The sequence below is a fragment of the Lathyrus oleraceus genome, chromosome 5, assembly GCF_024323335.1.
Source record: "Lathyrus oleraceus cultivar Zhongwan6 chromosome 5, CAAS_Psat_ZW6_1.0, whole genome shotgun sequence".
NCBI classification, from domain to species: Eukaryota; Viridiplantae; Streptophyta; class Magnoliopsida; order Fabales; family Fabaceae; genus Lathyrus; species Lathyrus oleraceus.
This window is the reverse complement of record NC_066583.1, coordinates 430482256-430770613: the sequence shown is the minus strand read 5'-3', so window position 1 is coordinate 430770613 and position 288358 is coordinate 430482256. Positions and strand designations below refer to the sequence as shown.

General features: G+C 38.8%; 1 protein-coding gene and 1 non-coding gene across 2 annotated transcripts; one reads left to right on the top strand and one right to left on the bottom strand.

Moving 5' to 3' along the window:
• The first annotated feature begins 46388 nt into the window (after nt 1-46388).
• LOC127088751 (small nucleolar RNA R71) lies at nt 46389-46495 on the top strand. Its single transcript, XR_007790571.1, has one exon. It is a non-coding gene; the product is annotated as a small nucleolar RNA R71 (small nucleolar RNA).
• Nucleotides 46496-162390: 115895 nt separating this feature from the next.
• LOC127081670 (uncharacterized) lies at nt 162391-163310 on the bottom strand. Its single transcript, XM_051021901.1, has 2 exons — nt 163060-163310; nt 162391-162972 (listed from the first exon to the last, which is right to left on the bottom strand). Exons 1-2 carry the CDS (start codon nt 163261-163263, stop codon nt 162610-162612), a joined length of 567 nt encoding a protein of 188 aa, XP_050877858.1. The 5' UTR covers nt 163264-163310; the 3' UTR covers nt 162391-162609.
• Nucleotides 163311-288358: the final 125048 nt, after the last annotated feature.

Sequence of the window (288358 nt, the reverse complement as noted above, 5' to 3'; positions counted from 1 at the left end):
GCACTGCTGAAGTAAAGAGGTGTTTTCGCTGTGGTAAGACTGGTCATGCAATAGCTGATTGCAAGCACAAGGAAGTGATTTGTTTTAGTTGTGGCGAAGAAGGGCATATTGGAAGTCAGTGTCAGAAGCCAAAGAAATCTCAAACGGGGAAGGTGTTCGCATTGACCGGAACTCAAACCTCCAGTGAGGACAGACTTATCCGAGGTACGTGTTATATTAATGACTTTCCTCTTGTAGCTATTATTGACACAGGTGCGACTCATTCCTTTATATCTTTGGATTGTGCTGTGAAACTTAAGTTAGAGATATCTGAGATGTTTGGTAGTATGGTGATTGATACTCCTGCGAAGGGTTCAGTGACTACTACTTCGGTTTGTTTAAATTGTCCTTTGAGTATTTTTGGTAGAGACTTTAGAATGGATCTAGTGTGTCTTCCACTAGTGCAGATTGATGTTATTCTGGGTATGAACTGGTTGGTGTTTAACCGAGTTTCTATCAACTGTTTTGATAAGACGGTGGTCTTTCCTGAGATTGAGGAGGGAAAGAGTTTGTTTCTATCAGCAAGGCAAGTGAATGAGGAAGTAGCAGATGGGGCGGAGTTGTTTATGCTGTTAGCGACTCTGGAGGCTAAAGATAAACTGGTGATTGGCGATCTAGCCGTGGTGTGTGATTTTCCTGATGTGTTTCCGGAAGAAGTGAATGAATTACCACCAGAGCGTGAAGTGGAGTTCTCGATTGATTTGGTACCTGGTACTAGGCCGATATCGATGGCTCCGTATCGTATGTCTGCTGTTGAGTTAACTGAATTGAAGAGTCAGTTGGAAGATCTGTTGGATAAGAAATTTATTTGTCCGAGTGTGTCACCGTGGGGTGCACCAGTGCTATTGGTTAAGAAGAAGGAAGGTACTATGAGGTTGTGTGTGGACTACAGGCAACTGAATAAAGTGACGATCAAGAATCGGTATCCTTTGCCGAGGATTGATGATTTGATGGATCAGTTGGTTGGTGCAAGTGTGTTCAGCAAAATAGATTTGAGATCTGGGTATCATCAAATCCGTGTGAAAACTGAGGATATTCAGAAGACTGCTTTCAGAACAAGGTATGGACATTATGAGTATTCTGTGATGCCTTTTGGTGTGACTAATGCGCCTGGAGTATTTATGGAGTATATGAATAGGATTTTCCATCCGTACCTAGACAAGTTTGTTGTGGTGTTTATTGATGATATTTTGGTGTATTCGAAGTCTGAAGAAGAGCATGCTGAACATTTGAGAGTGGTTTTGGAAGTTCTACGAGAAAAGAAGTTATTTGCTAAACTATCCAAGTGTGAATTTTGGTTAGAAGACGTGAGTTTTCTTGGTCATGTGATTTCAAGAGGTGGTGTTGCTGTTGATCCTTCTAAGATAGAAGCGGTATCTAAGTGGGAAGCTCCGAAGTCTGTTGCTGAGATTCGAAGTTTCCTTGGTTTGGCTGGTTATTATAGGAAGTTCATTGAGGGATTTTCTAAGTTGGCGTTACCATTGACGATGTTGACTAGGAAGGGGCAAGCGTTTGTTTGGGACTCAAAATGTGAAGAAGGTTTCCAAGAGTTAAAGAGAAGGTTAACTACTGCTCCTATTCTGATATTACCGAGTTCGTCGGAACCATTTGAAGTTTACTGTGATGCTTCATTGTTGGGTTTGGGTGGCGTGTTGATGCAGAATAAGCAGGTTATAGCTTATGCTTCGAGACAGTTGAGGATTCATGAGAGGAACTATCCGACGCATGATTTAGAGTTGGCAGCTGTGGTATTTGTCCTGAAGTTATGGAGGCATTACTTGTATGGATCAAGATTTGAAGTTTTCAGTGACCATAAAAGTTTAAAGTATTTGTTTGATCAGAAAGAGCTGAATATGAGGCAGAGAAGATGGTTAGAGTTTCTGAAGGATTATGACTTTGGTTTGAATTACCATCCGGGTAAAGCAAACGTAGTGGCTGATGCATTGAGTCGGAAATCATTGCATATGTCTATGTTAATGGTTAAGGAATTGGATTTAATTGAGCAGTTTAGAGACTTGAGTTTGGTGTGTGAGAGTACTCACAATAGTGTTAAATTGGGAATGTTGAAGTTAACAAGTGGTATTCTGGATGACATCAGAGAGGGTCAGAAATCCGATGTGCTTTTGGTTGATAAGTTGACTCTAGTGAATCAAGGTCAAGGTGGCGAATTCAGAGTTGATGAGAATGGTGTTTTGAAATTTGGTAAGCGGGTGTGTATTCCGGATGTTGCCGAACTTAAGAAGAGTATTCTTGAAGAAGGACATCGTAGTGGGTTGAGTATTCATCCTGGAGCTACGAAGATGTACCATGATTTGAAAAAGTTATTTTGGTGGCCGGGAATGAAAAGAGAAATTGCGAGTTTTGTTTATTCTTGTTTGACTTGTCAGAAGTCAAAGATTGAGCATCAGAAGCCGTCTGGGCTAATGCAACCGTTGGCTATTCCAGAGTGGAAGTGGGATAGTATCAGTATGGATTTTGTTTCTGGTTTGCCGAGGACAATTAAGAATTTTGAAGCCATTTGGGTGATTGTTGACAGATTGACGAAGTCGGCTCATTTCATTCCGATCAGAATGGATTATCCGTTAGAGAGATTAGCCGAGTTATATATTGAGAAGATTGTAAGTTTGCATGGTATTCCGTCTAGTATTGTTTCGGACAGAGATCCTAGATTTACATCGAAGTTCTGGGAAGGTTTGCAGAGAGCTTTGGGAACTAAGTTGAGATTGAGTTCTGCATATCACCCGCAGACTGATGGTCAGACTGAGAGGACGATTCAGTCGCTAGAGGATCTGTTGAGAGCTTGTGTTTTGGAAAAGGGAGGTGCTTGGGATTGTTATTTACCTTTGATTGAGTTTACCTACAACAATAGTTTTCATTCGAGTATTGGTATGGCACCGTTTGAAGCTTTGTATGGTAGGAGATGTCGGACACCTTTATGTTGGTATGAGTCCGGTGAGAGTGCTGTGGTTGGACCGGAGATTGTTCAACAGACTACAGAAAAGATTAAGATGATTCAGGAGAAGATGAGAATTGCTCAGAGTCGTCAGAAGAGTTATCATGACAAGAGAAGGAAGTCACTTGAGTTTCAAGAGGGAGATCATGTGTTTCTTCGTGTTACTCCGATAACTGGTGTTGGTCGAGCTTTGAAGTCAAAGAAGTTGACACCTCGATTTATTGGTCCTTATCAGATTTTGGAGAGGATAGGAGAAGTAGCCTATCGTATCGCTTTACCGCCGTCACTTGCGAATTTGCATGAGGTTTTTCATGTGTCTCAGTTGAGGAGGTACATTCATGATCCGTCGCATGTAATCCAAGTAGATGATGTACAGGTGAGAGATAACCTGACTGTTGAAATATCGCCTATGAGGATTGAGGATCGAGAGTTGAAGCAGTTGCGGGGTAAAGAGATTGCCTTAGTGAAAGTAGCTTGGGGAGAACCAGCAGGTGGCAATGTGACTTGGGAACTGGAGAGTCAGATGAAAGAGTCTTATCCAGAGTTATTTGCTTGAGGTATGTTTTCGAGGACGAAAACTCTTTTAGTGGGGGAGAGTTGTAACACCCCGAATTAAATAAGAGGATTATTTAAATTAAGTTAATAATATATTTAATAATTTAATTAAATAAATTGAATTATTGGATTATTATTATTATTATTATTTGGAATAATAATTATTTGGAAAATATATATAAGTTGGAATAAGGAAAAAGGGTTTCAATTGTTGGTAAAGAGTTTTCACGTGAAACACAGAGGAGCGATTGAGAAAGTGGAGAAAGGGCAAGAGGAAGAGCTAGAGAGCAAGGGTTGAAGAACGGAGAAAGCTTGAAGCTCAAAGTTGCCGGATTAACTCAGGTAAGGGGGGTTTATCGTCGTTTAATGGGTATTATAGATTAACATGTCATGGGTAGTGATAGCCGTTGAATTGACCCTAATTGGGATTATGAATGCTGGAAAATTACGTTGGATGAAACTGTGTTTAGGCTGTAATTGAATATATGTTTGGGTTAGTTGTGAATTTCCGAACGTATAGCTTTTTACGGAATTGGAATCGGAGGTCCGGAAGTCCTCCAACGGCGGAAAATGCGGAGAACTCTGCATTCTGCCTTGTGTTAGCGCAGGGACTGCTGTTTTGCCTGCGTTAACCGGTTAACCCAGGGTGTTAACCGGTTAACACTGTTATAATTTGTGAAAATGTGCTGTTTTGCCTGCGTTAACCGGTTAACCCAGGGCGTTAACCGGTTAACACTGTTGCGTTTTGCCAGAAAATGTATTTTTGTCCTGCGTTAACCGGTTAACCCAGGGCGTTAACCGGTTAACACTGTTGGAAATTGGAAAATTGGATATTTTAATGTTGTGAACATAATTGGTGATTGGCATATTCTCGTTGATTTCGATGAGTAATTTTGTTGAGTTTATGTTATGAAGTGGTGATATAAATATGTTGATAAGTTGTGTTAAGTTGTTGAAAATACTGAGTTGTAGGCTTGATGAGCCAATGTTGGTTATAAGTTGATTATGTTGAAAACATTGTTGTGTTGCTGTTATTATTATGTTGTCGGAATTTAAAGTCGTGTATGCCATGTACATTCATATGCATTAAGTCGGAGCTTTGCTCACACCACGTTGGCCTGGATTGGCAAAAATCGGAGCTTTGCTCACACCACGTTGGCCTGGATTGGCAAAATTTTAAGTTGAAAGTTGAAGGCTTATGCCTTGATGCCCACTAAACTGGCAATGATTTTAAGTTGGGAGTTTTACTCCGAATGGTACCACATGCATGACGAGTCGAGTCTCATTTGAGTTGCATTTTATGTTGTTATTGAGTTGCATTTTACGTTGTTATTGAGTATGATACTTGAGTTGATGTGCCGTTACTGAATGCAGGATATGATTAGGGTGATTAACGTGTAAATTTACTTAGCATTACATGATAATTTATAATGTTTGTTATATCGATTGAGGAACTCACCCTTACAACTATTTTTCAGGTAACGAGCAGTGATTGAGTAGAAGCTAGTGCCTGGAGTCTAGTGTAGTCTACGTAGTGGGTCGTGCTCTGATAGATGTAACATCGGGACGGGATGTTTTAATTGTTTATTGTTGATTGTTGAACCTTTTTACCTGTAAAACGTTATATGTTTTGAATGGTTGGTTGATTTTATCCGCTGCGAATTATGCAAAAATGTTGTTTTGATTAAATAAAGAGCATGACAGTTATTATGGTGTGAAATGTTGTGTGACACCCTTGGTGCATGATTACTCTGATATAAATATTGTTGTTGTTATTAAATAATTGGGGTATTTTTAGAAGGGTGTTACACTATGCGGTACCGACTCGTCGCTTTGCCATCAAGGCCAAGGCTTTATGCCCACTTCGCTTTTGCCAAAAGGCCACGTCGCTATTGCCAAAAGGCCACGTCGCTTATGCAAATGTATGTGACTCCATGATAAATGATACACATACACCAAAATCATCACCGCATCAACATAACTCATCACAATGGCCGAAGCCCACATCGCTATTGCCATTTAGGCCACGTCGCCATTCACATGCATAAAAGCATTCACACAACATCATCTTCACCAACATTCATACATACGTTTATATATAAAACAAATGAGAATATTCATCACAATCAATTGTTTCATCATGCAATCTCTTAGGTAATTCAACCTCATGCTATGTTTATTTACATCGCACACCTACACACTATAGTTAAGTGGTATTCCTCATTAATCAAATAGGCTTCCTACTATATCAATTATTAATCACTTTTCCAAAATAATCACTTATTAAAATAAGCCCTTATAATGGCCTATAAACATCAACAACATGTAGAAAATTTCATAAGCTTCGCAACGCTTCGAACGGGGACCAAAACGGAGTTACGGTTCAAAAGTTATGACTTTTTGAAATTTACAAAAGAATTCTGTTTTCAACTCAGTTGGCGCCGCGGACTCTCTTTCGCGCCGCGAATTTAGCAGGAAACATAGAAAATGCGTTTTTGACCGTTAAATTCCTTCCGGACCTCCGATTACGATTCCGTAAAAAGTCTCATTCTCAGAATTCAACGAACTACAATATTTTCAATATTACAAAGCCATTCTAACCACCATTTAACTTTTATTTCATCCTTCTAAACATCATTCAATTAATTTCCAACACTTCCTAAATTCACAATTTGTGAAATTACTCATACTTTGATTCATCAGCACAATAGCATATTTTTCACAACGTACATCAATCCCAAACCATCAACAATAACACAACACACAATGTTATTTATCATTCTTCTAAACCTAACCCTAACATTTTGCAAAGAATTGATACATGTTCAATAATCACAAACAATCAACACTACATCAAGAACACAAACAACATTTTCAAAGCAAGGAATCCAATCACAACATCAAAACCCAACAATATCCTCTAACGACCATTACCCACATAAAACCCATCATTTTCATAATTATAGGAAATGATAACTCACACCCTTACCTTAGAGATGATGATTGAGTTACTCTATAGTGTTCTAGCAAGCTTGGGTTGATCAAGATGATGCTCTTCTTCTCCAATTTCCTCTTCCTCCTCCAAACCCTAACCTTTCTGTCTTTTCTTCTCTTTTCTCCTCCTTCTCTCTACTTCTTTCTATTTCCCTTCTTTCTATTTCTCTTCTTTCTATTTCTATTCTATTTCTATTCTTTGTTTTAATTAAATAAAAACTAATTAACGGGCTTAATTGTTACACCTCCCTTAATTACTATATACACCACTAGGCCCAATAGCTATTATACCACAATTCTCATAATTAAACTCTAATAATATATTAACACACAATAAAATATTTTACCGAAATAATTATAAATCAAACATTATAAAAATAATAATAATAACACTTAATAAAAATCGGTGCGTTACAGATAGGGTAGGGGTAACCTGGAAGAGAGAGGGAAAGAATTAGGGGTTAGCACCGGTACTGTCACCGCCCTGGTCAGGATGCCTGGTCGACGGCGTCTGGTTCGAGTACTAAGTCCTTCCTGCAGCTGCTGAGAGCGACCTAAGAGAGATCCTTGGGTGGCCTCGATAAGAGCGAAGTGACGCTCATTAGCCTATCGCTGGCGATGCTGCTCATTAGTGATCGCAAGTAAGGACTCAGTGCCAGTCTGATGTGCTTGCTCACTACACTGCTGGGAACCTACCATAAAACTCATTATTTGTCAGTTATTGGTTTATGGTATTCAGGAAGGTGTCACACCTTTCTTCACGAGCTAGGTGCTCGCGCCACATCTCCTCAGTGATGTAGAAACCGGGAGTGGTACCTGCAAAAGGGTTAGAGGAAGAAGGTGCAGTGTGTGCAGGTGATGTAGCAGGAACATCATGAGCAGGTGACTGGTCGCGCCAGTCATACTCATCATCAGTCCCTTACCCATCGTCCATAGGAATGTTAGGTGGAAAAGGACCGGTAAAGGGTGGAGCATCAAGATCATATGTCTAGTTCCTTGCATGTCGCACATCTGTACGCTGAGAGCAAGGTAGAACAACACTGGGTACAACTGCACCATGTATCATGAGGTGAAAACCACCTTCTCGCCGCACCTTGCATAATTTTATATCTTTTGAAATTCTGGCATAGTCAGAATTCAGATGTTCTACTCCAAGTCATGACATCTGATCCAACATTGTAACTACTGCAGCAAGACAGTTAACACATTAAAAGCCCTGTACTGACTCACTCTTTCACCGATGTCACGACATCTCCTTCTATGTCACCCTAGAGGGAAGGAACCCCTAGTCCTGTGCATCTGGTATACAAACTCAGCTGAGATCAATCATAGCACTCACTTCTGTTGTTCTCCTACACATGTTATCTGCACGATGTCTTAATATTGATCATTATTCCAGTGTGCTTGCCTTTTACTTGTATTTCCTGAATTAAAGGTTGAATACATTAATCTAATTACCACTTATTAGATTGCTAACAAATAGGCTAGTTGTTAGTTTCATTAATTGTAGGTTAGTTGTTATTTTCCTGGATTATCTCTCAGCTGTTGGATTCCTCAAATTAGCCTGAGAAAAATGCTGAAACAGAAAAACTAATTATCCTACAATTTAGCCCAAGCAGTCAGGTGTGAATGTTACGACATTCAGGTTGACATCCAGAACATATTCCTCATTCTGATTCTGTTATGTTCTTGAAACCAGACTGTGTTGACTTTGCTATACTGTAAAAGACTAACCAGTCTCTACTCCAGTATCAGCCTACATGAACAACTGTCAAGACATCTAGTTTGGCAGTTTCACTATGATCCTTTGGCCAGGTCTGTTATCCTTTTGAGGATCAGACTTACTTAAATACTGAACTGAGATCACCATGCCTAAAGTTCAGTATATGCAGTCAGTGATGAATGTTAAAACATCCTGATTGACATTCACACAGAAGGATATGTACCAGGTCTGTTATCATCTTGGTTAGCAGACTGCAATACAACCTGAGTTATGGAAGACAGGATTATAACATGCAGAAGGAAAACAAACACAGAGAATTGTTTACCCAGTTCGGTCCAACATGACCTACATCTGGGGGCTACCAAGCCAGGAAGAAGATCCACTATCAGCAGTATTAATTCAGAGTTAAACTCCCCCGTTTACAACTCTTCACTTAATCCCTACCCAATGCAATCTATACCTAGGAACTCCTAGATAGAAACCTCCAGTTTCCATTCCTATCACTATAAATACAATGTAATGTTCAAACACCTTGAACTTGCTTCACAGCTTCATTCAAGAACATAATCACTCTTGCCTACAGGCTTTGAGTTACAAATACTCTCAGCTTTTACCACTGAGAAACACATGGTAACCTTCCCACAGATTGGGAGGTTTACCTCACACACACCCCTAAATTTTCATTCTATGAGGCTTACAAAAACTAGGTTACATCATGCTATTTATAACCTAATCACCCAACTGGATTTGGGCCTTCAGAAATCGCAGCAAACTTGTTCTTTGCTGTTATAAATACAGCAGAAAATTTCTGCTACAAACAAGGTCTTCAATCCTAAAATCTCTCCATATATATCTCCTTATTTTGAGCCTATATATATTCTAATTGAGTCTTTAAGACCTCCACATGGGAGTTAGGATATTCACCAAATATCCTTACTAATCCCAGAATATATACTGAATTAATTAATTCAGTTTTCTACACATGTACGATGTCACATGCATGATGTCGTGACATCGTACATGACATGTTGGTCCAGATGTTGAACTTCTTCAACCCAACATATTAAAACAACATAGATGCTTACATTATTTGTTTTACAAAATTAATGCCAATCCTAAGGTATTAACAATCTCCCCCTTTGGCAAATTTTAGCTAAAACAAATAAACATTGCACTGGACAAAACATCCCAATATGGGTATGCTCTTCATCTCTGTCATTGACTCCACCACCACAAACACCAAAGTTGGTGTACATGAGGAAGTAGAGGTACAAGAATCAGTTGTACCAGAACCCTTCCCCTCAACAGGAGAGCTTCCTGAAGAATATGTAATGCTGAGTACATAGACAATGTAACTCAGATCACAAGGCACAACTGTCTTCTTAACTCAGATCACAAGACACAAGTGGTATACCCAGTTGGTGGATTTTATGCCTGACGCCAGCTTTTGTTTGCTACCACAACCACAGTTAGCTTGCTTCTGGTACATTCTTAACCTCAGGACTATATTTCTCTCCCCCTTTTTAGCTAAACATTTGTAAAGGAACCCCTCACAAAACCAGATCCAGGAGCAGTTTGCCCAAACCTTAACATACCCCATGATTCAGAGGGAATGGAGTGTTTCTCTTGTGAGAAGAAGAGGGCTATTACATCCTTTAAATAGTCCAGCCCGTGCTTAGGAATTAACGGTAGGAATAAATGCTTGGTCAAGATTCATTAATATTTGCTGAGAAACAGTCAGAGAATCACCAACAAAATCTCAGACTATCTTTGAATACCTTTTATAGCTCTTGACTGTTTCTTTTCCAAAACAGCAGTTCCAGTGCATGGAGACTATTCCATATATGCAGTCAGACACGTTGCACGCGATGTCTTAACATTCCATGCGGCTTTTCCCTGCATTCTGCCAGTATTCAACATTTCCTAAGACCACTTTCATACCTCCAGTAGAGACTTGACATCTGGCACTACTAAAGCCCAAATCACAACCACCAGTAGATGGTTACTCCCCCTGTACCACACAACTGTGACCATCAGGCTTATTCTAATTTATCAGAATTAGACACACCACATCCATAATTCCTAATGACTTTAAGATTCAGAAGGAACTGACAACAATGTCTAGGGCAATGTCATGACATCAGGTCAGACATTCTTCTGCTCACTCAGCCTTGACTTACACCACATCATCCTAACAAGGTGCCATACTCAGTTATCTGAGACCACATAGACCACAAGCTTGATGATTACTTGCACCACAAAGACAGAACTCCCCCTGTCATGAACAACCCACTCTCCTCTTGAAACTTGGAGATCACACATGGGCATATCCAACATCCCAAAGTTGGACCTTCACATACTTTCTGATTCAAAGATAACCCAGACCACTTGATGAATGGAAAACATAAGACGCATCTTCATGTCTTCAAGAGCACACCCTCTATTCAACCCTCTTGGCTGAACACATCCACACTCTGTGTCAATCTCTCTTCTAACCAGAACAGACACCCACTTCACAAAATGTTCTAACATTAGTTAGGACATCCTCACAACATAACAAGGCACACCATCTGATAATTTTCAGATATCACTGAGTCACCAGCTCAGTCCAAAGGAGCCAGACACAAATTGGGACACATACATTCTCATCCCATTATAAGAGATAATCTTCCATAGATAGCTTAGAACTCCTACCACAAGCTCCAAGAGATGAATAGATAGACATCTCCTTTTGTCCTCAACTTACTACTTTTCTGCTCAAAAGTAATTTGTCTCAGACTTTCCTCAAGAATAATCAGCTGCCATATGTTGATTATCTTGATCCTTCGAACTCACTTCTGAGATAGACCAAATGTCACTGGTTGATTACCTCCTTCATGAATCCTCATATGAGAAAGTCAAATGCCACTTTTTGACCTCTCCAAGTTTATCAGACTTTTCCCAAAGATATTCTGACCTTCCAAGTGAGATTTGAACTTCAAGCCTTTTGAAGTGTCCAATCTACAACCCTGTAGACCCTTCTATCTCAAGTTGATGTGCCACTTCACCAACTAAGAATATGATGTTGAACCAAATGTCACAACATTGTGTTTTGACATCCAGCTGTTGAATTCAGCTCCTTCTTCTGCCACTTGAAAGAACTTCCTCCCTTCACAGAACAAGAGTTCAATGTTCTCATAGACTTGATTGTGGAACCAAGTTTGAGTAAAACAACCTCCATCCTGCAAGTTTGCAGTTAAGTCATCCAAGCTCACACCTTGATGAATTCCTGCTTCTTCTCCAAAGACATCAGACACTCTGGTGCAAGAGTCTTCAGAAGGACCAGTTAGCAACTAACCCTTCAGCTATACCAGGGATTCTTCTTCCTAAAGCAAGACTGTTTCCATGATGTTAAGAAAGCTGTCACTTGTTCTTAACTTCATAGTGTGCATTAGCCAATGCACTTCCTTACTTAGATCAGAGATGAACTGATTCAAGTAACCCCCATCAAAACTATGATGTCTTCTTCTTCTTGTACACACCAAGGCTGAACATGTTTCTTGCCAGGAAACCTTTTCAGAGATCATATGCTTTTGCTGCCACCAAAGAGATAGATCATAAACCAATGTACTATCCTTCCTGTGATTCTGCACAGGGTCTTGAAGAAGAGATGTTCCAACATCTTTAAGAACATCAGTTATCTTGAGCTCCAAGGATAATCAATTAAATACTTGTACTTGGCACAAGTTGACATTGATCTTAAATCCTTTCCCAATATTCCTTTCAGATACTTCCACCATAAGACTACTTTAAAAATACTCTTCTAGTGTCAACATCTTCTACTTGCAAGCACTTCAACAGTGTTGAAAATCTTCTCAGATTAAATTCACTCTTAGGAATGAGAGAGATGAATTCTTCCTTGCAAATGTGTCACACAACCACCAGAACCCATGTGACACAGGTCAACAGCCAACCAGACCCTAGGCTGACCAAATGTGAGGAGGTTAACCAAAACTCCCCCTCAAATCAACAATCATGGAAACTTCACACCAATATCCATGCATTGTACAGACATGTCTCAACATGGCATACTCCACCCCTACCAGTGGTACCTAACTCTATGAGTTATACCTATACATACTCCAATCACACCAATCAGACTTCAGCTGACCATAAGTACTAGTGAAAGACAACAACACCAGTCCATAGTAGATATGCATTGCCAGAGCATACTACCTCAACCAACCTCTGAATCTTCATATTCTCACTCCTTGAAAGAACTGCCACTTCTGATCGTGGTGTTTGAATAACAAGATTCATGGTCCCAATCCTCTTAAATGGAATAGCAGTCAGGTTACCCCATTATTACTTCTATCATCCAGGGGACTTGTCTTCCAGTACACCATAGTACTTCAGGAACCCACTATCCAACCCTGATCAACCTACAGGAATAAGGAACACAGCGGGGATTGCACAATGTCACATTTCAACCAGCTCCACTTCTAGAGATCAGACTTCTAAAAGTGACCTTCTTGAGCACACACACAGTTGACCCTACCCTTGTCAACTTAGCACATACAGATGTCTCCTCTTCTAGGTCATGAGTAGGTTTCAAACCAAGGTATCCCTTTGTTTGACACCTAAACACATCTGCTCTTCAACCAGTAGCTGCCTACTTGTTGAACAACATGTTCTAACATCACATAGAACATTAGTTTAACCTCCTTGAAGCAAACCTTCCTTGAAAGTTTTCAAGGTCTTCATATACCCTACCCAGGAGAGTACAAGAATCAGTGATCAGGTGATTCTTACCAAGAAGAGTGGACTTGATGAGACTCAAGTATCTTTGACATATTCAGTAGAATATGATGAAATCTTGAATACAGCAGCCTTTCATCCACATGGGGGAAACTACATCAGAGTTTGAGTTTTGCCAGGTATTATGCAGCGGAAATCATAATACAACTCAACCAATGAACACACACTTCATCAGATCAGCCTCCAAGAACATACCAAGTTTGAGTATGATTCAATACTTGCACAGCTGTCCCACACAAAGGCCAATTGCCAATCTCCAGAGGCTGGTGCACACAGTTCCTGTCATGAATAGTCCATCCACCTACTTCAAGGGACCATTCAGGGAAACCACAGAACCATCTTCAGGTTCCAACACCAGTACTAACATAATTTCTTGCCAGATACCAGAAAGTATCAGCCATGGATCTCATCCAGAAACAGAACAGGATGCCTGCTCTGATACCAATTGAAATTCTGGCGTAGTCAGAATTCAGATGTTCTACTCCAAGTCATGACATCTGATCCAACATTGTAACTACTGCAGCAAGACAGTTAACACATTAAAAGCCCTGTACTGACTCACTCTTTCACCGATGTCACGACATCTCCTTCTATGTCACCTGTCATACGGTGAACTGACTTCGGTGTTTTTGCTTTGGAAAGCAAATGTCGCGGATAGCAAGAGTCGCCACCGACTTTTCTTTTATCCCATAAGGAAAGATGGAAAAGAACAGGAAAGACCTTAATTAGATTTTGGGTTCGGGAGGTACATTATACAAAGGGAAGGTGTTAGCACCCTTTGTATCCATGGTTATCCATGGGCTCTTAATTGCTTGATCACTTATATTTGTCTAAAAAAAGTGTTTGTGAATTGCTTAAAAAATGTTTTGAAAAGAGAGTTTAACTTTGTAATGATTCTTGTACGAATGTATACAAAGTATTTATCTCGTTTAATTTTGAAAGCGGTTTAGAAAAATATAACTTGGCAATGATTCTAGTACGAATGTATACCAAGTGGTGATTTTCTAGTATTTGCAAAGTGTGAGGCATGAAAAATGTTTTAGGTTGTGAGCCAGCAATTAAGAGTTATACCCACCCAAGGTCTTTATGGGCATTTCCTATCCTTATGAGGGTAAAACTGTTCTTACTATTGAGAAGTAAGTAGTTTTATCCTTTGGATGTAAAAGGGTCATCGTAGGGTCATCGATTGGTCATGGAAGGCAACATTTGTAAGGATACCTTAGCATTCGAAGGGACGATCATCATTAGCCGTAGGCTACAACGACGGGTCATCGAGGGACAAAATCATATATTCGCAAGCAACATCCGAGGGACAATGATTTATTTTATAGGGACATGATGATTTAATCGAAGGGTCTTTGCTAAGTGTATCCCCACATTCGCGGGACATGACCATAATACCGTAATACCGTAAGGCAACAAAGAGAGGTCCAAGATCACATATTCAAAGGCAATATTTTACAATCAATTAGATAGTTGTAATCAATTAGGTAAATAGGTCCACATTATAATCAATTAGGTAATTAGGGTGAATCTCCACAAGGGTATCCCATAAATAAAGTGGAATACCTAGCAAGCTACCTTCTCCGGGAGTATATGAACCCTTACAAAATTCAGCAAACAAGTCAGAATACCAAATCAGGGTGCAATCAAGAGTTGCACCAAACAATAGGCATCACAACAGAAATAGTGTCGGGCAGATAATGCATGATTACAATAAAACATGTCAGATAAGCAAAATCAGAACGAAAAATCAGCGACTGTCATGTTCGCTGCTGCCTCGCCTAGCGAGGGCTTGGCGAACACTCGCTACATGTTCGCTTAGCGATGTGCTAGCGAACGGCTGCGGGTTTTGAATTTCAGAACGGTACGATTCCAGCAAGCTTCACACCCTATGGCATCCATCACAGAAATTACATGGTTAAACGTTCAAGACATTCATACATACTTAAACTCACATGCAAAACTTAAGATATTTTTATAAATTCAATCATAATGCCATATGCAAATTAAGAACATAAAGCGGTAATAGTAATGCAAACCTGTTTGCAATTGAATTGCAACCTTGAATTGGCAAGTCACTCTTAGGGTTGGCTCCGGATTAAGTTGGGCGGAGGTAACCTTGGTGCAGATGAGTTTCCTTCAGGGTTTCCTTTAGGGTTGCTCTGAATTCTCTGGGTTAGCCTCCAGGGTTTGCTGTGTCTTCTTTCTATCTCCTCTTTTCGTTCCCCCTTTTCTTGACTGAAGTGTTGGTATTTATAATGCTTTTTCGTGACCTAATGGGCTCAGAATGAAGCCCAAAATTTCTGGTATTCGCAAGCTTCGCTAGGCGAGTGGTGTAGCGAAGGGTTCGCTAGGTGAAGGATTTGCTCGCCTAGCGAGCATGCCAGTTTGAGCATTTTCTAGATTTGGCCATCTGTGAGCTGGGTCTTTGTTCCCTTAAGATCAATGCCTTGAAAAATAAGTTGGAGTGCCTTGAAAAATGCCTTGTAATATTAACGGGCAAATTTTGGGGTATGACAGCTGCCCCTTGTTCAATATTCTTGAACCGAGAGAGTTAGAATGGTGTGTACGCCATTCGCGGTATGGAGGTGGAAGATTATTGAACACTAGAATGCCCCAAAAATTTGCACTTGTTAATCAAAGGTTAGTCTTGATGGAGATGGGCTTAAAGATGCCATCCAAGAAGTTTGATGATGAAAGATCAGAATGGGTCATACACTGCTGGGGATAAAGGATCAGAATGGATCATACACTAGATCGTATCTGAATCGCAGAATGAGTTATTCATTAGGCGGGTGACTTCGCTGGGGAGGAAAGATCAGAATGGATCGTACGCTGGATCGTATCTGAGTTGCAGAATGAGCCGTACGTTAGGCTGTATCTGACGAAGGTAGAATCAGAATGGATCGTATGCTAGATCGTATCTGAGTTGAAGATCCAAATGGATCATATGTTAGATCGTATTGGAGTTGCAGAATGAGCCGTACGTTAGGCTGAAGAAGAAAGTAGTCGTACGCTAGACTACACCCCGGAATGTACCGTACGCTAGGCAGCATTTGAGGATTTGAAGATCCAAATGGGTCGTACGTTAGACCGTATTGGAGTTGCAGAATGAGCCGTACGTTAGGCTGTATCTGAAGAAGAAAGTAGTCGTACGCTAGACTACACCCCGGAATGTACCGTACGCTAGGCAGTATCTGAGGATTTGAAGATCAGAATGGATCGTACGTTAGATCGTATCTGAGTTGCAAAATGAGCCGTACGTTAGGCTGTATCTGAAGAAGAAAGTAGTCGTACGCTAGACTACACCCCGGAATGTACCGTATGCTAGGCAGCATTTGAGGATTTGAAGATCCAAATGGGTCGTACGTTAGACCGTATTGGAGTTGCAGAAAGAGCCGTACGTTAGGCTGTATCTGAGAAAAGGGTCAGAATGGATCGTATGTTAGATCGTATCTGAGTTGCAGAATGAGCCGTACGTTAGGCTGTATCTGAAGAAGAAAGTAGTCGTACGCTAGACTACACCCCGGAATGTACCGTACGCTAGGCAGTATCTGAGGATTTGAAGGTCCAACTGGGTCGTACGTTAGACCGTATTGGAGTAGTTGAAGGTCAGAATGGATCGTACGTTAGATCGTATCTGAGTTGAAGGAGTCATATGTTGAGCTGAATCAGAATGAACCGTACGCTAGGCTATATCTGATAGTATTTGTATATGTTGTATTTGCAATGAATATCTGGGGTGGGCTTAAAGATGCCACCATCAGAGTGCTTGTCGGAATGGACGTTCATATGGATTGTATCTGAGAGGTGTAGTTGAATCTTGAACGTAATTGATAAAGATGTCTGTCTGAATGAATCTTTACTCTGACGGTATCAGGAGGATAATTAACCTGAAAAACAAAGTTAGCCTCATGCCATGTCATGATGCATGAGATGTTTTATGCTTTCGAAAGTAAATGCGAACATTGTATGCATGCGTATGCTGTGAAATGATGTAATGAATGAATTATGCGTGGGGAAAGTTTTTCCAGGGGAAAATAAATCCCCATATTCTGGTAGGAGACATTTGTATCGATGACCCTCTCTTAGCTAGGGATACTTGATTTCTGTCCGATGGTAGAGATATTCAACAGAGTCTGGCTGGGGGATGGAGGAGATGACCAGTTTGTCCAGTGATGCCAATTTCTTCTGGGAATAAATGGTTTTTGCTGGGGAATAGAATTAGCAACCAGATTCATTGGAAAACATGGTTAGACCTTCTCCTCGATCCTGAAGTCTTTTAGTAATTGCTATTTCCGTTTTATGTATTTATTTTTGATAAACATCAATCATATTCAAATGCATATATTAATTCAAATTAAATCAATGGACGTTTATGCAAACAAAACAGAGAAAGTAAAACAAAAGCATCTTTTTGGGAGTAAAGTTTTATTGATTTTGAAAGAGGGCCTATAAACAGGCAACTTGTGTACAAGGAGACAGAAATCCTAGTAAGAGGAAGTTGTCAAGAAAACAAAGAGAAAGCTATGCAGAAAAAGTCCTATTGATTTTAATCCTACTACTGTCATTATGTCTTCAAGCCTCTCATCTCCTGCTGTCGGATAAAAGTGATTGGCTTGTTCAGTCCCTTTGGCTTGGATGAAGCCGCCTGAGAACGGGACATAGTCATACGCTTTAATCCCTAATTTTTGCCTGGACCGCCTTTTCAGGTTTTCAGTCCACCAGGATGCCCTTTTTTGCCCAAGCCGCCTTTTCAGGTTTTCGACTTGCCGGGTGTACATTTTTATATGTTTATCCCTAAGTTTTGCCCGAACCCTTTTGGTTCGCCGGGATGCCCTTACTTTTGCCTAGGTACGTCGACCTAGCGGGTCTCTTTTATGCGTAGTATCTTTTAACTATGTCCGCGTTCACGGGATGCGGGAAGTCTTCGCCATCCATTGTAGCAAGCATCATGGCTCCACCAGAGAATACCTTCTTAACTACAAATGGCCCTTCGTATGTGGGAGTCCATTTGCCTCTAGAATCAGCTTGTGGTAGAATGATACGCTTGATCACCAAGTCACCGATTTGATACACCCGTCTCTTGACCCTTTTGTTAAATGCCTGGGTCATGCGCTTCTGATATATCTGCCCATGACAAACAGCCGCAAGTCTCTTTTCATCAATCAAATTTATCTGATCGAGTCGAGTCTGAATCCATTCATCCTCGTCTAAACCTGCCTCTTTCATGATTCTTAGAGAGGGAATCTGAACTTCCACAGGTAAGACGGCTTCCATTCCGTAGACTAAAGAGAAAGGAGTTGCCCCTGTCGAAGTGCGTACTGAAGTGCGATAACCATGAAGAGCAAATGGTAACATTTCATGCCAGTCTTTGTATGTTACTGTCATCTTTTGTATGATCTTCTTGATATTCTTATTAGCAGCCTCCACGGCGCCATTCATCTTTGGCCGGTACGGAGAAGAGTTATGGTGCTTTATTTTGAACTGCGTGCAGAGTTCAGTAATCATCTTGTTGTTCAAATTGGAGAGAGCAAGTTTTCCAAATGTATATTTGATAAGATCCATCTTAGAAGTCAATAAAGTGGTATGATTCAACATATACTGTCTTAGTCGGCGAGCCGCCCAAGCCAAAGCACAGTAAGCTTTCTCGAGCTGTGAGTATCTTGTTTCACAGTCGGTACCTTTTGCTAAGGTAGTATATTGCATGCTCTTTTCGACCAGACTCGTCATGTTGCCCCAACACACACCCTATTGAATTTTCTAACACGGTCAAATACATGATTAGAGGTCTTCCTTCAACTGGTGGCCTCAGATTTATAGGTTCTTGGAGATACTTCTTGATTTTGTCAAAAGCTTCTTGACATTCATCATTCCATATCATCTCTTGATTTTTCCAACGAAAACCTCTACATAGTCACGTAACATCCGACTCAATCTTTCTTTGACGCTGTTTTCCAAACCTGCTCCTATTTTGACTTCTTTCTTGTCTACTTCAGTACCCAGATTCACAGTCTCAATTGATTCTTCATGCGGCTGTATAGTCTTTTCCTCTTGCAGTAACAGTCTGGCCAGCTCTCTAGGTACTTCACAATCTTCCTCACTTCCATCCTCGGCTTGGTAGATCGGATTTTCAAAGTCATAATGAACAGTAGCAGAGTTATTACCAACAGGATCCAGAGTGGATATGGATCGGCAAATTGTTACGTGAGTGTGTGCAAGAAAACATAGCTTATTTGAAAGATGACAGGAAAGATAAAGAGCGCAATATTTGAATGCAAAAAGGTCCATTGATTTATTGAATGTGAATATGCTTATAAAAATGACAAAACCTTTAACAAAATTTAATACATTAAAATAAGCAATAACAATTACTCCTGACTAAAGGAAATCAGGATAGTGTCTCCAGCCTTCCAATTATTGAGTCCGTCACCAATTGTTAGGAAAATCCAACTATCCAAGTCACAATCGTTATCAGCATCTTCCACAGCATTGACAGTCTCGTCATGGTTAGGCAGAGGGGCAGTGATGTCATTAGGAGTCTCCGGAGGATCAGAGGTAGCCGCCTGTATCTTTCCACTTCGAATGCCGCGTTCAACATGCTCACCTGTTAATATAAGTTCAGTGAAACCCGATGAGGAACTTCTCAATAGATGGCTGTAGAATGGGCCAGTCAGTGTGCTCATGAACATGTCTACTAATTCTCGATCAGTCATAGGGGGTTTGACTCTGCCAGCCAAATCTCTCCATTTCTGAGCATATTCTTTGAAGCTTTCTTTAGAGCCCATAGTCATATTCTGCAACTGTAGCCGAGTAGGCGCTAATTCAGAATTATACTGGTAATGCTTGTAGAAAGCTGTTGCTAAATCAGTCCAGGTGTGGATGTTAGAGCTCTCGAGCTGATAATACCACTCTAACTGTGTGCCAGACAGACTCTCTTGGAAGAAATGGATCCATAGTTTCCTATCAGTGGTATACGGCTGAATCTTTCTCACATAAGCTCTCAGGTGCATTTGAGGACAAGACGCACCATCATACTTAGTGAAAGCAGGGACCTTGAATTTGCGGGGAATGACCACATCAGAGACCAGACCTAAGCCTTCGAAATCCAGACCGGGCGCCTTCTGACCCTCCATAGCTAGCATGCGTTCTTCCAGCAACTTATACTTATCATCTTTTGGAGAGTACTGTTCATTTTCATAATCTTCATCGTCGTCCTCAGGGTTGAAAGGATCGGCATTCTCATCTTCCGACTCATTTTCTGTCTCATCTTCTTGATCCTTCGGAAGTCTAATCTTGACTCCTGCAGCCTGTCCTTTAAGCCTTCTTCCCGGGTTAATGTAACTCATAGGTTTCTTGTCTTTCTTCTTCTCGAGCAAGAGAGCCTTCAGTTCTTCCTGCCCCTTGGATAAACTCAGCATCATTTCTTGGAATTGAGCATTCTGAGCCTGGAGATCTTTGATAGTTTGTTCGAGAGCCATTTTTCTGTTGGCAGGAAAACCGTGAGAACATTGATCCCTTTAGCGTACCTGTTATGCAATGTGATGTTATGCTATGCAATGTATGAAATGTTTTCAATGTTTGAAGTCCTTGAAATGGTTAGTACAATGCCATGATGTTATGATGTTATGATGTTAAGATGTTAAGATGTTAAGATGTTAAGTAAATAACAAGCAAGTCACACAACCATCACCCCTAAGTTTTAAGGCTTGCATGAGTTCCATAGGTAAGTACCCTGCCCACTGAAGTTTGGTTGGTTCAACCTGTCCTAGAGTAGTAACCGGGTTCTAGAAGGATCTCAAATCATTGACCTTCCCTTAAGTCCACTTCAGTGCAACACCAAGTGGTTGACCGAAGCTTCCCTAAAGTCCAATCTCAAAGAGTGTAGTATCGAGTCTCAACCAACCCCAGTCGGAACCGAAGTCAGTTATCTCACTACTTTCTAATGGCTAGGATGAGTCAATTAGGGTTCTAAAGGTCTAGTTAATGCTTTGATGACACCACGCGGAAGCCAAATTTTTCCTCAAGTAAACATGAGGAACATCAGGACATCCAAAGTGTCACATTAACCGTAGCCATCATTTTGACCATTCCAGTATACGCCGGATAGTCGCGATGATCTTTTGCTACTTACCTAAGGTACACTAGATCCGGGTGTAGGATCTTTCACTCAAGCATAAAATACCCAAGCAATCCCTTAAAAGTAAATCAGACAATTTAAATAAGTGATCTTGTTTTTTAAGGCAACCTCTCTTCTTAAGTATCCCCAGCAGAGTCGTCAGTTCTGTCATACGGTGAACTGACTTCGGTGTTTTTGCTTTGGAAAGCAAATGTCGCGGATAGCAAGAGTCGCCACCGACTTTTCTTTTATCCCATAAGGAAAGGTGGAAAAGAACAGGAAAGACCTTAGTTAGATTTTGGGTTCTGGAGGTACATTATACAAAGGGAAGGTGTTAGCACCCTTTGTATCCATGGTTATCCATGGGCTCTTAATTGCTTGATCACTTATATTTGTCTGAAAAAAGTGTTTGTGAATTGCTTAAAAAATGTTTTGAAAAGAGAGTTTAACTTTGTAATGATTCTTGTACGAATGTATACAAAGTATTTATCTCGTTTAATTTTGAAAGCGGTTTAGAAAAATATAACTTGGCAATGATTCTAGTACGAATGTATACCAAGTGGTGATTTTCTAGTATTTGCAAAGTGTGAGGCATGAAAAATGTTTTAGGTTGTGAGCCAGCAATTAAGAGTTATACCCACCCAAGGTCTTTATGGGCATTTCCTATCCTTATGAGGGTAAAACTGTCCTTACTATTGAAAAGTAAGTAGTTTTATCCTTTGGATGTAAAAGGGTCATCGTAGGGTCATCGATTGGTCATGGAAGGCAACATTTGTAAGGATACCTTAGCATTCGAAGGGACGATCATCATTAACCGTAGGCTACAACGACGGGTCATCGAGGGACAAAATCATATATTTGCAAGCAACATCCGAGGGACAATGATTTATTTTATAGGGACATGATGATTTAATCGAAGGGTCTTTGCTAAGTGTATCCCCACATTCGCGGGACATGACCATAATACCGTAATACCGTAAGGCAACAAAGAGAGGTCCAAGATCACATATTCAAAGGCAATATTTTACAATCAATTAGATAGTTGTAATCAATTAGGTAATTAGGTCCACATTATAATCAATTAGGTAATTAGGGTGAATCTCCACAAGAGTATCCCACAAATAAAGTGGAATACCTAGCAAGCTACCTTCTCCGGGAGTATGTGAACCCTTACAAAGTTCAGCGAACAAGTCAGAATACCAAATCAGGGTGCAATCAAGAGTTGCACCAAATAATAGGCATCACAACAGAAATAGTGTCGGGCAGATAATGCATGATTACAATAAAACATGTCAGATAAGCAAAATCAGAACGAAAAAATCAGCGACTGTCATGTTCGCTGCTGCCTCGCCTAGCGAGGGCTTGGCGAACACTCGCTACATGTTCGCTTAGCGATGTGTTAGCGAACGGCTGCGGGTTTTGAATTTCAGAACGGTACGATTCCAGCAAGCTTCACACCCTATGGCATCCATCACAGAAATTACATGGTTAAACGTTCAAGACATTCATACATACTTAAATTCACATGCAAAACTTAAGATATTTTTATAAATTCAACCATAATGCCATATGCAAATTAAGAACATAAAGCGGTAATAGTAATTGTAGGTGTTTAATTGGCTGCATTATATGGTAAAACACTAGATGGTTACTAATGTCTTGACTGATGTCATGACATGTAGGTGTGACTACATTGTAGTTACTGCAGGACTAGCTAACACAGAAGTTATTGAATGTCAAACTGGATGCTGTGACATTCATACCTGTCAACAGATACTAAGGAATAGAACAGCAGGTGTTCTGTTAGAATTTAGTATCTATTTCCAGTCTGGTTATCAAGGAAAGACCAGATCTGGCATAAGGCCTACTGACTGAATGTCAAACTGGATGTTATGACATTCATCATTGACAGCAGCTGCTGAAGATTAGACAGAGTGGTGTTCTGCTATACTTCAGCATGTAACTTAGTTTGTTCTTCAAAAAGAATAACAGAACTAACTTAAGGCCAATTGTGTAAATGTTAAGTTGGACACTTTGACATTTATTAATGTAAGCTTTCACTGTAGTATGGTCATTTTGATCATGTACAGGTCAGCAAAATTGTACAGTCTGTTTTCTGGAAAAACAGACTCAGCATATGAACCTTGATGTAAAGCTGAATTTCGTGACATTCATGCCTGACAACATATGCTATATTGTAGGTTGTTCAGTTTTCTGTTTCAGCTTTTTCTCAGGCTATTCTTCAGGAAGTCAACAGCTTAGAGAAAAACCAGGAAATCAACAACCAATCTACATTCAATGAACCTAACAAATAGCCTATTTGTTAGTAACCTAAATGTTGAATTTATGGGAACTTGTGTGACCTTAAATTCAGGAGAATACAGGTGCAAAAGCCCAGGATACTGCAATATAAAAGGAAGGCGTTCCTTCATTCAATTTCAGGGATTTTGAGGCGTGAATATTTTGTGTGTCCATCATACTTCACTACTGTATTTTTGTGAGTCTTGTATTAGACGTATCTTGTAAGCCAAGTCATTATCAAGTAGATGATAGCTTTGGCATAGGGTGTTCATTGAGTTGTAAGTGTTGTGTCACTCAAAGCTTTTAAGCGTGAGTGCTGTGTATCTTGATTAAAGCTGTGAAGCACAATCAAGAGTTGTTTGAAGTGTGACTTCAACTTGTCTTTAATATCGTTTAAAGATAGTAATCACTGAGGTGATTGAGGGGGAGTGAGTAGGAACTCTGATCTTAGGTTAAGATTGAAATTGCATTGGGTAGGGATTAAGTGATAAGTTGTAAACGGGTGAGTTTAGCTTTGAATTGATACTACTGATAGTGGATTTCCTCCCTGGCTTGGTAGCCCCCAGACGTAGGTCATGTTGGACTGAACTGGGTGAACAATTACTTGTGTTATTTACTGCACTTACTGTTAAGTTCTGTATAATCCCTGTCTGTGCAGAATTGGATGTCATAACAACCAGTGTGACATCCAAAGTCTGATAACTAGAATTTCAATTGGTATCAGAGCAGGCACCCTGCCTGTGAATTTCTGGGTGAGATCTAGGGAAGTTACTTTCTAGTACCATGGACAAGGATTTAGGACACTCAAATAGACCACCCATGTTGGATGGCTCTAATTATGATGACTGGAAGCCTCGTATGATAGCCTTCTTAAGGTCTCTAGACAGCAAAGTCTGGAGAGCTGTCAACAAAGGATGGGAACATCCAATGAGGACAGGTGAAGATGGAGTCAGTGTGCAGATTCCTGAAGAAGAGTGGGACAAGGAGCAAGAGGCATTAGCTCTTGGAAATTCCAAGGCCTTGAATGCATTGTTCAATGGAATCAGCAAGAACATCTTCAGGCTGGTACACCACTGTGAACTAGCTAAGGAAGTTTGGGATACCCTCAAGGTAACTCATGAAGGTACTTCCAAGGTGAAGATGTCCAAACTTCAGATGCTGACCACCAAGTTTGAAAATCTGAGGATGAAAGAGGATGAGACTATTCATGACTTTCACATGAATATTCTTGAAATTGCAAACACCTCTGGTGGACTAGGTGAGAAAATGGCTGAAGAGAAACTTGTAAGAAAGATTCTCAGGTCCTTGCCTAAGAGATTTGCTATGAAGGTCACAGCCATAGAGGAGGCGCAGGACATCTGCAACATGAAGGTGGATGAACTCATTGGTTCCCTCCAAACCTTTGAAATGGGCTTGGGTGAGTATGCAGAGAAGAAGAACAAAAGTATAGCTTTTGTATCTAATACTGAAGAGGAGTCAGAAGCAGGATATACTGGAGGTGATGAAAGTATATCAGAAGCCTTAGCCATGCTTGGGAGACAGTTCAACAAGTTCGTGAAGAAGATTGATCAAAGAGGTAGACCCAATGTCAAGAACATCACGTCTGACATTAAGAAAAGATCAACTTCTGATGAGAAGTTGAATCACGGCAAGGGAATCCAGTGTCATGGCTGTGAAGGGTATGGACACGTCAGAGCTGAATGCCCTACTTACCTCAAATTGCAAAGTAAGGGGTTAGCTATCACATGGTCTGAAGGAGACTCTGAAAGTGAGTCTGAAGGAGAATCTGCCAAACATGTCACTGCACTAACCAGTGTTTGTGCCTCTGAAGACGACTCAAGTGCAGATGAATTGACCTTTGATGAACTTGCTGCAGCCTATAAGAAGCTGTGTTCCACCAGTGCAGAAGTGCGTGCACAAGGAGAAAAGCAAAAGAAACTCATCAAGGAACTGGAAGATGAGAGACAGAAGCAACTGTCTGTCATAGAGGGTCTAAATGGTGAGATAACCCTGCTGACTTCCAAGCTGAATCAGATGACTAAATCCATCAGAATGATGAATAAGGGAACTGACACCTTAGAAGAGATTCTAAAGGTGGGACAGCAGTCTGGAACCAAATTTGGCCCTGGATTTGGGAAAAGATCCTCAACTGAACACAAACGCCCAAAGGCTAAAGTTCAGAAGTTCAAGCGGAAGTCAAAGCCAATGTCTCAACATCGAGGAACTAGGATGAATGATCATCAGAAGAGGAAATACCAGGAGTGGAAGTGTCACCACTGTGGTAGGCTTGGTCATATAAAAGCCTTCTGCTACTGGATTCATGGTTTCCCTAACCAAGCCTCGCATGTCAGGCCTAAGCATAAAACACATAAGCGACATGTTCCCATTAAGAAGCAACAATGGTATGCTAGGATAGCACACACTGCTTAAGGGCTTCTACCAGAGAGGACTGGTACTTTGACAGTGGATGCTCAAGACATATGACTGGTATGGAAAATCTACTGGCAGATATTCAACCTCACACTACCAGCTATGTGACCTTTGGTGATGGTGCTAAAGGAAAAATAAAAGGTGTGGGCAAACTGGACTGTTCTGGAGTGCCAAAACTGAATAATGTGCTGTTAGTAAGAGGACTAACTGCAAACCTCATCAGCATAAGTCAGCTGTGTGATCAAGGGTTTCATGTTCAGTTTACTAAGGAGCTATGCATTGTGACAAATGGTGACAATCAGGAAGTTATGAGAGGAACCAGGTCCAAAGATAACTGCTACCTGTGGGAACCTGAAGTCTCTAACTTTTCCACAACATGCTCCTCAGCCAAGGAAGAACAGGATGTGAAGCTGTGGCATAGACGCCTTGGACATCTCCACTTACGGGGAATGAAGAAGATTATATCCAAGGAAGCAGTCAGAGGAATTCCAAAGCTTCTGATTGATGAAGGAAGAGTCTGTGGAGAATGCCAGGTGGGCAAGCAAACCAAGACGTCACATCCGAAGCTGGGACATCCCACAACCTCCAGAGTTCTGGAACTGTTGCACATGGACCTAATGGGACCTATGCAGGTTGAAAGTCTTGGTGGGAAGAAATATGCATACGTGGTGGTGGATGACCATTCCAGATACACGTGGATAAGCTTCATCAGAGAGAAGTCAGATACATTTGATGTCTTCAAAGACCTGTGCATAAGACTTCAAAGGGAAAAGGACTGTTGTGTGGTCCGGATTAGAAGTGATCATGGTACGGAGTTCAAGAATTCCAAGTTTGATGAGTTTTGCTCGTCTGAAGGAATAAGTCATGAGTTCTCCTCTCCTATAACTCCTCAGCAGAATGGAATAGTTGAAAGAAAAAATAGAACTATTCAAGAATCTGCCAGAGCAATGATTCATGCAAAGAAGCTCCCCATGCACTTCTGGGCTGAAGCAATGAATACCGCGTGCTATGTTCACAACAGAGTCATCTTGAGAAAAGGAACCTCCTCCACTCTATATGAAATATGGAAAGGCAGAAAACCCACTGTGAAGTACTTTCATATCTTTGGAAGTAAATGCTACATCCTCACAGATCGTGAACAGAGAAGGAAGCTAGATCCCAAAAGTGATGAAAGTATATTTCTGGGATACTCCACTAACAGCAGAGCCTACAGAGTGTTCAACTACAGGACCAATGTCCTGATGGAATCCATAAATGTTATTATGGATGATAAAGAGGAAGGAACCGATGTCATGGAGGATGTTGAAACATTCCTTGACAGTTCAACTGACAGTCCAGTCAAGTCTGAAGAAGTACAGGAACCTCCTCTTGAATGTGAAGTAGATGTAACCACCAAAGTGCCATCTATCAGAATTCAGAAAGACCACCCTAAGGATCTTATCATAGGGGATCCCACCAGTGGTGTAACTACCAGGTCAAGAGGAATAAACTCAAATTCCTGCTTTGTATCCAAGGTTGAACCAAAGAATGTGAAAAAAGCCCTGACTGATGAATACTGGATCACTGCCATGCAAGAGGAACTTGAGCAGTTCAAAAGGAATGAAGTATGGGAACTAGTTCCAAGACCTGAAGGGACCAACATCATTGGTACCAAGTGGATCTACAAAAACAAATCTGATGAGAAAGGAGTAATTACTAGAAATAAAGCAAGACTAGTAGCTCAAGGATACACTCAAGTTGAAGGGGTAGATTTTGATGAGACATTTGCTCCTGTGGCTAGGCTTGAGTCCATCAGATTGCTGTTGGGGGTAGCATGCATCCTGAAGTTTAAGCTATTCCAAATGGATGTGAAGAGTGCATTCTTGAATGGCTACCTGAATGAAGAAGTCTATGTGGAACAACCTAAAGGGTTCTGTGATCCTAACCAACCTGAGCATGTATACAAGTTGAGGAAAGCCTTGTATGGGTTGAAACAAGCACCTAGAGCATGGTATGAAAGGTTAACCGAATTTCTGACCTCAAATGGATACAAAAAAGGTGGCATAGATAAAACCTTGTTTGTGAAGGATGAAGAAGGCAAAATCATGATAGCTCAAATCTATGTTGATGATATAGTCTTTGGTGGAATGTCAGAATAAATGATTCAAAAATTTGTTCACCAGATGCAGTCTGAGTTTGAAATGAGTCTAGTGGGAGAACTGGCCTATTTCCTTGGAATGCAAGTAAACCAAATGGAGGACTCTATGTTTCTCTCCCAAAGCAAGTATGCCAAGAACATAGTTAAGAAGTTTGGTCTGGATAATGCTCGGCACAAGAGGACTCCTGCTCCCACTCATCTGAAGTTAACCAAAGATGATGGAGGGCCTAGTGTTGATCAATGCCTGTATAGAAGCATGATAGGTAGCCTGCTGTACCTAACTGCAAGTAGACCTGACATTTCCTATGCAGTTGGAGTGTGTGCCAGATATCAAGCAGAGCCTAAGGTGAGCCACTTGAATCAAGTCAAACGGATTCTCAAGTACATCAATGGGACCTGTGACTATGGGATGCTGTATTCACATGGGTCTGAGCCTGTCCTATCTGGGTACTGTGATGCTGACTAGGCTGGGAGTGCTGATGACAGAAAAAGCACATCAGGTGGATGCTTCTTCTTAGGAGACAACCTCATATCTTGGTTCAGCAAGAAGCAGAATTGTGTTTCTCTGTCCACTGCAGAGGCTGAATACATAGCTGCTGGAAGCAGTTGTTCCCAACTGGTTTGGATGAAACAGATGCTCACTGAGTACAATGTCACTCAAAATGTCATGACATTGTTCTGTGATAATCTCAGTGCCATCAATATCTCCAAGAATCCCATCCAACACAGCAGGACCAAACATATTGACATTAGGCACCACTTCATCAGAGATCTGGTGGAAGACAAGGTGATCACTTTGGAACATGTAGCCACGGATCTTCAACTGGCTGACATATTTACAAAGGCTCTGGATGCTACTCAGTTTGAAAACTTAAGGAGCAAACTGGGAATATGTCTCTCTGAGACCTTATAGCAACCACTGATGTTTGGGATAAATTGTTTAATATCTCTGCCTATTAAACAATTTGTACTAGGCTATGATTGGTCAACAGATCATAGCTATGCTACCTGCAACAAGGGTGGATACAAGAGGGTAAGGAGCCACCCTACTGTGAGAAGGCCAATGTACCTGCAGGAGTTCAAGGATGCTGTTCATGCAGGAGTGGTTCTGGATGTCAGAAACAACATCATGGCATCTGATATGGTGGTACCTACTGTAAAGCAAAAGTGGGTGATTACTTGATCAAAGCTGTGAAGCAAGATCAAGTGGATGGTAACTTGGTTGAAACTGTGAAGTAAAACCAAGTCTGTAACTCTGTCGTTATTCTCTGGTTATGTTGTTGGCTTTGGCAACATTTTTGACAAAAAGGGGGAGTAACCCCTGAACAAACAGAGTGGGTGTCTCTACAACAGACACTCATGGGTCTCTACAACAGACTCTCAGGACGACAGATTCCTCCCCTACAGTTGTATGTGTGTGCTGCTGTGTGAAGTTTTTATTTAACTTCTATATGTGTGTGAGTGTGCTGCCACTCTGAGTGTATTAGCTAGTATTATTTCCTGCTAGGTGTGTGATTCCGCTGCCATGAACTCTGTTATGGGGATCAAAGTGTTTTAGCCAAAAATTTGCCAAAGGGGGAATTTGTAGGTGTTTAATTGGCTGCATTATATGGTAAAACACTAGATGGTTACTAATGTCTTGACTGATGTCATGACATGTAGGTGTGACTACATTGTAGTTACTGCAGGACTAGCTAACACAGAAGTTATTGAATGTCAAACTGGATGCTGTGACATTCATACCTGTCAACAGATACTAAGGAATAGAACAGCAGGTGTTCTGTTAGAATTTAGTATCTATTTCCAGTCTGGTTATCAAGGAAAGACCAGACCTGGCATAAGGCCTACTGACTGAATGTCAAACTGGATGTTATGACATTCATCATTGACAGCAGCTGCTGAAGATTAGACAAAGTGGTGTTCTGCTATACTTCAGCATGTAACTTAGTTTGTTCTTCAAAAAGAATAACAGAACTAACTTAAGGCCAATTGTGTAAATGTTAAGTTGGACACTTTGACATTTATTAATGTAAGCTTTCACTGTAGTATGGTCATTTTGATCATGTACAGGTCAGCAAAATTGTACAGTCTGTTTTCTGGAAAAACAGACTCAGCATATGAACCTTGATGTCAAGCTGAATGTCGTGACATTCATGCCTGACAGCATATGCTATATTGTAGGTTGTTCAGTTTTCTGTTTCAGCTTTTTCTCAGGCTATTCTTCAGGAAGTCAACAGCTTAGAGAAAAACCAGGAAATCAACAACCAATCTACATTCAATGAACCTAACAACAAGCCTATTTGTTAGTAACCTAAATGTTGAATTTATGGGAACTTGTGTGACCTTAAATTCAGGAGAATACAGGTGCAAAAGCCCAGGATACTGCAATATAAAAGGAAGGCGTTCCTTCATTCAGTTTCAGGGATTTTGAGGCGTGAAGATTTTGTGTGTCCATCATACTTCACTGTTGTATTTTTGTGAGTCTTGTATTAGACGTATCTTGTAAGCCAAGTCATTATCAAGTAGATGATAGCTTTGGCATAGGGTGTTCATTGAGTTGTAAGTGTTGTGTCACTCAAAGCTTTTAAGCGTGAGTACTGTGTATCTTGATTAAAGCTGTGAAGCACAATCAAAAGTTGTTTGAAGTGTGACTTCAACTTGTCTTTAATATCGTTTAAAGATAGTAATCACTGAGGTGATTGAGGGGGAGTGAGTAGGAACTCTGATCTTAGGTTAAGATTGAAATTGCATTGGGTAGGGATTAAGTGATAAGTTGTAAACGGGTGAGATTAGCTTTGAATTGATACTACTGATAGTGGATTTCCTCCCTGGCTTGGTAGCCCCCAGACGTAGGTCATGTTGGACTGAACTGGGTGAACAATTACTTGTGTTATTTACTGCACTTACTGTTAAGTTCTGCATAATCCCTGTCTGTGCAGAATTGGATGTCATAACAACCAGTGTGACATCCAAAGTCTGATAACTAGAATTTCAGTAATGCAAACCTGTTTGCAATTGAATTGCAACCTTGAATTGGCAAGTCACTCTTAGGGTTGGCGCCGGATTGAGTTGGGCGGAGGTAACCTTGGTGCAGATGAGTTTCCTTCAGGGTTTCCTTTAGGGTTGCTCTGAATTCTCTGGGTTAGCCTCCAGGGTTTGCTGTGCCTTCTTTCTATCTCCTCTTTTCGTTCCCCCTTTTCTTGACTGAAGTGTTGGTATTTATAATGCTTTTTCGTGACCTAATGGGCTCAAATTGAAGCCCAAAATTTCTGGTATTCGCAAGCTTCGCTAGGCGAGTGGTGTAGCGAAGGGTTCGCTAGGCGAAGGATTTGCTCGCCTAACGAGCATGCCAGTTTGAGCATTTTCTAGATTTGGCCATCTGTGAGCTGGGTCTTTGTTCCCTTAAGATCAATGCCTTGAAAAATAAGTTGGAGTGCCTTGAAAAATGCCTTGTAATATTAACGGGCAAATTTTGGGGTATGACATCACCCTAGAGGGAAGGAACCCCTAGTCCTGTGCATCTGGTATACAAACTCAGCTGAGATCAATCATAGCACTCACTTCTGTTGTTCTCCTACACATGTTATCTACACGATGTCTTAATATTGATCATTATTCCAGTGTGCTTGCCTTTTACTTTTATTTCCTGAATTAAAGGTTGAATACATTAATCTAATTACCACTTATTAGATTGCTAACAAATAGGCTAGTTGTTAGTTTCATTAATTGTATGTTAGTTGTTATTTTCCTGGATTATCTCTCAGCTGTTGGATTCCTCAAATTAGCCTGAGAAAAATGCTGAAACAGAAAAACTAATTAGCCTACAATTTAGCCCAAGCAGTCAGGTGTGAATGTTACGACATTCAGGTTGACATCCAGAATATATTCCTCATTCTGATTCTGTTATGTTCTTGAAACCAGACTGTGCTGACTTTGCTATACTGTAAAAGACTAACCAGTCTCTACTCCAGTATCAGCCTACATGAACAACTGTCAAGACATCCAGTTTGACAGTTTCACTATGATCCTTTGGCCAGGTCTGTTATCCTTTTGAGGACCAGACTTACTTAAATACTGAACTGAGATCACCATGCCTAAAGTTCAGTATATGCAGTCAGTGATGAATGTTAAAACATTCTGATTGACATTCACACAGAAGGATATGTACCAGGTCTGTTATCATCTTGGTTAGCAGACTGCAATACAACTTGAGTTATGGCAGACAGGATTATAACATGCAGAAGGAAAACAAACACAGAGAATTGTTTACCCAGTTCGGTCCAACATGACCTACATATGGGGGCTACCAAGCCAGGAAGAAGATCCACTATCAACAGTATTAATTCAGAGTTAAACTCCCCCGTTTACAACTCTTCACTTAATCCCTACCCAATGCAATCTATACCTAGGAACTCCTAGATAGAAACCTCCAGTTTCCATTCCTATCACTACAAATACAATGTAATGTTCAAACACCTTGAACTTGCTTCACAGCTTCATTCAAGAACATAATCACTCTTGCCTACAGGCTTTGAGTTACAAATACTCTCAGCTTTTACCACTGAGAAACACATGGTAACCTTCCCACAGATTGGGAGGTTTACCTCACACACACCCCTAAATTTTCATTCTATGAGGCTTACAAAAACTAGGTTACAATATGCTATTTATAACCTAATCACCCAACTGGATTTGGGCCTTCAGAAATCGCAGCAAACTTGTTCTTTGCTGTTACAAATACAGCATAAAATTTCTACTACAAACAAGGTCTTCAATCCTAAAATCTCTCCATATATATCTCCTTATTTTGAGCCTATATATATTCTGATTGAGTCTTTAAGACCTCCACATGGGAGTTAGGATATTCACCAAATATCCTTACTAATCCCAGAATATATACTGAATTAATTAATTCAGTTTTCTACACATGTACGATGTCACAGGCATGATGTCGTGACATCGTACATGACATGTTGGTCCAGATGTTGAACTTCTTCAACCCAACATATTAAAACAACAAAGATGCTTACATTATTTGTTTTACAAAATTAATGCCAATCCTAAGGTATTAACAATCTCCCCCTTTGGCAAATTTTAGCTAAAACAAATAAACATTGCATTGGACAAAACATCCCAATATGGGTATGCTCTTCATCTCTGTCATTGACTCCACCACCACAAACACCAAAGTTGGTGTACATGAGGAAGTAGAGGTACAAGAATCAGTTGTACCAGAACCCTTCCCCTCAACAGGAGAGCTTCTTGAAGAATATGTAATGCTGAGTACATAGACAATGTAACTCAGATCACAAGGCACAACTGTCTTCTTAACTCAGATCACAAGACACAAGTGGTATACCCAGTTGGTGGATTTTATGCCTGACGCCAGCTTCTGTTTGCTACCACAACCACAGTTAGCTTGCTTCTGGTACATTCTTAACCTCAGGACTATATTTCTCTCCCCCTTTTTAGCTAAACATTTGTAAAGGAACCCCTCACAAAACCAGATCCAGGCGCAGTTTGCCCAAACCTTAACATACCACATGATTCAGTGGGAATGGAGTGTTTCTCTTGTGAGAAGAAGAGGGCTATTACATCCTTTAAATAGTCCAGCCCGTGCTTAGGAATTAACGGTAGGAATAAATGCTTGGTCAAGATTCATTAATATTTGCTGAGAAACAGTCAGAGAATCACCAACAAAATCTCAGACTATCTTTGAATACCTTTTATAGCTCTTGACTGTTTCTTTTCCAAAACAGCAGTTCCAGTGCATGGAGACTATTCCATATATGCATTCAGACACGTTGCACGCGATGTCTTAACATTCCACGCGGCTTTTCCCTGCATTCTGCCAGTATTCAACATTTCCTAAGACCACTTTCATACCTCCAGTAGAGACTTGACATCTGGCACTACTAAAGCCCAAATCACAACCACCAGTAGATGGTTACTCCCCCTGTACCACACAACTGTGACCATCAGGCTTATTCTAATTTATCAGAATTAGACATACCACATCCATAATTCCTAATGACTTTAAGATTCAGAAGGAACTATCAGCAATGTCTAGGGCAATGTCATGACATCAGGTCAGACATTCTTCTGCTCACTCAGCCTTGACTTACACCACATCATCCTAACAAGGTGCCATACTCAGTTATCTGAGACCACATAGACCACAAGCTTGATGATTACTTGCAGCACAAAGACAGAACTCCCCCTGTCATGAACAACCCACTCTCCTCTTGAAACTTGGAGATCACACATGGGCATATCCAACATCCCAAAGTTGGACGTTCACATACTTCCTGATTCAAAGATAACCCAGACCACTTGATGAATGGAAAACATAAGACGCATCTTCATGTCTTCAAGAGCACACCCTCTGTTCAACCCTCTTGGCTGAACACATCCACACTCTGTGTCAATCTCTCTTCTAACCAGAACAGACACCCACTTCACAAAATGTTCTAACACTAGTTAGGACATCCTCACAACATAACAAGGCACACCATCTGATAATTTTCAGATATCACTGAGTCACCAGCTCAGTCCAAAGGAGCCAGACACAAATTGGGACACATACATTCTCATCCCATTATAAGAGATAATCTTCCATAGATAGCTTAGAACTCCTACCACAAGCTCCAAGAGATGAATAGATAGACATCTCCTTTTGTCCTCAACTTACTACTTTTCTGCTCAAAAGTAATTTGTCTCAGACTTTCCTCAAGAATAATCAGCTGCCATATGTTGATTATCTTGATCCTTCGAACTCACTTCTGAGATAGACCAAATGTCACTGGTTGATTACCTCCTTCATGAATCCTCATATGAGAAAGTCAAATGCCACTTTTTGACCTCTCCAAGTTTATCAGACTTTTCCCAAAGATATTCTGACCTTCCAAGTGAGATTTGAACTTCAAGCCTTTTGAAGTGTCCAATCTACAACCCTGTAAACCCTTCTATCTCAAGTTGATGTGCCACTTCACCAACTAAGAATCTGATGTTGAACCAAATGTCACAACATTGTGTTTTGACATCCAGCTGTTGAATTCAGCTCCTTCTTCTGCCACTTGAAAGAACTTCCTCCCTTCACAGAACAAGAGTTCAATGTTCTCATAGACTTGATTGTGGAACCAAGTTTGAGTAAAACAACCTCCATCCTGCAGGTTTGCAGTTAAGTCATCCAAGCTCACACCTTGATGAATTCCTGCTTCTTCTCCAAAGACATCAGACACTCTGGTGCAAGAGTCTTCAGAAGGACCAGTTAGCAACTAACCCTTCAGCTATACCAAGGATTCTTCTTCCTAAAGCAAGACTGTTTCCATGATGTTAAGAAAGCTGTCACTTGTTCTTAACTTCATAGTGTGCATTAGCCAATGCACTTCCTTACTTAGATCAGAGATGAACTGATTCAAGTAACCCCCATCAAAACTACGATGTCTTCTTCTTCTTGTACACACCAAGGCTGAACATGTTTCTTGCCAGGAAACCTTTTCAGAGATCATATGCTTTTGCTGTCACCAAAGAGATAGATCATAAACCAATGTACTATCCTTCCTGTGATTCTGCACAGGGTCTTGAAGAAGAGATGTTCCAACATCTTTAAGAACATCAGTTATCTTGAGCTCCAAGGATAATCAATTAAATACTTGTACTTGGCACAAGTTGACATTGATCTTAAATCCTTTCCCAATATTCCTTTCAGATACTTCCACCATAAGACTACTTTGAAAATACTCTTCTAGTGTCAACATCTTCTGCTTGCAAGCACTTCAACAGTGTTGAAAATCTTCTCAGATTAAATTCACTCTTAGGAATGAGAGAGATGAATTCTTCCTTGCAAATGTGTCACACAACCACCAGAACCCATGTGACACAGGTCAACAGCCAACTAGACCCTAGGCTGACCAAATGTGAGGAGGTTAACCAAAACTCCCCCTCAAATCAACAATCATGGAAACTTCACACCAATATCCATGCATTGTACAGACATGTCTCAACATGGCATACTCCATCCCTACCAGTGGTACCTAACTCTATGAGTTATACTTATACATACTCCAATCACACCAATCAGACTTCAGCTGACCATAAGTACTAGTGAAAGACAACAACACCAGTCCATAGTAGATATGCATTGCCAGAGCATACTACCTCAACCAACCTCTGAATCTTCATATTCTCACTCCTTGAAAGAACTGCCACTTCTGATCGTGGTGTTTGAATAACAAGATTCATGGTCCCAATCCTCTTAAATGGAATAGCAGTCAGGTTACCCCATTATTACTTCTATCATCCAAGGGACTTGTCTTCCAGTACACCATAGTACTTCAGGAACCCACTATCCAACCCTGATCAATAAACAGGAATAAGGCACACAGCGGGGATTGCACAATGTCACATTTCAACCAGCTCCACTTCTAGAGATCAGACTTCTAAAAGTGACCTTCTTGAGCACACACACAGTTGACCCTACCCTTGTCAACTTAGCACACACATATGTCTCCTCTTCCAGGTCAGGAGTAGGTTTCAAACCAAGTATCCCTTTGTTTGACACCTAAACACATCTGCTATTCAACCAGTAGCTGCCTACTTGTTGAACAACATGTTCTAACATCACATAGAACATTAGTTTAACCTCCTTGAAGCAAACCCTCCTTGAAAGTTTTCAAGGTCTTCATATACCCTACCCAGGAGAGTACAAGAATCAGTGATCAGGTGATTCTTACCAAGAAGAGTGGACTTGATGAGACTCAAGTATCTTTGACATATTCAGTAGAATATGATGAAATCTTGAATACAGCAGCCTTTCATCCACATGGGGGAAACTACATCAGAGTTTGAGTTTTGCCAGGTATTATGCAGCGGAAATCATAATACAACTCAACCAATGAACACACACTTCATCAGATCAGCCTCCAAGAACATACCAAGTTTGAGTATGATTCAATACTTGCACAGCTGTCCCACATAAAGGCCAATTGCCAATCTCCAGAGGCAGGTGCACACAGTTCCTGTCATGAATAGTCCATCCACCTACTTCAAGGGACCATTCAGGGAAACCACAGAACCATCTTCAGGTTCCAACACCAGTACTAACATAATTTCTTGCCAGATACCAGAAAGTATCAGCCATGGATCTCATCCAGAAACAGAACAAGATGCCTGCTCTGATACCAATTGAAATTCGGGCGTAGTCAGAATTCAGATGTTCTAATCCAAGTCATGACATCTGATCCAACATTGTAACTACTGCAGCAAGACAGTTAACACATTAAAAGCCCTGTACTGACTCACTCTTTCACCGATGTCACGACATCTCCTTCTATGTCACCCTAGAGGGAAGGAACCCCTAGTCCTGTGCATCTGGTATACAAACTCAGCTGAGATCAATCATAGCACTCACATCTGTTGTTCTCCTACACATGTTATCTGCACGATGTCTTAATATTGATCATTATTCCAGTGTGCTTGCCTTTTACTTGTATTTCCTGAATTAAAGGTTGAATACATTAATCTAATTACCACTTATTAGATTGCTAACAAATAGGCTAGTTGTTAGTTTCATTAATTGTATGTTAGTTGTTATTTTCCTGGATTATCTCTCAGCTGTTGGATTCCTCAAATTAGCCTGAGAAAAATGCTGAAACAGAAAAACTAATTATCCTACAATTTAGCCCAAGCAGTCAGGTGTGAATGTTATGACATTCAGGTTGACATCCAGAACATATTCCTCATTCTGATTCTGTTATGTTCTTGAAACCAGACTGTGCTGACTTTGCTTTCTGTAAAAGACTAACCAGTCTCTAATCCAGTATCAACCTACATGAACAACTATCAAGACATCCAGTTTGACAGTTTCACTATGATCCTTTGGCCAGGTCTGTTATCCTTTTGAGGATCAGACTTACTTAAATACTGAAATGAGATCACCATGCCTAAAGTTCAGTATATGCAGTCAGTGATGAATGTTAAAACATTCTGATTGACATTCACACAGAAGGATATGTACCAGGTCTGTTATCATCTTGGTTAGCAGACTGCAATACAACTTGAGTTATGGCAGACAGGATTATAACATGCAGAAGGAAAACAAACACAGAGAATTGTTTACCTAGTTCGGTCCAACATGACCTACATCTGGGGGCTACCAAGCCAGGAAGAAGATCCACTATCAGCAGTATTAATTCAGAGTTAAACTCCCCCGTTTACAACTCTTCACTTAATCCCTACCCAATGCAATCTATACCTAGGAACTCCTAGATAGAAACCTCCAGTTTCCATTCCTATCACTACAAATACAATGTAATGTTCAAACACCTTGAACTTGCTTCAAAGCTTCATTCAAGAACATAATCACTCTTGCCTACAGGCTTTGAGTTACAAATACTCTCAGCTTTTACCACTGAGAAACACATGGTAACCTTCCCACAGATTGGGAGGTTTACCTCACACACCCCCCTAAATTTTCATTCTATTATGCTTACAAAAACTAGGTTACAATATGTTATTTATAACCTAATCACCCAACTGGATTTGGGCCTTCAGAAATCGCAGCAAACTTGTTCTTTGTTGTTACAAATACAGCAGAAAATTTCTGCTACAAACAAGGTCTTCAATCCTAAAATCTCTCCATATATATCTCCTTATTTTGAGCCTATATATATATTCTGATTGAGTCTTTAAGACCTCCACATGGGATTTAGGATATTCACCAAATATCCTTACTAATCCCAGAATATATACTGAATTAATTAATTCAGTTTTCTACACATGTACGATGTCACATGCATGATGTCGTGACATCGTACATGACATGTTGGTCCAGATGTTGAACTTCTTCAACCCAACATATTAAAACAACAGAGATGCTTACATTATTTGTTTTACAAAATTAATGCCAATCCTAAGGTATTAACATCTTTCAAAAACTTTAAGTTAATGGTGCGGTGAGGGAGTGGTTCCAAGGTGGCTAACTCAGCGTGTAGATTTAACGCTCTAGCAATGGAGGTAATCAAACCACCAAAAGAGATGGTTCCTCCCTTTTTAAGGATGGCAGACATATGGGCCAACATGAAAGGAACATGATTGATCCTGTGATTAGTGAGGCAACCCTGTAAAAACAACAACTCACGAGCATTTACTTTGTTAGAATTTTCTCGGCCAAATATGGTACATGTCAAAAGGTATCTAAAAATACGTATGGCCGGGTTATGAATATTAGAAGCCAAAATTCCTTCAAAGGAAGTGACATTCACATTAGATAATCTATTCCAAAAAGTAAATGCCTCAAGTGCCCATTCAGCATCCAAGGGCGTCTCACAGATATCACCCTCACCGTAAGGCATTCCTAGCAAACCCGCTAAAGCATCGGTAGTGTACTCATATTCCATATTAAACATTCTAAAACAGACGGTACCTACCATGCTAGCAGTGCCAGGGTAAACAATGTAAATTAGGGAACTCAAAAATTCCCTAGTGAGCCTATCGTAGATGGGTGCTTTACTAGCAAAAATATCGTGTAATCCTAAAGTATCTAGCATGTGGAAAACACTATGGTATGTGCCTAAAGTGTACAAACAGTCTTCGTCGACATACCTGGTTGCGAGGATCTCCCGAGTTTGCAATTTTTGCAAAATCTTGTTTTGTCGCTCACCGGGTTTTCCTCCACGAAGAATGATATTGTTGAACTCCATTCCAGCCATTAATGGTGATTGTAGAGAAAAATGGGTATTTATAGATAGGAAATGAAAAATGGAGTTTAGTGGGTTTTGGGTGGAGAAATGGAGGGGGGGGGGGTGCACATAAGTTTTCTATGAATGCTTTTTTTTATTTAAGCTTGATAAAACAAAATAAAATAAAACAAAATAAAATAAAACAAAATAAAATAGTAAAGTAAAATAAAACAAAATGGACATAAAAGCATAATAATAATAATAATGCATATATATATATATATATATATATATATATATATATATATATATATATTATTTTTTATGAAGAGTCAATAATAATTCACGAGTCCAGAGATCTTAGGAAAGATAAAACAATCATAATGTCAAAGGAAACAATAAAAATAAGCATGAATAATAAATAATGGGAAAATAGGGAAATTCAAACGGTATTTCTCGGTTCATAATGGCATCAATGCTCAGGGTATGGTGGAGTCTCTTCAACTTCGTATGCTCGAAGCTCTGCGATCTGGCGTCGGAGGCCGACGATCTCATCATTCAGTATATCAGTCTCGGTGTCATGCGAGGCGACTGATACTTTGACCTACAAAGCAACATCAGCAAGCTCCTGGCAAAGCTGACCTATCTCCTTGTGAAGCTTAACCAGTTCAGACTGCATGCTCAGATTCTGGAGATTTAGATTATTGGTGCGGACTTTGATTATGATAGGTGCAATTTTCGGCTCGTCTACTGTCTCTCTCTGCCCTTCTAAGGTGTAGGCCTATTTAGCCTGATAAATAACACAAGTAACCCGAGGGTCAGGTAAAGTGAAGTAGTGAATAGTCTCACCCTCGATTAATAGTCTGTATTGATCCGGTTGGAAAGAAGATCTCCTCACGAGGCCACGGTCCAGACATAAATCAATATCCATCAAGGTGTAGCTGCAATAAGACGTCAGGTGAGATAGTCTTCTATCGAGTCCCAGGGCTGAGGCTATATGAGTCACCGTGCTTCCAACATGTATAGGGCTCGCAGCAAAGCGAGCATTAAGATATAGACTCTCGATCAGGAAAGCTCCACAATCTACTGGGCGTGACTGAGTGGTACAATACATGAATAAGATCTCTTCAGCACTCACATGCGTATCAGGGTCACTCTTCCCCATGAAGGTGTGGGCAATGATCATCTAGAAGTATCTGAAAGCAGGGTTGTGAATCTTGTTGGAGATTTGGGTGGAAGGGTCAGGACTACCTCCACACGTAATGTCACTTCAAAACTTCTCGATGTCTTGACTCAGAAAATAGCTCATGGGGAGCTCAGATGAAGCATCATAGGCAATCTCAAATCCAAGCAAGTCGCCGAAACGCTTGTGGTTGAAGGTGTATTCTGCCCCAAACAACCTGAAATTAATGTATCCTCCATCACTGGCATGACCAACATAGGGCTTGTAGGTAAGCGAGCTCAGGAACTCCAAAGTCAGGTTCCTGTAAGTCACATGCATAACATCAGTATTTTCATCCCACTGCAACTGATTGCACAAATTCCTGACACTAGGCTCAATGCCTAATGCCTCCATGCAGCTCGAGTTGGGATATCTGGTGGCCAGCATTGGGCGCTGGGAAAGCATGGCGTAGTGCTGCTCTTGAACTGGGTCACGAAAGATTACTGGCATAATGTCAATATTCTCCATTCCTGAAAAGTTATATTAGAAACAGAGGACACCTGAGATCGCAAATATTATAATTGTTAGTCTCCACATAGATATACATGTATATATATGAAACAAATAAAAATATAAATTGAAAATAGTAAAAGTAAAGGAAAAGAAATCATGGGTTGCCTCCCATGCAGCGCTTGTTTAACGTCGTTAGCTTGACGATTCGAACTTTATATGTTAGAGGTAGGAACTGGAGGGTTGATCAGAGTTTGGTCATGACATTCTGTGGGGATGTCACCTCATTGGTGTTGCTTCAGTCTTTGTCCATTTACCACAAACGGATTACAGGAATTGTTCCGGTTTTCAACTGCTCCTGATTTTAAGATTTTGGAAACCTCAAAGGGGCCTGTCCATCTCGAACGCAACTTACCTGGAAAAAGACGTAATCTCGAATTGAAGAGGAGAACAGAGTCGCCTATATTAAATTCCTTTTTCACAATCCTTTTGTCGTGCCAAGCTTTGGTTCTTTCTTTGTATATAACGACATTCTCATAAGTGTTCTGGTGGAGTTCCTCCAATTTGTGGATATCAAGGATTCTCTTCTTGCCAGATGCTAGGTAATCCAAATTCAGGGTCTTGATGGCCCAGTATGCCTTGTGCTTGAGTTCAAAAGGTAAGTGGCATGACTTCCCGTAGACCAACTGGTACAGTGTAGTTCCAATAGGGGTTTTGTGAGCAGTTCTGTAAGCCCACAGTGCTTCTATTAGCTTTTCAGACCAATCTTTTCTGGATATTGATACAATTTTCTCCAAGATCTGCTTAATCTCTCTGTTAGATACTTCCACTTGACCATTAGTCTGGGGGTGATATGGTGTTGCTACTCTGTGTTTTACTCCATATTTCCTTAAGAGCTTATTAAATATCCTGGATATAAAATGTGATCCACCATCACTTATGACAAGTCGTGGAACTCCAAATCTGGGAAAGATATTATTCTTAAACATCTTGATGACTACTCTTGTGTCATTGGTGGGTGCGGCTATAGCTTCTATCCACTTGGACACATAATCAACGGCTACCAAAATGTACTTGTTTCCCAACAAAGATGGAAAAGGTCCCATGAAATCAATACCCCAAACGTCAAATAGTTCTACTTGGATGTTCTTCAAAGGCATTTCGTCACGTCTTGAGATGTTTCCAGCACGATGGCACCGGTCACATTGGACAATATAAGCATGGACATCACGCCATAGTGTTGGCCAATAAAGACCAGCTTGAAGGATCTTAGCGTATGTCTTGGATATGCTTGAATGTCCACCATAGGGTGAAGAGTGACAATGCTCTATGATGTTTCTGACTTCTTCCTCTGGGACGCAACATCGGAAGATGTTATCCGTTCCTCTTTTGAAAAGGAGTGGTTCGTCCCAATAAAAATGTCTTATATCTTTAAAGAACTTCTTCTTCTGTTGATAGTTGAGGTCAAGTGGTATGATATCAGCGGCTAGATAGTTTGCAAAATTAGCGTACCATGGTACTCTGCTAATTTCTGAAACTGTCCCAAGGTTGTCTCTATCAGGTTCAAGGGGAGCGGTATCTATCTTAGCTATCAGTTTGTCATAGGTGAAGTCATCATTTATAGGTAAATGATCTGGTTTTAAATGCTCTAATCTGGAAAGATGGTCAGCAACTACATTTTCTGTTCCTTTTTTGTCTCTAATATATAAGTCGAATTCTTGTAGCAAAAGGATCCATCTGAGTAATCTAGGTTTTGCATCCTTTTTGCTTAGAAGGTAACAGATAGCTGCATGGTCTGTATAGACTATAATCTTAGATCCTACAAGATAAGACCTAAATTTATCGATTGCGAAAACTACAACTAGGAGTTCCTTCTCTGTTGTTATATAATTTAATTGAGCGGCATCCAGGGTTCTACTAGCGTAATATATTACGTGTATTTTCTTATATTTTCTTTGCCCTAAAATAGCTCCTATAGCGAAATCGCTAGCATCACACATTATTTCGAAGGGTTTAGTCCAATCCGGAGTTTGTAGAATGTGTGCTGAAATTAGTGCTTGTTTTAACTGATTAAAGGCTTTGATGCTTTTTTCGTCGAAAATGAATTCAATGTCTTTCATCAGAAGGCCGACCAGGGGTTTTGTTATTTTAGAGAAGTCTTTGATGAAGCGTCGGTAGAAACCGGCGTGTCCAAGGAAACTGCGGACTTCTCTAACTGTCTTAGGAGGGTTAAGGTTTTCTATAACTTCTATCTTTGCTTTATCAACCTCAATGCCTCTTTCAGATATTATATGTCCTAACACTATGCCTTCTTTAACCATAAAGTGGCATTTCTCCTAGTTTAACACAAGGTTAACTTCTACGCATCTCTCTAGGATTTTTTCAAGGTTAATGAGGCAATCTTCAAAGTCTAACCCACACACCGAGAAGTCCTCCATGAATACTTCCATAATTCCATTGAGATAATATGTGAAGATTGACATCATACAACGTTGGAAAGTAGCTAGCGCATTACAGAGTCCAAACGACATTCGTTGTAAGCAAACGTTCCGTAAAGACAGGTAAAGGTTGTTTTCTCTTGATCCTCGGGGTATATGGGTATTTGGAAAAATCCAGAATATCCATCCAGATAACAAAAGTAAGAGTGTTTGGAAAGACGCTTAAGAATTTGATCTATGAATGGAAGGGGGAAATGGTCTTTCCTAGTTGCCTTATTGAGCTTCCTATAATCTATGCACATACGCCATCCGCCTTCTATGCGTTTAGCGACATGCTCGCCCTTCTCGTTCTGCACGACTGTGATGCCTCCCTTTTTGGGTACCACATGTATAGGACTTACCCATTTACTATCAGAGATCTGATATATTATACCAACTTCCAGTAGTTTAAGGACTTTCTTCTTTACTACCTCGCTCATTACAGGGTTGATTCGTCTTTGATGTTCTCTGGAAGGTTTTGAATCTTCCTCTAGCGAGATCCTGTGCATACACACGGATGGACTAATACCTTTTAAATAAGAGATGTTGTACCCTAAGGCAGCGAGGTATCTTCTTAAAACATTCAAAAGAGTCGATTTGTCTCATCTTGGTTTAAGGTGGCACTAACTATTACAGGGCGGTTCATTTCTTTATCCAAAAACTCATATCTTAGGTTCTTGTGTAGTTCCTTAAGTTCTTGGGCTGGTTTTTGAGAATTTGGTGAAAGGTCTGGAGTAACCAAACATTCGTGAGGTTCCATTTCCTCTAGCTCGTCATCCTTTTCATTCGGGGTTTGAAAATGGTTCGATCTTAGGTTCTCCTTGATCGAATTCTCTTATGCACTCAACTATGATATCGATCGCATAACATGTGTCTCCTAGAATTGGTGCCATCAGGAATTTTGAAAGAATGAACTCGATCTTTTCGTCCCCTACTTCGAAGGTTAATTTTCCTTTTTGACATCTATTATAGCTCCGACTGTTGATAAGAATGGTCTACCTAAGAGGATAGGGATATCTTCGTCTTCTTTGATATCCATGACCATAAAGTCTGTTGGGATATAAAGTTGACCGATCCTAACTGGGATGTCTTCTAAAATGCCTACAGGATACTTAACAGACCTATCGGCTAATTGGAGGGACATCTTAGTTGGTTGCAATTCTCCTAAGTTTAACCTTTTACATACAACTAAGGGCATTAAACTCATACTAGCGCCTAAATCTAGGAAAGCTTTATCGATCACATGACTTCCTAAAATGCAAGGTATAGAAAAACTACCAGGGTCTTTCTCCTTCTTAGCAAGTTTATCCTCAGAAATAAAGTTGCATTCCAAGGGTTTTGGATCGTCAAGCCTACGCTTGTTGGTTAAGATGTCTTTGAGAAATTTGGTGTAAGACGGAATTTGCGTGATAGCATCGGTGAAAGTAATCTCTACATGAAGCTTTTCTATTACTTTTATAAATTTTTGATATTGGTTGTTGACTTTGGTTTGTTTAAGTCTTTGCGGATATGGGATTGGTGGTTTGTACGGGGGTGGTGGTTTGTAAGTTTTATCCTTGGCTTCACCTTCTTGGTTGGTTTGTTTCTCGGGTTCCTCCGGTTCCTCTTCTTGGTTGGTAGGTACATTTCCTTTAGAAGTTTTGGACTCGCTCATTGCTGGGTTATGAGGACCTTCGTAAGCGGTCCCACTTCATAACGAGATATCGTTAGCTTGCCCTCGAGGGTTTGGTTGAGGTTGTCCAGGGAATTGTCCTCCAGGTGTAGTTTGTGGGGCTTGGTTTTGTGCTACCTATGAGATCTGAGTTTCAAGCATCTTGTTGTGAGTGATTATCTGATCAACCTTGATTCCTAATTGCGTTATAAGTTCGTTTACGTGAATGTTCTGGTTTAGGAATTCTTTATTTTGCTGAGTCTGGCCCAATATAAAGCTCAACATGATCTTCTCAAGGTTAGACTTCTGGGGCACAACTTACATAGGTTGATTTGGTTTTTGGGCTTGATAACCTTGCGGTCTCTGAGGTGCATGATTTTGGATAGGGTTCTGGTTTTTATAGGAGAAATTAGGATGATTCTTCCATCCAGGGTTGTAAGTGTTTGAAAATGGGTTACCTTGGGCGTAATTCACTTGGTCGGTGTTCAGGTCGTTCAAAAGGTTACATTCCGCCGATTTGTGTCCTTTAGATCCACAAAGTTTGCACTCTGTATGGACTACCACTGTGGTGTTAGTGTTTGTAGAGATATGTTCGATCCTAAGGGCTCAAGCGTCCATTTTTGCCTGCATCATGTCTAGAGAGCTTACCTCATGTATTCCACCTTGGGTCTCCTTTTTCTCTATTGATGCTCGTTCAGTTCCGCATTGGTAATGGTTTTGGGCCATATCCTCAATTAGGTCACAAGCTTCAGGATAAGGTTTGTTCATCAGCGCGCCACCTGCGGCAGCGTCGATGCTCATCTTGGTGTTATAATGGAGTCCATTGTAGAAGGTATGAACGATCAACCATTGTTCTAGGCCATGGTGTGGGCAGACTCTTAATAGCTCTTTATATCTCTCCCAAGCTTCAAAAAATGATTCTCCTTGGTTTTTAGCAAATCTAGTTATTTGGTTTCGAAGAACAACAGTCTTACTAAGGGGAAATATCTAGTAAGGAATACTCTCCTAAGGTCTTCCCATGTAGTTATTGAATTAGCTGGAAGTGAATATAACCATGAACATGCTCTATCCCTGAGGGAGAAAGGAAATAATCTTAAACAGATCGCATCGGGTGAAGCGCCGTTAGATTTAAAGGTGTCAGCTAGTTGGATAAAAACTTTTAAATGTTGATTCGGGTTCTCAGTAGCGAGACCCACGTATTGGTTCTGTTGCACTAATTGCAACAAAGACGGTTTTAGTTCAAAATTGTTAGCAGGAATAATGGGGTTTACTATACTCGAACTAGGTTCCTTGTCAGAGGGTTGAGAGAATTCCTTAAGAGGTCTCTGGTCGCGATTCTCAGCCATATATTTCTTACTTCAGATGAGTAAGAGGCGTGTACGAGTGTAACGTTCAGGTTCCGCTAAAGGATCTACTAAATTTCCGGTACTACGGGTTCTTTGTATTTACCGGCTAATAATGCCTTAGTCTAGACGGTGTAACAACAGGGTACGAAATTTGACGAAGTTGGTCCCCGGCAACGGCGCCAAAAACTTGATCGTGTGAATTCGCAAGTGCACGAATCGCATCAAAGTAATATAAAAGAATATCGATCCCACAAAGACCAATCGTCAATCTATCGATTACTATCGTTACGATGTTTATCTAAGGCGGTATAAAAGAGATATTGGGTTTGCAAAATAACGGTAAATAATAAATGCTGGTAAAGACAGGTCGAATGTATTTCACGTCAGTTAAGTGATGTTTCGATTGTCTAAATAAAACTACTTATGAGGCAATATTTTCTACTCTTGAAAAGAATCCATTTAACATGAACTGTCGCTTTCGCGTATTCAGAACCGAGTTTACCCTTAAATTAAGGCCTTTTATTGTCACTTATAAAAGGTGCACAGAACGCTAAAGTAGTAAACTTATTTTTAAGAAATGAGACTCGTAAACTTAGTTGAAAAGTGATTTTGATTTGGAAAGTTTATCCAAGGAGTTTCCTGATTTTAAATCTATCAACGCGTCCGAAAACAGTTTCAAAAATAGTTTTTCCTTAAAGTGATAAAAATTCCTAGTTACTAAGCCAGGGTGCTTTTGCACTCCTCGAATAGTTAAAACTAACCAAGTTTGTTTCAGAAAACTCAAGTTAAAAATCAAAACAACCTTTAAAGTATTTCTACAGATTCAATATGTGAAACATCTCTTTAACTGCGATCCTTACATTCTAACCTTTAAAAGATTTAGCCAGACATGGTAACATAAACAAACACAACGGTATTGATCATGATGAAAAGTTTGTTTTAGAATGTGAGGCATAAATAGCGAGTAAAGTGTGTAAAATAAATAAAGTAAAGCGAGTGCGGAAAATAAATAAAGTAAAGCGAGTGCGAAAAATAAATAAAGTAAAGCGAGTGCGGAAAATAAATAAAGTAAAGCGAGTGCGGAAAATAAATAAAGTAAAGCGAGTGCGGAAAATAAATAAAATAAAAGCGAGTGTGGAAAATAAATAAAATAAAAGCGTAAATAAGAACCTGCTCCTAACGGAGGGCTTTAAATCTGGTACAAGAAAAATAAACCTCTGACTCCTGAAGCTAAAGACGACAACAACTCGAAGTGACCCAACTCAATCTCACTAAGGTGCGATAACCCCCCGACGTGACGGATTACCGCTATTACAAATGATAAATATAGGCTTAGTGTTGTAAACTAAGTTGGATGATTTGAAAATGAAATGGAACGAACTATTTATAGAGGATTTCAGCAGCTTACAAAGAGCATGGTGCCCTCCAACTTCTCCTTAGTGGGAACGTGATTTCCAAAGGTGGCGCCCGCCATCCCTTCATGGCGCCCGCCATGTGTATAAATTGGAAAGATAATGGGAACGTGGCGGTTACCTCCTGGTTGAGGGCTGATGAGTCATGGCTTCTCCTATAGCAGCCGCCATGTGCAATACCATGTGTACAATTTTCGCCGAAAAACCCTAATTTTAGGTCTTTTTGCTTCGTTTCTTCCAAAAGGGTCCGAAAGTGCTAAATATCTGAAAACAACATAAAAGAGAGCATAATACAAACAAAATGATAATAAAGTCCTAATAAACATGTGAGATCCGAGTCAAAAACACGGTGTAATTCAGTGTGATCAAATTCTCCCACACTTAAACCTTTGCTTGTTCTCAAGCAAAACTCTTTATAGTTTATGCAAGAAAAACAGTATCAACTAGAGTTAATTCAAGGCAAAAAGACTTATAAGTTCATTCAAGGAATGTATCGATAGGTACTAACGAATCGAACTAAGGATATTGTAGTGACACTTCCCGCAAATGCGGTCGTAGGCTTTGTTCCTATACAAATCAATCCATATTACCCCCCATACCTAAGCCTTCTTTTCGTTTTCTTAAAGTCCTTTTCATTCAGGTGCAATCACATTAAGCCCGTCATCCGTACATACTCATAGTAAAGTGACCGGTTAGTGATTATGATCTTAAGCATGGGGCTCTGGTACATAAGTTGGTGTAACCCCTTTATTCAACCCAATTTGCAGTTGTGGGGGATTGGATCGTAATCCACCCTACCAAGTTCAGCACGAGATACCTCTGAACCAACAAACAAATAGGCTTATTATTTTTTTATTTTTCTAAGCATGGGGCTTCGGTACATAAGTTGGTGTAACCCCTTTATTTAACCCAATTTGCAGTTGTGGGGGATTGGATTGTAATCCACCCTACCAAGTTCAGCACCAGATACCTCTGAACCAACCAACAAATAGGCTTATTTATATATATAATTTTTATTCTGCATGTTTCTCATATGTCTTTATTTTGCTGGGTTAAATGACCGCGTGAGAGTCACCTAGCCCGAATTTTCATGTGGTTTGAGAACACATCAGGAATTTTTGTGATCATTCACTTATTTTCATCGGTCCCCTACGTAAAGCATGCTTAAGCCGGAACTGACTGCAAGGATAAACTACTTAAGGACTTATTTGGAACAAAAGTTGGGGCTACAACATATGGGGTATCGCGATCGACTCTTATATTCATGAAGCCTAAGATGTTAAGACAATACCGATTTTTAGAAAAAGTTTTCCCAAGTCTTTTACATCTGTCATAAACCTGTCTTATAACCTGAATGTTCAAGATGTACTGTTTTCTTTGCTAATTTTTTTTTGGGTAAGGTTAAAGAAATGGGGGAATTAAGGATACACTACATAGATGACTCGTCAGACACATGTTATTTTATTGAAAGGAAAAGCAAACAACTAAAACATATAAAGCATACTAAAAATAAAAGAAAACGGTAAAAAGCGGTAAAAGTAAAGGAAAGCGATAAAAAGCGATAAATATAAAGGAAAGATAAAAAGCGATAAAACACCTCCCACACTTAAACCGAACATTGTCCTCAATGTTTCGATATGAGATAGGGTAGGAGTAACCTGGAAGAGAGAGGGAGAGAACTAGGGGTGAGCACCGGTACCGTCACCGCCCTGGTCAGAATGCCTGGGTCGAAGACGTTTGGTTCGAGTAATAAGTCCTTCCTGCAACTGCTGAGAGCGACCTAAGAAAGATCCTTGGGTGGCCTCGATAAGAGCAAAGTGACGCTCATTAACCTGTCGCTGGCGATGCTGCTCATTAGTGATCGCAAGTAAGGACTCAGTGACAGTCCGATGTGCTTGCTCACTGCGCTGCTGGGAAGCTACCATAAAACTCATATTATCTGTCAGTTGTTGGTTTATGGTATTCAGGAGGGTGTCATGCCTTTCCTCATGAGCCAGGTGCTCGTGCGACATCTCCTCGGTGATGTAGAAACCGGGAGTGGTACCTGCAAAAGGGTTAGAGGAAGAAGGTGCTGTGTGCGCAGGTGATGCAGCCGGAATATCATGAGCAGGTGACTGGTCGCGCCGGTCATACTCATCATCGGTCCCTTGCCCATCGTCCATAGGAATGTTAGGTGGCAGAGGACCGGTAAAGGGTGGAGCATTAAGATCGTATGTCCAGTTCCTCGAATGTCGCACATCTGTACACTGAGAGCAAGGTAGAACAACACTGGGTACAGCTGCACCATGTATCATGAGGTGAAAACCACCTTGTCGCCGCACCTTGTATACTTTCATATCTTTCAAAAACTTTAAGTTAATGGTGCGGTGAGGGAGTGGTTCCAAGGTGGCTAACTTAGCGTGTAGATTTAACGCTCTAGCAATGGAGGTAATCAAACCACCGAAAGAGATGGTTCCTCCCTTTTTAAGGATGGCAGACATATGGGCCAACATGAAAGGAACATGATTGATCCTATGATTAGTGAGGCAACCCTGTAAAAACAGCAACTCACGAGCACTTACTTTGTTAGAATTTTCCCGGCCAAATATGGTACATGCCAATAGGTATCTAAAAATACGTATGGCTGGGTTATGAATATTAGAAGCCAAAATTCCTTCAAAGGAAGTGACATTCACATTAGATAATCTATTCCAAAAAATAAATGCCTCAAGTGCCCGTTCAGCATCCAAGGCGTCTCACAGATAGCACCCTCACCGTAAGGCATTCCTAGCAAACCCGCTAAAGCATCGGTAGTGTACTCGTATTCCACATTAATCATTCTAAAGTAGACGGTACCTACCGTGCTAGCAGTGCCAGGGTAAACAGTGTAAATTAGGGAACTCAAAAATTCCCTAGTGAGCCTATCGTAGGTGGGTGCTTTACTAGCAAAAATATTGTGTAATCCTAAAGTATCTAGCATATGGTAAACACTATGGTATGTGCCTAAAGTGTACAAACAGTTTTCGTCGACATACTTGGTAGCGAGGATCTCCCGAGTTTGCAATTTTTGCAAAATATTGTTTTGTCACTCACCGAGTTTTCCTCCATGAAGAATGATGTTGTTGAACTCCATTCCGGCCATTAATGGTGATTGTAGAGAAAAATGGGTATTTATAGATAGGAAATGAAAAATGGAGTTTAGTGGGTTTTTGGTGGAGAAATGGAGAAGTGAAGTTTGGAAATGGTAATGGTTTTAGTCAAAATGAGAAAGTTGGGAATTTTTTATGAACTTTGGTGGAGTTGGGAGAAGAAGAAAATGGGGTTGGAGAGGTTGAAGAAGACACATTTCTCATTTGGAGCTCACATAAAAAGTTAAACAAAGTGGAATAATTGAATATGAGGCTTGACACCTCAAAATTCACCATGATACAAGTTCCAAATGGAAAAGTGTTCAACATCAGAGTTGTTCCTCTAGATCTAAGATTTTCAAAGAGTCCTAATTCATTCATTTTGGACTAAGTTTGATGGGTCTGCACATGGTGTAAACAGGCATGTATCAGTTGGCAAGATTCAAGCTTCAAATGATCAAATAACTTTGCCTTGCCATTCAAGCTTCATGCAGACCTCATTTCAATTGATTATGGACTTAATTGGATTGCTTCATGGGCTTGTACACACCCATGCAAGCGTGTGCATTGCATTGCCAAATTTGGACAAATTTTCAAGTGTGCAAATAACACTTCATTTTGCTATAAATAGAGACCCTTTGTGCTCATTTCGAAGGACCCTTGTGCACTAGCTTTGCCTCCACACTTAAAACCCTCACATTTGAAAGGAAAACCTGAGAATTTTCATTTTGAAAATTGAGTTTGAATCTCACTATTTGGAGATTCAAAAACTCCAGGATCCAAAGCTTTGCATTATTCTTAAGCCACTTCCATAAGCTCCATAAGCAAGATCAAGCACAAATTGAATCAAGAGAGATCCATTTCTACACAACATTGAAGGTGATTTTCCAGATTTTTCTTCTCTTCGATTCTCTCCTAATACTCATCAATTCTCTTGGATCCTTGGTTGCCTGAAGTCCTACCAATGTAGGCAAGAAGATTGAGTTGCTTTGAGGTCAAATCGAAGCAACTCAGTTGACACACCTCAAAATTCAACTCCACATATCTCTATATATATTTGGAGTTAGTTAAAATTGAGGTGATATTCGTGATCTACGCCATTTTATCTTTCAAATCATGTCCTCCTTTTTCATTTATGATGTGGTGATGAATGAACCAGTCCGGCCAAGGTCGCCTGAGAAGACGACCGACGCTTTGCTTCGGCAATGATGTGACATGGTCCAGAACCATAAGATGGATTCAAAATGTTTTAATCACGAGCGTACATGTTGATTACCAAGTGTGTGGATGTTTGACTCAGGCGCATCATGGAACGTGCGCGCTCAACCACTTGATCTGCCACCTCAACTAATGAGGCAGATCAAGTGGTCCACGTTTTTTTGATTTTCTCATTTTAATTTTTATTCCTTTGATATTTATTAATTCATATTAATTTTAATATTCATCCAAAAACTATGAGAGTTTCACCAATTTTTTAAAAATAAAATCCTCTTTCATTTTCTGAATGAAAATTATTTTTTGGATCATTATTAAATTTTTCATGATTTAATTGATTTTGTGAATATTTTTAATTGTTTAAAAATATTTTTAAGTCTCCAAAAATTCTGAAATTTTTTCTCCAAGGTCCTTTGACCTTGTTTGACCTATGATAAATCTCATGGCCATTTCTTTGGTATTTTGATGAGGTTTTAGGAAATTGACCAACCATATTTAATTTAATGTATTATTTTTAGTATTTTTAATTGAATAAATGCCAAATAAATTGTGTAGAGCCATTTTGATTGATTTTGCAAGTTTGACTTGTGTTGTTGGGCCTTGGTCAAAGTTGATTTGACTTTGTTAGGTTAAGATCATTGGATTTAGGGGACTGATGGAATGTACATTCCATCTCCCAAAATGAATGAATGATCTTAATTTGGTAAAATTCCTCATTTGTCCAATTTGAGTGTAATCCATTTCCCCTCCCTCTTCATCTCATTCCCATTCTTTATGCATTTATGTCATGGACCTATGATATCTCAATATCCTAAGGCTAGTTGATTGCAAAATCAACATAAGTATGGATGAGACTAGATCCCCCACTTTGCATATTCGTTTTTGTGTGTGGTATGTTTCATGAGCATAGTTCATTATACTATGTCTCTAACATGCATTAACACCAAAATTCTATTGCCCGACCTCAAATAGTTGTAACTTCTACATAAGTGCAATTACGGTTGCTTAACATAGCTCTAAATTTTAACACAAAAGGCATAGCAAATATAGTTAGTGAGATTGTAAGTCTCCCCTCTTTCATGGTATTGTGTGGAAACTTGGCCTTTTTTCCTTCCTTTGGAAGATGTCTTGGTTCAAGGATCCATGCTTGGTATAAGTGGGTTCAGTGTTCTCCAAAGAATGACTTAAAGCAAAAGCAAAAGCAATACTAACTTCTAACTCATTAACAACTAACATTTAATTCCAAGTCATTTACTTTTGATGCACTTTATTTTTAAGCCTTATTCATTTGCCATTATTCATGCCATTCTAATTGTTTATGTTAATGTCATTTTCACTTTGTCCACTTGGACCATATTTTGTGATATATTTTGTTTGTGTATATTGTGTTTGTTTGTGTGGTCTTTAACCATTAATGTACATAATAAGAACAAAAAACCCTAAAAAATATCTTGTGTGGACTGTTGGTTTGATCTGAGACAATTGAACTTAGAATTTAGGCAACACTTCCTATGCAAAGGACTTGGCCAATGATAACTATCATGTAACCAAGTGCTTGTGATTTGAAACTTCATCTGATACATCATTGAAGATCCATTTAAGTTCATCTGCAACATGATCATTATGAAGCTGTTATTTTGAACCTGTGATTTGTGCCATCTTGCAATTCACCTGATGCATGGGAAACTTTGAGGAAGATCATGGATTTGCTAAGCTTGGATGTGGCTATCTTTATTTGATGCCTTGCTCTTCAAGTTGATATTTTGTGCATTATTTGTTGCTTGATTCTAATGTCCAAGGGAATTTGGGTTTCTATATGACATTCTTGTCTATTGGATTGCAGCCCATTGGTCAGATCTTTTCAACTCTCAACTTTTAAATTTATGCTTAGGATTAGTCTCTTCATCTCTTCCCCATTTCTTTAAATTCCAAAATTTCTCTCTCTTTTTTAAAAAACTTCTTTGCCTGTGCTTGTTTTCTAAACTTAGACCATCTTGCATACTAGAAACTTTGGCCTTATGCCATTGCATTTTCAAACTCATTTTCTTAAGTCAAACTTGTAAATATACTTAACTATACTTGACTTAAAATTTTCAAAAGCCAAAAAGAACTAACTCATTCAAACCATTTTAGGCCTTTGTGCCTTTCAAACTTAAATTTCTGTTAAAAGCAATACATCCACTTTGAAATTGATACCACAAACTACTAGGTTTTGATCCCTCATTTTTATGTTGGTACGTAGGCACAAGTTCGAAGGTCTTGTCAAACATAAAAATATAATTAATGAATTCTCTTCTCATCCCCACACTCTATTTATTGCAAACATCATTTTGTACAAAATACATATGCACACAAAAAAGGGCTCCCTAGGAGTACCTAGGACACTTTGGGTGCTAACACCTTCCCTCTGTGTAACAAACCCCCTTACCTGCAATCTCTGACATTTTATTAGTTTTGATTTGAAAACTTCTTACTTTTGGGTTTTGTTCGTACTTTTCCCTTTTCCTTTGGAAACAATAAAAGCGCGGTGGCGACTCTTGTTATTTGATGTCTTGCTTATCCATAGCTTGATGATCATGAATTTACCGCTACAGAAATTAAGTGGCGACTCTGCTAGGGAGTAGTGTCTAGTGGATTTAGCCTACTTTTTTGTGTGTATATAATTGTATATATGTGATGTATGTATATTTGTTTGTGTTATATAATCTGCTTGTTGTGCTTGGTGATCTTTGAGTGGTGAGATAAGTTCTAACCCGGACTTGATTGCAATTAAGATAGGAGGGTGGTATAATCATGTTCGACTTGTGTAGAGTAGTCCTTAACAAGTTGGCTTGAGATCCATCTACTCAGTGGAGACCCTTTTGGATTTGGAAATGTCACACAAGTATTTGTGGTTAGGCATTACTATCTCTAATTTGGGGTCCAAGAAGCTGTGGACCGTAGAACATTTAACCCCTCTTAGCCTATTTAGGACGTAGTGCGGAGGCTATTCAAGTGTAGACTCGATAACAGTTGTTACGCGATACTACACTCAGACGAGTTTCTCTTGAGAATATTATGGGTTGATGAGTCAGTCATCCTAACCTGTAATATTCGATAGATGGAATTAAGACTCTGGGAACTTTTTAGAATATGATCTACAGGTTCTATCCTTAGTTCACTCCCTTGGGATGGTTCTTACCTAGACTCCATGCTCGTGACTTATAACAAACCCTTGATTCTTGGTTGATCCAATCAAGTCTTGTCAATATCAATGGAACTTGGGTGTTGGTAAGGTGAAAACCATAATCCACCAAAATGGATGATTGATCTTGACAATGACTTGATTCATCCCTTGATCTTTGTTTGTTTGCCTTGTGTGTGATCCCTTATTTGTGATTGTTGCGTTCATGCATTCATGCGCATCATAACATTCATCACACAAAAATTTCAAGGAACTGAGTGTAGCACCTCAAATTTGCCCTCCTCATTCATGCATTCATTTTTAGGTCATTTAACATTTCATATTGCATTTCATCATGTCAATCAGAATTAACTCCAAGAGTTTGTCTTCCAAGAAGCTTGGATATCATCCAAGTCACTTTGTGGGTTCTATCTGAAGGATCAAGCTTAACGGGCTCAGTCCAGTTTAAAATTCAACTATGAAATCGAAAGTCAACTGTTGGTCAACTGAAGGTCAAATGGCCAGGGAATGACTTGAGTTACTTCCAACATGTTCAAATGGGGTCTATTCATCATTCAAAAAGTTAATTTTAAAGGAGTAAAAGCCTGTTCCTGAGCTGTCATGCTCGCTAGGCGAGCAGAATGGTTTGCCTAGCGAATCCCAAGAAAAGCCACAAGAATCACCTGCGCTCAAAAGAACTCCCTGAACTGTCATGCTCGCTAGGCGAAGCCCACGCGTTTTAAAAATAAAAAAATATAACAGAAAAATCATGGGCTTGAATTGCCTTCATTCTGAGCCCACCAAACCACGAAAATCAGAGTATAAATTCTAAAATTTCATTGGAACAAAACCCTAACTAATCTGCAGCAGCCTCCAGACACTGAAGAGAAAAAACTCACTTGCACAGAATCACCTCTATCAATTCCATCTCACATAAACCCTAACATTTCTTTGCAAACCCAACCATGCAATTCAATTTCAATCGATCTCTCCAATCAGGTTTGCCCTATTTCCACTACTTTATGCTTTCAATTTGAAATTTCTGAATGTATGAGGTATTATGGGTGAATTTGGAAGAGTGAGTATCGTTAGGTTTTGCGTGTGGGTTTAGATGTGCATGAATGTGTAGAACAATACCTTGAATGTTTGATCACTCAGTTTCTGAAATGGGTACCATAGGATTTAGGGGTTCCGGAAATCAGACTGTTATCAAGGAAGAACCCAGAACTCGTAGGCATTCGCTAGCACTTCGCCAAGCGAACCTGTAGCGAAGCTTCGCCAAGTCTTCGCTAAGCGAAGCAGTAGCGATCATGACAGTAGTTGGTTTTTTCTGTTGGCTCTCTAATCTATTTCGTGTCTATTGTGACACGTTTTCTATTGCATTTGTGCACTGTTTACCTGACGCTGTTGTTGCTATGATTCTTCTGTTTGGTGCAACTCTTGATTGCACCTCATCTTGTTATTCTAACTTGTTTGTTGAGTTTTTGTGAGGGCTCACATGACTCTTGAAGAGATAGCTTGCTTGGTATTCCACTTTATTTGTGGGATACCATTTGGAGATTTATTCTGATTGCTTTGCTGACTCGCTTTCTTTGATGATGCTAGCCTGAGAGATCTCTGGGTTTCTTGTTCCTTTAATTGCTGTTACTTCGGGTCTTTATCCGTGTGGTAGATCTTTTGATCCCTTTTACATCTTTCCCGCATTTTACCGCTTTCTTAGCTGGAAGACCTCGATAGGAGGCAACGTTCTTGTGTGTTTACTTTTGTGCCCAAAGACCTCCAAGAAGAGGCACCAGTGCTAAATACCTCCATGAAGAGGCAATTGACGGATAAAAGGGATTAGTAGTCAATCCCCTGTTATTCAGTGTGTCGTTCTTTATGCTCGCACTACGTGTCGATGCTTCAGAACAAAAGCCCAAGATCTTTTGTCCGGTCAGTCAGTGGAGAGGGTTCCATCTTTCTGAACCCCCATGCTTTGTCATGAGCTCACCCTGTCCAGGGTTAAGAGCTATGAGGTCTTATCCTCATTACCCTTTTGATCTGCTCGCCCTGACGTTCAATGTCAGTGGTTAAGAGCCCATTTGATTACCTTTCCATGGCGTGTTTGTCGAGGTTGATATGACCCCTCTTGACTAAAGCCCTACCCATGTATGTTTGAGCCCCTTGTTGGTGTGTTTACTTTATGCTATATGTTTTTTGTATGGTGTGATCGTCTCCCAATAGGATTGCTAGGCTTCATACAGTCTCTTGTTTGCATGTCAATTAAGGTAGCACGGTTCCTTCGTCTAGGACTTCCTTTTTGCATGAGCATTCCTAAAACACAAACAAACTCATTGATTTTTCTTTTCATAAGAACACGTTAACTCCTTCTACTACAGGTGAGTAAGTCTCCAAAGGTCGAGCATCCGGTAGATTGCGTAGTAACGTCGTTCATCTAAAAAACACCAAAACAAACAAAAATAGGTTAGCCGAGCTACGGTGCTCTGATTCTCAATCCTTCTTGAGATACGTATGCAACAGGGTAGGGCCTGTGCGAGCAATAACTCTTTCTTTTCCCTACTTTGATTTTCACTCTTTTGCATCGCATATAGGACTTTTTATACACACACTTTAGACATAAATAGAGAACGTGGATCCTGTGGAGTACCACAGATGTGAAGGGGTGCGATAACCTTCCCTTCACGTAACCGGCCCCCTTACTCAGTTTTCTTTGGTTCGAGACTTTTTTTTATCTGTTCCCTCTTGGTTATGCAGTGCTACCTTTCCCTCCTCCTGGGATAAAAGTACATAGCTGGCGACTCTACACTCTTTTTTTCTTCGCCACTCTTTTCGCATTTGTACTTGGATTCGGGAAATCCGGGGAGCGACAGCTGGCGACTCTGCTGGGGACTTATTTTCCCTAGTGGGCCTTTCCTAGCGTTTGTTTGTTTATTGTCTTTTGTGTGTTATTTATTTATTGCTTTGCATACTTATCTGCTTGCATTGCATCCTATGTGCGCTTTACTGTTTCATGCATACTGTGCTGGCTGTGTATCTGTTTCGCTGTTGGGTGGGAGTCACAAGAGGTAAAAGGCCCAATACACAGGCTATGAGTGAACTTTAGGACACCTAGGAATAAAGTGATTCATGGGAAGCGGGTGGTATGGCGCCACTTAGCGGAACATGGTATCACGAGCAGTTCAGATTCTGATGGGGTATTATCGTTGCATACATCTGGTGTGCATATGATGATATTCTTGAAAGGATTGTTTATCCTGCGTTTCTCTTGACCTTACCCTGGCCTAGATTACACCCGTGAGTGGGGCGGGAATGAATCATTTACAGGTACTGATAGTGACTTGTTCTGTTGGTGACCGTGTCCGGTTGGTGACTTTTGTTTGGTTCTTGTTGGTGACCGTTGGTTCTGAAGTATGGGCTCTAAGTTGATGACTGTGTTCTATGGTTCCCGGTTCCGAATTCATGCTGAAGTTCTGATCCTGTGCCTTATGATACATAGCCAACCAGAAATTGTTTCATCATTTTGCATCATAGCATGTTTATTTTCAAAAAATAATGCATAAAAAAGAAAAAAGTTAACCCGCATATGTATATCATTTTTTAGGTTTATTCAGGAGTCTGTTCACATCGAGAGATGACTCTTGAATACCTGAGAAATGATAAAACATAGCATACGCATCATACACATATCATTCTTGCATCATTACAGGTGTTCTTGAAGAGGAGTTCTCATTCTGGTTCCCGTTTCAGGCAGGATTGCTGAGTATCGTCTGCACCGTTACGCAACAAGGCAGAATCAACAGAAGATCATGGATCAATTTCAAGCAGATCTAGCAGAGATGAGAACCAACATGGCCCAGTTCATGAGTATGATGCAAGGGGTAGTGCAAGGGCAAGAGGAACTCTGAGCCTTGGCCCAGAGACAAGAAACTGTGATTCCCCCTGTCGGTCAGAATTCGCCAGAAGGGACCCCTATCGATGACGCTGCTGTTATCAGCCCTGTCAACAACTATGCTAATGGTGACGAATTGCGTGGTATTAGAATCAATGGACAACCCATCATTACAGAGGCTGCTAATGCTCGATCGACACGTGCTCTAGTTCACCATCCTTCTCATTTGGTTGACAAGCAAGAAGATATGTTCACTCTCAGTGATGATGATGAATTTGGAAAGGCGGAAGAGAGAGATAAAAAGGTTGACGCCCTTGCTGAAAAGATTCACGCCATGGAGTGCTAGAATTCTTTGGGCTTTGATGTTACTAACATGTGTTTAGTTGATGGATTGAGGATCCCGTACAAGTTTAAAGCGCCATCTTTCGACAAGTACAATGGCACTTCTTGTCCCCGAACTCATGTGCAAGCTTACTACCAGAAGATATCCGCTTATACTGATGATGAAAAAATGTGGATGTACTTTTTCCAAGACAGCTTGTTTGGAGCCTCTTTGGATTGGTACATGGACTTGAAAAAAGAATCTGTCAGAAGCTGGAGAGAGTTAGGTGAAGCTTTTCTGAGGCAGTACAAGCATAAAATGGACATGGCTCCGAGCAGAACCCAGTTGCAGAGTTTGTTTCAAAAGACCGGTGAGAGTTTCAAGGAATACGCCCAGAGGTGGCGTGAACTAGCTGCGAGAGTACAACCTCCGATGTTGGAGAGAGAATTGACTGATATGTTCATTGGAACCCTGCAAGGTGTATTCATGGATCGTATGGGAAGTTGCCCATTTGGTAGTTTTTTGGATGTTGTGATTTGCGGAGAAAGAACTGAAAGTCTTATCAAAGCGGGAAAAATCCAAAACCCTGGTTCTTCAAGTTCTTCAAGTACTAAGAAATCATTTTCAGGGGCACCCAGAAGGAGAGAGGGTGAGACAAATGCTTTATATAATCAGAGAAATGGAAACAGAGGACAACAATACCGTCAAGTTGCTGGTGTGACTATTCCAGCAACCCAACCTCAACAACAACAAGGAGGACAACCACAACAACAACAGCAACGCCAATTCCAACCAAGACAAAGAATGACAGATCGTCATTTTGATCCGTTGCCAATGACTTATGCTGAATTACTCCCTGAACTGCTCAGGTTAAAGTTTGTTGAACTTCACACTATGGCTCCATTAACAAGGATTCCCGCTGGTTATGATGCTAATGTCCGTTGTGATTTTCATTCTGGTGCGCCAGCGCACCACATCGAGAATTGTCGGGCTTTTCACCATAAAGTTCAAGATCTGATTGATGCCAAGACGATTAACTTTGCTCCTACTCCGAATATGGTGAATAATCCTATGCCTCAGCATGGAGGGCCCAGAGTAAATAGTGTGGAAGATGGGGAAAATTTGAACTTGGTAGTCGATATTAATGATGTTCAGACTTCGTTGTTTGTAGTAAAGGAATGTCTGCTTAGAGGGGGAGTATTCTCGGGATGTGACGAGAATTGTTCAGATTGTGGTAATCATGAAAACGGTTGTGTGAAATTGAAAGAAGGTATCCAGGAATTGATGAATGAAGGTTGTTTACAGTTTGATCGAGTGGTGAAAGACCGTGAAGAGGTATCAACTGTTACCATTTACTTTACACCGTCAAAAGGTCCTGTATGTGCTCCGAGAACTATTAGTGCGCCTGTGACTATTGGTACTCCTGTGACCGTAGCTGCGCCCATGACCATATCTGCTCCGGTGACCGTTGATGTTCCCAGAATTATTAATGCTCCAGTAACTATCAGTACTCCTACCACCATTGCTGCTTCTAGTGGAAGACTGTTTGAGAATAGTAGAGCAATTCCGTGGCAATATGACAATGCTTTTTGCAGAAATAGATGACCAGAGAATCAGACCAGATCAGAAATCATACTCCAGTGATGATTGGTTCGTCAAATAAGACTCCAGTAACAGTTGGTTAGGCTGTGGGTAATGTGGGAGGACCCGGAGGATTTACGAGAAGTGGTCGTTTGTTTGCACCACAGGTTCCGAAGGATAACAATGCTGAGGCTCTTGCTAGAACAAAAGGAAAACAAGTTGTAGTTGAAGAAGAACCAGTGCGAAAGGAAGTGTCCGAGAATTATTTTGAGAAGGACGTGGAGGAATTTATGAGAATTATCAAAAAGAGTGATTACAAGATCGTGGATCAGTTGAACCAGACACCGCAAAAAATCTCTATTCTCTCTCTGTTAATGTGTTCCGAGGCACATCGTAATGCCCTGTTGAAAATGTTGAATATGGCTTATGTGCCTCAAGAGATTTCTGTTAACCAGCTTGAAGGTGTTATTGAAAATGTTAACACGAGACATGGTTTGGGATTCATGGATCTAGACTTGACACCTGAGGGTCGCAATCACAATAGAGCTCTGCATATCACAATGGAATACAAAGGCGCCGTTTTGTCGCATGTTTTGGTGGATACCGGTTCTTCTTTGAATGTGCTGCCCAAAAAGGCTCTGAGTAAGCTTGATGCCGAAAGGGTTGTTCTCACACCAAGTGATCTTGTTGTCCGTGCTTTTGATGGATCCAAGCGATCAGGTTTTGGTGAAGTCACGTTGCCTGTGAAGATCGGCCCGGAAGTGTTTAATATTGTCTTCTATGTGATGGATATTCAGCCAGTATATAGTTGTCTGTTGGGGCGTCCCTGGATACATGGAGCCAGAGCAGTTTCTTCGACTCTCCACCAAAAGCTAAAAATATGTGTGGGATGGTCAAGTTGTAACCGTGTGTGGCGAAGAGGACATCTTTGTGAGCCATTTATCCTCCTTCAAATATATGGAGATGGATGGCGAAATTCATGAAACTCTATGTCAAGCTTTTGAGTCTGTCAGTATTGAGAAGGTGGCTTTTGTTGAACAGAAGAAACCAGGTACCTCGATCGCGTCCTATAAACAAGCTCTGTAGGTCATTCATTCAGGTAATGCGGAAGGCTAGGGCAAGGTGATTGATGTGCCCGTAAAAGAAGACATGTTTGGCATTGGTTATCAGCCTTTTCAATCATCAGAGCAGGGTGTCCAGGATCAGAAAGGGCCGTGTACTTTCACTAGTGCTGGATTGATGAATCACAGGGATGTCTTTGCAACAGACGATGAAGATGGTGACAGTGATTGTGATACGGATAATTGGGTGCGCCCGTGTGCTCCAGGGGAGAGGATCAACAACTGGACTGCTGAAGAAATAGTCCAAGTTACTCTTTAGACAGAGTAATTTTCTTTTATTTCTCATTTTATATGAAAGCCCTACGCTCTGCCCAAGGCGTAGTGGTTCATTGTAGGGCCACATCATGTTTTGAATTTTCAATGATTATCATCAATAAAGGACGTTTTGCAATCAAATTTGTGTTCACTGTCTTTCTGTTTTTATTACTTTCGTTTTCAAAACAATAAAAATGTCAATGTTTTTCTGTGACTTTCTTGAACTCTTTTCTAAAATAAAGCATGAAACATCGTTCGTGCAGAATTGATCTTGCGGATTCCGTTAAAAACAGTTTTGTTATGGCTCAGTATGACTTCGATAATCCCATTTACCAAGCCGAAGAGGAGAGTGAAGAAGATTGTGAACTCCCCAAAGAATTGGCCAGACTATTGAAATAGGAGGAAAAGGTCATTCAACCTCATCAGGAAGAGTTGGAAGTCATTAACCTTGGTACTGAGGACGCAAAGAAAGAGATCAAGATAGGGGCTGCTTTAGAGGAAAAGGTCAAGAGAGGGCTGATTGAAATGCTGCAAGAATATGTGGACGTATTCGCATGGTCGTATCAAGATATGCCTGGTTTGGATACAGATATTGTGGTGCACATGTTACCTCTTAGAGAAGATTGTCCTTCGGTAAAGAAGAAGCTTCGTAGAACTAGTCCTGATATGGCTGTCAAGATCAAAGAGAAGGTTCAGAAACAGTTGGATGCAGGTTTTCTAGCAGTTACCAATTATCCCTCGTGGGTGGCCAACATCGTACCCGTGCCGAAGAAGGATGGTAAAGTCAGGATGTGTGTCGATTACCGAGATTTAAACAGAGCCAGTCTGAAAGATGACTTCCCATTATCTCACATTGATGTATTGGTCGATAACACTGTTCAGTCCCCGGTTTTCTCTTTCATGGATGGATTTTCTGGCTATAATCAGATCAAGATGGCGCCAGAAGACATGGAGAAGACGATATTCATTACACCTTGGGGCACGTTCTGTTATAAGGTAATGCCATTTGGGTTGAAGAACGCCGGTGCTACCTACCAAAGAGCTATGACGACTCTCTTTCATGACATGATGCACAAAGAAATTGAAGTGTACGTGGATGATATGATTGCGAAGTCTCAGACAGAAGAGGAGCACTTGGTAAACTTGCAAAAGTTGTTTGAAAGATTGAGAAAGTTCAAACTGAGGCTGAATCCAAACAAGTGTACGTTTGAAGTGAGATCTGGAAAGCTATTAGGTTTCATTGTCAGTGAGAAAGGGATTGAGGTTGATCCAACGAAAGTAAAAGCTATTCAAGAAATGCCTGAACCAAGAACGGAAAAGCAGGTTCGTGGGTTTTTAGGGAAGCTGAACTACATTGCGCGGTTCATATCTCACCTAACAGCTACGTGCGAACCGATATTTAAATTGCTAAGAAAAGATCAAGCAATCAGGTGGAGCAATGATTGTCAAAAAGCTTTTGATAAGATAAAAGAATATTTGCAGAAACCTCCAATTCTTATACCGCCAGTTCCTGGGAGGCCTCTGATAATGTACCTTTCAGTAACAGAGAATTCGATGGGGTGTGTATTGGGACAGCATGACGAGTCTGGTCGAAAAGAGCATGCAATATACTACCTTAGCAAAAGGTTTACCGAATGTGAAATAAGATATTCGCTGCTCGAGAAAACTTGCTGCGCTTTGGCATGGGCTGCTCGCCGACTAAGACAGTATATGTTGAACCATACTACCTTGTTGATTTCTAAGATGGACCCAGTAAAGTATATCTTTGAAAAGTCGGCTCTTACCGGACGAGTGGCTCGTTGGCAGATGATTTTGACAGAGTATGATATCCAGTACACGTCGCAAAAGGCCATCAAGGGTAGTATTCTGTCTGATTACCTTGCTGAGCAACCAATTGATGACTATCAGCCGATGATGTTTAAATTCCCCGATGAAGATATCATGTACTTAAAGATGAAAGATTGTGAAGAGCCTCTTGTCGAGGAAGGACCGGATCCCGATGACAAGTGGACACTGATGTTTGATGGGGCGGTAAATGTGAATGGAAATGGTGTTGGGGCAATACTCATCAATCCTAAAGGTGCACACATACCTTTTTCCACCAGATTGACTTTTGAAGTAACCAACAACGAAGCTGAGTACGAAGCCTGTATCATGGGGATTGAGGAAGCCATCGATCTAAGGATCAAAACTATGGATATTTATGGAGATTCTGCTCTAGTGATTAACCAGGTCAATGGAGACTGGAATACTCATCAGCCGCATTTGATTCCTTATCGAGATTACACCAGAAGGATCCTGACTTTCTTCAAGACAGTAAAGTTGTATCATGTACCCCGAGATGAAAATCAAATGGCTGATGCCTTAGCCACATTGTCTTCCATGATTAAAGTTCATTGGCAGAATCATGTGCCACACGTTGTTGTGAATCGACTCGAGAGGCCTGCGTATGTGTTTGCAGCCGAGTCTGTTGTTGATGAGAAGCCGTGGTTTTATGATATTAAGAATTTCCTCAAAAGCCAAGAGTATCCTGAAGGAGCGTCAAAGAATGACAAGAAGACACTGAGAAGGCTAGCTGGAAGCTTTTACTTGAACAAGGATGATGTGTTGTACAAGAGGAACTTTGACATGGTTTTGCTCAGATGCGTGGTTAGACACGAAGCAGACATGTTAATGCAGGAAGTACACGAGGGATCTTTCGGTACCCATGCTGGTGGTCATGCAATGGCCAAGAAGTTGTTAAGAGCCGACTATTACTGGATGACCATGGAATCTGATTGTTTCAAATACGCTCGGAAGTGCCACAAATGTCAGATCTATGCAGATAAAGTGCATGTACCACCAAACCCTCTGAATATTATGAATTCTCCTTGGCCATTCACAATGTGGGGCATCGATATGATTGGAAAGATTGAACCTACTGCTTCTAATGGACATCGCTTCATCCTAGTCGCGATTGATTACTTTACCAAGTGGGTGGAAGCAGCTTCCTATGCCAATGTTACCAGACAAGTGGTTGCTCGATTCATTAAGAAAGAAATTATCTGTCGTTATAGGGTTTCTGAGAGAATCATCACTGATAATGGTTCGAATCTCAATAACAAGATGATGAAAGAGCTTTGCAAAGACTTTAAGATCGAACACCACAATTCTTCTCCTTACAGACCAAAGATGAATGGTGTTGTAGAGGCGGCAAACAAGAACATTAAGAAGATTGTGCAAAAGATGGTTGTGACGTACAAGGATTGGCATGAGATGTTGCCTTTCGCTTTGCATGGGTATCGTACCTCAGTGCGTACGTCAACCGGGGCAACTCCGTTTTCACTTGTGTATGGCATGGAGGCAGTCTTGCCAGTAGAAGTTGAAATCCCTTCTTTGAGGGTGATGATGGATGTAAAACTTGACGAGGCTGAGTGGGTTCAAGCCAGGTTTGATGAGTTAAATTTAATTGAGGAAAAGCGATTAGCAGCTGTGTGCCATGGACAACTATATCAGAGAAGGATGAAGAAGGCCTTTGATCAGAAAGTGCGTCCTCGAAGCTATCAGATAGGTGACTTAGTTTTGAAGAGGATCCTTCCTCCCGGTACAGATAACAGGGGCAAGTGGACTCCGAATTATGGAGGTCCATATGTTGTTAAAAAGGTCTTTTCTGGTGGAGCCTTGATGCTTACAACTATGGATGGTGAAGATTTTCCGTCTCCTGTGAATTCAGATGTAGTAAAAAAATACTTCGCATAAAATAGACCCGCTGGACAAAAAAGAAAGTCCAGGCAAAAAAAAGGCATCCTGGCGAACCAAGAGAAAAAGAAAAGAAAAAGGTTCGGGCAAAAGTTAGGGATAAAGAATAAAAATAATATGTACACCCGGTAAGTCGAAAACCTGCGAAGGCGGCTTAGGAAAAAATGGGTATCTCGGTGGATTGAAAACCTGAAAAGGCGGTCCAGGCAAAAGAGGGATTAAAGCGAAGACTACAGTCTGAGCTATCTGTACTTCATCGCATTTCAGTGTCTACCATCTTGAAGGATATGATCGGTCCAATCACTCTTCTCAGAAAGCAAAGAATTTGGGGGAAAGTGAAGATCTATGAGTCATAACAGAATTGGAAAATAGTGGAATGTCGTGTTCACATTGCTAATAGGATAGTTTATTTTCTCTTTTGGCGCAATTACCTCTTCCTAGGAATTGCTTCCTGATGTATTTGCCTTTATAGGCCATTTTCAATCAATAAAAGTCGTTATTCAGTCAAATTGCTCTCTTGCTTTTTTATTCTACTGTTTTGTTTGCAAAAAACGTCCGAATTTTTGATAAACATTGCATCCAAAAAACATGAAGGCTAGACAATGACGTGCGGAAAGATAAAACATCTGAAAATCATTTTGAATGTTGAGTACACTTGAGTATATTTTTATCCATACGATCCCCTGGGGCATGTATGTCTTGTCGTTTTGCAGGTTACTATCTTTGATTGATGGCTAAAGCAGATGAGCCAAATTTTGTTCGAAGGAAGACCCCGTTGTTTCAACATTGTCCAGTCATGTAAGAAGTCGGGTCGTCTAAGTCAAGTTCAGAATTTGTTTCCCCAGCATGGTTGAGAGGTTGGTGTTTTCCCAACAAGTGACTCCCCCGTTGAGTTGGTTTCTCTACCGTTCCGAGTATGTCAGATCAGTAAGTATCCTCAGCAGATTTGTTGTATGTCCCCACAAAGTTGGAAGATCGAATCAGAAATTGTGTGCTCAGTAAAGGGATCATTTGCTTTCCCAGCAGGAGTTTTCCTCCCTTTGCATCTTGCATGTAGTAATCATCATTTGCATTCGCATTCTAAAATCGCGTAGCATTTCCATTCAGTATGGAGCATTACACCATAGAAAACTCAAACAGATGCATACATGTATTAAACCAGATTGGGTCATATCTCCGGAAGAGACGGATCATTTTTCAACATTAGTGTAGCATATTTGCAGCAGTTGCTCTTGGCAACATTCAGAATCGATAATCCCAGTGAGATTTATTTTCTCACCAGTCCGTGAAAGGAAAGCTTGATTCTCTCCCGATCTAGTCACCAGTAAGTGTCTGCCTTATTTTGACATATGTAAATATCATCCTTGCGATACCGGTAAGTGTCGTGCTGATCCCTGTAAATGTCTGTGCTTTTCTTTGATGTCGGTGAACATCATCTTTCGATGTCGGTAAACGTCGAATTCCAATCGTTGGCCATCAATAAATGGCATGCCTCTCATGGTGTCTACAAAAAAAATCGTTCTGTCAACACCCGTATGTGTCCTTTCCCTTTTTGGTGTCGGTAAACATCATTGTTCGATGTCAGTAAACATTAGCCGCTTGTTAACCATCGGTAAATGGTTTTGTCGTTTAAGATTCCCCAGCAGATTCGCTATCCGTAAATATCGAGTATTTCATTTTCGCCATTGGTAAATGGTTTCGTTTCATAAATGTATTCTTTCCTTGGTGTCTGTAAACATCTTTTGTTAGATATCCGTAAACATCGAGTTCCTTCCCAGTCATCGGTAAATGTCTGGTCTTGTTTCACTTATAAACATCTTTGTTCGATGTCGGCAAACATCGAGTTCCTTCCCAGTCATCGGTAAATGTCTGGTCTTGTTTCACTTATAAATATATTTGATTCAATGTCGGTAAACATCGAGTTCCTTCCCAGTCATCGGTAAATGTCTGGTCTTGTTTCACTTTTAAACATCATCGTTCGATGTCGGTAAACATCGAGTTCCTTCCTAGTCATCGGTAAATGTCTGGTCTTGTTTTGCTTGTAAGCATCATTGGTTCGATGTCGGTAAACATCGAGTTCCTTCCCAGTCATCGGTAAATGTCTGGTCTCGTTTCACTTATAAATATCTTTGTTCGATGTCGGTAAACATCGAGTTCCTCCCCAGTGAAGCCGCCATCGGTAAATGGCCTCGCTTTCTTTGATATCGGTAAATATCAATTTTGTTTTGAAGCCGCCATCGGTAAATGACCTCGCTTTCCTTGATATCGATAAATATCAATTTTGTTTTGAAGCCGCCATCGGTAAATGGCCTCGCTTTCCTTGATATCGGTAAATATCCAATTTGTTTTGAAGCTGCCATCGGTAAATGGCCCCGTTTTCCTTGATTCGTCACCTACAGAGTGCAAATTCTCCGGTTCTTTTGGTATTCAATCCCTATTTACCTTGAAAGTCTGATAGCCGCTGCTTTCATCCGTTCAGGTTCACAGTTGATTGAATAGGGGCAGCTGTAGCACCTCAAATTTGCCCTCCTCATTCATGCATTCATTTTTAGGTAATTTAACATTTCATATTGCATTTCATCATGTCAATCAGAATTAACTCCAAGAGTTTGTCTTCCAAGAAGCTTGGATATCATCCAAGTCACTTTGTGGGTTCTATCTGAAGGATCAAGCTTAACGGGCTCAGTCCAGTTCAAAATTCAACTGTGAAATCGAAAGTCAACTGTTGGTCAACTAAAGGTCAAATGGCCAGGGAATGACTTAAGTTACTTCCAACATGTTCAAATGGGGTCTATTCATCATTCAAAACGTTAATCTTAAAGGAGTAAAAGCCTGTTCCTGAGCTGTCATGCTCGCTAGGCGAGCAGAATGGTTCGCCTAGCGAGTCCCAAGAAAAGCCACCAGAATCACCTGCGCTCAAAAGAACTCCCTGAACTGTAATGCTCGCTAGGCGAGCAAATTCTTCGCTAGGCAAAGCCCACGCGTTTCAAAAATAAAAAAATATAACAGAAAAATCATGGGCTTGAATTGCCTTCATTCTGAGCCCACCAAGCCACGAAAATTAGAGTATAAACTCTAAAATTTCATTGGAACAAAACCCTAACTAATCTGCAGCAGCCTCCAGACACTGAAGAGAAAAAACTCACTTGCACAAAATCACCTCTATCAATTCCATCTCACATAAACCCTAACATTTCTTTGCAAACCCAACCGTGCAATTCAATTTCAATCGATCTCTCCAATCAGGTTTGCCCTATTTCCACTACTTTATGCTTTCAATTTGAAATTTCTGAATGTATGAGGTATTATGGGTGAATTTGGAAGAGTGGGTATCGTTAGGTTTTGCATGTGGGTTTAGATGTGCATGAATGTGTAGAACAATACCTTAAATGTTTGATCACTCAGTTTCTGAAATGGGTACCATAGGATTTAGGGGTTTCGGAAAACGGACTGTTATCAAGGAAGAACCCAGAACCCGTAGGCATTCACTAGCACTTCGCCAAGCGAACCTGTAGCGAAGCAGTAGCGATCATGACAGTAGTTGGTTTTTTCTGTTGGCTCTCTAATCTGTTTCGTGTCTGTTGTGACATGTTTTCTATTGCATCTATGCACTGTTTACCTGACGCTGTTGTTGCTATGATTCTTCTATTTGGTGCAACTCTTGATTGCACCTCATCTTGTTATTCGAACTTGTTTGTTGAGTTTTTGTGAGGGCTCACATGACTCTTGAAGAGATAGCTTGCTTGGTATTCCACTTTATTTGTGGGATACCATTTGGAGATTTATTCTGATTGCTTTGCTGACTCGCTTTCTTTGATGATGCTAGCCTGAGAGATCTCTGGGTTTCTTGTTCCTTTAATTGCTGTTACTTCGGGTCTTTATCCGTGTGGTAGATCTTTTGATCCCTTTTACATCTTTCCCGCATTTTACCGCTTTCTTAGCTGGAAGACCTCGATAGGAGGCAATGTTCTTGTGTGTTTACTTTTGTGCCCAAAGACCTCCAAGAAGAGGCACCAATGCTAAAGACCTCCATAAAGAGGAAATTGACGGATAAAAGGGATTAGTAGTCAGTCCCCCGTTATTCAGTGTGTCGTTCTTTATGCTCGCACTACGTCTCGATGCTTCAGAACAAAAGCCCAAGATCTTTTGTCCGGTCAGTCAGTGGAGAGGGTTCCATCTTTCTGAACCCCCATGCTTTGTCATGAGCTCACCCTGTCCAGGGTTAAGAGCTATGAGGTCTTATCCTCATTACCCTTTTGATCTGCTCGCCCTAACGTTCAATGTCAGTGGTTAAGAGCCCATTTGATTACCTTTCCATGGCTTGTTTGTCGAGGTTGATATGACCCCTCTTGACTAAAGCCCTACCCACGTATGTTTGAGCCCCTTGTTGGTGTGTTTACTTTATGCTATATGTTTTTTGTGTGGTGTGATCGTCTCCCCATAGGATTGCTAGGCTTCGTACAGTCTCTCATTTGCATGTCAATTAAGGTAGCACGGTTCCTTCGTCTAGGACTTCCTTTTTTCATGAGCATTCCTAAAACACAAACAAACTCATTGATTTTTCTTTTCATAAGAACACGTTAACTCCTTCTACTACAGGTGAGTAAGTCTCCAAAGGTCGAGCATCCGGTAGATTGCGTAGTAACGTCGTTCATCTAAAAAACACCAAAACAAACAAAAATAGGTTAGCCGAGCTACGGTGCTCTGATTCTCAATCCTTCTTGAGATACGTATGCAGCAGGGTAGGGCCTGTGCGAGCAATAACTCTTTTTTTTCCCTTCTTTGATTTTCACTCTTTCGCATCGCATATAGGACTTTTTATACACACACTTTAGACATAAATAGCGAACGTGGATCCTGTGGAGTACCACAGACGTGAAGGGGTGCGATAACCTTCCCTTCACGTAACCGGCCCCCTTACTCAGTTTTCTTTGGTTCAAGACTTTGTTTTATCCGTTCCCTCTTGGTTATGCAGTGCTACCTTTCCCTCCTCCTGGGATAAAAGTACATAGCTGGCGACTCTACACTCTTTTTTTCTTCGCCACTCTTTTCGTGTTTGTACTTGGATTCGGGAAATCCGGGGAGCGACACTGAGGTGTTATTTGCAAATATTTTCAGACCATGGATTATGGACGAAGGAACACTAAGAAGTATAGTCTCAGATGTCCCTACTTGAAAGAGTTAAGGAAGCTAGCATCTTTTGTATTAGATCCCTTGAACTTTAAACAACGCCATGGGAAGCTTCTATCTATCTTGTCTACTGATGTGGTTGAAGGACTTTTGAGTGTGTTAGTGAAGTTCTATGATCCTCTCCATTGTTGCTTCACTTTTCCCGATTATCAGCTAGTGCCTACGTTGGAGGAGTATGCCCATCTCTTGGGGATACATGTTTCTTACAAAGTGCCATTTAGTGGATTAGAAGAGATTCCCAGATCTCATCTTATTGCTGAAACTCTTCACTTGAAGAAGTCTGAGATAGAGGCTCATTGGGTGAAGAAAGGAGGGTTGTTTGGCTTATCATCTGATTTCCTCATCAAGGAAGCTACTGTCTTTGCTCAAGCCGGTAGTGTGGATGCTTTTGAAGCTATCTTCGTGTTTCTCATTTATGGATTATCTTTGTTCCCTAACATTGACGGTTTTGTTGATGTTAACGCCATTAGTATTTTCTTGATTGGGAATCCTGTGCCTACTCTGTTAGGTGATATGTACTTATCTTTGCATCTAAGGAATTATAAAGGTGGTGGAATGATTGTCTGTTGCATCCCTTTTCTGTACAAGTGGTTTATTTCGCACTTGCCTCAGACACCTGCTTTTGTAGAGAACAAACAATGTCTACGGTGGTCTCAGAGACTTATGTCTCTCACTAATGATGATATAGTTTGGTATGATCCTTCTTTGAGCAGTTTGGAGATTATTGATTGTTGTGGTGAATTCTCTAACATGCCTCTCATTGGTACACAAGGAGGAATTAACTACAACCCTACTTTGGCTTGTCGTCAACTTGGGTTCCTCTTAAGATAAAAACCTAATAACACTTTGTTAGAAGGTCTTTTCTATCAAGAGGGTAAGGATCCCCAACATTTGAAGCAGAAGATTATGCATGCTTGGCATAATATGCATAGGAAAGGAAGATCCGAGCTTGGTCCATGCAATTGTGTAGCTTTGGAAGCTTACACTCTTTGGGTGAAGAAGAGAGCTTTGGAATTGAAGATGCCTTATCCTTGTGAGAGACCTATGTCTATGGTTGTGGTTGAGCCATTAACTCTCCCTAACCAAGATGTAGAGGAGTTGGTAGATGCACTCGCCAAGATGAAACAAGAAAAGGATATGTGGGAAGAGTGTTTCCATGCTTTGAACAAAAAGCATGAGGAGTTGCAGCTTGAGTCTAAGGACAAAGATGCACTTATTGAGCTACTTGAAGACCGAGTGACAAAGAGACAGAGAGAGCCGAAGGTTTCATCTTCCTCTAGCATGCCTCATCCTTCCGTTGCTTGGAAGAAGATTGTTGATCGGCTTGTCCTCGAGAAGACTCAAATGAAGGCTTCTTTTGAGACCGAGATCCGACGCATTCGAAGGAAGTACGCGCCTACAACCATATCTTCTGACGTTGTTTTTAGAGATCCTTAGGATGACTAGTCTCCTTTTCTCTTGTATTTTTCATTTGGTTTTTGAAATTGTACTCAGTGTAATCCTTCCAATTATATAAATAAAAGAGATTTTATGGTCATATCAAGTTGTTGCAATTATTGTTAAAAATATATATAAATTTGCAAATAGTATAGTAAGTTCCTTGAAAATCAAAAAAATAATCAAGCATTGAATTTCATGCATCATTTGCATAAGCAGGTTTCTCTTTCGCCAGATGTCTCATTGGTGTTTCTTCTGTGCTTCAGCCAAGCTGACTCATCGATACAATACTTGAGCCAATCACTCCAGAATCATGGAACATCTTGAGCAAGAGAATAAAGACTTGTAAGAGGATATCGCCCGCCTGACTGCCATGATGGAGTCAGTTTTAGCTGCGCAGAGCCAGTCTTCTCCAATGCTCGCAACTCCTCCTCCTCAAAGGACTGTTATTTCAGAGGTGGCTACCTCTACTGTTCTTGCAGCTTCTGCCCATTTCGCACCTCACATGCCTACCGGATTCCCGTGGGGAATGCCGCCAAACTTTGTGCCCGGAGGCTTTGCGCCCACATTTTCTTCTATGCCGACATCTAGCCTGGTCATGTCAGTACCACCTCCTATTTGTGCATACCTTGCCTCGTGTGGAAGACACCATCTATCATTCTGAGCCGTCTGAGGGCCCAGATGTGTATGAGAAAATGGATGAGATGAGGGCCCTCGTGTGGTTTTTCTTGTAACCTAAACCACATTACAACCTTGAAAGACCTCTTGATTCTCATTTTTCACATGATTTGGTACTTGTTGTGATAACCGCATGATTTGAGTTGTTGTTGATTTAACTGCTTGGATGAGTGAAAGTAACCCTTCATGTTATTCATCAATATTGATGTGTGCGTAAGTTTGATTCAATTTTGACATGTATGACTTTGAAATCCTTGGAATGATTTTTGCACTTTACCATTTCCCTTATTTATGTTTTGTCTAGAGTTGAGATAAGTGAATTGAGAAAAAGCCAAACGCTTTTGAACCATTTGAATGTCCTTGATGAATTCTTGTTTAAATCTTTTGTGTCATGACTTTGGTTGTAAGGGTGGACACTTTTGTTTAGGGACAAACAAAATGCTAAGTTGGGGAGAGTTGTTAGGGACCAATTAGTACTACTTTTTATACCATTTTATTGGTCCCTTTTACCAAGTTTTGATGTAATTACACACTTTTATCTTCACTAATTTGTATAAATGCAATTAGGTTTAATTTATTTTGTTTTGAATAGTTATTTCACATTTTTTGTTAGTTGTGTAGAATTATGGATAAGCAAGACCTTGGTTTCAACATGGCATTTTGGAGGAAGCTTGCCAAACAAGGAAGCTGGGGAAGCAACAGTTCGCGCCGCGAACTTCCTTCGCGCCGCGAAGGCTGCGAATCCAGCAAGCTGACCAAGGGTCAAAAGTGCTGTTGTGCAGAAAAAGTAATTGCCATTTTGATGTCTGCCTGGGAAGTGCTTTTCTGCTGCAGATGACAATGTCCAATTAGGGAAATGTCAACCTTTTTGGTAGAGACAAAATAGTTTAACCTAGGTATTGAAACATTATTCCATTCATTCACACATTGTGCTGTAGAGCTTTTGTAATAGAGAAAAACAGAGTTTTTCTTCTTAAACCTTCTGCTTTGTAACAATGGTGATGAGGAGCTAAACTCCCTTTTGTCAAGATTGGAGGTAGTAGCTATTCTCATCTGTCTATGTATTCATTTTGATTTATATATGAGATAGAGATTGTTGATGTATTGATTACTGTTTTTGCTTTAAGTTGAAAACCAGATTTGAGTAGTTGTCGAGAGAGATTACTCGAGTTTAGACATAAAACAGATTTTCAAGTAGTGAATAAGTTGTAGAGATAGATTTATTCATTACTATTCTTTGATATTGAACATTAAAGGTTGCTATATTGATAGTTAGGTGGAGAGATCGTCTAAGGATCAATATAGTAACTATCACGATATCATTTAGACATAAATGACTTTGAGAGGATATTTGAACATCATCAATAATCTTGAATCTAATTATTTATCATAGGGAATCATAGATATTTGAAATAGTGAACTCCAATCTTGCCAAGCTTTTATATTTGACTAAACCACTTTATAGTTTTTGTTAACTTTCACTTACAAAATATTTTTCCAAACAAAACAACCCTGTTACTTTCTAACTTATAACATTTGAATTATAGAACGGCGGTAATATTGCCCAATATTATGAGCAGATGATTGCCAGTGCCCCCCAGTGATTTTACCGAAATGGTAAACATGGGGATGAGGCTAGAAGAAGGTGTCCGAGAAGGATGGTTGTCTAGGGAGGAGGTGTCGTCCAGTAAGAGATACATCAACAATTTTAGTAAGAAGAAGGATAGTGAAGCTAATGTAGTGACCAGTGGGAGGCAAAGGAGGCCTCAGATTAGAAGAACTCAACCACCCCGTCAACATCATCATCAAGTAGCTTCCGTAATTCTATGTTTTTAGCAAACCAATCAGCACCAATTCAACAACAACAACGTCAACAACAACAACCACAACAACGTACAAACACCTACAACAACAATAATACCAACATTCATCCACAACAAAATTGTGAGAGGAAGAAGGTTTATTTTGATCCAATTCCGATGACATACGCAAAACTATATCCATCATTGGTTCTCAAGAACCTGCTACAACCAAGAAATCCTCCGCGAATCCCCGAACCACTTCCATGGTGGTACAAACCGGAACTCCATTATGCTTTTCATCAAGGAGCCCTCAAACATGACATTGAGAATTGTTACCCCCTCAAGTATGAAGTTCATAATCTGGTAAAAAGTGGAATGGTGTCCTTTGAGGACCGTGCGCCAAATGTTAAAGCTAACCCACTGCCTACCCATGGAAATTCATTTGTTAATATGGTGGACGATTGTCCAGGGGAGTTTAAGGTATTCGATGTACACTTCATTAGAAGGTCCTTGGTGACGATGCACGAGGATATTTGTTTGGTAAGTGAATGTGAGCATGACCATGATGGCTGTGCTATCTGTAATGTCAATTCTAGAGGTTGTATGATTGTGAAGAGGGACATCCAGCGGTTGATGGATGAAGGCTTGATTCAGATTGTTGAATCCCGTCACATAGATGATGATGTCAATGTAATAGTGCCAGTATTACAGACACCAGAGAGAGTGGTGATTCAGTTTGACAGCAGTAGTAGTAACAGTATCAGTATCAGCAAGAGATCGGTATCGTCGTTGGTTATGCGGTTGGCAGGTCCGGTCCCGTACGCATCCGATAAAGTTGTTCCTTATCAGTACAATGCAACTATGATAAAAGATGGTCAAGAGGTTCCATTACCTACGACCGGTTCTATCGTAAGCATTGTTGATGTTACTAAGGTGACCCGTAGCGGTCAAGTGTTTAGACCGGTGTTCCCAATTAATATAGAAGATTGTTCAGTTGGTAAGAAAGTGGAAGTGCCTGTAGTAGATCCAGTTAGTGCTCCAAAGTGTCAGTCTGGTGAATCCAGCAATTTGAAGACTAACGATGATGATGAGGTACTTTGGTTGATAAAGAAAAGTGAGTTCAATATGGTGGAGCAGTTGCTTTAAACCCCCCTCAAATATTTTAGTACCGTCTCTGCTTATAAATTCCGAAGCACACAGAGAAGCACTGCAAAGAGTTCTGGAGCAAGCTTTCATGGAACATGATGTTACGGTGGATCAATTTGATCATATTGTGGCCAACATCACTTCCTGTAATAATCTCAATTTCTGTGATGAAGAACTCCCCGAGGAGGGTAGGAATCATAACTTGGCTTTGCATATCTCCATGAACTACAAAGATGACGCTTTGTCCAATATGCTAGTTAATACCAGATCTTCTTTGAATGTGTTGGCAAAGTCAACGTTGTCAAACTGTCATACCAAGGAGCGCCTATGAGATATAGTGGTGTAATCGTCAAAGCTTTTGACGGTTCGAGAAAGACGGTGATTGGTGAAGTAGACCTTCCGATGAAGATAGGTCTGAGTGACTTCCAGATTACTTTTCAAGTAATGGATATCCATCCGGCCTACAGTTGTTTGTTGGGAAGGCCATGGATCCACGAGGCAGGAGTTATTACCTCCACATTGCATCAGAAGCTCAAGTTTGTTAAGAATGGGAAGTTAGTCATTGTTGGCGGGGAGAAGGCACCGTTGGTTAGCCACCTGTCATCTTTCTCCTATGTTGAAGCTAAGGATGAGGTTGGAACTCTGTTACAAGCCTTATCTATTGCTGCTGAAAAGAGAGTTGGGGCACCCATGTCCTCATTGAAAGATGCAAGGAAGATTGTTGAAGAAGGAAATGTTGATCAGTGGGGGCGAATGGTAGAGGTCTCCGATAATAAGAACAAAACCGGTCTGGGTTTTCAGCAAGGTTAGTCAGCTGTTAGATCAGAGGATATGCAACTCAGCTTCCGTAGCGGAGGGTTCATTCATGGCAATGAACAACACTTAGCTGTTGTTCTAGAAGATGATGAAGAGGAAGACTACACCAATTTTGTGACGCATGGAAAGGCTTGCTACAATTGGACTGCTGTTGATATTCCTGTTATTATGCATCCATCTAAGTAATTGCTTTTATTTGTTTTCAAAAAAAATCCTTCTCCTATGCCTAAGGGAGAAGTGAGCATTGTTGGGCATTTTCAATTTGATCATTAATAAAGTATAATTCTATTCATCCACATCTATGGTGTTTTGTTTTTACTTTTTGCTTTATTCTAAAAATGGTAATCACAAAAAACATAAATAAACAATATAATTGTCCATCTGCATAATATTTGGTCACAAATTCACTTCTCTAAAATCAAAATATCAAATCATTATGCAGGTTGGTTTCTAACCCCCATTGAATACAATGATCCTTCTCCTTCTCCAAATTTTGTATTCCCCGTGTTTGAGGTTGAGGAGGAAAGTGATGAAGAAGTGAGTGATGAATTGTCTCGTCTTCTTGAGCATGAAGGAAAAGCCATTCAGCCATTAGAAGAGCAAATTGAATTAGTCAACTTGGGTTTCGAGGATGATGTGAAGAAAGTCAAGATTGGGTCTCGACTATGTCCAGATGTGAAGAAGGGGTTGATCAATCTTCTCCGAGAGTATTCAGATGTATTTGGTTGGTCCTATCAACACATGTCTGGTTTGGATTCTGAGATAGTGGAGCATGGATTTCCGTTGAAGCCAGACTGTCCGCCAGTCAAGCAGAAGTTGAGAAAAATGCATCCTGATATGGCATTAAAGATCAAATAAGAAGTACAGAAGCAAATTGATGTCAGTTTCCTTGTGACCGCTGAGTATCTGCAATGGGTGGCCAATATTGTGCCTGTTCCAAAGAAAGATGGAAAAGTTCACATGTGTGTTGATTATAGAGATTTGAATAAATCCAGTCCGAAAGATGATTTCCCTCTACCACACATTGATATGTTGGTAGACAATACAACTAAATTCAAAGTTTTTTCGTTTATGGACGGATTTTCCGGATATAATCAGATCAAGATGGCACCCGAAGATATGGAGAAGACCACATTCATTACACCTTGGCGAACATTCTGTTATAGAGTGATGCCTTTCGATTTGAAGAATGCTGGTGCAACTTACCAGAGAGTAATGACTACTCTTTTTCATGATATGACGCGTAAGAGGTTGAAGTCTATGTCGATGATATGATTGCTAAATCAATTGATGAAGAGGAACATGTTGAGCATTTGTTGAAGCTATTCCAACATTTGAAGATGTATAAACTCCGGCTGAATCCCAATAAGTGTACATTTGGTGTTCGTTCTGGTAAGTTGTTGGGCTTTATTGTCAGCGAGAAGAGTATTGAAGTTAATCCTGCCAAGGTCAAAGCAATACAAGAGATACATGCGCCCAAGATTGAGAAGCAAGTCAGAGGTTTTCTCGGTCGCTTAAATTATATCTCCAGATTCATCTCACACATGACTGCCACATGTGCGCCTACTTCAAGCTTCTTCGGAAAGATCAGTCTTGTGATTGGACCGAAGATTGCCAGAAATCTTTCGATAGTATCAAAGAATATTTGCTTGAACCTCCGATTTTGTCTCCACCTGTTGAAGGAAGAACGTTAATCTTGTACTTGACTGTGCTTGAAGATAGTATGGGTTGTGTTCTTGGTCAGCAAGATGAGACTGGAAAGAAAGAATTTGCAATTTACTACCTCAGTAAGAAGTTCACCGACTGTGAGACTCGGTATTCTATGCTAGAGAAGACTTGTTGCGCATTGGCTTGGGCTGCTAAGCGTCCATGTCAATATATGTTGAATCATACCTCTTTGTTGATATCCAAAATGGATCCAATCAAGAATATATTTGAGAAGCCTGCTTTAACTGGGAGGATTGCCCGTTGGCAGATGTTGTTATCAGAGTATGATATCGAATATCGATCTCAGAAAGGAATCAAAGGTAGTATCTTGGTTGACCATTTGGCTCACCAACCGATTGAAGATTACCAGTCAATGCAGTTTGATTTTCCTGATGAAGAGATCTTATACCTGAAAATGAAAGATTGTGATGAACCATTGCTTGAAGAAGGGCTAGAACCTGGTTCCTGTTGGGGCATGGTGTTTGATGGAGCTATTAATCAGTATGGTCATGGCTTTGGGGCAGTAATCATTACTCCTCAAGGCACGCATTTTCCATTTACAGCTAGATTGACTTTCAAGTGTACAAACAATATGGCAGAATATGAAGCTTGCATTATGGGGATTGAAGAGGCCATTGATCTCAAAATCAAGCATTTAGATGTCTTTGGGGATTCAGCTTTGGTTGTGAATCAAATCAAAGGTGAATGGGAGACGGGTCAACCCGATTTGATACATATAGAGATTATGCGAGAAGGACTTCAACTTTCTTTACAAAGGTTGAGTTTCATCATATCCCTCGAGATGAAAACCGGATGGCAGATGCTCTTGCAACGTTGGCATCAATAGATGTAGTAAAGTATTGGAATGAAGTGCCCAACTTGACTGTGATGCATCTTGATAGGTTGTAAGACCCCAATTTTGGCCCTAAGATCCCTCATGGCATCATAACATTGCATTTGCAAAGCCTCAAGGATCATGAGCTTCTTGGTTCCCTTTCCCTTTGGGTGGGACTTCTTGTGAGTGGTTTGAGATCACCAAGCATGCTTGAATTGTATATTATTGCTTTTCTTATTTTGTTTACTAACCAAAAGCAGAAAAATATGTCACTAACATCTTTTGTTTGTAGCTTGAGCAATCACAAGGTCAAAAGCTTCTATGAGATCATTTGTGCAAAGATATGGTCAAGAGAAGATGAAAGCAAGCATGGTAATGCTCTCATCCATCAAATATGCCTCCCTAGTATCTCAATTCATCATTTTTATCAAAGCAAGTCAAAGGGTTTCAGGTTTTGTTTCTCAAGGAAACCCTAATTCATCTGTGTATCAAGTGTGCCTTGCTCATGAAGCAACCTCAGCCCATGATCAAATACAATCAAGGGAAGTTCTTTAATTCATCATTTCATGCATATTTTAACTTATTTGAATGACCTCAATCATCAATTCATCAAGATATGAGTTGTGGACTTGGAAAGTTGATCAGTCAATTCATCTCACTATTTTGAAGTGCACTGAGACCTAACTTTTTATGTGTTGGTCAAATGGAGATGATCCCAAAATAAAAAATGTTCTTAAAGACAATATGAACAACTTTCATGTTCATCAAAAATTGATTTGAAGTTTGGAAGGTCATCTCCCATTCCAAGACATTATAGGTCATTTTGACTGAAACCCTAAATTTGGGTCAACTTCCCAAGAACATAACTCATTAATTTTTTATGATTTTAAGGTAGGATCAAATGCATTGGAAAGCTTAATATATCTACTTCAAATGTTATGTTGAACAAAATTTCAAAATCTCAAAATAAATACATGTTATAATGCAAAACATTATAGGTCACTTTGGACCAAATGCATTGAAAGGCAAAAAAGTCCAACTTCAAGTGCCCATAACTCCTTCATCAAAAATCCAAATATTCAACTTTTAAGTCCATTTTGATTGTCTTGAAAAGACCTACAACCTTTATGTTGAAAGTGTTTCCATTTGAGGCTTGCATCATCAAAACAGAAGGGCTTGAACTTCATGACCTGTTTTCATAAATTTCCACACTTCAAATGAGTTTTGGTCCAACATAACATTTGTTCCTTATGTCAAGACCTTTCCAACCATTACCCACATGCCTATGTTTCCATTTTTCAAGTGGCACTTTCGAAGAGGTGAAGTTTTAGGCTCAATTATGCATAACATGTTAGAATTCCATGCACAAGCTTATGCATTGCCAACTACACGTCCATTTCAAGTTGTTTGGTCATCAGCATGCAAATGCAATTGAGTTTGGGCCTTCTACATGATCATGCAAGCCCATGCAAGGAAAATCCACTTGCCATGCACACGAGGAAACTCACTTGCTCAGCCAATTCCAGCTATAAATAGAGGTGCATACCTCCATCAAATCTCAACCTGAAGGCGCCTGATATGCTGCACAATTGAATCCCTAGCCATACCTAAAGGAACTAGTTCATTTCTCTCAAAAAATTCAGATCTGAAATTCAATTGCATTTGGTTGAATTTTCAGATCTAAAGTTCCTAAACCTTCATCATCCAGTCCATAGAAGTTCTGTTTGGCAAGAGGAAGCAAGGAAGGTAGCTCAAAAATTCACAATCCAAAGGTGCTTCAACTGATTTTTTTCTTCGAAACTCCCTATTCCTTGATCTATTTGCTTGGCTATTGTGTTGTCTGAAGTTCTCTCTATAGAGGCATCATTGCTGTATGCTCAATTTTTAAAATCAAGCAAGTTCATGATGAACACCATCAAGTTTCAACCTCTGATTTCTCTCACTATGGAGATCTAGAGTAGAAATAGATGGCACAGGGGTGATGTACATCACCCCAACTTTAATTTGGTACCTGGATCGTGAGTTTTGGTTGAGTTTGGAGAACCTGCAACTCTGGCCGGAGCTTGAGTGCTCGCCGGAGAAGACGGTGGCGTTGGCCACCGTCCACCATGCCAGATTGAATCTGGACCATTGGATGCATCTCCCACGTTTTAATCTCAGCCATGCGTTTGGATTACTTTTAATAATGCCAGGTGTGTCTTAGTTGACTAAAGCCTACCATGGAAACGCGCTTTTGGACCATTAGATGTTGCCACGTCAATTAATGAGTTCCATCCAACGCTTCCTGATTTTTGCTATTTTCTAATTTCTGTTTTAATTTCTTTTATTTCCTTTATTTTCAAAAATTCATAACTTCTTCATTTTAATTCCAAAAAATATGGGACCAATTGCATTTTTCTCCATTTAAATTCTAGTTTCTAAAAATGTTTTTTAATATTTTTTATTTTGTCATTTGATATTTTTTGTGAATTTTCTCTTTTCTAGTTGTTTTTAATTCCTTCTAAATAGTTTTTGATATTCAAAAAATACAAAAATATTTTCTCAACCTATTTGCATGATGATGGATCTATGAAAAATATTCTCATCAATTTATTAATTGATTTGAGATTTATTTGAGATTTTAGTTCAATTAGGTTATTTTTATTCATTTTTAATTGATTAAAAATAGTTTCTGACTTTTAAAAATGCTGAAATTTTTTGTCAAACTTTGTTTGACCTTGTTGAACTTGGGATAAATCACTTGGACTTTTCAAAGTTGATTTAAAGTGATTTTGAAGTTTGACCTTTCTTTAACATTTTAATTCAAGTTTATTTTAAATATTAAAAATGCCAAAAAATATTTTATTCATTTCTTGACCTTCAATCTTCATCTCACTTTTATTTTTGATTGTTTGACCATGATCCTCAATGTCATTGGTCAACACTTGTTGATTGGTACATCCCATTTTCATCTAATGCACTTTATTCTTTCCATTTCCTTTTCCATTGTTCATCTCCTTTTTTTTTCCTTTTGATCAATGAGTTGAAGGTTGATAAGTTAGCATTGATTAGGGAGACTTAATCTTCCTTGATTCAAATCTAATTCATCTTGATCAATTGATCAAGTGAATGGCTTTGCATTAAGGATAGGTTGTTTCCTAAACCATGCAAAGGACTTAAACCAATACAAGATCAATTCTATTTTTTCTTTTGGCATGGCAAGTTGTTGGAACTTGGTTCCCTAACCAAGACTTCTAACTTGTGTTGTTGCCTACATTATTATTGACCGACCTCAGATAGTTGTGACTTCTACATAAGTCCAATTACGATTGCTTAACATAGCGCTAAATTTGCCTTATGGCACACTAACTATTAACATTGCCCATTAACCATTAACATTTATTTCTTGCACTTTACATTTATGCAATTTCCTATTCTTGTACATATTATTCATTTGCTTTTTCCTTTGCTCACTTGAGCACATGTTTATGTTAATGCAATTTGCCTTTTGCTCACTTGAGCACATATAACTGTGTATATATCTTTTGTGCTTGTGTTTGTCTGTTTGTTGTGAACAAAATGCAAAGAATTGGACAAAATGGACTTAGACTTTATGACTTTACCCAAGCTAGTGGAGTTTGAAGAGCAACTAGGCCTCATGCCTTTAGAGTGCTTAAATGTCAAAGAGCAACTAGGCCTCATGCCGTTAGAATGCTTAAAGCTTGAAGATGAACATTGAAAGGACCAACTTCTAAACTCTTCTTGTCCATTCCTTGTTTGTCTTGCTAGAATCTTTTGATGTGTGTTTCTTGTGCTAGGGATTCCAACTTGATCCAAATTGAGGAACCATTACCATGAGCTTCTAAGAGAGAGGGACCCAAGATGCATTGAGGAGCTTTCCAAGAGTTCATTTGATTGTTGATTGCTTGAGTTTATGATTATGTGATTGCTTATTCCAAAGGATGGGAGCTACTTGGATCATCAATATGATCTCAAGAAGGGAACTCCATTTGTGGTTTTATTTCTTATCCTTCATCTCTTGTATGTTTAGGACTTAGCCATTCTTCTTCTTCCCTTCACTCTAGATGTTGCCACGTCAATTAATGAGTTCCATCCAACGCTTCCTGATTTTTGCTATTTTCTAATTTCTGTTTTAATTTCTTTTATTTCCTTTATTTTCAAAAATTCATAACTTCTTCATTTTAATTCCAAAAAATATGGGACCAATTGCATTTTTCTCCATTTAAATTCTAGTTTCTAAAAATGTTTTTTAATATTTTTTATTTTGTCATTTGATATTTTTTGTGAATTTTCTGTTTTCTGGTTGTTTTTAATTCCTTCTAAATAGTTTTTGATATTCAAAAAATACAAAAATATTTTCTCAACCTATTTGCATGATGATGGATCTATGAAAAATATTCTCATCAATTTATTAATTGATTTGAGATTTATTTGAGATTTTAGTTCAATTAGGTTATTTTTATTCATTTTTAATTGATTAAAAATAGTTTCTGACTTTTAAAAATGCTGAAATTTTTTGTCAAACTTTGTTTGACCTTGTTGAACTTGGGATAAATCACTTGGACTTTTCAAAGTTGATTTGAAGTGATTTTGAAGTTTGACCTTTCTTTAACATTTTAATTCAAGTTTATTTTAAATATTAAAAATGCCAAAAAATATTTTATTCATTTCTTGACCTTCAATCTTCATCTCACTTTTATTTTTGATTGTTTGACCATGATCCTCAATGTCATTGGTCAACACTTGTTGATTGGTACATCCCATTTTCATCTAATGCACTTTATTCTTTCCATTTCCTTTTCCATTGTTCATCTCCTTCTTTTTTCTTTTCCTTTTGATCAATGAGTTGAAGGTTGATAAGTTAGCATTGATTAGGGAGACTTAATCTTCCTTGATTCAAATCTAATTCATCTTGATCAATTGATCAAGTGAATGGCTTTGCATTAAGGATAGGTTGTTTCCTAAACCATGCAAAGGACTTAAACCAATACAAGATCAATTCTATTTTTTCTTTTGGCATGGCAAGTTGTTGGAACTTGGTTCCCTAACCAAGACTTCTAACTTGTGTTGTTGCCTACATTATTATTGACCGACCTCAGATAGTTGTGACTTCTACATAAGTCCAATTACGATTGCTTAACATAGCGCTAAATTTGCCTTATGGCACACTAACTATTAACATTGCCCATTAACCATTAACATTTATTTCTTGCACTTTACATTTATGCAATTTCCTATTCTTGTACATATTATTCATTTGCTTTTTCCTTTGCTCACTTGAGCACATGTTTATGTTAATGCAATTTGTCTTTTGCTCACTTGAGCACATATAACTGTGTATATATCTTTTGTGCTTGTGTTTGTCTGTTTGTTGTGAACAAAATGCAAAGAATTGGACAAAATGGACTTAGACTTTAGGACTTTACCCAAGCTAGTGGAGTTTGAAGAGCAACTAGGCCTCATGCCTTTAGAGTGCTTAAATGTCAAAGAGCAACTAGGCCTCATGCCGTTAGAATGCTTAAAGCTTGAAGATGAACATTGAAAGGACCAACTTCTAAACTCTTCTTGTCCATTCCTTGTTTGTCTTGCTAGAATCTTTTGATGTGTGTTTCTTGTGCTAGGGATTCCAACTTGATCCAAATTGAGGAACCATTACCATGAGCTTCTAAGAGAGAGGGACCCAAGATGCATTGAGGAGCTTTCCAAGAGTTCATTTGATTGTTGATTGCTTGAGTTTATGATTATGTGATTGCTTATTCCAAAGGATGGGAGCTACTTGGATCATCAATATGATCTCAAGAAGGGAACTCCATTTGTGGTTTTATTTCTTATCCTTCATCTCTTGTATGTTTAGGACTTAGCCATTCTTCTTCTTCCCTTCACTCTAGATGTTGCCACGTCAATTAATGAGTTCCATCCAACGCTTCCTGATTTTTGCTATTTTCTAATTTCTGTTTTAATTTCTTTTATTTCCTTTATTTTCAAAAATTCATAACTTCTTCATTTTAATTCCAAAAAATATGGGACCAATTGCATTTTTCTCCATTTAAATTCTAGTTTCTAAAAATGTTTTTTAATATTTTTTATTTTGTCATTTGATATTTTTTGTGAATTTTCTGTTTTCTGGTTGTTTTTAATTCCTTCTAAATAGTTTTTGATATTCAAAAAATACAAAAATATTTTCTCAACCTATTTGCATGATGATGGATCTATGAAAAATATTCTCATCAATTTATTAATTGATTTGAGATTTATTTGAGATTTTAGTTCAATTAGGTTATTTTTATTCATTTTTAATTGATTAAAAATAGTTTCTGACTTTTAAAAATGCTGAAATTTTTTGTCAAACTTTGTTTGACCTTGTTGAACTTGGGATAAATCACTTGGACTTTTCAAAGTTGATTTGAAGTGATTTTGAAGTTTGACCTTTCTTTAACATTTTAATTCAAGTTTATTTTAAATATTAAAAATGCCAAAAAATATTTTATTCATTTCTTGACCTTCAATCTTCATCTCACTTTTATTTTTGATTGTTTGACCATGATCCTCAATGTCATTGGTCAACACTTGTTGATTGGTACATCCCATTTTCATCTAATGCACTTTATTCTTTCCATTTCCTTTTCCATTGTTCATCTCCTTCTTTTTTCTTTTCCTTTTGATCAATGAGTTGAAGGTTGATAAGTTAGCATTGATTAGGGAGACTTAATCTTCCTTGATTCAAATCTAATTCATCTTGATCAATTGATCAAGTGAATGGCTTTGCATTAAGGATAGGTTGTTTCCTAAACCATGCAAAGGACTTAAACCAATACAAGATCAATTCTATTTTTTCTTTTGGCATGGCAAGTTGTTGGAACTTGGTTCCCTAACCAAGACTTCTAACTTGTGTTGTTGCCTACATTATTATTGACCGACCTCAGATAGTTGTGACTTCTACATAAGTCCAATTACGATTGCTTAACATAGCGCTAAATTTGCCTTATGGCACACTAACTATTAACATTGCCCATTAACCATTAACATTTATTTCTTGCACTTTACATTTATGCAATTTCCTATTCTTGTACATATTATTCATTTGCTTTTTCCTTTGCTCACTTGAGCACATGTTTATGTTAATGCAATTTGTCTTTTGCTCACTTGAGCACATATAACTGTGTATATATCTTTTGTGCTTGTGTTTGTCTGTTTGTTGTGAACAAAATGCAAAGAATTGGACAAAATGGACTTAGACTTTAGGACTTTACCCAAGCTAGTGGAGTTTGAAGAGCAACTAGGCCTCATGCCTTTAGAGTGCTTAAATGTCAAAGAGCAACTAGGCCTCATTCCGTTAGAATGCTTAAAGCTTGAAGATGAACATTGAAAGGACCAACTTCTAAACTCTTCTTGTCCATTCCTTGTTTGTCTTGCTAGAATCTTTTGATGTGTGTTTCTTGTGCTAGGGATTCCAACTTGATCCAAATTGAGGAACCATTACCATGAGCTTCTAAGAGAGAGGGACCCAAGATGCATTGAGGAGCTTTCCAAGAGTTCATTTGATTGTTGATTGCTTGAGTTTATGATTATGTGATTGCTTATTCCAAAGGATGGGAGCTACTTGGATCATCAATATGATCTCAAGAAGGGAACTCCATTTGTGGTTTTATTTCTTATCCTTCATCTCTTGTATGTTTAGGACTTAGCCATTCTTCTTCTTCCCTTCACTCTAGATGTTGCCACGTCAATTAATGAGTTCCATCCAACGCTTCCTGATTTTTGCTATTTTCTAATTTCTGTTTTAATTTCTTTTATTTCCTTTATTTTCAAAAATTCATAACTTCTTCATTTTAATTCCAAAAAATATGGGACCAATTGCATTTTTCTCCATTTAAATTCTAGTTTCTAAAAATGTTTTTTAATATTTTTTATTTTGTCATTTGATATTTTTTGTGAATTTTCTGTTTTCTGGTTGTTTTTAATTCCTTCTAAATAGTTTTTGATATTCAAAAAATACAAAAATATTTTCTCAACCTATTTGCATGATGATGGATCTATGAAAAATATTCTCATCAATTTATTAATTGATTTGAGATTTATTTGAGATTTTAGTTCAATTAGGTTATTTTTATTCATTTTTAATTGATTAAAAATAGTTTCTGACTTTTAAAAATGCTGAAATTTTTTGTCAAACTTTGTTTGACCTTGTTGAACTTGGGATAAATCACTTGGACTTTTCAAAGTTGATTTGAAGTGATTTTGAAGTTTGACCTTTCTTTAACATTTTAATTCAAGTTTATTTTAAATATTAAAAATGCCAAAAAATATTTTATTCATTTCTTGACCTTCAATCTTCATCTCACTTTTATTTTTGATTGTTTGACCATGATCCTCAATGTCATTGGTCAACACTTGTTGATTGGTACATCCCATTTTCATCTAATGCACTTTATTCTTTCCATTTCCTTTTCCATTGTTCATCTCCTTCTTTTTTCTTTTCCTTTTGATCAATGAGTTGAAGGTTGATAAGTTAGCATTGATTAGGGAGACTTAATCTTCCTTGATTCAAATCTAATTCATCTTGATCAATTGATCAAGTGAATGGCTTTGCATTAAGGATAGGTTGTTTCCTAAACCATGCAAAGGACTTAAACCAATACAAGATCAATTCTATTTTTTCTTTTGGCATGGCAAGTTGTTGGAACTTGGTTCCCTAACCAAGACTTCTAACTTGTGTTGTTGCCTACATTATTATTGACCGACCTCAGATAGTTGTGACTTCTACATAAGTCCAATTACGATTGCTTAACATAGCGCTAAATTTGCCTTATGGCACACTAACTATTAACATTGCCCATTAACCATTAACATTTATTTCTTGCACTTTACATTTATGCAATTTCCTATTCTTGTACATATTATTCATTTGCTTTTTCCTTTGCTCACTTGAGCACATGTTTATGTTAATGCAATTTGTCTTTTGCTCACTTGAGCACATATAACTGTGTATATATCTTTTGTGCTTGTGTTTGTCTGTTTGTTGTGAACAAAATGCAAAGAATTGGACAAAATGGACTTAGACTTTAGGACTTTACCCAAGCTAGTGGAGTTTGAAGAGCAACTAGGCCTCATGCCTTTAGAGTGCTTAAATGTCAAAGAGCAACTAGGCCTCATGCCGTTAGAATGCTTAAAGCTTGAAGATGAACATTGAAAGGACCAACTTCTAAACTCTTCTTGTCCATTCCTTGTTTGTTTTGCTAGAATCTTTTGATGTGTGTGTTCTTGTGCTAGGGATTCCAACTTTATCCAAATTGAGGAACCATTACCATGAGCTTCTAAGAGAGAGGGACCCAAGATGCATTGAGGAGCTTTCCAAGAGTTCATTTGATTGTTGATTGCTTGAGTTTATGATTATGTGATTGCTTATTCCAAAGGATGGGAGCTACTTGGATCATCAATATGATCTCAAGAAGGGAACTCCATTTGTGGTTTTATTTCTTATCCTTCATCTCTTGTATGTTTAGGACTTAGCCATTCTTCTTCTTCCCTTCACTCTAACCCAAGCCAAAACTTTTGTGCAAACATTAACATTTGTTTTCAAACATTAGAAACCTAAGCATTATGCTTTTGATTTTCAAACTTCCTTTTCATAACACTTATTTTGAATTGGATCCTTAAGTCATCTTCTTAATCACAATGGCCATCTTCTTAATCAAATTTTTCATAACCTTTAGCTCTTAGGTTTGAGTTATCCTTGAGGTAGATGTAATACTCACCTTTATCCTTAGTGATGGACAATAAGTCTTCCGTGCTTATTATAGGGTTAACCCCTCACTAGCATGTTGAAGCTATCCTCACATGGTGGATTTGTGGTTTTAGGTTGAGTTTTCTCCCTTGGATAACAAAAGACCTTAAGGCTTTTGGACCAATCAATTCACCAACTCATTTTGAGATTTTACCCCGAACTACGAGGTTTTGATCCTAATCTTTTTTTTAAAGCTGGTACGTAGGCAATGGGTTTATCCATCCAAACACAAAAATGTAAATAACTTGTACATTCTATTCTCATCTCTTCAATCATGTTTGCACAAACAAATTTTCACAAAAATACCAACCTTACAACAAATGTGAAAAGGGCTCCCTAGGAGTACCTAGCATGTTTTGGGTGCTTAAAACCTTCCCATTGCATAACCAACCCCCTTACCCAGATCTATGACATTTTTACTAGTTTTTGATTCGATAAAACTTTTAGGTTTTTGTTCGCTTTCTAACCATTCCTTTGGATAAATAGAAGTGCGGTGGCGACTTGACTTGTATGGTTTACCTTAGATTTAGTCAATATTGTAGCGGGGTATTCGTTACCATTGGAGATATTGACTAAATCCAAGGTAAATCATACAAAGTCGAGTCGCCACCGCACTTCTATTTATCCAAAGGAATGGTTAGAAAGCGAACAAAAACCTAAAAGTTTTAACAAAAACTAGTAAAAGAAACAGAGATCTGGGTAAGGGGGTTGGTTATGCAATGGGAAGGTGTTAGGCACCCAAAACATCCTAGGTACTCCTAGGGAGCCCTTTTCATACTTGTGAAGGTTGTTGTTTTGTGAAAATTTTATTTGTGCAAACATGATTGAAGAGATGAGAAAAGAATATACAAGTTTATTTACATTTTGTGTTTGGATGGATAAACCCATTGCCTACGTACCCTCTTATAAAAAGATTAGGATCAAAACCTCGTAGTTCGGGGTAAAAATCTCAAAACAAATGAGTGGATTGATTGGTCCAAAAGCCTTAAGGTCTTTTGTTATCAAAGGGAGAAAACTCAACCTAAAACCACAAATCCACCATGTGAGGATAACTTCAACATGCTAGTGAGGGGTTAACCCTATAATAAGCATGGAAGACTCATTGTCCATCACTAAGGATATAGGTGAGTATTACATCTACCACAAAGATAACTCAAACCTAATAGCTAAGGGTTATGAAAAATTTGATTAAGAAAGTGGACATTGGAAACACAAAAATACATTTGAATGGGTTATATTAACCAATTAGAAGTATATACAAAAGATGGTCAAAGTTGACTTAAAGATTCAATTAAAAATGAGTGTTATGAAAAGAAAGTTTGAAAATCAAAAGCATAAGGCTTAGGTTTCTAATGTTGAAAACAATAGTCAAATGTTTGCACAAAAAGGGTTTTGGCTTGGGTTAGAGTGGAGAGATGAAGAAGAAGGGGTCCTAAGGAAAACAAAAAGGTGAGGGATAGATAAATAAACCACACTAGGAGTTCCTCTCTTGAGATCATATAGATGATCCAAGTAGCTCCCATCCTTTGGAATAAGCAAGCACAAAGCATAAGCAATCAAACAAGTCTCATAAGAGATCCTCAATGTATCTTGTATCCCACTTAGATGAACATGGTAATGATCCTTCAATTAAGCTCAAATGGAAACTCCTAGTTCAAGAGCATACACATCAAAAGTTCACAAGTAAACAAACATCACACACTATATCCATACAAGAGGCTCAAACAATGGGTGGGATTTAGTCAAGAGGGGTCATGTCAACCTCGACAAACAAGCCAAACTGTAATGGGTAATCTGTAGCTCTTAACCACTAACATTGAACGTTAGGGTGAAGCTGATCAAAATGGTAATGAGGATGAGACCTCATGCTCTTAACCCTGGCCAGGGTGAGCTCATGACATAGAAAGCGTGGGGATCCAGAAAGTGGGATCCTATTCCACTTGACAAACACTGGACAAAGATCTTGGGTACATGTTCAGAAGCATCAGCATGTAGTGCGAGCATAAAGAACGACACACTGAATAACGGAGGATTGGCTACTAATCCCTTTTATCCATCAATTGCCTCTTCTCTTGGAGGTCTTAACAAATAACACATGCCTCATCCTGGAGGTCTTTGAGCACAATTTTAAACAAACACAAACAGAGCCTTTGAAGGAGGACTTGCCAGCAAAATGCCTGCCAAAAAGGTGACAGGACTTCAGACTACATGAAGTAAGAAGCTAACTACCTGAGTGGTGTACCAACCACAATCCAAAGCTCAAGCAAGAGCTAAAGCAAGCAAGCAACTAAGGTACCTGTACAAAGACTAAATAGTTAGTATTTCAGTCATGAAACCAATAGACAAAAAGTGAAACTTTCCAACAGTTACACAATTCAATGCACAATGCCCAAGCACTCAAATGAACTCATGAGCTCACCACATCACTTAAAACCCTACAAAACAAACATAAGTCATAACTCAATTGCATTTGTATCTCACAAGATGAGAACAAATCCAACCATCAATGATAAGTGTCCAAACCTGAAACACAAAACCAAGTTAGTTTATGTATAAAGCCCTAGTACAAAGACAAGATTCAAAACCAAATCAAATGACCAAAACAGAACCCAATATTTTACACAATGCACATTCAATCAATCCATCTAATGTCCTAAAAAGGACCAGCATCAAATCAATAAACAAGTGTCTCAAATTGCCTATGCCATGCAAGGACCAAAAATAGGCACAAAATGAACTTCCAACTTAGAAAATTCATATCAAATCAGAAATGCATGCAATGACTTTGATATTTTTTATACAAGTTCATCATGTCATGAAAGTTCATTATGTAAAAAATCAAATCCAAAATGATGCAAATGCTACATGAACAAAAATGCACCAATCCAATGTCAAAAATGTGACACAAATTGTCACACTTATCCCTATGTGTCAAAAATGATGATAACATGTGAGAAAAATTCCAAACCAGTGACCAATAATTCATATCATGTATGAAGATCATGTATGCAAAAGATGGGATCAAATGGCTCAACATAGAGAATTTCACAAAGCATTGAAGGCAATATATCAATTTAGCACAATGTTCATTCAAAAATTCACAAATAAAAATCCAGACATCAACAATTCATGAGATTAACATCATAAAAAAGTAGAGATCAAAACAAAACTATGAAAAAAATTGGGACTCATTTGGATCATTTTTGCATTTTTTTATGAATTTAACAAAACAAACAAAAACAATTGAAATATTAAAAGAAATGGAGGGAAACGAAATTAATTCAAATAAACCAGAAAAATTAGGAACCGTTGGATCTTGGCGCGCATAAGCATCAAACGCTCCTCATTCAAATAGTGAAACGCACCGTTTCACTAATTGACTCAGCATGCACAATCATCATTTCAACGTACGCGTGGCCTGGTCAACCTAATCTCAGCCAATCAAACTCACACGCAAGCGCACACATGGATCCTACACAACATAAACCCTAGTAAAACACAGACGCCGGAGCTACAGCTCCGGTCGTCTTCTCCGGCGAGACGCGCGGTGGCGCCGCCGTGAGATTTTCCAGAAATCAACAAGGCTTATATCAATCGAGCCGCCTTTCCACGTAGGTTCCAAATATCATATCCATTCTTCCTAATTCCTACTAGGTTTTTCAGATCGAAGGAAAACATTTCTGAGATCTAAACTTACAGTCAACCTAACATGCTCAATACTCAACCAAATTAAAATCTAAACATATGTACATGATCTACACATCATGATCTACACATCATGATCTACACATCTATGATCAAAAAACAGCAAAGGAGAGGATGAAATTTGCATCACCTGGAATTGAAGCTTCCTGAATTCACGATCTCACAGGCTATGAAGCTCCAGATCCACTCCTATGAACTTCTGTTGAAGCTTTGTGCAAAAAGAATTAGTTGAAACCACTTGAATCCACCTCAATTTCCAACTTCCATCGCCATGTTCATGCTCTTGCACTGCTCGATTCCTTGCTGAATTGCTCCAAATAGTGGATGAATCTTGCTTAGTGAAGCACCAGGAACAAGAATATGCAAAGATCTTGGAGAATTGTGTGAAGAAAAATGCAAATCGAAGAGAGAGAAATTTTTGAGAGAGTTCTTGATTTTGATCTGAAATGGTTCTGTTATTGCAGTTAAGATTAGGGTTTCACTATTTATATGCCTTGCTAATGACAATGCTAATCACTTAAGCCAAATGCTAATCATGATTAATGAGATTTCATGCAACTTAAAAAAATGCACATTAAGCTTCCAAGGCCATAATACACGTGTTCCCTCCCATGCTAGGGTCTGAATCCACTTAAAAGCATCCAATGGTCATGAATTGATGATTGATTTGCTTGCATCTCAAGCCAAAAATGAATGTTGAATATTTTCTTCAATTTGCACATGTGTGAAATCATGAACATACAAGCCTCTCTCATGCATGGAAATGGTCATTTTGAGATGTCTTTGAACATGAGAAGCATTTTTCCAAAAGAATGAACCAATTTGGAGCATTGTACCAAAAGTTAGGCCATTTTGAATTTCCATGCACACTTTGTGATCAAATGACCAAAACGTCTCAACCATTCATCATATGGGCATGAATTAGGACTTTTTGGAAAGGGGAGACAAAGATCTACAACTTTCATGTTCACCAAAAATCCATTTAAAGCTTCTTTGACATTGAAAAGTCAAGTTGAATGTGGACCAAAAACTTGCCAAATTTGGAAACTTTGAATTACAGGTCATTTTCCATTTTTAGTAACTTTTGCCATGACCTTTGAATCTTCAAGATGGATGTTTAGAATGATGAATAGACCCCATTTGAACATGATTGAGGTGTCTCAACTCATTTCCCCACCTCATAGCCCTCAGTTGACTGCACAGTTGACTTTTGGTCCTCAGATGACCTTGAAATGTCTTGATTAACTTGGGCCTCTACCACTTGGTGAGATTGCTTCAAAATGAAATCCTAGATCATGTAAGCTCCTTATAATAATCATGTGATCCGCATCCCAAGAAAATACCTCATCTCTTGCACAAAGGATCTTCTTGAAGCTCTTGACCTGGTGATTGCTTAAGCTTCAAACAAAAGATGTTAGTGACATATTTTTGTGCTTTTGGTTAGTGAATAAAAATGAGAAAAGCAATGATATACAATTCAAGCAAGCTTGGTGATCTCAAACCACTCAAAAGAGATCCCTACCGAAAGGGAAAGGGAGCCAAGATGCTCAATGATCCTTGAGGCTATGCAATGCAATGTTATGATGCCATGAGGGATCTTAGGGACAAAAATTGGGGTCTTACAGATGTCCCTATTTAAGGTCATTCTAGCCGGAGAAGTGAAGGTTAAAATCTTCGTCTCGACGAGGTAGAATGGGCTTAAATAATAACAAAGAGACAAATTTTGGTCCCTAAGAGACCTCATAATGCAGATGTATGTATGCAAAACAAACAAAACTCTGTGGGGATATGTGTCCACAAAGAAGAAAAGATCATAAGGAATTTGAAAATCCCTATGAGTTATCCACTCCATGGGGAAAGGACTCTACCGGAGACTCTTATGGGGATAGAAAAGGAGATAAATTACGCGAGCAGGTCACGACTCAAAGCTGGGGAAAAGAATTCCAAAGGGAGTAAACCCAATGGAAGGACTCGAGCTGACTCAAAGGTGCATGTATTGGGGAATATGCCAACACAGCAAAACCATCCGCAACAGATACCTCGCTGGGAATGTCTAAAAAGACTCTCCTGGGGAAGCAGCGGGATGAGGTGTTACCGGTTACTGGGTAACAAGCTCAATGAGACATGTGATCTGATCACCGATATAAGGGTGAGAGAACAACAAGCTCGGGAAGAATGAATATCTAAGACCGGTATAAGGGTGAATGATATCAATCAACCAAATCATCTGAGGAAGACCTAAAAGGTATATCTCAACTCAGGAAAATCTGACTCCACCGGGACCAAAGTCATAATAGGGAGCAGAAGGGAGGAACACCAGGGATACCGGTTACTAGGCATATAATAGGTGACCAACCAAAACGTGAATTGGGGAATATTCCCAAAACACTCATCATCCAAAAAGAGGGCAGAATGCAAACTCGATTATGGGATGGACATTCGATTCCAAAACAGGGATACGAATCTAACTCGATTGGGGAAGAACAAAAGGCTTCGACCAAAGAGTGCATGAGATATATTATCTATTACCGTCGGAACATAGATAATATACTCGCATGGAAGATTATCCACAACCGGTTACTGGGTTAATAAAGGATAAATCGACCGAAAGAGAAGGGCATCGGGATACCAAAACTAAGTATATAATAATGACCAAACAAGGGGAGCAACAAACATCATCGGCAAACGGTAAATGAAAGAGGACCCGCTGGGGATAAAATTGCTTAATCAGAGCAATTATCCAAAAGAAGGAGGGAATATCAATACCGAATATTGGATAATGATGACTGTCAAAGAGGGGATTACATCTACCGGATACTGGGTAGAAAACCACGGAAGAGTAACCGTCATCAACTAGGATGAACAACAATGGTTAACTCTGCAAAGGGAGATTGAATCTTACTCAACTGGGGAAGAACAAAAGGCTTCGACCGAAGAGTGCATGAGATATACTATCTATTACCGTCAGAACGTAGATAGTATACTCGCATGGAAGATTATCCACAACCGGTTACTGGGTTAATAAAGGATAAATCAACCGAAAAGAAAAAAGGCATCGGTATACCAAAACGAGGTATATAATGATGACCAATTCAGGAGAGAAACAATCATTACCAACAACAACAGGGTAGACGAAAGATGACTCGCTGGGGATAAATTGCGAGCGCAAGGCAATCATCCAGGAAAAAGAGGAAATATCAACATCGACTACTAGATGAAGATAACCATCAAGGATGGGATTACACCTACCGGTTACTGGGTAGGAAACCACGGAAGAGTAACCGTCATCAACTAGGATAAACAACAATGGTTAACTCTGCAAAAAAGGGGGAAAATAGGATTTACAACTACCGGTATAAGGTTAGAAAACCACAAACTCCGCTGAGGATAAGGTGAATAATTATTGATTACTGAGCAATTATTCATTTACCACAGGGAAACATCAGAGACAGTCACAAGAGGCCAATTTAGGATCAAACCAAAAAGGCAAACTGAATCGAGACTCATCCTAATGAGGATATAACTCAATAGGGGAACCCATCCCAATATATGTTGGGAGGAAGCAGAAACAACCGTCGTCCACGAGGATATAACTCAGTGGGGAATATGGCAGGAAAGATAAACACTTTCTGCTTAAAGGGGCTGACTCTATATTGAGAGATCAGACACACACATCTGCTTGGGGAAATATATATCACCAAATAGCAGGAGACAACAAACAACGATATATGACAAAGAATGCAACGTGAATATCTGAATGTTATAATTATGCATGTATATGCGTGATTTGTGTTTGATGAATGCTGACAAACAAACATATCTAACACACACGGGTCCAGGAATCAACCACCCGGTACTACATCTCAAGAGAAGGAGCCAGGATCACCGGAGAATATCCAATCTGCCGGGGATCAGAGACAACAATCTCTGCAGGGATGAATCATCAGTCTCAGCTGGGGAAAGGAGTTCAGTGCACAAGTAGAATCTGCAACAAAAGCAACTCTACTGGGGAATCCATCTGAGGGATATAAGAGGAATCTGGTGATCTGACACCAAGTACCAAACTCACCAAGGAGATCACACCTGCTGAGGAGAAAAGATCGCTCTTCCGCTGAAGGGGAGAGTGGTGAACATCATCATAGATTGAATCCACCACACCAATAACTCTACTGGGGATTTACCCGAGGAAATGAAGGAAAATTGGGGATCAACCACCAAATACCGAACCTTCCAAAGAGGACACATCTGTTGAGGAGGGAAGACCACTACTCTGCTGAAGGAGGGGAGGTGAATAACCTCAACAAGCACTCCACTCGGTGGGATAACCCACAACAATATTCTGGGAGAAGAGGGTACAGTCATGCCAGGAACATGAACCAATGTCTTACCCTGTTGGAAATCATGCCACCCTTGGGAGAGCACTGAGGATCCCTTAAGTATCCTTTCATCATTGTGAATGTTCACTTTGTTTAAAAAAAATTTGTGAAAAATTTGTTTGTTTATGACAATGATATTTTCTCAATTAAAACATGCAAAACATTTGTTGAATAGAAACAAATAAGAGTGCAAATAATTGGGTAAAGGCTCAAATTCATTTGATGGAATGGTAGCCTGCAAATGGCAAGACTCCATAAATCTTTACAAGTTTGAAATTGGTGATATATATTGGAAAAGGGCTACATTGAACATAATGACCATTTCTCCACCAATTCTGAGTTCGATGTATTCGAAGCTTTGGTTGACGACGAATGAACAAGAATCTCTGATGAATGACAGCTGTAGAACATAGTCTTGTCAGGATGCAGTTACTTGCCAAATCCCTAATTTTTGCCTAGATTGCCCCAGGATGAGGTACTCAATCTAGCGGGATGCATATATTCATTTTTTATGTCTCTAACTTTTGCCTGGATCGCCCTTTCGGGTTTTCAATCCACCGAGACACTCATTTTTGCCTAAGCCGCCCTTTCGGGTTTTCAACTTAGAGAGCCATTCTGTTTTTATTTTTAGGCGAAGTATTTCTTGACTGCATCTGAATTCACAGGACGAGTGAAATCCTCCCCATCCATAGTTGTAAGTATCAAAGCACCTCCTGAAAAGGCTCTCTTAACAACATATGGACCTTCATAGTTTGGAGTCCACTTGCCCCTGGAATCGGGCGCGAAAGGCAAGACTTTCTTGAGCACGAGGTCACCTTCTCGGAACACACGAGGCTTGACCTTCTTATCAAAAGCCTTCTTCATCCTCTGTTGATATAACTGACCATGGCACATGGCAGTCAATCTCTTCTCTTCTATCAAATTCAGCTGGTCATAACGACTCTGAACCCATTCAGCATCAGTCAACTTGGCCTCCATCAAAACTCTCATTGATGGGATCTCCACCTCTACTGGGAGTACGACCTCCATGCCATAAACAAGAGAGAAAGGGGTTGCCCCTGTTGAAGTGCGGACAGATGTACGATATCCATGCAAAGCAAATGACAGCATCTCATGCCAATCTTTGTACGTAACAACCATTTTTTGGATAATTTTCTTGATATTCTTATTAGCAGCTTCAACAGCCCCATTCATCTTGGGTCTATAAGGAGAAGAATTATGATGTGCAATCTTGAACTCACTACACAACTCTTTCATCATCTTGTTATTCAAGTTAGATCCATTATCAGTAATGATCTTATCCGGCACACCATATCGGCATATGAGTTGATTCTTGATAAACTTCACAACTACCTACCTGGTCACATTTGCATACGATGTCGCTTCAACCCATTTGGTGAAGTAATCAATTGCTACGAGAATAAACCTGTGTCCATTGGACGCTTTCGGCTCAATCATGCCAATCATGTCAATTCCCCACATGGAGAAAGGCCATGGTGATGAAATCACATTCAGAAGTGTCAGGGGAATATGAATCTTATCCGCATAAATCTGACACTTATGGCATTTCTTTACATATTTGCAGCAGTCAGACTCCACTGTCAGCCAATAGTAGCCTGCTCTCAACATCTTTCTAGCCATGGCATGTCCATTGGAATGGGTACCAAATGAACCTTCATGGACCTCAGCCATCAACAGGTCTACTTCGTGTCTATCCACGCATCTGAGCAGAACCATGTCAAAATTTCTCTTATAGAGCACTTCGCCATTGAGGTAGAAACTGCCTGATAATCTTCTCAAAGTTTTCCTATCTTTCACAGATACCCCAGGCGGATAAACCTGGTTCTGGAGGAAGCACTTGATGTCATAATACCATGGCTTATCATCTTTTACTTCTTCGACCGCAAATACATGAGCTGGTTTATCCAAGCGCATCACGGTGATACTGGGAACTTCATTCCAATACTTAACCACAATCATCGAAGCAAGTGTAGCAAGAGCATCTGCCATCCGATTATCATCTCGAGGAATATGATGGAAGTCAACCTCAGTAAAGAACGTTGAAATCCTCCTCGCATAATCCCTATATGGAATAAGACCAGGCTGATTCGTCTCCCATTCACCCTTGATCTGATTGACAATGAGGGCTGAATCACCATAAACATCAAGATGCTTGATCCTAAGATCAATGCACTCTTCCAATCTGTAAGACCCCAATTTTGGCCCTAAGATCCCTCATGGCCCATATCATATCATATCATGGCCTCAAGGATCATTGCATGCCCTAGCTCCCCTCCTAGTGGGTAGTTTGCCTTGTGAGTGTGGTTCTTGATCACCAAGCATGTCTTGCATTTGTATATCTTTGCTTTTCATATGTTTACTAACCAAAAAGTACAAAAATATTGTCATTCTAACCTTGTTGCTTGCAGCTGAAGCAATCATCAGCAATTAGGTCAAAATCAGTCAAAGTCAGTCATTGTAGTGGATGGTGGCCATTCTTGCAGAATTTGGGCACCATGATCAATAATCAAGAGTTCATATAACTTGGGACATCATTTGGAATCAAGTTCTCAAGGAATTAGGGTTTGGAATTCATCAGAAGTGGTTCAATCATGCAAAACCTTAGAAAAGTCAACAGAAAGTCAAACTTGGTTAACTGTGGATTTAATCAGGGATTTGATGATGGGATTTGGTTTGAGAGGTCTCATTCATGCCTATACAAGCCTCATATATCATGACAAACATCATCATGGAAGAATTTGAAGTCAAACAGAAAATTTCCAGGAATAGAAAGTTGACCTGTAATTCAAATTTGCCAAAAATGGAAACTTCTTGATCTTAAACTTACATCATGATACAAGCTTCAAATGAATTTTTTCCCAACATGAAAGTTGAAGATCTGGTTCTCCCATTTCCAAAAAGTCCAAGAACTCTCAATTCCCATGTATGGTTGTCAAGATATGATCAATTCATTTTCACAAAATTTTGAACTTCAAAGGGCCATATCTCATGAACCACTTGGCCAATTTTGGTGGGGTTTTTTCCTACAAGTCCTATTTGTTCCCCTCTTTCCAAAAATGCATTCATCATTCATCAAAACCTCACCATGCAAAATGCCATTTTTGGACTTGTCTTATTTGAATTCAAGTGCGGAAAAAAGTTGACTTTTTGAATTAAACATTTTCAGCACATTTGGCCATTTGGAACTTGTTTTAATTGTTATTTGAGACTTGTTTGAGGCCCAAACTCGGCCAGAACCATACACCTCCATGTGCATATGTCAAAAATTAGCAAATTTGCAATTCACTTCATTTAAGATAATCTGGCTTAGCACATTCATTAGCAACCTTAAACAGTCCATATATAACCCATTATCTGTCAGAAAAACCCTAGCTGCAGCCTCCTATCAAACAGAAACTCTCATTCTCTCTCAATTTGCATTTTCACGATTTGCAATTTCTGAGCAAAAACTCCAAAGAACCACGAGCAACCTTGTTTGTTTCATCATCTGGACATCATTTGGAGACCATTTCAAGCTCCATTCTCCTACTGTAAAGCATTCCACGTTCTGTTTTTCTCCAAAGCACTACAATGGTGAAACTTGATCTGAACATTTCCAGGCCTTGCTGAGCTCGCTTGCTTCAAGTATTCATCATTTCAAAGCATAAGGAGCATCTGTTTTGACCTCTTGCAACCAGAAAACCACTGCTCCACTCTTTTCTTCGAAATCAAGTAAGTGCTCGAATCTCACCATTTACCAAATTTTGCCATGCCATATGTAGACTTTACCTTGCTGAGTGTTATGAACTTGGAATCGTGTTAAATGGTTGAGTTATGTGGGAGAAAACTGACTTTAAAGTGTCATGTTCAAAGTTGTTTTTGTATGATTCTTCTGTGTTAGTTCGATTTGATGATTATGGTTGTTAGAATATTCATGAGTGATGCTTGCTGGTCGTGTTGGTATGTGTAATTTCATTTTCTGGGCACACTTGTTCTTCACGATTTTGAAGAAGATGATGAATATACTGTAGCAAACCCTAGCACTTTTCCAGATTTTTTTTCCAATCGTGTCTGTTTGTTGCTGTATGATGTTGCATGAAGTTCACTATATCACTGCCATGCATGTTTGCTTGTATGCTGTTTGAAATTCGTTTTTGATGTTGATGAGCATGAAGATGAAATGCTGTTGCTGTGGCCAAACCCTAATCCTGTTCCCAGATTTTCTTGTTTTCACGTGTATTGCTGCTTGCTACACTGTTCCATTCCATAACAACCAATCAGGACATTTCCTTTTGGTGTGCTGTGCGCTGCGTTTTGATAAGTGATGCGCATATTTACCAGATTGCCATCGGTCAACTTGTTGACTCACTAAACCATGTTCATTTTGTTCTTTTATTCCAAATTGATTACTCAACTTACAAAATTCATAACTCGTGCATTTCAAATCCAAATTTCATGAAATTTTTTTCATCATGTTCACATGAATGTCTACTTTTTTATCATGATTTTTATTGATTTTTTGATTGGCTGGATTTTTAATGGCTTTAGGGTTCTTGACATGTATGCACATTTTGTACCTTTTGCCAATTCTTTTGTGAAATTGTGATGATGTATCCAATGACCCTGAATTTTTTTTTTGTGTGCTCAATTTACACTCATTCATGTTTGTTTTGATGTAGAGTTCTTGAATTTATCATATTTGGTCGTTGAGATATGAATTTTTGAAGTAGGGTGTGACAATTTGTGTCACACCAATGTTATGCAATTTCATGATTTTTGTTGACATGCTTCCTGACCTCCAATTGATGTGAAATTTTGCATGAACCTTCTCTTATATGTCTAGTTCACTTGTGGTTTTTCTTGGAATTAATTGTGGCATTTCCAAATTGTTTGAGATTTTCTCCCCTGTTTGACCAAAATGTTGACTTTGTGTGACACATCTTGCCATTTCATTTGGGAAATTCTCATACCTTATTGGATGATCATGAAATTTTACATGTGCATACTAGACATCTTAAGCTTTGCATTGGTGTTGATCCCATTCATTTCTCATCTGTTTTCATTGAGTTATGATTTTTTGAAGTTGATACATGTTTGTTTGACTTCTTTGAGCATGCATAAACTTGCTTTGACCTTCTGATTTTCATTGACTATCTTCCCATGATCCAATTGAGCTGAAATATTATATGCATGTCATGTTATGGATTGTGATTGACCATGAATTATTTGATGATTTTTGGAATTGTTTATGATTGCTTTTGATACAAGTCTTGCTGTTGACTTCTATGAGCTTTCATTTACCATGCTTTGACTTCCTTTGCTTATGAAATCATGATGATGAATGATATGAATGTGGGACCAATTGAGTTTGCTTCTTGAATGTTTGAACTTGATTTTGGTTGACTATCCCTTGCTGTTTTGAATTTTTCATCTCATTTTGACCCTAGGCTTGTCCTAGTGGTCCTGTGGCTTATGTTTGAGTTCATGTTTTCAGGTTGAGAAGCAATTGCCTCAAAGAAACTTTTGCAAGTTGATTGAGTTTATTTGTTTATCATGAGCTAACCTTTGTTTTGTAGGTGGCTTGACTCATATGATTTGAGTCTTGTGCTTTGCACAATTATCTGATTGTTTGACTGTTGATTCCTACCTCCTTTTGCTTTAACTTTTGAATTGTGTACTGATCTGTTTGACTATTTCAGGTACCATTAGTTGCTTAGTTTTTTGAACTTGCTTTGCTTTGCTTTATAGCAATTTGCATTTGAGGTATAATCCCTTTTCTTCATGTAGTCTGGAAGACCTGGCCTGTTACTTGGCCAGGCAACTGTCTGAAGTCCTCCTTAAGAGGCAATGCTTGTGTGTGTTTATATTTGTCCCAAGCAGGAAAAGTCCTTCAAATAAGGCAATTGGTAGATCAAAGAGATAAGCAACCTATCTCCTACTATTCTGTGAGTCTTCTCCTTGCTCCCATTACATGGTTGTAGCATTGAGATCCGAACCCAAGATCAATCGAGTCAATAATGTGGAGAGAGTTCCTACTTTCTGAACTCCCACGCTTTCTGATATTCAAATGCTCTCCCTGATCAGGGATAAGAGCAATGAGGCACACCCCTCATCTCCTTTCATCTGCTTCACCTTAGCCCCTCAATGGCAAGGTTAAGAGCACCCTTTGACCCTATTCCAGTTGGCTTCAATGCCTTACCCTCTTGTATGAGCCTCCTTGTTTGGTTATAGTGTGTGCTGAATGCTTTCATTGGATTGATTGTTTATCTCATATGCACATGTTTGCTTGTATGCTTTGTGCACTCATCATCATTTATTGCTCATTAATGCATGATCATCTCATTTGTCTTCATGACCTTATCACTGTTGTTTGCCCATTGAGGACAATTGTAAGACCATTCATTGGCCATTGCTCCTATGATATGGAAGTGAGTATAAGACCATCACCTTGGCCACTCATTTTATCTTTGCTTGATGCATTTGATTGTATGTGAGGATGCAATTATAAGTCCCTGTAAGTTGGCATTTGCTGTCCTATGATCATTGTTGCTTTTGTTCTTGTATGTGAGGATACAATTGTAAGCCCCTGTAAGTTGGCATTTGTATTCCTAGGACCATACTGTGGAGGTTAGAGTAAGCCCAGATAGATTGGCATCTGACGTCCATGTTTTGCTTTTCTTTGTTTATGTGAGGATGCAATTGTAAGTCCCTGTAAGTTGGCATTTGCTCTCCTGTGATCATAAGTTGGTTTGTTTGTTTATATGTGAGGTTGCAACTGTAAGTCCCTGCAAGTTGGCATTTGCTTTCCTATGATCATATGTTGGATATTGGTATAAGTCCAGACAGATTGGCATCCGGTATCCAAGTTCCATTTCTGTCTCAGGAGACTGGTGTAAATCCATCTATTGGTATCCGGTATCCACCTTTTATTTCTTTATTTGAGGAGATTAGTGTAAGACCATTGAGTGGCATCTGATATCCAGTTTTATTTTAGGAGATTGGTATAAGCCCAGTGATTGGCATCCGGTATCCGCTTTTATTGACTTTCTTCTTTGTTTGTTTGTTATTATCCATTGCTATTCCAAAGGACACACTTGAATCATCTCCTATATGATTTCAAGAAGTGAACCTTCTAAGAAGTTTTACAATTCATCTTCATCCATTCATTCCCATTATGTCCTAAACCTTTTCACACTTTGCTTTTCAAACTTGACATAGATATTGTGCAAACATCTTCATGTTTTCAAACTAAAAACCTGGACCCCAAGTCCTTGACTTTTTTTTCAAACCCCATTTCATAACACTTCTTTTGAATCAATCTTAATCATACTTTGACTCCACTTTCATAATCACAATCAATTAACTTCACCCATTCAATTGTTTTGGCTTTGTCCATTATTAATCTTTTCATGCATTAGCCATAGGTTTCAATTATCATTGTGGTTGATGTAAACCTCACCTTATCTTTAGTGAGTCGACAGTAAGACTTCCGTACTGAAAACAGGGCTAACCCCTCTAGTACGTCGAAGCTATCCTCGCATGGTGGATGTTGGTCTTGGTCGAGTTTTCTCCCATTGATAATGAAAAGCCTCAGTGCTATTGTTTAAAATTGAATCCACCAACTTTTGGAAATCTTTTAGCCGAACTACGGCGTTTTGATCCTTACCTTTGATGGAAGGTACGTAGGCAGCGGGTTCATCCGTTCGAACACAAAAATAACTAAATTGTACATTCTTTTCTCATCATCCCAATCATGTTTGCATAATGTTTATGTCATAACAAATAACAATCTTTTACAACAAGTGTGAAAAGGGCTCCCTAGGAGTACCTAGGACGTAGTGGGTGCCTAACACCTTCCCATTGCGTAATTTACCCCTTACCCAGACTCTCTGATCTTTTTATTAGTTTTCTACGTGTAAAACTTCTTAGGCTTTTGTTCGCTTTTTAGCCAGTCCTTTGGATAAATAAAAGTGCGGTGGCGACTCGAAATTTCATTGTATGCTTTGCTTATGGTTTAATCAATAGATCATACAGCGACGAATACACCGCTACACAATCCCATAATACAGGCCTTGTACTCAGCCATATTGTTTGTGCATTTGAAAGTTAGCCTTGCTGTAAAAGGAATATGTGTGCCCTGAGGAGTAATGATTACTGCCCCAATACCATTTTCGTACTGATTTACAGCGCCATCAAATACCATACTCCATCTGGAACCAGGCTCTGGCCCTTCATCGAGTGTGGGTTCATCACAATCTTTCATTTTCAAATACAGAATCTCCTCATCTGGGAAATCATACTGAACTGACTGATAATCCTCGATCGGCTGATATGCCAAGTGGTCAGCCAAGATACTACCTTTAATAGCCTTCTGAGCTTGATACTCAATATCATACTCAGATAACAACATCTGTCAACGGGCAATCCTCCCGGTTAAGGCAGGCTTCTCAAATATATACTTGATTGGATCCATTCTGGATATCAACCAAGTTGTATGATTTATCATATACTGGCGTAAACGCTTAGCGGCCCAAGCCAAAGCACAACATGTATTCTCAGGCATTGAGTATCGAGACTCATAATCAGTGAACTTCTTACTCAGGTAGTAAATAACATACTCTTTCTTTCCTGATTCGTCTTGCTGACCAAGTACACAACCCATCGAGTCTTCAAGAACTGTCAGATACATGATCAAAGGTCTTCCTTCTACAGGCGGAGACAGGATTGGAGGTTCAGACAGATACTCTTTGATACTATCGAAGGCTTTTTGGAAATCCTCGGTCCAATCATGGAACTGAGCTTTCCGGAGGAGCTTGAATATCGGCACACATGTGGCAGTCATGTGGGATATGAATCTGGAAATATAATTCAAGCGGCCAAGAAAACCTCGGACTTGCTTCTCAGTTTTGGGCGCAGGCATCTCTTGTATTGCTTTGACCTTTGCAGGATCAACCTCAATACCTCTTTCGCTGACAATAAAGCCCAATAACTTGCCAGAACGGACTCCAAATGTACACTTGTTGGGATTCAGACGAAGCTTGTATTTCCTCAAACGCTGAAAAAGCTTCAACAAGTGCTCTACATGTTCCACTTTCGTTCTTGACTTAGAAATCATATCATCAACATATACTTCAATCTCCTTGTGCATCATATCATGGAACAAGGTGGTCATAGCTCGTTGATACGTGGCTCCGGCGTTCTTCAAACCGAAGGGCATCACTCGATAACAGAATGTTCCCCAAGATGTGATGAATGTTGTCTTCTCCATATCCTCGGGTGCCATCTTAATCTGGTTATATCCGGAAAATCCATCCATAAATGAGAAAACATTGAATTTAGCTGTATTGTCTACCAACATATCAATATGTGGTAGAGGGAAATCATCTTTCGGACTAGCTTTACTCAAGTCTCTATAGTCCACACACATCCGGACTTTTCCGTCTTTCTTAGGCACGGGCACAATATTGGCCACCCATTGAGGATATGTAGAAGTCACCAAAAACCCCGCATCAATTTGCTTCTGAACTTCCTCTTTGATCTTCACTGCCATATAAGGATGAGTTCTTCTGAGCTTCTGCTTCGCAGGCACGCACTCAGGCTTCAAGGGTAGGAAATGTTGCATAATATTTGTATCTAGACCCGGCATGTCTTCATACGACCAAGCAAAGATATCGACATATTCTCGTAGCAATTCAATCAACCCCTTCTTAACAGATCCTTCCAGGAGTGCCCCAATCTTTACTTCTCGCACACAATCCTCAGACCCCAAGTTGACTATTTCCAGATTCTCAAGATGCGGCTGAATGATCTTCTTTTCATGCTCAAGTAGACGGGTAATCTCGTCAGGAATCTCTTCAACATCATCTTCCTCTACCTCGAATACAGGGAATTCAAAATTGGGAGATGGTGTTGGATCATTATGTTCAATGGGTTTGGAAATCAACCTGCATAATGATTTTGGATATGAAAAGCTTTTAGAAATCAAACAAGGCAGATCATTATGCAGATGAAAAGATTGATTTTATTCTATTTTTTAGGGTTTTATGTGATCACCAATTTCATGCAAAAAGCAAAAAGGGTATATAATTGGAAAAACAAACATTTAACATGAATTTATTGAATGAAAATATCATTCTATTTATGTTGCCAACAATGTCATCACTTCTCCTTTTGGCATGGGAGAAGGGTTTTTAAACAAAGTGATCATTATGTTGACTTGTGGATAACTGTAGGAATATCCACAGCGACCCAATTGTTGCAGATCCCTCCAGGGATAATGAAATTGTCAGAATCCTTTGCATCCTCTTCCAAGACAGCAGCAGCTTCCTCATCTTGACCGGTGTGGATGAAACCTCCACTCTTGAACAGTCCTTTCTCGTTGAAAACCCCAGAAGAAAAGCCAATGCCAGCCCGGGACTTATTGTCTTCCAGCTCAATCATTTTTCCTAGACCAGCAATTGCACCACACTCAATGGCCAACTTCACATCTCTATAGGAAGCAAATGAAGGAGTCCTCTTCTCAACAGGCTCAACTATAGATAAAGCTTGGAAAGGAGTTCCAACTTCATCTTCAGCATCTATGTATGAGAAGGAAGACAAGTGGCTTACCAGGAGAGCCTTTTCTCCCCCTACCACTACCAGTTTCTTATTTTTCACAAATTTCAGCTTCTGGTGTAGGGTGGATGTCACGACGTCAGCTTCGTGAATCCATGGTCTGCCTAGGAGACAGTTGTACGATGGGTGAATGTCCATAACCTGGAAGGTAATTTGGAAATCACTTGGTCCAATCTTGATAGGGAGATCAACTTCCCCAATCACAGTCTTTCGAGACCCATCGAAAGCTTTCACAACTACCCCACTCTGCCTCATGGGAGGCCCTTGATAAGACAGTCTGGAAAGAGTGGATTTTGGTAATACATTCAGGGATGACCCAGTGTCTACCAGCACATTGGACATGGCGTCGCTTCTACAATTCATGGATATATGTAAAGCCAAGTTGTGGTCTCTTCCCTCCTCAGGGAGATCAGAGTCACAGAAACTCAAATTGTTACAAGCAGTAATTTTTGCAACAATGCTATCGAACTGTTCTATTGTGACATCATGATCTACATATGCCACATCCAAAACTTACTGCAGAGCCTCTCTATGTGGTTCTGAATTCAGAAGTAATGATAACACGGATATCTTGGATGGCGTTTGTAGAAGCTGGTCTACAACTTTGTACTCACTCTTCTTGATGAGCCTTAGCATCTCATCACAGTCTTCATTCACATTGCCACTAGGGCCAACAGAAGTAGGAGTTTTTAGTATAGAGGAGGGTTTAACAACAGGTGCCGGATTCGGGGTGCCTACAGCATTCCCAATCGGGCGTTCAACAAAATCAGCCTTAGCCTGGGGCTTCGGTGGTGCTGAAAACACACGACCGCTGCGGGTCAAACCACTTACGTCAGCAATATTCACAACAGAGGAGGATGGAAAAGTCACCTCTTTCCCATCTTCTACAGCAACAACATTGTAACGGAAGGGAATTGTTTTTTCAGAAGAATACGGTACTGGACTGGCAGGCTTAATGATCAGGGAAGGAGAGACCTTCTGCTTGCTACCATCATACTTGATAATAACAGGTTCAGGTATCCGGAACACTGGGGAAATTACGTTGATGTCATACCCCAAAAATTACCCATCATTTTTCCTAAAAAAAAAAAAAAAAAAAAAAAAAAAAAAAAAAAAAAAAAACGAAAAAGGAAAACGAAAAAAAAAAAAGAAAAAAAATTTAATTAATTAAATAATTAAAATAAATAAATAAATAAAATATAACAAATTATTTTGGACTTGGGTCTCCCTCATTCCAAGCCCATTACCCACGAAATTAGTCTATAAATACTGAAGTTTCAGTAGGGGAGTTAGACTTGGAGTTTACACTGGGAGATTTACTGGAGAAAGAAGGAAGAGAAGCAAAACACTCTGAGGTTTCCTTGGAACAAAACATTGAGGAAAAAGAAAGAGAGAGAACAGAGAAGGACGGATAGAAACTTTGGCATAGGAACCCTGCCTACCCGGAGAATTCAGAGTAAAGAAACCCTGAAGGCAGCCCATCTGCACCGAAGCCATCGCCGTCCAATTCCCGCTGCCTAACTTATTCTGATACTACAAGTGGTCAATCCCTTCAACCTTGAATTGGCAAACAGGTTTGCGTATCTCTATTGTTTATACTTTCAATTGGCCATATCTACATATATAATGCATCATGATTAAATGTTGATATATAATTTGCTTTCGTATGGGAATTTAAATATGCCTGAATACCCTGAATGTTTGACCATGTTATTCCTGTGATAAAATGCCATAAAATTCAAAGTTCCTAACATGGGGCTGTTTTCAAATTCAAAATCCGTGGCCGCTCGCTAGCACCTCGCTAGGCGAGCCAGAGGCGAACGAGACAGTACCTGATTCTTCTAGTCTGTTTTTTTTATGTTTTTATCATAGCCATGCATTATTTATCCTATCCTATTTATTGTTGTGATATTTCTCCGGTGTAATCTTCGATTGCACCCTGATTTGGTGTTCTGACATGTTTCTTTTTTTTGAGTTTCGTAAAGGTTCACATATCCCAGGAAAAGGTTATTGGCTAGGTATTCCACTTTATTTGTGGGATACCCTTGTGGAGTTTCACCCTAAATTAATTTTTAATGTATTAATTTCTAATGTATTAATTTTTTAATATATTATTTTTAATAATTTTAATGTGGAGTTTCATCCTAATTATATAATTAATTGTAAAACTTTGCCTTTGAATAAGTGATCTTAGACCTCTCTTTGTTGCCTTACGATTACGATATTACGGTCATGTCCCGCGAACGTGGGGATACCCTTAGCAAAGACCCTTCGGTTAAATCATCATAAAATAAATTATAGTCCCTCGGATGTTGCCTTCGAATATACAACTTTGTCCCTCGATGACCCTCCGATGTTGCCTACGGTTAAAAGATGATAGTCCCTTCGAATGCTAAGGTATCCTCGTAACTGTTGCCTTCAATGACCAATCGATGACCCTACGATGACCCTTTTACATCCAAAGGATAAAACTACTTATTTCTCAATAATAAGGACAGTTTTACCCTCATAAGGATAGGAAATACTCATAAAGACCTTGGGTCGGTATAACTCTTAATTGCTGGCTCACAACCTAAAACATTTTTTCACACCTCACACCTTTCAAAATACCTTCAGAAAATCACCACTTGGTATACATTCATACTAGAATCATTACCGAGTTATATTTTTCTAAACAATTTTCAAAACTAAACGAGATAATCACTTTGTATACATTCATACAAGAATCATTACAAAGTTAAATTCTCTTTTCAAAACAATTTTCCAAACAATTCACAAACACTTTTTTAGACAAAAATAATATAAGTGATCGAGCAATTAAGAGCCCATGGATAACCATGGATACAAAGGGTGCTAACACCTTCCCTTTGTATAATGTACCTCCCGAACCCAAAATCTAAATTAAGGTCTTTCCTGTTCTTTTCCACCTTTCCTTATTGGATAAAAGAAAAGTCGGTGGCGACTCTTGCTAACCGCGACATTGCGATAAAAAACACAAAAAGTCCAGTTCACCGTATGACAGTTGACTTCTAGTTCATCTTCATCAACATTCCTATTCTGAAGGATCTCAATAACTCCTTCGTCCAGCATTTCCTGAAGATCTTTGCGCACCTGGCGACAACCCAATCTGTTAACAGGGCAGATTCGGCATCTATCATGATCGTGCTCATAGTGACTGTACTCGCATAGCAAACGATGCAACTCGACTAGCGATTGTCGAATATGACTAACATATTTGACTTTGTACTTGCCAGAGTAGCCCTGGACCATGTTGATAGATTTCCCATGCTCGGGCAATGGGTTCTTCTTCACATTAGGACCTACGTCCTCAAAACACAGGATGCCACACCTCACAAGGTCTTGAACCTTGGTCTTCAAAGGATAGCAATTCTCCACATCGTGACCGGGAGCACCAGAGTGGTATACACAATGCAATTCAGGCTTATACCACCACTGAGGGTTAGTAGGTATAGCTGGTGGGTCTCTCGGAGTAATCAACTTCCTCTCTATCAAAGAGGGATACAGTTCTATGTATGGCATCGGAATCGGATCAAAAGTGACCTTTTTCCTCTCGTAACTTGTGCTGGCTTGATTACTATTTCGAGGTTGATTGGCCTGCTGTTGCGGACGGTGCTTTTGTTGTTGATATTGTTGAGGTGATTGTTGATTGTTGCTATGCTGCTGATACTGTTGATTGTCTCTGAAAACAGGTGCTATATGAGCCACCTGGTGCTGGTTACCGGCGGGACGCACAGTCTTCCTCCTCACAGAGGGTCTTCTAGGTTTCACATGGGAGGTCACAGCATATGCCTCTCCATCTTTCTTCTTTGCAAACGCCCCATAACGTTTGGCAGAAGAGCCTTCTTCTTTGGTCAGACGTCCTTCTCTAACCCCTTCTTCTAAACGCATCCCCATATTCACCATCTCGGTGAAGTCAGAAGGAGCGCTAACAATCATCCGCTCATAATAGAATGAACTAAAGGTCTTCAGAAAGATCTTGGTCATTTCCTTCTCTTCTAGCGGAGGCACGATCTGTGCTACCAACTCTCGCCACCTCTGGGCGTACTCTTTAAATGTTTCTTTATCCTTCTGGGACATGGCCCTCAGCTGATCCCTATCGGGAGCCATATCCATATTATACTTGTATTGCTTGACGAAGGATTCACCAAGGTCATTGAAGGATTGGATGTTCGCACTGTCCAGCCCCATATACCAGCGCAGAGCGGCACCGGACAAACTGTCCTGAAAGTAGTGGATGAGCAACTGGTCGTTATCAGCCTGAGTTGACATCTTCCTGGCATACATGACCAGGTGGTTGAGAGGACATGTGTTTCCCTTGTATTTTTCAAAGTCAGGGACCTTGAATTTCACAGGGATCTTCACATTGGGAACCAAGCATAATTCGGCAGCAGACTTGCCAAAGAGATCCTTTCCTCTAAGAGTCTTCAATTCCTTGCGAAGCTCAAGAAATTGATCATTCATAGCATCCATCTTCTCATGGACATCTGGCCCTCAGACGGCTCAGAATGATAGATGGTGTCATCTACCCTAGGCATGGTATGCACGACAGGCGGAGGAACAACAAGGACCGGGCTAGATGCCGGCATAGAAGCAAAAGTTGGAGCAGGGCCCTCAGGCATGAAATTGGGAGGCATCCCCCATGGAAATCCGGTTGGCATGGCTGTCGGAGCAAAATGTGCACTAGCTGTAGGCACAATTGAGGAAACAATCTCAGAGATGACTATCCTCCGGGGAGGAGTTGAAGGTGTTGGAGAAAGACTGGCTCTGGGCAGCCAGGAATGATTCCATCAAAGCACTTAGTCTGGCGACTTCTTCTTTGAGTTCATGGTTCTCTTGCTCTAGATGATCCATCAGTCTTGCAGAGTTGGCTTTAGTGTAGTACCGGTGAGTCAGCTTGTCTTCAAAATAAATGAAGAGCACAAAGTTAGACCACAGGACCAGAAGCCGGGAACGAAACCTGCTTATGCATATGATGCATGCAATGCTTGTGCATATGATTTGTTTTTATTTCAAAGGAACTCTAAGGTTTTATTTGCAAATTTTGGAAATATTAACTGTTTATCACATACGGAAATATCTCATCAAATAATATCAGGGAAAAGAAGTACAGCATTTGTCAATCATATACAAGAGAAAAGGAAAATAATCATCCTATGGATCCCTAGAAACAATCATCTAAAGCTCGGGACAAAGGAAGAAAGGATGCGTGTTAGGGACCAATTAGTACTACTTTTTATATCATTTTATTGGTTCCTTTTACCAAGTTTTGATGTAATTACACACTTTTATTCTCACTATTTTGTATAAATGCAATTAGGTTTAATTTATTTTGTTTTGAATAGTTATTTCACCTTTTTTTTAGTTTTGTAGAATTTTGGGATAAGAAAGGCCTTGGATTGCAACACCACATCTTGGAGGAAGCTTGCCAAACAAGGAAGTTGGAGAAGCAACAGTTCGCGCCGCGAACTGCCTTCGCGCCGCGAAGGCTGCGAATCCAGCAAGCTGACTGAGGGTCAAAAGTGCTGTTTTGCAGGAAAAGTTTATTGCCATTTTGATGTCTGCCTGGGAATTGCTTTTCTGCTTTAGATGACAATGACTAATTAGGGAAATGTCAACCTTTTTTGTTAGAAACAAATACATTATTCTAGGTCATTGAGATATTACACTATTATCATTCACACATTGATCTTGAGAGCTTTTTGTAAGAGAGAAAAACAGAGTTTTTCTTCTTTAACTTTCTGTTTTGAACAATGATGATGAGAAGCTAAACTCCCTTTTGTCAAGATTGGAGGTAGTAGCTATTCTCATATGTTTATGTATTCCATTTGATTTATATATATGATAAAGATTGTTGATGTATTGAATACTGTTTTTGCCCTAAGTTGAAAACCAGATTTAAGTAGTTGTCGAGAGAGATTATTTGAGTCTTGACATAAAACATATTTTCAAGTAGTGAATAAGTTGTAGAGATAGATTTATTCATTACTCTTCTTTGGTATTAAACATTAAAGATTGCTATATTGATAGTTAGGTGGAGAGATCGTCTAAGGATCAATATAGTGATTATCACAATATCATTTAGACATAAATGACTTTGAGAGGATACTTGAACATCATCAATAATCTTGAATCTATTTATTTATTTATCATAAGGAATCATAAGCATTTGAAATAGTGAACTCCAATCTTGCCAAGCTTTTATATTTGACTAAAACCATTTTACAGTTTTTATTAACATTTACTCACAAGATAATTTTCCAAACAAAACAACCTTGTTACTTTCTAAACTTATAACATTTGGATTATAGAACGGCGGTAATATCAACCAATCTCTGTGGATACGATATAAAATATTTGCCGAAGATATACTATTCAACAATGCGCGAAGCCTCTTCACCTCTCTCTCGTAAGCTGCCTCCATATCTGCCTTTTCCTTGGCGAGTCGGTCATACTTCCTCTTCCAACACTTGGAAGACTGAGGAAGTAGAGAAGTCCATGCATCATTAGGATCATCAATAACTTGATGTTCGAGGAACTCAATCAATGCATCCTTCTCCCTAATCTGCTGAAGCAACTCTTCGCGTTCACGGATCCAGGCACGTGAACGGTCTTCGTCTCTCAACTCCTCTACTCCTTGGTTAGGGAGGGTTGAAGGCCCAGCCATAACCAAAGGTGTAGGTCTCGGATATTCGTAAGGCATGAGATACTCAGATGCTCTCTTCCTTACCCAAGCAGTGTAAGGCTCCATAGCAACACAATTCTTAGGACCCAACTCCTTCCTTCCTTTCTTATGAACCTTGCGCCAAGCGCGAACCATTCTGCCCTTCAAGCCTTGGGGATCTTTACCCTCCTGAAAGAACGCACCCTCTAACAGAATGTTATTAGGTTTATCCTTTAGGGGGAACCCAAACTAACGACGTGCTAAAACAGGGTTGTAGTTAATCCCACCACATGTACCAAGAAGAGGCACATTGGAGAATTCATCACAAGAGTCGATAATCTGCACACCATCATATACACGGTTATACCAAGAGATATCATCATTAGTGAGAGACATGAGTCTCGTGGACCACCGTAGACATCCCTTGTTCTCTTTGAAGGCGACCGTCTGAGGTAAGTGAGAAATAAACCACTTATACAACAGAGGCAAACAACACACAATGACACCACCACCCTTTGCATTCCTCATATGCAAAGAGAAATAGGTATCACCCAACAGAGTCGGAACGGGATTAAGAGCGGAGAAGATCCTAATAGCGTTCACATCCACAAACTTGTCGATGTTAGGGAACAATACCAACCCATAGATGAGAAGTACAAATATGGCTTCAAAGGCATCCTCACTCATGGCCTTCCCATAAACAGTAGCTTGAGCAATGAGGAACTCAGAAGGGAGACCTTGCATTCCACCTTTGGTAGTCATATGAGCACCAACCAGAGATTCATCTATGTGCAACATGTCAGCTATCTCTTGAGAAGTAGGAATACTCTCCAAGCCACTGAACAGCAACTGGTCTAGAATAGGTATACCCACAAGATAAGCATACTCCTCAAGGGTAGGCAAAAGCTGGAAGTCCGGAAACGTGAAGCAACGGTACAAGGGATCATAAAACTGCACCAATACGCTCATCAGACCTTCATCCACCTGAGTAGTCAGAAGAGGAAGAAGCTTCCCAAAACGAGCCTTGAAACCCAAGGGATCTAATACATAGGATGTCAGATTCCTTAACTCTTTCAAATCTGGTTGCCTGAAGCTGTACTTCTTTGTATTCCTTCTTTGTCTTTCCATGTCTGAAAATTTTGCAAATAAACCCCTTAAGTTCCTTGAAAATTCCTTTTATTATTGATGATATGGATGCAAATGGGTGCATGAATGCATGAATGCAACAATCACACTCAAGGATCAAGCAAAGCACACCAAACAAAGGTCATGGGATGGATCATATCATCCTTAATATCAATCATCCATTTTGGTGGATTATGGTTTACACCTTATCAACACCCAAGTTCCATTGATATTAAGGATATATGAACGGATCAACCATGAATCAAGGGTTTGTTGCAAGTCACGAGCATGGAGTCTCGGTTAAGAACCACCCAAAGGGAATGTACTAGGGTTTAAACCTGCCAAACATGTTCTACAAGAGGTTCCCATAGTCATCATCCCATCTTTCGGATATTATCGGAGAAACGACTACTCGTATTCCAAAAATATTCTCAAGAGAGACTCTTATGAGTGTAGTATCGCGTAACAATCGTATCAAATCTTACATTTGAACGACCTTCGCACTACATCCTAAAAATAGGCCAAGATGGGTTTGGTAAACTAAGGTCCTTGGCTTCTAAGGTCTATATTGGAAAGAGTAATGTCTAACCACAACTTACTTGTGTGACATTATTGATCCCAACATGACCTCCACCAAGTGAATGGACTTGCAAGTCAACTTGCTAAGGAATAACTCCACACAAGTCGACAAGACTACGCCATTCTCCTATCCTAGGTGCACTCGAGTCTGGGTATATAACTCATCTCACAAAGATCACCAAGCATACAAGGAATTAATATCAAGCAAATCAATCATTACATACAATACAGTAATCCCAAATTGCACAAAAATATGTCACAAAACAATACAATACAACAAGCATGAAAAGTTGGCAAAACCCACTAGTTGTCAACAGCAGAGTCGCCACTTTTCTGTAGCGGGGTATTCGTTACCATTGGAGATATTGACTAAATCCAAGGTAAATCATACAAAGTCGAGTCGCCACCGCACTTCTATTTATCCAAAGGAATGGTTAGAAAGCGAACAAAAACCTAAAAGTTTTAACAAAAACTAGTAAAAAGAAACAGAGATCTGGGTAAGGGGGTTGGTTATGAAATGGGAAGGTGTTAGGCACCCAAAACATCCTAGGTACTCCTAGGGAGCCCTTTTCATACTTGTGAAGGTTGTTGTTTTGTGAAAATTTTATTTGTGCAAACATGATCGAAGAGATGAGAAAAGAATATACAAGTTTATTTATATTTTGTGTTTGGATGGATAAACCCATTGCCTACGTACCCTCTTATAAAAATATTAGGATCAAAACCTCGTAGTTCGGGGTAAAAATCTCAAAACAAATGAGTGGATTGATTGGTCCAAAAGCCTTAAGGTCTTTTTTTATAAAAGGGAGAAAACTCAACCTAAAACCACAAATCCACCATGTGAGGATAGCTTCAACATGCTAGTGAGGGGTTAACCCTATAATAAGCATGGAAGACTCATTGTCCATCACTAAGGATATAGGTGAGTATTACATCTACCACAAAGATAACTCAAACCTAATAGCTAAGGGTTATGAAAAATTTGATTAAGAAAGTGGACATTGGAAACACAAAAATACATTTGAATGGGTTATATTTACCAATTAGAAGTATATACAAATGATGGTCAAAGTTGACTTAAAGATTCAATTAAAAATGAGTGTTATGAAAAGAAAGTTTGAAAATCAAAAGCATAAGGCTTAGGTTTCTAATGTTGAAAACAATAGTCAAATGTTTGCACAAAAAGGGTTTTGGCTTGGGTTAGAGTGGAGAGATGAAGAAGAAGGGGTCCTAAGGAAAACAAAAAGGTGAGGGATAAGACAAATAAACCACACTAGGAGTTCCTCTCTTGAGATCATATAGATGATCCAAGTAGCTCCCATCCTTTGGAATAAGCAAGCACAAAGCATAAGCAATCAAACAAGTCTCATAAGAGATCCTCAATGTATCTTGTATCCCACTTAGATGAACATGGTAATGATCCTTCAATTAAGCTCAAATGGAAACTCCTAGTTCAAGAGCATACACATCAAAAGTTCACAAGTAAACAAACATCACACACTATATCCATACAAGAGGCTCAAACAATGGGTGGGCTTTAGTCAAGAGGGGTCATGTCAACCTCGACAAACAAGCCAAACTGTAATGGGTAATCTGTAGCTCTTAACCACTAACATTGAATGTTAGGGTGAAGCTGATCAAAATGGTAATGAGGATGAGACCTCATGCTCTTAACCCTGGCCAGGGTGAGCTCATGACATAGAAAGCGTGGGGATCTGTAGCACCTCAAATTTTCACCTCCCATTTGTACATTCATTTCATTTTTAGGTCATTAATATTACATTAACATTGCATTCATATTGCATAGTGCATTGCATTTCATTAGTCAAAACTGATCAGGAGAATCCATCTGTGCAAGAGAGATAGGTTTTTTCCATGAGACAAAAGCCCTATGGTTGTTCAAGAGAGCTTACATGACCCAAGGATCATTTTGAAGCAGCTTGGCCAAGTGTTGAAGGCTTAGATTCATCAGTGCATGCCCAAGTTATCTGAGGCCCATAAAAGTCAACTGCAAAGTCAACTGTGGATTTGGAGGTGGGAAGTGATTAGAGATACTTCATTCATGACCCAAAGAAGGTTATTCAACATGTCAAACATCTACCTTGAAGAATTTGAAGCCAGATCAAAAGTTTCCAAAAATGGAAAGTGACCCATAATTTGAAATTTCCAAAAATAGCAAGTTTTTGGACCAACTTCAACTCAACTTTCCAACATTAAAGAAGCTTCAAATTAAATTTTGTCCAACATGAAAGTTGAATATCTCTCTCTCCCATTTCCAAAAAGTCCAAGATCATGAATTTCTAATGTGTGGTTGAGGAGATATGATCCAATCATGACAAAGTGTGTTTAAAAATTCAAATGGCCATAACTTTTGAACCAAGGCTCCAATTTTGGTGGTTCTTTTTGCATTTTGTTCATCATGACATGCACTTTCCAAATATCTCATTACATGATATGAATTTCACTTGCATGATCATATGCTCATTCATGAAGTTTTTGAAGGAAAATTTCTAAAATCAATTTGGTTGATCATATGCATGAAATACCAATTCCAAAGTGTGCATGGGCTATTTTTAAGTGGACTTGGGTCAGCATAATGCACTGTTCACGCATGCACCTCATGCATGAGGTGAAAACACCAATTTGTGCACACACCTTGCAACTTGCTAATCTCAATTAGTTTGGACTTAAACATGTTTTCAGAATCATTAGCAAGGGATATATAATGATAATCACAACTGCATTTGCCATTAACAACATTTTTCAGATCTAGATTTTGAAAATTGATCAAAAATTTCTCTCAACAAGAACTTTCAATTTTCTCACACCAAAGCCATTTCTCTTGCTGGAATCATGATCATGAAGTATTTCTGAGGAGATTTGAACGTGGATTTGGAGCAATTCGTGCCTTATTTGACCATACATGAAGCTTGAAGGTTCAATGGAGTTTGCAAGTTGAGCTAGATTCATGCGTGCTGGAGCATCCAATTCTTCATCAAACATCTTAACAAGCATTATAGAAGGGTTTTGAACCATTACCAGCCTTGGATAGTGCAGTTCAAAGGTTCTGTTCTTCAAAGAGGTCAGGTTTCGATCTCAATTATTCTTGAATTCATCATGATATTTGTGTAGATCTTTGCTTGGTGATGATTCTGGTATAAAAATTGAGCGAAATGGCGCATTATTCATGAAGATACATGTGTTTGAAGTTTTGATGTCATTTTTTAATTCCTTCGATCTGAGCGATGCATGATGATTTAGCGTGAATTGTGGTTTGATCTTGCATGTACATGAGACAAGGATTCGTTTGGTGTAATTGTTTTTGATTTCTGGAATTTTTCTGGAAATTGTATGAAGTTCATCTTCATCTTCATCTTCAACCTCATGAAGAAGATGAAGATCATGAGTTTTCCAGAACTTGCTACGAACTTGCTACGAATTTGCTACGAGTTTCCAGATTAGCTACGAATTCTGGAAATGTTTGCCAGGCTTAGGGTTTCATCAGTGAAACGACGCCGTTTCACTTGAGCGCGCATATTTGAATTTGGACCAGGTTCGATCCTGGCCGAGCGCTGTTTTTCAAATTGCCTTGCATTTTCACATGTTTCCCTCCTTATTGCCATACCTTGATCATGTTTGATTTCAAATTTTTCACAAACTTCATAAAATCATAACAAATTGAAAAATCATCCAATTGATCCCCAATTTTTTGCAAAATGCTCCTTAGAATGTCTAATTTTTTTATGATCATGAATTTGCAAGTTGTGCCTGGTTGGAAAATTAATTTGTACTAGGATGATTGAACACATATGCATTTGTGACCTTGCCTTACTCTTTCCTTTGTGAAATGCTTAATTTTAATCCAATGAACTTGAAATTTTGCATGCTGATTCTAGACACATTGATGGACATTTTGGCTTTGGTTTGACATTTTTCCCATGCTCCATTCCTGTTTTATGCTTGTGTTAACATGGTGTGACAATTTGTGTCACACATTTGGTTGTCTAACTTGTACAATGTGATTTTCATGCCAAATGACCTCTAATGCTTCTGATATTTTTGTATGATGGATGTTTTGAATGTGTTGAATGATCAGGATTTTTTCCAGAATTATTTGAACCATTTCTGATTTGATTTGGAATTTTGAATCTCATTGTCCATTTGCATGCCTTGAATTGGTCATTGACTTCTCTTGCCTATTACATGAACTTGCATAATGATTTTGCTTTGGTCCTCTTTAGGACTTGTTCTTGAGTGAATAAACATGCTTTGTGTTGAGTTTGAGGTTTTGTTTTGGATTTTTGATCCTCTTTTGACCCTAGGCCTTGACCTAGTGGTTTGTTACTTACCATTTGAGTTGTGATTTCAGGTTCAAGTGTGCATCTCCATGATTGATGTTTCTCCTTCATTTGAGCTTGATCATTTGTTTTTTTTGGCTAACATTTTCTATTTTGTAGGCTTTGAGAACAACTCACTTGTGTTTGCTCATTGTGCACATTGGATTTGGCTGTCTGTTTGAATATTGACTGTTGATTGTTTGTCTGGATTTTGTACTGATTGGTTTAGATGTTTCCACAGGTACCTAAGTTGCTTTAAGTTCATTTGAACTTTGCTGTGCTTGCTTGTGGTTCGCATACCACTGAGGTATAATTTCTTGATCTTCATGTAGTCTAGAAGATCTGTCATGTTATATTGGCAGGCACTTGTCTGAAGCCCTCCTTAAGAGGCAATGTTTGTGGATGTTTAATTTTGTGCCAAGCAGGTAAAGACCTCTTAAGAGGCAATTGGCAGATAAAAGGGATGTGCAATCCATCCCCTGCTATTCAGTTGTGTCATTCACTTTGCTCACACCATGTGTTGATGCATTGTGAATAAGAACCCAAGGTCTTGTTGTGTCAGTCACTTGTGGAGAAGAGTTCCTACATTCTGGACTCCCACACTGTCTATTTGGTTCATGCTCTCCCAGGCCAGGGATAAGAGCTGTGAGGTCTTACCCTCATCTCCATTTCATCTGCTTCACCCTAACTCTCAATGTTAGGGTTAAGAGCTAAAAACACCCCACTCCAGTTGGCTTGTTTCTACAGCCTAGCCTTGTATGAGCCAATTGTTTGCATATAGTGTGTGTGCTTGCTTTATTGTGCTTGTATTTGCTTGATTGTGCTGTTTAGGCTAGCTTGCTTCCTGTGCAAGTTAGGATAGAAACCTCAACATAGGGATCGCATGCATGATAACTTCTAGGCTCGAGTCGTAGTCTCCCTAGTAGTCTGTTATCTCCCTTTGTCTCTGGTTAGGTTAGAAGTTCTTTCCCTGTTAAGGGGAACTACGTCGCCCTGATCCTCATACCAGATGAGGTACGTAGGCAGGAGATGAGCTGATCTCTCCGGGCAACCTTTTGCTTTTTCAACCCTTTGTGTGTGTTTGGAGTCTGACATAAGTCCAGCGATTGGCAGTCGGTTTCCTGTGTGTGTTTGTTTGTCGTGTGCATGGAGTCTGATGTAAGTCCAGCGATTGGCATTTGGTTTCCAGTGTGTGTTTGTTGGTTCAGAGTCTGATGTAAGTCCAGCGATTGGCATTCGGTTTCCATGTTTGCCTGTTTGTGGGGAGTCTGACGTAAGTCCAGCGATTGGCAGTCGGTTTCCTGTTTGTGTTTTGTTTGGCGTGCGTTAGCCGAGCTACGAGTGCTCTGATTCTTCTTTGCTTAGAGAAGATACGTATGCATAGGATGCGACATCCCAGCGAGCACGTTTCCCCTGTCCCGAACTACGTCGGCTCTGATGTCTGTGCTTGACAGACTACGTAGGCCCAGGATGCGATATCCTATCGAGTCCCATTTCTTTTGTCTTTCGGTGTTTCCTTCCAGCCTTGTGCAGTTTGTGAGCAGTCTTTAGCAACCTTTCTTCTATTCTTTTGTGCGTGGATCCCGTCGAGTACGACGGATGCGTAGGGGTGCTAATACCTTCCCTTCGCATAACCGACTCCCGATCCCATCTCTCTCTGGTCGCGAGACCATTTCCTTTCTAGGTTTACTTTGAGCGTTTCCTTTCCCTCTTTTGGGATAAATAACGCACGGTGGCGGCTCTGTTGTTTCGTTTTCCCGCCGGTTTTTCGCGTAATGCGACAGCTGGCGACTCTGCTGGGGACAAAAGAGAAGTTGACCTCTTGCTGGTCCATCTTCCCTAAGCGAGTCAATCCTAGCGCTCTGTAGGATAGGGTTTGGTTGCTTTTACTGCTTTATTTATTGCATTTATGATTATGATGTGATCATTTATGTTTACATTTATGTTTGCATTTATGTTTGCATGCATCATACTTTCATTGTGCTCGCTGTGTGTTTGTCTCTCTGTGGGGTGGGAGTTACAAGAGGTAAAAGGCCCAATACCCAGGCTATGAGTGAACTCTAGGATACCTAGGAATAGAGTGATTCATGGGAAGCGGGTGGTATTGCGCCACTTAGCGGAACATGATATCACGAGCAGTTCAGACTCTGATGGGGTATTATCGGTGCATACATCAGGTGTGTATAGGATGATATTCTTGAAAGGGTTGTTTATCCTGCGTTTCTCTTGACCTTACCCTGGCCTAGATGACACCCGTGAGTGGGGAGGGAATGAATCATTTGCAGGTACTGATGGTGACTATGGTTCAGTTGGACTTATGGATATCTATCTCTGACACCGGAGTTCTGTCCGTCATATCTATCAGCGGGTTCCGTTTATTTCGGATCCCCGGGTTGAATTTGAAGATACTTGTTCAGAGGATCTGGTTGTCATCCGTTCAGTGGATATCTTGTAATGATAGTGATATATTCCCCGGTTCCGTTTATTTCGGAACTTCCCAAGTTGGATTTATGGTTAATCGGGCCCTCAGATGATTGTAATCAGTTCAGAGACCGGTCCAGTACAGTTGATCCTCAGATGACTTGGAAGATGGCACAGTGACCTGCCTGCATGCATTTGCATCATTCCCATTTCGCATTCATCTGCATTTAACCCATGTCTATCCGTACTCAGGGTCCATTTTTGATTAAGATTCTGGTCGAGAGACATCCGGATGTCAGAATGTTGTTGATGAAATATTATCCGTCTCAATGAAGCTAGAATCAAAGGACATTCCTCATACGGATAGACATTCCATGTGTGAGTCATATTAACCTGTTTTCTGTTTTGTAGGTGTCAGTATCTAACCAGTGCATATAGCTCTCCCGCTCAGACGTCCTGCCAGACCCGACAAGTCCAAGCTGATGGATCCTCCCAACGCCGACATTCTCGAATTGAAAGAGATGATGGGGAAGTTGTTCAAAGTCGTGCAAGGGCTTGCCTTGGGGCAGAAAGCAAGGGCTGAGAGGTTGGAGAGGATTGAGAAATGGCTGATAACGGAGAAGGTTCGGGGAAAGGTTCCGTCATCCGTAGTAAAGAAGCCCTCTGGCAATGGTCAGCTCAAGAAGGAGGTTGAATCAGGTGGTGTGCAGGCCAAGAAAGAACGCGGTAAGGATCGTTACCACCCTTATGCTTACACTGTAACCATTCCTGCTGATAATCCATCTGTACCACAGCAACAACTACCACCTCAACAGAAGGCACCGAAAGCCAAGGGCCAAATGAAGAAGGGGACGACGGATCGTCAGTTTGATAAGCCACCCGTGATTTATACCCTTCTGTTCAAGAGGTTGAGGGATCTTGGGTTGGTTTGGCCAAGGATATTGATTCCTGTAGAACTGCATTAGAGGCCTGCAAACTACGATGAGAACACCAGGTGCGAGTTCCATTCTGGGGCACCCGAACACAACATTGAGGGTTGTAGAGCTTTTAAGCATGTCGTCCAAGATATGGTGGATTCTAAGGCCATCAGTTTGGCGCCAACACTGAATGCTAATGCTAACCCCGTGCCAGGTCCCGTGGGGGTGAAGGTGATGTCAAAGGACAAGAGAAGAACAAAGGTGACTGAGGGGGATCAGTTAAAAACTTCAGTGTCTGTGGCCCCAAAACATCTGATGAAGAGTGGTGCATTCCCTAGTGTTGATAACTGTTGTGCGTCCGTCGCCACAAATGGGTGTGCAATGATGGGGGAAACGATTCAGAGAATGACGGAAGTAGAAATGGACGGTGAGAAATTTGAAACACCAAGTCAGGCTGTTGAAACTGTCAAGGTAGAGGACGCCATTATTGCTGAGAAAGAGAAGAAGCTGTCCATTTCTTCTTACAAACAGGCCATGGAAGTGGTGAAGAACGGAGAAGCCCTAGGCTGGGGAAAGATCATAGACATTGTGGTGAAAGCGGATATGTTCGGGGTTGGATATCAGCCAGATCAAGACTCGTTTGGACAGAACAGAGGACGTCGTCAACCGTTCACATTCGTCAGTGCCAGAATGCTGGATCCAGGTCACGCCTGTACAGTGGTTGAAGAGATTGACCGTGACCGCGAGCTTGAGTCGTGGATAAAGTCGTGCGTACCAGGGAACTGGAAAGCCTCAAGGATCATCACTGTCACTCGTCATGAAGAGTAGTATTTCTGTATTTCAATTCTGTTTGCATGAAAGCCATACGTTTTGCCCGAAACGTAATGGTCCATTATAAGGGCCATCTCACGTGTTTCATTGTGCAACATTTTGCATCATTAATAAATGGATGTTTTTGTGATTAAAAGCGGTGTTCCCTGTCTTTCACTTATTTTTGCAGTTTAAAAAAAATATAAAAATGGCAATGTTTATTTTCATTTTTCTTTCCTTTCGATTTATCTTGTTCCGACTTCAAAAGTGACTATTCTCTTGATCTCATCGATAACAATTCGGTTACACCTTTGTATGACTTCGACAATCCGATCTATCATGCCGAAGAAGAAGGCGAAGAATATTGTGATCTGCTGGAATTAGCCAGGTTGTTGAAATAAGAGGAGAGGGTGATTCAACCGCACGAGGAGCGATTCAAGATTGTTATTCCAGGCACTGCCGAGGTCAGAAAGGAAGTGAAAGTTGGGGGCTGCTTCAAAGTCAAATGTCAAGAGCAGAATGGTAGCAATGTTGAAAGAGTATGTCGATATCTTCGCCCGGTCTTATTAAAATATGCCAGGGTGGAATACCGATGTCGTTGTGCACAAGCTACCATTGAGAGAAGATTGTCCTCTAGTGAAGTAGAACGCCGGTGCCACGTATCAGAGTGACTTTGTTTCATGATATGATTCATCGTGGAATCAAATGCTATGTTGATGACATGACAGCAAAGTCCCAACAGAAAAAGGGCATCCGGTAGATCGGGGCAAGTTGTTTGATCGGATCGAGATAACTCTGTGTTCTTCATTTATTTCAAAGACAAGCTGACTCACCGGTACTACACCAGAGCCAATTCTTCAAGACTGATGGATCATTTGGAACAGGAGAACCGCGAGTTGAAAGAGGAGGTAGCCAGATTGATTGCCCTGACGGAGTCATTCTTGGCCGCTCAGAGCCAGTCTTCTCCAATACCCTCAACTCCTCCCCAGAGGACGGTCATTTCTGAGGTCGTAACCTCTACTGTGCCTGCTGCGACAGCTCATTTTACGCCATCTATGCCAGCCGGGTTCCCTTGGGGAATGCCCGCCAACTTCATGCCAGAGGGTTTTGCTCCAACCCTTGCTTCTTTGCCAGCATCTAGCCCGGTCATGTCCGTGCCACCTCCTGACGTGCACACTTTACCAAGGGTTGAAGATACCATCTATCATTCTGAGCCATCTGAGGGCCTAGACGTTTATGAGAAGATGGACGACATGAAAGACCAATTCCTTGAGCTTCGCAAGGAACTGAAGACTTTGAGGGGGAAGGACCTCTTTGGTAAGAGTGCTGATGAGTTGTGCCTTGTGTCCAACGTGAAGATCCCTATTAAATTCAAAGTGCCTGACTTTGAGAAGTATAAGGGAAACACATGCCCACTCAGCCATCTTATGATGTATGCTCGCAAGATTTCGACACAAACTGATAATGATCAACTGCTCATCCACTATTTCCAGGACAGTTTGTCCGATGCCGCTCTCCGGTAGTACATGGGTCTGGAAAGTTCGAACATCCGCTCTTTCAATGATCTTGGCGAGGCCTTCGTCAAGAAATATAAATATAATATGGATATGGCTCCTGATAGGGATCAGTTGAGGGCGATGTCCCAGAAAGAGAAAAATACCTTCAAAGAATACGCCCAGAGGTGGCGCGAATTGGCAGCTCAGATAGTGCCACCCCTTGAGGAGAAAAAGATGACCAAGATCTTCTTAAAGACTTTGAGCTCATTCTATTACGAGAAAATGATAGCCAACGCTCCCTCAGACTTCACCGAGATGGTGAATATGGGAATGAGACTGGAAGAGGGGGTCCATGAAGGACGATTAACTCGAGATGAAGGATCTTCAGCAAAGAGATATGGAAGCTTTGCAAAGAAGAAGGAGGGAGAGGCACATGCTGTGTCTTCCCGTATCAAGAGAAGGCCCTCTGTGAAGAGGAAGATTGCTCGCCCAGTCAATAATTAGCATCAAGTGGCTCACATAGCACCTGTTTTCAGGGAAGCTCAACATTATCAACAATAACCACAAACTCAGCAATATCAACAACAACAGCGTCCACAACAGCAGACCTACCAGCTTCGAAACAACAACAACAATGCCAGCACCAGCTATGAGAGGAAAAGGGTCACCTTTGATCCAATTCCGATGACTTATGCTGAACTCTATCTGTCTCTGATCGATAGAAAGTTAATCACTCCGCGAGACCCTCCCGCTGTACCTGTTAATCCCCAGTGGTGGTACAAGCCTGAGCTTCATTGTGTGTATCATTCCGGTGCTCCCGGACACGATGTGGAGAATTGTTATCCCTTGAAGACCAAGGTGCAAGACCTTGTGAGAAGCGGGATTTTGTTTTTCGAGGACGTAGGTCCGAATGTGAAGAAGAACCCATTGCCCGAGCATGGGAAGTCTGTTAATATGGTCCAGGGCTGTCCTGGCAAGTACAAAGTTAAATATGTCAGCCATATCCGACAATCGCTGGTTGAGATGCATCGCTTGCTGTGTGATTATAGTCATTATGAGCATGACCACGGTAGATGCAGAGTCTGTTCTGTCAATCAGAGAGGATGTCGCCAGGTGCGCAGAGATGTTCAAGAGATGTTGGACGAGGGAGTCATCGAGATCCTTCAAAATAGAAATGTTGACGAAGATGAGCTCGAAGTCAACGTAATTTCTCCGGTATTCCGGATACCTGAGCCTGTTGTCATCAAGTATGATGGTAGCAAACAGAAGGTTTCTCCAGCTCTGACTATCAAGCCAACCGGACCTGTACCGTACTCCTCCGAGAAGGCGGTTCCTTATCGCTACAATGTTGTAGCAGTGGAAAGTGGGAAAGAAGTGCCCTTGCCCTCTTCGTCTGTTGTAAACATTGCTGACGTCAGTGGTTTGACCCACAGTGGTCGTGTATTTTCAGCTCCGGTGAAACCCCAGGCTGATGCTCGAGGAAGTGTTGGCGCTGATTTTGTTGAATGCCCGATTGGGAATGCTGTGAGCACTCCGAATCTGGCACTTGTTGCTAAGCCCGCCTCCATGTTGAAAACTCCTGCTTCTGTTGGCCCGAGTGGCAATGCGAAAGAAGATTGTGATGAGATGCTGAGGCTCATCAAAAGGAGCGAGTACAATGTTGTAGACCAACTTCTAAAAACGCCATCCAAAATATCTGTGTTATCACTACTATTGAATTCAAAACCACACCAGGAGGCTCTGCAGAAGGTGTTGGATGTGGCGTATGTAGATCACGATGTCAAGCTAGAACAGTTTGATATCATTGTTGCAAATATTACCGCTTATAACAATTTGAGTTTTTGTGACTCTGATCTCCCCGAGGAGGGAAGAGACCACAACTTGGCATTACATATATCTATGAGCTGCAAAGACGACGCCATGTCCAATGTGTTGGTGGACACTGGGTCATCATTAAATGTATTGCCAAAGACCACTCTTACGAAATTGTCATATCAAGGGCCTCCCATGAGGCAAAGTGGGGCAGTTGTGAAGGCTTTCGATGGGTCTCGCAAAACTGTGATTGGTGAGGTTGATCTCCCAGTCAAAATCGGACCAAGTGATTTCCAGATTACGTTTTAGGTTATGGATATTCACCCATCGTATAACTGTCTCTTAGGCAGATCATGGATTCACGAGGCAGGCGCCGTGACATCCACCTTACACCAGAAACTGAAGTTTGTGAAGAATAAGAAGTTGGTGGTGGTAGGGGGAGAAAGGGCTCTCCTGGTTAGCCATTTGTCTTCCTTCTCATATATAGATGCTGAGGATGAAGTTGGAACTCCATTCCAAGCTTTATCTATTGCTGAGCCTGTTGAGAAGAGAACTCCTTCATTTGCTTCCTACAAAGATGCAAAGTTGGCCATTGAGCATGGTTCAACTGCTGGATTGGGGCAAATGGTCAAGTTGGAAGACAACAAGTCCCGGGCTGGCATAGGTTATTCTTCTGGGGTCTTCAACAAGCAAGGTTTGTTCAAGAGTGGTGGATTTATCCACACTGGTCAAGGTGAAGAGGCTGCTTCCATTTTGGAAGAAGATGCAGAGGATTCTAGCAATTTCGTCATCCCTGGAGGGATCTGCAATAATTGGGTCGCTGTGGATATTCCAACAGTCATCCATAAGTCAAAGTAATGTTCATTGTGTTTGAAAACCCTTCTCCCATGCCAAAAGGAGGAGTGATGACATTGTTGGCGCATAAATTCAATGATATTTTCATTCAATAAATTCATGTTAAATGTTTGTTTTCCAATTATTTTCCTTTTTCGCTTTTTGCATGAAATTGGTGATCACATAAAACCCTAAAAAGATAAAATAAAATCAATCTTTTCATCTGCATAATGATTTGCCTTGCTTGAGTTCTAAAGTTTCTTTTATATCCAAAATCATTATGCAGGTTAATCAAACCCATTGAAAATAATGATCCAACACCATCTCCCAACTTTGAATTCCCTGTATTTGAGGCAGAAGAAGATGATGTTGAAGAGATTCCTGACGAGATTACCCGTCTACTTGAGCATCAAGAGAAAGTCATTCAGTCGCATCTTGAGAATCTGGAAACAGTCAACTTGGGGTCTGAGGATTGTGTGCGAGAAGTGAAGATTGGGGCACTCCTGGAAGAGCCTGTTAAGAAAGGGTTGATTGAATTGCTACGAGAATATGTTGACGTCTTCGCTTGGTCATATGAAGACATGCCTGGTCTAGATACAAATATTGTGCAACATTTCCTACCTTTGAAGCCTGAGTGCGTGCATGTGAAGCAGAAGCTCAGAAGAACTCATCCCGATATGGCAGTGAAGATCAAAGAAGAAGTTCAAACGTAAATTGATGCGGGGTTCCTGGTGACTTCTACATATCCTCAATGGGTGGCCAATATTGTGCCCGTGCCTAAGAAAGATGGAAAAGTCCGGATGTGTGTAGACTATAGAGACTTGAATAAAGCTAGTCTGAAAGATGATTTCCCTCTACCACACATTGATATGTTGGTAGATAATACAACTAAATTCAATGTCTTCTCATTTATGGACGGATTTTCCGGATATAATCAAGTTAAAATGGCACCCGAGGATATGGAGAAGACAACATTCATCACACCTTGGGAACATTCTGTTATCGAGTGATACCCTTCGGTTTGAAGAACGCCGGAGCCACGTATCAACGAGCTATGACTACCTTGTTTCATGATATGATGCACAAGGAGATCGAAGTTTATGTTGATGATATGATTGCTAAGTCGAGAACGGAAGTTGAACATGTAGAACACCTGTTGAAACTTTTTCAGCGTTTGAGGAAGTACAAGCTTCGTATGAATCCCAACAAGTGTACATTTGGAGTCCGTTCCGGCAAGCTATTGGGCTTTGTCGTTAGTGAAAGAGGTATTGAGGTTGATCCTGCAAAGGTCAAAGCAATACAAGAGATGCATGCGCCCAAAACTGAGAGGCAAGTCCGAGGTTTTCTTGGCCGCTTGAACTATATTTCCATATTCATATCCCACATGACTGCCACATGTGCGCCGATATTCAAGCTCCTTCGGAAAGATCAGTCTCATGATTGGACCGAGGATTGCCCGAAAGATTTTGACAGTATTAAAGAGTATTTGTCTGAGCCTCTGATTCTGTGCCCGCCTGTGGAAGGAAGACCATTGATTATGTATCTGACAGTTCTTGAAGACTCAATGGGTTGTGTCCTTATTCAGCAGGACGAATCAGGAAGGAAAGAGTATGCCATCTATTATTTGAGTAAGAAGTTTACTGATTGTGAGTCTCGATACTCAATGCTTGAGAAGACATGTTGTGCTTTGGCTTGGGTTGCTAAGCGCTTACGCCAGTATATGTTGAATCATACGACTTGGTTGATATCCAAAATGGATCTAATCAAGTATATCTTTGAGAAGCCTGCTTTAACTGGGAGGATTGCCCGTTGGCAGATGTTGTTGTCTGAGTATGATATTGAGTATCGAGCTCAGAAGGCTATTAAAGGTAGTATCTTGGCTGACCATTTGGCACATCAGCCGATTGAGGATTATCAGTCAGTTCAATATGACTTCCCGGATGAGGAGATTCTGTATTTGAAAAATGAAAGATTGTGATGAGCCTACGCTCGATGAAGGGCCAGAGCCTGGTTCCAGATGTAGTATGGTATTTGATGGCGCTGTAAATCAATATGGAAATGGTATTGGGGCAGTGATTATTACTCCTCAGGTCACACATATTCCTTTTACAGCAAGGCTAACTTTCAAATGTACGAATAATATGGCTGAGTATGAAGCTTGTATTATGGGATTGGAAGAATGTATTGATCTTAGGATCAAACACCTCGATGTTTATGGTGATTCGGCCCTCGTCGTTAATCAGATTAAGGGTGAATGGGAACGAATCAGCCTGGCCTCATTCCATATAGGGATTACGCGAGGAGGATTTCAACATTCTTTACTGAGGTTGACTTCCATCATATTCCTCGAGATGAGAATCGGATGGCAGATGCGCTTGCTACACTTGCTTCAATGATTGTGGTAAGACTTTGGAATGAAGTTCCCAATATCATTGTGATGCGCTTGGATAGACCAGCTCATGTGTTTGCAGTTGAAGAAGTAAAAGATGATAAGCCATGGTATTATGATATTAAGTGTTTCCTTCAGAGCCAGGTTTACCCGCCCGGGGCATCTGTGAAAGATAGGAAGACTCTGAGGAGATTATCATGAAGTTTCTACCTCAATGGTGATGTGCTTTATAAGAGAAATTTTGACATGGTGCTGCTCAAATGCGTGGATAGACACGAAGCATACCTGTTGATGACTGAGGTCCATGAGGGTTCATTTGGTACTCATTCCAATGGACATGCCATGGCTAGAAAGATGTTGAGAGCAGCCTACTATTGGCTGACAATAGAGTCTGACTGTTGCAAATATGTGAAGAAATCCCATAAGTGTCAGATTTATGCGGATAAGATTCATATTCCCCCAACACTTTTGAATGTGATTTCATCACCATGGCCTTTCTCTATGTGGGGAATCGACATGATTGGCATGATAGAGCCGAAAGCGTCCAACGGTCACAGATTTATTCTCGTAGCAATTGATTACTTCACCAAATGGGTTGAAGCGGCATCATACGCAAATGTGACCAGGCAGGTGGTTGTGAAGTTTATCAAGAATCAACTCATATGTCGGTATGGTGTGCCAGATAAGATCATTACTGATAATGGACCAAACTTGAACAACAAAATGATGAAAGAGTTGTGTAGTGAGTTCAAGATTGCACATCATAATTCTTATCCTTATAGACCCAAGATGAATGGGGCTGTTGAAGCTGCTAATAAGAACATCAAGAAGATTATACAGAAGATGGTTGTTACGTACAAAGATTGGCATGAGATGCTGCCATTTGCTTTACATGGATATCGTACATCTGTCCGCACTTCAACAGGGGCAACCCCTTTTTCCCTTGTTTACGGCATGGAGGCTGTGCTCCCAGTAGAGGTGGAGATCCCATCGATGAGAGTCTTAATGGAACCCAAGTTGACTGATGCTGAATGGGTTCAGAGTCGTTATGACCAGTTGAATTTGATTGAAGATAAGAGATTGACTGCCATGTGCCACGGTCCGTTATATCAGCAAAGGATGAAGAAAGCCTTTGATAAGAAGGTCAAACCTCGTGTGTTCCGAGAAGGCGACCTTGTGCTCAAGAAAGTCTTGTCTTTCGCGCTCAATTCCAGGGGCAAGTGGACTCCGAATTATGAGGGTCCATATGTTATTAAGAGAGCCTTTTCAGGCGGTGCTTTGATACTTACAACTATGGATGGGGAGGATTTCACTCGTCCTGTGAATTCAGATGCAGTCAAGAAAAACTTCGCCTAAAAATAAAAACAGAATAGCTCACTAAGTTGAAAACCCGAAAGGGCGACTTAGGCAAAAATAAGCGTCTCGATGGATTGAAAACCTGAAAGGGCAATCCAGGCAAAAGTTAGAGACATAAAAAAATGAATGTATATATCCCGCTAGATTGAGTACCTCACCCTGGGGCAATCTAGGCAAAAAATAGGGATTTGGCAAGTAACTGCATCCTGACAAGACTTTGTTTTACAACTGTCATCCGTCAGAGATTCTCGCTCATTCATCATCAACCAAAGCTTCAAATACATCTGATTTAGAATTAGTGGAGAAATGGTCATTATGTTCAATGTAGCCCTTTTCCAATATACATCACCAATTTCAAATTTATAAAGATCTATGGAGTCTTGCCATTTGCAGACTACCATTCCATCAAATAAATTTGAGCCTTTATCCAATTATTTGCACTCTTATTTGTTTCTATTCAACAAATGTTTTGCATGTTTTAATTGAAAAAATATCATTGTTTTAAATAATCAAATTTTTCATAATTTGTTTTTAAACAAAGTGAACATTCGCAATGACATAGGGATAATGGGAATGCCTGCAGTGCTCTCCCAAGGATGGTAAGATTCTCGACAGGGCGAGACACTTGTGCATTTTCCTGGCGTGTTTGTGCCCTCTTCCTCCGGAGCCTGTTGTGTTTCTTTGTCTCAAGCAAAGTGTTGGATAAGATTATTCATCTCTCCTTCCTCAGCAGAGATGATCTCATTGGTAGGACAATATCTGGTGATCTTTGGAAGATTCCGGTTATGGTTGTTTCCTTTCAGAGATCCATCCTCCTCTTGGATAACTTCCCCAATAGAGATGCTTCTACATCGGAGCTCATCTGTGTAATGACTTTGCCCCAGTTGGAATGATGGATGCTCATTCCCCTACAGAGATCTCTGTGGTCCTGGCTTTCTCTCTCGAGATGTAGTACCAGATGTCTTATCCTTTGGACCATGTTTGTGTTAGAAATGTCTGTTTGTCAGCATTCATCATACATAAACCATGCATATATGCATAATGATAACATTCTAGTATTCATGTTGCAGTCTTTGCCATACATCTTTGTTTGTTATCCCCTACTAGTTGGTAATACATTGTCCCGAGCAGATGTCTGTGTCTAATCTCTCCATATAGAGTCAGCCCTATAAGCAGAAGGTGTGTATCCTTCCTTCTGTATTCCCCACCGAGTTATATCCTCGTGGATAATGGTTGTTTCTGTAGCCTCCCAACACATATATTGGGATGGACTTCCCCATTGAGTTATATCCTCATAGGGACAAACTTTGTTTCATCGTGCCTATCTAGTTTGATCCTAGACTGGCCTCTTATGACTGTTCCCTGCACTCCCCTGTGGTATAGATGAATAGTTACTCAATAACCAGTAATTATCCATCTTCGCCCCGGTGGAATTTGTGGCCTTCTACCCTAAAACCGGTGGTTATAAGTCCTATTTGTTTTGTGGTTTTCGACCTTCATACCGGTAGTTGTAAACCCTATATTCATCTCCTTGTAGAGTTAACCTTTTGTTCATCCTAACCAATGACAGTTACTTATCTTCGTGGTTTTCTACCCAGTATCCGGTAGATGTAATCCCCTCCTTGACGGTTATCTTTATCCAATATTTGGTGTTGATATTCCCTTATCTTTTGGATAATTGTTCTGATCAAGTAATTTATCCCCAACAAGTCATCTCTCGTCTACCCTTTGTTGTTGGTGACTATTGGTTCTCCCCTGGATTGGTCATCATTATATACCCAGTATTCGGTATCCCGATGTCCTTTCTTTTTCGGTCGATTTATCCTCTATTTACCCAGTAGCCGGTTGTGGATAATCTTCTATGCGAGTATGTTATCTACGTTCTGACGGTAATAGATGACATATCTCATGCATTCTTTGGTCGAAGCCTTTTGTTCTTCCCCAGTCGAGTAAGATTCGTATCCCTTTTTTGGAATCGAATGTCCATCCTACAATCGAGTTTTGCTTTTAGCCCTCTTTTGGATGATGAGTGTCTTGGGAATATTCCCCAATTCATGCTTTGGTTGGTCACCTATTATATGCCCAGTAACCGGTATCCCTGGTGTTCCTTCCTCCCTGCTCCCTATTATGACTTTTGTCCCCTACGGAGTCGGATTTTCCTGAGCTGAAGTATACCTTTTAGGTCTTCCTCAGATGATTTTGGATGTTTGATATCTCTCACCCTTATACCGGTCTTAGATATTCATTCTTCCCGAGCATGTTGTATCTCACCATTATACCGGTGATCAGATCATATGTCTCTTTGAGCTTATTACCCAGTAACCGGTAATACCTCATCCCGTTGCTTCCTCAGAGGAGTTTTTGTTTGAGTTTTCCCCAGCGAGGCCCCTTAGTGGTTTCTCCCAGCCTGAGTCCGGATTTTCATCCGAGGTATCCGAAGTGGATAATTTTTGCTGTATTGGCATATTCCCCAATACATGCATCTTCGAGTCAGCTCGGGTCTTTCCATGGATTTACTCCTTTTGGAATTCTGCTCCCCAAGCTTTGAGTCGTGCCCTGCTCACGTAATGTATCCCCTCTTCTATCCCCATGAGAGTCCCAGAGTCTCTGTCCCATGGAGTAAATTACTCATATGGATAATCAGTTTCTCCTGATTTCTTTTCTTTCTTTGTGAACACATATCTCCACCGAGTATTACCTTTTGCATACATACATTTGCATCATGAGGTCTCTTAGGGACCAAAATTTGTCTCTCTGTTATTATTTAAGCCCATTCTACCTCGTCGAGACGAAGATTTTAACCTTCACTTCTCCGGCTAGAATGACCTTAAATAGGGGCATCTGTAAGACCCCAATTTTGTCCCTAAGATCCCTCATGGCATCATAACATTGCATTTGCAAAGCCTCAAGGATCATGAGCATCTTGGTTCCCTTTGCCTTTGGGTGGGACTTCTTGTGAGTGGTTTGAGATCACCAAGCATGCTTGAATTGTATATTATTGCTTTTCTTATTTTGTTTACTAACCAAAAGCACAAAAATATGTCACTAACATCTTTTGTTTGTAGCTTGAGCAATCACAAGGTCAAAAGCTTCTATGAGATCATTTGTGCAAAGATATGGTCAAGAGAAGATGAAAGCAAGCATGGTAATGCTCTCATCCATCAAATATGCCTCCCTAGTATCTCAATTCATCATTTTGATCAAAGCAAGTCAAAGGGTTTGAGGTTTTGTTTCTCAATGAAACCCTAATTCATCTATGTATCAAGTGTGCCTTGCTCATGAAGCAACCTCAACCCATGATCAAATACAATCAAGGGAAGTTATTTAATTCATCATTTCATGCATATTTGAACTTATTTGAATGACCTCAATCATCAATTCATCAAGATATGAGTTGTGGACTTGGAAAGTTGATCAGTCAATTCATCTGACTATTTTGAAGTGCATTGAGACCTAACTTTTTATGTGTTGGTCAAATGGAGATGCTCCCAAAAGAAAACATGTTCTTAAGGACAATATGAACAACTTTAATGTTCATCCAAAATTTATTTGAAGCTTGGAAGGTCATCTCCCATTCCAAGACATTATAGGTCATTTTGACTGAAACCCTAATTTTAGGCCAACTTACCAAGAACATAACTCATTCATTTTTTATGATTTTGAGGTAGGATTAAATTCATTGGAAAGATTAAGATATTTAATTAAAATTTTATGTTGAACAAAATTTCAAAATCTCAAAAGAAATACATGTGATAATGCAAAACATTATAGGTCACTTTGGACCAAATGCATTGAAAGGCAAAAAAGTCCAACTTCAAGTGCCCATAACTCCTTAATAAAAAATCCAAATGATGAAAAGTTTAAGTCCATTTTGATTGTCTTGAAAATACCTACAACTTTTATGTTGGAAGTTTTTCCATTTGAGGCTTGTATCATCAAAACAGAAGGGCTTGAAGTTGGTCCAATTTGGCAAAATTCTCAAAGGCATGTTTTGCACTATGAACTTCATGACCTGTTTTCATAAATTTCCACACTTAAAATGAGTTTTGGTCCAACATAACATTTGTTCCTTATGTCAAGACCTTTTCAACCATTACCCACATGCCTATGTTTCCATTTTTCAAGTGGCACTTTCGAAGAGGTGAAGTTTTAGGCTCAATTATGCATAACATGTTAGAATTCCATGCACAAGCTTATTCATTGCCAACTACACGTCCATTTCAAGTTGTTTGGTCATCAGCATGCAAATGCAATTGAGTTTGGGCCTTCTACATGATCATGCAAGCCCATGCAAGGAAAATCCACTTGCCATGCACACGAGGAAACTCACTTGCTCAGCCAATTCCAGCTATAAATAGAGGTGCATACCTCCATCAAATCTCAACCTGAAGGCGCCTAATATGCTGCACAATTGAATCCCTAGCCATACCTAAAGGAACTAGTTCATTTCTCTCAAAAAATTTAGATCTGAAATTCAATTGCATTTGGTTGAATTTTCAGATCTAAAGTTCCTAAACCTTCATCATCTAGTCCATAGAAGTTCTGTTTGGCAAGAGGAAGCAAGGAAGGTAGCTCAAAACTTCACAATCCAAAGGTGCTTCAACTGGTTTTTTTCTTCGAAACTCCCTATTCCTTGATCTATTTGCTTGGCTATTGTGTTGTCTGAAGTTCTCTCTATAGAGGCATCATTGATGTATGCTCAATTTTCAAAATCAAGCAAGTTCATGATGAACACCATCAAGTTTCAACCTCTGATTTCTCTCACTATGGAGATCTAGAGTAGAAATAGATGGCACAGGGGTGATGTACATCACCCCAACTTTAATTTGGTACTTGGATCGTGAGTTTTTGTTGAGTTTGGAGAACCTGCAACTCTGGCCGGAGCTTGAGTGCTCGCCGGAGAAGACGGTGGCGTTGGCCACCGTCCACCATGTGAGAAAATTCTTTACTTTGAATTAATTTTGAATGATTGCAAATTGTGTGATCATCATCCAAATGTTAGCTGTGCATTACATTACATGATACATTTGTGTTTTTATTGTGGTTTTATCCCATTCTATTGTTGCATAACTGTACATAAAGACCTACATTGACACATCTCTTAAAATAACACATAAAATCCATTTTGTGTCAGTATGCATCAACACATAAGCCTATGCATCGATACATACAGCATGTGGTATATCATAAAACTCTTTTTATTCAGTATGCATTGATGCATATGAGTCATGCATCAACACATGAAAGGCAAAAGGCTCTATGGATCGATCCATACGATCGCTGCATCGATACATGACCAATTGAAACAGCCTGTGTATCAATGCATACGCATTAGGCATCGATACATGTTAGTGGAAAGGTCATATGCATCAATACATACGAATTATGCATCGATACATGATTAATCCATTTCACCAAAAACTCACTTATCTTACAGTATGCATCGATGCATACTCTCATGTATCAATGCATAAAGCTGTTTTGTGCTCTAACAGTTTCTGTTCTTTTGCTGCATATATAAGACATGTTATGACAGCAGTGGTAGCAACGAATTCTTTGAGGGAAAAACAATTGAACACAAGATCAAAAGCAGTGTTGTAGCAATTGTTAGAGAGCAAATAGAAACCTGAAAGAGACTTCATCTTCTTCATCTTCTCAATCACTTTTCTTCAAGAACATCAACACATAACCATTCTTGTTCTTTGGATTAAAGGATTATCGAGATAACGTTCAGTGGTACGATCAAGGATCTAGCTGTGGTTTGCAGTGGAACGATCGAGGATCTAGCTGAGTTGAAGATTGAAGGGGGTTTCGAGGAAAAACCTACTGGTTTATCCTTCAAGAACTGGAGTGTTCTTGAGGGTTTGTGAGTCACGTTTGCAGAACAGATTCAGCCGCAGCGTTGCGTTTGGAGATCGGGGGATTTCGCAAGCAGGTCGTGGAACCGGTGAATTGTTTGCAATTTCGTGCAGGAAATTCTTGATCGTGCTCAGATCAAGTGAAGGTTCATACAAGAAGAAGTTCTTGGAATTTAGAATTCTGTCGTTGTATCATAACCTTGTATCAAAGAATTCGGCAATAATTGATAATCAAAGTTCTCAATTTCATTTGAAATTGAGAGGGAGACGTACCCACACGCGAGGACGACGTGGGGAACTTCCTTACCAAATCTCTGCGTATCGTATTCTTACCTTACTCCTCTTTACGTTTAAAACAGTTTTCGCAATTTCAGTTAGTGTGTTGTGATTGTTCCTTTTGCAAGACAGCAGTGGCAAGAAAACTTTTTTATTAAACTCTACTGCTGTTCATCATTGATCACACACACACACCAACTGTTTGACAAAATTGTTAGGTAGGTTTTATTCATTGGAAATAGACTTTAATGATAAGTGCATTCAATTAGCTAAAATTCTGGTGTGGATTGTTTCTGTCATTCTTATTCAAATCCAGCATTAAACTCGTGTGTCCGGTTTTCTAGTAGCGGTTCAGAATAGACGGAAGTCGATTCGGGACTGATTTTTTCTGCCAACTTTAAAAACTCTGATAAAACTTTAAATCCGTTAAATTTCAAAGAGGTGATCTATTCACCCCCCCTCTCGATCACTAGCCACACCGTCTAACAAGTGGTATCAGAGCGCCGGTTCGCTGGTGCTCTGTGGCTGCCTGTAACAGTATGGATTCTGAACCAAAGGGGGCGTATAATAGAGCGCCTATTTTCAACGGTGAAAATTACGGCTACTGGAAAGACTGCATGCGAGTTCATATAAATTTTGTGGATAGGCTAGTATGGGCTGCCATTGAAAATGGTTCGTTTCAAATTACTATGACAAATGCGGCTGGCGCCATAGTACCTAAACCAGAAGATGATTGGAATGAGAAAGATGAGAAAAAGTGGTCGTGTGATTGGAAAGCTCGAAACATGCTAATTTCAGCACTTGGTGTTGATGAGTATTATCGAGTATCTCATTGCACGACAGCTAAAGAAATGTGGGATGCTTTAGAAGTTGCCCATGAGGGTACTACTGAAGTAAAACAGTCCCGCATTAACACACTCAATCAAGAGTTTGAGCTCTTTCGCATGAAACAAGGAGAATCTATCTCTGACATGCAAAAGAGATTCACTCATCTAACTAACCGATTGAATGCGCTTGGAAAACCTATTTCCAATGAAATTGCTACTGATAAAATTCTCAGGTGTCTTAGCAGGGAGTGGCAACCTAAAGTAACAGCAATTAAGGAAGCCAATGATCTCACAAGACTTACGATTACAACTCTGTTTAGAAAGCTGGAAGAACATCAGCAAGCATTGGAAAGTCTTGAAAAATATGAGAACAAAAGTAAGAAGGAAAAGGAGAAGAAAAGAGACAAAGAGGGAGAGAAGAAGCCAATAGCTCTTGTGGCCTCTAGCTCTAAGTCCTCACGAAAAGAGCAAAGCGACAATGATTCAAGTAGTGACAAAGACTCGGATGATGAGGAAATGGGACTGTTTGTAAGGAGATATAATAGATTCATTCGAAAGAATGGAGTCAAGCATTCCGACAAAAATCTCATGAAGTTTCGAAGACAATCTATAAATTCGAAACAAGAAGAGAACAAGAAGAGTAGAGGAAGAGGATCCTGTTTTAATTGTGGTAAATCTGGACATTATAAAACGGACTGCCCTATGAAGTATAAGGATCAAAGAAAAGATTCACCAAAAGGGTACAGCAAACAAAGAAGAGCGTACATTGCATGGGAAAGTGATAGTGATTCATCAAGCACACAAAGCTCAAGTGATGGTGATGAAGCTGCAAATCTGTGCCTTATGGCTCACACAAAAAATATGTCCTACCACAAGAAGAAAAACAATGACAAAAAGGTAAAACATGCCTATTACAATAATTTCTCCTCTATGTCTTTTTCGGAACTAAAAATAGCTTTTGAAAAACTGCATAACGAAGCTGTAGATGCTTTTAAAAGACTATCTTCCGACAAACATATTTTCTCATTTTTGGAAGGTAAAGTAAACAAAGCTGAAATTGATTTAGAAGCGTTGAAAGCTAGTATTGCAGAAAATTCAAAAACTATTGACATTGATGGATGTAGTAGAGTTAAGTATTGTGACGCTTGTTATATTTGGCAAAACGAGGTAAACACTCTTAAGGTCAAATTAAAGAAGGCGCTACAACCTAAAGTTACTTATGCCGTTGACTCTAGGTTGTTTAAGAAGTCATTAAATCCTCCATATGTGAAATACTCTTTTATTCTAAAGGATTCAATGAACAAGAAACAACAAACACATCATCATGGTTTATGTCATTATTGTTGTCATGCTGGCCATACCATTGAGAAATGCAAGTTTAGGAGATTTCTTGTCCCTAAAGGTATTTATCAATGGAAGCCAAAAGGCAACCATGTTAGCACTTACCCACTTGGACCCAATGAAAATTGGGTACCAACTTCTCTCTTTTGATATTGTAGGATGAGTGCCTTGCCTCCGCAGATAGAAGGTGGTTTCTTGACAGCGGCTGCTCGAGGCACATGACCGGTGACATATCGCTTTTTATAGACTTCAAGGCAAAGAAGAAGGGATATGTTACTTATGGAGACAATAACAAAGGAGCTATACTTGGCAAAGGTAGTGTAGGTAATCCCTCCACCACTACTATTTCAAATGTCCATCTAGTAGAGGGACTTAAACACAATTTGTTAAGCATAAGTCAACTATGCGACATGGGCTATAAAGTTTCGTTCACAAAAACTTGCTGCATAATTGAACATGCTGAACAGAACATTGTGTTTAAGGGTGTAAGAGTAAACAATATCTATATGCTTGACCTGTTTGATGTACCTTTAACAAGTACTAAATGTCTAGTCACCTTGAATGATGATTCTTGGCTTTGGCATAGATGTTTAGCGCATGTTAATTTCGATTTGCTTAATAAGGTTGTATCTAAGGATCTAGTAGTCGGTCTACCAAAAATAAAATTTTCAAAAGACCACCTATGTGATGCGTGCCAAATGGGAAAGCAAACGAGGGTCTCTTTTAAATCTAAAAACGTAATTTCAACTTCACGACCCCTTGGGCTTCTCCATATGGATCTCTTTGGACCTTCTAGGACAAAGAGCCTAGGTGGAAATTACTATGGCTTTGTAATAGTTGATGACTACTCTAGATTTACTTGGACTATATTCCTTCATAGCAAAGATGAAACTTTTTCTGCTTTTAAAAACTTTGCAAATCTGTCCCAAAACAAAATGAATTCCAAAATAGTTACAATTCGTAGCGATCATGGTGGTGAGTTTCAAAATTATCACTTTGAGAAGTTCTGTGACAAGTATGGTATTGAGCATAATTTTTCAGCTCCTCGAACTCCACAACAAAATGGCGTTGTGGAGCATAAAAATCGTGTTTTAGAGGAGTTGGCAAGAACAATGCTTAATGAGGGCGGATTACCAAAATACTTTTGGGCTGATGCTGTCAGCACAGCCTGTTATGTTTTAAACAGAATCTTAATTCGCCCTATTTTAAGTAAAACTCCTTATGAACTTTTGAAAGGAAGAAAACCAAACTTGTCACATCTTCACGTATTCGGTTGTAAATGTTTTGTTTTGAATAACGGTAAGGAAAATATTGGGAAGTTTGATGCAAAAGCGGATGAAGGTATCTTTCTTGGTTACTCACTGTCAAGTAAAGCATATAGAGTGTATAATAAGCGTTTACTTACTGTTGAAGAATCTGTTCATGTTTCTTTTGATGAGTCTTATCCGAAAAATGTCGGAAAAGGTATTTCTTTTGATGACGCAGGTGTATCTACAGAAGACATACTCAAGGAAGCTGTTGAGGAAACTGATCAGTCCAAAACAGCTGCCCATGAGAAGGAGGAAGATACTAGTCATGAAGAAAATGAGGAAGAAAAGACAGCTGAAGTGAAGGAGCTTCCAACAGCTTGGAAATCCTCAAAAGACCATCCCATTGACAACATCTTGGGAGACATTTCAAAGGGAGTAATGACCCGTTCTAAGATAAGTAACTTTTGTTCTCACTTCGCGTTTGTTTCACAAGTAGAACCTAAAAATGCCAAAGAGGCCTTGATTGATGAATTTTGGCTAATGGCCATGCAAGAAGAGCTTAATCAATTTAAAAGAAATGACGTTTGGGAACTTGTCGCTCGTCCGCGAGATCATCATATCATAGGCACTAAGTGGGTTTTTAGAAATAAGCTTGATGAAAACGGAGTGATTACTAGGAACAAGGCACGTTTAGTAGCACAAGGGTATAACCAAGAGGAGGGCATAGACTATGAGGAAAATTATGCTCCAGTTGCTCGCCTTGAAGCTATACGTCTTTTGCTTTCCTATGCGTGTTCTCAGGATTTTAAGCTTTACCAAATGGACGTAAAGAGTGCCTTTCTTAATGGTGTCATAAATGAAGAAGTATATGTTTCACAACCTCCTGGTTTTGAAAATGCTGAAAATCCAGATCATGTTTACAAATTAAAACGAGCTTTGTATGGTCTTAAACAAGCCCCTCGGGTTTGGTATGAAAGGCTTAGCAAATTCCTAATTGATCATGGATATTCAAGAGGTAAAGTGGACAATACTCTCTTTATTAAACACAAAGGGAAGCACATTCTTTTAGTTCAAGTTTATGTCGACGATATAATATTTGGTTCAACTAACATACACTTGGTCGAAGAATTTTCTAAGGTTATGCAGGGTGAATTTGAGATGAGTCTAATGGGGGAGCTGAACTACTTCCTAGGACTGCAAATAAAGCAACTTGATGAGGGTACAACAGTATGTCAAACAAAATACTGCAGAGAACTACTCAAGCGCTTTGGAATGAATGACTCAAAATCAATTGACACCCCAATGCCTACCAACGGAAATCTAGATAAGGATGAGCATGGTAAGTGTGTAGATGTCAAAAAGTTTAGAGGTATGATTGGATCTCTCTTGTATCTTTCTGCTTCTAGACCTGACATCATGTTTAGTGTTTGTATGTGTGCACGCTATCAATCAAATCCTAAGGAATCGCACCTCAAAGCGGTGAAGCGCATATTTAGATATCTTCACGGAACACCTAAATATGGGCTTTGGTATTCCAAAGGAAGTGATTGTAGTTTAGTAGGGTACTCCGACTCTGATTTTGCTGGCTGCAAATCAGATAGGAAAAGCACAAGTGGTACATGTCACCTGTTTTCAAATTCCTTGGTAAGTTGGCATAGCAAAAAGCAGGTTTCTGTGGCTTTGTCAACTGCAGAGGCAGAATACGTTGCAGCCGGTAGTTGTTGCGCTCAGATTTTATGGCTGAAGCAGCAACTACAAGACTTCAACATCCAACTCAAACGTATTCCTATAAAATGTGACAACACTAGTGCCATAAACCTTACTAAAAACCCTGTTTTACACTCACGCACTAAACACATAGAGATTAGACATCACTTTCTTCGCGACCATGTTGAAAAAGAAGACGTTGTATTTGAGCACGTTGACTCCAAAAATCAGCTTGCAGATATTTTCACTAAACCTTTGGCAACGGAACCTTTCTTCAACATTCATCGTGAATTAGGGATCTTAGATCTTTCTCATTTGATGTCTTAAGCATGTTGCCTCTTAATTATATTATGCCTCACCTTGGTTAATAAGATTCGTTTTAGATGACAATTATCCATCACAAGATTACGCCAACAGAGGTAATATCAATCTTTTCTACAATTCTCTTACTGCTAAGTGGTTGTGTATGTTAGAACAAATGTTCTTACTCTCGTTGATATTAATTTGGTTGCACTTATTGTTTGCCTATATTGTTTGAACATTGCAAAAAAAAAAATTGACTTATGAATCTTTCTTGGGCATAACCATCATGACATAGTGCATAATGCATATCCATACTGCATCAAAATTCATTACAATCTGGTTTGGCAGCAGTATGCATCGACACAAAACATGTATGCATCGATCCATATATTCTGAATTTCAATTTTTTTTAACAACTGGTTCAGGATGCATCGATGCATCCATCGCATGTATCGATACACAGACCTGTTATAACCAAAACTGAATGATAGGCATCGATCCATGGCCACTTGCATCGACACATACTGATGCTATTTGCTTTAAATACACTTTTTCTCTCTCATGCATCGACACATCAGCCAACCCTATCACTTCCTATCTCAAGACTTCATATCATCTGTCCTCAAAACCCCAAAACCAGTGGCTAACCCTAATCTTCCTCATCTTCACTCTCTCTAAAACCCTAAATCTCACATCACCATGCCTCCACGCACTATTCCAGCCAGAGCAAAAGGAAAAGGAAAAGGAAAGGAAACAGCCGGTACTTCTCAGCAACCACCAGATGTTCCTTCAAATGCCTTAGACTTACTTCATCCTGCTATTGCTGCTGAATTTGAGGAATCCTTCAAGACAAGGTTAGTCATGAAACCCCATGTCTTTGATAAAACAGATGTTATTCACCTGCACCTAAATGAGGTGGTTGAACTCCTACATGCACAAAGACTCGGGTCATTTCTGTCTACAAAGGATGACTATCATGAGGATTTCATCCGGGCCTTTTATGCTGGCTTACAAACCGGTAGGGGCTATATGTTCCGGTGTTCTATCGGTGTCAGAACATATACCTTTGAAGTCTCTGATTGGGAAACGGTGTTTCAAATTCTGCATCCGTCAATGAATGTCAAGTCCTGGCATGACCTGCATTTTGATACTGAATTTGACATGAAGGACTTTACTCCATCTATCCTAAAGATAGACAGACCGCTGAGTGAGGATGAACACGTCACGTCAGGTATGATCAAGCAAACTCCGCGTATTCTTCACTAGATTATCACACACATTCTGCGTCCAACAAACAGTGGACATTCTCGGTTGGATAGGCGAAGCATACATCTTCTCTACATTCTGCAAAATAAGGTTCTCTTAAATTGGGCAAACTACTTTGTAAAACGTCTATTTTTTGTGCGAGACAGCTCCAAGAATGTGGCTCTAGGGTATGCTTCTCAAATTATGAAAATTCTTAAGTTTTGGAAAGTTGCAATTCCTATTGTTCCTCTCCTATCTCCATCTGCTGCTCAAGAGTTTGACTCTTCCACTCTATCGCATATGGGATATCGGTGGGACAAGGACCGCAAATGTTTCTACTTCTTTGAAAGAAAATCCAAAACCAGAATCTACAACTTTGACGTGCCTTCGGAACGAATCCATGTTGCTGAAGAACAGCCTGATGAAGAAATGCAGGATACGCCTGAAACAGATGTGCCTCAAGCTGAGGCCAATGCTGGTTGGGGCGATTGGGTGCCACGAAGGTGGTCTCCTACCAACTACGTACCTGAACCTACAGCCCCTCCATTCTCAGGTGGTACTTCATCCTCAATACCTACTGCGGACATCACTCATATGCTTCAACAGATGGAAATTGCTAACAAAGAACGCCATGAAGAAGCACGGTATTGGAATGTACAACAATCTGAGTGGCACAAGGAGCATCGTGACTGGAATGATGAGCATACACGGATGTATCAGAATCAACACGCTTGGCACCAAGACTTGGTTAAATGGCATCAAGTTTTCTACAACGAAATGTCTGGCTTTATGGACGACTGCCGTGAAAATCCTGGTATTATGGACAGCTTTAGAAGCATTGAAGTTCAGAACCGATTTAGGCAATACTCCTTCATGGGCCAAAATCCAGACACAATGCCTCCTCCTCCGCCTCCACCAAGCTACAGAGATCCTACCAGAGATGATGAAGAGTCTTGTGGTGGCAACAATCCAAATTAACCCACCATCATTTCATATCACTGCATTTCATCTCATATTGCTCAAGTTTCTACTTTTGTTGCACAATATATGGTTTAGCTTATGTAATTCTTAAACTCGTTTGAATACTTAAATGCTTTTCACTTTCTGTTTATCTCTATGGTTATTGCCCTTACTCGTCATTCTTTGTGAATGATTCTTTACTTTGTGAATGATAGTCTTTTTATCAATATTTTTGCCATGCTACCTTGATAAACCTGTTTCTTCCTCTTTTTGATGTTGACAAAGGGGGAGAAAATGCAGATATGCACAAACTCAGGGGGAGTATCACACATCTTGCCAAGAATTTGCCATCATCAAAAAGGGGGAGTTTGTGAGAAAATTCTTTACTTTGAATTAATTTTGAATGATAGCAAATTGTGTGATCATCATCCAAATGTTAGCTGTGCATTACATTACATGATACATTTGTGTTTTTATTGTGGTTTTATCCCATTCTATTGTTGCATAACTGTACATAAAGACCTACATTGACACATCTCTTAAAATAACACATAAAATCCATTTTGTGTCAGTATGCATCAACACATAAGCCTATGCATCGATACATACAGCATGTGGTATATCATAAAACTCTTTTTATTCAGTATGCATCGATGCATACGAGTCATGCATCAACACATGAAAGGCAAAAGGCTCTATGGATCGATCCATACGATCCCTGCATCGATACATGACCAATTGAAACAGCCTGTGTATCAATGCATACGCATTAGGCATCGATACATGTTAGTGGAAAGGTCATATGCATCAATACATACGAATTATGCATCGATACATGATTAATCCATTTCACCAAAAACTCACTTATCTTACAGTATGCATCGATGCATACTCTCATGTATCAATGCATAAAGCTGTTTTGTGCTCTAACAGTTTCTGTTTTTTTGCTGCATATATAAGACATGTTATGACAGCAGTGGTAGCAACGAATTCTTTGAGGGAAAAACAATTGAACACAAGATCAAAAGCAGTGTTGTAGCAATTGTTAGAGAGCAAATAGAAACCTGAAAGAGACTTCATCTTCTTCATCTTCTCAATCACTTTTCTTCAAGAACATCAACACATAACCATTCTTGTTCTTTGGATTAAAGGATTATCGAGATAACGTTCAGTGGTACGATCAAGGATCTAGCTGTGGTTTGCAGTGGAACGATCGAGGATCTAGCTGAGTTGAAGATTGAAGGGGGTTTCGAGGAAAAACCTACTGGTTTATCCTTCAAGATTTGGAGTGTTCTTGAGGGTTTGTGAGTCACGTTTGCAGAACAGATTCAGCCGCAGCGTTGCGTTTGGAGATCGGGGGATTTCGCAAGCAGGTCGTGGAACCGGTGAATTGTTTGCAATTTCGTGCAGGAAATTCTTGATCGTGCTCAGATCAAGTGAAGGTTCATACAAGAAGAAGTTCTTGGAATTTAGAATTCTGTCGTTGTATCATAACCTTGTATCAAAGAATTCGGCAATAATTGATAATCAAAGTTCTCAATTTCATTTGAAATTGAGAGGGAGACGTACCCACACGCGAGGACGACGTGGGGAACTTCCTTACCAAATCTCTGCGTATCGTATTCTTACCTTACTCCTCTTTACGTTTAAAACAGTTTTTGCAATTTCAGTTAGTGTGTTGTGATTGTTCCTTTTGCAAGACAACAGTGGCAAGAAAACTTTTTATTAAACTCTACTGTTGTTCATCATTGATCACACACACACACCAACTGTTTGACAAAATTGTTAGGTAGGTTTTATTCATTGGAAATAGACTTTAATGATAAGTGCATTCAATTAGCTAAAATTCTGGTGTGGATTGTTTCTGTCATTCTTATTCAAATCCAGCATTAAACTCGTGTGTCCGGTTTTCTAGTAGCGGTTCAGAATAGACGGAAGTCGATTCGGGACTGATTTTTTCCGCCAACTTTAAAAACTCTGATAAAACTTTAAATCCGTTAAATTTCAAAGAGGTGATCTATTCACCCCCCCTCTCGATCACTAGCCACACCGTCTAACACACCATGCCAGATTGAATCTGGACCATTGGATGCATCTCCCACGTTTTAATCTCAGCCATGCGTTTGGATTACTTTTAATAATGCCAGGTGTGTCTCAGTTGACTAAAGCCTACCATGGAAACGTGCTTTTGGACCATTAGATGTTCCCATGTCAATTAATGAGTTCCATCCAACGCTTCCTAATTTTTGCTATTTTCTAATTTCTGTTTTAATTTCTTTTATTTCCTTTATTTTCAAAAGTTCATAACTTCTTCATTTTAATTCCAAAAAATATGGGACCAATTGCATTTTTCTCCACTTAAATTCTAGTTTCTAAAAATGTTTTTTAATATTTTTTATTTTATCATTTGTTATTTTTTGTGAATTTTCTCTTTTCTGGTTGTTTTTAATTCCTTTTAAATAGTTTTTGATATTCAAAAAATACAAAAATATTTTCTCAACCTATTTGAATGATGATTGATCTATGAAAAATATTCTCATCCATTTATTAATTTATTTGAGATTTATTTGAGATTTTAGTTCAATTAGGTTATTTTTATTCATTTTTAATTGATTAAAAATAGTTTCTGACTTTTAAAAATGCTGAAATTTTTTGTCAAACTTTGTTTGACCTTGTTGAACTTGGGATAAATCACTTGGACTTTTCAAAGTTGATTTGAAGTGATTTTGAAGTTTGACCTTTCTTTAACATTTTAATTCAAGTTTATTTTAAATATTAAAAATGCCAAAAAATATTTTGTTCATTTCTTGACCTCCAATCTTCATCTCACTTCTGTTTTTGATTGTTTGACCATGATCCTCAATGTCATTGGTCAACACTTGTTGATTGGTACATCCCATTTTCATCTAATACACTTTATTCTTTCCATTTCCTTTTCCATTGTTCATCTCCTTCTTTTTTTTTTCTTTTCCTTTTGATCAATGAGTTGAAGATTGATAAGTTAGCATTGATTAGGGAGACTTAATCTTCCTTGATTCAAATCTAATTCATCTTGATCAATTGATCAAGTGAATGGCTTTGCATTAAGGATAGGTTGTTTCCTAAACCATGCAAAGGACTTAAACCAATACAAGATCAATTCTATTTTTTCTTTTGGCATGGCAAGTTGTTGGAACTTGGTTCCCTAACCAAGACTTCTAACTTGTGTTGTTGCCTACATTATTATTGACCGGCCTTAGATAGTTCTGACTTCTACATAAGTCCAATTACGATTGCTTAACATAGCGCTAAATTTGCCTTATGGCACACTAACTATTAACATTGACCATTAACCATTAACATTTATTTCTTGCACTTTACATTTATGCAATTTACTATTCTTGTACATATTATTCATTTGTTTTTTCCTTTGCTCACTTGAGCACATGTTTATGTTAATGCAATTTGCCTTTTGCTCACTTGAGCACATATAACTGTGTATATATCTTTTGTGCTTGTGTTTGTCCGTTTGTTGTGAACCAAATGCAAAGAATTGGACAAAATGGACTTAGACTTTAGGACTTTATCCAAGCTAGTGGAGTTTGAAGAGCAACTAGGCCTCATGCCTTTAGAGTGCTTAAATGTCAAAGAGCAACTAGGCCTCATGCCTTTAGAATGCTTAAAGCTTGAAGATGAACATTGAAAGGACCAACTTCTAAACTCTTCTTGTCCATTCCTTGTTTGTTTTGCTAGAATCTTTTGATGTGTGTGTTCTTGTGCTAGGGATTCCAACTTGATCCAAATTGAGGAACCATTACCATGAGCTTCTAAGAGAGAGGGACCCAAGATACATTGAGGAGCTTTCCAAGAGTTCATTTGATTGTTGATTGCTTGAGTTTATGCTTATGTGATTGCTTATTCCAAAGGATGGGAGCTACTTGGATCATCAATATGATCTCAAGAAGGGAACTCCATTTATGGTTTTGCTTCTTGTCCCTTACCTCTTGTATGTTAGGACTTTAGCCATTCTTCTTCTTCCCTCCACTCTAACCCAAGCCAAAACTTTCGTGCAAACACTTAATTTGTTTTCAAACATTAGAAACCTAAGCCTTATGCTTTTGATTTTAAAACTTTCTTTTCATAACACTTATTTTGAATTGAACTTCTAAGTCAACTTTGACCATTTTGTAAATACTTTTCATTGGTAAATACAACCCATTCAAATGTCTTTTGTGGTTTCAATGGCCACCTTCTTAATCAAATTTTTCATAACCTTTAGCTCTTAGGTTTGAGTTATCCTTGAGGTAGATGTAATACTCACCCTTATCCTTAGTGATGGACAATAAGTCTTCCGTGCTTATTATAGGGTTAACCCCTCACTAGCATGTTGAAGCTATCCTCACATGGTGGATTTGTGGTTTTAGGTTGAGTTTTCTCCCTTGGATAACAAAAAACCTTAAGGCTTTTGGACCAATCAATTCACCAACTCATTTTGAGATTTTTACCCCGAACTACGAGGTTTTGATCCTAATCTTTTTTTAAAGATGGTACGTAGGCAATGGGTTTATCCATCCAAACACAAAAATGTAAATAACTTGTACATTCTCTTCTCATCTCTTCAATCATGTTTGCACAAACAAATTATCACAAAAATATCAACCTTACAACAAATGTGAAAAGGGCTCCCTAGGAGTACCTAGGATGTTTTGGGTGCTTAAAACCTTCCCATTGCATAACCAACCCCCTTACCCAGATCTCTGACATTTTTACTAGTTTTTGATTCGATAAAACTTTTAGGTTTTTGTTCGCTTTCTAACCATTCCTTTGGATAAATAGAAGTGTGGTGGCGACTCGACTTGTATGGTTTACCTTAGATTTAGTCAATATCTCTAATGGTAACGAATACCCCGCTACATAGGCCAACCCATGTGTTTGTTGTTGAAGAGATCAAAGACGAGAAGCCGTGGTATTACGACATCAAGCGTTTCCTCCAAAGTCAGATTTACCCATCTGGGGCATCTTTGAAAGATAAGAAGACTTTGAGAAGAATAGCCGGCAATTTCTACCTAAATGGTGATGTGTTGTACAAGAGAAACTTCGATATGGTTTTGCTCCGATGCGTGGATAGACACGAAGCAGACCTATTGATGACTGAAGTCCATAAAGGTTCCTTTGGTACTCATTCCAATGGACATGCAATGGTAAATAAGATGTTGCGAGCAGGTTACTATTGGCTGACAATGGAATCTGACTGTTGCAAGTTTGTGAAGAAATGCCACACGTGTCAAATATATGCAGACAAAATTCATGTTCCTCCGACACTGTTGAACGTCATTTCCTTCCCATGGCCATTCTCCATGTGGGGAATTGATATGATTGAGCCCAAAGATTCAAACGAACATCATTTCATTTTGGTGACAATTGATTACTTCACAAAATGGGTTGAAGCGACATCATATGCAAATGTAACCAAGCAAGTTGTTGTGCGATTTATTAAGAATCAGATCACATGCCGCTATGGTGTGCCGAGTAAGATCATTACTGATAATGGATCAAACTTGAATAATAATATGGTGGAAGCTCTTTGCAAAGACTTCAAGATAGCACATCATAATTCGTCTCCCTACAGACCCAAGATGAATGGGGTTGTTGAAGCTGCAAATAAGACTATCAAGAAGATTATTCAGAAGATGGTTGTAACATATAAGGATTGGCATGAGATGCTACCATTTGCTTTACACAGGTATCATACATCCATCCATACTTCAACAGGGGCAACCCCTTTCTCTCTTGTATATGGTATGGAAGCAGTACTACCCGTAGAGGTTGAGATCCCTTCATTGTGTGTGCTCATGGAAGCCAAGTTGACTGGGGCTGAATGGTGTCAAACCAGGTACGATCAGCTGAATTTGATTGAAGAGAAGAGGTTAACTGCCATGTGTCATGGTCAGTTGTACCAGAAAAGAATGAAGAAAGATTTTGACAAGAAGGTCAGACCCCGCGTGTCCAGAGAAGGTGACCTTGTGCTCAAGAAGATTTTGTCTTTCAAACCAGATTCTAGGGGCAAATGGACTCCTAATTATGAAGGCCCATATGTTGTTAAAAGAGATTTTTCAGGAGGTGCTTTGATTCTTACAACTATGGATGGTAAAGAGTTCACTCGTCCTATGAACACGGATGCAGTCAAGAAATACTTCGCCCAAAAATAAAAGAACAACTCGCTAAGTTGAAAACCCGAAAGGGCGGCTTAGACAAAAATGAGAATCTCGGTGGATTGAAAACCCGAAAGGGCGATCCAGGCAAAAGTTAGAGACATAAAATAGAAAAGAATTATCCCGATAAATCGAGTACCCCATCTTGGGGCAATTTATGCAAAAATTAGGGATTTTGGCAAGTAACCGCATCCTGCTGATCTTCAGTGTTGAAAATGTTCTTAAGCACAATGGTCGATGGTGATTCATTATCCTCAGCGGCAACCAAGAGCACAGTGGATATCAAGAATTGGTAGAAGTATTAGTGATCATTGTATTCAATGTACCCTTTTTCCATGTAAATTACCATTTTCAATTTTTGTAAAGATCTATGGAGTCTTGTCATTTACAGGCTACCATTCAATTAAATAAAGTTGAGCTTTTATCCAATTGTTTCTACTCTTATTTACTTCAGCCAAATAGATTTAAATTTTATTATGATCATTTTTTAAATTAAATTTTTTAAATCAAAATCATTTTTATTAAACATATAAAAGCATGAATTTTAAGCAATCGATTTAAAAGAATATCAACAGTGGTTCGAAAGCAGTAAGCCCTAAGAATGGAGCATTATTGGTTCTCCCCGAGCAGTGGGCACATTTCTCTTTCATCCCCGACAATATTATTCAGCACTCAGTGTTTGTTGTTTTTTTCTCCGGACGATTTTGTTCACCTTTCCCCTAGTGAAGTAGCCAACTGAGTTGGTTGATTAGTCCCCTGCAGAGTTTAGTGTTCATTCCCCAGCCAATTTTGGTCTCTGGAGGAGTAAGAATAAGCTTCCTCAGCAGTTCGCGTGGTTGCGACAGAACTTCGGTTTCCCCACCTATCGCCATCAGATTCGCTCCCAGACAAAGTTTCCTCTTGGTTTCTGAGCAGCTATTTGTGTTTATCCTCTGCATGGTTGTCTCCCATTTGATATGGTGTGGACCTAAAATTCCCCGCAGACTCGATAACGGTTTCTCAGCAAATATCCTCCTTTCCCACCTAGGGTTGAGCCTTTAGGATGTTGATCCCTCTTTTCTCCAGCGGTTGTCTCCCTCTTTTGTGGATTGACCGAGAATTGTATTGATGATCCAAATCTGCGACACCTTTTTATCCTTTGCGATCACTTTGTCAGCATAATCATCATATATACATATACATATACATATACATATACATATACATATACATATACATATACATATACATATACATATACATATACATATACATATACATATACATATACATATACATATACATATACATATACATATACATATACATATACATATACATATACATATACATATACATATACATATACATATACATATACATATACATAATTTTATTATTGCATTATCACTCTTGCTGATTCATTCTTATAATTTTGAATCCTTGTTATGGCGGTACTTTATCCCCATGCAACTTTAGTGTTTGTCCTCCTCTAATTGTAGAGTGTTAGCCCCTTAAGCAGAAATACTGTAACCTTTCTCCGTTCCCCACTGAGTTACTTCCTCGTGGACGATTATTATTTCAGTTTCCTCCCCAGTTGTTTATCTGGATGGAACCACTCCCCTTGAGTTATATCCTCATTGGGTTGAGTCTTGGTTGACCGTTTCTTTCTAGATCTTACCTAGATAGATGCTTTGGGTCCCCTAAGAGTTTATTACCCAGTAACTAGTAATATTCTTCTTAGTTTGCAATTTGTTACTTCTTGCCCAATACTCGGCAAAAAGTCCCCCTTTTTTCTCCCCAGCGGATTCATTTTCATGTCTCCCCAGGAAGTATATCCTTGATATGTTCATCCTAACCGATGAAGGATATTATCTTCCCCTGCTTTGAGTTTATCCTTGATATGTTCATCCTAACTGATGACAGATATTCTCATATTTGGTATTCTACCCAGTAAAAAGGTAGTTGTAATCCCTATTTTGCTCCCCAGAGAGTTAATCCTTGATATGTTCATCCTAACCGATGGCGGGTTTTATTCTCTTTGCGGTCTTCTGCCCAGTAACTAGTAGTTGTAAATCCTGCTTATTTTCTTCCCCCCGGAGTCTATCCTTGATATGTTCATCCTAACCAGTGACAGATATTCTCTTTGGTGGTATTCTATCCAGCATTCGATGGATCTAATTCCTACTTTTTGTTCAGGTGGTTTATCCTTGATATGTTCATCTTAACTGATGATGGGTATCCTCCTTAACGTCCCCAGGCAAGTATATCCTTGGTATGTTTATCTTGACCGATGACGGATTTTCTTTCCTTTGAGTTTATCCTTGATATGTTCACTTTAATCAGTGATGGATATTCTCTCTCTTTGGTCTTCTGCCCAGTAGCCGGTAGTTGTAAATCCTATTTTTGCAGTCGTCCCCAGCAAGGCTATTCTTACCCAATAATGGTAACAAATACACCCTCTTGGCGGTTCTCAGTGAGTCATCCTTGATATGTTCATCTTAACCGATGACGAGTGTCCTCTCTGTCAGATCTTTATTATCTCTGTACCCAGTAACCGGTAGTGGATAATAGATTTCTGCTCCTCCTGTGTTGAAGTTCATTTCTTCCCCAGTTGAGTTGAGTGTGTATTTCCTTAGTGAAATCACTTTTCCTGCATGATTCAAGTACGTCAATTTTATCCTGATCTACTCGTTTCCCCTACAGATGTTTTTATCTCCCCGACTAAGTCTTTCCATTTTTTATGGAATTCCTCTAGTCTCCCAGCAGTTTTTAAGTCATAGTCTGGCATACGCATAACCTCTTTTATCCCCTCAGAGTCTCTGTCTCCCCAGTGAGTTTTCCTTACGGATTGCGTTATGCTCCTGCGGACCTTCAGTCTCTCTGATTCCTTTTCCTTTATGGCAACATTTCCCCACAGAGAATTTGCTTACATTCATATCATATGCATCATGAGGTCTCTTAGGGACCAAAATTTGTGTCTATATGTTGTTATTTAAGTCCATTCTACTGAGTCGGTATGAAGATTTTAACCTTCACCTCCTTAGTTAGAATGTCCTTTAATAGGGACAGCTGTAAGACCCTAATTTTGACCCTAAGATCCCTCATGCAATCTCATCATATGCATTAGCATTGGGATCATACCTTGGCATCCTCCTTACCCCTCTTTCATTGGGTTTGTTTTAGGAGAGTCACCAAGCACCATGTGATTGTATCATACTTGTATATTATCATTTTACTAACCAAAATACCAAAAATATGTCTTTGTATTTGCCTAACTCTTTTGTAGGTAGGGCATGATCACCATTGATCCATCACGTTCACATCTAGGGTTTGAAACCCTCATTGCTAAGAGCACAACCAATGAGTGATCCACAATGCCTTTAAGCATCATATATGAGTCCCCATGATCTTTACATGTTATTTTGATCAAGCATTCTTCAAGAGTTTGGAGTTGATTTGTCTTGGAAACCCTAGTTCATCTAGGTATCTTGAGTAACTTCTTCAACAAGCTTCTTCACCAATTGATCAAATTTCTCAAGGTAAACTTCAAGTTACATCATCTTATGCATATATGATCTACCATGAACCTAAAAAGTCAAGAGAATTGCAAGCTAGCAAGTTGGTTGATGGTGGTTGGCCAAATGAATTCATCTGATCAAAACTAGGTCTCCCTAGACCCTATATCCTACAATTTTCATCATATTAAAATTATTCCAAGAGAAAATGTATTCTAAATGACATTCCAAACAACTTTCATGTTGAGGCCTAGAGCTAATTTCACTTGGAAAGTCATTTTCTATGTTGAAAAATTATAGGTCATTTTGCCTAAACCCTAATTTGAAAGTCAACTTCCCAAGGCCATAACTTGCTCATTTTTTATGAGATAAAAGACTTCCAAATTTCAAAAATTCAAGATGTCTAATTCAACTTTAATGATTATAGTGAGAGCTAAATCAAATTTTATGAGCATGTGATATGAGGATACATTATAGGTCATTTTGGACCAATACCATTGAACAAGTGATTTTCCTCAACTTCAAAAATGCATAACTCACTCATTCTTAATCCAAATTATGTAAAATTGGTGACAATTTTGAAAGTCTTTGAAATATCTACAACTTTTATGAAGACACTTTTATCATTTGGAGCTCACATAAAAAGTTAAGCAAAGTGGAATAATTGAATATGACGCTTGACACTTAGAAATTTTTTCAACATATTGAAATTTCCAAACTTCCACCTCAAAATTCACCATGATACAAGTTCCAAATGGAAAAGTGTTCAATATAAGAGTTATTCCTCTTGATCTAAGCTTTCCAAAGAGTCCTAATTCATTCATTTTGGACTAAGTTTGATGGGTCTGCGCATGGTGTAAATAGGCATGTATCAATTGGCAAGATTCAAGCTTCAAATGATCAAATAACTTTGCCTTGCCACTCAAGCTTCATGCAGACCTCATTTCAGTTGATTATGGACTTAATTGGATTTCTTCATGGGCCAGTACACGCCCATGCAAGCATGTGAATTGCATTGCCAAATTTGGACAAATTTTCAAGTGTGCAAATAACACTTCATTTTGCTATAAATAGAGACCCTTTGTGCTCATTTCGAAGGATCCTTGCACGCTAGCTTTGCCTCCACACTTCAAACCCTCACATTTGAAAGGAAAACATGAGAATTTTCATTTTGAAAATTGAGTTTGAATCTCACTGTTTGGAGATTAAAAAATTCCAGGATCCAAAGCTTTGCATTGTTCTTAAGCCACTTCCACAAGCTCCATAAGCAAGATCAAGCACGGATTGAAGCAAGAGAGATCCATTTCTGTGCAGCATTGAAGGTAATTTTCCAGATTTTTCTTCTCTTCAATTCTCTCTTAATACTCATCAATTCTCTTGGATCCTTGGTTGTCTGAAGTCCTACCAATGTAGGCAAGAATATTGAGTTGCTTTGAGGTCAAATCGAAGCAACTCAGTTGACACACCTCAAAATTCAACTCCACATATCTCTATATATATTTGGAGTTAGTTAAAATTAAGGTGATATTCGTGATCTACGCCATTTTATCTTTCAGATCATGTCCTCCTTTTTAATTTATGATGTGGTGATGAATGAACCAGTCCGGCCAAGGTCTCCTGAGAAGACGACCGGTGCTTTGCTTCGGCAATGATGTGGCGCGGTCCAGAGCCATTAGATGGATTCAAAAGATTTTAATCACGAGCGTACATGTTGATTACCAAGTGTGTGTGTCGTACCCCAAATTTTGCCCACCTTTCATATGTTTTCTAGTGTCATTTTATTTTGAATAAATGAAATGACACATTTGGTAAGAGAGCATGTGTAAGGAATATAATCATAAGGTCCTGGGTTTAAATCCCAACTTTCCCTTTTTTAGTACTTTTTTCTCTTTTTTCCATTATTTCTATTTTTTTATAAAAAAATAAAAATAAATTACATTTTTATTATTGTTTTTTAATTAAATATTTTTAGATAAATATTATTTTTTCATTTTTATGCACTTTTATTTAAAAATATTAAAAAAATATCCAGAAAAATATCATTAATATTATTTGTTCCATTTTATGCATTTTTATTAAAAAGAGATAAAAAATCCAAAAATATATCATTAGTATTACTTGTTTCATTTTATGCACTTTTATTTAAAAAAAAATAAAAAATATATAAAAAATAAACGTTTATTGTCATATATGTTTTTGCTCCATTTTATTTTAAGTAATTATAATATCTCAGTTGGTGAGGATTTAAATATGAAGAGTGGTAAGCATACGGTCCTAAGTCCTAGGTTTGAATCATGTTGGGACCTTTTATTAACTTTTATTTCTTCTCATTTTTCTTATTTTAGTTCATTTGCTCTTCTTTCCTTTTTTTTTTATTATAACTATTATTATTATATTTTGATATTATTAGTAATATTAGGTAATGTTATTATTATTAAAATGAAAAATCAAAAAAAATATTTGTTAGTTAGTTTTACTATTAATTTCATTAGGCGTAGTATTATCATTGTCTTAAATATTGTTATTATTAGAATTAAAAGAAAAAAAATGAAAAAAGAATTTTGTTATCATTATTACTATTATTAAATTGAATAATTAAGTTTGTTATTATTATATTCATTTAATATTATTATTATTCTATTTGACCAACACTACGCCAAACAAGACCTTAGACAACGCTTTTTTTAGCCTTAGACAGCGCTTTAAAGCGCTGTCTAAACCTCCGCTGCTAAAGGTTTAGACAGCGCTTTTTGAAATCTTAAAAGCGCTGTCTAAGCCCCCCCCCCCCCCCCCCCCCCCTTAGACAGCGCTTTGGCCTAAAGCGCTTTCTAAGACCCTCCTATTTTAATTTTTTTAGGTATACCTTAGACAGCGCTTTTGGCAAAAGCGCTGTCTAATGTATACGAAAATTTTTGTAGCTTTTGTTTTAAACCACATTTTTTCCAGGTTTATAAACCAGAATTTCTACCTGTTTTCAACCAGATTTTGACAGACAGAATCACATTTTATACATGCCATTTTGGCCTTTTTTCTACCAATTTTTGGCTAACAAATATATATACCAATTCAAACCAATTTTGCCTTAAATGTATCAAAATATATACAAATTTATGTACACATTTACAAGTCATTACATATACTACAAATTTATGTACACATTTACAAGTCATTACATATATTACAAATATACTACAAAATTACACAAATTTATGAAAAAACTTTGAGCTCTATCATGAATTGACACCACTCCTCTTTGATTTCGTCCACTTGATCCTTTGTATAAAATGCACACTTGAATTCCTCAAAGTACTACATAATAATATAACATATTTTGAATTAATTCCAACTATTTAATTATATGAGATATGTGTAAATATAAAAATAACTCATAAGTTAGAAATACATACATCGGTGGGAATCACTAATCGGCCCAAAGCAAGAGTATCCCGCATAAACCTCAACACGAAATACCCGCAATCTATTTGATTACGTTGTTGAGGACACTACATGAAAAAAAAATATGGATTATAAATCCTAAGTTTTATCAAGTGTCATCACTAATATAATAAAAAATGTGGTAATTAAAAATATACCGCCACTTTAATCCATGTAATGCGGTTGGCGCCCCTCCTTGAGGTTTGGATATCTCGTTGGGCCCGAAAAGCTTGTAGGATGCTAATAAAATAAAAATGAAGCAATTAGAACAATTCACATAAACTAAGAAAATTTTTGAACATTCTCACTTACGTGTCAATTAGGAACTTCATATCCGGGTATGTTGTCCAATCATTTCCTAACGAGTCAAGATAATACACAATTTCTCGGATAGGATTGATTGCGAGCAACAACCAATGTCCACTGTAATGATTAGGCAAATGTTAGATGGTAACTTGGAAAATAATTATAATAGATGAATTTAGAATGAAATGCTAACCCGGTATTAAACGGTATAAAAAACAACTTCTCCGCATCTTTATTGTCATTGAGGGTCCGAAGAACGTACTCCGTCACGGTATCCGGTCTATTTAAGATTAAACCTAAGTTGATGCTCGCGGGTGCTAAGAATCCGAATGACTCGTCCAAATCATTGGGGCGCATCATTTTGTCATACAAAAACCTAATATAAAAACATCATTAACACCTCTTTTGAAACATAAAGTAAACCGGATTAACATAAAGTAAACATCATTAACATAAGTTGTTTAATTAATAAAACAAAGTAGACCGGATTTACCTAATATATGTATTGACAACGTTGACGCCGATTTCTTCATGACCAAAAACTTGCATGAAGTCTTCATTACCAATCATTTGGTCGTGAGCAAAGCCGAAAATCCCTTCCTCCATATGTATAGTCCGAACACCTCCGGTCGGTATATCGGTCATCTCTATAAATGTCCTGAGGCACGACCTATACTTGGTGGTAGGTTTTTTCCTAGCTACGGTCTTCTTAGCACCAGAACTTTTTACCCGTGCGGAGGCGTTCCTAACCTCCTTTATTTGTTGTGCGGAGGCATTGCTAACCTCATTTTCTTGAACCTACATGTCATATAAATAGTTAGATCAAATTAAGAATGTAACAACTTCCATGAATATATGTCATATAATTGTATATTACCTCTTTTCTTGATTTGGATTTTGTGGGAGTCTATTTAACATAATCAAGGAAAATATGTAAGTAAAATTTTAAGCATAAATTTTAAACTTTGAATATACACATTAAAGTTAACATAAGTTTTAAGCATACCTCATATCCTACGCATATGAGGTTTGTCGGCCATGCAACAAACGAACCTACTGCTTCGTGCACCGTTGTTGCATCCGAATCATCGCTAGGATATGGTAATAATGCATTCGGGTCAACTGCAATATCAACTGATACCTTCAAACATCCAGCAGGGAGCTCTCTAGTGTGGAGTAATACTCCGCTAACGTTATGCACTTTTCCCTTGCCAACCATCCGATAGTGTGGTGACGACAAATACAGCTGACAATGGGAAATGCCCTAAAACCAATAATAACAAGAAATCGTTAATGTGTATATATGTCAAATACATAATTTAAGCAAATAGTTCAATTTAAGACAATTATATGTAATTACCTCTGGAATGTTCGGTTGAAAGGTACAGTTGATACTGTTTTTGTCCGAAGCATCTCTGTATACCGTTGAGGCGCTAGCCTCTCTTTCTCTCCTCAATGCATCAAGCTCAGCTTGCATGGCTTCCAATCTTGCATGAAGCTCCCGATTACTAGGAGCCTTTCCTTTTTTAACACTGAGGGAGGTCGGAGTGACTCCAAATCCCTTACCCCTCACCCGACCAGAATACTCAGGGACATCTAATGCCCGACTAAGTATGTTCTTAGTATCATCGGGAGATAGAGTCTGAGATAGCTCCTCCTGAAAAATCAGATGAATACCGTATACTTGTCAAATATTTGTGTATAAAAATGTTATTCAATTAATGAAAAAATGTTATACTTACACATTTCTGGTATACGTTTAAAACGTCTTCTTGAGGAACTCCAGATTTGCCCACACGGGCTTCCTTCCACAAAACATGTGCAGGAAGAGATGTTTCTGAACTTTCCTCCTTCTGCAGCTACACATTAAGTCATACAATTTGATCAGATAAAACTAATATATGATGAACAAATTTGTTTTCGCAATTTATAAATACTTACCATGGATTGTTCTAAGCGTCCATATCCGACACGTCCTTTTCGGTACGGATATGCGGGACTTGATGCTCTTTCCCGATTTGTAGCACTTATTCTTTGAAAAGTCGGGTCTTGTCTTTTGGATTTGAAAGCTTCCCATTCTTCAGCCGATATCAAACTTTCATATTTTCTAGGAAGCTCCGCATCCACAAAATTACCATCCGCATCCTTAAGGAACTTGGATGATAAAAATGTCCGAAATCCTCTAAGAAGCTTTCCGGCCAATTTCATACAAAACCCTCTTCTTTCGTCTTCGATGTTAAAACATCGCTAAGAAAAACATACAGATTGATAGTTAGTATCGGTAATTGAAAAAACATAATTGATACCGTATAATTAAGGGCCAAATGATTGTACCTTTATCTCACTCCAAATTTTTTCTTTGGACTCTTTCAACTCTTTATTTCTCCAATCATCACATGTAATGGGAATTTCATTCCTTACTAGTGCACCGATGAAACTAGTTAAGGTATGCCCATTAGGTTCTATAAGTTGTCCCTGGTTGTTCCAAGAGACATCTAGTATGATGCCTCGAGATCTTCCTTGGACCACCCTTCGCATTACTGTGATGCCTCTTCGGATTTCTTCTTCCGCGGATACTTTACTAACTTCCTCATGTTGGTCATCAGCCATGTCTAACCTGTAATAAACCAAGGAAACCATCAAATATCAAATATAACTTATAATCAAAACAATTGAAAACAAAAAAATAAAGAAATCATGCATTATCAGATATAACTTATAATCAAAGCAATTGAATACAAAAATATAATGAAATCATGCATTACCACATATAACTTATAATCAAAACAAATGAAAACAAAAAATAAAGAAACCATGGATAATTTACCTACTAAGTCACTAACATCTCTTTCTTTTCTTTGTTGGAATATTAATCACTTGTTTCTTAGCAATGCGTACGGATGAATTGATCCAAATTCCCTCATTATGATCGTTTCTTATATATGACTCATCCGGTATAAGATCCTCAACTTCATCATTTCTATTCAACTCATTCCGTCTAATGCGTGACTCATTCTCAACATCAATATCACATTGATCGACACCGCTATCATCAGTCACTTTGTTAGAGAAAAGCACTATAGACCATTTTGTACTCTTCGGGTCATTCACATAGAACACTTGTTTAGCTTGAGATGCTAGAATAAAAGGTTCATCTTTGTACCCCACCCTAGTAAGATCAACTTGCAAAAATCCAGACTTATCCATTCGTATGCCACTACTATTCACCCACTTGCAACCAAAGATGGGAATCTGAAACTTCTCGTAATCAAACACCCAAATGTGCTCAATAACTCCAAAATATGACAAATTTGCCTATTTGGGGTTTAAGTCCTTCATACTTGATATATGCATTGCTTCAGCTAGCACGGTGACACCACTATTTTGCATAGTACTCTTATCATCTTGTTCTTTGGTATAAAATGTGTATCCATTAATTGAATATGCGCTATGAGAAAACACATGCAAACTTGGACCATATGCCAAACATCTCAACCTTTCTGTTACCGAAGAAGGATCTGAAGAGCGCTTCAAATAAATATGATCCTTCAACCATTGTATGAAACTTTGATTGTGCTCTATAACTATCCAATTTTTATTTCTGTTCGGATTTAACCTTCGGAGTACATCCTTGTGCATTTCAACATATGGCTCAACCTCATTATTATTGTGCAGAACATACAAATGAACTTGATCCCGTTCATCCCTTGATATTGTCACAATTTTATTCCCAATTAATTTTTTACCTTCCATTTTGTCGAAAATCTGAGCTCTGGGGAGTCCAATCGATTGAACGTTAGACAAATATTCAGTACAAAACTCAACAGCTTCTTCAACAATGTATCGTTCAACAATACAACCCTCTGGTCGACTTCGGGATTTCACGTACCCTTTTAATATTTTCATATACCGTTCAGCAGGGTACATCCATCTCATATAAGCTGGTCCACACAACTGTGTCTCTTTCACAAGATGAACAACTAAATGAACCATTATGTCAAAAAAGACGGAGGAAAATACATTTCAAGCTCACACAAGGTAATTACAATCTCCTTTTGTAGTGTTGGTAAGATCTCGGGATCGATCACCTTACTACAAATTGACCTAAAGAAAAAACACAATTTAGTTATGGCACTTCTTACTTTTTCTGGCAAAATAGAACGTATACCTATCGGTAGAAAATGTTCCATTATAACATGGCAATCATGTGTCTTCAAATTCTTCAACTTGAGGTCTTTCATAGAAACAAGTCTTCTGATATCAGATGAGTATCCTTCTGGAACCTTAACTTCACTCAGAGACTTACACAAAATTTTTTTCTCCTTTCTAGATAAAGTAAAAGCAGCAGGTGGTAGATATGTTCGTCTTCCTTTCTTCACGGGTGCTAATTCAGTTCTCATTCCCATTTTTAACATGTCCTCCCTTGCTTTAAGGCCATCCTTAGACTTGCCTTTTATATTGAGTAATGTACCGATAACACTTTCAAATACGTTTTTTTCAATATGCATAACATCGAGAAAATGTCTCACGTACAAAGACTTCCAATATGGCAATTCAAAAAATATCGACCTTTTCTTCCACCCACCTTTCACAATCTTATGTGTAAAAGGCTTGCCAAACTCAGTACGCACATCTTTCACCTTTTCAAAAACTTGTTCACCTGACAATGCGGGTGGAGCTCTACGATGTTCGGTGTCTCCATTGAATGCTTTTCTCCACCCACGGTAGTGATGTTTAGAATGTAAGAATCTACGATGACCGAGAAACACATTCTTCTGGCAAAGTTCCAATCGAATCGTATCGGTTCCGTCTTCACAAACAGGACACGCACGTTGACCTTTAATGCTATACCCAGATAGATTCCCGTATGCTGGAAAATCATTAATTGTGCCAAACAACATCGCCCTCAAATTGAAACTTTCTTTCCTATATCCATCATAAACCTCCACACCGTTTTCCCACAAAATCTTTAAATCTTCGATCAGAGGTGTCAAGTATACGTCTATGTCATTCCCTGGTTGTTTAGGCCCAGAGATTAACATAGATAACATCATGTACTTACGCTTCATACATAGCGACGGAGGTAGGTTATAAATCATAAGAATCACAGGCCATGTGGTATGTGAGATACTTTGAAGACCATGTGGGTTCATTCCATCAGTAGATAATGCCAATCGAAGGTTTCTTGCTTCTGATCCAAACTCAGGATAATCATTATCAATCTTCGACCACTGTGGTGAATCAGCCGGATGCCGATACATTCCATCAATAATTCTTTCATCTGCATGCCAAGTAAGATGTCTTGCATCGGTTTCACTACGAAACATGCGCCTAAATCTCGGAATTATCGGAAAATACCATAAGACTTTTGCGGGAGATAATCTTTTCTTATATCGAGACAAACCGCATTTAGGGCACTCAGTTAACATTGCATATTCGTTACGAAACAAAATGCAATCGTTAGGACAAGCATGTATCTTATCATAGCTCATGCCAATAGAGCACAACATTTTTTTTGCCTCATAGGTTCGATTAGGAAGAACATTATCATCCGGTAGCATTTCTCTCATAAGGGCCAACAACTCTGTGAAACTTTTATCCGACCATCCATTACCCGCCTTTAAGTTGTACAACTTTAATACCGCAGAAAGTCTTGAGAATTTAGTGCAACCTTTGTACAACGGTTTCTCAGCATCGCTTACCATCCTCTCAAACATTTCAGGACAATCATGAAGATCTTCTTCCAGTGCTTCTACAATCTCTTCAACTCGATCACAATCGTATGTTTCCGTGTCTTTGTCGTATGAAGCATAGGTCGTACTACTTTTTCCACTCGATTCAACATTCTCGTTAATTTTCTCACCATGAAATATCCAACACTGATAACTTTGATCAATTCCATGCCTCAGCAAATGCGATTTCAATCCATGTGCGTCAACCTTACCAATATAACAACAACGCAAGCAAGGACAATGCATTCGTCTGGGGTTTTCAGCGTGTTGAACAGCATACTTAACGAATTCCAAAACCCCACTCTCGTACTCTTTGGTCATTCGATCGGCACAGATCCATGTTTTATCCATGGTTTTCCTACTTTAGAATGAAAGTGAGATGAACAACACTTTCACAGTTAAAAAGAAAAAAAACTACCTATTCAAATGCAAGAAAACATCACCTCTTCAACAAAAAATCAAAATTGGACATGGGGTTGCATATTCTTGCTTGGACATTGTTTATCATGGGCCGGTTGGATAGTTTTTCAGGTATAATTATCAATAATCATACACCGGGAAATACCTAAAGTTTAAACCCTAAACATTTTCAATTATCAATTTTATAACAAGAATTGTAAATTTTTGTGCAGGATCCTGTTGTGAAAAAGTATCCAGCTAAACTCACAATGACTTCATTCACATGTTTCTTTGGATTGATCCAATTCTTGATCATAGCAGCCTTTACAGAAAATGATTTTGAAAAGTGGAAGATACAATCAATAGAAGAGCTTTCTACCATCCTATATGCTGTAATAATCCTCACTTTAATTCTCAAATATTTGATTTAGACTCTATATCCAATAAATAAGTACTTAAGGCATAAGCACTTATTATACTCTATGCAAATAAATAAGCTGAAAACAACTTATGGACATGTTATAACTTATAAGTTGTTTCCATAAGTTCTTTAAAAAGTCTCACAAGTGCGCATGCAAATAAATAAACTGCCTGCAAAAACTTTAAACCTAAGGAGGCTCCAAACAATTTAGAAATTGAACATGGTACTCATAGAATCACCCTAGCTCAGAAAAAACACACAAACACAAGAAAAACAATAAAAACGAAAAAGAAGTATCTTGAAACAGGGCAGCCATATGCTAACACCAACCCATACACATACGTTCAGCCATGGATCTAATTGCACACATACAAGGCTATAATAAACAACAACGGGTCCATTCAAGCAGAGCAATTAACATAGGCAAAACATACAACTGCAACAAGTATAAAAGAAAGAAACTATTGCAGTAACAAATCCAAGAACACTCCAACATTCTAACTTCATTCTATGACAGAAATCCCACTGAGTTCATTAATTTTTCTTATTGTAATTGACAATGGAAGAAGAGGAAGTGCATTAGAGCAGAACGTACCGTATTCAAGTGTCTCCTTGCGCTGCAACCTTTGATTGTTTGGGTGACGGCGGAGGTTCGGAGGTGAGAGGCGAGTGCGGCGGGTGACGGCGGAGGGACCCTTGAAGGCAGAAACTAGGGTTTTCGGAAGTTGAAGGAAAATAGGGTGATATGCGTGATGTCGTGTTTTGGAGAAGAAGGTTATGGCTGTTGGAGACTGAGGAGAAGAAGGTTACGACTGCGTGAGTGAAGAAGAGGGAAAACAAATGAACAGAAAACGAAAGCGCTAAGGTCTGAAATTTTATTTTTATTAGACCTTAGACAGCGCTTTTGTGGAAAGCGCTTTCTAAGGTATGCCTTAGACAGCGCTTTCCAAAAGCGCTTTCTAAACCCCACCTTAGACAGCGCTTTTGTTTTTTAATTTTTTTTTTAATTTAAAGACTTTAGACAGCGCTTTATCAAAAGCGCTGTCTAAGGTCTATATTAAAAAGCGCTTTCATTATTTTCTTGGAACATTTTCAGCGCTTTATTTTAATTTTAACTTTAGACAGCGCTTTCTTTTAAAAGCGCTGTCTAAGATGCGCTGTTAAAAGTCATTTTTGGCGTAGTGCAACAAATATTCCCAAAAGAAAAAATAATAGTAGAACATCTTGCAACAAAAAATATGTTATTTCTTTCCTCAATCCTCCAAAAATATTCCAAAATCAATCTCAAATTAAAACCAGATCAAACACTAATTTTCCTTCACAAATAAAAATAGAAAAAAATCATAATATTTTTTTACCACCTATTACTTTGTAGTTTATTTCTCTTTTTGTTTTTAACTTTATAATTTTTCTATATTTCTCACTCTTTTTTATTTTTATTTCCCACCATTTTCATTATTATTTTCATTATTAGCATTGTTAATATTTTTCAGTATTATTAGTAAGTATTAGCTTATTCTATTAAGGTATGTTAATCATTTTATTATTATTATTATTATTATTATTATTATTATTGTTATTATTATTATTATTATTATTATTATTATTATTATTATTATTACTCATTTAATTATTTCACTATTTTTTATTATTAGTATTATTATCTTTAGTGTGTCTAATCAAATTCATTGAGTCAATAAATAAAAAAAAATCAAATAACTTGCATCTTTATTTTTTAATTTTCATTAAATTTTTTTTAATAATTATTTTATTTTATGCATTATTAGTCAAAATGATTAAAAATCACAACAACAAAAAATATTAAAAAAATGAAAAAATAAAAAAAAATAAAAAAATAGGTTATTTTAATAAAAATCAAAATCATAATCGGTTTTACTAAGAAAATAAATCTAAAAGGTCTTACTTTGATTATATAACTTTTATTAAAAAAATTAACACCTTGAGTTTAATTGTATTTTAAAGAAAAATAAATAGTAATGATCACATTTTATGTGTCACTTTATGAGATTGATTTTATTTCATTTTTTGATTTGTTTAAGAACTATAAAAGAGAACTATCATATTGTGAAAAAGGGGGACTTGTACAATAAAACTACAAATACTAGAAAAAATCCAAGAAAAAAGTTCTAGTCTGACTCTTCTCCCCCTCCACTTACACGAAAAAAAATCATCTCTCACACACTAGCGAATTCCAATATCCAAACATATCTCATCTCCATATCTTTTCTCCACACTTTTTCTCAGCAAAATCCAAAACAAAATCTGTAAATTCACAATCAAACCTTCATTAACTATCCTAAGTTCAAGAACCACCACCAACGGATTCATAATAACTCATCACACAACAAAGGCAAATCAAAAAAGAAGAAAAAGAAGGGAACTAATCAATGAAACTGCAACTCACCGTGAAACCTCTACAACACCACCTTCGAATCTCTATGTGACTCAGCACAGCAACTGCACGAGTCACCCAACTGACGCCGCTACAAGTCACTGAGTATTACCCTTCACCAGAAAAATTGCGTCGGTGGCCACCGCTCTTCTCGTCATCCAACCAACGCCACAACGTCTCCGATCTCGCTGCCACATGTCGGTTTGGGAGTGGCTATGAAAGTTTGGTTTTGGAAAAAGTCAAGACATGTTACTGGTTATGCAAATGGATACCCCTACTACTATGTGTACGTTTTATGTTTTATCTTTTTTATTTATTTTATTCTCTCTTTCCCTTTTTTTATAATTATTTTTTACTACTTTATCTTACTTACTAGTTTTTATAAAATAATATTGTTTTTATTACTTAATTTTAAATAAGTTTTATAATTATATTTGGGATCTAGAATCATTGCTATTTGGACCATATTTTTTTATTTAAAGAATTATAATCCTAAAGTAAATCTTTAGATATTTATTGAATAAAAAAATATTTCCTTTTCATTTAAATTTAAATAACAAAAATTATAAAGGTACACCCCGTTCTTTTAGTTAATTAATTAATTATTAATTTTAATTAATTTTAATTATTAATTTATAAACTTTGTGATTAATTGAATTAAATTAATAATTAGGATTTTCTAATTTTTATTAATGATCTCATTTTGGGTTTTTTTGGTTTAATTTAGTTATGGCTTAATTAATAAAATTGGAATGAATCCGATTAATTAATTATAATATTAATATTTAACTTATTAGAGATTTAAAATTATGATTAATTAAATCGAGGAATATGAGATAAAATTAGGAATAATTGTTAGGTTTTTAGGGGATATAAATTAGGGATAAGGGATATATCGTATGACATCTTATTTAATTTATTGTTTTAATCAAATTAAATTATATTTTTGCAATCAAAACGAATGGGATACAATAAGGGATAACACTCTAAAGTTTTCAAGGGTTAAATCGGGGATAAAATTGGGATAAATGGTTATGTATAATACCTAATTATGACTCCTAATTTATTTTCTTATGTAAATTAAAACAAGATTTTTTGCAAGGGATAAAGGGATACAAATCAATTCAAAGTCGCTTCAAACCATAAGACCTCTACCCTAGTCTACTGAGGCATTTTTTAAAATTATTTCTCCGCTCCGATGCGTGAAAATTTTCAAGGGATAAAAACAATCAATCAATCAACATTTTCGAGACGAACTACGTGGCTCTGATCCTTCAATAAATTTGAGGGTACATAGGTATAGAGTTGTAAGACTCTAGCGAGTATAATAATCAAAAACATTTCTTAGGGATTCCCTTATTAAAACAATAAAACATTTTTATATATAAATATAATAAATAATTAAACAATTAATCTATATCAAGCAAGCACCCTAGAAACACACATTAACCCTATGATTGAAGGAGGATCCCATTGAGTACAATGGAGGTAAGGGGTGCCTAACACCTTCCCCTTACTTAACTGACTCCCGAACCTAGTCTCTCACCCTTAGTCATTAGGTTTTATCATTATTTCCCTATTCCTTAGGAATGATTAAAGGATGATGGCGACTCTGTCATTTTTCCAGCCGCGACAGCTGTCGACTTTGCTGGGGAAGACTTATACTTTCCCTAAAGAGAGTATGTCCTAACCTTTGGGTTTAGGGTTGCGTGTTCTTTATTTGGTTATTTATTTTCTGTTTATTTATTTTCTTGTTTGTTTTCTATTTATATGTTTTATTGTATATTTCAATATTATATTATTATTGGTATATGATATGGATGGGATTGTTACATGTGGGAAGCTAAAACCTAAGCTCGAGAAAAAATATAAGCTTAATGTAAGACCCCAATTTTGTCCCTAAGATCCCTCATGACATCATATCATATCATATCATTGGCTCAAGGATCATTGTACACCTTGCTTCCCCTCCTTGTGGGTGGGTCATCTTTTGAGTGTGGTTCTTGATCACCAAGCATGTTTTGCATTTGTATATCATTTCTTTTCATTTGTTTACTAACCAAAGGTACAAAAATATTGTCATCTAACCTTGTTACTTGCAGATGAAGCAACCATTAGGTCAAGGCAGTTAAGGGCAAGTCATTGAGCCATAGTTGGTGGCCATTCTGAAGAATTTGGGCACCATTGATCATTCACAAGAGTTCATATGAGTTGTGACATCATTTTGAATCAAGATCTCAAGTGGTAGAGGCTTGAAATTCATCAAAGCATTGTTCAGTCAACCAAAACCCTAGCAAAGTCAACTGTGGTCAACTGTGCATAAAATCAGAGATTTGATGGTGGGAAATGGTTAGAGAGGTCTCATTCATGTCCATACAAGTCTCATTTGACATTTCAAACATCAACATTGAAGGATTTGAGGTCAGACAAAAAGTTTCCAAAAATAGTAAGTGACCTGTAATTTCAAACTGCCAAAAATGGAAAGGTCTTCTCCTCAAATTTACATCATCAATAAAGCTTCAAATCAAATTTTGTCCAACATGAAAGTTGAAGATATTGCTCTCACCTTTCCAAAACGTCCAAGAACATCCATTTCTCATGTGTGGTTGGCAAGTTGTGATCAAATCATTGGCAAGGAATTTTGAACTTCAACAAGGCATAACTTTTGCATCAAAAGGCCAATTCATGGGATCCTTTTTTGAGCAACTTTCTCTTGATACCTACTATCATAATCATGCATCACATTTCATTAAAAATCATCACAAAAAAAGTGCATTTTTCACTTGACTTCATTTTGAATTTTGGTGGGAAAATGTGAATTTGAAAAATGTGCATTATTCTCATTCCAAACCAATTGCCTTTGCATCAAAACAGATTTTTGAGCTTGCTACACATGAAATTCGCACTGTTCCATTGGCCACATATGCATAAGGGTGATTTTGGCATTTTGGCATAAACCTTCATTTCACTTAATCCATTTACATTTTGCTAATCATGATTAAGGAGCTTCATTAGCAAGTGATATAAAACCCTAAACATAACAGAATTCAGTAACAACACATTCATAATTTCAGATCCAAAATTCTTCATCTCAAATTCTCTCAACTTTTTCATCAATTTTCGTGGTAGCTTTTGCTTTGTTCTTGGCTTATTCATCTTCTACAGGCATAGTTGAAGATCTGTTGAAGCAAATCGTGGAGGATTCTTGAAGAATTGCAGCTGTTGAACTTTGCACATTCACATGGCAGTTGGAGTTTTAAGGAGAATCGAGCATTGTTGAGCTGAAGTCTTGCTTCCATACATTCACCCAAGCATCATAGAACATCTGTTTTCACCTTAGAGGACTTGAGAAGCACGACCACAACTTCTGCATCTTCATTGAGGTAAAATTCGATTGTGCTAATTCTTGAAATCTTGATGTGGTTCTTATAGATCTTGGAACGTTGAGCATTCTGTAATTTAGATCGTGAAATTTCATTAAGTTTTGAGCAAGTTATGTGGATTTGAATATTGGATGTTGAAACTTCTTTGGATCGATTCTTTTGCCATGCGTAGAATTAGGACAAATCAATGCCATATTATTGATGTATGATGAAGGCTGATTTGATTGATATAAGTTTCATGAGGTTCTGGAATGTTTTGTTCTTGGTGATTGATGAACGTGATAAACATGCTTGAAGATTCTAGGTTTTCATTTTCCAGAAACACTTTGATCCGCTTGGCTATGAATTTGCATGTGTTTCGTGTTTGTGTAGCCATGCGACAATCGTTGTGCGCCACCTCACTTAATGAAACGGTGCGTTTCATTAACTGAGCGCCAATTTTAAAAGTTGACGCAGTTCGATTCCGCTCCACAGCATTTCTTCATATGGCTTTTGCATTTTTACCTTAGGCTTCACATGTTCACATACTTATTCCTTTCACATTTTTTTAATTTTTTTTTCCACATGAAAAAATCATAACTCCTAAAATACTTGTCCAAATTACATGAGGTTTTTTCCACAATGTTCACCATGATGTCTAGAATTTAATGGTGATTTTTCCAGAAATTGTGCACGTGTGGTTTTTAATATTGCCTAGGGTTTGTTCATGTATGTCATCTCTTGCACATTGCTTGCCATTTCTTTTATGAAATCATGATGCTTGATCCAATGGAGCTAAAATTTTACATGCATAATCTAGACTCATTCCTGGTCATTTTGGTATATAGTTTTCTATTTTTGCATTTCTGGATAGTGAGATATGATATGATCATTGGAGGTGTGACAATGTGTGTCACACCATTTCTTGTCCAATTTGCTGATTTTATTTACCATGCCATATGAACTTGAAATAATCTAAATTTTTGCATGTTGTTGCTTCTGGATGTCTAGTTTGAGCATGATGTTTTGTAGAATTTTTTGATACATTTCCAATTTGTTTGAGATTTTCTTTGCTGTTTGGTCATAATTGGACTTTTGTTGAGTGTTCATCTTCCATGATTTGTGAAATTCTCATGCATTATCATATGGACTTGAAATTTTGTACATTGATTCTTAACATGTTGAAGTTCATTTTGGTTTTGGTTTGGATCATTTATCTTATGTCATTTCTGTTTTATTCTTGCATGAACTTGATGTACCATTTGTGGCCTTGTTTGAGCTTGTTTTTGCATACCATGACTTGTTGATTTTAATTGACATGCTTATACTTATCCAAATGCCATGATTTTTGGTATGTTGCTCATTCGATGTGTTCTGTTTAGGCATGTGTTTTCTTGGAATTTATTGAGCCATTTTTGATTTGATTTGAATTGGTTCATTCTGTTTACATCATTGAGGTCTCAACTTGCCTAGTTTGACATGAGTTGTTTATGAAATGGATTTAGTGCATAGTTTTGATATGGGACCAATTGGATGATGTCTTTAATTTATTAATCTTGATTCTTGTAAATTTTCATGTTCTGTTTTGGTCTATTTCTCCTCCTTTGACCCTAGGCTTTGGCCTAAGGGTTTGTTTCTCATGTTTGAGTTTGTTTTCAGGTTAAGAAGCAATTGCTTTAAGGAGATTAATTCAAGTGGATTGAGTTTGGTTTATTTGATTGTTATGGACTAACTTGGTTTGTTTTGTAGGATGCCTCTAGCTCATTTGATTTGAGTTTGTGCTTTGCTTAATGCATTGCTTGTGTATAGTTGACTGTCTGTTGTCTGTTGACTTTCTTTTTTGAATTGAATATTGATTGTGTTGGATTGATTTCAGGTACCTTAGTTGCTATAGTTCATTGTGAGCTTGCTTTTGCTTTGCTTGATAGCATTAGCATTGAGGTATAACATCTTCTTCTTCATGTAGTCTGGAAGACCTGGCTTGTTACTTGGCCAGGCACCTGTCTGAAGTCCTCCTTAAGAGGCAATGTTTGTGATTGTTTATCTTTGTCCCCAAGCAGGAAAAGTCCTTTGAATAAGGAAATTGGTAGATAGAAGAGATGTGTAGTCCATCTCCTACTATTCTGTGTGTCACTCACCTTGCTCACACCACATGTGTTGATGCATAGTGAGTAAAAGCCCAAGATCTATAGAGTCATTAACTTGTGGAGAGAGTTCCAACTTTCTGAACTCCCACACATTCTGATATTCAATGCTCTCCCTGACCAGGGATAGCAGCCATGAGGCACACCCCTCATATCCTTTCATCTGCTTCACCTTAACTCTCAATGTTAAGGTTAAGAGCACCACTTACCCCATTCCAGTTGACTTTAAAGTCTAACCTTTGCTTGAGCCTAATTGCTTGGTTATAGTGTGTGCTAAGTGACTTTGTTTGATTGATTGCTTGATTCATATGTACATGTTTGCTTGCTTGCCTTTGTGCATTTATCATCATTAATTGTTCATTATTGCATGATCATCATTTCATATCTTTGTGATTTGTTTGAGTTTGCCCATTGAGGAATCAGCTATAAGTCCATTCTTTGGCCTCTGTTCCTATGATTTGGAAGGGATTGAGTGTAAGACCATTTCATTGGCCACTTATGTCCTCTTTGCTTAGTGCTTCTGTTTGCTTGTTGTATGTGAGGATGCAATTATAAGTCCATGTTGTTGGCATTTGCTTTCCCATGATCATCTGCTGGAGATTAGAGTAAGCCCAGATAGATTGGCATCTGATATCCATGTTTTGTTTTTGTTTTGTGAGATTGGAGTAAGTCCATTTATTGGCATCCGGTATCATTGTTTTGTTTTAGGAGATTGGTGTAAATCCATTTATTGGTATCCGGTATCCACCTTGGTTTGTGAGATTGGTATAAGTCCATTGATGGCATCCGGTATCACCTTGCTTTTTTTATTTGCTTACTTGTTTTGTTGCCTCATTCCAAAGGACACACTTGAATCATCTTCTATATGATTTCAAGAGGTGAACTTCTAGGAAGTTTTACACTCCTTCATCCACACCCTTTTTTGTTTCAAAACCCTTTTCACTTGTTGACTTTTTAAAACTTGTAAATACATGTTGTGCAAATATTCTCATGTCTTTTCAAATTAGAAACCTGGACCTTAAGTCCTTGACTTTTCAAACTTCATTTCATAACACTTCTTTGAATTGAATCTTAATCATACCTTGACCATATTTTGTGAATACTCATAATCAATTAATTTCACCCATTCAATTGTTTTGTGGCTTTGTCCATTGTTAATATGCTTTCATACATTAGCCATAGGTTTCAATTACCATAGTGGTTGATGTAAATCTTACCTTATCCTTAGTGAGTTGATTGTAAGTCTTCCATACTTATTATAGGGTTAACCCCTCACTAGTATGTTGAAGTCGTCCTCGTATGGTGGATTGTTGATTCAGGTTGAGTTTTCTCCCATTGGTAATGAAAAGCCTTAGTGCTTGTGTTTAAAAATGAACTCACTAATTTTTGGAAATCTTTTAGCCGAACTATGGCGTTTTGATCCTTTACCTTTTCATGGAAAGGTACGTAGGCAACGGGTTTATCCGTTCAAACACAAAAATAATAAAATTGTACATTCTTTTCTCATCATCCCATTCATGTTTGCACAATATGTCATAAACAAATAAACATTTTCATTCAACAAGTGTGAAAAGGGCTCCCTAGGAGTACCTAGGACGTGATGGGTGCCTAACACCTTCCCATTGCGTAATTTACCCCTTACCCAGATTCTCTGATCTTTTCATTAGTTTTCTATATGTAAAACTTCTTAGGCTTTTGTTCGCTTTTTAGCCAATCCTTTGGATAAATAAAAGTGCGGTGGCGACTCGATATCTTTGTATGCCTTGCTTATGGTTTAATCAATAAATCATATAGCGACGAATACACCGCTACAGAAAAGTGGCGACTCTGCTGGGGATACAATTGGACCTTCCCTGGTGGTATTGCCTACTTTTCACCCTTGTTGTGTGATATTTGTTTATGTGTTATTTGACATATTTTTGTACAATTTGGGATAACTGTATTGATTGTAATGTTTGAATTGCTTGATATACAATTGCTGTTTGCTTTGGTGATCTCTGTAAGATGAGTTCTATACCCGAACTCGAGTGCACTCTAGGATAGGAGAATGGCGTAGTCTTGTTGACTGGTGTGGAGTATTCCTTAGCCAGTTAACTTGCGAGTCCATTCACTTCGGGGAGGTCATGTTGGATTAATAATGTCACACAAGTTATTTGTGGTTAGGCATTATTCTTTCAATCATGTGCCTTAGAAGCCAAGGACCTTAGTTTACCAAGCCCATCTTGGCCTATTTTTAGGACGTAATGCGGAGGTCGTTCAGATGTCAGATCTGATGCGATTGTTACGCGATACTACACTCATAAGAGTTTCTCTTGAGAATATTTTTGGAATACGAGTATTCGTTCCTCCATAATATCCGAAAGATGGGACGATGATTATGGGAACCTCTGGTAGAACATGTCTGGCAGGTTTAAACCCTAGTACACTCCCTTTGGGTGGTTCTTAACCAGGACTCCATGCTCGTGACTCTCAGCAAACCCGTGATTCATGGTTGAGTCGTTCAGACATCGTTAATATCAATGGAACTTGGGCGTCGATAAGGTGCAAACCATAATCCGCCAAAATGGATGGTTGATATTAAGGATGTTCGAGCCGGTTCATGTACCGTTAATATCAATGGAACTTGGGTGTTGATAAGGTGAAAACCTAAATCCACCAAAATGGATGATTGATATTAGGGATACAATGAGCTTTCCCATGACCTTTGTCTGGTGTGACTTGCTTGATCCTTGAGTGTGATTGTTGCATTCATGCATTCATGCATTCATCTGCATTCATGTCATCAGAAAAAGAGAAAATTTTCAAGGAACTTAAAAGGTTTATTTGCAAAATTTTCAGACATGGAAAGACCAAAAAGGCATACAAAGAAGTACAGCTTTAGACAGCCCGATGTGAAAGAGTTAAGGAATCTGACATCTTATGTATTAGATCCTTTGGGTTTCAAAGCTCGCTATGGGAAGCTTCTGCCTCTGTTGACTACTCAGGTTGATGAGGGACTGATGAGTACTCTGGCTCAGTTTTATGATCCTCTGTATCACTGCTTCTCTTTTCTGGACTTCCAGTTGCTGCCTACCTTGGAGGAGTATTCTCATCTTATTAGGATTCCTATTCTGGATCAGGTGCCGTTCAGTGGCCTAGAGAGTATTCCAACTGCTCGAGAGATCGCAGACTTGTTGCACATAGATGAAGCGTTGATTAAAGCTAATCTGACCACCAAAGGTGGAATTCAGGGTCTTCCTTCCGATTTCCTCATTTCTCAAGCTACCGTTTATGGGAAGTCCATGAGTGAGGATGCCTTTGAGGCTTTATTTGTGCTGCTCATCTATGGGTTGGTCTTGTTCCCCAACATCGACAAATTTGTGGACATGAACGCCATTAGGATCTTCTCAATTCTTAATCCCGTTCCGACTCTGTTGGGTGATGCCTATGTCTCTTTGCATCTGAGGAATGCAAAGGGCGGAGGAGTTATTGTGTGCTGTCTGCCTCTGCTATATAAGTGGTTTATTTCGCACTTGCCGCAAACAGTTGCTTTCAAGGAGAACAAGGGATGTCTACGGTGGTCTCAGAGACTCATGTCTCTCACTAATGATGATATCTCTTGGTATGATCGCGTGTATGATACAGTGCAGATTATTGATTATTGTGGTGAATTCCCTAATGTGCCTCTTCTTGGTACATGTGGAGGGATCAGCTACAACCCTATCTTAGCACATCGTCAGCTTGGGTTCCCCCTAAAGGATAAACCTCATAACATTCTGTTAGAAGGTGTGTTCTTTCAGGAGGGTAAAGATCCCCAAGGCCTGAAAGCCAGATTTGTCCGCGCTTGGCGCAAGATCTGTAAGAAGAGTAGGAACGAATTGGGTCCGAAGAACTGCATTGCTTTGGAGCCATACACCTCTTGGGTCAGACAGAGAGCTGCCGTATACCTTATGCCGTACGATCATCCGAGACCTACACCTATGGATGTGGCTGGGCCTTCAACCCTCCCTACCCAAGATGTAGAGGAGTTGAGAGAAGAAGACCTTTCACGTGCCTGGATCCGTGAAAGAGAAGAATTGCTTCATCAGCTGAAAGAGAAGGACGCTCTGATTGAATTTCTCGAGCATCGGGTGATCGACGACCCGAACGATACTTGGACTTCTCTGCTTCCTCAGTCTTCCAAGTTTTGGAAGAGGAAGTATGATCGGCTTGCTAAGGAGAAAGCGGATATGGAAGCAGCCTATGAGAGAGAGATCAAGAAGCTGTGTGCATCTCGTCTTCCAGCATCCCGAGCTTCTAGGGATCCATAGGATGTTTATTTTCCTTTTCTCTTTGAAATGATAAAAAATGTTGTACTTCTTTGTCTTGAATATATTGAATGAGATATTTTCCATGAGAAATTAAAATGCTTTAAATATTCAAAATTTGCAAATAATGCCCTAAGGGTTCCTTGAAAATAAACAAAGCATCTGCACAAGAACTTCATGCATCATTTTGCATAAGCAGGTACCTTGTTTCTGGTCTTCTTGTCCTAACTTTGTGCTCTTCATTTATTTTGAAGACAAGTTGACTCACCGGTTTTATACTCGAGTCAATTCTGCAAGAGTTATGGATCAGCTAGAACAAGAGAACCGAGAGCTAAAAGAAGAGGTCGCTCGTTTGAGCGCTTTGATGGAGCAGTTTCTGTCTGCTCAGAATCAACCTGCTCAACCGCCCGCAACTCCTGTCCAGAGGACGGTTAAATCAGAGATTGTAGCTCCGACTGTGCCAGCTGCTAGTGCTCATTTTGTGCCCAATGCTATGCCAGCCGGGTTTCCTTGGGGAATGCCTCCAGGTTTCATGCCTGATATTCCTGCCCCAACTTTTGCTCATATGTCGGCATCTAGCCCGGTCCCTGTTGCTGCTCCTCCTGTCGTGCATACCATGCCCAGGGTAGACGACACCATCTATCATTCCGAGCCGTCTGAGGGCCCAGATGTTAATGAGAAGATGGACGCTATGAATGATCAATTCCTTGAGCTGAGAAAGGAATTGAAGACCCTCAGAGGGAAGGATTTGTTCGGCAAGTCTGCTGCCGAGTTGTGTTTAGTTCCCGGTGTCAAGATACCGATCAAATTCAAAGTACCTGACTTTGAAAAATATAAGGGGAACACCTGCCCTCTGGCTCATCTGGTCATGTACGCCAGGAAAATGTCTACCCAGACTGATAATAATCAGCTTCTGATCCATTATTTTCAAGACAGTCTGTCCGGTGCTGCACTCAGATGGTATATGAGTTTGGACAGTGTTAATATCCGATCCTTCAACGATCTTGGCGAAGCCTTTGTCAAGCAATACAAATACAACATTGATATGGCTCCTGACCGTGATCAGCTCAAGGCCATGTCTCAGAAGGATAAAGAGACATTTAAGGAGTACGCCCAGAGGTGGCGAGAGCTGGCTGCTCAGATTACTCCCCCGCTGGAAGAGAAAGAGATGACTAAGATCTTTTTGAAGACTCTTAGTTCTTTTTATTACGAGCGGATGGTAGCAAGCGCTCCCTCTGATTTCACCGAGATGGTGAACATGGGGATGCGTCTCGAGGAAGGGGTCCGTGAAGGACGATTGGCAAAGGATGAGAGTTCTTCTTCTAAACGGTATGGGGCGTTTAAGAAGAAGGATGGGGAGGCACATGCTGTGCAATCTCATGCTAAGCCTAGAAGACCCTTTGTTCAGAGGAAGCCAGCACGGTGTAACAACAATCAGCACCAGGTAGCTCATATAACACCTGTCTTCAAAGACAATTCTCAGCAATATCAACAGCCTCAGTATCAGCAACAGCAGCGTCCACAGCAACAGGCTTACCAGCCTCGTGGCAGTACCACCAACCAAGCTAACTTGAGTTATGATAGGAAAAAGATCAGCTTCGATCCAATTCCTATGTCATATGCAGAGTTATATCCTTCCTTGTTGGAAAGGAAGTTGGTTTCTCCCAGGGATCCTCCTGCTATTCCTGCAAATCCTCAATGGTGGTATAAACCAGACCAACACTGCGTTTATCATTCCGGTGCTCCGGGTCATAACATTGAAAACTTCTACCCACTGAAGACTAAGGTTCAAGACCTTATGAGATGTGGAATTCTGAGCTTTGAAGATTCAGGCCCGAATGTTACCAAGAATCCATTGCCCGCGCATGGGAAATCTGTTAATATGGTCCAGGGGTGCCCTGGCAAGTACAAGGTCAAATATGTAAGCCATATTAGACAATCGTTGGTCGAATTACATCGGTTGTTGTGTCAGTACAGCCACATGGAGCATGACCATGACAAGTGCCGCATCTGTTCGGTTAATCGTTTGGGTTGTAACCAGGTACGCAGAGAACTTCAAGAGTTGCTGGATGAGGGTACCATTGAGATTCTTCAGAATCGCAATGTTGATGAGGATGAACCGGAGGTGAATGTTATTGCACCGGTGTTCAAATTACCCGAGCCTGTTGTTATTCGTTATGATAGCAGCAAGCCGAAGGTCTCTCCGTCTCTAGTGATTAAGCCTGCAGGCCCTGTGCCTTATTCTTCAGATAGAGCTGTACCATTCCGATGTAACCCCGTTGCTGTGGAAGATGGGGTAGAAGTGTCGTTGCCTTCAACGTCCGTGACAAACATTGCTGATGTGAGCGGGTTGACCCGTAGTGGTCGCGTGTTTTCTGCACCTCCCAAGGCTCCTGTTGTTTTTGATACCGTTGAGCGTCCGATTGGGACGGCTGTTAATGTTCAGAATCCGGCACCTGTTGCCAAACCCTCCTCTGTACAAAAGACTCCTGATTCTTCTGTTGGCCCGAGTGGCATTGTGAATGAAGAATCTGATGAGATGCTGAGGCTCATCAAAAAGAGTGAGTACAACGTTGTAGACCAGCTTCTACAAACGCCATCCAAAATCTCCGTATTATCTCTGCTGCTGAATTCAGAACCCCATAGGGAGGCTCTGCAGAAAGTATTGGACTTGGCGTATGTCGATCATGATGTCACTGTAGAACAGTTTGATGGTATTGTTGCAAACATCACTGCTTGCAACACGTTGAATTTCTGTGACGTTGATCTCCCTGAGGAGGGAAGAGACCACAACATGGCTTTACACATTTCTATGAACTGCAAGTCGGATGCCATGTCCAACGTGCTGGTGGACACTGGGTCATCTCTGAATGTATTGCCAAAATCCACACTCTCTAAGTTGTCATATCAAGGTCCTCCTATGAGGCAGAGTGGGGTAGTTGTGAAAGCTTTCGATGGGTCGCGTAAGACTGTGATTGGGGAAGTTGATCTCCCAATCAAAATTGGACCGAGCGATTTCCAAGTTACCTTCCAGGTAATGGATATCCACCCATCATATAGCTGTTTCCTTGGTAGACCATGGATTCACGAGGCTGGCGCCGTGACATCCACCCTACACCAGAAGCTGAAATTTGTCAAGAATAAGAAACTGGTTGTGGTAGGGGGAGAAAAGGCTCTCCTGGTTAGCCACTTGTCTTCTTTCTCGTATATTGATGCCGAGGATGAAGTTGGAACTCCGTTCCAAACTATGTCTATTGGTGAACCAATTGAGAAGAAGTCTCCTTCATTTGCTTCCTACAAAGATGCGAAACTGGCCATTGAATGTGGTGCAGTTGCTGGTTTAGGAAAGATGATTGAGCTTGAAGACAATAGATCCCGGGCTGGCATTGGCTACTGTTCTGGGGCATATAATGAGCAAGGTTTGTTCAAGAGTGGAGGTTTCATCCATGATGATCAATCTGTAGAGGCTGCTGCTATCTTGGAAGAGGATGCAGAAGATCTGAACAATTTCATCATACCTGGTGGTGTCTGCCACAATTGGGTCGCTGTAGATGTTCCTGCAGTCATCCAGAGATCAGAGTAATTGTTCATTTTGTTTAAAACCCTTCTCCCATGCCAAAAGGAGAAGTGATGACATTGTTGGCGAAGCATATATACAATGATGTTTTCATTCAATTAATGCATTGCTAAACATTTGTTTTTCCATTTGTTTTCACTTTTTCCTTTTGCATGAAATCAGTGATCACAAAAAACCCATAAAGACAAGAATAAAAGCAACATTTTTCATCTGCATAATGATTTGCTTGTTTAAATTCTAAAGTTTTTCATTAACCAAAATCATTATGCAGGTTGATCCTAAAACCCATTGAACATAATGATCCAACGCCATCTCCCAATTTTGAATTCCCTGTATTCGAGGCAGAGGAAGATGATGTTGAAGAGATTCCTGATGAGATTACACGTCTCCTTGAGCACGAGAAGAAGATCATTCAGCTGCACCTTGAAGATCTGGAAACAGTCAACTTGGGGTCTGAGGATTGTGTTCGTATGGTGAAGATTGGGGCACTTCTTGAAGAGTATGTCAAGAAGGAGTTGATCAGTTTGCTACGAGAATATTCAGATATCTTTGCTTGGTCATATGAAGACATGCCGGGTCTAGATACAGATATTGTGCAACATTTCCTGACTTTGAAGCCTGAGTGCGTGCCTGTAAAGCAGAAGCTCAGAAGAACTCATCCAGATATGGCAGTGAAGATCAAAGAGGAAGTTCAGAAGCAAATTGATGTGCAGTTTCTGGTGACTTCTACATATCCTCAATGGGTGGCCAATATTGTGCCTGTGCCTAAGAAAGACGGAAAAGTCCGTATGTGTGTTGATTACAGAGATTTGAATAAAGCTAGTCCAAAAGATGATTTTCCTCTACCACACATTGATATGTTGGTAGACAATACAACTAAATTCAAAGTCTTTTCGTTTATGGACGGATTTTCCGGATATAATCAAATCAAGATGGCACCCGAGGATATGGAGAAGACAACATTCATCACACCTTGGGGAACATTCTGTTATCGAGTGATGCCCTTCGGTTTGAAGAACGCCGGAGCCACGTATCAACATGCTATGACTACCTTGTTTCATGATATGATGCACAAGGAGATAGAGGTATATGTCGATGATATGATTGCTAAGTCCCGAACGGAAGTTGAACATGTTGAGCGTTTGTTGAAGCTTTTTCAGCGTTTGAGGAAGTTTAGACTTTGCCTGAATCCGAACAAATGTACATTTGGAGTCCGTTCTGGCAAGTTGTTGGGTTTTGTTGTCAGCGAGAGAGGTATTGAGGTTGATCCTGCAAAGGTCAAAGCAATACAAGAGATGCCTGCACCCAAAACTGAGAAGCAAGTCCGAGGTTTTCTTGGCCGCTTGAACTATATTTCCAGATTTATATCCCACATGACTGCCACATGTGCGCCGATATTCAAGCTCCTCCGGAAAGATCAGTCTCATGATTGGACCGAGGATTTCCAGAAAGCTTTCGACAGTATCAAAGAGTATTTGTCTGAACCTCCGATCTTGTCTCCGCCTGTGGAAGGAAGACCTCTGATCATGTATTTGACTGTTCTTGAAGACTCAATGGGTTGTGTACTCGGTCAACAAGATGAATCAGGGAAGAAAGAATCTGCTATATACTACCTCAGTAAGAAATTTACTGATTGTGAGTCTCGGTACTCTATGCTTGAGAAGACGTGTTGTGCTTTAGCTTGGGCTACTAAGCGTTTGCGCCAAGCCTGCTTTAACTGGGAGGATTGCCCGTTGGCAGATGTTGTTGTCTGAGTATGATATCGAGTATCGAGCTCAGAAAGCTATCAAAGGTAGTATCTTGGCTGACCATTTAGCGCACCAGCCGATTGAAGATCATCAGTCTGTTCAGTATGACTTCCCTGATGAGGAGATTCTGTATTTGAAAATGAAAGATTGTGATGAGCCTACACTTGATGAAGGTCCGGAACCTGGTTCCAGATGGACGATGGTGTTTGATGGCGCTGTAAATCAATATGGAAATGGAATTGGGGCAGTAATCATTACTCCTCATGGCACACATATTCCGCTTACAGCAAGGCTAACTTTCAAATGCACGAATAATATGGATGAGTACGAGGCCTGTATTATGGGACTTGAAGAATGTATTGATTTGAGAATCAAGCATCTTGATGTGTATGGTGATTCGGCCCTAGTTGTTAATCAGATCAAGGGTGAATGGGAGACGAATCAGCCTGGTCTCATTCCGTACAGAGATTATGCAAGAAGGATTTCAATGTTCTTTACTGAAGTTGACTTTCATCATATTCCTCGAGAGGATAATCGGATGGCAGATGCTCTTGCTATGCTTGCTTCGACGATTGTAGTCAAATATTGGAATGAAGTTCCCAACATTGCCGTGATGCGCTTGGATAGACCAGCTCACGTATTTGCAGTGGAAGAGGTCAATGATGACAAGCCTTGGTATTTTGATATCAAGAATTTCCTCCAGAACCAGGTCTACCCGCCTGGGGCATCTGTGAAAGATAGGAAAACTTTGAGAAGGTTGTCAGGCAGTTTCTACCTCAGTGGTGAAGTGTTGTACAAGAGAAATTTCGATATGGCTTTGCTCAGATGCGTGGATAGACACGAAGCAAACCTGTTAATGACTGAGGTCCATGAGGGTTCATTTGGTACTCATTCCAATGGACATGCCATGGCTAGAAAGATGTTGCGAGCAGGCTACTATTGGTTGACAATGGAGTCTGACTGCTGCAAATATGTGAAGAAATGCCACAAGTGTCAGATTTATGCGGATAAGATTCATATTCCTCCGACACTTCTGAATGTGATTTCATCACCATGGCCTTTCTCTATGTGGGGGATTGACATGATCGGCATGATTGAACCGAAAGCGTCCAATGGACACAGGTTTATTCTCGTAGCAATTGATTACTTCACCAAGTGGGTTGAAGCCGCTTCGTATGCAAATGTGACCAGACAGGTGGTTGTGAAGTTTATCAAGAACCAGCTGATTTGCCGTTACGGTGTGCCAGATAAGATCATTACTGATAATGGATCTAATCTGAATAATAAGATGATGGATGAGTTGTGCGCTGAATTCAAGATTGCACACCATAACTCCTCTCCCTACAGACCTAAGATGAATGGGGCTGTTGAAGCTGCTAATAAGAATATCAAGAAGATTATCCAGAAGATGACAGTTACGTACAAAGATTGGCATGAGATGCTGCCATTTGCTTTGCATGGATATCGTACATCTGTCCGCACTTCAACAGGGGCAACCCCTTTCTCTCTTGTTTACGGCATGGAGGTTGTGCTCCCAGTAGAGGTGGAGATCCCATCAATGAGAGTCTTGATGGAAGCCAAGTTGACTGATGCTGAATGGATTCAGAGTCGTTATGACCAGTTGAATTTGATTGAAGAGAAGCGATTAACTGCCATGTGTCATGGTCAGTTATATCAGCAGAGAATGAAGAAAGCATTCGATAAGAAGGTCAAGCCTCGTGTGTTCCGAGAAGGTGACCTTGTGCTCAAGAAAGTTTTGTCTTTCGCGCCCGATTCCAGGGGCAAGTGGACTCCAAACTACGAGGGTCCATATGTTGTTAAGAGAGCCTTTTCAGGCGGTGCTTTGATGCTTACAACAATGGATGGGGAGGATTTCACTCGTCCTGTGAATTCAGATGCAGTCAAGAAATACTTTGCCTAAAAAAAAAGTATATGCAAAAGAAAAACAGAATAGCTCGCTAAGTTGAAAACCCGAAAGGGCGGCTTAGGCAAAAATGAGCGTCTCGGTGGAGAACCTGCAAGGGTAATCCCGGCAAAAGTTAGAGACTTGGAAAAAAAAGATATATTTGCATCCCGCTAGATTGAGTACCTCACCCTGGGGCAATCTAGGCAAAAATTAGGGATTTGGCAAGTAACTGCATCCTGACAAGACTTTCTGTTCCACAGCTGTCTGTTCATCAGAGATTCTCGATTCGTCGTCGACTGAAGCTTCGAATACATCGAGATTCAAATTGGTAGAGAAAGGATCATTATGTTCAATGTAGCCCTCTTCCAATATATATCACTGATTTCAAATTTGTACAGATCTATGGAGTCTTGCCATTTGCAGGCTACCATTCCATCAAATAAATTTGAGCTTTTTATCCAATTATTTGCACTCTTATTTGTTCAATTCAACAAATGTTTTGCATGTTTTAATTGATAAAATGTCATTGTTTTAAAAAACACATAAATTTTTTTCAAAATTTGTTGTTTTAAACAAAGTGAACATTCACAATGATGAAAGGATACTTAAGAACTTCTCAGTGCTCTCCCGAGGGTGGCATGATTTCCAAAAGGTAAGACGATTGTTCAAACTCCTGGCTTGGTTTGTATCCTTTTCTCCAGATCTTGTTGTCGGGGTTGCTCCCCAAGCAAAGATTGTTGTTAGGGTTGTTCCCTAAGCGGAGCTTCTGTTGAGATTTTGATTCCTAGAGTAGAGTGTTTGTTGAAGACTCAGTTGCTTCTCCAGCAGTAGTCTCTCCTCAGCATGGTTGTTTCCCTTTTCAGAAGATTTTGTGGTCAGTGGTTTGAAGCCCGGTACCCCGTCACTCCCTAGTGCAGTTGCCAGCGGAGTTGTCTCTATCCTCAGCGCAGTCGATTTCCTTTCGGGAGATTCGGTAAGTTGGTGGGTTGACACCCGGTACTTTACCCTTCTCCTCGGCAAGGTCGTCAGCAGAGTTGTTTGCTCTCCATCAGAGTGCTTAATCCCTCCAGCAGAGCAGTGTTTATTGTTCCTACTCAGCGGTTGTTTGGGTTTTTCTGGAAGATTCAGTGGTTGATTGGGTTAATATCCCAACATTTCGTCCATTTCTCCCCAGCTTAGTCTGCAAAGGAGTTGTTGTGGCAGTTTTGCCTGTTGAAAGCTCCGTATCCCAGAGGGGTCGGTTGGTGGTCTATCATCCAGAGATTTGGTTGATTTCCTGATGCTTTTGATTCCCAAGTAGAGTGGCTTGTCGCGGAACCTACTTGTGTAATCTTTTCCCCTCAGTGGGTTGTTCCTCAGTGAAGTCCTTTCGGATGCGCTTTCGTAGCAGTGAGCTTTTTGATACTGGAATCCCCTGCAGATACCTCGGGATTGCTCTCCTTCCCCAACAGATTTGTCTTTTGTGGCTATTTCTGCCGGTTGTGACTTTCTGTACCCTGGTTGGGATTTTTTGCTGATCCATAACTCAGAGATTCTGTGATATCTCTTGTTTTGCCTCCCCGCAGATCTGTGCTTTTTAGCATAGGGATCTCCGGCAGATTGGCTTTCCAGTTGGTTTTCCCCTGGAAGTATAGTACCGGACGTGTGATTCCTGGACCTGGTTGTGTTAGATATGTCTGTTTTGTCAGCATTCATCAAACATAAATCACGCATATTCATGCATAATCATAAACATTCAGATGTTCATATTGCATTTTTTGCCATATATCTTTTGTTTGTTGTCTCCTGCTATGGGTGATATAGATCTCTTTATAGATCTCCTTAAGCAGATGTCGGGTGGTTAAACTCTCCATATAGAGTCAGCCCATAAGCAGAAAGTGTCTGTCTTTTCCTTCTGCAATTTCCCACTGAGATACGTCCTCGTGGATGACGGTTTCTTCCGTTTCCTCCCAACACATATATGGGGATGAATTGTTCCTTTTGAGTTATATCTTCAATAGAACGAGTCTTGATTCAGTCTGTCTTTTCGGATCAATCCCGAATTGGCGTTTTGTTAACTGTTCTTGTGCTTCCCTGTGGAATAAAGGAATGAACTGCCCAGTAACTGGCAATAATTCTTTTATCCCCAGCGAAGTTTTGTGGGCCTCTACCCGTATCCGGTAGTTGTAAGTCCTATGTTCTTGCTTCTTGACGGAATTTATGGTTATATACCTTTTATTCCTCAGCAAGAGTTGTTGGTTTTCTACCCAGTAGTCGGTAGTCGTAAATCCTGTTTGCCCGCTCTCCAGCAGAGTTTGTGGTTTGTTATAAACCCTATTTTTGTTCCCGTGCGGATTTGTGATTCTTCCCATCCCCACGCAGAGTTGTTGGTTTTCTACCCAGTACTCGGTAGATGTAAACCCTAATTCGTGTTTATCCCCACTAGAGTATGGCCACTACCCCGTATTCGGTAGTCGTAAGTCCTATCTCCTTTCCCCTATCAGAGGTAATCTTTGTGGTTCGTTCTGGTTGATGGTGGATGTTGTGCTGTTGTGGTGTTATCCCCAACAAAGTTCGCATTTCCCTGTGGAATAAGTTGAATAAGTGCTCAGTATTCGGCCTTCATTCACCCTGTCCCCAGTGGAGTCTGTGGTCTTCTACCCCGTATTCGGTAGTTGTAAATCCCATGTTGTGTTTTTCTCCCTAGCGGAGTTTGTGCCTTGTGGTACAAGTGGATAATTGCCGGTTGCTAGCAATTTTATCCTCAGCCAGAGTTTTGGTATTCTACCCTGTATTCGGTAGTTGTAAACCCTAATTTCCCCCTTTGCAGAGTTAACCTTGTTGTTCATCCTAACCGATGATGGTTACTCTTTGTGGTTATCTTCATTCAATATTTGATGTTGATATTCCTCCCTTTGCTTTTAGACAATTGCCGGTTGCTAGCAATTGTATCCCCAACAAGTTGTCTTCTGGATCATTGTCGTATGCTCGCAATGTTATCCCTTTTTGAAATCGCCAGTGGGTCTTTTCACCATTTGCTAGTGATTTGTTCCCTGGATCATTGATTGTTTATCAATGCATCCCCAGCTAGTCCCTGTGGGTAATTGCCGGATGCTTGTAATTCATCCTCAGTTGAGTCTTCTTTCATTTACCCGTTTGCTTGGTAATGATTGTTGCTCCCTTTGATTGGTCATCATTATATACCTATTTTGGTATCCCGATGCCTTTCTTTTCGGTCGATTTATCCTTTATTAGCCCAGTAACCGGTTGTGGATAATCTTCCATGCGAGTATGTTATCCACGTTCTGACGGTAATGGATAATATATCTCATGCACTCTTCAGTCGAAGCCTTTTGTGTTTCCCTGGTCGAGTAAGATTCGTTATTTCCCTTTTGCGGAGTCGAATATTTGTTGTTTCGGATAATTGCCGGATGCTTGCAATTTATCCCTTTGAGTTGTCCTTCGTTTACCCGTATGCTTGGTATCGATTGTCTCTCTTTTTGGTTGATCACCTATTATATGCCCTAACCGGTATCTCTGGTGTCTCTTCCTTTTGAGTATATTATTCATGTTCTGACGGTAATGAATAATATATCTCTTTCACTCTTTGGTTGGAATCCTTTGTTGATCTTCCCCAGTAGAGTAAGATTCGTATTCTTTGTAGAATCGAATATCCCATCCATTAACCAGTTTGTGTTTTGGATGATGAGTGTTTTGGCAGTAAAAAACCAATCCACGTTTTTGGTAGATCACCTATTATATACCCAGTAACCGGTATCCTTGGTGCTTCTTACCATGCGAGCATATTATCTATGTTCTGACGGTAATAGATAATATATCTCATGCGAGTATTCTATCCATGTTCTGACGGTAATGGATATTATATCTCATGCACTCTTTGGGTTTGTGTCCCCAGTTGAGTAAGATTCGTCTTCCCGTTGTGGATTCGAATGTCCATCCTATAAGTCGATTTGCTTTTTTAAGCCCTCCTTTCGGATGATGAGTGTTTTGGCAGTAAAAACCAATTCACACTTCGGTCGGTCACCTATTATATACCTCGGTATCCCTGGTGTTCCTTCCTTTCTGCTCCCTATTATGACCTTGGTCCCCTGTGGAGTCAGATGTTCCTGAGTTGATGTACCTTTTTCAGGTCTTTCTCAGATGTTTGGTTGATTGATATCTCTCACCCTTATACTGGTCTTAGATATTCATTCTTCCTGAGTTTGTTACCCTTATACCGGTGACACCTCATCTTGTTGCTTTTCCCCGCGAGAGTCTCTTTGTTAGACCTTCTCCAGTGGAGCTTCCGTTGTGATTTTACCCTTTGCTGTATTGGCGTTTTCCCCAATATATGCAATTTTCCCCGGCAGGGAGGTTCTTTGTGAATCTTTTCCCTGGTCCGAGTCCGGATTTTTATCCGAAGTATCCTTCGTGGATAGTTTGAGTCAGCTCATGTCTTTCCAGTGGATGTGTTGTCCTTTGGAATTCGTCTGATCCCCAGTGTGAGTCCTTTACTTCCCCAGTAAAGTCTCCAGTCTGTTTTCTGTTTCCCCAAATCAAAGTCGTGTCCTGCTCACGCATTTCTTTTCATTTTATCCCCATAAGAGTCCTGTTAGAGTCTCTGTTCCTGGTGAGTGTATTACTCCGATGGATTGTCTGTTCTTTGTGGACCCATATCCCCACAGAGTTTGTGTCTCTTACATGCATACATCTGCATCATGAGGTCTCTTAGGGACCAAAATTTGTCTCATTACTGTTATTTAAGCCCATTCTACCGCGTCGAGATGAAGATTTCTAAACTTCATTTCTCCGGCTAGAATGACCTTAAATAGGGGCATCTGTAAGACCCCAATTTTGTCCCTAAGATCCCTCATGACATCATATCATATCATATCATTGGCTCAAGGATCATTGTACACCTTGCTTCCCCTCCTTGTGGATGGGTCATCTTTTGAGTGTGGTTCTTGATCACCAAGCATGTTTTGCATTTGTATATCATTGCTTTTCATTTGTTTACTAACCAAAGGTACAAAAATATTGTCATCTAACCTTGTTACTTGCAGATGAAGCAACCATTAGGTCAAGCCAGTTAAGGGCAAGTCATTGAGCCATAGGTGGTGGCCATTTTGAAGAATTTGGGCACCATTGATCATTCACAAGAGTTCATATGAGTTGTGACATCATTTTGAATCAAGATCTCAAGTGGTAGAGGCTTGAAATTCATCAAAGCATTGTTCAGTCAACCAAAACCCTAACAAAGTCAACTGTGGTCAACTGTGCATAAAATCAGAGATTTGATGGTGGGAAATGGTTAGAGAGGTCTCATTCATGTCCATACAAGTCTCATTTGACATTTCAAACATCAACATTGAAGGATTTGAGGTCAGACAAAAAGTTTCCAAAAATAGTAAGTGACCTGTAATTTCAAACTGCCAAAAATGGAAAGGTCTTCTCCTCAAATTTACATCATCAAGAAAGCTTCAAATCAAATTTTGTCCAACATGAAAGTTGAAGATCTTGCTCTCACCTTTCCAAAAAGTCCAAGCACATCCATTTCTCATGTGTGGTTGGCAAGTTGTGATCAAATCATTGGCAAGGAATTTTGAACTTCAACAAGGCATAACTTTTGCATCAAAAGGCCAATTCATGGGATCCTTTTTTGAGCAACTTTCTCTTGATCCCTACTATCATAATCATGCATCACATTTCATTAAAAATCATCACAAAAAAAGTGCATTTTTCACTTGACTTCATTTTGAATTTTGGTGGGAAAATGTGAATTTGAAAAATGTGCATTATTCTCATTCCAAACCAATTGCCTTTGCATCAAAACAGATTTTTGAGCTTGCTACACATGAAATTCGCACTGTTCCATTGGCCACATATGCATAAGGGTGATTTTGGCATTTTGGCATAAACCTTCATTTCACTTAATCCATTTACATTTTGCTAATCATGATTAAGGAGCTTCATTAGCAAGTGATATAAAACCCTAAACATAACAGAATTCAGTAACAACACATTCATAATTTCAGATCCAAAATTCTTCATCTCAAATTCTCTCAACTTTTTCATCAATTTTCGTGGTAGCTTTTGCTTTGTTCTTGGCTTATTCATCTTCTACAGGCATAGTTGAAGATCTGTTGAAGCAAATCGTGGAGGATTCTTGAAGAATTGCAGCTGTTGAACTTTGCACATTCACATGGCAGTTGGAGTTTTAAGGAGAATCGAGCATTGTTGAGCTGAAGTCTTGCTTCCATACATTCATCCAAGCATCATAGAACATCTGTTTTCACCTTAGAGGACTTGAGAAGCACGATCACAACTTCTGCATCTTCATTGAGGTAAAATTCGATTGTGCTAATTCTTGAAATCTTGATGTGGTTCTTATAGATCTTGGAACATAGAGCATTCTGCAATTTAGATCGTGAAATTTCATTAAGTTTTGAGTAAGTTATGTGGATTTGAATATTGGATGTTGAAACTTCTTTGGATCGATTCTTTTGCCATGCGTAGAATTAGGACAAATCAATGCCATATTATTGATGTATGATGAAGGCTGATTCGATTGATATAAGTTTCATGAGTTTCTGGAATGTTTTGTTCTTGGTGATTGATGAACGTGATGAACATGCTTGAAGATTCTAGGTTTTCATTTTCCAGAAACACTTTGATCCGCTTGGCTATGAATTTGCATGTGTTTCGTGTTTGTGTAGCCATGCGCCAATCGCTGTGCGCGCGCCACCTCACTTAATGAAACGGTGTGTTTCATTAAGTGAGCGCCAATTTTAAAAGTTGACGCGGTTCGATTCCGCTCCACAGCATTTCTTCATATGGCTTTTGCATTTTTACCTTAGGCTTCACATGTTCACATACTTATTCCTTTCACATTTTTTTTAATTTTTTTTTCCACATGAAAAAATCATAACTCCTAAAATACTTGTCCAAATTACATGAGGTTTTTTCCATAATGTTCACCATGATGTCTAGAATTTAATGGTGATTTTTCCAGAAATTATGCACGTGTGGTTTTTAATATTGCCTAGGGTTTGTTCATGTATGTCATCTCTTGCACATTGCTTGCCATTTCTTTTATGAAATCATGATGCTTGATCCAATGGAGCTAAAATTTTACATGCATAATCTAGACTCATTCCTGGTCATTTTGGTATATAGTTTGCTATTTTTTCATTTCTGGATTGTGAGATATGATATGATCATTGGAGGTGTGACAATGTGTGTCACACCATTTCTTGTCCAATTTGCTGATTTTATTTACCATGCCATATGAACTTGAAATAATCTGAACTTTTGCATGTTGTTGCTTCTGGATGTCTAGTTTGAGCATGACGTTTTGTAGAATTTTTTGATACATTTCCAATTTGTTTGAGATTTTCTTTGCTGTTTGATCATAATTGGACTTTTGGTGAGTGTTCATCTTCCATGATTTGTGAAATTCTCATGCATTATCATATGGACTTGAAATTTTGTACATTGATTCTTAACATGTTGAAGTTCATTTGATGTGTTCTGTTTAGGCATGATTTTTCTTGGAATTTATTGAGCCATTTTTGATTTGATTTGAATTGGTTCATTCTGTTTACATCATTGAGTTCTCAACTTGCCTAGTTTGACATGAGTTGTTTATGAAATGGATTTGGTGCATAGTTTTGATATGGGACAAATTGGATGATGTCTTTAATTGATTAATCTTGATTCTTGTAAATTTTCATGTTCTGTTTTGGTCTATTTCTCCTCCTTTGACCCTAGGCTTTGGCCTAAGGGTTTGCTTCTCATGTTTGAGTTTGTTTTCAGGTTAAGAAGCAATTGCTTTAAGGAGATTAATTTAAGTGGATTGAGTTTGGTTTATTTGATTGTTATGGACTAACTTGGTTTGTTTTGTAGGATGCCTCTAGCTCATTTGATTTGAGTTTGTGCTTTGCTTAATGCATTGCTTGTGTATAGTTGACTGTCTGTTGTCTGTTGACTTTCTTTTTTGAATTGAATACTGATTGTGTTGGATTGATTTCAGGTACCTTAGTTGCTATAGTTCATTGTGAGCTTGCTTTTGCTTTGCTTGATAGCATTAGCATTGAGGTATAACATCTTCTTCTTCATGTAGTCTGGAAGACCTGGCTTGTTACTTGGCCAGGCACCTGTCTGAAGTCCTCCTTAAGAGGCAATGTTTGTGATTGTTTATCTTTGTCCCCAAGCAGGAAAAGTCCTTTGAATAAGGCAATTGGTAGATAGAAGAGATGTGTAGTCCATCTCCTACTATTCTGTGTGTCACTCACCTTGCTCACACCACATGTGTTAATGCATAGTGAGTAAAAGCCCAAGATCTATAGAGTCATTAACTTGTGGAGAGAGTTCCAACTTTCTGAACTCCCACACATTCTGATATTCAATGCTCTCCCTGACCAAGCATAGGAGCCATGAGGCACACCCCTCATATCCTTTCATCTGCTTCACCTTAACTCTCAATGTTAAGGTTAAGAGCACCACTTACCCCATTCCAGTTGACTTTAAAGTCTAACCTTTGCTTGAGCCTAATTGCTTGGTTATAGTGTGTGCTAAGTGACTTTGTTTGATTGATTGCTTGATTCATATGTACATGTTTGCTTGCTTGCCTTTGTGCATTTATCATCATTAGTTGTTCATTATTGCATGATCATCATCTCATATCTTTGTGATTTGTTTGAGTTTGCCCATTGAGGAATCAGCTATAAGTCCATTCTTTGGCCTCTGTTCCTATGATTTGGAAGGGATTGAGTGTAAGACCATTTCATTGGCCACTTATGTCCTCTTTGCTTAATGCTTCTGTTTGCTTGTTGTATGTGAGGATGCAATTATAAGTCCATGTTGTTGGCATTTGCTTTCCCATGATCATCTGTTGGAGATTAGAGTAAGCCCAGATAGATTGGCATCTGATATCCATGTTTTGTTTTTGTTTTGTGAGATTGGAGTAAGTCCATTTATTGGCATCCGGTATCATTGTTTTGTTTTAGGAGATTGGTGTAAATCCATTTATTGGTATCCGGTATCCACCTTGGTTTGTGAGATTGGTATAAGTCCATTGATGGCATCCGGTATCACCTTGCTTTTTTTATTTGCTTACTTGTTTTGTTGCCTCATTCCAAAGGACACACTTGAATCATCTTCTATATGATTTCAAGAGGTGAACTTCTAGGAAGTTTTACACTCCTTCATCCACACCCTTTTTTGTTTCAAAACCCTTTTCACTTGTTGACTTTTTAAAACTTGTAAATACATGTTGTGTAAATATTCTCATGTCTTTTCAAATTAGAAACCTGGACCTTAAGTCCTTGACTTTTCAAACTTCATTTCATAACACTTCTTTGAATTGAATCTTAATCATACCTTGACCATATTTTGTGAATACTCATAATCAATTAATTTCACCCATTCAATTGTTTTGTGGCTTTGTCCATTGTTAATATGCTTTCATACATTAGCCATAGGTTTCAATTACCATAGTGGTTGATGTAAATCTTACCTTATCCTTAGTGAGTTGATTGTAAGTCTTCCATACTTATTATAGGGTTAACCCCTCACTAGTATGTTGAAGTCGTCCTCGTATGGTGGATTGTTGATTCAGGTTGAGTTTTCTCCCATTGGTAATGAAAAGCCTTAGTGCTTGTGTTTAAAAATGAACTCACTAATTTTTGGAAATCTTTTAGCCGAACTACGGCGTTTTGATCCTTTACCTTTTCATGGAAAGGTACGTAGGCAACGGGTTTATCCGTTCAAACACAAAAATAATAAAATTGTACATTCTTTTCTCATCATCCCATTCATGTTTGCACAATATGTCATAAACAAATAAACATTTTCATTCAACAAGTGTGAAAAGGGCTCCCTAGGAGTACCTAGGACGTGATGGGTGCCTAACACCTTCCCATTGCGTAATTTACCCCTTACCCAGATTCTCTGATCTTTTCATTAGTTTTCTATGTGTAAAACTTCTTAGGCTTTTGTTCGCTTTTTAGCCAATCCTTTGGATAAATAAAAGTGCGGTGGCGACTCGATATCTTTGTATGCCTTGCTTATGGTTTAATCAATAAATCATATAGCGACGAATACACCGCTACACTTAAGTAAGGGGTCGTGCTGTCTAGGCCACCAGGGTTTTCATCCCGTGGGGTCTTTGATGACGATTCCGCCCAGAATAGATCAATTCAAAAGGTTTGCTATGAGAAGGCTAGCACTTCTTCACGATAGAACTTTGAGTTTGGTCCATGACTCTGGGGACCTCTTCTAGAACCCTCTTAACTTAGGGTGACCTTATGTTATCAACCTAAAAAGGTCGTTATTAAGGTCCTACCTAGATTAGACTTATCCTGAAGGATTACCGTAGGAAGGCTTGCTCCTTCTCATGGTAAAGCAATGGTATAATCCATGACTCTAGGGCTATCATCCTACAAAAACATTATATCCTACAAGTGAGGGGATTGGGTAGTCTAAACTTAGAACTGACATGTCATAAGAAGACTACTTTAGCTAGGTCATGCTTGCATATTACCTTGCATATCCTTAAACCCATATATGGGTTCCATTACCTGTCATTATCCCTATGTACGTCACTATCCTAAACCCGTAAGGGTTTCCTTTTATCCGTTACTATCATAATATGACACTTTCATTGCATATAAAAAACACTTTTAGCATATCTTCAAAAAAAATATTTTTGCATACATACACATACATTTGCATATCCTTTCCGCTTTCACCCTTATCCAACTATCATCCAGCTAGCAGACTTCCTGATACTCACGAACAAACTCGAAGGACGACTCAAGAAAATATAGAGGGACTCAATAAGGGCAAGTACCTTTGAAGAGAGAAGGTAACCCTTTGCCATGCCAACCACAACCTACCTAGAGCCTCAAATACAACACCGGATGATGTCACCGCAACAAGGTCTGCAACAATATCTTCTTCAGTAGTAACCTTATATGCCTCATCAATCACAACAAATGAAGCTTGGAAGGAAACTGGATCCTACACCAATGTATCATGACTTACTCAGAAGTGTCATAGTAAAGCTACAATCCTTTGGCCTTTCTCCTCATCTATACCCTATAAGTCATGACGAGAATGCCTGATGTAAGCACAAAGTACAAGACCTACAATTGACTTTCGAAGAAGGAGCCCCATTGGTGAATGGTCACCCTTACTTTAACAAAGTGCAAGAACATTAAAAAGCATCCCCTAAAGACAGTGGATCAATAATGAAGCTCACCCCTGGGATCAACAGACCTTCTCAGTTCCAGTTGTAATTTCTTTTTTGCTAAGTGGTTTTTGTATTAAAAGTTGTACTTTTTGGGAAATAATTTTAGTAAAATGAGCATGCATGTTTTTGAAATCAATCCATTCGTTTACACTCTCTTTCTTATGCCATCATGAAAATAAAAATAAAAATTAATCAAACCTTTTATTTTCACTTCTCACCTTTTTTTAACAAACTTATGAGGAGAATGAAATAAAATAACTAAATTTTGTTGACTATGCTTTTAATAGTAAGACCTAGCTGACGATGTAAGGCATTATTTCACTTCCCAAACATTGGAGAAATAAGGAGATAATTCGTAGTCAACCCCCTCGAGCCAGAAGTTGGTGTTTATTTTTCTATTCATAAAAACCCTTAATATTAACCGGGGGCAGGGTAGTTTTTCAATTAAGTCAATGATGCATTATGATCTCAAGAGAATTATTCCATCTAATCACAAGGATAATAGGTTTAAGAAGATCTTATTCCTCACATACATCATATAATATTAAGAAAGCAGTGAAAGAATAAAGCTCACAATAGCTAACATGGAGGTCACAACCTTCAAAATCAAAAGCAAATATCACAAGAGTTGTTTCAAAAAAAGAAGCCCGCTAAGTCAAAAAGAAAACCTAAAAATTTGACTTAGGCAAAAGTTAGGGCATCATGTTCAAAAAAAAAGCCTGCTAAGTCAAAAACTTAAACGGAGTTGACTTAGGCAAAAGTTAGGGCATCCCGATGGACCAAAATTCAAAAGAATTGGCCCATGCAAAAAAAAGGGATTAAAAAGTAAAAAAATAAAAAACGAAAACAAGCTTGTAAGTGAAAGTAAGTGACTGCCACCTCAAGAATCTCATCAGTACTTGAATCATTACACCTACTTCCATCATTATCTATCAAAATTCTCTTGCAGACTAAATGCATTTGTTGAATTAATTGGATTTAGGAATGAAGATCATCAAGGAGAAGGGGTGGGATAAAATTAAAATTTGAGCCTTATATCTTTTGTTTCATAAACCATGAACCATACCATGTTATAACATTTAAAAGTCCTAATTGAAGCTGGGTTCACTATGAAAGCATACTCGGCAAAATCATTAAACTAACTCCAAATGTTTGTTAAATCATTGATAACCATCTTGTTTTATCACATTTTCACATCTTCATTTGTGCCAACCTCGTGGCTAGATATCATATGTATACACCATATCCATTTTCCATAACAATTTTCGATTTCAAAAACTTGCATGAGCATGATGTTAGAATTACTTTTCAAAAAGAACATTTTTCTCACAAATCAATACTTAACACCAAGGAAATATCAACAATGGTTTGATCAGGGGCACACCACTTCGAGACATTATGGACTAGGGGAAAGTCACCTAAGGATCCTTCCAGTTAGAGGGAAAATCCTTATAATCATAGGGGCACATCATCTGAAGATCCTACTGATTAGAGGAGAAACCTTTCAATATTTGATACACCTATGTCAAATAACATCCATGACCCTCATGATCCGAGGAATACCTTTCAAGACTCTCATACCGGGGCATACCAACTCAAGGGCATAGTGAGGCCAATCACTCAAAAAAGTCATATAATCCGGGGCATACTTTTCAAAGATTCAAATAATGGGGAAATTCATATAAAGGTCACATCGCAGCATTGTGGGATCCAAGTTCCTTTTCAGGACACTCCTCCAGACCCTAATAATCAGGGGCATGCTTTTCAAGATTTAAATATTGGGCAGTTCATATCAAAGTCATACCATAACATGGTGGGGATCCAAGTTTCTTTTCAGGAAACTCTTCCAAGAAGTCCTACAAATAGGGGAAATACCCTTCAAGGCTCAATAATTCTGGGACAGAACACCTCAAGGCTTAATCAAAAAAATACCGTTTCAAAAGAACAATTTATCAGGGGTAAATCATTCCAAGGGTCGACTAGTCAAGGACGAATCTCTCCAAGACTAATACTACGACAGGCCGTCTCAAGTGCATGGTATGGCTAAGCCGCTTCAAATTCATATTAAGGAGAATTTCATCGAAGACCCAACAGGCTGGGGAAATTATAGGATACTGCAGGGACAATCCCTCTCAATACTTTCAAGATACATGTTGGTGTAAGCCCTAGAGGCCAATACTTTTTTGTACTTGTATCGAATTATTTATTAATAATAAAAGGCTTTTTCTTTATTATGTTTGTTTAATAAAGTCCCTAGAATAGCTAGTCCGTTTAATGTATCAAGTATGACTTAATCATGAGATCACATTAAACATAAGGACACTATTCTTAAAGTATCCGTAGTCGAGCTTTATTGTGAAGTGGGATAACATTAAAGCATTAAGACTATTATGTATATAGACTGATGATCACGTCTCATGGATCATGGATAAAGAGTTATCAAGTCTTAAACATAGGTATGAATATTAAGAGTAATATTTATACTGGATTGACCCGCTATGAGAGTACTATATAGAATGTTATGCAAAGTGTCATAAGTTATTCTCATGGTGATAATGGTGTATACCACCCTTCGACCTGAAACCACTATGGACCCTAGATGTAGAGTCGAGTGCCTTATTGCTGATCAAACATTGTCCGTAACTGGATGACCATAAAGACAGTTGATGGGTACTCCACGAAGCATGCTAAGGGACATAAGTGACCTAGATGGAATTTGCCCATCCTGCGTAACAGGATAAATGTCTATGGGCCCAATATTGAACTGGACAAGGATGACACGGTCTATGCCTTGTGTTCAATATAGACATAAGGGCAAAAGGGTAATTGTACACATAAGTATTATCACAAATGGATTTGTCAGATCACATTACATTTTCGTGTCTTGGGTAGCAGTGATGTGTTGCTAGATACCGCTCACTGTTTATTATGTTAAATACGTGATTTAATATAATTGCCAATGCCGCGAAAACCTACAGGGTCACACACAAAGGACGGATTGATGAGAGATAAAGTAACTAAGGAACACCGTAAGGTACGGTGCACTTAAGTGAATTGTAGAACATCGTAAGGTATGGTGTACTTAAGTAGAATACGAAATATGGTAAGGTACCACGCGCTTAAGTGATTTTGGCATATTATAAGATATGGGCCACATACACTTAAGTGGATTTTTATAGCTTATAGCCCATACAAGTGGTTCTATAAATAGAACCCTTGTGTAGAAGAATTTGTGCAGTTGCATTTTTCGTTTCTCTCTCTCTCTCACTCAAAGCCTTTATTCGTAGCAGCTAGCACTGAGATTAAAGGAATCCGTTCGTGTGGACTGAGTAGAGGCGTTGTCATCGTTCAACGTTCGTGATCGCTCCGTAGATCTGCATCAAAGGTTTCAATCGTCACAAGAGGTAAAGATTCTATCACTGATCATGCCCATTCGTAAGGATCACTAAAGGAGAAATTTTAAATTCCGTTGCGTTTTGGATCGCCATTCTCCTTCAGTTTTGTCATACACGAACAATCGTCAAGTTTGAAACGAGTATCGGGAAGCCATGCTAGCATAACACCCTACCAACTTTTGACAAAATAACTTGGTTACACAAAAACCTCTCTAAGCCCTAAAAGTCCACGACCCACCACAGGGGCACTTGTGGAAACATTCAAATCATTGTCATGCATTAATCATGTCGCTACGCTCTAGCGTCAAACCATGCATATCATCTCATTCGTATAACACATTCCCATATCATGAATCCAACATCTACGCAAGCCCAATCTTACTTGGCACCACACAAAATCCTAATCTTACTTGGCACCTATATCCAAAAAGCCCAACCTCATTTGACATTCACCCTAAAAGCCCAACTTTGATTGGCATCTCACAAAAGCCCAACCTTGCTTGGCACTCAATACCTACAAATGGCCCAATCTTCAGCGGTGTAGCCCGGAACTAAAACATTACATGCATCAATCATTGCATTAATATATCATATCACGTATATCATATCCATGAATGTGGATCATTACGCCATACAAACTCTAAACATGCATAACATAACATAGGCTGAGACTCAGGACTCATCGTGAGAGTCTGGATCAATCCCCAGCTAAATCGGTGATAGATCTCTGTCCAAGCTTCTCCCTAGCTCTCTTCTCATTTTACACCCCAGTGAGTCAGTCTTAAGGACAAATCCCTAGAAAGTATCCTTGGAACTCATTCTCCAAGAAGAAAATACTTAGCAGCATTGTCCTCGGTATGCCCTAATGGTATACAATTCCTTCACCACATCCTTGCAAGTATTTCTTAGGACTTTCCTCGACACCTCGCTCCTTAGGGAGCCTCAACTGGAAGCATATTCCCCAATAGATGGTCATCTTACGTGACACCAGTCTTCCCCAGTAAGTAACATCTTCACAAAGCGTTTTCAATAAAGGACTTCCCCAGCAAACTCACTCATTATGAGTCGTCAAAGAAATTCATCCAGTAGTCGGTCATCCTGAATGATCGTTATCAAGTATTGAGTAGGTCTTCACCTCTCACACCTCCAGCTTAATTAACCTATCCCACATAAGGGATACGTTCCATCAAATACACCAAGGTTTTATCAAAGGGTTACATCGGGGTTTTTCAAGGGGTTCCACCAAGGGTTTCATCAAAGAGTTTTTACCAGGAGTTCCATTAGGGGTTTCATCAGAATTATAAAGGATTTTCATCAAGGGGTTCTATCAAGGGATTTTACCAAGGGATTATATCAAAGGAGTTTTATCAAAAGGGTTCAACCAAGGGGTTTCACCAGAGATTTATCAGAGGGTTTCACCAGGATTTTGTGTCAAAGGGTTCCGCCAGAATTTTATCAAGGGATTTTATCAAAAGGGTTTTGTCAAGGAATTTTATCAAAAAGGGTTTATCAGGAATTCCATTGAAAGATTCCATCAAGGGGTTCTTCTAGAATTTTACCACGGGGTTTCATCCAGAGTGATCAGGGTATCAATAAAGTACTACCCGATTCCTGTAAAATGATCGAATGATCACGGGAATCGTATGAAAGTTTCACCTGAAAGGGTTAAAATTGACCAAAAAGGGTTTCATCAAAGGTTCCGTTAAGGTTTTAATTAGGGATTTCATCATATTTGTATTAGAGGGGTTTCATCAGGGTTTTATCAAAGGGTTTTCACTGTGGGTTTCACTAGGGATTTTATCAGGGGTTTCATCAAAGGATTCTATTAAGGGATTTCTATCAGGAGTTTCATCAACGGGTTTCACCAGATTTCTATCAAGGGGTTTCATCAAGGGATTTCATCAAAAGGGTTTTATCAAGGGTTTCATCTAGGTATTCTATTCGAAGTTTCATCAAAGGGTTCCTTCATGGGGCTACAAGAACTTTATCAAGGGGTTTCACTAGAGTATCACCAGAGGGGTCTCAGCCAGAGTGATTGTGGTATCATTAAAGTCCTATCCGACTCCAGGAACATGATCGGATGATCATAGGAATCATAGGCAAGTGTCACACGAAGAGGTTGAAGCTGATCATCAAGGATTAATCAAGGGGTTCCATCAGAAATTTATCAAAGGGTTTCATCAGGGTTTTATCATCAGGGGTTCCATGAGAAGTTGTATCAAGGGTTTCATCAATAGTTTTGCCAAGGATTTTATTAGGAGTTTTATCAGGGGTTCTACCAAGGTTTTATAAAACAACGATCGGAGGATCGGCATAGTCCTACCCAATTTCAGTAACATGATCAGATGATCATAGGGAATCGTATGCAAGTTTTACCCGAATGGGTTGAAACTAACAACCAGGTATCAACAGGGGTTCAACCTAAGATTGGTTTAAGCATCAATAAAGTACCAGAGTCATCAAGTCCTTATACATCCCCAAAGAATCTAACTCCATGGGCAAAATTAGGGTTCCTCACTATATTTAATCATCTTCCCCTCCGAGAGGATGAAGACTCATCGTCATCATCATCTCAGTTTAAAGGTGATTAAATAGGGGCAGCTATCGTACCCCAAATTTTGCCCACCTTTCATATGTTTTCTAGTGTCATTTTATTTTGAATAAATGAAATGGCACATTTGGTAAGAGAGCATGTGTAAGGAGTATAATCATAAGGTCCTGAGTTCAAATCCCAACTTTCCCTCTTTTAGTACTTTTTTTCTCTTTTTTCCGTTATTTCTATTTTTTTACTAAAAAATAAAAATAAATTACATTTTTATTTTTGTTTTTTAATTAAATATTTTTAGATAAATATTATTTTTCCATTTTTATGCACTTTTATTTAAAATTATTAAAAAATATCCAGAAAAATATCATTAATATTATTTGTTCCATTTTATGCATTTTTATTTAAAAAGAGGTAAAAAAATCCAAAAAAAAATATCATTAGTATTACTTGTTCCATTTTATGCACTTTTATTTAAAAAGATTTAAAATAAATAAATATAAAAACGTTTATTGTCATATATGTTTTTGCTCCGTTTTATTTTAAGGAATTATAATATCTCAGTTGGTGAGGGTTTAAGTATGAAGAGTGGTAAACATAAGGTCCTAGGTCCTAGGTTTGAATCATGTTGGGACCTTTTATTAACTTTTATTTCTTCTCATTTTTCTTATTTTAGTTCATTTGCTCTTCTTTCCTTTTTATTTTTTATTATTATAACTATTATTATTATTATTATTATTATTATTATATTTTGATATTATTAGAAATATTAGGTAATGTTATTATTATTAAAATCAAAAATCATAAAATATTTGTTAGTTAACTTTACTATTAATTTCATTAGGCATAGTATTATCATTGTCTTAAATATTGTTATTATTAGTATTAAAAGAAAAAAAAGTCAAAAAAGAATTTTGTTATCATTATTACTGTTATTAAATTGAATAATTAAGTTTGTTATAATTATAGTCATTTATTATTATTATTATTATTATTATGCTATTTAACCAACAAATATTCCCAAAAGAAAAAATAATAGTAGAACATCTTGCAACAAAAATATGTTATTTCTTTCCTCAATCCTCCAAAAATATTCCAAAATCAATCTCAAATTAAAACTAGATCAAACATTAATTTTCCTTCCCAAATAAAAATAGAAAAAAATCATAATATTTTTTTACCACCTATTATTTTGTAGTTTAGTTCTCTCTTTGTTTTTAACTTTATAATTTTTCTATATTTCTCACTCTTTTTTATTTTTCTTTCCCACCATTTTCATTATTATTAGCATTGTTAATACTTTTCAGTATTATTAGTAAGTATTAGCTTATTCTATTAAGGTATCTTATTCATATTATTATTATTATTATTATTACTCATTTAATTATTTCACTATTTTTATTATTAGTATTATCATCTTTAGTGTGTCTAATCAAATTTATTGAGTCAATAAATAAATAAAAAATCAAATAGCTTGTATCTTTATTTTTTAATTTTCATTAATTTTTTTTTAATAATTATTTTATTTTATGCATTATTAGTCAAAATGATTAAAAATCACCACAACAAAAAATATTAAAAAAATGAAAAAAAAAGTTATTTTAATAAAATTCAAAATCATAATCGGTTTTACTAAGAAAAAAAATCTAAAAGGTCTTATTTTGATTATAAAACTTTTATTAAAAAAATTAAAACATTAATGTGAGTTTAGTTGTATTTTTAAGAAAAATAAATAGTAATAATCACATTTTATGTGCCACTTTGTGATATTGATTTTATTTCATTATTTGATTTGTTTAAGAACTATAAAAGAGAACTATCAAATTGTGAAAAAGGGGGACTTGTACAGTAAAACTACAAATACTAGAAAAAATCCAAGAAAAAAGTTCTACTCTGACTCTTCTCCAACTCCACCTACACGAAAAAAATAATAACTCATCACACAACAAAGGCAAATCAAAAAAGAAGAAAAAGAAGGAAACTAATCAATGAAATCGCAACTCACTGTGAAACCTCTACAACACCACCGTCACATCTCTATGTGACTCAGCACAGCAACTGCACGAGTCACCCAATTGACACCGCTACAAGTCACTGTGTATTACCCTTCACCGGAAAAACCACGTCGGTGGCCTCCGCTCTACTCGTAATCCAACCAACGCCACAACGTCTCCGATCTCGCTGCCACATGTCGATTTGGGAGTGGCTATGAAAGACATGTTACTGGTTATGCAAATGGATACCCCCGCTACTATGTGTACATTTTATGTTTTATCTTTTTTATTTATTTTATTCTTTCTTTCCCTTTTTTATTATTATTTTTTACTACTTTATCTTACTTACTAGTTTTTATAAAATAATATTGTTTTTATTACTTAATTTTAAATAATTTTTGTAATTATATTTGGGATCTAGAATCATTTCTATTTGGACCACATTTTTTTATTTAAAGAATCATAATCCTAAAGTAAATCTTTAGATATTTATTGAATAAAAAAATATTTCCTTTTCATTTAAATTTAAATAACAAAAGTTATTTGATATTATTAGTAATATTAGGTAATGTTATTATTATTAAAATCAAAAATCAAAAAAATATTGTTTATTTAATTTTACTATTAATTTCATTAGGCGTAGTATTATCATTGTCTTAAATATTGTTATTATTAGTATTAAAAGAAAAAAAGTCAAAAAAGAATTTTGTTATCATTATTACTATTATTAAATTGAATAATTAAGTTTGTTATTATTATAGTCATTTATTATTATTATTATTATTATTATTATGCTATTTAACCAACAAATATTCCCAAAAGAAAAAATAATAGTACAACCTCTGCAACAAAAAATATGTTATTTCTTTCCTCAATCCTCCAAAAATATTCCAAAATCAATCTCAAATTAAAACCAGATCAAACATTAATTTTTCTTTCCAAATAAAAATAGAAAAAAATCATAATATTTTTTTACCACCTATTATTTTGTAGTTTATTTCTCTCTTTGTTTTTAACTTTATAATTTTTCTATATTTCTCACTCTTTTTTATTTTTCTTTCCAACCATTTTCATTATTATTTTCATTATCAGCATTGTTAATACTTTTCAGTATTATTAGTTAGTATTAGCTTATTCTATTAGGGTATCTTATTCATTTTATTAGCATTATTATTATTATTATTCATTTAATTATTTCACTATTTTTATTATTAGTATTATCATCTTTAATGTGTCGAATCAAATTCAATGAGTCAATAAATAAATAAAAAATCAAATAACTTATATCTTTATTTTTTAATTTTCATTAAAAAAAAATTAATAATTTTTTTTATGCATTATTAGTCAAAATGATTAAAAATCACAACAACAAAAAAATTTTTAAAAATGAAAAATAAAAAAGGTTATTTTAATAAAATTCAAAATCATAATCGGTTTTACTAAGAAAAAAAATCTAAAAGGTCTTACTTTGATTATATAACTTTTATTAAAAAAACTAACACATTAATGTGAGTTTAATTGTATTTTTTCGAAAATTAAATAGTAATAATCACATTTTATGTGCCACTTTATGAGATTGATCTTATTTCATTTTTTTATTTGTTTAAGAATTATAAAAGAGAACTATCAAATTGTGAAAAAGGTGGACTTGTACAATAAAACTACAAATACTAGAAAAAAACCAAGAAAAAAGTTCTACTCTGACTCTTCTCCCCCTCCACTTACACCAAAAAAAATCATCTCTCACACACTAGCAAATTCCAATATCCAAACATATCTCATCTCCATATCTTTTCTCCACACTTTTTCTCAGCAAAATCCATAACAAAATCTGTAAATTCACAACCAAACCTTCACTAACTATCATAAGTTCAAGAACCACCACCAACGGATTCATAATAACTCATCACACAACAAAGGCAAATCAAAAAAGAAGAAAAAGAAGGAAACTGATCAATGAAACCGTAACTCACCGTGAAACCTCTACAACCCCACCGTCGCATCTCTATGGGACTCCGCACAGCAACTGCATGAGTCACCCAAGTGACACCGCTACAAGTCACTGTGTATTACCCTTCACCGGAAAAACTGTGTCGGTGGCCTCCGCTCTACTCGTCATCCAACCAACGCCACAACGTCTCCGATCTCGCTGCCACATGTCGATTTGGGAGTGGCTATGAAAGTTTGGTTTTGGAAAAAGTCAAGACATGTTACTGGTTATGCAAATGGATACCCCCTGCTACTATGTGTACATTTTATGTTTTATCTTTTTTATTTATTTTCTTCTTTCTTTCCCTTTTTTATTATTATATTTTACTACTTTATCTTACTTACTAGTTTTTATAAAATAATATTGTTTTTATTACTTAATTTTAAATAATTTTTGTAATTATATTTGGGATCTAGAATCATTGTTTTTTTATTTAAAGAATGATAATCCTAAAGTAAATATTTAGATATTTATTGAATAAAAAAATATTTCCTTTTCATCTAGATTTAAATAACAAAAATTATAAAGATACACCCCCGTTCTTTTGGTTAATTAATTAATTATTAATTTTAATTAATTTTGATTATTAATTTATAAACTTTATGATTAACTCAATTAAATTAATAATTAGGATTTTCTAATTTTTATTAATGATCTCATTTTGGGTTTTTTTGGTTTAACTTAATTATGGCTAATTAATAAAATTGGAATGAATTCGATTAATTAATTATAATATTAATATTTAACTAATTAGAGATTTAAAATTATGATTAATTAAATAGAGGAATATGGAATAAAATTAGGAATAATTGTTAGGTTTTTAGGGGATATAAATTAGGGATAAAATCGGGATAAGGGATATATCGTATGACCTCTTATTTAATTTATTGTTTTAATCAAATTAAATTATATTTTTGCAATCAAAACGAATGGGATACAATAAGGGATAACACTCTAAAGTTTTCAAGGGTTAAATCGGGGATAAAATTGGGATAAAGGGTTATGTATAATACCTAATTATGACTCCTAATTTATTTTCTTATATAAATTAAAATAAGATTTTTTGCAAGAGATAAAGGGATACAAATCATTTCAAAGTCGCTTCAAACCATAAGACATCTACCCTAGTCTACTGAGACATCTTTTAAAATTATTTCTCCGCCCCGATGCGTAAAAAATTTCAAGGGATAAAAACAATCAACCAATCAACATTTTTAAGACGAACTACGGGGCTCTGATCCTTAATAAATTTGAGGGTACGTAGGCATAGAGTTGTAAGACTCTAGCGAGTATAATAATCAAAAACATTTCTTAGGGATTCCCTTATTAAAATAATAAAAGATTTTTTATATATAAATATAACGAAGAATTAAACAATTAATCTATATCGAGCAAACATCCTAGAAACACACATTAACCCTATAATTGAAGGAGGATCCCATTGAGTACAATGGAGGTAAGGGGTGCCTAACACCTTCCCCTTACTTAACTGACTCCCGAACCTAGTCTCTCACCCTTAGTCATTAGATTTTATCATTATTTCCCTATTCCTTAGGAATGAATAAAGGATGATGACGACTCTGTTATTTTTCCAGCCGCGACAGTGTGGATGTTTAACTCAGGCGCGTCATGGAACGCGTGTGTTCAACCACTTGATCTTCCACCTCAATTAATGAGGCATATCAAGTGGTCCATGTTTTTTTGATTTTTTGATTTTAATTTTCATTCCTTTGATTTTCATTAATTCATATTAATTTTAATATTGATCCAAAAAATATGAGAGTTTCACCAAAACATTTTAAATAAAATCCTCTTTCATTTTCTGAATTAAAATTATTTGTTGGATCATTATTAATATTTTTCATGATTTAATTAATTTTGTGAATATTTTTAATTGTTTAAAAATACTTTTAAGTCTCCAAAAATTCTGAAATTTTTTCTCCAAGATCCTTTGACCTTGTTTGACCTATGATAAATCTCATCGCCATTTATTTGGTATTTCGATGAGGTTTTAGGAAATTGACCAACCATATTTAATTTAATGTATTATTTTTAGTATTTTTAATTGAATAAATGCCAAATAAATTGTGTAGAGCCATTTTGATTGATTTTGCAAGTTTGACTTATGTTGTTGGGCCTTGGTCAAAGTTGATTTGACTTTGTTAGGTTAAGATCATTGGATTTAGGGGATTGATGGAATGTACATTCCATCTCCCAAAATGAATGAATGATCTTAATTTGGTAAAAATCCTCCTTTGTCCAATTTGAGTGTGATCCATTTTCCCTCCCTCTTCATCTCATTCCCCTTCTTTATGCATTCATGTCATGGACCTATGATATCTCAATATCTTAAGGCTAGTTGATTGCAAAATCAACATAAGTATAGATGATATTAGATCCCCCACTTTGCATATTCTTTTTTGTGTGTGGTATGTTTCATGAACATAGTTCATTATACTATATCCTAACATGTATTAACACCAAAATTCTATTGCCCAACCTCAAATAGTTGTGACTTCTACATAAGTCCAATTACGATTGCTTAACATAGCGCTAAATTTTGACACAAAAGGCATAACAAATATAGTTAGTGAGATTGTAAGTCTCCCCTCTTTCATGGTATTGTGTGGAAACTTGGCCTTTTTTCCTTCCTTTGGAAGATGTTTTGGTTCAAGGATCCATGTTTGTGATAAGTGGGCCGAGTGTTCTCCAAAGAATGACTTAAAACAAAAGCAAAAGCAAGACTAACTTCTAACTCATTAACAACTAACATTTATTCCAAGTCATTTACTTTTGATGCACTTTATTTTTAAGACTTATTCATTTGCCATTATTCATACCATTCTAATTATTTATTGAAATTCTAGTATCAGATATGAGACGTCGAAGGTAATGTCACGACACTAATATCTGAACAATACAAACTGGATAAAAGATAAAGAACGGTAATGCAAGAGACACAAGCAATTGTTAACCCAGTTCGGTGCAAACTCACCTACGTCTGGGGGCTACCAAGCCAGGAAGGAAATCCACTAAACATAATCAGTTCAAAGACTCTCAGTAAACAACTTCAAGTTACAGTCTTTTCACCTAATCTCTACCCGTGTGACTTCTACCTAAGAACTCTTAGATATGAGATCCTACTCACTCCCCCTCAATCACAGCAGTGATATGAAACAAGAATTACACTGAAAAGAAGACACTCTTCAAAGACACATGCTTGATCTTGCTTAAAAGCTTCAATCAAGTAAACACAGACTCATGCTTCAAAGCTTTGAGTGGACAAATTACAACTCAAAAATCAGTCCAATTCAATCATCTATGGATGAGTGAATGGCTTACAATACACATGACCACACAAGACTAAAACCCTTATTCTCTCTCAATATTTCGTTCGTTAGTTCTTGTGTATAAAACCAGGTTTTCCATGTCCTTTATATAGAAGCATTTGGCTGGGCTTGGACATCATAAAACCCTAAAACTATTTTCCATTCATATCTTCTCATGACAGCTGATTATATCTGGTTGGAAAATAAGTTAATCTGGTTGTAATTACTGATTGATAGCGCGTTCAATCATCTCATCAATCATACATAGATTAGCATTAAAAACGTAATCACACAATACATAACATTCAGACTGAATATTCTGTATACAGATGTCATGACATCGAGTCTGACATCTCAGTAAAATCCTGCATATTCACATTTTAAACAACCTGCAGGTACATGTTATCTTATGTCAAGACAACACTTGTGACACCTTATGAACACTCTAGGTTTTACCAAAAATGTTACCAACACATAGAACCAACAAACTCCCCCTTTGGAAAATATTGGCTAAAACATACATCAGTCCATTTGTTCACAAGAGTATAATAAAAACACATATCAGTAGTTTAGCAGCAGAAGTAATAAACCATACATTTACTAGTTATAATAGCAACTAGTAAACACACGTTAAACACATATATGTGCTTCTTCTCCCCCTAAGTCTGTTCAACACAGACATCTCCTTCAACAACACCTGTAACATCCATCACCCCATATGATATCTCCTTCAATATCACTTGTACTATATGTGCTTCTTCTCCCCCTAAGTCTGTTCAACACATACATCTCCTTCAACAACACCTGTAACGTCCATCACCCCATCTGACATCTGTTTAGCATAGATACTGCATAGCACATATGTTTATAGCATAAGTTCTTCATGGCACATATTAACTGCAACAACTCTCCTTTAGCTATTTCTCCCCCTTTTTAGTCAAAATAGACCAAAGAGACCAATGAGACAAAATAAATGTCTATTAGTCAAAGAGGATGTCACATAGAATGTTAAAACCTATAGAATGTTAAAACATATTGTCAGGTGTTACAGAACCACAAATAGACAGCTATATAAGCTGAGATAAAAAGAATCCATAGAAATCACAAAGAACCCAAGAAATTACATCAAGGCATCAAAATGCCTCCCTTCCTTCATTCTTAACAAACAGGGTCTTGTCAATGCCTCCCTTCCTGTATCCATTGTTAGTGAGGAACACTGTGAGTCTATCATACCAAGCCCAAGGAGCTTGTTTCAAACCATATAGGGCTTTCCTCAACTTGTACACATGCTTTGAAAGATTTGGATCTGTAAATCCTTTAGGTTGTTCAACATCATTTAAGTAGCCATTCAAGAAGGCACTTTTCACACCCATTTGGAACAGTTTAAACTTCAGAATACATGCCACCCCAAGCAATAGTCTAATGGACTCAAGGCGAGCTACAGGGGAAAATGTTTCATCAAAGTCAACTCCTTCAACTTGAGTGTATCCTTGTGCTACTAATCTTGTTTTATTTTTAGTAACCACCCCTTGTTCATCAGATTTGTTCTTGTACACCCACTTTGTTCCAATGACATTTATTCCTTCAGGTCTTGGAACCAGTTCCCATACTTCATTTATCTTGAATTGACCTAACTCTTCCTGCATGGCATTGATCCAGAACTCATCAATCAAGGCTTCCTTGACATTCCTAGGCTCAATCTTGGACACAAAACAACCATGTGAGATCACTTCCCTTGATCTAGTTGTGACCCCTTTATTTGGGTCTCCTATAATGAGATCTTTAGGATGATCCTTCTGAATTCTGATAGAGGGTCCCTTATTAATTTTGTCAGCTTCAGGTTCAGCTTGAGTGAGTTCACTCTCATTACTTTTGTCGGGGAAATCAGCTGGGGGATCATTTAGGGATGTCTCAACATCGTCTATGACATCAGTCTGCTGATCATCAACCACAACATTGATAGATTCCATCATTACTTTTGTTCTGGAATTAAAGACTCTAAATGCTCTACTGTTTGTCGAGTAGCCCAGAAATATTCCTTCATCACTCTTGGGATCCATTTTCCTTCTTTGTTCACGATCAATCAAGATATAACATTTGCTACCAAACACATGGAAGTATTTGACTGTAGGTCTTCTCCCTTTCCAGACTTCATATAAAGTAGTAGGAGTCCCTTTCTTCAAGGTTACTCTGTTGTGAACATAGCAGGCTGTGTTCATAGCTTCAGCCCAGAAGTGGTAGGGCAATTTCTTAGCATGAATCATAGCGCTGACTGATTCTTGGAGAGTTCTATTTTTCTTTCTACCACACCATTTTGCTGAGGAGTAATGGGAGATGAGAACTAATGAATAATTCCTTCTGATTCACAGAATCCAGCAAATTTGTTGTTCTCAAATTCCTTCCCATGATCACTTCTGATTTTGATAACCTGACTTTCTTTTTCTCTTTGAAGTCTTAGACAAAGATCTTTGAAGACTTCAAATACATCAGATTTTTCTCTTATAAACTTGAACCAGGTGTATCTGGAGAAGTCATCCACCACTACATAAGCATACTTCTTCCCACCAAGACTTTCCACCTGCATGGGTCCCATCAAGTACATATGGAGAAGTTCCAGCACTCTGGAAATGGTGTCATGTCTGAGCTTCTGATGTGACATCTTTGTCTGTTTTCCAATCTGACACTCCCCACAAATTCTTCCTTCATCAATCTTCAAGTTGGGAATTCCTCTAACAACTTGAACAGATATAATCCTCTTTATTCCTTTAAGATGCAGATGGTCCAATCTTTAATGCCATATCTTCACTTCTTCTTCTTTGGCTAGAGTACACATTGATGAATAACTAGTTTCTTGAGAACTCCACATATAGCATTTGTCCTTAGACCTGACTCCTTTCATGATCACTTTATTTTCTTTATTAGCAATCAAACATTCAGTTTTTGTGAAGTTTACAGTTAGACCTTGGTCACATAGTTGACTGATGCTTATTAGGTTTGCAATCAGTCCCTTAACAAGTAGGACATTGTCAAGGTTAGGGACTCCAGGGCAGTTAAGCTTACCAATCCCCTTGATTTCACCCTTTGCTCCATCACCAAAGGTTACATAGGTGGTGGCATGAGGATGAAGGTCAGTTAGCAGGTTTTTGTTTCCAGTCATGTGTCTGGAGCATTCACTGTCAAAATACCAATCTTCTTTGGCTGAAACTCTGAAGGAAGTGTGAGCTATCAGGTTTGTAACACCAGTCCTAGGTACCCATTGTTTTCTGTTGACAGGTATGTGATGTTTGGGTCTAGGTTTATGATGAGAAAGACTAGGATAGCCATACAACTTATAACAGAATTGTTTTATGTGGCCAAATTTTCCACAATAATGACATATCCATCTTTGATGTTTCCCTTTCTACTGTCTTCCTTTATGATGTTGTGACATATGATGTGACATCTTTGGTTTGATACCAGTGTGACTGCACTTAGGTTTCGATTTTGGTTTGCTACCAGTATGACTGCACTCGGGTTTGGATTCATTGAACCCAATGCCAGACTTGTCTTCTGTCATTTGTCCAGTCTGGAGAATTTTGTCTAAGGTGTCAGATCCATTGTTTAGCATTCTAACATACTTTGTCATCTCATCCAGTTTGGAATTCAAGAACACTGCTTTAGTCTTTAACTTAGAGATGGTTTCCAAGTGTTCTACCTTCTCATTCTCCAGTTGTGTTATGACTTTCTTCTGACTTTCAACTTGTTGACACACTTCTTCACTTCTGTGACACAACTTTTTGTAGGTAGTGGCTAACTCATCAAAGGTTACTTCATCATCACTTGAGTTTTCATCAGAACCCCATCTTCCAGTCAAGGCAGTCACAAGATTTGCAGACTCTTCTGTTTCACTTTCATCAGACCAAGTAGCAACAAGACTTTTCTTCTGTTTCTTGAGGTTAGGTTCCACATTCAGCTCTAATGTGTCCATACCCATCACATTCATGGCACTTAACTCCTTTTCCTTCTTTGGACTTTTCATCAGATCTTGTTCTTCTTCCAGCATTAATGGACTTACTGATGTCAGATGAGATGTTCTTGACATTAGACTTAGACCTTACATCCATATTTTTCAGAAGTTTGTTGAACTGTCTTCCCAGTAATGCTACATCATTTGCAAGATCTTCATCAGTATCTTGACCACCTTCTTCCTCTTTCTCTTCAGTGTTTGACATGAAGGCTATATTGTTGACTTTCTTTTCAGATCCATCACACATTCCCATCTCAAATGTTTGGAGGGATCCAATTAGCTCATCAACTCTCATATTAGAAATGTCTTTAGACTCTTCTATGGCTGTCGCTTTCATGGCAAATCTCTTAGGAAGTGACCTGAGTATTTTCCTCACTAGTTTTTCATCTGACATCTTCTCACCCAGGGCTCCTAAGGCATTAGCAATTTCAAGGATATTCATTTGAAATTCATGAATATTTTCATCTTCTTTCATCCTTAAATTTTCAAACTTGGTAGTGAGCAGCTACAGTCTAGACATCTTCACTCTAAAGGTGCCTTCATGAGTGGTTTTGAGAATGTTCCAAGCATCTTTAGCTACCTCACAGTTGTTTACCAATCTGAAGATGTTCTTATCTAATCCATTGAATATAGCATTCAATTCTTTACAGTTCCCAAGGGCTAGATCATCCTCCTCCTTGGTCCATTGTTCCTCAGCCTTCTTATCAGTTGTAGCTTCTCTTTCCTTAGTAATAATTGGATGTTCCCAGCCTGTTAAAACAACCTTCCAAGCCTTATTATCCAAATATTTTAGGAAGGCTACCATTCGAGGTTTCCAGTAGTCATAGTTGGATCCATCCAGAATAGGTGGTATGTGAACAGATCCTCCGCCTCTATCCATAGTACCAGAAAGTAACGCCCCTAGATCTCACCCAGAACCAGAGCAGGATGCCTGCTCTGATACCAATTGAAATTCTGGTATAAGATATGAGATGTCGAAGGTAATGTCACAAAACTAATATCTGAACAATACAACAAGATAAAAGATAAAGAACAGTAATGCAAGAGACACAAACAATTGTTAACCCAGTTCGGTGCAAACTCACCTACGTCTGGGGGCTACCAAGCCAGGAAGGAAATCCACTAAACAGAATCAGTTCAAAGACTCTCAATAAACAACTTCAAGTTACAGTCTTTTCACCTAATCTCTACCCGTGTGACTTCTACCTAAGAACTCTTAATATATGAGATCCTACTCACTCCCCCTCAATCACAACAGTGATATGAAACAAGAATTACAATGAAAAGAAGACACTCTTCAAAGACACATACTTGATCTTGCTTAAAAGCTTCAATCAAGTAAACACACACTCATGCTTCAAAGCTTTGAGTGGACAAATTACAACTCAAAAATCAGTCCAATTCAATCATCTATGGATGAATGAATGGCTTACAATACACACGACCACACAAGACTAAAACCCTTATTTTCTCTCAATATTTCGTTCGTTATTTCTTGTGTATAAAACCAGGTTTTCCATGTCCTTTATATAGAAGCATTTGGCTAGGCTTGGACATCATAAAACCCTAAAACTATTTTCCCTTCATATCTTCTCATGCCAGCTGATTATATCTCGTTGGAAAATAAGTCAATCTGGTTGTAATTACTGATTGATAGCGCGTTCAATCATCTCATAAATCATGCATATATTAGTATTAAAAATGAAATCACACAATACATAACATTCAGACTGAATGTTCTATATACAGATGTCATGACATCAAGTCTGACATCTCTGTAAAATCCTGCATATTCACATTTTAAACAACCTGCAAGTACATGTTATCTTATGTCAAGACAACACTTGTGACACCTTGTGAACACTCTAGGTTTTACCAAAATTGCTGCCAACACATAGAACCAACGAACTCCCTCTTTGGCAAATTTTGGCTAAAACGTACATCAGTCCATTTGTTCACAAGAGTACAATAAAAACACATATCAACAGTTTAGCAGCAGAAGTAATAAACCACACATTTACTAGCTATAATAGCAACTAGTAAACACACGTTAAACACATATATGTGCTTCTTCTCCCCCTAAGTCTGTTCAACACAAACATCTCCTTCAAAAACACCTGTAACATCCATCACCCCATCTGATATCTCCTTCAACATCACTTGTACTATATGTGCTTCTTCTCCCCCTAAGTCTGTTCAACACAGACATCTCCTTCAACAACACTTGTAACATCTATCAACCCATCTGACATCTGTTTAGCATAGATACTGCATAGCACATATGTTTATAGCATAAGTTCTTCATGGCACATATTAACTGCAACAACTCTCCTTTAACTATTTCTCCCCCTTTTTAGTCAAAATAGACCAAAGAGACCAATGAGACAAAAAAATGTCTATTAGTCAAAGAGGATGTCACATAGAATGTTAAATCATATAGAATGTTAAAACATATTGTCAGGTGTTACAGAACCACAAATAGACAACTATATAAGCTAAGATAAAAAGAATTCAGAGAAATCACAAAGAACCCAAGAAATTACATCAAGGCATCAAAGTAGCACATCATCATAACAGGTGAACATTCTTCACCAACACTCAGTCAGAGGAGCTAGCATCATCATCAGCTTCAGACCCAGAACTGCCACTTGATTTTTCTTGAGATTCAGACCTCTCACTAGAGGTGTGGGCTTCTGTTTCCTTGGCTTGACCAACATCTTCTTTATCACCTTGCTCCAAGCTATTAATCAGAACCTCTAGAGCTTCTTTCCTAGCTTTAGCCACCCTTATCCCAGTCTCCAATTCCTTACAGGTCTCTTTCAGTTCAGCAATCAGGCCACCTTGAGAGGCTGATATCTTCACAGCAGATATCATGACAATGTCATTGACATGACTGCCTTTAAATAATTTGTAATGAACTGACAATGGAGGTTTTCTTCTACTAGGGATATCACTTGTGCTCAGAATTCCAGGTTGCTGGCTTAGGATTATCCCACAAATTATTGAGGGAAAGCTATGGGCAGCTTCACTGCATTTGTAGAGGCATGTTTGACAATTTGTTCAAACACGTATCTACCATAATCAAAATTAAGCTTGGTTCCAATAGCAAATATGAGCCTTCCAAGAGCATTTGAGATTGTAGAGATGTGATTTGTTGGTACCTAGTTTGCTGACCCTATCTTGTGTAAGATAGCATATTTCACAGTTAATTTTCCAGCAGAGAGATGCTTCTTACTTGGCCACTCCTTGACCTGTCCAACAATTATTTTCCTACAGACCTCATTGTCTGTGGCCTCTAGTTCAATAACACCTTTTGTTCCTCTTCCTAGGAACTTATTAATCATTGTTGGGGAAAACTTCCCACACTTTTCTCTAACAAACACCTTACAAAACTCTTTGTTGTTCTTGTCAGCAATGTCCTCAGGGATGTTCACCACAAACTCTTTAACAAGACCTTCAAAACATTGAGATAACCCACTAACAGTTTTCATTAATCCAGCAGACTTGATCAGGTCCATGACCTTCTTAACCTCCACAGCATCCTTTCCCAGTTCTCTTTCCACAGCCACTCTCCTTTGGATTACAAATGTCCACTTTGCTGCACCATCTTCAAGATGGAAAGAAATGTTATCCAAGTGTACAGCAGCAACCTTTGCAGGGGATTTTCTCACATTTGACCTTTTGACAGGAGAGATGTCAGGGACATCGTCTTTAACATCTTCCTCTGAATTAGAACTTTCTCTTACCTTTCTCTTCTTTACCTCCACTTTACTCAAAGACTTTGAAGGGCCTACAGCAGTAGCCTTCTTACTAGTTTTGGTTGTCATCATCTCAGCCACAGACCTACCCTTCCTGGTCTTCATCCTTTTAGCAACACTTGGCTTCAAGTGATGAAGCAAGCTATCATCTTCATCATCTAAGCTCTCATATTCCAAGTCGATCACCTTGAGTATGTCCTGCAGTGGAGGATGGACCAGGAGCGTCGCCTGGGATGACTGATAGGGGAATCACTTCCAAAATGTCTTCATTTAGAAAATCCATGGAGGGTGTTCTAGCTTTGTGCGCAGGTTTGGTGTTTTTAGAACTAGAAGATGAAGGATGTTGTGACATCTTGTTGAGCTTATGAAAGTATTTCTGTTTCCCTAGCAGAGAAGGTGGAAATGTTTGAGCTGAGGTTGCGTGTGAAAAAGCTATAGATGGATGTTCCAATACTAGGTAATGATTTACCATAAATGGGGCACTTTCTTTTAAGTGGGCAGACAATATTTTTATTACCTTTTCCACTCCAAATTAATTGCTATAAATTCTCATAGATACAAATCCCTAATTTCCCTCTTAGACATTCAAATTGATTAGCATCCAAAGCCTTTGTAAATATGTCAGCTAATTGCATTTCAGTAGTAACATGCTCTAGGGCTATGATTTTCTCTTCCATTAGTTCTCTAATAAAGTGATGATGAATATCAATGTGCTTTGTCCTGCTGTGCTGAATAGGATTCTTAGAAATATTTATAGCACTCAGGTTATCACAGTACAATGTCATGACATGCGTGACATTGTATTCAGTCAGCATCCGTTTCATCCAAACCCGTTGAGAACAACTATTTCCAACGGCTATGTATTCAACTTCAACAGTGGAAAGGGACACACAATTTTGTTTCTTACTAAACCATGATATTAAGTTGTTCCCCAAGAAGAAACATCCTCCTGATGTGCTTTTCCTATCATCAACACTTCCAGCCCAGTCAGCATCACAATATCCAGTCAGCATAGATCTAGATCCATGAGTATACAACATTCCATAGTCATTGGTGCCATTGACATATTTCAGTATCCTTTTCACTTGGTTTATGTGACTGACTTTTGGTTCAGCTTGATATCTGGCACAAACACCTACAACAAAAGCAATGTCAGGTCTGCTTGCTGTGAGATATAGCAGACTTCCTATCATGCTTCTGTAGAGACTTTGATCAACACTAACACCATTTTCATCTTTGGAGACTTTCAGATGTGTAGGAGTAGGTGTCCTTTTATGACTTGCATTCTCTATGCCAAACTTCTTAACAATGTTTTTGGCATATTTGCTTTGAGATAGAAAGATAAAATCTTCCATCTGCTTGACTTGTAGCCCAAGAAAATAGGCCAGCTCTCCAACAAGGTTCATTTCAAACTCAGATTGCATTTGTTTAACAAAATGTTCGACCATCTGAGCTGACATCCCACCAAACACAATATCATCCACATATATTTGAGCCACCATGAGTTTTCCTCCTTCATTGTTAACAAACAGGGTCTTGTCAATGCCTCCCTTCGTATATCCATTGTTAGTGAGGAACACTGTGAGTCTATCATACCAAGCCCTGGGAACTTGTTTCAAACCATAGAGGGATTTCCTCAACTTGCACACATGCTTTGGAAGATTTGGATCTGTAAATCCTTTAGGTTGTTCAACATCATTTAAGTAGCCATTCAAGAAGACACTTTTCACATCCATTTGGAACAGTTTAAACTTTAGAATACATGTCACCCCAAGCAATAGTCTAATGGACTCAAGGCGAGCTACAGGGGCAAATGTTTCATCAAAGTCAACTCCTTCAACTTGAGTGTATCCTTGTGATACTAATCTTGCTTTATTTTTAGTAACCACCCCTTGTTCATCAGATTTGTTCTTGTACACTCACTTTGTTCCAATGACATTTACTCCTCCAGGTCTTGGAACCAGTTCCCATACTTCATTTCTCTTGAATTGGCCTAACTATTTCTAGATGGCATTGATCTAGAACTCATCAGTCAAGGCTTCCTTGACATTCCTAGGCTCAATCTTGGACACAAAACAGCCATGTGAGATCACTTCCTTTGATCTAGTTGTGACCCCTTTGTTTGGGTCTCCTATAATGAGATCTTTAGGACGATCCTTCTGAATTCTGATAGAGGGTCCCTTATTAATTTTGTCATCTTCAGGTTCAACTTGAGTTAGTTCACTCTCATTACTTTTGTCTGGGAAATCAGCTGGGGGATCATTTAGGGATGTCTCAACATCGTCTGTGACATCAGTCTGTTGATCATCAACCACAACATTGATAGATTCCATCATTACTTTTGTTCTGGAATTAAAGACTCTAAATGCTCTGTTGTTTGTTGAGTAGCCCAGAAATATTCCTTCATCAGTCTTGGGATCCATTTTCCTTCTTTGTTCACGATCAGTCAAGATATAACATTTGCTACCAAACACATGGAAGGATTTGACTGTAGGTCTTCTCCCTTTCCAGACTTCATATAAAGTAGTAGGAGACCCTTTCTTCAAGGTTACTCTGTTGTGAACATAGCAGGCTGTGTTCATAGCTTCAGCCCAGAAGTGGTAGGGCAATTTCTTAGCATGAATCATAGCTCTGACTGATTTTCTTGGAGAGTTCTATTTTTTATTTTTACCACACCATTTTGCTGAGGAGTAATGGGAGATGAGAACTCATGACTAATTCCTTCTGATGCACAGAATCCAGCAAATTTGTTGTTCTCAAATTCCTTCCCATGGTCACTTCTGATTTTGATAACCTGACTTTCTTTTTCTCTTTGAAGTCTTAGACAAAGATCTTTGAAGACTTCAAATACATAAGATTTTTCTCTTATAAAATTGACCCAGGTGTATCTCGAGAAGTCATCCACCACTACATAAGCATACTTCTTCCCACCAAGACCTTCCACCTAAATGGGTCCCATCAAGTCCATATGGAGAAGTTCCAGCACTCTGGAAGTAGTGTCATGTCTGAGCTTCTGATATGACATCTTTGTCTCTTTTCCAATCTGACACTCCCCACAAATTCTTCCTTCATCAATCTTCAAAGTTGGGAATTCTTCTAACAACTTCAATAGATATAATCCTCTTTATTCCTTTAAGATGCAGATGGTTTAATCTTTGATGCCATATCTTCACGTCTTCTTCTTTGGCTAGAGTACACATTGATGAATAACTAGTTTCTTGAGAACTCCACATACATCAGTTGTCCTTAGACCTGACTCCTTTCATAATCACTTAATTTTCTTTATTAGTAATCAGACATTCAGTTTTTGTGAAGTTTACAGTTAGACCTTGGTCACATAGTTGACTGATGCTTATTAGGTTTGCAGTCAGTCCCTTAACTAGTAGGACATTGTCAAGGTTAGGGACTCCAGGGCAGTTAAGCTTACCAATCCCCTTGATTTCACCCTTTACTCCATCACCAAAGGTTACATAGGTGGTGGCATGAGGATGAAGGCCAGTTAGCAGGTTTTTGTTTCCAGTCATGTGTCTGGAGCACCCACTGTCAAAATACCAGTCTTCTTTGGCTGAAACTCTGAAGGAAGTGTGAGCTATCAGGTTTGTAACACCAGTCCTAGGAACCCATTGTTTTCTATTGACAGGTATGTGATGTTTGGGTCTAGGTTGATGATGAGAAAGACTAGGATAGCCATACAACTTATAACATAATGGTTTTATGTGGCCAAATTTTCCACAGTAATGACATCTCCATCTTTGATGTGTCCCTTTCTGCTGTCTTCGTTTATGATGTTGTGACATATGAAGTGACATATGAAGTAACATCTTTGGTTTGATACCTGTGTGACTGCACTCATGTTTGGATTTTGGTTTGCTACCAGTGTGACTGCACTCAGGTTTGGATTCATTGAACCCAATGCCAGACTTGTCTCCTGTCATTTGTCAAGTCTGGAGAATTTTGTCTAAGGTGTCAGATCCATTGTTTAGCATTCTAACATACTCTGTCATCTCATCCAGTTTGGAATTCAAGAACACTGCTTCAGTCTTTAACTTAGAGATGGTTTCCAAGTGCTCTACATTCTCATTCTCTAGTTGTGTTATCACTTTCTTTTGACTTTCAACTTGTTGACACACTTCTTCACTTCTGTGACACAACTTTCTGTAGGTAGTGGCTAACTCATCAAAGGTTACTTCATCATCACTTGAGTCTTCATCAGAACCCCATCTTCCAGTCAAGGCAACCACAAGATTTGCAAACTCTTCTGTTTCACTCTCATCATACTAAGTAGCAACAAGACTCTTCTTCTGTTTCTTGAGGTAGGTTCCACATTCAGGTCTAATGTGTCCATACTCATCACATTCATGGCACTGAACTCCTTTTCCTTCTTTGGACTTTTCATCAGATCTTGTTCTTCTTCCAGCATTATTGGACTTACTGATGTCAGATGAGATGTTCTTGACATTAGACTTAGACCTTACATCCATCTTTTTCAGAAGTTTGTTGAACCGACTTCCCAGTAATGCTACATCATTTGCCAGATCTTCATCAGTATCTTGACCACCTTCTTCTTCTTTCTCTTCAGTGTTTGACATGAAGGCTATACTGTTGACTTTCTTTTCAGATCCATCACACATTCCCATCTCAAATGTTTGTAGGGATCCAATTAGCTCATCAACTCTCATATTGGAAATGTCTTGAGACTCTTCTATGGCTGTCACTTTCATGGCAAATCTCTTAGGAAGTGACCCGAGTATTTTCCTCACTAGTTTTTCATCTGACATCTTCTCACCCAGGGCTCCTGAGGCATTAGCAATTTCAAGGATATTCATATGAAATTCATGAATCTTTTCATCTTCTTTCATCCTTAAATTTTCAAACTTGGTAATGAGCAGCTGCAGTCTAGACATCTTCACTCTATAGGTGCCTTCATGAGTGGTTTTGAGAATGTTCCAAGCATCTTTAGCTACCTCACAGTTATTTACCATTCTGAAGATGTTCTTATCTACTCCATTGAATATAACATTCAATTCTTTAGAGTTCCCAAGGGCTATATCATCCTCCTCCTTGGTCCATTGTTCCTCAGCCTTCTTATCAGTTGTAGCTTCTCTTTCCTTAGTAATAACAGGATGTTCCCAGCCTGTTAAAACAACCTTCCAAGTCTTATTATCCAAAGATTTTAGGAAGGCTACCATTCTAGGTTTCCAGTAGTCATAGTTGGATTCATCCAGAATAGGTGGTATGTGAACAGATCCTCCGCCTCTATCCATAGTACTAGAAAGTAACATCCCTAGATCTCACCCAGAATAAGAGCAAGATGCCTACTCTGATACCAATTGAAGTTCTGGTATCAGATATGAGATGTCGAAGGTAATGTCAAGACACTAATATTTGAACAATACAAACAGGATAAAAGACGAAGAACAGTAATGCAAGAGACACAAGCAATTGTTAACCCAGTTCAGTGCAAACTCACCTACGTCTGGGGGCTACCAAGCCAGGAAGGAAATCCACTAAACAGAATCAGTTCAAAGACTCTCAATAAACAACTTCAAGTTACAGTCTTTTCACCTAATCTCTACCCATGTGACTTCTACCTAAGAACTCTTAGATATGAGATCTTACTCACTCCCCCTCAATCACAACAGTGATATGAAACAAGAACTACAATGAAAAGAAGACACTCTTCAAAGACACATACTTGATCTTGATTAAAAGCTTCAATCAAGTAAACAAACACTCATGCTTCAAAGCTTTGAGTGGACAAATTACAACTCAAAAATCAGTTCAATTCAATCATCTATGGATGAATGAATGGCTTACAATACACATGACCATACAAGACTAAAACCCTTATTCTCTCTCAATATTTCGTTCGTTATTTCTTGTGTATAAAACTAGGTTTTCCATGTCCTTTATATAGAAGCATTTGGCTGGGCTTGGACATCATAAAACCCTAAAACTATTTTCCATTCATATCTACTCATGACAGCTGATTATATCTCGTTGGAAAATAAGTCAATCTGGTTGTAATTACTGATTGATAGCGCGTTCAATCATCTCATCAATCATACATATATTAGCATTAAAAGCACAATCACACAATACATAACATTCAGACTGAATGTTCTGTATACAAATGTCATGACATCGAGTCTGACATCTCAGTAAAATCCTGCATATTCACATTTTAAACAACCTGAAGGTACATGTTGTCTTATGTCAAGATAACACTCGTGACACCTTGTGAACACTCTAGGTTTTACCAAAATTGCTGTCAACACATAGGACCAACATTTATGTTAATGTCATTTTCACTTTGTCCACTTGGACCATATTTTGTGATATATTTTGTTTGTGTATATTGTGTTTGTTTGTGTGGTCTTTGACCATTAATGTACATAATAAGAACGAAAAACCCTAAAAAATATCTTGTGTGGACTGTTGGTTTGATCTGAGACAATTGGACTTAGAATTTAGGCAACACTCTCTATGCAAAGGTCTTGGCCAATGCCAACTATCATGTAACCAAGTGCTTTTGATTTGAAACTTCATCTGATACATCATTGAAGATCCATTTAAGTTCATCTGCAACATGATCATTATGAAGCTGTTATGTTGAACCTATGATTTGTGCCATCTTGGAATTCATCTGATGCATGGGAAACTTTGAGGAAGATCATGGATTTTCTAAGCTTGGATGTGGCTATCTTTATTTGATGCCTTGCTCTTCAAGTTGATATTTTGTGCATTGTTTGTTGCTTTATTCTAATGTCCAAGGGAATTTGGGTTTCTATATGACATTCTTGTCTATTGGATTGCAGCCCATTGGTCAGATCTTTTCAACTCTCAACTTTTAAATTTATGCTTCGGATTAGTATCTTTATCTCTTCCCCATTTCTTTAATTTCAAAAAATTTCTCTCCTTTTTAAAAAACTTCTTTGCTTGTGCTTGTTTTCTAAATTTAGACCATCTTGCAAACTAGAAACTTTGGTCTTATGCCATTGCATTTTCAAACTCATTTTCTTAAATCAAACTTGTAAATATACTTAACTATACTTGACTTAAAATTTTCAAAAGCCAAAAAGAACTAACTCATTCAAATCATTTTAGGCCTTTGTGCCTTTCAAACTTAAATTTTTGTTAAAAGAAAAACATCCACTTTGAAATTGATACCACGAACTACGGGGTTTTGATCCCTCATTTTTATGTTGGTACGTAGGCACAAGTCCGAAGGTCTTGTCAAACACAAAAATATAATTAATGAATTCTTTTCTCATCCCCACACTCTATTTAATGCAAACATCATTTTGTACAAAAAACACTTATGCACACAAGAAAGGGCTCCCTAGGAGTACCTAGGACACTTTGGGTGCTAACACCTTCCCTCTGTGTAACCAACCCCATTACCTGTAATCTCTGGCATTTTATTAGTTTTGATTTGAAAACTTCTTATTTGTGGGTTTTGTTCTTAATTTTCCCTTTTCCCTTGGAAACAATAAAAGTGCGGTGGCGACTCTTATTATTTGATGTCTAGCTTACCCATAACTTGATGATCATTAATTTACCGCTATAAGATGAAAAGCAAAAATGGAGGGCAAATTTTGGGGTATGACAACCATTCTATGTGTACAGGTTATACTATTCATCACTGCAATCATACCTTTGAATTTGTTTGTCTTGTTAGTCCTACTCACTTAGGAAAACACTTCCTTATATTTCCTTTGTTTTCATGGTTCCACGAACTATGAATGCTCTAACGTTCTTATTGCATAGTGAGAATATGTAGGCACGAGGATGTGAATCCTTGGCGAGCATAATCCTAATTATTCCTTCTTTTCCTTAGGGCATCATCCATTCATCTCCATGATCCATCCATATTATACCTTCATTCACTCCATGTGATATACTCTTTATTTGAGCAAAATACACTATTTCTTTGAGCTCCATCCAGTGTCCATCTTCTGAACCAATATCCTTTATTTTTGGCTTGATGCCAGCTTTGTGGCTTGATGCCAGGGTACCCCATTTGTTTTGGCTTGATACTAGTTTTACCATTGGTTCAGACATACCTACCCTTTTTGGAGTTTAAACCATACAAACCTTTGGTTCAGACCATACCTTTATCATAATTTCTTTCACCTACCACCACTAGTTCTATGAACTACAAAGCTCTGAATTTCTTATTGCATTATAAGGTTACGTAGGCATGAGGGCCTCAATCTTCAACGAGCACTTTATCTATTCTTTTCCTTTTCTTTTTCCCTTATTTCTTTCTCGAGTAACCATTAGATATCACACACATTCAAGCTTAGAACAATCAAAACGGTTCCCATTGAGTACAACGGGTGTAAGGGGTGCTAATACCTCCCCCTTTCATAACCGACTTCCTTACACAGATATCTCTTTCCCCCGAGTTTTATCGATGTTTTCCCTTGCCTTTGGGAATGAATAAAGTTTGATAGCGACTATGTTGTATGTTCGAGTGTGCGATGCATTCGGGTATATTTCCGCTAGCTTTAGAGTGCAAATGGGGAAATTGATGGAGACTATTCAAGCGGTCACCCGTGGATAAGAAATCATGGCCAAGATGCAAGAGGAGATAAACCAAAGGGCCCATGCTGATGCCACTCCCATTCCTGTTACCAATCCTCATACTGTGAAGAATCTTGTTCCTCCACAAGTCAACATTCCCGTCCAAATTCCTATAGAGGCACCCAGAGGTGGTCCTTTACCAGGTATCCATCCTCCAATTATTGAGATCGACAATCATCAAGATGCCTTTTTTGAGCCAAAGGGCCGTTGTAGCGGTAAATTCATGACCATCAAACTATGGATAAGTTTAACGTCAATAAAACTAGAGTCGCCACCGCGCTTTTATTGTTTCAAAAGGAAAAGGGAAAAGTACGAACAAAACACAAAGATAAGAAGTTTTCAAATCAAAACTAATAAAATGCCAGAGATTACAGGTAAGGGGGTTGGTTACACAAAGGGAAGGTGTTAGCACCCAAAGTGTCCTAGGTACTCCTAGGGAGCCCTTATTTATATGTGTATGTGTTTTTAGTCTAAAAGATGTTTGAGAAAAAATAGTGTAGGGATGAGAAAAGAATTCATTGATTATATTTTTATGTTTGACAAGACCTTCGGTCTTGTGCCTATGTACAAACATGAAAATGAGGGATCAAAACCTCGTAGTTTATGGTAAAAATTTCAAATGAGTGAGTGAATTGATTTTAATAAAAGGTTTAATTAAGAAAAGGCACAAAGGGCCAAAAGTTTGAATGAAGTTGTTAGTTACTTTTGCCTTTTGAAATTTTAAGTCAATATGATTAAGTTTTTTTATAGATTTGATTTAAGAAAAGAGTTTGAAAATTCAATGGTATAGGCAACAATCCAACAGACAAGAATGTCATATAGAAACCCATTTTCCTTTGGAATTTAATCAAGCAACAATCAAATAAGCAATGAGCAATATTCAGACATCATAAAGATCAAGGCATCAAATAAAGATGGCCACATCCAAGCAAGCACTCCAATAGCTAATAGTCTTCATTATCTTCTAATGTATCAGATGAAATATTCCTTGATCAACTCAGAACAAAACATCAGACACAAGATCAAAATAACAATAAAGCACAAAGACAGAGTAGCCGATGAATCCAAGAAATCCCAAGTCTTGCATCAGATGAAGACTCAGTTCACAATAGCTCAGTCTCAAAATGTTGGCATTGGCCAAGTCCTTTTTGCACAGGGAATGTTGCCTAATCCTAAGTCCAAAAGTTCAGATCAAGTTCAACAGTCCACCAGATGTTTTTTAGGGTTTTTGTTGTTTATTAAGCATTTTAAGGTCCTAAGACCACAAGAAAAATCAAAACACATAAACAATATATTCAATCACAAGATATGGCTCAAATGAGCAAAGTTAAAAGGACAATAAACATAAACAGGTCATATGAAATGTAAATGGCAATGGATGATAAATGACTGAAATTTAAATTGCATAAAGTAAATGACTTGAAAGTAAATCAATATTAACAAGAGTTAGTCAAATGTTAGTCAAGTATTAATGGTAATTTTAATTGATTAAGTCATTCTTTGGAGAACACTAAACCATTTATTCACAAGTGTGAATCCTTAAACCAAGACATCTTCCATGAGAAGGGCTCCAACTTGGATAATTCAACAAGTATGCCACTAGCTCCCATGAAAGGAAAAATGGTCAAGTCTCCACATAATGCCATGAAGAATGGGAGACTTACAATCTCACTTACTAGAATGTTATGCCTTTAGGGTCAAATTTAGCTCTATGTTAAGCAATTGTAATTGGACTTATATAGAAGTGACAACTATCTGAGGCCGAGCAATAAAAAATTAGGTGTTAATACATGTTAGAGATTTGGTATGAAGAACCAAACTCCTAAACCATACCACACACTAAAAGAAAAGATCAAGGGGGAGGGACCTATCTCAGTCACACTTGTATTGGTTCATCTGACACAAGGTCATTCATGAACCAATTAGTCTTTAGACACTAGAGATTTCATTGGTCAAATAAGTAAATGGGGGAAGAATAGGGATGAAGGTGAAGAGGTAGGGGAAGATAGAAACACAAATTGATCGTGGGAGGAATTTCATCAAATCAAAACCATCCATTCATTTTGGGAGATGAAATGTACCTTTCAGCAATCCCCTAAATCCAATGGTTTTGATCCAACAAAAGTCAAATCAACCTTGACCAAGGCCCAAATAGAAAGTCAAACATCATAAGACCAAACCAATGGCTCAACAATATTTTTAAACATTTAATCAATTAAAAATCAATTTAAAATGAATTAAAATGCATTTTAATTTGGTCAAAACCTAAAATCCCTTCAAAACCCCAAATAAATGGCCAAGGGATTTACCCTAGGTCAAACAAGGTCAAAGGACCTTAGACAAAAAAATGCACTATTTTTGAAAAGTCAGAAGTATTTTTAAACAATTAAAAATATGCACAAAACATTTAAATCGTGAAAAATATCAAAATTAATCCAAAAAATAATTTTAATTCAGAATATGGAAGAGGAAAATATATAGAGATTTTTAATGAAAGTCCCATATTTTTTGGATTAAAAATGAAATTTCTATGAATTAAACAAAATAAAAGGATTAAATGAAAAATCAAAAATAAAAAATAAAATAGAAAAAACAAGGGCCATTAGATCTCCCTCATTAATTGAGGGGGCAAATCTGATGGCCACGCGCACACTTCACACCATACACCTCAGTCAACGCGTCATAGGGATGGTATGCAAAAGCAAGGGTCCTGATTAAAATGTTTTAAATGAATCTGAAGGTTGGAAGGGTGTCAATGCACCACCAGAGCTAGGGCTCCGGTCTTCTTCTCCGGTGGACCTCATCGGATTGGTCCACCATCAACCTCCACTAAAATGAAAAACAAGGACATGGATCCAAAGGAAAAATGCTCAGGAGCTCGAATCTGGCATCAATTTTCTCCAATTCCAAGTATATTGAAAGATACAAGGATTTGAATTTTGAGAATCATGAACCGAGTTGCTTCGATTTAACCTCAAAGAAACTCAATCTTGTTGCCTATTCAGCCAACCAAAAATCAAGGAGAATGGTGAAGAATTGAGAGAGAATCGAAGAGAGAAAGTTTCTGAAAAATCACCTTCGAGGGAGCTTGAATCTTGCTTGATCTTGCTTCCAATTGGCCTTGGCTTGACTTCAGAAGCTTGCAGGAAGTGAATTAGATCAAAGAAGGGTTTGGATTCTTGGAGTTTCAACTTCAAAACAGAAGTGAACTTGAAACTCGATTTTCAATTGAAAACCTTCAAGTTTATCCTTTAATGGTGAAGGGCGGGTTGCTGGATCAAAGCTTGGGCAAGACGTCCCTAATTCTGAGCATGAGGCAATGTATTTATAGGCTGGAAAATTGATTTCCACACACTTCCATTCAAAAGCCAAAAATAGAAATTCTCACTTGCATGGATGCCTGGGTGTGTGATAGGCCCATGAAGTGATGTCAAAAGTTCCAAAGTTCATCATGAGTGATGTTGAAAGTGTGACATGAAGCCATGCAATTGGAATTGGGAAATGGTAATGAGATTCATCCAAATGGAACCTTGAAGAGAAGCCATGGGAAATTCATTCAATCCTTGTCCGAATGAAGTGATTTTGGACTTTTTAGAAAGGTGAGATCAAGAGGAACAACTTTCATGTTGAACACTTTTCCATTGGAATCTTGGATCATGATTAATTTTGAGGTGGAAGTTCGAAAAATCAAACATAATTGAATTTTTTCTAAGTATCAAGTCAAATGTTCACCTCTTCCACCTTGAATAACGTTTGCTACGGGCTTCAAATGGAAAAATTTCCTTCATTAAATTTGTATACATTTCAAACCTATTAAATTTGGCAACAAATTTGACTTCATTTGGATTTGGCATGAAGGAGTTATGCATTTTAGAAGTTGAGGAAAATTGCTTGTTCAATGGTAATGGCCCAAAATGACCTATAATGCTTCCTCTTGGAACATGCCCTTTGAAAGTTGAATTTGAAGTTTCTAAAAGAATGAAAGTTGGAGAGGACATCTTTAAATTAATCATGAAACTTGGATGGCCTTCATCTCATAAAAATTGAGCAAGTTATGGTCCTTGGAAGTTGACCTCCTAACTAGGGCACAAACAAAATGACATATAATCTTTCACCATAAAAATTGATTTTCCAAGAAAAACTAGATCTTGACCTAAACATGAAAGTTGTTTGGAATGTCATAAGGAGTAACTTTTATATTCTAGTAATTTTCATATGACAAAAATTGTAGGAGATAGGGTCTAGTGAACCCCAGTTTTGATCAGTTGACTTTCTGTGGTCAACCACCAAGAACCAACTTGAAAACTTGAAGTTACTTTGATATTTGGGGCTCATGGAGGATCATATATGCTTATGACAATGTGTAATGAAGTATACCTTGATATCTTTGATCAAATTCTAAAGAAACTTGTTGAGGAAGTCACACAAGATACCTAGATGAACTAGGGATTCCAATGCAAACAAGCTTCAAACTCTTGATGATTTCTTGATCAAAATGAATAATGAAGATCATAGGGATCCATATATGATGTCTAGAATCAATGTGAACCATCTCTGTATTAATATCCTTTCATTGAGGGTCTCAAACCATATATATGAGCTTGATGAGGCATTGGTGGATGCACACACTACCTACAAAAGAAGTAAAGCTATACATAGACATATTTTTGGCATTTTGGTTAGTAAACAATGAAAAATAAAGTATGGTACAATCAAATGTACTTGGTGACCTTTCCCAATTCAAACCCAATGAATTAGGGCTATGGAGGATACCAAGGTGTGATCCCAATGCCAATTCAAATGATGAGATAATATGAGGGATATTAGGGTCAAAATTGGGGTCTTACAGCTGCCCCTATTTAAGGATATTCTAACTGAGGATGTAGAGTTTAAAATCTTTGTATCAACTTAGTAGAATGGACTTAAATAACAAATATAGAAACAAAATTTGGTCCCTAAGATACCTCATGATGCATATGATATGAATGCTAAAACAATCTTCGTGGGGGATATATTGCCACAAAGGAAAAGAATCTGGAGAGACTGAAAGTCCACAAGAGTATACTGCATTCCGTAAGGAAAACTCACTAGGGAAACAGAGACTCTGGGGGATAAAACGGCGTGCGTAGGCCAGGCTACGACTTAAAAACTGCTGGAGACACAAGGGGAATTTCCATGAAAATAAATCAATGGAAGGACCTGGTCCGGGGTAGGGGAATCTGCATAGGAAATGGGTAGATCCGAACAAAGCTGAAATACTCAAACCAAACCGGAAAAGGAAATTTCACTGAGGAAATGCACACTCAAATCAACTGGGGAAGAATGAAATTCGACACTGGAGTAAAAAGAGATATATTATCTACTACCGGTAACTGGGTAGGAAGATAGTACACTCTGAAAGAGGGACATCCCTTACCGGTTAGGGTAAACATATCAAGGATGACTCGCTGAAGAGAAAGAGGTGTATTCATTACCTGTTACTGGGTAAGAATAACCTACTGGGAAGAGAAATCAAATAGGACTTACAACTACCGGTTACTAGGAAGAAAACCAAAAAGAGAGTATCAGTCATTGGTTAAAGTGAACATATCAAGGATAAACTCAAAGGAAGGATATCCGTCATTGGTTAGAATGAACATATCAAGGATAGATCACCTGGGGAATGGCAAAGAATATCCGTTACCGGTTAGGGTAAACATATCAAGGATAAACCTCTAGGGAGAAATAGGAATTATATATATCAGTTACTAGATAGAATACCAAAGAGAGAATATCCGTCACCGGTTAGGATGAACATATCAAGGATACACTCAGAGGGGAAAATAGGAATTACAACTACCGGTTACTGGGTAGAATACCGAAGAGGGAGAGAAAATTCGTTACCGATTAAAGTGAACATATCAAGGATAGACTCTCTAGGGAATAAAAATAGGGATTACAACTACCTTTTTACTGGGTAGAAAACCACAAAAAAGGAAGAATATTCGTCATCGGTTAGGATGGACATGTCAAGGATATACTATCTTAGGAAACGTGAAGACGAATCCGCCGGGGAAAGCAAAGGAAGTAGATTACATTTTACCGGGTATTGGGCAAAAACAATGTACTCAAAAATCGAGAAGAATATTACCAGTTACTGGGTAATAGACTATCAGGGAAAAATATCTATCTAGGTAATAACTAGAAAGAAACTGTCGAACAAAGACTCAACCCAATGAGGATATAACTCAAGAGGAGTGGTTCCATCCAGATAATTAACTAGGGAGGAAACTAAAATAATAATTATCCACGAGGAAATAACTCATTGGGGAATGAGAAAGGTTAAATTCTTTCTGCTTAAGGGGCTGACACTCTATAGTTGAAGGAGGATATACACACTAAATCTGCATGGGTAAATGATATTACCGAAGAAGGGGATCAGAGTAAAGAATCAAATGTGATAAGATACATGATGAAATATCTGATGTTGTGTTTTATGCATGAATATGTATGTATATGATTATGTTGACAAAACAACACAAAGGATAAATAACAAATATTTGAATCACTGTTGCAATACTCGGCTAATCTCAACAAGATGGAAACACCAACTGGAGAAAATGCTAGAGATGAAAATAAATCATCTAGCCCTGAATAAATCAGACTCTGGTTGGGAAAATCATGGAGAACATGCTTCCAACCAATCACGACAAACTCAACGGGGAGAGAGAGCACTGCTGAAGAATGACCAACCAAACATGTCGAGGATAGAGAAAAGATCTGTTGAGGATCCAAAACCCTAAACCCTAAACCCTAAACCCTAAATAGAAATAATTGGATAAAAGCTCAACTTTATTTAATAGAATGGTAGTCCGTAAATGACGTGACTCCATAGATCTTTACAAAGTTTGAAAATGGTAATTTACATGGAAAAGTGCTACATTGAATACAATGATCACTACTCTCCCTACCACCTTCAACATCCATTGTGCTTGTCTTCAACTCAGAATGATAAATCAGAACCAAATGACTTGCTCAAAGCTGCTCAAAGATTGGGGCCAACCGGATGCAGTTACTTGCCAGAATCCATAATTTTCCCCTAGATTGCTCCAAGGTGGAGTACTCAATCTACTGGGATAAATTTTCTGTTTTATGTCTTTAACTTTTGCCTAGATCTCCCTTTCGGGTTTTCAATCCACCAAGATGCTCATTTTTGCCTAAGTCACCCTTTCAGGTTTTCAACTTAGCGAGTTGTTCTTTTCTTTTTAGGCGAAGTATTTCTTAACTGTGTCGGTATTCATAGGACGCATGAACTCTTCACCATCCATAGTCATAAGAATCAAAGCACCGCCTGAAAAGGCTCTCTTAACAAGATATGGTCCTTCACAATTGGGAGTCCATTTGCCCCTGACATCAAGTTTGAAAGATAGAATGTTCTTGAGCATGAGGTCACCTTCTCTGAACACACGAGGCTTGACCTTCTTATCAAAAGCTTTCTTCATTCTTTGCTGATATAACTCACCATGACACATGGTAGTCAATCTCTTCTCTTCAATCAAATTTAGCTGGTTATATCTGGTCTAACACCATTCAGCTTCTGTCAACTTGGCTTCCATCAAGACACGTAATGATGGGATCTCAACCTCCACGGGGATCATAACTTCCATACCATAAACAAGAGAGAAAGGGGTTTCCCCTATTGAAGTACATATGGATGTATGGTACCCATGCAAAGCAAATGGGAGCATCTCTTGCCAATCTTTGTATGTCACATCCATCTTCTGAATGATCTTCTGAATGTTCTTATTTGCAACTTCAACAACCCCATTCATCTTAGGTATGTTGGGAGAAGAATTATGATGTGCAATCTTGAAGTATTTGCAAAGAGTTTCCACCATATTATTGTTCAAGTTCGATCCATTATCAGTAATGATCTTACTTGGCCCACCATAATGACATATAATCTGATTCTTGATAAACCGTACAACAACTTGCTTGGTCACATTTGCGTATGATGCCGCTTCAACCCACTTTGTGAAGTAATAAATAAACATCAGAATGAAACGATGTCCATTTAAAGCTTTAGGCTCAATCATACCAATCATACCAATTCCCCACATGGAGAAGGGCCATGGAGAGGAAATGACATTCAACAGTGTCGGAGGAACATGAATCTTGTCTGCATAAATTTGACACTTGTGGCATTTCTTCACAAACTTGCAACAGTCAAATTCCATTGTCAACCAATAATAACCTGCTCTCAACATCTTCTTTACCATATCATGTCTTGGAATGAGTACCAAAGGAACCTTCATGAACTTCAATCATCAATAGGCCTGCTTCATATCTATCCATGCATCTGAGCAAAACCATATTGAAGTTTCTTTTGTAAAGTACATCACCATTCAGGTAGAAGTTGCCAGCTAATCTTCTCAAAGTCTTCTGATCTTTCAAAGATGCCCCCAGGCGGGTAGATCTGACTTTGGAGGAAACACTTGATATCAAAATACCAAGGCTTTTCATCTTTGACTTCTTCAATAGTAAACACATGAGATGGCCTATCAAGACGCATCACAGTCAAATTGGGAACGTCATTCCAAAATTTCACCATAATCATTGAAGCCAACGTTGCAAGAGCATCTGCCATCCGATTTTCATCTCGAGGGATATGATGAAACTCAACCTTTGTAAAGAAAGTTGATATCCTCCTCGCATAGTATCTATATGATATCAAACTAGGTTGATTCGTCTCCCATTCACCTTCGATCTGATTCACCACCAAAGTTGAATCTCCATAGGCGTCAAGATATTTTATTCTGAGATCAATAGCCCCTCCAAGCCCCACAATGCAAGCTTCATACTCAGCCATATTGTTTGTACACTTGATAGTTAATCTAGATGTAAACGGAAAATGAGTGGCTTGAGGAGTAATGATTATTGCCCCAATGCCATTACCATATGAGTTAACAACTCCATCAAATACCATGCCCCAACGGGAACCAGGCTCTGGCCCTTCTTCAAGAAATGGTTCATCACAATCTTTCATCTTTAAGTACAAAATCTCTTCTTCAGGAAAATCATATTGCACTGACTAGTATTCTTCAATTGGTTGGTGAGCCAAATGGTCAGCCAAGACACTACCCATAATTTCTTTTTGAGATCGGTATTCAATATCATACTAAAATAACAACATCTGCCATTGGGCAATCCTCCCAGTTAAAGCAGGCTTTTCAAAGATGTACTTGATTGGACCCATTTTGGATATCGACCAAGTAGTATGATTTAACATATACTGGCGCAGAAGCTTAACAACCCAAGCCAGTGCACAACATGTCTTTTTAAGCATAGAACACCGAGTCTCACAGTCGGTGAATTTCTTACTGAGGTAGTAAATTGCATACTCTTTCTTTCTAGATTCATCTTACTGACCAAGAACATAACCCATACTCCCATCAAGCACAGTCAAATACATGATCAACGGTTTTCCCTCAACAAGCGGTGACAGAATCAGAGGCTCAAGCATATACTCTTTGATACTATTAAAAGATTTCTGGAAATCCTCAGTCCAATCACAAGATTGATCTTTTCGAAGAAGCTTGAATATAGTCGTAAATGTTCCAGTCATATGCGATATAAATCTTGAGATATAATTCAAGCGGCCGAGAAAACCTCTAACTTGCTTCTCAGTTTTGGGCGCAGGCATTTCTTGTATTGCTTTGACCTTGGCATGATCAACTTTAATACCTTCTCACTGACAATGAAACCCAACAACTTACCAAAACGAACACCAAAAGTACACTTATTGGGATTCAAGCGGAGTTTGTACTTCCTCAAACACTAGAATAACTTCAATAAATGCTCAACATGTTCTTCTATATCACTTGATTTATCAATCATATCATCAACATAAACTTCAATCTCTTTATGCATCATATCATGAAAAAGAGTAGTCATAGCTCTCTGGTACGTTACACCAACATTCTTTAAACCAAAAGGCATCACTCTATAATAGAATGTTCCCTAGGGTGTAATGAATATGGTCTTCTCCATATCTTCGGGTGCCATTTTAATTTGATTATAACAGGAAAATCCATCCATAAATGAAAAGACTTTGAATTTAGCTGTATTGTCTACCAACATATCAATGTGTGGCAGAGGAGCATCATCTTTCGGACTAGCTTTGTTCAAATCTCTATAATCAACACCCATGCAGACTTTTCCATCTTTCTTAGGAACATGCACAATATTGGCCACCCACTGCGGATACTCGGAGGTAACAAGAAAACCAACATTAATCTGCTTTTGCACTTCGTCTTTGATCTTCATTGCCAAATCAGGATGAGTCCTTCTCAACTTCTGCTTGACCGACGGGCATTCTGGCTTCAACGACAATCTATGCTCCACAATCTCAGAATTCAACCCAGGCATGTCTTGATAGGACCAAGAAAACACATCAGAAGATTCTCGAAGAAGATCAATCAACCTCTTCTTAGCTTCTGGACACAGTTGAGACCCAATCTTGACTTCCTTCACATCATCTTCGGAACCCAAGTTGACTAATTCAATCTGCTCTTTAAACGGCTGAATGGCTTTTTCCTCAAGCTCAAGCAAACGAGATAATTCATAAGATACTTCTTCATCATCAATCTCTTCCTCAACTTCAAACACAGGGAAATCAAAGTTTGGAGAGGGAGTAAGATCATTGTATTCAATGGGTTTGAGAACCAACCTGCATAATGATTTGATATTTTGATTTTAGAGAAGTGGAGTGCGAACAAATATTATGCAAATGGAAAGATTGTTATTTATTTATGTTTTTGTGATTACCATTTTCAGAAAAAAGTAAAAAGTAAAAATAAAAGATGTGGATGAATAAAATTGTATTTTATTGATGATAATAATAAAAATGCCCAACAATGTTCACTTCTCCCTTAGGCATAGGAGAAGGATTTTTCTCAAAACAATAAAGAAAAAATTACTTAGAACGGTGAACAATAGTAGGAACGTCAACAACAACCCAATTGTTGCAAGTCTGGCCACACGTCAAAAAGTTGGCGCAAGCTTCGTCTTCATCACGACTGTCTTCAATAATGGCAGTTGAGTGTTGATCATTCCCATGAATGAACCCTCCATTGCGGAATATTTGTTTCATAACTTTGACTTTGGCGTTAAACGGCCCTGGTTGAAATCCTAGCCCAGATCTGTTCTTGTTCTCGACAATCTCTACCACACGACCCCATTTGTCAATATTGCCATCCCGAATAGCATCTTGCGTATCTTTCAAAGAAGACATGGGTGTCCCAGTTTTATTCATTTCATTAGCAATAGATAAGGCTTGGAACAACGTTTCAACCTCCTCCTCAGCATCAACATACGTAAAAGATGATAAATGGATCACCAATAATGCCTTCTCTCCACCAACAATGACAAGCTTGTTGTTCCTCACAAATTTCAGCTTCTAGTGAAGAGTAAACGTCACTGCTCAAACTTCATGAATCCATGGCCTTCCTAACAAGCAACCGTAGGCCAGATGGATATCCATCACTTGGAAAGTAATTTGGAAATCACTCAGACCTATTTTCACTGGAAGGTCCACTTCTCCAATGACAGTTTTACGAGAATCGTCGAACGCTTTGACAATTACACCACTATATCTTATTGAGGAGCCTTGATAAGAGAGTCTTGACAAATTTGATTTTGGCAGCACATTCAAAGATGACTCGGTATCAACCAACACGTTGGACAAAGCGTCCTCCTTACAGTTCATTGAAATATGTAATGCCAAATTGTGATTTCTAACTTCCTCAGGAAGCTCTTCATCACAAAAAATCAGATTATTACAAGAAGTAATGTTGGTAACTATGAAGGAGAATTGCGACCCAAAGCGCAGCGGAAATTAAAATTTTCTCCTTTAGAGATCCTTACGAATGGTCATGATCAGTGATAGAATATTTACCTCTTGTGACGGTTGAAACCTTTGGTGCAGATCTCTTGTGACGATCAAAACCTTTGATGCAGATCCACGAAGCGATCACGAACATTGAACGATGACAACGTCTCTACTCAGTCCACACGAACGGATTCCTTCAATCTCAGTGCTAGCTGGTACGAATGAAGGCTTTGAGTGAGAGAGAGAGAGTGTGAGAAAACGAAAATAATGCAACCGCAAAATTTTTGCTTCTGCACAAGGGTTCTATTTATAGAACCACTTGTGTGGGCTTCAAGCTAAAAGCCCACTTAAGTGTATTTTGGCCCATATCTTATAATATGCCCAAAATCACTTAAGCTCATGGTACCGTACCATATTTTGTATTCTACTCAAGTACATCGTACCTTACGATGCTCTATAACTCACTTAAGGGCACCGTACCTTACGGTATTCCTTAGTTACTCTATCTCTCATCAATCCGTCCTTTGTGTGTGACCCTGTAGGTTTTCGTGACGTTGGCAATTATATTAAATCACGTATTTAACATAATAAACAGTGAGCGGTATCTAGCAACACATCACTGCTACCCAAGACATGAAAATGTCATGTGATCTGACAATTCCTTCTGTGATAATACTTATGTGTATAATTACCCTTTTGCCCTTATGTCTATATTGAACACAAGGCATAGACCGTGTCATCCTTGTCCAGTTCAATATTGGGCCCATAGACATTTATCCTGTTATGCAGGATGGGCAAAATCCATCTAGGTCACTCATGTCCCTCAGCATGCTTTGTGGAGTACCCATCAACTGTCTTTATGGTTATCCAGTTACGGACAACGTTGGATCAGCAATAAAGCACTCGACTCTACACCTAGGATCCATAGTGGTTTCAGGTCGAAGAGTGGAATACACTATTATCACCATGAGAATAACTTATGACACCTTGCATAACTTTCTATATAGTATTCTCATAGCTGGTCAATCCGGTATAAATATTACTCCTAATATTCATACCTATGTTTAAGACTTGATAACTCTTTATCCATGATCCATGAGATGTGATCATCAGTCTACAAACATAATAGTCTTAATGCTTTAATGTAATCCCACTTCACACTAAAGCTCGACTACGGATACTTTAGGAATAATGTCCTTATGTTTAATGTGTTCTCATGATTAAGTCACACTTAATACATTAAACGGACTATCTATTCCAGGGACTTTATTAATCAACCATAATAAAGAGAATGCCTTTTATTATTCGATACAAGTACCAAAATGTATTGGCCTCTAGGGCTTACACCAACAATCTCCCACTAGCACTAGAGCCAATCAGGCATACCCCGTATGCCCATTGATCTAGTATGGCCATCATGCTTCTGCTGCGCAAGAGGCTTTGTCAGTGGGTCAACTATATTGTCAAGTGTAGGTACTTTACATATTTTCACATCTCCTCTATCTATTATCTCTCGAATGAGATGATAACGCCTAAGTATGTGTTTGGATCGTTGGTGAGATCTAGGCTCTTTGGCTTGTGCGATAGCACCATTGTTATCATAAGAGAGACCAATGGGATCCACAATGCTAGGGACTATGCCAAGTTCACTAATGAACCTTTTTGATCCAAACAACTCCCTTTTCTGCATTGGAGGCAGCAATATACTCGGCCTTGGTTGTAGAATCAGCAACTGTATCTTGCTTTGAACTTTTCAAGCTCACAGCGCCACCATTTCAGCAAAACACATAACCATTGGAATCATTCATATTAAAGCGTCTCAGCACCTTGTCTATGTACTCTGACTTAGGCCAAGCATTTTATGATCTATCTCTATAGATTCTGATTCCTAATATATAGGCTGCTTCACCTAGGTCCTTCATAGAAAAGCATTTCCCCACCCAAGACTTTGCTTGTTGCAGGGTAGGGATATCGTTTCCAATAAGTAATATGTCATCTACATATAATACCAGGAATACGATCATGCTCCCACTAACCTTCTTGTAGACACAAGGCTCATCTTCGTTCTTGATGAATCCATATTGTTTTACTGTTTCATCAAAACGAAGATTCCATGAGTAGGTCACAAGCTCATCTTGATCGTTGAGTAATACATCACCTTGATCAGATATCCATATATCTCAGGTAGGTGACGTATCCTGCCTGACCTATGCTGGTCTTGTTCTACTTGAGCAGGTTGCTCTCACACAACTACTTGTGTTTCCTGCTCCCATTCCTCCATAGGTGTGTCGGTGCTTTGTGACTCTTGAATTTCTTCAAGCACTACTTTCCTCCCACTAGTTCCTTTGGAAATAAAATCCTTTTCTAGGAAAACTCCAGTTCGAGCGACAAACACTTTGCCCTCAGAAGGATTGTAGAAGTAATACCCTCTTGTTTATTTAGGATACCCCACAAATAAGCATTTGTCAGATTTGGGCTCAAGCTTAGTTGAAATTTGTCGTTTCACATAGACCTCGCAACCCCAAATCTTTATGTAAGACATATGTGGTTTCTTACCACTCCATATCTCATATGGTGTCTTCTCAACCTTTTGGATGGAACATGGTTAAGTGTGTAAGCTGCTGTCAATAGTGCATGTCCCCAAATGGAGTTTGGAAGATCGGCGTGACTCATCATGGATCGGACCATGTCTAACAGGGTTCGATTTCTTCTCTCAGATACACCACTCCATTGGGGTGTTCCAGGAGGAGTGAGTTGGGATAGGATCCCACACTCTTTCAGATGGTCATCAAACTCTAGGCTTAAATACTCACCACCTCGATCTGATAGAAGAGTTTTAATATTCTTACCTAGTTGGTTTTAACTCGTTAGGTTTCACCCTTTTAGTATTAATGTTATAATTTGGCATTATGAGATCAAGGACATATAGTCCATTGCTCACTTGTGCAGTAGCATAGAATATATCATTCAAATAAATTGAGCAACAATTGTTCTTTATTATAAATGAAAAACCAAACTTGTCCAGACAAGAAATGGAAGTAATATTCCTGCTAATTGCAGGTGCATAATAACAGTTCTCTAACTGAATTATAAAACCACTAGGTAAAGTCAATACATAAGATCCTACGGCTAAAGTAGCAACCTTTGCTCCACTGCCAACTCGTAGGTCAACTTCACCTTTTGCCAAATCTCTACTCCTTTTCAGCCCCTGCACATTTGTACAAATGTGAGAACCGCATCCAGTATCTAATACCCATGATGCAGAAGTAGATAAATTTATTTAATAACAAAAATACCTGAAGTTGAAGTCTCTACTCCATTCTTCGTATCTTCCAGGTACTTTGGGCAGTTTCTCTTCCAGTGTCCGGTCTTACCGCAATGGAAGCAGGTGCCTGCCTTTGCTATGCCTCCACTAGGCTTCAAAGCAGCAACGGTGGGTCTGGGTTTGACAACTTCCTTGCCTTTCCCTTTATCACCCTGCTCGGTGGGCCTTTTGTTTTGTCTCTTTCCATTTCCGATCATCAGAATGGACTTCCCTTTTGACTTCAGATTCTGCTCGGCAGTTCTTAACATGGCGAGCAGTTCAGGGAGAGATTTGTCCATATCAATCATATTGAAATTTAGGACAAATTGACTGAAACTATCTGGCAACGATTGCAAGATCAAATCAGTCGCAAGTTCCTTTTCGAGGGGAAAACCCAATCTCTCAAGGCTTTCCACATACCCAATCATCTTGAGTACATGGGGACCTACGGGGGCTCCCTCAGCTAACTTGCTTTGAAAAAAGGGGTTTTGAAAACTTCAAGCCTTTCATGCCTTGCTTGCTCTTTATAGAGCATCTTCAGGTGTTCGATCATATCGAACGCTGTCATGTTCTCATGTTGCTTTTGCAACTCTAAGTTCATGACATCCAGCATGAGACAAGCAGTTTCATTAGCATCATCGACATGCTTCTTATAAGCATCTCTTTCTGCCTTAGGTGCAGAACTAGGAGGTTCCTCTTCAGGAACAGGTGTCTCCAAGACATACAGCCTTTTATCATGTTTGAGGACAATCCTCAGGTTTCGGTGCCAATCCAGAAAATTTGTCCCAGACAATTTTTCCTTGTCAAGGATTGATCGCAAGATGTTGTTAGAGGTGTTTGCTGTCATGGTTATCTACATAAGGATTAAGAAAATATGAGTATCATTGACATATTTAATTAGGCCTTTAATCAAATATGCTCCCACTATTTTACTCAAAACAAATGACCCTCATCATTTGATTCGGAAAATCCCGTTGGAAGATTTTCTAGTGGGTCGAGATCCATATTTCACTTCGTTCTAAGTCCGCGTAGGCGGATTACACAAAACTAGGTTATTTAGGTAGGAACTCCTTCCAATTGTATCTCATACAACTCTCGAAAATTTCAGTTGGGTGAATAACTCCTTATTCGAATCCATCATATGGATCATTCCCAACTCTTGCTTCTAAAACATATATGATATTATTATAATTAAGTTTGACCCATTGTCTTAGCAGTTGGATATTACAATTATCCCATCGCACCTTACTAATATAGAACATGCACCTCGCTTTGGCGAAACCTACATTATCCGATACTAGTCTTGATGAGTGCTAAAACTTGGAAAGCAAACATATATAATATCATCATAATTTGTTTAGTTAAGTTTGACCCATTGTTTTAGCAGTTGGATATTACAATTATCCCATCGCACCTTACTAATATAGAACATGCACCTCGCTTTGGCGAAACCTACATTATCCGATACTAGTCTTGATGAGTGCTAAAATTTGGAAAGCATAAACTTAATATTTTAGTTTGAGGGAATTGCAATTGTTATGATCTCACCGGCTCGTTTATCATATAAATCGTCTCTCACATGCATCAACATACATTCACATGCATCAACATACATACAAACAAAATGAAACAGTTATGGCCCCTAGCGCAATTGTTCTCCCAAGCCAATGAGAGAACCTAAGCTAACCTACAACGATCTAAGCTTCTCCAAGCAAGATCTTCAAGGTTGTCCTCCTTTAATATTGAATTCTTCTCTAAGCTTCTCCAAGCAAGATCTTCAAGATTGTCCTCTTTTGATATTGAAATCTTCTCTTTCTTCATAACATTGTCTTCTTCTCTTTATTCATAACATTACATTCCAGAAGAAACTCGTTTTACATACGAGGGTTTGAGATGAGAAAAGAAGTTACATTAAGAGATCAAAAGGAGAGGCACGACACGCAGGTCGTATTTAAAAACCCAAAACAAAATAAAGGACAACTAAGGCCATAACTGATCACCACAAGGCAATAATAATAAACACATTGTTATTATTAAATTTTAATTCCTTTAATTAATTAAAACCAAATTAAATTTCGGCGACCGATCACACTACGCAGAGATAACTGGACATTGTTTTGCATGAACACAACCCTTGCATAGTCACAAAACAGAACCCCGTGAGTGTGACGACCGTCACATGCATTGTTACGACCGTCACAGGTCATGTGAATGTGACGACCGTCACACAAAACACGTTACGACCGTCACAGGTCATATGAGTGTGACGACCGTCACAGGGTACGTTACGACCGTCACACATCCAGTTTGTTACGCTTGTTACGCTCGTCACACGAGCTTTACGCGGCCAAAATAACAAACTTTGAAACAGTCAACACACGTGTTCCAAAAAACCCTAAATTCACAACTCCTTGACGGCACAACCCTTGCGCCGTCACCAACCCTAATGCGCCAATTTCAGACCGTCAAACACACCTCGATTGTTGATTCAGTATGATTGATCAACAGGTCATTGCTTCACCATACTAATGTCGGATTCCGAAGCAAATGACCATTGATCGCTCAAAGGAAAACAATCATTTAGTGTTCGAATGAACGAAACAGAAACAGTATATCACAGATACCGTATTTTGCATTAGGATTACTTATATCATATATAAGTTGATCGGTCTCAATTGCGTAACCTATGGACGATCGATGTATCGCTGCTTCACCATACTAATGTCGGATTCCGAAGCATAGTCAACATCAATCATCCAACTCGTACACTCATGATGCCAAATTTAATTACTCGTTTAATTAATTGATTCATTCTGTCTTTTAATCATATTAATACAGAAAATAAACAGCTATCCGAGTCATGGTTTCGTAAGTGGCTCTGATACCACTGAAGGAGAATTGCGACCCAAAGCGCAGCGGAAATTAAAATTTTCTCCTTTAGAGATCCTTACGAATGGTCATGATCAGTGATAGAATATTTACCTCTTGTGACGGTTGAAACCTTTGGTGCAGATCTCTTGTGACGATCAAAACCTTTGATGCAGATCCACGAAGCGATCACGAACGTTGAACGATGACAACGTCTCTACTCAGTCCACACGAACGGATTCCTTCAATCTCAGTGCTAGCTGGTACGAATGAAGGCTTTGAGTGAGAGAGAGAGAGTGTGAGAAAACGAAAATAATGCAACCGCAAAATTTTTGCTTCTGCACAAGGGTTCTATTTATAGAACCACTTGTGTGGGCTTCAAGCTAAAAGCCCACTTAAGTGTATTTTGGCCCATATCTTATAATATGCCCAAAATCACTTAAGCTCATGGTACCGTACCATATTTCGTATTCTACTCAAGTACATCGTACCTTACGATGCTCTATAACTCACTTAAGGGCACCGTACCTTACGGTATTCCTTAGTTACTCTATCTCTCATCAATCCGTCCTTTGTGTGTGACCCTGTAGGTTTTCGTGACGTTGGCAATTATATTAAATCACGTATTTAACATAATAAACAGTGAGCGGTATCTAGCAACACATCACTGCTACCCAAGACACGAAAATGTCATGTGATCTGACAATTCCTTCTATGATAATACTTATGTGTATAATTACCCTTTTGCCCTTATGTCTATATTGAACACAAGGCATAGACCGTGTCATCCTTGTCCAGTTCAATATTGGGCCCATAGACATTTATCCTGTTATGCAGGATGGGCAAAATCCATCTAGGTCACTCATGTCCCTCAGCATGCTTTGTGGAGTACCCATCAACTGTCTTTATGGTTATCCAGTTACGGACAACGTTGGATCAGCAATAAAGCACTCGACTCTACATCTAGGGTCCATAGTGGTTTCAGGTCGAAGAGTGGAATACACTATTATCACCATGAGAATAACTTATGACACCTTGCATAACTTTCTATATAGTATTCTCATAGCGGGTCAATCCGGTATAAATATTACTCCTAATATTCATACCTATGTTTAAGACTTGATAACTCTTTATCCATGATCCATGAGATGTGATCATCAGTCTACAAACATAATAGTCTTAATGCTTTAATGTTATCCCACTTCACACTAAAGCTCGACTACGGATACTTTAGGAATAATGTCCTTATGTTTAATGTGTTCTCATGATTAAGTCACACTTAATACATTAAACGGACTATCTATTCCAGGGACTTTATTAATCAACCATAATAAAGAGAATGCCTTTTATTATTCGATACAAGTACCAAAATGTATTGGCCTCTAGGGCTTACACCAACAAACTATTATGGTCAAACTGATCCACGGTTACATCATGCTCCACATAAGCCTGTTCCAACACCTTTTGCAATGCCTCTCTATGCACTTCAAAATTCATTAGCAATAACAGTACGAAGATCTTTGACGGGGTCTGGAGAAGCTTCTCTACAACATTAAATTCACTCCTCTTAATCAATTTTAGCACCTCATCATCATCGTTAGTCTTCAACTTGCCGGACTCACCAGACTGACACATTGGAGCACTAACTAGATCAACTACCGAAATCTCTGCCTTCTTACTTGTGGAAACATCTTCTACAATCTTTGGAAATATTGGATTGAACACACGACCGCTACGGGTCACCTTCATAATATCTGCAATATTCACCACTGAGTCTACAACTGGTAGAGGAACCTATTGACCATTTTCTATCATAGTGGCATTGTATTGATATGGCACAACTTTAGGGACAAGGCCACTAACTGTATTACTAACGGCAATACCGATCTATTGACATTGTTGTTGCTGCTACTATCAAACTGAATTACTACCCGCTCAGGGGTCTTGAACACTGGTACAATCACATTTACATCGTCCCCCAAATGACGGGACTGGAAAATCTGAATAAGTCCTTCATCCATCAGCTTTTGAATATCCCTCTTGACAATAACACATCCACGAGGGTTCACGCTACAGATTACACAACCTTCATGGTCATGCTCACATTCACTGACCAAATAAGCGTCTTTATGAATTGCCACCAAAGATTGTCTGATATGGCAGACATCATAAACTTGAACTCTCTAGGACAACCGTCTACCATATTCACAGATGCGTTACCATGAGGAGGCAATGAATTTGCTTTCACATTAGGCACTATGTCCTCAAAGGACACCATACCACTCTTAACCAGCTTCTGAACTTCATATTTTATAGGATATCAATTCTCTACATCATGGCCAGGGGCTCCCTGGTTAAAGGCACAATGAAGGCCAGGCTTGAACCACCATGGTAGTGACTCAGGAATTTGCAGAGGATTTCTTGGATGGATTATATTCTTGAGGACTAATGACGGGTATAGTTCTGCATAAGACATGAGAATAAGTTCAAATAATACTTTCTTCCTCTCAAAGTTTCGCTGATGATTATTGTTGTTGTTGGTTCTTTGTTGCGGTTATTATTGATGTTGTTGTTGAATTGGAACTGATTGATTGTTGTTGTTGGAAAAAACCAGATTTACTAAGGAAACTTGATTTTGACGTGGTTGAGAACTCTTTCTAACATGAGTCCTCCTCTGCCTCCCCACTGATACTGAATTATTTTCTCCCTCATTCCTTTTGGAGAAACTCCCACCATATTTCTTGCTAGCTAATGCTTCTTATTTAGACAAACGTCCTTCACGGACTCCTTCTTCTAGCCTCATCCCCATGTTTACCATCTCGGTAAAATCATTGGGGGAACTCGCAATCATACGTTCATAATAAAATGAACTTAGTGTTTTCAAGAAGATTTTTGTCATTTCCTTCTCTTCAAGAGGTAGACTTATTTGAGGAGCAAATTCTCTCCATCTCTGGGCATACTCTTTGAATGTATCTTTATCTTTCTAAGACATACACCTCAACTGGTCTCTATCAGGCGCCACATCCACGTTATACTTATACTGCGTGACAAAGGCTTCAACTAAGTCATTGAAAGTACGAATGCTCCGTCCAAACCCATATACCACCTCAAGGCATCTCCAGATAAACTGTCTTGGAAATAGTGAATCAGCAATTGATCATTATCAATATGAGTAGACATTTTTCTGGCGTACATCATAAGATGGCTTAGTGGGCAAGTATTCCCTTTGTACTTTTCAAAGTCTGGGACTTTAAATTTCACCGGGATCTTAACATTGAGGACCAAGCAGAGCTCATCATCACTCTTCCCAAATAAATCTTTCCCTCTCAAAGTCTTCAACTCTTTGCGTAATTCGAGGAACTGATCTTTCATCTCATCCATCTTCTCATATACATCTGGGCCCTCAGATGGCTCAGAATGGTAGATAGTGTCCTCAACACGAGGAAGAGTGTGAACAATCAGAGGTGGCACTGACATGACTGGGCTACATGCCGCAGATAAACAAATGTGGGTGCATACCCTTCTGGCATAAAATTTGACGGCATTCCCCAAAGGAATATAGCAGGCATAGCAGAAATGGATTGACTACCAGCAATGACAGGAACAGTTGAGGTAGCAACCTCAGAAATGACAGTCCTCTGGGAAGGAGTTGGTGATGACTGATTTTGGGCATCAATCACATATTCCATCAGTGTCGTTAATATGGCGATCTCATCCTTCAGCTCTCGGTTCTCTTGCTCTAGATGCTCCATAATCTTCGGTTGATTAGCGTGAGTATTGTAATGGTGAGTCAGCTTGGTAGTTGCATAGAAGAAGAACTGATAAGACATCTGGCAGAAGAAAACCTATTATGCAGATGATGCATGAAATGCAATGTTTTTTATTTATTTAATTTCAAGGAACATATGAAATCCTATTTGCATATATATATATATATATATATATATATATATATATATATATATATATATATTATATATATATATATAGAAGAGAGGAGAGAGAGAGAGAGAGAGAGAGAGAGAGAGAGAGAGAGAGAGAGATAGAGAGAGAGCGAGAGAGAGAGAGAGAGAGAGGAGAGAGAGAGAGATAGAAGAGAGAGAGTAGAGAGGAGAGAGAGGAGGAGAGAGAGAGAGAGAGAGAGAGAGAGAGAGAGAGATTCCAGTAATAACCGAATAATAACAATTTGACCATAAAATCTCTTTTTATTCATAAAATTTTGGAAGGGTTACACTGAGTACAATTTCAGAAACCAAAATACAATTATAAGAGAAAAGGAAACTACCATCCTAAGGATCTCTAGCAACTGCATCAGATGAGAGAGAGAGAGAGAGAGAGAGAGAGAGAGAGAGAGAGAGAGAGATTCAAGTAATAACGATAATAACAATTTGACCATAAAATCTCTTTTTATTCATAAATTTTTGGGAGGATTACACTGAGTACAATTTCAGAAACCAAAATACAATTATAAGAGAAAAGGAAACTACCATCCTAAGGATCTCTAGCAAATGCATCAAATGAGAGAGAGAGAGAGAGAGAGAGAGAGAGAGAGATTCAAGTAATAACGATAATAACAATTTGACCATAACATCTCTTTTTATTCATAAAATTTTGGAAGGATTACACTGAGTACAATTTCAGAAACCAAAATACAATTATAAGAGAAAAGGAAACTACCATCCTAAGGATCTCTAGCAATTGCATCAGATGATATGACTATGGGTGCATATTTCCTTCAGATGCGTCGAATCTCGGACTCAAAGGATGTCTTCATCTGAGCCTTCTCAAGAACTAGCAAATCAACAATCTTCTTCCAAGCACCGGAAGGATGAGGCATACTAGAGGAAGATAGACCTTATGGCTCTCTCTGTCTCTTCATTGCTCGGTCTTCAAGAATCTCAATAAGTGCATCCTTGTCCTTAGACTCAAGCTTCAATTCTTCATGCTTTCGGCTCAGGGCATGAAACCTCTCTTCCCACATATCTCTTTGTTGTTTCATCTTGGTGAGTGTGTCTTCCAACTCCTCTACATCGTGGTTAGGGAGAGTTGATGGCTCAACCACAACCACATACATAGGTCTTTCACAGGTGTACGACATTTTCAGCTCCAAAGCTCTCTTCTTCACCCAAATAGTGTAAGCCTCCAAAGCTACACAATTGCGTGGACCAAGATCGAATCTTCCTTTCCTATGCATATTATGAATAGCATGTATCATCATTTTTTTTCAAATGTTGGGGATCTTTATCCTCTTGATAGAATAGACCTTCTAACTGAGTGTTAGTAGGTTTATCTCTCAAGGGGAACCCAAGTTGATGACGAGCTAAAGCAGGGTTATAGTTGATTCCTCCTTGTGTACCAATGAGAGGCACATTAAAGAATTCACCACAACTGTCAATAATGTCCACACTACTCAATACAGAATCATACCAAACAATATCATCATTAGTGAGAGATATAAGTCTCTGAGACCACCGTAGACATTTCTTGTTCTCCAAAAAAGCAGGCGTCTGAGGCAAGTGCTAAATAAACCACTTGTACAAAAGAGGAACACAACACATAATAGTCCTACCACCTTTAAAATTCCTCAAATGCAAAGAGAAATACATGTCACCGAACAGAGTAGGAATAGGATTCCCAATCAAGAAGATTCTAATAGTGTTAACATCAACAAAGTCGTCAATGTTAGGGAACAAGGCTAAACCATAGATGAGTAGTACAAAGTTGGCTTCAAAAGAATCCATACTACCGGCTTGAGAAAAGACAATAACTTTATCCATGAGGAACTCAGAAGTCAACCCAAGAATACCTCATTTCTTCACCAAATGAGCACCAATCACAGATTTCTTCAGATGAAGAGCTTCAGCTATGACATGAGATCTGGGAATCTCCTCCAATCCACTAAAAGGTACTTTGTTATATACGAGTATCCCCAAGAGATGGGCATACTCCTCTAAAGTAGGCACACGCTGATAAATGGAAATGTGAAGCACTGATAGAGAGAATCATAAAACTGAACCAAAATACTCAGGAGTCCTTCAACCGTATTAGCAGATAACACAGACAAGAGCTTCCCATGATATTGCTTGAAGTCCAAGGTATCTAGTACAAAGGATGACAACTTCCTTAGCTCTTTCAAATCAGAGCATCTGAAACTGTACTTCTTAGTGTTTCTTCGTCCATAATCCATGGTCTGAAAATGTTTGCAAATGAGACCTTAGTTCCTTGAAATTTATTTTTCTGTGATGGATATTATGATGCGCATGAATGCATGAATGCAACAATCACACACAAGGGATCAGACACAAGGCAAACACAAACAAAGGTCGAGGGATGGATCAAGTCATCATCAAGATCAATCATCCATTTTGGTGCATTATGGTTTTCACCTTATCAACACCCAAGTTCCATTGATATTGATGAGACTTGATTGGATCAACCGAGAATCAAAGGGTTTATTGTGAGTCACGAGCATGGAGTCATGTTAAGAACCATCCCAAAGGAGTGTACTAAGGATAAAAACCTATAGATCATGTTCTAAAAAGTTCCCAGATTCTTGATCCTATCTATCGGATATTACAGGTTAGGATGACTGACTCATCAACCCATAATATTCTCAAGAGAAACTCGTCTGAGTGTAGTATCGCGTAACAACTGTTATCAGGTCTACACCTGAACAGTCTCTGCACTACGTCCTAAATAGGCCAAGTTGGGTTAAATCTTCTACGGTCCTCAGTTTCTTGGACTCCAAATCAGAGAAAGTAATGCCTATCCACAAATAACTTGTGTGACATTAGTAACTCCAAAAGGGTCTCCATTGAGTAGATCGGTCTCAAGCCAACTTGTTAAGGACTACTCGACACAAGTTGAACATGACTATACCATCCTCTTATCTTAATTGCACTCAAGTTCGGGTTAGAACTTATCTCACCACACATAGATCACCAAGCACAACAGACAGATTATATCACACAAACAAATATACAAACATCAAATATACACATAAAAAAGTAGGCTAAACCCATTGAGGACTACTCCCCAGCAGAGTCGCCACTTAATTTCTGTAGCGGTAAATTCATGATCATCAAACTATGGATAAGTTTAACATCAATAAAACCAGAGTCGCCACCGCACTTTTATTGTTTCCAAAGGAAAAGGGAAAAGTACGAACAAAACCCAAAGTTAAGAAGTTTTCAAATAAAAACTAATAAAATCCTAGAGATTACAAGTAAGGCGGTTGGTTACACAGAGGGAAGGTGTTAACATCCAAAGTGTCCTAGGTACTCTTAGGGAGCCCTTTTTTATGTGTGTATGTGTTTTTAGTCTAAAAGATGTTTGATAAAAAATAAAGTGTGGGGATGAGAAAAGAATTATTGATTATATTTTTGTGTTTGACAAGACCTATGGTCTTATGCCTACGTACCTGTAGCGGTGTATTCGTTACCATTGGAGATATTGACTAAATCCAAGGTAAATCATACAAAGTCGAGTCGCCACCGCACTTCTATTTATCCAAAGGAATGGTTAGAAAGTGAACAAAAACCTAAAAGTTTTACAAACAAAACTAGTAAAAGAAACAGAGATCTGGGTAAGGGGGTTGGTTATGCAATGGGAAGGTGTTAGGCACCCAAAACATCCTAGGTACTCCTAGGGAGCCCTTTTCACACTTGTTGCAAAGGTTGTTGTTTTGTGAAAAATTTATTTGTGCAAACATGATTGAAGAGATGAGAAAAGAATATACAAGTTTATTTACATTTTGTGTTTGGATGGATAAACCCATTGCCTACGTACCCTCTTATAAAAGATTAGGATCAAAACCTCGTAGTTCGGGGTAAAAATCTCAAAAATGAGTGGATTGATTGGTCCAAAAGCCTTAAGGTCTTTTGTTATCAAAGGGAGAAAACTCAACCTAAAACCACAAATCCACCATGTGAGGATAGCTTCAATATGCTAGTGAGGGGTTAACCCTATAATAAGCATGGAAGACTCATTGTCCATCACTAAGGATAAAGGTGAGTATTACATCTACCACAAGGATAACTCAAACCTAATAGCTAAAGGTTATGAAAAATTTGATTAAGAAAGTGGACATTGAAACCACAAAAAGCACATTTGAATGGGTTATATTTACCAATTAGAAGTATATACAAAAATGGTCAAAGTTGACTTAAAGATTCAATTCAAAATTAGTGTTATGAAAAGAAAGTTTGAAAATCAAAAGCATAAGGCTTAGGTTTCTAATGTTGAAAACTAGTGAAATGTTTGCACAAAAAGGTTTTGGCTTGGGTTAGGATGGAGAAATGAAGAAAACAAAAGGTGAGAGGTAAGAAATGAAACCACACTAGGAGTTCCTCTCTTGAGATCATATAGATGATCCAAGTAGATCCCGTCCTTTGGAATAAGCAAGCACAAAGCATAAGCAATCAAACAAGTCTCATAAGAGATCCTCAATGTATCTTGTAACTTCTACTGGGATGAACATGATAATGATCCTTCAAATTAAGCTCAAATGGAAACTCCTAGTTCAAGAGCACACACATCAAAAGTTTACAAGAAAACAAACATCACACACTATATACATACAAGAGGCTTCAAACCATGGGTGGGCTTTAGTCAAGAGGGGTCATGTCAACCTCGACAAACAAGCCAAACTGTAATGGGTAATCTGTAGCTCTTAACCACTAACATTGAACATTAGGGTGAAGCTGATCAAAGTGGTAATGAGGATGAGACCTCATGCTCTTAACCCTGGCTAGGGTGAGCTCATGATAAAGAAAGCGTGGGGATCCATAAAGTGAGATCCTATTCCACTTGAAAGACACTGGACAAAGATCTTGGGTACATGTTCAGAAGCATCAGCACATAGTGCGAGCATAAAGAACGACTCACTGAATAACGGGGGATTGGCTACTAATCCCTTTTATCCGTCAATTGCCTCTACTCTTGGAGGACTTATCACATAACACATGCCTCATCTTTGAGGTCTTTGGCACAATTGTAAACAAACACAAACAGAGCCTCTGAAGGAGGACTTGCCAGCAAAATGCCTGCCAAAAAGGTGACAGGACTTCCAGACTACATAAAGTAAGAAGATAACTACCTAAGTGGTGTATCAACCATAATCCAAAGCTTAAGCAAAAGCAAAAGCAAGCAAGCAACTAAGGTACCTGTACAAAGACTAAACAGTTAGTATTTCAGTCAGAAAACCAACAGACAAACAGTGAAACCATTCACAGTTACACAACTCAATGAACAATGCTCAAGCACTCAAATGAACTCATGAGCTCAAGCACATCACTTAAAATCCTACAAAACAAACACAAGTTAGAACTCAAATCATTTGCATCTCACAAAGTGAGAACAAATCAACCATCAATGCTAAATGTCCAAACCTGAAACACAAAGCACAGTTAGTTTATGCACAAAACACTAGTGCAAAGACTAGATTCAAAACCAAACCAAATGATCAAAACAGAACTCAATCTTCCATATAATGCACATTCAAACATTCCATTTAATGTCCTCAAAAGGACCAGCATCAATTCAATAAGCAAATATCTCAAATGGCCTATGCTATGCAATGATCACAAAATGTGCACAAAGTGAACTTCCAATTTAGAAAATTCAAATCAAAACAGAAATGCATGCAATGACTTTGATATTTTTTATGCAAGTTCAACATGTCATGAACAATCATTATGCAAAAGATCAAATCCAGAAAGGTTCAAATGCTATGTGATAAAAAATGCAACAATTCAATGTCAAAAGTGTGACACAAATTGTCACACTTTTCTCTATGTGTCAAAAACAATGATAGCATATGAGAAAAATTCCAAACCAGTGACCAAAAATTCATATCATGTATGAATATTAAGCATGCAAAAAATCAGATCAATTGTCTCAAAGATAAGGATTTCACAATGCATTGAACACAACATATCAATTTAGCACAACATGGATTCAAAAATTCACACATCACAAACCAGACATCAACAATTCATGAAATTAATACCATAAAAAACTAGACATCAAAACAAAATTATGAAAAAAAAATTGGAGTTAAATTGGACTATTTTTCTATTTTTATGAATTTTTCAAAGTGAACAAAATAAATGGAATAACATGAAAATATGGAGGGAAATGAATTAATTTGAAATAAACTCAGAAAATCCACAGCCACAGAACTCGGCGCGCAATCACATCCACGGTCCATATTCAAACGGTGAAACGCACCGTTTCACTAATGCATTGACACACACACATCAGCAGTCAAAGTGCACGCATGGCCTGGTCAATGCATCCATGGCCAATCAAACACACACACGAGCAACACATGGCGTACACATGGAATCCACACAAGCAATATCCTAGGAATTGCAGAGACGCCGGAGCTAAGCTCCGGTCGTCTTCTCCGGCCAACTGCACGACGGCTCAGGCACAAAAATTTCCAGAAATCAACGAGGCATACATCATTCGAACCAGTTTTCCATGGAGATTCCAAATATGTAATCAATTCAACCTAATTCCTTATGGATTTTCCAGATCGAAGCAAAACATTTTCATGATCAAAACTTACAGTCAACCATACATGCTCAATTCTCAACCAAAATCAAATCTAAACACATGTACAAGCTCTACTAAACGAGATCTACACATCTATATCAAGAAAATAGCAAAAGGAGAGGATCGAATTTGAATCACCTGGAAATGAAGGTTGCTGAAATCGTGTCCTCAAGCGCTCTACAGCTCCAGATCTACTCCACTACACTTGCCTTGAAGCTTTGAGCAAAAATGAATGGTTGAAAACAATTGAATCTACTTCAATTTCAAACTTCCATCGCCATGTTCAAGCTCTTGATCTGCATGAAATCTGGCTGAATTGCTCCAATCAATGGTTGATTCTTACTCAATGAATCATGATGATCAAGAATCTGCAAGAATTTTTGGTGTTTGTGTGAAGAAAAATGAAATTCGAAGTGAGAGAAAATTGGAGGGAGTTTTGAATTTTCAGATTTGAAATGCTTGTGTTATGCAGTTATGATTAGGGTTTGAGATTTTATATGCCTTGCTAATGATGCTGCTAATCACTTAAGCCAAATGCTAATCATGATTAATGAGATTTCAAGCATCTTGCAAAAATGCAAATTGAGCTTATGTAGCCATATTCCACGTGTACAGTCTCATGCAAGGCTTAGAATTCACTCAAAATCATCCAATGGTCAAGATGGAATTGTTATTTTGCTTGTATCATAAGCCAAAAATGAATTATGAATATTTTCTTCAAAATGCACATGTGTGAAATAGTGAGAACACAAGCCATGATTCCTTGGCATAATGGAGCCAAATGAGGTAAATTTGAGATGTCTTGAACATAAGGAGCATTTTGCAAAAAGAAGGAACCAAATTGGAGCATTGTATCAAAAGTTATGCCATTTTGAATTTCCATGCACACCTTGTGATCAAATGACCATAACTTCTCAACCATTCATCATATGGACATGAATTAGGACTTTTTGGAAAGGGGAGACAAAGATCTACAACTTTCATGTTCACTAAAAATCCATTTGAAACTTATTTGACATTGACAAGTCAAGTTGAATGTGGACCAAAAACTTGCCAAATTTGGAAACTTTGAATTACAGGTCATTTTCCATTTTTAGTAACTTTTGCCATGACCTTTGAATCTTCAAGATGGATGTTTAGAATGATGAATAGGTCTCATTTGAACCTGATTGAGGTGTCTCAACTCATTTCCCCACCTCATAGCCCTCAGTTGACTGCACAGTTGACTTTTTGGTCCTTAGATGACCTTGAAATGTCCTGATGAACTTGAGCCTCTACCACTTGGGGAAATTGCTTCAAAATGAAACCCTAGCTCATGTAAGCTCTTTATATTAATCATGTGATCCTCATCCCAAGAAAATACCTCATCTCTTGCACAAAGGATCTTCTTGAAGCCTTTGACCTAGTGATTGCTTAAGCTATAACAAAAATGTTAGTGACATATTTTTGTGCTTTTGGTTAGTAAACAAAAATGAGAAAAGCAATGATATATAATTCAAGCATGCTTGGTGATCTCAAACCACTCACAAGAGATCCCTACCCAAAGGGAAAGGGAGCCAAGATGCTCAATGATCCTTGAGGCTATGCAATGCAATGCTATGATGTCATGAGGGATCTTAGGGACAAAATTGGGGTCTTACAGATGCCCCTATTTAAGATCATTCTAACCGGAGAAGTGAAGGTTAAAATCTTCGTCTCGACGAGGTAGAATGGGCTTAAATAATAACAAAGAGACAAATTTTGGTCCCTAAGAGACCTCATAATGCAAATGTATGTATGCAAAACAAACAAACTCTGTGGGGATATGTGTCCACAAAGAAGAAAATATCAGAAGGAATTTGACAATCCATAGGAGTAATACACTCCATGGGGAAGAGACTCTACTGGGGAGTCTTATGGGGATAGAAAAGGAGATAAAAATGCGTGAGCAGGTCACGACTCAAAGCTGGGGAAAAGAGTTTCCAAAGGAAATAAATCCATTGGAAAAACTCGAACTGACTCAAAGATGCATGTATTGGGGAATATGCCAATACAACAAAACTATCCGCAATGGATACTTCGGATTAAAATCCGGACTCAGGCTGGGGAAAGAGTTGAACAAAATATCCCTGCCGGGGAAAATGCATGTATTGGGGAATATGCCAACACAGCAAAACTATCCGCAATGGATACTTCGGATAAAAATCCAGACAAAAACAATCCACTAAGGGACTTCGCTGGGGATGTCTTAAAAAAGACTCTCCTGGAGGAGCAGCGGGATGAGGTGTTACCGGCTACTGGGTAACAAGCTCAATGAGACATGTGATCTGATCACCGGTATAAGGGTGAGAGAACAACAAGCTCGGGAAGAATGAATATCTAAGACCGGTATAAGGGTGAGAGATATCAATCAACCAAATCATCTGAGGAAGACCTAAAAAAAAGGTATATCTCGACTCAGGAAAATCTGACTCCACAGGGGACCAAAGTCATAATAGGGAGCAGAAGGAAGGAACACCAGGGATACCGGTTACTGGGCATATAATAGGTGACCAACCAAGGTGTGAATTGGGGAATATTCCCAAAACACTCATCATCCAAAAAAAGGGCAGAACGCAAACTCGATTATAGGATGGACATTCGATTTCACAAAGGGAATACGAATCTTACTCGACTGGGGAAGAACAAAAGGCTTCGACCGAAGAGTGCATGAGATATATTATCTATTGCCGTCAAAACGTAGATAATATACTCGCATGGAAGATTATCCACAACCGGTTACTGGGTTAATAAAGGATAAATCAACCGAGGCGTGAATTGGGGAGTATTCCCAAGACACTCATCATCCAAAAGAGGGCTAAAAGCAAAATCAATTACAGGATGGACATTCGATTCCGCAAAGGGAATACGAATCTTACTCGAATGGGGAGGGACAGAAGGCTTCGACCAAAGAGTGCATGAGATATATTATCTATTGCCGTCAAAACGTAGATAATATACTCGCATGGAAGATTATCCACAACCGGTTACTGGGTTAATAAAGGATAAATCAACCGAGGCGTGAATTGGGGAATATTCCCAAGACACTCATCATCCAAAAGAGGGCTAAAAGCAAACTCGATTACAGGATGGACATTCGATTCCGCAAAGGGAATACAAATCTTACTCGAATGGGGAAGGACAGAAGGCTTCGACCAAAGAGTGCATGAGATATATTATCTATTGCCGTCAAAACGTAGATAATATACTCGCATGGAAGATTATCCACAACCGGTTACTGGGTTAATAAAGGATAAATCGACCGAAAGAGAAAGACATCGGGATACCAAAACTAGGTATATAATGATGACCAATCAAGGGGAGAAATAGACATCACCGGCAAACGGCAAATGAAAGAGGACCCGCTGGGGATAAAATTGCTTAATCAGAGCAATTATCCAAAAGAAGGAAGGAATACCAATACCAAATATTGGATAATGATAACCGTCAAAGAGGGGATTACATCTACCGGATACTGGGTAGAAAACCACGGAAGAGTAACCGTCATCAACTAGGATGAACAACAATGGTTAACTCTGCAAAGGGGGAAAACATAGGATTTACAACTACCGGTCTAAGGGTAGAAAACCACAAACTCCGCTAGGGGAAGAAGGTAGGATTTACAACTACCGGTATAAAGGTAGAAAACCACAAACTCCGCTGAGGATAAGGTGAATAATCATCGATCTGAGCAATTATTCATTTTCCACAGGGAAACACCAGAGACAGTCACAAGAGGAATTTAGGATCAAAGCATTGGATTCTTCAATCCCCAGCAGGTTCTCACCACTGTACCTCCCCCAAGCGTTTGTTTTAGAATATACACTCCCCAGTAGAGTTGACAGTGCCCGACTATATATCCCCAGCGGAGTTGACAGCGACAGACTGTATCTTCCCAGCAGAAGAGGCTGCTCCTCAGAGTTCGATGCCAGACCGAGGATCTCGACGCCAGATCCGTGGTCCCTTTCCTTGAAGCAGAATCTTGGTACCGTATCGGTGTTTGCTTCCCCTGCTGAGTCGTCTCTCTCGCAGATTATGGTTTCCAGAACCGCCGTCGCTTTCCTCAACAGCAAGTTTCCAGTGCCGTTCTCTCCTCAGTCAGAGCTTCGGTATTTTGTTATTGCCAGAACATGCGTGGGTGATCATTTCCCCAGCAGAATTCCTTGCCTCAGCTTGGCATTCTCCCCGACATTTCGCATCCAGGCATGTAGAATCATATTGCATTGCATCCTCCCAAATCGCATAGCAGTTCCATTTTCATGAAAAATTCAAACATACGCATATAAAGCATAAAACATTCTCGGTATCCCAACTGATAAGCCAGAAGTTGTTTCCAGTGCTCAGACTGAAGGTTGTTCATGACCTACTATCCCCAGCATAGGTCGTTGGCCCACGTGCCGCCTCAATTATCATTTTCCCTATTTTTGCCGACGCTGACAGGCATGAAAGTTTTTCGGTATTCAGACCGAAGAGGCATTCAGGCCAGTTTTCCAGTATTCAGACCGAAGAGACATTCAGGCCAATTTTCCGGTATTCAGACCGAAGTGGCATTCAGGCCAGTTTCCCAGTGTTCAGACCGAAGAGGCATTCAGGCCAGTTTCCCGGTGTTCAGACCGAAGAGGCATTCAGGCCAGTTTTCCGGTATTCAGACCGAAGAGGCATTCAGGCCAGTTTCCCGGTGTTCAGACCGATGTTTGATAATCAAGTATCGACTGATGCTCAGATCGAAGTCATTTCCAGTATTCATACTGATAAGTGGCATTCAGGCCATGGTTATTTTTGTGTTACCATTTATTTTGGTATCCAGGCTAACATTCCTTGTTTCGGTATCCGGGCCGACTCTCACCGTACCAGATGGATTCTCCTTTCAAGACCACCTCTTTGCCGATTCTAACAGGCATTGTTACTTCACTTCACTTCAGTGCAAATTTTTGGGCTTTTATTGTATTCAATCCCTTGATACCTTGAAAGTGTGAAAGCCGCGACTATCTTCTTTTCGGGTCTCCAGTTGATTGAATAGGGGAAGTTGTAGCACCTCAAATTTTCCCCCCCTCATTCATACATTCATTTTTAGGTCATTCAACATTTCATATTGCATTTCATCATGTCCATCAGAATTAGCTCCAAGAAGCTTGAATATCATCCAAGACACTTCGTGGGTTCTATGTAGATGATCGGTCAACGCAAGAGAATGACTTGAGTTACTTCCAACATGTTCAAATGGGGTCTATTCATCATTCAAAACGCTAATCTTGAAGGAGCAAAAGTCTGTGCCTGAGCTGTCATGCTCGCTAGGCGAGCAACATGGTTCGCTTAGCGAATCTGAACTGTCATGCTCGCTAGGCGAGCAAATTCTTCGCTAGGCAAAGCGCACGCGTTTTCAAAATTTAACAGAAAATCTTGGACTTGGACCTCCCTCATTTGAGCCCACAAAGCCATGAAAATCAGGTTATAAATTCAGAATTTCATTGAGCCAAACCCTATTCTATTCCTATTACCCTGGCAAAAGAGAAGAGCTAACAGAATTCAGAGCAGTCTCCGTAGACACTAAAGAAAAAACTCCTTTGCAGAGGATCACCTCTATAAATTCTAAGGTTGCTTTGCAAACCCAACCGGGCAATTCAATTTCATCCGATCTCTCCAATCAGGTTGCCCTATTTCCATTACTCTATGCTTTCAATTGAATTTTCTGAATGTGTGAGGTATTATGGGTGAATTTGGAAGAGTGGGTATTGTTAGGTTTCACATGTGGGTTTAGCTATGCATGAATATGTAGAACAATGCCTTGAATGTTTGATCACCTAATTCCTGAAATCGTACTGTTATCAGAGAAAAATCCAGAACCCGCAGGAACTCGCTAGCACTTTCGCTAGGCGAGCCTGCAGCGAAGCTTCACTAAGCCTTCGCTAAGCGATGCAGTAGCGATCGCGACAGTAGCTGCTTTTTGCTCTCCAATCTGTTTCACGCTTTGTTATGACATGCTTTCTATTGCCTCCGGGAACATATTTTAGTATATATGTCACGTCTTGATGTGTGGATCCTTGCCCCCTGATTTTGAGCTTTGATACCCTTTCGATGCATTTGTTTGATAAGAGGTTTAGGCCTCCTACCCTTGGTTGCTTCTTGTGAGCTTTTTGTGAACTTTAATGGCATGATTCATACGGTTACATTCTGATTTGGTGCAACTCTTGATTGCACCCCATCTTGTTATTCTAACCTGTTTGTTGTGTTTTCGTGAGGGCTCACATGACTCTTGAAGAGATAGCTTGCTTGGTATTCCACTTTATTTGTGGGATACCATCTGGAGATTCATTCCGATTACCTTGCTGACCTGTTTTCTTTGATGGTGCCAGCTTGAGAGATCACCGGGTTTCTTGCTTCTTTAGTTGTTATTACTTCGGATTTTTATCCATGTGGTAGATCTCTTGATCCCTTTATCTTCCCCGCATTTTATCGCTTTCTTAGCTGGAAGACCTCGATAGGAGGCAATGTTTTGTGTGTTTACTTTTGTGCCCAAAGACCTCCATCAAGAGGCAATTAACAGATAAAAGGGATTAGTAGTCAATCCCCCGTTATTCAGTGTGTCGTTCTTTATGCTCGCACTACGTGTCGATGCTTCAGAACAAAGGCCCAAGATCTTTTGTCCGGTCAGTCAGTGGAGAGGTTTCCACCTTTCTGAGTCCCCACTTTTTGTCATGAGCTCACCCTGTCCAGGGTTAAGAGCTATGAGGTCTTATCCTCATTACCCTTTTGATCTGCTCACCCTGACGTTCAATGTCAGTGTTAAGAGCCCATTTGATCACCTTTCCATGGCTTGTTTGTCGAGGTTGATATGACCCCTCTTGACTAAAGCCCTACCCACGTATGTTTGAGCCCCCTCGTTGGCGCATTTACTTTATGCATGTTTGTTTTGTATGGTGTGATCGTCTCCCCATAGGATTGCTAGGCTTCGTATAGTCTCTCGTTTGCATGTCAATTAAGGTAGCACTGTTCCTTCCTCTAGGACTTCCTTTTTGCGTGAGCATTCCTAAAAACACAAACAAACTCATTGGTTTTTCTTCTCCTAAGAACACGTTAACTCCTTCTACTACAGGCGAGTAAGTCTCCAAAGGTCGAGCATCCGGTAGATTGCGTAGTAACGTCGTTCACCTCAAAAAAACACAACCCTTAACCCGTAGTTAGCCGAACTACGGTTTACTCTGATTCTCATTCCAGATGAGATACGTAGGCATAAGACGCTATGTCTTAGCGAGCACACTCCTCTTTAACCCATAGGTAGCCGAGCTATGAAGACTCTGATTCTCATATTCATATGAGATACGTATGCAGTGGATGCGACATCCGTGCGAGTCATTTTCTTTTAGCCCCTCTTTTAGTAAATAGTACATTAGATAAACCCACACCCTTTAGACAAGAACAACAAAAGTGGATCCCGTAGAGTACTACGGATGCGTAGGGGTGCTAATACCTTCCCTTCGCATAATCGGCTCCCGAACCCAAGATTTGGTTGCGAAACCTTGTCTTTTCCTTTCCTTTTTCCAGGTTTACTTCGAGCGTTTCCTTTCCCTCCTTTGGGATAAATAACGCACGGTGGTGACTCTTCTGTCTTTTCTTTTTTTGCCGGTTGTTTTTTTCGCATTTCCTTTTTTAGGTTGCGACAAACATAACCGGAACTGGTGGAGTAACAAGAAATGGAAGGATTTTTGCACTTGTACCCCCTGTTATTGACAATAGTGGGACCTTAAACCAAGAAAAAGGAAAACAAGTTGAAAACAATTAGCAAAGGCAAGATTCCCCACCAATCAGTGATGTGGATGAGTTTTTGTGCATCATTAAGAGAAGCGACTACAAGGTGGTTGATCAACTCAACCAGACCCTATTGAAGATCTCAATGTTGTCTTTGTTAATATCCTCTGAAGTGTATAGATATGCCTTGGTAAAATTCTTGAGGGATGCCCATGTTCCCCAAGAAATTTATGTCTGTCAATTTGAAGGTGTGGTCAACAACATTGTTGTCAATATAAGCTTGGGGTTTAATGACGATGAGCTCCCACCCGAAGGGAGAAATCACAACAAGGCTCTACATGTTTATATTGAATATGTAGACACTATTTTATCTAGGGTGTTGGTCGATACTTCTTCGTCTCTGAACGTTCTACCAAAGTGCTCATTGTCAAAGTTAACCATTGAAGGGCTAGTGATGAAACCTAGTGAGTTGGTTATTAGAGCATTTGATGGCTCGAGGAGGACAATGATTGGAGAATTTGACCTCCCCAAAAATATTGGACCTCATACATTCTTTATTACCTTCTTTGTCATGGATTATATCCTGCTTATAGTTGTCTACTCGGATGACCATGGATCCATTCAGTCGGAGCTGTCACATCGACACTTCATCAAATGTTTAAATTTCTGATCAACAATAAACTAGTGGTAATTTAAGGTGAAGAGGATATCATGGTAAGTCACTTAGCGTGTTTTCGCTACATTGAAGGAGGAAACGAGGTGCATAAAACCCTGTTTCAATCATTTGAGTTGGTCAATGTACATATGGTTTCCCCCATGAGGGAAGGAAAGAAGGTTGAGTTCCCGATGGTCTCTTTGGAGAATGGTAAAACTCTGATTAAGGTTGGATACCCTGAGGGTTGGGGAAGAGTATTGGATTTTCCTGTGAATAAGGACCGCTCTGGTTTAGGATACCATTCCCAAGCTGTAAAGAAGTCATTACCAAATGTTATGGAGGGACAAGTGCTCCCGTTATCCGATGTCTTTGCAAGCGCCAGACACCTCATTGATGGGAAAATATGTGCAATGGAAGCGGGAGAGGATGGTGGGGCCTTTAAAGAAGGACTCATGTACCAAAGGATGGAAGGACAAGAAATGACAAATTGGACCGCAATAGAGATACCCAAAGTTACTATGTTAGAAAAGTAATTTCCCATTTTGTTTTGTTTTCCTTTAAGAAAAAGAACCATGTTGTGCCCAAGGCATGGGTGTAGCACCTCAAATTTTCCCTCCTCATTCATGCATTCATTTTTAGGTCATTTAACATTTCATATCGCATTTCATCATGTCAATCAGAATTAGCTCCAAGAGTTTGTCTTCCAAGAAGCTTGGATATCATCCAAGTCACTTTGTGGGTTCTATCTGAATGATCAGTCAACACAAGGGAAATTATGCATAAGCTAGGGTTTTTCTCAACACTCAAGGAAGTTTGTATTCAACTGTGAAATCGAAAGTCAACTGTTGGTCAACTGAAGGTCAAATGGCCAGGGAATGACTTGAGTTACTTCCAACGTGTTCAAATGGGGTCTATTCATCATTCAAAATGTTAATATTAAAGGAGTAAAAGCCTGTTCCTGAGCTGTCATGCTCGCTAGGCGAGCAGAATGGTTCGCCTAGCGAGTCCCAAGAAAAGCCACCAGAATCACCTGCGCTCAGAAGAACTCCCTGAACTGTCATGCTCGCTAGGCGAAGCCCACGCATTTTGAAAATAAAAAATATAACAGAAAAATCATGGGCTTGAATTGCCTTCATTCTGAGCCCACCAAGCCACGAAAATCAGGGTATAAACTCTAAAATTTCATTGGAACAAGACCTAAATAACTAATCTGCATCAGCCTCCAGACACTGAAGAGAAAAAAACTCACTTGCACAGAATCACCTCTATCAATTCCATCTCACATAAACCCTAACATTGCTTTGCAAACCCAACCGTGCAATTCAATTTCAATCGATCTCTCCAATCAGGTTTGCCCTATTTCCACTACTTTATGCTTTCAATTTGAAATTTCTGAATGTATGAGACATTATGGTTGAATTTGGAAGAGTGGGTATCGTTAGGTTTTGCATTTGGGTTTAGATGTGCATGAATGTGTAGAACAACGCCTTGAATGTTTAATCACTTAGTTTCCGAAATAAACACCATAGGATTTAGGGGTTTCGGAAATCGTACTGTTATCAAAGAAGAACCCAGAACCCGCAAGCATTCGCTAGCACCTCGCTAGGCGAATCTGTAGCGAAGCTTCGTTAAGTCTTCGCTAGCACCTCGCTAGGCGAATCTGTAGCGAAGCTTCGTTAAGTCTTCGCTAGCACCTCGCTAGGCGAATCTGTAGCGAAGTTTCTCATTTTTGTTTACTAACCAAAAGCACAAAAATATGTCACTAACATCTTTTGGTTGTAGCTTGAGCAATCACAAGGCCAAAAGCTTCAAAGAGGTCATTGGTACAAAGACATGGTTAGGAGGAGGAGGAAGCAAGCATGAAAATGGTTCCCAAAGCTCTAAATCATCATATATGCCTCCCAAGTATCTCAATTTGTCAATTTGATCAAGATAAACCAAAGGGCTTGAGGATTGTTTCCCAAGGAAACCTTAATTCAACTGTGCATTGACTATGCCTTGCTCATGAAGCAACCTCAGCCCATGGTCAAATACAATCAAGGTAAGTTCTTTAATTCATCATTTCATGCATATTTGAACTTATTTGAATATCCTCAATCATCAATTCATCAAGGTATGAGTCATGGACTTGAGAAGTTGATCAGTCAATTCATCTGACTATTTTGAAATGCACTGACACCTAACTTTTTATGTGTTGGTCAAATGGAGATGGTTCCAAAAGCAAAAATGTTCTTAAGGACAATTGGAACAACTTTCATGTTCATCAAAAATTTATTTGAAGATTGGAAGACCATCTTCCATTCCAATACATTATAGGTCATTTTGACTGAAACCCTAATTTTGGGTCAACTTCCCAAGGACATAACTCACTCATTTATTATGATTTTGAGGTAAGATCAGATGAATTGGAAAGCTTAAGATGTCTACTTCAAATGTTATGTTGGACAAAATTTCAAAATCTTAAAGAAAATACATGTGATAATGCAAGACATTATAGGTCCTTTTTGACAAAATGCATTAAAAGTCAAAAAAGTCCAACTTCAAGTGCCCATAACTCTTTCATCAAAAATCCAAATGATACAAACTTTAAGTCCATTTTGATTGTCTTGAAAACATCTACAACTTTGGTGTTGGAGGTTTTTCCATTTGGAGCTTGCATCATCAAAACAGAAGGGTTTGAAAGTTGGCCAATTTTAGAAACCTTGCCTTGACATATTTTGCACATCACTCTTCAAGATCAAATTTCACTAATTTCCAAGGCCCAAATGAAGTTTTGACCAACATGACATTTGTTCCTTATGCAATAAGCTTTCCAACCATTACTCATAAGCTTGCATTTTGATTTTGGACATGGCATTTTTGAAGGCTTCAATGGAATAGTGCATTTTATGAAAATCACTTCAATTGCCATGCATGATCCAAATATACCTCATCTGCACGTCCAAAACTTACATGATGATGATCAACTGCCAAAACCAAGTGGAATTGGGCTCTCCATGCGCCTGTACAGGCCCATGCATGGAGGCCCTTTCCATTCATGCAAAGTTGAAATCATGCATTCAGCATTGCCTTGCCTATAAATACATTACATATGAGCTTCATTTCACTAACCTGAAGGCGCCTGAACCTCTGTTGAATTGAATCCTCAACCACACTCAAAGGAACTCTCTCTTTTCTCTAAAAAATTCAGATCTAGAATTCAGTTTCCTCGACTGTTTTCTTTGATCTAAAAGTTCCTAGACCTCTTTACCTTGATCCATTGGAATTCTGTTTTGATAAAGCAAGCAAGGTTTCGTGCTCATCTCACCAGAACTCAAGCTTGCACTCCAACTGGTAATTTCCTCGATTCTCTTCATCCATGGACTTTTTTGCTTGGATCTAATGTTGGCTGAAGTCCTCTCAATAGAGGCATTTGATTTGTGCTTTCAATTTTGCAAAAACATGAAGTTCATGATGAACACCATCATACTTCCAGCTCTGATTTCTCCATTTATAGGGATCTAGAGTGGAAGTGCATGGCATAGGAGTGATGTACATCACTTCCTCTTTCAATTGATATATAGATCGCACGTTTTGGTTGCCTTTTTATTTTCTGCAACTTGGCCGGAATCTGGGAATCTCGCCGGAGAAGATGAAGGCTCCGGTGGCTTCATCATGTCCAGTTTGAATCTGGACCGTTGGATGTGATCTCCAGATTCAATCATAGCCATTGCTTGTTATGCCCTTTTATTCTTTCCCATGTGGTGGCATTGACTGTGGTGTTTCGTGAGCGCGCGCCTCTGGATCCTTGGATCTGCCAGCTCAATTAATGAGCTCAGATCCAAGGGCTCTCGTTTTTTGCTTTTTCTAATTTATGTTTTTATTTTGTTTATTTCCTTTTATTTCAAAAAATCATATATCTCTCATTTTAATTCCAAAAAATATGGGACCAATTGCATTATTTCCCAAATAAATTCTAGTTTCTATTTCTGATTTTTATTTTTTTTATTTCATCATTTGATATTTTTTGTGAATTTTCTCTTTTCTGGTTATTTTTAATTCATTTTAAATAGTTTTTGATATTCAAAAAATACAAAAATATTTTCCTAACCTATTTGAATGATGATGGATCTTAGAAAAATATTCTCATCAATTTTTGAATTGATTTGAGATTTATTTGAGATTTTAGTTCAATTAGGTTATTTTTATTCATTTTTAATTGATAAAAAATAGTTTCTGACTTTTAAAAATGCTGAATTTTTTTGTCAAACTTTGTTTGACCTTGTTGAACTTGGGATAAATCACTTGGACCTTTCAAGGTTGATTTGAAGTGATTTTGAAGTTTGACCTTTCCATTTTATTTTTAATTCAAGTTTATTTTAATATTAAAAAATGCCAAAAAATAGTTTATTCATTTCTTGATTTCCAATCTTCATCCCACTTCTGTTTTTGGTTGTTTGACCTTGACTTTCAATGTTATTGGTCAACATATAAGGATTGGTACATGACCTTCCATGTAACACATTTTATTTTGTCATTTCCATTTTCTTTTATTCATCTTCTCCTTCTTCTTCTTCTACTTCTTTTCTTTTTGATCAATGAGTTGAAGGTTGATAAGTTAGAATTGATTAGGGAGACTTAACATTCCTTGATTCAAATCTAATTCATCTTGGTCAGTTGATCAAGTGAATGGCTTTGCATTAAGGATATGTTGTCTTCTAGATCATGCAAATGGCTTAAACCAATACAAGATCATTTTCTTCCTCTTTTTGGCATGACAAGTTGTTGGGACTTGGTTCACTAATCAAGACTCCTAACTTGTGTTTGTTGCCTACATTATTATTGACCGGCCTCAGATAGTTGTGACTTCTACATAAGTCCAATTACGATTGCTTAACATAGCGCTAAATTTTGCATTATGGAATACTAACTATTAACCACTAACAACTAACATTTACTTTATGCAATTTACTTTTATGCAATTTACAATTCTTGCAAATATTATTCATTTGCTTTTTCCTTTGCTCATTGGAGCACATGTTTATGTTAATGCCATTTGCCTTTTGCCCACTTGGGTTTATAATTGTGAATATATCTTTTGTGCTTGAGTTTGTCTGTTTGTTGTGACCAAATGCCAAGAATTGGACAATATGGACTTAGAATTTAGGACCCTACCTAAGCAAATGGAATTTGAAGAGCAACTAGGCCTCATGCCTTTAGAGTGCTTAAATGTCAAAGAGCAACTAGGCCTCATGCCTTTAGAATGCTTAAAGCTTAAAGGATGAACTTTGAAAGGACCATATTCTAAACTTCCTCTTGTCCATTCTTTGATTGTTTATAAAACTTTTTGTTGTGTGTTTTCTTGTGCTAGGGGATTCCCACTTTGAGTCACTTTGAGGAACCATTACCATGAGCATCCAAAGTGAGAGATACAAAAGCCATTGGAGATTTGTTAGAAGCATAATTTGTGTTTGATTGCTTGAAATATTTGTTTGTGATTGCTTATTCCAAAGGATGGGAGCTACTTGGATCATCAATATGATCTCAAGAGAGGAACTCCTAGTGTGATTCATTTTCTTATCCCTTTACCCTTTTTATTTCATCTAGGACTTAGCCCTTCTTCTTCTTCTCTCCACTCTAACCCAAGCCAAAACCTTTTGTGCAAACATTTCCATTTGTTTTCAACATTAGAAACCTAAGCCTTATGCTTTTGATTTTCAAACCTTCTCTTCATAATACTTATTTTGAATTGAACCTTTTAATCCACTTTGACCATTTTTTGTATATACTTCTAATTGGTAAATATAACCCATTCAAATTTCTTTTGTGGTTTCAATGGCCACTTCTTAATCAAATTTTTTCCATAACCTTTAGCTATTAGGTTTGAGTTATCTTTGTGGTAGATGTAATACTCACCTTTGTCCTTAGTGATGGACAATGAGCCTTCCATGCTTATTATAGGGTTAACCCCTCACTATCATGTTGAAGCTATCCTCACATGGTGGACTTGTGGTTTTAGGTTGAGTTTTCTCCCTTTGATAGCAAAAGACCTTAAGGCTTTTGGACCAATCAATCCACTCATTCATTTTTGAGATTTTTACCCCGAACTACGAGGTTTTGATCCTAATCTTTTTTATAAGATGGTATGTAGGCAATGGGTTTATCCATCCAAACACAAAATGTAAATAAACTTGTATATTCTTTTCTCATCCCTTCAATCATGTTTGCACAAAATAAACTTTCACAAAATACCAACCTTACAACAAGTATGAAAAGGGATCCCTAGGAGTACTTAGGATGTTTTGGGTGCCTAACACCTTCCCATTGCATAACCAACCCCCTTACCTAGATCTCTGTTTCTTTTACTAGTTTTTGTTAAAACTTTTAGGTTTTTGTTTGCTTTCTAACCATTCCTTTGGATAAATAGAAGTGCGGTTGCGACTCGATTTGTATGGTTTACCTTGGATTTAGTAAATATCTCTAATGGTAACGAATACCCCGCTACACTTGGTATTCCACTTTATTTGTGGGATACCATTTGGAGATTTATTCTGATTACTTTGCTGACTTGCTTCCTTTGATGGTGCTAGCTTGAGAGACCTTCGGGTTTCTTGTTTCTTTAGTTGCTGTTACGTCGGATCTTTATTCGTGTGGTAGATCTCTTGATCCCTTTTACATCTTTCTCGCATTTTACCGCTTTCTTAGCTGGAAGACCTCGATAGGAGGCAATGTTTTTGTGTGTTTACTTTTGTGCCCAAAGACCTCCAAGAAGAGGCACCAATGCTAAAGACCTCCATGAAGAGGCAATTGACGGATAAAAGGGATTAGTAGTCAATCCCCCGTTATTCAGTGTGTCGTTCTTTATGCTCACACTACGTGTCGATGCTTCAGAACAAAAGCCCAAGATCTTTTTTCCGGACAGTCAGTGGAGAGGGTTCCATCTTCCTGAATCCCCACTCTTTGTCATGAGCTCACCCTGTCCGAGGTTAAGAGCTATGAGGTCTTATCCTCATTACCCTTTTGATCTACTCATCCTGACGTTCAATGTCAGTGGTTAAGAGCCCGTTTGATTACCTTTCCATGGCTTGTTTGTCGAGGTTGATATGACCCCTCTTGACTAGAGCCCTGCCCATGTATGATTGAACCCCCCTTGTTGGTGTGTTTACTTTATGCTATATGTTTTTGTGTGGTGTGATCGTCTCCCCCATAGGATTGCTAGACTTCGTATAGTCTCTCGTCTGCATGTCAGTTAAGGTAGCACGGTTCCTTCGTCTAGGACTTCCTTTTTGCATGAGCATTCCTAAAACACAAACAAACTCATTGATTTTTCTTCTCCTAAGAACACGTTAACTCCTTCTACTACAGGTGAGTAAGTCTCCAAAGGTCGAGCATCCGGTAGATTGCGTAGTAACGTCGTTCTTGAGATACGTATGCAGCAGGGTAGGGCTTGTGCGAGCAATAACTCTTTCTTTTCCCTACTTTGATTTTCTCTCTTTCGCATCGCATATAGGACTTTTTATACACACACTTTAGACATAAATAGCAAGCGTGGATCCTGTGGAGTACCACAGACGTGAAAGGGTGCGATAACCTTCCCTTCACGTAACCGGCCCCCTTACTCAGTTTTCTTTGGTTCGAGACTTTGTTTTATCCGTTCCCTTTTGGTTATGCAGTACTACCTTTCCCTCCTCTTGGGATAAAAGTACATAGCTGGCGACTCTACTCTTTTTCCACGCCACTCTTTTTCGCGTTTGTACTTGGATTCGGGAAATCCGGGGAGCGACGATGGGGAACCATTTGTAGGCCCCCCTTAATTTTCAATTAAATTAATAAATGAAATTATCACCTTTGCATTCAAATTGTGCTCTTTGTCTTTCATTTATTTTACTTTTTCACTTAACAAATAATGGCAATGTTTCTTATATTTTCTTTTAAACTTTCATTCATTTTTCTCTCCTTCATAAAAATAACAGCATGAACCCTGAATCGTGCAAATTCCCCTTGATTACCACCAACAACGATACTGTTATGGTTTTATATGACTTCGACAATCCAATCAATCACGCTGACAATGATTGTGAGGAAGATTGTGAACTCCCCAAGGAGTTAGCTCGACTGTTAAGGCAAGAGTCAAAGTTCATTCAATCACATGAATAATTGGTAGAAGTAGTCCATATTGGAACCAGGGAGGAAGTGAAACAGGTTAGAATAGGCGCAATCCTGCAAGACAATGTGAAGGAAAAGTTGGTCAAACTCCTATCAAGACATGCTTGGTCTTGACACTGACATTGTGGAGCATAGATTACCTGTCAAAGCAGATTGCCCTCTAGTTAAGTAGAAACTGAGGAGAATTAGACCTGACATGGCAATGAAGATTAAAGAGGAAGTGCAAAAGCAGCACAACATAGGTTTTCTGATCGTAGCCAACTACCCTCAGTGGATAGCCAACATCGTTCCTGTACCGAAGAAGGATGGAAAAATGCGCATATGTGTAGACTACAGAGATTTCAATAGAGCTAGTCCAAAAGATAACTTCCCACTGCCTTACATGGATGTACTAGTGGACAACACAACTCAATTCTCTATATTCTTCTTCATGGATGGCTTCTCTTGTTACAACCAAATCAGAATGGCTCTGGACAAAATGGAGATAAAAACCTTCATCACCCTATGGGGAAATTTTTTCTATAAGGTTATACCTTTCGACTTAAAGAACGTTGGCGCAACATACCAATGTGCATTGGTGACACTCTTTCATGATATGATTCGTAAAGATATTGAAGTGTACGTCAACGATATGATTGCCAAGCCCCAAACTGAAGAGGAACATTTGGTTAATATAGAGAAGCTATTTTAACACATGATGAAGTTTAAATTGAGGCTCAACCCTAACAAGTGCACATTTAGGGTAAGATCTTTCATTGTCAGCCAACGAGATATTAAAGTGGATCCTGAAAAGGTAAAGGCCATACAAGATATGCCTACTCCTAAAACTGAGAAAGAGGTCCGAGGATTTCTAGGAAGATTGAATTACATAGATAGATTCATATCTCACCTCACAGCCACATGTGAGCCAATCTTTAAACTGCTTCACAAAGATCAAGCCTTCATATGTAATGAAAACTGTCAAAATGCCTTTGAGAAGATCAAGGAGTATTTGCAAGAACCTCCAATTCTTATGCCTCATGTTCCTAGAAGACCTTTAATCATGTACCTCACAGTCCTTGAGGGGTCTATGGGATGTGTCCTCGACCAACATGACGAAACTGGAAGAAACGAGCATACCATATACTACTTAAGCAAGAAGTTTCCCGATTGTGAGAGTAGATATTCAATGCTTGAGAAAACATGTTGTGCACTTGCTTGGGCTTCCAAATGCTTAAGGAAATACATGCTCACACATGCAACACTCCTAATCTCCAAGATGGACCCAGTCAAGTACATCTTTGAGAAGCCTGCTCTCACTGGTAGAGTTTCCCATTGGCAAATGGCCTTAACTGAGTACGACATTCAACATGTCACCCAGAAAGAGGTCAAAGGAAGTGTCTTAGCTGACTATCTTGCTCACCAACCCTTGGACGATTATCAGTCCATGCGCTTTGAATTCCCTGATGAGGACATCATGTTGATAAGGGATTGCAACATCCCCGACCCCGAGGAAGGACCATAACCGGGATCCCTTTGGACACTTATGTTTGATGGAGCTTCTAATGCTCAAGGAAATGGAATTGGGGCATTCATCATCTCCCTAACATGTTTTCATCTACCTTTCATTGTGAGGTTATGATTTAAGTGTACCAACAATATGGCGGAGTATGAGGCTTATAGCTTCGGTATTGAAGTTGTAATTGATCTTAGGATCAAAATCCTTGAAGTTTATGGATATTTAGACTTGGTCATCAACCAAGTAAAAAGAGAATGGGAAGCCAGTGATCACAAGCTGGTCCCTTACAAGGAGCATGTCCTAAATCTGATTTTGTACTTTGACGAGATTACATTCCATCACATCCCTCGAGAGGAAAATCAGTTGGCTAGTGCCTTAGCAACTCTTTAATCCATGTTTAAGGTCAAATGTAAAAAACGAAGCACCAACTTTCCACCTTGACTACTTGGACGAGCCAACTTACTATTTGGCAGCCAAAGACGAAATTGATGGCCATCCTTGGTTTTATGACATCATGAAATACTTGGAAATCCATGAATATCCTGAGAATGCATCCATCACTAATAAAAAGTACCTTTGAAATCTTTCTGCCAAGTTCTTCTTAAGTGGAGGGGTACTATACAAAAGGAATTATGATTTGGTCTTGCTTAGATGCGTAGATAAGAGCGAAGCAAACCGGATTATAATGGAAATACATGAAGGACCCTTTGGGAAACATGCTAGTGGACACACGATGGTAAAGAAAATATTGAGGGATAACTACTATTGGATGACTGATCCGCTGTCGTGCATGGGTCAAAACGAGTAATTAGAAAATGGTAGTTTAGGGGAAGCGACAACTCGAGCATCGTATCATAATGATTCTTGTATTATTACTAACCTACTGAAATTGATTTGGGTGGGTATGGTTTAGGGATCAATTAAGAAAACAAAGTAAATAAGAGATTAAAATAAGCGATTATAAAATAAGCCAATCTACTGTTTTCGGTTTCCGGCTAATCACTCGTTTTTACCTACCAATTCCCTAAGAGGCTTCGATCTCAATTCGATTCAATATTGATTGACAAGCGTAATAGATATAAGATTGATCGGTATTCCTATATTCTAAATAAAGCAAACATGATTTACAAACGCGATCTAACTACAAAGCGACGTAAATGGCGATTAACAATTAGGAATACAATCATACGAATTTAATCAAAACCATTCCACAAAATACAAATTAAGAAAATGAATTTTCATAGAATATAATTTGAAGAGAAAAATTTAATTGATAGAATAAATACCTCAAAGCGTTGGAAACTCGATCATAGCAGATCAACTCTAGAAGATTAGTTCCTCATGATAATCATACAAAGCAAAAAGTTTATTGTAAATAGTGTGTGAAAAGATACAGTTCCATGGCTGATCCCTTTTAACAAAATAAGGATTGCACTTATAATTCAAACTGGGTCGGAAAACATAAACCCGAACCAAAATAAATTATTTTATAAAGTACGAAACTTTAATGAATTATGTGAGACTTCCTCACTACGAATCAGATTTTCTCTTCAACATAAAAGTTTTAGATCTTTATCTTAGCTTTTCAACGCATATCAGAATATGCAACATGGCATCTCGTAGCTCCAGTTATGATTCGAACAGTGAACATGTATCAAATAACCGCTAAAACTGAAAACAACAAACGAAAATAGATTAAAGGCAAACATGAACTTAAATCTAAAAACATAATAAAATAGTAAAATCAGAAAAACAAAATTGGGAAGTGCCTAAGTACAATTATAGAATAATGTGCATCAAAATGCACTGATCAATGGAAATGGAGGTTGATTGCTACCGCCGTGTCCAAACGTGCCATCAATGTCAAATTTATGCAAACAAGATCCATGTGCCACCAGTGTCACTCAATATCTTAATATAACCTTGGCCTTTTTCCATGTGGTTCATTGATGTAATTGGACACATTGAGCCAACTGCCTCAAACGGACATCACTTTACCTTGATAGCCATAGACTATTTCACTAAATAGGTGGAAGTAGTCTCGTACGCAAACATCACAAGACAAATGGTGGCTCGCTTCTTGGGGAAAGAAATCATTTTTCGTTATTGTAGCGGGGTATTCGTTACCTTTAGAGATATTGACTAAATCTAAGGTAAACCATACAAGTCGAGTCGCCACCGCACTTCTATTTATCCAAAGGAATGGTTAGAAAGTGAACAAAAACCTAAAAGTTTTATCGAATCAAAAACTAGTAAAAATGTCAGAGATCTGGGTAAGGGGGTTGGTTATGCAATGAGAAGGTTTTAAGCACCCAAAACATCCTAGGTACTCCTAGGGAGCCCTTTTCACACTTGTTGTAAGGTTGGTATTTTGTGAAAAAATTATTTGTGCAAACATGATTGAAGAGATGAGAAGAGAATATACAAGTTATTTACACTTTGTGTTTGGATGGATAAACCCATTGCCTACGTACCATCTTAAAAAGATTAGGATCAAAACCTCGTAGTTCGGGATAAAAATCTCAAAATGAGTTGGTGAATTGATTGGTCCCAAAAGCCTTAAGGTCTTTTGTTATCCACGGGAGAAAACTCAACCTAAAACCACAAATCCACCATGTGAGGATAGCTTCAACATGCTAGTGAGGGGTTAACCTTATAATAAGCATGGAAGACTCATTGTCCATCACTAAAGATATAGGTGAGTATTACATATACCTCAAGGATAACTCAAACCTAATAGCTAAAGGTTATGAAAAGTTTTTGATTAAGAGAGTGGCCATTGAAACCACAAAAAGGTACTTGAATGAGTGATATTTACCAATGAAAAGTATTTATAAAATATGGTCAAAGTTGATTTAAAAGTTCAATTCAAAATAAGTGTTATGAAAAGAAAGTTTGAAAATCAAAAGCATAAGGCTTAGGTTTCTAATGTTTGAGAGGAAGTGTTAAATGTTTACACAAAAAGTTTTGGCTTGGGTTAGAGTGGAGGGAAGAAGAAGAATGGCTAAAGTCCTAATCATATAAGAGATAAGGGATAAGAAACAAGACCACAAATGGAGTTCCTCTCTTGAGATCATATTGATGATCCAAGTAGCTCCCATCCTTTGGAATATGGAAGCAAAATAATAGTAAGCTCAAGCAACAATCAAATAAGCCTCTTAAGAGATCCTCAAGGCATCTTGTATCTTTCACTTTGGATGAACATGGCAATGGTTCTTCAATTTGAGCTCTCAAAGAATCCCCTAGCACAAAAGCACACACATCAAAAGTTCCATGAAGTAAATCAAGAATGGACAAGAGTGAGTTTAGAGGTTTGGTCCTTCTAATCCATCTTCAACATTAAGATCCTTTTACTCCAATTTGCATAGGGAAAGTCCTAGAAACTAAGTCCATTTGTCCATTTTCTTTGCATTTGGTCCACAACCATCAAAACAAAAGCACAAGCACAATAATATATACACCATTATGTGCTCAAGTGAGCAAAAGGCAAATTGCATTAACATAAACATGTGCTCAAATGAGCAAAGGGAAAAGCAAATGAATAATATGTACAAGAATAGTAAATTGCATAAAAGTAAAGAGCAAAAAATAAATGTTAATTGTCAATGGTTAGTGTTAGTAGTTAGTGAGCCATAGGGCAAATTTAGCGCTATGTTAAGCAATTGTAATTGGACTTATGTAGAAGTCACAACTATCTGAGGTCGGTCAATAATAATGTAGGCAACAACACAAGTTAGAAGTCTTGATTAGTGAACCAAGTTCCAACAACTTGCCATGCCAAAAAAGAAGATGAAAAATGATCTTGTATTGGTTTAAGTCCTTTGCATGATTTAAGAAGCAATCTATCCTTAATGCAAATCCATTCACTTGATCATTTGATCAAGATGAATTAGATTTGAATCAAGGAAGATTAAACCTCCCTAATCAATGCTAACTTATCAACCTTTAACTCATTGATCAAAAAGAAAAGGAGAAGAAGAAGAAGATGGTTAATGGAAATGAAGAAAACAAAGTGCATTAAATGAAATGGAATGTACCAATCCACAAATGTTGACCAAAGATAGGGAAGATCAAGGTCAAACCATAAAAACAGAAGTGGGATGAAGATTGGAAGTCAAGAAATAAACAAAATATTTTTGGCATTTTTAATATTTTGAAAATAAACTTGAATTAAAATATTAAAGAAAGGTCAAACTTCAAATTCACTTCAAATCAACTTTAAAAAGTCCAAGTGAATTATCCCAAGTTCAACATGGTCAAACAAAGTTTGATAAAAAATTTCAGCATTTTTTAAAGTCAGAAACTATTTTTAATCAATTAAAAATGAAGAAAAATAACTTAATTGAACTAAAATCTCAAATAAATCTCAAATAAATTAATAAATTGATGAGAATATTTTTCATAGATCCATCATCATTCAAAGAAGTTAGAAAAATATTTTTGTATTTTTTGAATTTCAGAAACTATTTAAAATGAATTAAAAATGACCAGAAAAGAGAAAATTATTAAAAAAAAGCAAATGATGAAATAAAAAATATTAAAAATCATTTTTAGAAACTAGAAATTAAAAGGGAAATAATGCAATTGGTCCCATATTTTTTGGACCAATAATAAAAGAGATATGGATTTTAGAAATAAAATGGAATTAAAAGAAATAAAGAAAATAAAATCAGAAATAAGAAAATATGGAAAATCCACACGCGTTGGATCTAAGCTCATTAATTGAGCTGGATCATTAAACGGCCATGACATGCGCGCGCACCAAACACTCCAGTCAATGAGTCACATGGATATTAAATAAAAGTCATAACAATGGAGCGTTATGATTAGATCTGGAAAAGGCATCGTGTGGCTCACAATTGATCTGGCAATGAGACAGTGGCCAGCGCCACCATCTTCTCCGGTGAGCTCCGGTGAAGGTCAAAAAATGCAGAGATTCAAACGTGCATCAAAATGAACGATCCAGGCACCATTCGAAAGGTTAAGTGATGTACATCACTCCTATGCCACTCACTTCCACTCTAGATTCCTATTAAGAGAGAAATCAGAGATGGAAGTTTGGTGGTGTTCAACTGAACTTGCTCGATTCCAACAATTAAACACACAATAATGATGCCCTTATAGAGAGGGCTTCAAACAACACAATATCAATGTCAATGGACCAAAGTATAAGGAGATTCGAAGCAAAAAAACAGTTGATCAAAAGCTTTGGATTGTGAAGATTTGAGTCACTCTCCTTGGTTCCTTTTGCAAACAGAAACTTCAATAGATCAAATGATGAAGGTCTAGGAACTTTAGATCTGAAAATTCAACCAAATGCAATTGAATTTCAGATCTGAATTTTTGAAGAAAAATGAACTTGGTTCCTTTGGTATGGTTAGGGATTCAGTCTTGCAGCATTTCAGGCGCCTTCAGGTTGGAGAATTGAAGAGCATAGCACATGTATTTATAGCTGAAGAGGGCTGAATGCATGAGTTAACTCGTGTGCATGGCAAATGGGTTTTGCATTGCATGGGCTTGTGTGATCATGTGGAAGGCCCAATGAAGACTGAAATGGCTTGCTAAGTTCATGTGAATTGCAAATGGACGTGTATATTAAGTGTAATCAGCTCATGCATGGCAATTGAATTGAATTTCACAAAATGTACTTAATTCTTCATGCCTTCGAAAATGGTGCTTCTAAACTCCAAATGCAACCTTATGAGTAATGGTTAGAAAGCTTGTTGCATAAGGAACAAATGCTATGTTGATTAAAACTCCAATTGGGCCTTAGAAATTAAAGAAATTTGAGCTTGAAGTGTAGGGTGCAAAACATGCATAACTGAAGTTTCCAAATTTAGCCAATGTTCAAGCCCTTCTGTCTCAATGATGAAAGCTCCAAATGATAAAATTTTAAACATGAAAATCGTAGATCGTTTCAAAGTAATCAATTTGGACTTTAATTTTGCATCATTTGGATTTTTTCTGAGGAAGGTATGGGCACTTGAAGTTGGACTTTTTTACATTTCAATGCATTTGGCCCAAAGTGACCTATAATGTTTTGCATTATCACATGTATTTCTTTTGATATTTTGAAATTTTTCTCAACATTACATTTTAATTATACACAATAATATTTCCAATGCATTTGGTCCCACCTTAAAATCATAAAAAATGAATGAGTTATGTTCTTGGGAAGTTGACCCAAAATTAGGGTTTTAGTCAAAATGACCTATAATGTCTTGGAATGGATGATGACCTTCCAAGCTTCAAATCCAATTTTTATGAATATGAATGTTGTTCATATTGTCCTTAAGAACATTTTTTCTCTTGGGGTCATCTCCATTTGACCAACACATAAAAAGTTAGGTTTCAGTGTATTTCAACATAGTCAGATGAATTGACTGATCAACTTCTCAAGTCCACAACTCATATCCTGATGAATTGATGATTGAGGGTACTCAAATAAGTTCAAATATTCATGGAATAATGAATTAAATAACATCCCTTGATTGTATTTTACCATGGGTTGAGGTTGCCTCAAGAGCAAGGCACAGTTGATGAACAGGTGAATTAGGGTTTCCTTGGGAAACAAACCTCAAACCCCTTGACTTGATTTGATCAAAATGATGAATTGAGATACTAGGGGGGCATATTTGAGGGATGAGATCTTTGGGAACCATTGCCATTCTTGCTTTCATCTTCTCTTGACTTTATCATTGCACAAAGGATCTCCTAGAAGCTTTTAGACCTTGTGATTGCTCAAGCTACAAACAAGAAATGTTAGTGACATATTTTTGTGCTTTTGGTTAGTAAATAACATGAGAAAAGCAATGATATACAATTCAAGCATGCTTGGTGATCTCAAACCACTCACAAGAGGTCCCTACCCAAAGGGAAGGAGAACCAAGATGCTCATGATCCTTGAGGCTTTGCAAATGCAATGTTATGATGCCATGAGGGATCTTAGGGTCAAAATTGGGGTCTTACAGATGCCCCTATTTAAGGTCATTCTAGCCGGAGAAGTGAAGGTTAAAATATTCGTCTCAATGAGGTAGAATGGGCTTAAATAATAACAAAAAGACGAATTTTGGTCCCTAAGAGACCTCATGGTGCAGATGTATGTATGCAAAAGGGTAATACTCTGTGGGGATATGTGTCCACAAAGAAGAAAAGAAATCTAGAGAAAGTGACAATCCATATGAGTAACACGCTCAATGGGACGGAGACTCTGGGACTCTTATGGGGATAGAAAAGGGGATAAATTGCGTGAGCAGAGCACAACTCAAAACTTGGGGAGCAGAATTCCAAAAGAGTAAATCAATGGAGAGACCTGAGCTGACTCAAAGGCGCATGTATTAGGGAATATGCCAATACAGCGGAATTACCCACAAAGGATACCTCGGATGAAAATCCGGACTCTGATGGGGAGAATCCACTAAAGGACCTTGCTAGGGAATATCCAAACAGGACTCCTCCGGGGAACACCATGGTGAGGTATTACCGGTTACTGGGTAATAAGCTCAAAGAGACATGTGATCCTAACACCGGTATAAGGGTGAAAGAACAACATGCTCGGGGAGAATGAATATCTAAGACCGGAATAAGGGTGAGAGATATCCACACTCATCTGAAATCATATGAGGAATACCTAAAAGGCATATTTCAACTCAGGAAAATCTGACTCCACAGGGGACAAAAGTCATAATGGGGAGCAGAGAGGAAGGAACACCAGGGATACCGAATACTGGGCATATAATAGGTGACCGACCAGGGCGTAAATTGGGGAATATTCCCAAGACACTAATCATCCGGAAAGAGGGCTGAAAAAGCGAACTCGAATACAGGATGGACATTCGATTCCATAAGGACATACGAATCATACTCAACTGGGGAAGGAACAAAGGCTTCGACTGAAGAGCGCATGAGATATATTATCTATTACCGTCAGAACATAGATAATATACTCGCATGGAAGATTATCCACAACCGGTTACTGGGTTAATAAAGGATAAATCGACCGAAAAGAAAGGACATTGGGATATCGAAACCAGGTATAAAATAATGACCAATCAAAGGGAGGAACGATCATAGCCGACAAACGGCAAATAAAAGATGACCCGCTGGGGATACATTGACAAAGGCAATGATCCGGGAGATATGCTCAAAAAGGGTGGAGGATTATCGATACCGAATACTGTATAATGATAATCGTCAAGAAGGGGATTACATCTACCAGATACTGGGTAGAAAACCACGGAAAAGTAACCGTCATTGGTTAGGATGAACAAAAGGTTAACTCGGCCAAGGGGGATAAACAAAGGATTTACAACTACTGGTATGAGGGTAGAAAACCACAGATTCCACCGTGGAAAAGATGGATAATTACTGGTTACTGAGCAATCATTCATCCGAACTATGGGGAACTACAAGGATAATCTCCAGAAGCCAAATCTAGGGACAAACTAGAGATGTACAAAGGAACAAGACTCATCCCTATGAGGATATAACTCAATGGGGAGTTCCATCCCAATATATGTGTTGGGGGGAAACAGAAACAACCATCATCCACGAGGACATAACTCGGTGGGGAATATGGAAGAAAGGATAAACATTTTCTGCTTATAGGGCTGACTCTTCATGGAGAGATCAAACACAAACATCTGCTTGGGGAAGCACCTTTCCGACTAGCAGAAGATAACAAACAAAGATATATGGCAAAGGATGCAACATGAATATTTGAATGTTAAATTATGCATATATGCGTGGTTTATGTATGATGAATGCTGACGGAACAGACATATCTAACACAAACAAGTCCACTGATTGATTGAATAAACATCTGGTACTACACCTCAAGAGAGGAAGCCAGGCCTAGTAGAGAACATCCCATCTGTTGGGGATCAGAGGTACCAGGAAACAAAGACCTCTGCAGGGGAATGAACAACAACAAATCCCACTGGGAACAGAATCATGGCACAAATAAGTTCCGCTGGGGAAGCCACTCCATCGGGGAAATTATCAAAGGGGATGATGGATCTTTGTGGGGAACATCCACCAATCAGAAGCTTCCAAGGGTCAACCAAATACTATCCCCACCCAGGATCACATCTGCTGAGGAGGAAAGGGGGTTGAATACCTTTACCACACACTTTGCTCGGGGGGGGGGGGGGGGGAATCACAAAAGGCTCCGGAGGAAGAGGATACAAACATGCCAGGAATATGAACAAATGTCTTACCCTGTTGAGAATCATACCATCTTTGGGAGAGCACTGAAGACATCCCCAGTATCCTTCTATCATTGTGAATGTTCACTTTGTTTAAAAACAAGTTATGAAAAGTTTAATTATTTAAAAGCAAGGATATTTCTCAATTAAAACATGCAAAACATTTGTTGAATAGAAACAAATAAGAGTGTAAATAATTGGATAAAGGCTCAAATTTATTTGATGGAATGGTAGTCTGCCAATGGCAAGACTCCATAGATCTTTACAATTTTGAAATTGGTGATATATATTGGAAAAGGGCTACATTGAACATAATGACCATTTCTCCACCAATTCTGAATCCGATGTATTTGAAGCTTCGGTTGATGATGACTGAGCGAGAATCTCTGACGGATAACAGTTTGTAGAACATAGTCTTGTCATGATGCAGTTACTTGCCAAATCCCTATTTTTTGCCTAGATTGCCCCAGGGTGAGGTACTCAATCTAGCGGGATACATATTCATTTTTTATGCCTCTAACTTTTGCCTGGATCGCCGTTTCGGGTTTTCAATCCACCGAGACGCTCATTTTTTCCTAAGCCGCCCTTTCGGGTTTTCAACTTAGCGAGCTATTCTATTTTTATCTTTAGGCGAAGTATTTCTTGGCTGCATCTGAATTCACAGGACGAGTGAAATCCTCCCCATCCATAGTTGTAAGTATCAATGCACTGCCTGAAAAGGCTTTCTTGACAACATATGGACCTTCATAGTTTGGAGTCTACTTGCCCCTGGAATCGGGCGCGAAAGACAAAACTATCTTGAGCACAAGGTCACCCTCTCGAAACACACGAGGCTTGACCTTCTTATCAAAGGCTTTCTTCATCCTTTGGTGATATAATTGACCATGACATATGGCAGTCAATCTCTTCTCCTCAATCAAATTCAGTTGGTCATAACAACTCTGAACCCATTCAGCATCCGTCAACTTGGCTTCCATCAAGACTCTCATTGATGGGATCTCCACCTCCACTGGGAGTACAACCTCCATGCCTTAAACAAGAGAAAAAGGGGTTGCCCCTGTTGAAGTGCGGACAGAAGTACGATATCCATGGCAACATCTCATGCTAATATTTGTACGTAACAACCATCTTTTGGATAATCTTCTTGATATTCTTATTAGCTGCTTCAACAACCCCATTCATCTTGGGTCTGTAAGGAGAAGAATTATGATGTGCAATCTTGAACTCGCTACATAGTTCTTTCATCATCTTGTTGTTCAAGTTAGATCCATTATCAGTAATGATCTTGTCTGGCACCCCATAGCGGCATATGAGTTGATTCTTGATAAACTTCACGACCACCTGCCTGGTCACATTTGCATATGATGCAGCTTCAACCCATTTGGGGAAGTAATCAATTGCGACGAGAATAAATCTGTGACCGTTGGACACTTTTGGCTCTGTCATGCCAATCATGTCGATTCCCCACATAGAGAAAGTCCATGGTGATGAAATCACATTCAGAAGTGTCGGAGGAATATGAATCTTGTCCGTATAAATCTGACACTTATGGCATTTCTTCACATATTTGCAACAATCAGACTCCATTGTCAGCCAATAGTATCCTGCTCTCAACATCTTTCTAGCCATGGCATGTCCATTGGAATGAGTACCAAATGAACCCTCATGGACCTCAGTCATTAACAGGTCTACTTCGTGTCTATCCACGCATCTGAGCAAAACCATGTCAAAATTCCTCTTATAAATCACATTGCCATTGAGGTAGAAGCTGTCTGACAATCTCCTCAACGTCTTTCTATCTTTCACAGATGCCCCAGGTGGGTAAATCTGGTTCTGAAGAAAACACTTGATATCATAATACCACAGCTTACCATCTTGCACCTCCTCTACTGCAAATACATGAGTTGGTCTGTCCAAGCGCATCATAGTGATATTGGGAACTTCATTCCATAGTCTTACCACAATCATCGAAGCAAGTCTAGCAAGAGCATCTGCCATTCGATTCTCGTCTCGAGGAATATGATGGAAGTCAACCTCAGTAAAGAACGTTGAAATCCTCCTCGCATAATCTCTATATGGGATGAGGCCAGGCTGATTCGTTTCCCACTCACCCTTAATCTGATTAACAACGAGGGTCGAATCACCATAAACATCAAGATGTTTGATCCTAAGATCAATACATTCTTCCAATCCCATGATACAGGCCTCATATTCAGCCATATTATTCGTGCATTTGAAAGTTAGCCTTGCTGTAAACGGAAAATGTGTGCCCTGAGGGGTAATAATCACGGCCCCAATGCCATTTCCATATTGATTCACAACGCCATCAAACACCATGCTCCATTTGGAACCAGGCTCTGGCCCTTTATCGAGCGTAGGTTCATCGCAATATTTCATTTTCAAATACAGAATCTCCTCATCTGGGAAGTCATACTGAACTGACTGATAATCCTCGATCGGTTGATGTGCCAAGTGGTCAGCCAATATACTACCTTTAATAGCCTTCTGAGCTCGATACTCAATATCATACTCAGATAACAACATCTGCCAACGAGAAATCCTCCCCGTTAAAGCAGGCTTCTCAAAGATTTACTTGATTGGATCCATTTTGGATATCAACCAAGTCATATGATTCAACATATACTGGCGTAAGCGCTTAGCAGCCCAAGCCAAAGCATATCATGTTTTCTCAAGCATTGAGTATCGAGACTCACAATCAGTGAACTTCTTACTCAGGTAGTAGATAGCATATTCTTTCTTCCCTTATTCATCTTACTGACCAAGGACACAACCCATTGAGTCTTCAAGAACTGTCAGATACATAATCAATGGTCTCCCTTCCACAGGCGGTGATAGAATCGGAGGCTCAGACAAATACTATTTAATGCTATTAAAAGCTTTTTGGCAATCCTCGGTCCAATTATGAGACTGATCTTTCTGGAGGAGCTTGAATATTGGTGCACATGTGGCAGTCATGTGGGATATGAACCTGGAAATATAATTCAAGCGGCCAAGAAACCCTCGGACTTGCTTCTCAGTTTTGGGCGCAGGCATCTCTTGTATTGCTTTGACCTTTGCAGGATCAACCTCAATACCTCTTTCACTAACGATAAAGCCCAATAACTTGCTGGAACGGACTCCAAATGTACACTTGTTGGGATTCAGACGAAGCTTATACTTCTTCAAACGTTGAAAAAGCTTCAACAAGTGCTCTACATGTTCAACTTCCGTTCTTGACTTCGCAATCATATCATCAACATATACCTCGATCTCCTTATGCATCATGTCATGAAACAATATGGTCATAGCTCGTTGATACGTGGCTCCGGCGTTCTTCAAATCGAAGGGCATCACTCGATAACAGAATGTTCCCTAAGGTGTGATGAATGTTGTCTTCTCCATATCCTCGGGTGCCATTTTGATTTGATTATATCCGGAAAATCCATCCATAAATAAGAAGACATTAAATTTAGCTGTATTGTCTACCAACATATCAATGTATGGTAGAGGGAAATCATCTTTCGGACTAGCTTTATTCAAGTCTCTATAGTCCACACACATTCGGACTTTTCCATCTTTCTTAGGCACGAGCACAATATTGGCCACCCATTGAGGATATGTAGAAGTCACCAGAAACCCCGCATCAATTTGCTTCTGAACTTCCTCTTTGATCTTCACTGCCATATCGGGATGAGTTCTTCTGAGCTTCTGCTTCACAGGCACGCACTCAGGCTTCAAAGGCAGGAAATGTTGCACAATATCTGTATCTAGACCAGGCATGTCTTCATATGACCAGGCAAAGACGTCGACATATTCTCGTAGCAACTCAATCAACCTCTTCTTAACAGACTCTTCCAGGAGTGCCCCAATCTTCACTTCTTGCACACAATCTTCAGACCCCAAGTTGACTGTTTCCAGATTCTCAAGATACGGCTGAATGATCTTTTCTTCATGCTCAAGTAGACGGGTAATCTCGTCAGGAATCTCTTCAACATCATCTTCTTCTACCTCAAATACAGGGAATTCAAAGTTGGGAGATGGTGTTGGATCATTATGTTCAATGGGTTTGATCAACCTGCATAATGATTTTGGATATAAAAGAGATTTCAGATATCAAACAAAGCAAATCATTATGCAGATGAAAAAGATTGATTTTATTCTTATTTTTAGGGTTTTATGTGATCACCAATTTCATGCAAAAGCGAAAAGGGAAAATAATTGGAAAAACAAACATTTAACATGAATTTATTGAATGAAAATATCATTGTATTTATGCGCCAATAATGTCATCACTTCTCCTTTTGGCATGGGAGAAAGGTTTTTAAACACAATGAACATTACTTTGACTTATGGATAACTGTCGGAATATCAACAGCGACCCAATTATTGCAGATCCCTCAAGGGATGATGAAATTCTCAGAATCCTCTTCATCCTCTTCCAAAATAGGAACAACTTCTTCATTTTGATCGGTGTGGATAAAACCACCACTCTTTGTCGCAACCTGCGAAAAAAAACAACCGGCAAAAAAGGAAAAGACAGAAGAGTCGCCACCGTGCGTTATTTATCCCAAAGGAGGGAAAGGAAATGCTCGAAGTAAACCTGGAAAAAGGAAAGGAAAAGACAAGGTCTCGCAACCAAATCTTGGGTTCGGGAGTCGATTATGCGAAGGGAAGGTATTAGCACCCCTACGCATCCGTAGTACTCTACGGGATCCACTTTTGTTGTTCTCGTCTAAAGGGTGTGGGTTTATCTAATGTACTATTTATTAAAAGAGAGGGGTCAAAAGAAAATGACTCGCGCGGATGTCGCATCCACTGCAAACGTATCTCATCTGAATATGAGAATCAGAGTCTTCGTGGCTCGGCTACCTATGGGTTAGGGGGTGTGTGCTCGGTAAGACATCGCGTCTTATGCCTACGTATCTCATCTAGAATGA

Excerpts from the sequence above, each read along its gene's own strand:
- LOC127081670 (XM_051021901.1), bottom strand. The coding sequence starts at position 163,263 with ATGCGAAGGGTGGTCCAAGGAAGATCTCGAGGCATCATACTAGATGTC. Across the intron at positions 162,973-163,059 it reads AAATTTGGAGTGAGATAAAG|CGATGTTTTAACATCGAAGA; the intron begins GTACAATCATTT and ends TGTTTTTCTTAG.